The 266,661-nt window shown below is 58.5% G+C and overlaps 20 protein-coding genes across 49 annotated transcripts in view; 8 read left to right on the top strand and 12 right to left on the bottom strand.

Annotated features, from left to right (window-relative positions):
• Positions 1-1,616: 1,616 nt before the first annotated feature.
• Positions 1,617-10,298, bottom strand: LOC127386180 (motor neuron and pancreas homeobox protein 1-like). The gene is made up of 3 exons (XM_051622795.1): positions 9,863-10,298; positions 2,546-2,706; positions 1,617-1,934 (listed from the first exon to the last, which is right to left on the bottom strand). The coding sequence occupies exons 1-3, from the start codon at positions 10,296-10,298 to the stop codon at positions 1,617-1,619; spliced, it is 915 nt and encodes a 304-aa protein (XP_051478755.1).
• Positions 10,299-21,938: 11,640 nt separating this feature from the next.
• On the bottom strand, positions 21,939-34,268 carry IHH (Indian hedgehog signaling molecule). The gene is made up of 3 exons (XM_051622784.1): positions 33,472-34,268; positions 27,248-27,509; positions 21,939-24,170 (listed from the first exon to the last, which is right to left on the bottom strand). The coding sequence occupies exons 1-3, from the start codon at positions 33,772-33,774 to the stop codon at positions 23,509-23,511; spliced, it is 1,227 nt and encodes a 408-aa protein (XP_051478744.1). The 5' UTR covers positions 33,775-34,268; the 3' UTR covers positions 21,939-23,508.
• Positions 33,800-191,861, top strand: DNAJB2 (DnaJ heat shock protein family (Hsp40) member B2). Of its 5 annotated transcripts, none has more exons than XM_051622785.1 (10): positions 33,800-33,805; positions 186,528-186,568; positions 187,508-187,597; positions 188,503-188,612; positions 189,035-189,088; positions 189,204-189,323; positions 189,479-189,568; positions 189,697-189,802; positions 189,935-190,005; positions 190,269-191,861. In XM_051622785.1, the coding sequence occupies exons 3-10, from the start codon at positions 187,533-187,535 to the stop codon at positions 190,670-190,672; spliced, it is 1,020 nt and encodes a 339-aa protein (XP_051478745.1). In that variant the 5' UTR covers positions 33,800-33,805; positions 186,528-186,568; positions 187,508-187,532; the 3' UTR covers positions 190,673-191,861. The 5 variants fall into 5 exon arrangements, with proteins under 5 accessions (XP_051478745.1, XP_051478750.1, XP_051478749.1 ...); XM_051622787.1 differs by lacking the exon at positions 33,800-33,805 and having other exon boundaries at positions 186,475-186,568; positions 190,269-190,490; positions 191,459-191,861; XM_051622788.1 differs by lacking the exon at positions 33,800-33,805 and having other exon boundaries at positions 186,475-186,568; positions 189,207-189,323; positions 190,269-190,490; positions 191,459-191,861.
• Positions 39,105-83,087, bottom strand: NHEJ1 (non-homologous end joining factor 1). Of its 2 annotated transcripts, none has more exons than XM_051622793.1 (8): positions 83,019-83,087; positions 82,304-82,489; positions 81,178-81,387; positions 78,742-78,880; positions 77,177-77,235; positions 40,137-40,254; positions 39,786-39,889; positions 39,105-39,547 (listed from the first exon to the last, which is right to left on the bottom strand). In XM_051622793.1, exons 2-8 carry the CDS (start codon positions 82,487-82,489, stop codon positions 39,467-39,469), a joined length of 897 nt encoding a protein of 298 aa, XP_051478753.1. In that variant the 5' UTR covers positions 83,019-83,087; the 3' UTR covers positions 39,105-39,466. The 2 variants fall into 2 exon arrangements, with proteins under 2 accessions (XP_051478753.1, XP_051478754.1); XM_051622794.1 differs by lacking the exon at positions 83,019-83,087 and adding an exon at positions 82,797-82,874.
• SLC23A3 (solute carrier family 23 member 3) lies at positions 84,647-90,268 on the bottom strand. Its single transcript, XM_051622779.1, is given in 13 exon segments — positions 84,647-85,181; positions 85,352-85,447; positions 85,647-85,814; positions 85,890-85,995; positions 86,193-86,327; positions 86,329-86,447; positions 86,527-86,674; positions 87,024-87,147; positions 87,298-87,479; positions 87,789-87,862; positions 88,201-88,295; positions 88,796-88,956; positions 89,217-90,268. Coding segments are annotated over 13 exon segments (1,872 nt in total). The 5' UTR covers positions 89,325-90,268; the 3' UTR covers positions 84,647-84,825.
• Positions 90,341-97,080, bottom strand: CNPPD1 (cyclin Pas1/PHO80 domain containing 1). Its single transcript, XM_051622783.1, has 8 exons — positions 96,903-97,080; positions 96,515-96,617; positions 93,815-93,896; positions 93,121-93,241; positions 92,890-93,018; positions 92,647-92,708; positions 92,372-92,489; positions 90,341-91,850 (listed from the first exon to the last, which is right to left on the bottom strand). The coding sequence occupies exons 1-8, from the start codon at positions 96,969-96,971 to the stop codon at positions 91,224-91,226; spliced, it is 1,311 nt and encodes a 436-aa protein (XP_051478743.1). The 5' UTR covers positions 96,972-97,080; the 3' UTR covers positions 90,341-91,223.
• On the top strand, positions 97,146-112,293 carry RETREG2 (reticulophagy regulator family member 2). Of its 2 annotated transcripts, none has more exons than XM_051622780.1 (9): positions 97,146-97,435; positions 99,646-99,752; positions 105,409-105,439; positions 106,182-106,317; positions 107,668-107,752; positions 108,532-108,669; positions 108,984-109,078; positions 109,958-110,093; positions 110,831-112,293. In XM_051622780.1, the coding sequence occupies exons 1-9, from the start codon at positions 97,227-97,229 to the stop codon at positions 111,559-111,561; spliced, it is 1,668 nt and encodes a 555-aa protein (XP_051478740.1). In that variant the 5' UTR covers positions 97,146-97,226; the 3' UTR covers positions 111,562-112,293. The 2 variants fall into 2 exon arrangements, with proteins under 2 accessions (XP_051478740.1, XP_051478741.1); XM_051622781.1 differs by lacking the exon at positions 97,146-97,435 and adding an exon at positions 97,661-97,801.
• ZFAND2B (zinc finger AN1-type containing 2B) lies at positions 124,690-129,564 on the top strand. Of its 2 annotated transcripts, none has more exons than XM_051622798.1 (9): positions 124,690-124,832; positions 125,524-125,618; positions 126,034-126,165; positions 126,803-126,954; positions 127,443-127,550; positions 127,718-127,787; positions 128,329-128,405; positions 128,973-129,054; positions 129,303-129,564. In XM_051622798.1, the coding sequence occupies exons 1-9, from the start codon at positions 124,778-124,780 to the stop codon at positions 129,339-129,341; spliced, it is 810 nt and encodes a 269-aa protein (XP_051478758.1). In that variant the 5' UTR covers positions 124,690-124,777; the 3' UTR covers positions 129,342-129,564. The 2 variants fall into 2 exon arrangements, with proteins under 2 accessions (XP_051478758.1, XP_051478759.1); XM_051622799.1 differs by having other exon boundaries at positions 128,976-129,054.
• On the bottom strand, positions 130,969-137,727 carry ABCB6 (ATP binding cassette subfamily B member 6 (Langereis blood group)). The gene is made up of 20 exons (XM_051622762.1): positions 137,551-137,727; positions 136,402-136,933; positions 135,725-135,862; positions 135,249-135,438; positions 134,951-135,043; positions 134,529-134,721; positions 134,321-134,442; positions 134,126-134,235; positions 133,975-134,040; positions 133,714-133,839; positions 133,550-133,626; positions 133,394-133,457; positions 133,211-133,296; positions 133,058-133,115; positions 132,777-132,881; positions 132,193-132,367; positions 131,786-131,898; positions 131,585-131,679; positions 131,326-131,394; positions 130,969-131,225 (listed from the first exon to the last, which is right to left on the bottom strand). The coding sequence occupies exons 2-20, from the start codon at positions 136,915-136,917 to the stop codon at positions 131,099-131,101; spliced, it is 2,523 nt and encodes an 840-aa protein (XP_051478722.1). The 5' UTR covers positions 136,918-136,933; positions 137,551-137,727; the 3' UTR covers positions 130,969-131,098.
• ATG9A (autophagy related 9A) lies at positions 138,168-148,836 on the bottom strand. Its single transcript, XM_051622761.1, has 14 exons — positions 148,697-148,836; positions 148,371-148,414; positions 146,572-146,636; positions 146,117-146,278; positions 145,870-146,011; positions 144,228-144,976; positions 143,732-143,885; positions 143,325-143,504; positions 142,604-142,849; positions 142,077-142,297; positions 141,287-141,404; positions 140,869-141,091; positions 140,580-140,722; positions 138,168-140,495 (listed from the first exon to the last, which is right to left on the bottom strand). Exons 1-14 carry the CDS (start codon positions 148,797-148,799, stop codon positions 140,490-140,492), a joined length of 2,556 nt encoding a protein of 851 aa, XP_051478721.1. The 5' UTR covers positions 148,800-148,836; the 3' UTR covers positions 138,168-140,489.
• Positions 148,954-157,026, top strand: ANKZF1 (ankyrin repeat and zinc finger peptidyl tRNA hydrolase 1). Of its 6 annotated transcripts, none has more exons than XM_051622765.1 (16): positions 148,954-148,980; positions 149,242-149,397; positions 150,283-150,392; positions 151,298-151,400; positions 151,751-151,944; positions 152,216-152,331; positions 152,585-152,738; positions 152,980-153,202; positions 153,379-153,480; positions 153,665-153,838; positions 153,950-154,066; positions 154,509-154,782; positions 155,245-155,356; positions 155,481-155,648; positions 155,756-155,820; positions 156,398-157,026. In XM_051622765.1, exons 2-16 carry the CDS (start codon positions 149,271-149,273, stop codon positions 156,516-156,518), a joined length of 2,160 nt encoding a protein of 719 aa, XP_051478725.1. In that variant the 5' UTR covers positions 148,954-148,980; positions 149,242-149,270; the 3' UTR covers positions 156,519-157,026. The 6 variants fall into 6 exon arrangements, with proteins under 6 accessions (XP_051478725.1, XP_051478728.1, XP_051478726.1 ...); XM_051622768.1 differs by having other exon boundaries at positions 148,959-148,980; positions 149,242-149,387; positions 156,398-157,025; XM_051622766.1 differs by having other exon boundaries at positions 148,963-148,980; positions 149,266-149,397.
• Positions 157,227-163,219, bottom strand: GLB1L (galactosidase beta 1 like). Of its 8 annotated transcripts, none has more exons than XM_051622770.1 (17): positions 163,122-163,219; positions 162,450-162,949; positions 161,820-161,992; positions 161,447-161,597; positions 161,155-161,215; positions 160,791-160,885; positions 160,223-160,403; positions 160,083-160,141; positions 159,780-159,901; positions 159,524-159,564; positions 159,135-159,253; positions 158,920-158,994; positions 158,744-158,833; positions 158,492-158,605; positions 158,069-158,200; positions 157,539-157,754; positions 157,227-157,464 (listed from the first exon to the last, which is right to left on the bottom strand). In XM_051622770.1, the coding sequence occupies exons 2-17, from the start codon at positions 162,501-162,503 to the stop codon at positions 157,246-157,248; spliced, it is 1,902 nt and encodes a 633-aa protein (XP_051478730.1). In that variant the 5' UTR covers positions 162,504-162,949; positions 163,122-163,219; the 3' UTR covers positions 157,227-157,245. The 8 variants fall into 8 exon arrangements, with proteins under 8 accessions (XP_051478730.1, XP_051478735.1, XP_051478732.1 ...); XM_051622775.1 differs by having other exon boundaries at positions 162,450-162,630; positions 163,122-163,213; XM_051622772.1 differs by having other exon boundaries at positions 162,450-162,945; positions 163,122-163,212.
• STK16 (serine/threonine kinase 16) lies at positions 163,344-165,763 on the top strand. 2 transcript variants are annotated; one of them, XM_051622791.1, is made up of 7 exons: positions 163,344-163,465; positions 164,077-164,296; positions 164,377-164,510; positions 164,586-164,706; positions 164,792-164,887; positions 164,963-165,084; positions 165,160-165,763. In XM_051622791.1, exons 1-7 carry the CDS (start codon positions 163,380-163,382, stop codon positions 165,296-165,298), a joined length of 918 nt encoding a protein of 305 aa, XP_051478751.1. In that variant the 5' UTR covers positions 163,344-163,379; the 3' UTR covers positions 165,299-165,763. The 2 variants fall into 2 exon arrangements, with proteins under 2 accessions (XP_051478751.1, XP_051478752.1); XM_051622792.1 differs by having other exon boundaries at positions 165,168-165,763.
• LOC127386173 (tubulin alpha-5 chain) lies at positions 166,257-170,660 on the bottom strand. Its single transcript, XM_051622782.1, has 4 exons — positions 170,550-170,660; positions 168,692-168,914; positions 168,078-168,226; positions 166,257-167,869 (listed from the first exon to the last, which is right to left on the bottom strand). The coding sequence occupies exons 1-4, from the start codon at positions 170,550-170,552 to the stop codon at positions 166,898-166,900; spliced, it is 1,347 nt and encodes a 448-aa protein (XP_051478742.1). The 5' UTR covers positions 170,553-170,660; the 3' UTR covers positions 166,257-166,897.
• Positions 172,295-176,218, bottom strand: LOC127386182 (tubulin alpha-5 chain-like). The gene is made up of 4 exons (XM_051622800.1): positions 176,179-176,218; positions 173,835-174,057; positions 173,546-173,694; positions 172,295-173,362 (listed from the first exon to the last, which is right to left on the bottom strand). Exons 1-4 carry the CDS (start codon positions 176,179-176,181, stop codon positions 172,391-172,393), a joined length of 1,347 nt encoding a protein of 448 aa, XP_051478760.1. The 5' UTR covers positions 176,182-176,218; the 3' UTR covers positions 172,295-172,390.
• A 173-nt stretch (positions 191,862-192,034) lies between the features above and the next one.
• On the bottom strand, positions 192,035-203,273 carry PTPRN (protein tyrosine phosphatase receptor type N). Its single transcript, XM_051622760.1, has 23 exons — positions 203,156-203,273; positions 201,605-201,655; positions 201,299-201,412; positions 200,932-201,037; positions 200,599-200,797; positions 200,092-200,416; positions 199,770-199,886; positions 199,557-199,636; positions 199,189-199,475; positions 198,651-198,737; positions 198,418-198,497; positions 198,117-198,181; positions 195,825-196,037; positions 195,504-195,713; positions 195,277-195,424; positions 195,042-195,115; positions 194,676-194,753; positions 194,423-194,542; positions 194,149-194,315; positions 193,064-193,117; positions 192,881-192,945; positions 192,705-192,778; positions 192,035-192,626 (listed from the first exon to the last, which is right to left on the bottom strand). Exons 1-23 carry the CDS (start codon positions 203,256-203,258, stop codon positions 192,555-192,557), a joined length of 2,889 nt encoding a protein of 962 aa, XP_051478720.1. The 5' UTR covers positions 203,259-203,273; the 3' UTR covers positions 192,035-192,554.
• A 738-nt stretch (positions 203,274-204,011) lies between these two features.
• DNPEP (aspartyl aminopeptidase) lies at positions 204,012-209,558 on the bottom strand. Of its 3 annotated transcripts, none has more exons than XM_051624084.1 (15): positions 209,502-209,558; positions 208,907-208,994; positions 208,740-208,828; positions 208,545-208,658; positions 208,107-208,232; positions 207,837-207,967; positions 207,383-207,467; positions 206,816-206,923; positions 206,503-206,580; positions 206,066-206,149; positions 205,624-205,784; positions 205,468-205,507; positions 205,018-205,119; positions 204,484-204,651; positions 204,012-204,128 (listed from the first exon to the last, which is right to left on the bottom strand). In XM_051624084.1, the coding sequence occupies exons 1-15, from the start codon at positions 209,523-209,525 to the stop codon at positions 204,078-204,080; spliced, it is 1,449 nt and encodes a 482-aa protein (XP_051480044.1). In that variant the 5' UTR covers positions 209,526-209,558; the 3' UTR covers positions 204,012-204,077. The 3 variants fall into 3 exon arrangements, with proteins under 3 accessions (XP_051480044.1, XP_051480045.1, XP_051480046.1); XM_051624085.1 differs by lacking the exon at positions 209,502-209,558 and adding an exon at positions 209,390-209,426; XM_051624086.1 differs by lacking the exon at positions 209,502-209,558 and adding an exon at positions 209,107-209,137.
• Positions 209,559-215,643: 6,085 nt separating this feature from the next.
• DES (desmin) lies at positions 215,644-221,414 on the top strand. Its single transcript, XM_051623893.1, has 9 exons — positions 215,644-216,283; positions 218,039-218,099; positions 218,293-218,388; positions 218,497-218,658; positions 218,748-218,873; positions 219,591-219,811; positions 219,944-219,993; positions 220,270-220,352; positions 220,479-221,414. Exons 1-9 carry the CDS (start codon positions 215,730-215,732, stop codon positions 220,518-220,520), a joined length of 1,395 nt encoding a protein of 464 aa, XP_051479853.1. The 5' UTR covers positions 215,644-215,729; the 3' UTR covers positions 220,521-221,414.
• A 1,815-nt stretch (positions 221,415-223,229) lies between these two features.
• SPEG (striated muscle enriched protein kinase) lies at positions 223,230-262,092 on the top strand. 4 transcript variants are annotated; one of them, XM_051623041.1, is made up of 43 exons: positions 231,663-231,933; positions 235,020-235,059; positions 236,362-236,391; positions 236,775-236,864; positions 237,092-237,473; positions 238,558-240,080; positions 240,952-241,095; positions 241,738-241,920; positions 243,507-243,718; positions 244,001-244,089; positions 244,285-244,463; positions 246,597-246,857; positions 248,085-248,243; positions 248,367-248,556; positions 248,691-248,920; positions 249,080-249,199; positions 249,591-249,695; positions 249,818-250,024; positions 250,157-250,280; positions 250,683-250,855; positions 251,293-251,405; positions 251,621-251,789; positions 251,871-251,964; positions 252,316-252,516; positions 252,674-252,734; positions 252,933-253,010; positions 253,168-253,340; positions 253,446-253,472; positions 253,715-253,867; positions 254,073-254,115; positions 254,212-254,280; positions 254,476-256,651; positions 256,754-256,906; positions 256,982-257,098; positions 257,181-257,348; positions 257,635-257,757; positions 257,930-258,094; positions 258,286-258,958; positions 259,051-259,290; positions 259,363-259,586; positions 260,005-260,080; positions 260,337-260,486; positions 260,725-262,092. In XM_051623041.1, exons 1-43 carry the CDS (start codon positions 231,901-231,903, stop codon positions 260,930-260,932), a joined length of 10,128 nt encoding a protein of 3,375 aa, XP_051479001.1. In that variant the 5' UTR covers positions 231,663-231,900; the 3' UTR covers positions 260,933-262,092. The 4 variants fall into 4 exon arrangements, with proteins under 4 accessions (XP_051478998.1, XP_051478999.1, XP_051479000.1 ...); XM_051623038.1 differs by lacking the exons at positions 231,663-231,933; positions 235,020-235,059; positions 236,362-236,391 and adding exons at positions 223,230-223,363; positions 223,505-224,113; XM_051623039.1 differs by lacking the exons at positions 231,663-231,933; positions 235,020-235,059; positions 236,362-236,391 and adding an exon at positions 223,230-224,113 and having other exon boundaries at positions 237,092-237,287.
• A 1,187-nt stretch (positions 262,093-263,279) lies between these two features.
• GMPPA (GDP-mannose pyrophosphorylase A) overlaps positions 263,280-266,661 on the top strand; it is a 4,726-nt gene continuing 1,344 nt past the window's right edge. For 3 of the 5 annotated variants that reach the window (XM_051624054.1, XM_051624055.1, XM_051624058.1), the window contains exons 1-13: positions 263,280-263,360; positions 263,438-263,535; positions 263,629-263,732; positions 264,042-264,234; positions 264,406-264,465; positions 264,581-264,711; positions 264,846-264,860; positions 265,443-265,577; positions 265,756-265,853; positions 265,990-266,036; positions 266,133-266,225; positions 266,315-266,483; positions 266,575-266,661. The exon at positions 266,575-266,661 is cut by the window's right edge. In XM_051624054.1, coding sequence (XP_051480014.1) covers positions 263,318-263,360; positions 263,438-263,535; positions 263,629-263,732; positions 264,042-264,234; positions 264,406-264,465; positions 264,581-264,711; positions 264,846-264,860; positions 265,443-265,577; positions 265,756-265,853; positions 265,990-266,036; positions 266,133-266,225; positions 266,315-266,483; positions 266,575-266,661 — 1,273 coding nt within the window. In that variant the 5' untranslated portion in view covers positions 263,280-263,317. The remainder of the gene's footprint in view (positions 263,361-263,437; positions 263,536-263,628; positions 263,733-264,041; positions 264,235-264,405; positions 264,466-264,580; positions 264,712-264,845; positions 264,861-265,442; positions 265,578-265,755; positions 265,854-265,989; positions 266,037-266,132; positions 266,226-266,314; positions 266,484-266,574) is intronic. The other 2 variants (XM_051624056.1, XM_051624059.1) reach the window with 1 other exon arrangement.

Here is a 266,661-nt window from a genome sequence, read left to right on the forward strand (position 1 = left end):
AGGGCTGCACCCTGCCCAGGACCAGAGCTCCCCCATGGGCAGCTTCAGGGCTCTGGACACCTCCTGCATGAGCAGTGGGCCCTAGGCTGATTTGCCTGGGAAAAGAGGACGTGGGCAACAGCTTCCCCTGATGCCTCACAACAGGGGAAGCTGCTGAGTTGCCAGCAGCCACTGCAGGTCACTATCACCCCACACAGGACCATTGTCTGTCCATCCATCCATCCATCCATTCCCATTCTCCTTTCTTCCATCACCTGCTTCCCCTGTACATCCTTCTGTTCCAGGAGCATCATATCTATCCCTCTGCCCCAGGTGCTGCCCCATGGCAGCCCCCACCACTGCCAGGCATTATCCAGTTCTGGAAGGTGTGACAGCCCCACACCAACTCTTACCTGTCCCATCCCCACTGACCAGCTGCCAGACGTGTCCTGGGGCTCCCTGGGAGCTTTTGTCTCTTGGCAGCTCCCACCCACACAGCAGGACCTGGGGGCAGGCAGCCCTCCCTGCCACCTCCAGGAAGGAACAAGGAGAAGACAGGAGGAGGCAGCAGGATGTGAGGCAAGAAGGAGACACCACAGGCTGCTGGGCATTGCCAGGCTGGTCCCTCTGCCTGCACAGCCAACTCAGTATCCCCAGGAGAGGCATGGGAGGTCTACAGGGTCTGCCAGGACTCTCCAGCATCCTGAGGACAAAGACACCCTTCTCACTTAGGGAGGTCAGAGCTTAAAGTGCTTCTAGGGAGGTGGCAGAGGACGTAAGGTGTCCTTCTGCTACCAGAGCTTAATGTGAACTGAACCAGAGCTATCAGGATCCCAAAACTATAATGGAATGAGCAGAGAAAGTGGCTGATTGGGGGTTAAATATTGCCACGGGAAAAGCAAGGCTCACCACAGCAATGAGCCTTCAAAAACAGCCTTAGCATCACCCTAAACCCAGGAGGGCTCCATCCCCACCTCACTTCAGGGTAATGCCACACCAACGGAACCCTGCTGATTGCAACAGGGAAAACAGCACCACTGCATTAGCTGATTAATCTGCTCTGCATTACAGGGCAGCTTAATTTTGCTTATAAAAGCACAGACCCCCCCAGGGATGCAGGGTGGTGGCAGGGCAGGCAGGCAGGCATCCTGGGCATCCTTCTCCCCAGCCCTTCGTGCTGCCAAGGGAAAGGGCAGCTGGCGTCATGCAGGGCTGTGCTGCTTCAGGCATCATCATATCTGTAGGGAAGGGACAGGGCACAGTTTAAGGAAGGTCCAGGGTCTCTCCCTTCTGGCTGTGCTTACAGACTGCCAGCTGTGCAAGTTTCCTGCCCTCCCTCTGCTCCCCAGGGACCCCGGCAGGGCAGTGCAGTGGCAGGCGAGGGGCACAGCCTCCCATCCCCTAAGGAAGAGCACAGGCATCCAGATAACAGCTTTATAGGGGAGGGATGTGGGGACTCCCCCAGTACACACAGGGGAATAATTACAAGTTAAATAGGATCCAAACACACATAAGTTAAAGGTGGGCAGGTGCCCTGCAGCCCCCACCACTCCACCCGGGCACAGTCTGTGTCTGTCAGCAAAGAGACCCCCAACATGGCAGGCTGGCTCCTCTCCCAGGCTGATTCCATCCATCTTTCACAACACAGAGCCGATCTTCCTCTCCGTGGCACCCATCTCATCCTCCTCCTCTTCTTCTTCCTCCTCACCACCTGAGCAGGAGGAGTCTGGGCCATAGCCCAGCTCAGCAGTGCTGCAGTGCAGGAAGCCTGAGCTGGGGCTGCGCCCCATGAACTCAGGGCTCTCAGCAGCTTGTCCCTGGGGCTCACTGGGCAGAAGCTTCTCACAGGCTTTGCTGAGCCCTCGTTGCTTCTCAGCCTCTGCCTGAGCCCCCTGCTCCTTGGCTTTGCGGCTCCGCTTCCACTTCATGCGGCGGTTCTGGAACCAGATCTTCACCTGCCAAGGGAGACCCCCCAGGGGAGAGTGTGTTCCGCTGCCACATCCTGTCCCCACTTACCCCCTCGCCTTCCCTGCATGGAGGGTCCACCCAAAGCCTTTTTATTGGGGGCATTCCATGGTGCTGCAGGTCTACAAGGAAGCTGAAGATGTCTTGGGGTGAGGAGTACCCGGGGGGCTGCTCTCTTCCCCCTGCCCAGTCTTTGTGGTGGGGAGCCAAGGACAGAAGGGACCAGCAATCCTGTAGGATCCTCAAGGACATGAATGGGGACATGAAAATAAGAGTTTCAGCCCCACAAAAAGCCCCCTCCCACTGTGCAGGGCAGGATGGGAAGGCTCTGAAATCTATGTTGGGGGTGATGGGTTAAAAAGACAAGCAGTATTTCTGGGGGGCCCTTCACAAGAGGAGAGTCTGGAGCCCATCAGGCAGATTTCTGCAGAAGATACCCTGAGAAGGGGTGCTGATGAGGGCAGTGGGGTGTGGGACAGATGACAGCCAAACAAGGGGCATCAGCATTGCCCATGACCTTGACTTCCCACCCCAGAGCGCAGCCCCCCACCTCCCTGGCAGCCAGCTGGTGCCATCCTCCATTCGCCCCAGATGAAGGTACCTGTGTCTCTGTGAGCATCAGTGACGTGGCCACCTCAAAGCGCTTGGGTCTGGACAGGTATTTGTTGAGCTTGAACTGGTTCTCCAGCTCCAGGAGCTGCTGGCTGGTAAAGGCTGTGCGAGGCCGGCGGCACTTCCCCATCAAGCCGGACTGGGGGGCAGCTGTGGGGCAGAGAGCCGGGGGGCAGGTCAGGGGATAGTGGGGCTGGGGGTTGCAGGGGACATCCCCTCTGCAAGCCTGGGATGAGAAGGAAGGTGAACGTCTCTTATATCATCTCCCGCCCCAATAATGGCTTTATTGCCTGGCTGATAGGAACCAGCGAGATACGTTATCAGGCCTCGGTGTGCAACTGGGATCAGTCCTGTGACTGAAATTAAACCTCCTGTTTTTATTGCCAGGCCGCGCAGGTGGCTGCCCAACTGCCAGGGGCTGCGGCGCGGGGCTGCCCGGGAGCCCCGCTATCTCGCCCGCAGCCCTTGAAGGCAGCGCGGTGCTGAATCAGGAGGCAGCAGGAACAAAGGGACCTTTGAGAGTCCAGCGTGGGGTGGCTGCCGCGCTGTGTTTGATCCCTGCTTATCTCCTCTCCGCTGGCTTTATTGTCCCCCCAGGGTTCAGCTTTTACTGCTTCTCCCAGCAGCGCCGTGGCAATGAAACCCAGAGGTTTGCAGCTGGGAGTAAAGTGCCTGAGCGGTACTGAGGCGGGGGGGGGCATTAGCGGGAAAGGTCCTTGACACGTCCCCGCTGCTGTGTCTTAGCAGTTGAGACAGAGCATCACGGCTCCAGAGACATACCCTGCTTGGTGAGGAGTTACTCCAGCTCACCTGCTTCACAAGGCAAGGGCACTATCCGTGCTATCTCCCTCAGATTCCAGCTTTGATCCCGACCTGCCCATCTCCCAAGGTGTCCACCAAGTCCTTCACAAACACAGCAGTGACGCATGAGGCAGGAATTTATGAATGGGGCACTAACCGATCATGGTCCGGGTTTGATCCCAAGTACTTGGATGCTGGGTGGGAATGTGTTGAACAGGTTGGGTGGGGCTCTGTAAACTCCTGGTGGGAGCAGGAATGGACATGACCCTTCCTTCACCTGCAGCCCCTCAGTGTCAGGAAAGATAGCCTGTGGGACCCAGCTTTCAGCCTCTGGCCAGTTAAACTAGGGATGGAATAGAGGCACACACTGACAGTGGCTCTGACATGCACACCGTTCATTATTTTGCACAGAAAACATATTAGGGCTAAAACCAAATAAGAAGCTCAGGACAAATACAAATGTCAGATGAAAGATGGCCCAGCTCTGCAGAGCTCAGTGTGGTCTGGATCCTGGCTGGCTGTGGGTGCTCTGCCTGTGCAAATCCTCAGCAGAGACATGGGACTAAACAGACCCAAGAAGGTTCCCTTCTGCTAAGGAAAGGAGCTGCCACAATGACCAGCATCTTCAAGGATGGGACAGCCCAAGCTAAGTCCCCTTGCAGCTCCTTGGAGGGTGGGGGGAGAAGGTGAGAGATGCATCAGAAAGAAAAGGAGAGGAAATCCATTCAGTCAACGCCAGTGGGGAGCACAGAGCAACCCCAGGCAGTGTCTGGCAGCTCAAAGGCTCCAGCAGCCAGTAAACCCCCTTTGCTGCCAGAGACAGGAGGGTGCACAGGGGGGCCCAGTGCCTCAGTCCCTCCCTGACACAGGGGCTGCACTGTGCAGGCTGGCTGTTCTGGAATAGTCCCTCTGAGCAGGTCCTCTTTCTGGCCATGGTCTGTAGCAGATGCACTGGAGAAAGAGAAGGGAGGAGGTTGTGCCCGCACCCCAGCATCCAGTAATCCAGGACTTCTGTGCTTTCTGGAGCTGCAGGCTGTTTTGCCAGGGATAAAGAAATATCATATTCCCAGCCTGAATTCCTCACCCCAGGGGAGAGCCCAGGGCTCAGCTCTGCATCCTGGCTCTGGGGAGCACAAAAGTCCTTCAGACCACCCCGAAATGCTTCTCTGTGCCTCCTCCTGCAAGGCCAGATGTAGCTAGACTAAAAACAGATGTGGGAAGAGAGGAGGCACAGAAGTGAATCTCAACCCCAAAAGGAAGGGGAGTTCAGTATGTCCAGCTTCAGAGAGACTGGAAGAGAGCTTGCTTTAACAACACCCCCCAAAGCACCCCTCAGGTAAGATGCTGAGGACTGCTTATTCTAGCAGAGAAAGATCAGAAAGTTTGCCTAAAAGCCAAATAAATCCAAAGGGGATATAACCCAAATAACTGGGATAACCATCTGCTGGAGCATGGTCCTTCTGCCAGCCCCAGTTTCTCCATTTCAGTGTCTCCAATTCAGGCTCAGTGCAGTGGTATCTATTACAAACCTTGTACAGACCCTGACTTCACTGGAAATCCACCCTGTCTCCTGCCCCAGTGCTTACAAAAAATCTCACCCTCAAACACCTCTGTTGTGTTGCCATACAGTTCAAGCATCAGAACAAAGCCCAGCCAACGCAGGTAAGGCTGGCCACCAAACTGTGATCTCCTCTGACAATACACCCTTCAGCAGCTACTGTCACCCATCACTGCTGCTCCCCACCGTGACTTGTTCAGGATTTTGCCTGTGGATGGGATGGAACAAGACCAAACCTACTCAGTCCTAAGGTCTACCTGAACTGCAGCCACCCATAATGGCAGCTCAGGGTGGATATGAGCCACCAGTGTCTCTGGCCTCAGACCCTCTGTCAGCTTTCCTGAAGGGCCCTGGTTCCTCTGCTTGGGAAGAGTAGAGAGGGAACAGGGTCTGCAATTTGTCGCTGGGGAATAAGCAAAAGGACGAGGAGGACGCAGAGTCTGAGAGTATGAGGTAAGTTCCAGTTTCTCATGCAAAGAGGAAATGATTTTTTGTGGCTGCTAGTAGCTTCAGCCTGTCCTGTCAGTGTGGTTGTGTCCTGTCCTGTGGCAGGCTGTCACGTGGACATGGACAACATCTTCCCAAGGGATACACAGGGAGCATCCATCCTGGGCTTGACTCCCCCAGTGCTTGTCAGTTGAGCTATGAACCCATCCCCATAAAAACAACATCTCACAGGGACACTTAACTTTTCAGGGGAGGCTCTCCCCCCATCCAGCTCTGCCTCAGTATAACACCTTTGCTTGCCAAAGGATTTCCTGTCTGCCCAGCCATCTCCTCCAGTGCCACATCCATAATCAGAGTTTGTCTCAATAACCCTTCAGCCTAGCAGGGCTCAGATCCCTTGGTGAGTGCCCCATGTCTGGCTGCAATATCAGTAAATAAATTGCTTGGCTTGGAGGCAGGAATGGCCTCTGAGTCTGAGGGCAGGAGCTCTACAAGGCAGCTGCCTCCTGAATAAAGCTTATAAAGAATTGTTGGTTTATTTGATACAGTTCCGTCTACATGATAACAAGGGTAATCCTAGGTTGATATTAACTCACTTGGTTTTAATTTGGTTTGTTTAGCTACAGCTCACTTAACTTTGTGGGCTAGTAGATAAAGGAGAGGAAATTAGCACTCTTCTGTTTTGGAGGTGTTTCTCCAGATGTCAGGGCTGGGAGGGGGGGAGATGGTCTCACTGCCATAGGGGCCATCATCAGAAGCTTCTCCTGGCCTGCTGGCAGCCGGGAATCCTTTGCTCTTCCTGAGAGCCTGCAGCCATGTGTCACTGTTCTCTGCTCCTACAACTCCTCTGTGGCAGGTTTCTGCACTTGGCTCCCACCACCGTGCTGCATTTCCATGCTGCGTTTCCACGCTGCTAGCCAGGGCAAATACATCTCAGGTCCCAGGAATATCGATAGGCACAGCACCCCAGTGCCAACACTCCCCCTCTGCAGCTCAGAAGGTGCTCAAAACCCTATATCAGGGTCGGAGGGTGGGAACAGCAGAACCCAGGTGGGCAGCATCCCTGCCTGTTCCTGCACTCAGGCCTTCCTGCCCAGCCCTCTCACTCTGCATTGCAGCAGACAGGTGCTGGCTGCAGCTCCACAGAGGTGGACAGGGAGGAAGGCACAGCCTCTGCTTGCACCACAGCAGGAGCACTTCTCTGAGCAACTGCAGCACCCAAGTCCAGCCCAGGTTCCTAAGGGTGCCCACAGCCTCAGACTATCCCCCCAGCATCCTACCTCCCTCATACACAGGTGAGAGCATGGTGAGCCTGTGCAATGCACCCCTGTAAAACTTGTGGCTTTAGTTCATGGGCTCTCCTGCTCTTTCCATCACTCTGACTGTCCCCAGTAGACCAAACTAGACCATGCCTGCAAAACACCTCTACAAATGCAGCTAAAGAAGGAATTAATGATTTAGCCTGGAATATTTCATAAATAAATCAAAAGAGTCACATCCCTCTGGAATGCCTCAGAACATGTCCCAGGAGGGAACATGTCTTCAGATCCTAAATATCTGCCCATTGCTACCCAGAGAGCTAAACACGATCATCAGCATGGACATTTGTGCTCAGTCACTCTGGAAACCTCAGCCAGGCACGTCTGTCTGTCTAGGTTGGGTGCTGGGACAGGGCACCCAGGAACCACAGGCAACCCAGGAGCTTGAGTCTCCTGCCCAGCCCACCAGCCTTCTCAGAGAAATGGGGAAGGACTGGGCAGGCGATATGTACTAGGCAGGTGCCCCTTCCCAACCCTGCATACCCACACCACTGAGCCCAGACACAGCCACAACATACAGATGAAGCCAGTCCTGGTGACTACAGGGACAAGGCATGCTGCTAAGGGACCTGCTTTTGGAGCTTGCAGTGAGCCCACAACAGGAAAAGCTCAGGACATACTTGAGAACCCAAATATTCCCAACAGACTGAAACAAGGATATGAAGATTAACACGGTTTGATGACAGAATCCACACAGCAGTGACAATAAAATGAAACAAGAACCAGGGGAGTAGGATCCCAAGAGAGCAAGTGTGGAGAGAATAGACTCCAAGTCAAGCATAAATTTCCTAAGTCAGAAATGATGTCCATGGAGAGGTACAGCAGGTAGAACAGCTACAAACACATGTCTCAGAGTTCTGCTGCAAGGAGGATCAGGCTCTGCATCCATCTTGGTCTCTGTGTTTTTGAGAAGAAAGGACATTTGGAAGGATTTGGAGAAAAACTGTGGAAGCAGTCAGGATGGAAACAGAGCTTGGAGATGGAAGCAGCCAGGCTGCGTAGTGAGGGAAGGAGAAGACTGAAAGGAACCTATAGACCCTCCTCATGTACAGGACAGGCAAGCAAAGACAGTGGAGAGTGATTTGATGTGACAAATCGTGGGAGAAAACTGAAGCAAGTAAAGTTTCACAGCAGGGAAATTTCTGAAGTACTAAACCAGAGAACCTGAGGAGAGACAAATCCCACTACAAAGGGCTCCCCAGAACTGGGAGCAAATACCTGTAATTGAGGATATGGACACGGGCAGTGGTCACTTATTTAAAAATCTACAGTTTTGGCAGCTTTTGCTGCATCCTTGTTACTCCTTTGCCTCTAACCTGCTTTGGGCCCGATCCAGCAGATCTTCGGGTAGAGACTGCTTTTCTCTGCCCTAAGCTATCCCAGGAATCCAGCCTAGTGCTTCCCACAAGATTTGTTGACATACTGTTCCTGTGCATCCTAGCACAGCCCAAGAAGTCTCTCCAGAGGCTGTTCTCATGCCCATGATTTGGGATCTGTCTCCTTTCAGCACAGTTTTTCAGCACAGCAACCAGCTCTGGAACAGATCCTGCACTTGAGAGGGATGGGGCTGATGCACACATGCAAATTTGATGCACAAATACCTCTACATTATCCCAGCCAGAAGCTGTGCTCAGGGTCACAGGAACAGGTGCAGTGGTGTAATCCCACTCTGGTGCAACACAATCCTGCATGAAGCTATCTGGATGCTGAGATACACCAACAGATCCAGACCTTGCAAGGACAACATGGCCTCTGCAGAGGAGCAGGAAGGCATTTGACAACCCAACAGATTTTTTTTTCCCCTCATCTACTTTTAATAACAGCCTTGAAGAGTGCGCACAGCCTATAGCACCAGATGCTTATTCTACACCCTTAGGTGCTGTCACCGTTTCACAGCTGGACCTGGACTACAGTCCATGGAAAGGGAGACAGCCCAGGGAAGGGAACAGCCCTTCCCCAGGTGCAATTTGAGGAAGAAGCAATGAATGGGATGTTTCACATTAATTCTCCATTTCTGCACTACTATTAATTCAACCAGTTTAACAGTATAATGATTTATCCAGATTTATATATATATATATATAATTAAATTTTTTTGTAAATGTGGTCCCAGGATATTAAAACCCTTAACTCAGCTAATAAATCTAGATACTCTGCCAGGGGCTTATTAACAAGCCACTCTTGTCTTAGTCTTTGCAGAGACCAGACCTCTGCTCACCCCAAGCACAGGGCAGGGTCCGGATCACACTGCCAGGGGTGACGATGACAGTCCCCGGTGTGACAAGAGCCTGAAGTTGGTCTTTGTACCCCCGTGCCCTGCAGGACCCTCCCCACCAATGGCCCAACACTGCAGCGCGAGACCCGGTGCCTGCCCACAGCCCTGGCCGTGGCCACCGTGCAAGGGGCTGTGCACGGAGCCGGCACGGTCCTTGCACGCCGGGAAGGACCGGGGCTGGGCTGGAGCACGGTTCCTGCAGCCCCTGCCGGCAACGGGATCACCGATCGCTCCCACGACTCGGAGCTCCATTCCTTCCTCTGCCCGGGAACTGTATCGGACCGCGCATCCCTCCGTGCTCCAGCCCGACGGGGGGGTCCTGCTGGAGAAACCCGGGCGGGTTCGTTCTCAACCGCATCGGGGGGGTTTTATTCGTTTCCCGGTGTCGATTGCAGCTGCTGCTTCTTTATTTTCGTTTCCTTCCCACGGCGGCGGAGCCCAACGAGCCCGGTGGGGCCGTGCGGGGCTGGCAGCTGGGCCTGGCCGAGCTGGCCCGGCCCGGGAGCGGCTCTGCTCTGCCGGCACTGGGGCGGGACGTGTCCCTTGGGGTCGTCCCGCAGCACCGGCCCGAGGTAAAGCGAGATTTTGCCCTTCGAATCAGGTTTCAGGGATTCCGCAGCCCTTGGAGGTCTCCAGAGCACGGGTCTTCTACCCGACCACCCCCCCCCCCCCGGGAAATGGGACCCGCAAACCTGCCCTGGCTGGGGACCGGGTCTGGGCACAGAAAGAACCCACACTGAGGTCAGCCCCGGTGTCTCGTCACCCCCGCCGGACTTCTGATCCCAACCACAGGGGAGCCGCGAAGGGCCTGTGGAGAGCCTCAGCCTCCAGTCCCTGCGGGGACCCCCAGGAGTTGGAAGGGGCGAGAACCGCGTCCCGCCCGGCGGGAGGGTCGGTTCCACTCACCGTGGAAGTCGGAGAGCCTCGGCACCAGCATCCCGGCTCGGATCCAGTGCTCTAGCGGGAAGGAGCCGACCCCGCCCGCCTTCAGGTGCTCCGTGCCGGGCGGCGGCAGGTGGGGGATGCCGGTGTAGGCGAAAGCGGGGTGCTGGCCCCCCAGGGCCGGGAGAGGGTAGACGGCGGGCGGGTAGAGGGCGGGCAGGGCGCCGAGCCCGGGGCCTGGGAGGTTCAGCAAACCGGGCTTGGGGACGAAGCCGGCCGGGGCGAGGGGCGCGGCTGCCTGGGGTGCCCGCGGCGATGGGGTTTCGGAGCGCCCGGCGGGGCCGGGGCTCACGGCGGGGCTCCGGGGGCTCAGCCCCGGTGGGGAAGCGCTCCTCGACGGCTCTTCAGCCAGGAGCGCCTCGATGCGGAAGTTTTGGGACTTCTCCATGGGTTTGTGCATGGCCTGGCCCCGTACGGAGCAGCCGGGCCCCCGGCACCCCGCCGCTCCCCTCGCCAGGGCACGGCACAGCCCGGCAGCCCCGGGCCAGCGCCGGCGGGCATCCACCCGCGGGGCCGCTCTCCGCGGGGCTGCCCTCCGGGGCAGCCCTCCTCTCCGCTCCTCCTCCCGGGCACTCACTCTCCCGCCGGCACCGGGGGGGGTTTTAACCCCCGCTCCACCTGCCCCAGCTCCCGATTGGCTCCGCGCCGGACACCCGCCCCGCCGGTCCGGCCTGCCTCCCGCGGGCCCCCGCCGCGCTCCTCCGGCTTCCTCGTCCTTCGACTTCAGCAGCGGCGACACTCGAGGACCTCACCCCGACCACTCTGTCCCTTCCCCAGCCTTGCAACACAGCCCAGCCCTGGTCCACACCCAGGGGGTCCCCCCAGCCTGCAGGACCTGCTGCTCACCGCACTGAGCCCCTCATAGAATGGGTTGGAAGGGACCTTAAAGATCGTCTAGTTCCAATCCCCCTGCCATGGGCAGTGGCACCTTCCATTAGACCAGCTCCATCCAACCTGGCCTTGAACACTTCCATGGAGGAGGCATCCACAGCTTCTCTGGGCAACGTGTTCCAGCGTCTCACCACCCTCACAGTGAAGAGTTTCTTCCTAATGCCTAATCTAAATCTACCCTCTTTCAGCATAGAACCACCCCATCACTACATGCCCCTGTAAAAGGTCCAGCTCCCCCGGAGGCCCCCTTCAGGTGCTGAAATCATTGTGATCGCGAGTCTGTGGTTGCAGCAGCTGGAGATCTGGAGAGATCAGACAGAACTTCAGCACATGTAAGCAAAGCCCTCCAGGGCTCCAGTGTTACACTGTCCCTGAGGGGTCCCCAGGGACCTGGAGGGCAGAGTGCCTGTCTAGGAAGGCACCAGAGGCAGCCATTCACTGGCAGGCTCCTCCACACCCCAAGCACAGGAGACAGTGCCCAGCTGTGCTGTTTCCCATAGCACCAGTCTGCAGTAGGGAGATCAGTGGACCTGAGCTGGACACACACAGGGGCCACCACCCTTCATCACCTGTGTCTGTCCAAAATGCCAACAGAGCAGGTGCCTACAGGCAGATTGTTACTCATTTGCCTGGTCTTATCTTTCTCAGGCAAGACACAGCTTGCACAGTGGCACCAGGGAAGGGCAGAGAGGAAAGCCCTGGTTGGTCTGGGAGATGCAGATGAGCAGAAGCAGAGCTCACCAGACCCCCTGGCACTGCCCTTCAGGGAGAGGCAGTGAGCTTGGATCTGTGGTCTCTGGCATCAGGGGTCTACACCTGAGTCTGAGTCTCACCTTTTTGTGTCACGCTGACACAGCAAGACAAACCCCTGCTTGTTTGTGTCCAATGGGTCCTGCACTTTGGGAGGCAAGTGAGGCAGCTGCCTCTGTCACCTGAGGCCAGCACCCACAAGCTTCATTGGGTGGTCACAAATCCTCCTGTGGGAACAGACATAAACCAGCCCTTTTCCAGCTGCCTCCCTGGGGAGGAAGGAGGGCAGGAATCTGCCCCATGGACAGCCCAGAGCTGGATTTTCCCACAAGGAGATTTGGAGTGGATGTCACCCCAGTGACACACTCTACATGGACAGAGGGTACTTAAGATGGAACAGTCTCTCTCCACCCTCAGCACCCCTGTGCCTGCCTGCTATTCCACCATCACGGAGGCTGTAGGTCTCCTCTCTGCCCCAAATCCATCCCCCTCTGCTTTCCTGGGACAGTAGCCAATGTCCCTGTCCCCCCCATGCAAGTAGCCAGCCCTGTCAAGCAGCCAGTAGGCATGGGCAGGACAATATTTGGAGAAAAATGGAGCACCCTGGCTCCCAAGCACAGGGGGAAACTGCAACAAGTACCCAGGGAACAGGACTCAAAGCCAATGTAGGACAACTCTTGTGCTGCAGGTCAACAGCCTGCAGTGGTGACAGTGGCAAGGGAAGAGCCACTGCCTCCTTATCTGAGGCCCCAAGACTGGCTCCAAGGATTGCAATGGCTTCTTAGCTTTGCTCGGGGAACATGCCTTGATATGCAGGGCAGAGGTTGGCATTAGGGCACAACAGAGAAGTTACCACCACAGTGACCACCATGGGGTGGCAGACAGGCAGGCAGGCAGGCCAGGAGAGCCTGAGTAGCCCCTTTCAAGCCCTGAGACCATTTGTGGCTGTACCCACTGTAGCCCGGGGCAGTGGGAGCAGGGCCTGAGTGAGGTTCATTCAGGAATCTGGGTCACAGCACCACATCGCAGCCTTACTGTCCTCATGGAAGTCCCCTGCTCTACCCAAGGATGATCTCCAAAGACAAGCAGCTCCTCCAAGGATCAGCAGCCCAGGCTGGTGCCCAATTCACCAATTTCAGGGTGATGTAAATACAAGCATCCAAGCTGCAGCCTTTGAGTCATGCAAGCAAGAAGTCTTTGTAGACACCAGCCATAAAACCTGCATGGAAACATCCCCCCAAAAAACCTAGGGAGATCATGGAGGGAGTTCCCTCTGCCAGGAGAGTCAGATCCAGATAAAGGGATCCTGTCTAGGGCTGGAGCAGCCAGCACGCAGCCCATGCTGTGCAAGGCAGAGAGCCAGAGCCCGGGGCTGTGCACAGGAGGGCTGTGCACAGAAGAGCTGTGCACCACAGGGTGGTGGCCGGCAGGAGGGGCGGGATGCAGGCAGTGATAGATGCCAGGGTGCTGATGAGTTCACAGTCTTTGGGGTCATTAATCAGATCAGAGCTGGATTAAGGTGTCCAAGGTCTGATTAGCTTCATTTCCCACCTCAGGAAGGAGGGAACTCTCTTCCCCATCTATCAGGTCCTTTGATGACAGCTCACCTGGTTGCTAACTAGATCTGAGGACTGTAATAAGTGAACACAACTGTGGCCTGGCCCCTTACCTCTGCCTCTGCCCAGTATCCTTCCTCCACAGAAGGGTCTCCACAGAGGATCTAAGGCAACACCAAACATCAGCCACAGGTAGCCAACCTCAGCCAGAAAGACAGCTCGTTCCCATGACCTGGGGATAGAGAGCACTATGGACTGGAGCTGCCCCAGGAAACCAGCCCAGTTCAGGAGGAGGTGTAGTTTTAGGGGTGATGTTCCCAGCCAACACGGTATTGATCCTTGTCCCCTCAAAGCTCACCCTGTGCTCTTACTCCACAGCCTCCTCTTCTTGCCCAGAGCCCTACCAAGGTGACCAGCTCCGTAAAATAGGCCAGCAAACACCACCTTGCTGCTGTGGAAGATCTTGGGCACACCCAGGACAGATCTCCTGAGCCCTTTAGGTTAGGTGGACCAGAGAGGCGAGAAAGCCGAGGAACCTTGCTGCTGCCTAGGCAGCATGAACCTCCCACTGGTCTGCCCTTGGTGGACAGGAGTTGACAAAGTGGTTATATGTGGAGGCACCTTTAGAGCACAGTCAACATAAAGTACATCAGGCAGGGGACAAATGGAGATGTGGATGGGTGAGCTTGAGCCAGCAAGGGATGTAGAGATGGGAGAAGCACCCTGAACCAGGCAGCAACTTCCATCCATGTGAGGTCAAGCAGCAGGATTAAAACTAGAAGACACCCACATGGCCACCAAAGACACCAGCTCTGGTGCATGCAAGTTTTTGGTATCTGTATAGACCCACAACACTGTCTAGAGCAGTTCACATACTTCCCCAAGCTGCCACCAGCAGTGCCTGAGCTCACAGAAACAAGCCGGGGGTGTAATATTTGGGAGCACAGTTCAGTTTTACAGCCCTGTCACTTCCTCAGTGTCATCTTGGGAAGCAACATAACATCCCTCAGCAAACCCAACTGCCTCAAGATCAAAGCCAAGGATGCTGAAAAAAATGCATGCCCTGATAAAAAACTGCTGACTGGGACCAGACTTTCATTTTCCCAGAACTGAATCTTTATCCCAGACATCAGAACAAGTAAGGACCAATGCTGGGGCTGTGTCTCGATTTCCATCTAACCTGTCATTTTAGCTGTTCCTAGATGCACAGCTTAGCACCAGGTCCTTCTGGTGGGTTTGAGTCACCTCCTGCCTTCAGTTAGAAGTTACCTTTGAGGCAGGGACTGGTGCAGGAACCAGTGTGCTTAGCATGTCTCAGAGAGGTGGCAGGCACCCCGACTTCTGCCCAGGCTATAGCTTTTAAGCTTTGTGAGAGCTCCCTGTCCCCAGGATGGCTGCACCCTTCTTAGTAAGCATTAACTACACCCCAGGTCACAGCCCTCTGCTTTCCATTTTTAGAAATTACTTCTCTGGAAGAGATCTACACTTCAAAAAACTTGTTTAAAGCATCTCTGGGGAAGCAGTGGATCTTGCAGCTCTGGCCCTGGTGTCTCAGGTTATCTTGCAGCACTCTGAGGTCCCAAGCCAGTTTGTGGAGACATGTAGCCTAGAAGCACCACTGAGGCTGCAGACACAGACTGTAAGCCTGCTCACAGGTGGTTTCCCAGCCATTTCCCTATGAGAGTGGCTGTAAAAGCTTCCCAATCTCAATCCCCACCATGCACCCTCCAGCCCAGAGCAGGCTGAGTCCCTAGTTAGAGTGCTGGGTGTAAGAGCACCTGGTTTGCTCCATCTTGGGGTGTCCTAGGTTTTGTGGGAGTCCTGACTACTGCCTGCAGCAGGATGCTGCCCTTCCCATGCCCCTTGCAGCAGAGCCACTCGCTATCTCTGGGAGTCTGGGAAGTCACAGGAGGCTGGTGGGGAAGGTAAATAAACTGCCAGCCCCATGGTGATTTGTGGCTAAATGAACAGTTTAAGTCACCAGTGTGTGGCCCAGGGCCCGTTAACCAACCAGATAATGTGTCTTAATCAGCCTCACGGTGATGGGAGCTGAGCCCAGCCTGTGTCAGACCTGGCACAGCCAGCCCCTGTGTCCCAGGCTGCTTGGTGTCTGTCCCTTCTGCAGAAACACTGGCAGAGGCATCCACACCACTGTTGTGGGAGCAGAGCAGCCACCCACAAAGCCCCACAGAAATGTCTGCAGGACTCCTCATCTCTCTTTAGGGTTCTCACCTCACTCTGATAATGTCAGGAGAGAGCTGCCAGGCAAGTCATTGAAGCCACCTCCTTGCCTGCTTCCAGGCATGCTGTGCTCACTCACTGCCACGTCCTCTCTGTGCCTGCATGGATCTGCTTGCCCTTGCCCACCCCGGGAACTTCCAGGCCAGCCAGAGGCTCTTGTGGGCTTCTGCATGCTGGCACACCAGCTGCTTGGTCTGACTGACAGGAATCTGTCCTGGAAGGCAGAAATCCCCATGCCTTCATCCCCCTGCCCTTGTCCAGGTTTGGTGGGGTCCACAGCTTCCCCTGTCCATTTCACCCACCTTCACACCTCCCTCCACACCAAAGCTCTGGTATCTGCCCCAAGCGAAGGGGTTAACAGGCAAAGCAAACAGGCAAAGCAAACAGGGCTCAGTCCCTCCTAGACAGCCCTCCTGCAGGGATTTCTGAGCAGCTGTTTATTTAGCCAAGCAATTCCTCAAATAAGCAGCCCCATCTCCAATGGGACATGGCAAGGCTGAGCAGAAAAACATGTTAACAGTTCCCATCCTGGATCAGGAGGATGGCAGAGTAGCATGGGACAGCTTGCAGGAAAGGGAGGGTGTCTGCCCCCAGAAGAAACAGCCTGGACAGCTCTGAAGTGTCACACTTGATCCCAGCACATCCCTGGCTCAGCCAGGTTCTCCTCCCCCCCCAGCACCCCCACCACCCGGCACACCAGGGGATCCCCCAACCCTGCTTTTTTCCTGTTACCTCCAGGATCTTTTGGTTTTGCTTCACTGGGTCACGTTCCTAGGTCAGAAGTGCTTTCTTGGAGGGAAGGGAGACAGGGTTGGGCTCTGGGGGCCAGCACAGGGATGGGTGCAGGGTGACATCCCCCCAGCAGCAGAACCTCACCTCTTCTCTGTTAATGGCCTTTCCATGGAGTCAGCTCCTAACCTGCTCCCAGGGTGACTGAATAAATCAGCTGCTCCTCCCAGGACCTTGGGCTCTAATTAATGTCAGCTCATTAACGAGATAACAGCCATTTATTACTCTGTCTCCCTGGCTTCTGATTAACCCTTTCCCAAGGTGGGGGCAGGGGCTGGTGATGTTGTGGTGCAGGGATGGAGGAAGAGAATGACATCTCTGCGGTGGGACCCAGGGACACCTCAATAAGAGAGGGACAGGTAGAGGGACAAGCAAGCAGAACTGCAGAAGTGCTTGAGTGAGGGCCAGATGGGACAAGGTGGGGGATCAGCACACTTGTTTTTTCTTCCTAGTAGTATAGAAAGGGCTCAGTGGATTAAAGCCCTGAAGGAGCTGTCAAGACTCATGGGCTACCCCCAGGCTGTCACCCATGCTTCAGTGTCCCCAGTGTCCCTACCCCAGGCCATGGGGGAGAGCATGGGCAAGATCTAGAGCTCAGCACAAAACCTCTGCATAACCCTGGCCCTCAGGCCCTATTTTGAGGAGCTGCCACAGTCCCACAGCTGGTTGGAAGCCCCCAGGATGTCCTTCCCTCTAATGGCAGAAGCAGCCCGAGTTCCACCTCTCCAGGCACTGCCTATGTCACAGTGTGATGGGGCAGGATGATCCACCTTGGGGCAAGAAGGAGCCTTTGACTTGCCTGTGACCTGGCCCTGGGTACAGAGGACAGAAGTAAGGGGGCTGGGGTGGGCACAGTTCCTCCACGCACAGTCCAGTGCCAGGCTGGTGGGGCTAATGCTCTTGGCACATCAGTCATGCTGCTCAGTGGCTCCCTATTAGTGGGAGCAGCCGCTGGTTAATCAGGCTGAGGGCTTCAGCTCGTTAAGCTGACACCTCTGTTGTGAGAGTGAGACATGGGGGCACGCGAGGTGCCACTTATTTATTTTCTTCTTTCCCAGGGAATATATTAAACAAATTAAATTCCTGGAGTGTTGGGTCAGCGGAGTCGGCTCTGCGCCTGTCTCAGCTCCACCTAGCTCCCTGTGGGGAGGGGACTATGCTCCCCAGCCTGCAGCAGGTCCTGGCACCTCTGAAGGGCCCCAGCCTCCCCCCCATGTCTCCCCAGCCCCTTGCAATAGGACACAGCCTCCCTGATCCCCTATTTCCCTCCCTGGGCTGTGCTTCAGCTGTGGATGCTCGGTGGTGTTTAGTGTGGTGGTGTTAGTGTCATCTCTAGTGACAGGAGATCATTCAGGAAATGCAGACAATTATTTCATATTGAAAGTCCCCCAGGAGTCTGCCTGCTGTCCTGGAATGGACTTCCTTGGTCCTGCAGGGAGGGGAGCTATGGGGCAGTCTCAGGTGCTTTTGGGGCAGCTTGTAATTGTCCCTACTCCAGGGAGAGCCTGGGGCTGGTTTCAGCCACAGCAGAAAGAATTTTTCTTTGCACTGTGGTATTTGGGGCATCTGGGCTAGTGACAGGTTGGTCCTGCAAGGTCTCTCTGCAAGCAAGAGTGTTAGGAGGGAGTGTACATAATGTCTGTAAAAACTGAGTCTCAATCACAGGACTCCAGGACCCACGGATTAATAAAAAAACAGTACACTTCCCAAGAACAGCTTTCATGCCACAAACATTAACATCATTGGCACTGGCCTCAAATTGTACAGAGCCCTGAGAACAAGGGGCTTTGGTGAAGCATGACCCTGCACCAGACCCCTCACCTGCTTCAGCATCAAGCCCCCTTTCAAAACCAAGTGCTGTCCCTTCTCAAACCCCTGAGGGTTGAGATGCTGTTTCCTCATTGCTGGACTGTTCTGCTCCACCCCAGTACCAGTGCCTTTCTGTCCTGCTCCAGGTCTGGTTAGGTGACAGGCATGGATGAAAAATTTTCTGCAAATTAGTCAGTAGTTCCTGGAGTTATTTATTTATTGACCATTTGCAACTGTTCCCTTCATCAATGCTTTTTGCCTTCCCATTCTTCCAGCAAAGTCAGTGGCAGCCTGTCCTACTCTGCTGTTCCACCCCACCTCATCCCATTTCATCTTGTTGTCCCCATCCCTTCACAGCACCCAGTCCCTTCTACTCAACCTTAAGTCCTTCAAACACTTCTTCATTTCAGGAACGGACCTACCTCTTGCTGGTGGAAGGGTGACTCCCTGGAGGTTAGTGAAGAATTGGAAATAATTTAATTTACCTCCCTATTTGGGTGCTTTGATGAGCTGAAAGGCCCCTTGTCAGGCAGCGAATCCATCTTCCTCCAGCCTTACATCAAATTTCATTCACTAATTAGAAACTCCTGCCCTGGAGCATGCTGCCCCCACCCCGGCCACCCCTTCTCCCCACCAGCACCATTATGAAAATAAATCGTTCCATTAGCTGCATTGTTGTGGCTGTGGGGCCCAGTGCCGGGAGTTATTAGAGCAGGAGAGAGGGCGTTGGATTAAGCCGATGATTTATTAAGGAAAAGGACCCTGATTAGATTCTTACTCGTCCTCTGCACGTGGGCACACACCCACACCCCCCCATCCTAAGGTCTAGGGCACCCCAGGGCCACTGGAGGAAGGTCAGGGAGGGATGGCTGTGGGGTTTTCCTGAGGCTGTATCCTGCTGGATGCTTCCATGGCTCTGAGAGCCCCAGTCTTGTACTGGGACAGTACGAGGCAATGACTGTTGCCTGTTGCCAGACCCCCCACATGGTCCCTGGTTGTCTCTGCCTGCCCCTCCCTTGTACGGGGGGACCACCAGCATCACGCCCAGCTCTGCCTGCCCTGCAGCAGGGACCTGCAGCGGATGCTAGGTGGATCCTGCTGACTGGACAGGGGATACAGAAGGGAACAGTGGGCTTTAGTGCGTGGGCTCCCTGTGCTTTGGAAGGGGAAGCTAGAAGGTGCCCCTCCAGTGGAATGGCTCACAGGGCTCACCCTGGTAGGCAGCAGAAGGGTCTCAGCCGCCTCCGTGGGTCCAGGGTGCTCTCTGCACCTGGAAGAGATGAGGTGGGCATGGTTGCAGATGTGGGCACTTCCCTGGTGGGCCCATGCCCTGGGGCCCTCACAGTGTCCATGCTGTCACCATGGGCCATGTATATGTCCCCCAGCCTGTCCCCAGAGGGGACAGATATCAGGGACACAGGGACACCTGCATGCTCCAGATGGTGCCTGGGATATAAAGTATCTAGGCTGGAAATAGAGTAATTGGGGGATCGGGTGGTGATACTGAGAGCTGGGGGGTGTCCAAGCCTGACCGGTAGGGTGGTGGGCAGGTGTCTGTCCAGGGAATAAAGGTATGTGCAGGGCTTGGATGTGTGTGTGTCTGTCTGTCGGTGTACGCAGAGACACAGAGGGCTGAGGTGTGACGGCCCGAGGCTGCTGCCTGCCCGAGCACCTCCACCCCTGCCCGGGGGAGCTGCTAAGAGCAGGCAGAGGAGCTCTGAGGGCGGGAAGGTAGTCCCTACAATGAAGGAGGGCTCACAATGCTGTCCCCACAGTGGTGCCACGGTAAAGACAGGAGCAGGAGGAGGGGGCTTGGGAGCAGAAGAGAAAGTGATGGAGGGGTTTGTGGCGCCGGATGGGCTCCACAGCCAACACCACGCACCATTCTGGGTTTCCAGTGGGCCCTGGGACAGAGCCCTGGGACCCTCCACCTCGCCCCAACAGCACTGCGGAGAGCAGGGTCCGGCCCGCGGAGCTGCAGCGCTGCGAAAAGCCATTAAGCTAAATTAAACTAATGCAAGCAAGGGCGGGAGGCTGGCTCGGGCTCCCTCTGCCGCCTCCTGCCCGCGCCGCTCAGAGGTGCAGCTCCCCACAAACGGGAGATGCTTTCGGGGTGCTCCGCTTCCAATACCCCGGCCCCGACGTCCCCCAGCACTCCTTGCCGGGCCGCCAGCACCCAGCGTGGCAGCCGGGGCCGGGGGCGGCGGTGGCTGGTGCTGCCACGGCAGAAGGCCACATGGCGAGGGACAGACGGGAGAGGCGGGGACGGGGACAGTGTAGCCCCTTGTTAACAGCGCTGGACCCTGTAGCCTTTTCAAGGCTCTGAATAGGGGGTGGTACCTCTCCTCCTCTGAATTTGGGGCCGGGGGAGTGTTTGGGCTGGTTTAACACGCTCAGACAGGGCTGGGGAGATCGGGGGAGGGCACACGCTACCCCAGATGGGAGCATGTGGGGGGTTTGTCCTGCCGCCACATGTCCTTCCTCTCCCTCCCGCCCACCATTCACATGGTAATGAGGACAAATTGATGGAGAGACATCCATTGTGATACCCTCCAGTCCGGCCCTTCTGCCGGCCACCCACCAGCATCCTCATCCATCACCACCCAGCCGGGATCCTGGTGGGAATCCCTGCCAGGGACTGGCACCCTGGGAGATGGGGCTTTTTCAGGTGCCCACGAGGTCCGGCTTCCTGGGGCTTTGTAACGAGAGAGGAGGGGAGACATCCAGGGAAGAAAGGATCCCCCGTAAATCTTTTATCTCAGCTGGACATCATTTTGTCCTCACCATCCTCATCACGCAGCTTTATGGAGTTAGGGGGGATTTAACAGGGCTTAAGAAAGATCCCAGAATCTTATTTAGGTGTGTCCCTCTTTCCTCTTATTGCCCTGGGGCCAACCTAGAGCCAGGATGCCACTACTTTCCCTGCTTTCACCCCAAAGCATCCTCACAATACTCAGCAGAATCTTCCTAATGGGGCAAAGAGATGTTCCCCCATACTCACTGCTACCCTAAAATCCTGGGCCTGGAGATGGACTGCCCACAGCACCATGGGGCACCCCAAAGGGCACATTCTGTCCCTCGCATCCCCTGCCTCTGGCTCCCCCTGCAGTGCCTGTGATGGCAGCCTGATTGAAATTTCACTCCATAAAGTGCCTCTCGAAGGCCTGACCCTGTGGCCCCCCTAGGGACCAATTTGTCCTTCTCTGTAATAAGAACCTAATTAAATTAGCTCAGCCACCTCACAGAGCCCTTAAATTAGCCACGGTGATGAGGGCCCTCACTGACAGCCTGCTGCTGAATTGCTCTGCAGTAGCCACGCTGTGGGATCCAGGGAAAGCCCTGTGGGGACCCTGCTTCCAGTCCCCCCTGGTCTCCAGCACAGGGCAGCTTGGAGATGGGGCAGGGGATGCACAGAGGGGTGCATGGGACAGGAATGGGGAGGCTGGGGCAGAGGGGCTGGCTGGTTGTCTTCCATTCTGCTGTTATGGGTATGGGGTGCAGGGGGAACAGAGCTGTAATGGGGACAGAGCCAGCAGTGACTAGTGCTATTGACACTGGAAACACAGTGTACAGGGTCCATCTTCTCCCGTAGCACTGGGTTAGTGGATGTTGTGGTGATTAAAGTGGTAGGGAAGGGTGTCCCAGTACAGCCAGGTGCTGGAGCGATGGGCCCAGACCCAGATGAAGAGATATCCCCAGCAGTCCCAAGGTAGCTGTCCCTCCTACATCCTGCCCCACTTGCCCTAGTCTCCAGGTGACCCCTATGACAGCTTGGTTCCATGTAGGCTGGGTCACTCCCACAGCCTCTGGCTGCCCACCTCCCATGGGTATGGGGGAGTGGGGAAGGACAGCTCACCCTAACCAGTGGCAAGCACTGCGGTGACCAAACCTTGCTCCTAGAAAAGCACAAGACAGCCTCTAGCCCTGCCTGCCCTGTTTATGATGGGCAGTAAGCACCCCTGATCCCTGCCTGCTCTCCACATACCAGAGCTCAGAGCCCCTGCCTGGGAGATGATGGATTTATTGGGCTGTGTCCCCGATCAGGAAAGGTACATCCAGTGAAGAGACAAAAATACACCTGACATTGGCCACGCTCGCGCTCTCTCACTTCGCCCTGGACAACAATCACCATAAAAACTGTGCTTAAAAATAATATTTAAATAATTTCTGCTTTTTGTTAAAAAAAAAAATAAAATCACCCCCCCAACCAACCAGCTTTCTCCCCCCTCACCCTGCATGTGGCCATGCTGCCTCCCATCTATGGTACATACAACGAGCAGATAAATAAATAAAGATGTGTGATGCTGCAGGGGGGCATGCAGGTCACAGCCCGCCCCAGCCCCCTCACCTCTGCTAGCAAGGAACCAGGGGAGGCTGAGGCTCTAGCTAGGGTTTTGTGGGGGGGATCATGGCTGCAGCTCTCATGGGACTCCCGCCCCAGGTCCCAGGAGCAGGTGAGCAGCAATGAGTTACCCTGAGGGTTCGGGGTGCTGGGGGGTCAGGGAGGTCAGGACAGGCAGGATCTGGAGTTTGGGGAGATTTTTAGCTTTAGGGTGGGAAAGGCATGGCTTTGTGCTGAACCAGCTGAGGGTGGGATGCCAGGAAGGCAAGGCAGGGAGCACTTTCTCCCCATCCACTTTCCTTCCCCTGGCTCTGACAGGCTGGGGCTGCAGCCTTGGCTTTCCCTACCCCTGCTCACACGAGTGTGTGTCCATGACTGTCTGGCACTCACATCCTCCTGCCCACATGCTTGGTTCTGCAGCCCCCTCTTTCCACCCAGAACCCCCTGTGTGGTCACAACATCCCCATGGGCATATCTAGCTGAGTGGCTATGGTGGTGGCTTAGGGCAGAGCTTGAGGTCTCACTCGCAGTCTCTCACTCCAGCAGCCCTCATGTCACCAAATCACAGGACTCACGCCAGAGCCGTGCCAGCCCCTCCAGCCTGGCTGGTGCTTGGGCATTCCAGGCATACAGAGACTGGTTTGGGGTGCCCCCCTGCAGTGGCTGTCAGGGCTAAGGGAAAGCACAGGCCCAGTATCTGGGCCACCCACCACACAGCTGCCATGTCCTAGGGGCAGAAATAGCATTGCCCACCCTCCCATGCATGCTGCCCAGCAAATGATCCTGGGGCCCTGCTGCCAAAGCCTCACTGCAGGGTGCAGGCAGGCTGGGAGACCTGCAGGAGCAGCCTACAGCCAGGGGCTCTCTTCCCACTCCACCTCATCTATCAGACCTCTGTCATTAGCTAATTCTGCACACACACGCACACATCACACGCACACACACAAATAGCAGCATGTGGATCCAGCTGGGGGGACCCCCATGTCTGGGGGGAACCTTTGTGCCTCCCGCCTACCCCCAGGAACAGGGGGTGAGGAATGATCAGTGAGCATGGAGGAAGCACAGTGGGTAGCTCCAGTGCCCCCCAACCACGAGGTGGCTGTGTCCCAAGCAGGTAGGGCTGGAGGCAGCTTCCCATGGACATCCAGCTTTGGGAGGGGGTTCTGGCCCCCGTGAGTTGCCCTGCAGCCACCACCTCCACCAACAGCACTGTCTGTGGCTGGGGTGCACCCTCAGCTCTCTGCCTGGGGTACCCCCAGTGGGTGGAAGCTGTCAGGGGGCAGGAGCAGCCTCCCCAGGTGGTAGAGAAGCCCTGAGTACCAGTGCACACCATCCCCCTGCACCCCTGGCCACCCCACCAGGCTGTGGTAAAGCCGGAGCGGCCAGAAGGCTAGCTGTGCCAGATGTTGCTCCTGCACCAGGGCGAAGCATGAGGCCACCACGCCATCCACCACCAGCGTCCCGTGGCGTGTCAGTGGGGCATAGACTCCCACGTCCCTCCGGTCCCGCACCCCCACCACCTCGGCGGGCTGCAAGCCACCTCCCCCCACCACCACCAGCACAAAATGTCCAGGACGCACGCGGCTGGCAAAGGTGGGGCGAAAGTGGGCAGCGGGCGCTGAGGCGTTCTCGGCCACGAAGAGCAGGTGGGTGGGCGTTAGGGCCAGGCGCCGGGGTGGCTCCCGCGTCTCGATGATGTGAAAGGAGGTGAGAGCACGGGGCTCCTTGTCCAGGAATGTCAAGAAGTCGCTGTAGGTGGGCCTGCCTGCCCCGTCCATCGCCAGCACCCGCTGGCCTGGGCGCAGTGCCCAAAGGGGTGTCCGGGCACCGTCCTCCAGCGTCGCCAGCGCCCGCCCAGGGAAGCAGCCCCCTGTCTTCGCAGCGGCTGAGTGCTCTGCGTGGGGAGAGAGAGGACAGGAGGGTTACCCATCTGCATCACCCTTCCACAATGCACTGAGTCCCTCTCAGGCTGCCCTGCTTTGCCCAATGGGGGGTAACCCTGCCCTGGCATCTCCAATGTGCATGTGTTCCTTACACACCCCCAGCCACCATCCAGCCTCTCCAGGCATTTGGTCCCCAGCCACTGTGTCATTGGCAGTGGCACCTGGGGGCTCAAGACATGTATGGCAGCACCTGCTCCCTTCTGTGATGCCAGGGCACTGAGACTGCTCTACAGACCCAGGTACCAAAACACTCCTGGCAGGGGGAGTGGTGCACAGCCACAGCCCCAAATGCTCAAGGCAGTGCCAAGGAGAACCTGAAGCTTGAAAGAGCCCTGAGTCAATGACAGTTTGAGGAGCAGAGTGCCTGGTCGTACTCCATGCCCACAGCATCCCTGTCCCTTGCAGCGCTGGGCTTGGGCATGGTTGAGGAGGATGCTACAAGGAACGGCGCAGGGTGCAGCACCCTCCCCCAGCACCACAGCACCTCTCTGTGCTGCACTGGAGCCTCCCTCCCTGCTCTTGCCTGTTTGCCCCTGCACCACTAATGCCATCTGATGCCCTCTCTGAGCTGCAGGAAGATGTCACAGCCCATGGCCAATGTCAGCCAAAAGCCATCAGCCTCCTGGGTAGGACTTTGCTAGTGGTTGTCACAGGGTAAAGCACCCAAAGTCTCTGCGGTTAGTTCCCTGGGATGGTGGCATAGTGGTCCTACCCCTTCCTGATTAAAAGGTGCAGAAAGTTATCAAGTGTCACCAGGGACCCATCCTGGCACTTAGCAGGGGAATCCTGGCTTCCCAAGGAACAGTGCTCAGCTCCCATCGCAGCCCTGGTTCCCCAAGTCCCAACAACCCCCATCTTAATGTCTCTATGACTCCCTCCCACCATCTGGAAGGGACATGTCATGTAGGGCCCAGCTCCTGGCTCTGCATGGTCCCAACCTCGAGCTCCCAGCCTCCCTCAGGGCTCTCTCCCATCTCCCTCATCTAGTCCCTCAGTGTCCCCAGCCAGATGGCATTGCTTCCCATCCCTCCCAGCTTTGGGCAGAGCCAAATCCCAGCCCCCAGGCCCATGAAGAGAGGCATCCATCTCTGGGACAGAATCCTTTTATTGCTCAGATGAGGTGCAGTGCCCACCCCATGCCTGTCCTGGTGGCCAGGTCCCAAATCCTGCACCCCACATCCCTAGGCAGAGCTGTGGGGAGTGGCTGGCAGGACAGTGAGAGGGGCACTTGGCAGAAGTGGCAGGCACAGGCATGGAGAGGTGCATAGGTGCAGGAGGGGACCGGAGGAGACATAATACATACAACAGGCCACACGGGCATCTGTACAAAAATAAAAGCCATTTACTAAGAGGCCGCGGCAGCCCAGCTGCCCTCTGTACACAGCTTTCGGAGGGTCAGGATATGCACCCCAGCCTTTGCCATGCACCCTTGGGCTCCCCATGACCTCGGGGATAAATATGGGGGACCCAGAGCCCCGAGGAGCCGCTGCAGAGCAAGGGGGCTATGGCCAGCCTCCAGAAGGCCTCAGCACCTCAGTCTGCTGCCTGGGTCATGGCATCCCTCTTCGGTTAGTCCAGTATTGAAGAGCCTCCATCCTTCTTCAGGGGCACAGCCCCACTCCTCTGGACAGCCCCAAGGCTCTGGGGTCATGGTCCTTCCTTCGGAACTGGGCGCCACTCCTCCGGCCAGCCCCACAGAGTGGGCACCGGAGCTCTGGTCCTTCGCCCACGCTTTGGCCCTCTTCTTCGGGCGCGTGTCGCTCCCTCTCTGCTGCGCGGTCGCCCCACCTCCATCGCCGGCTGGTGTTGGGCCCGTCCTGGCATCGGCACGGGGGAGCGGGTCAGCGCGGGGGGGCAGGCTGGCGTCTGGGGGTGTCAGGCCGCTGGCCGCGGGCTAGGGCAGTAGGACAGGCAGAGTGCGGTGGGAGCCAAGCCCGAGGGCCAGAGACGCGGCGCAGCACCGGCGCACCTGCCCTGGCACCAGCGCCGCACGATGCACCGCACACGTGTGTGCGGGCGTGTCTGGGGGCACGTGTGCGTGTGGGCATGTGCGTGCAGCCACAGCCGACCTGCCCGTGCGTGAGCAGCGTTTTGCGTGCCAGCACGGCTCCCGGCACGGTGCCGGCTGTGTGTGCGCGCCGGCAGCCGCTGAGGCTGCCGCTGTGTCCACGCAAGCTCATGCACAGGCAGAGCCCTGCCCAGTCTATCGCGACATAGGCAGGCAGGCGTCAGCCCCCACCGGTGTCGTGCGTGGGCCGCTGCTGCCCTCTGCTGCCCGCAGCCAGTGCGGCCGCTGCCGCAGCTCGGGCAAGGGCGGCTTCTTCCCGGGCTGGGAAGCGGGGAAACTTGCACCCCACGCAGTTCCCTGCCGGCCACTGGCAGGGCCTGAGAGCAGTTCCCCTCCTCACTGCACCGCACGGGGGGAAGCAAACCAGCCGCGACGAGAGCACCCCTCACTCCGGTCCAGCTGCCTCTGCCCCCAGCACCCTCCGGCTCTGCAACCCTCCACAGACGCTGCATAGCAGAGGGCTGATCCCAGGACACCCTGGCCCGTCCCTGCCTGAGTGTCCCAGTCCCGAGCTCTGGACAGTCAGTGTTGAACAGATGCTGCTGCAGCAGCAGGAACTCAAGAACAGCTGCTGGTGGAGGAGGGCAGGGCTGAATGGGGCTGAGTGTGGGCAGCTGGGCACTGAGGGACTGCAAGGGCAGGGGCAGGAGAGACAGATGCAATGGGCAAACTGAGGGGCCAGGCCCCAGGCCAGTGGGAGAAGGGGTTGTGGGGTGGGTAGAGAGTGTGGGTCAGGATGCTGTTCCCTGGGAGCTAGACAGGGAATTTGCCCCATGGCACTGCTGGCCACAGGTGTGTGACTCACTCCCCACCCGACTGTTTGCCCCAGATAGGAAAATCAGGCTGTGAGAGTGAGCACTCCCCCCCTGGGAGCACCCCACCCAGCCAGCCACACTCCCTGGGCATGCCACAACACAGGTGCTGGCCCCTGGCCCTGCTCACTGTGCCCCCTGGTCTTACCTGACTTGACAGAGCAGTGGATGTGTGCCTTGGACTCATAGTAGACCCAGTCGAAGCCAGCCTCCACGGCCAGGCGAGCCAGCATGCCATACTTGTTGCGGTCCCGGTCCGACGTTGTGATATCCACAGCTCGGCCCTCGTAATGCAGTGACTCCTCCGAGTGGTGCCCATCCTCGTCCCAGCCCTCCGTCACCCGCAGCTTCACCCCTGGCCACTGATTCATGACAGAGATGGCCAGGGAGTTCAAGCGGTCCTTGCAGCGCTGCAGGGCAGAGGGACTGAGTCAGTAAAAGCTTTTTGGAGCAGGGAGGGATTAGCTGTCTCGTCAGCAGGTTGTATCCCACCGTGCTTCCATTAAGCTTCTCTGGGGACCCAGAATCTTTAGGGGCTGGTCCAGAACAGGAAGATCTGAGATCAGGTGCCTTGTCCACCCCATCACCTCCAGACTCCTTGCAGGGCCAAATACACCCTTGTTTGACACAGCATGTTCTAAGGTTATGCACCCCAACAGAGTACCCATCTTCCCCTCCATCACTCCCCAACTTTGTGGCTCACTGAAAAGCCTGTTGGGCACCAAAGCCTTGGTCAGGATGAAATACCCCCTCTGCTCCCAGGACACCTCCCCTGGGCTAGCACTGCCTCAGGGACTTCCAGCTGATGGGAGGAAGATGAGGGAGCTGAGACCCTGCTGCCTCCTAGCTGGAAGGATCTCCCCAGGGTCTCCAGCACTGCCAGTGGGCACAAGTGAAACAACCTGCACAGTCCTCAGCACAGCTCTGCTTGCTATTACTCCTCAAGTCCTGAGGCACAAGGACACACCACATGGCAGCCTCATAGCCTCATCCAGCCTCTGATCATGTAGACAATGCCAAACCCACCCAACAGTTCTGCTGTGCTGGAGCAGAAGGGATGCGACATGAAACCCCCTCCACCTCTCCCTGCCACAAGAGCTGAAAAGCCAGGGTTGAAGAACAGCAGCAGATTCCAAAAAACCCAGACTTGGTGGCCACAGAGGTCACACAAGCAAGCCAACTCCTTGCCTTGTCCCACCCCACCATGGTCCTCCCCAGCAATCAGAGGGATGCCAGCCCAGATACGTAAACAGCAGCCCTCCTGCCTCTCCCTGCTCTGCCCATATCCCCAGCCACAGCTGCAGCTCAGAGGGGGACCAAGCCTCTGCATGCTTGGCTTGCAGAAGTACAGCCTGCACTTCTGGTCCTTTCCCCTGCTTTGGAAGGGATGGAGAAGAGCTAGAAAGGGCATAGGAAAAGCAATACAGCAACTTCTACACAAAACCAAGTGAAAGGACTAGGACAATGCAGCCTGGAAAAGAGATGCTGGAGGGTCCTGCAGTGTGCTATAAAGTCATGGCAAGGGACAGAACATTCAAGGTCACACATGAAGCCAGTCCTGGGAAGCATGAAATGAAATGGCTGGGCAGCAGCCTAAAAATCAGACACCACAGGGGACATTTTTGTATGATGTCCAGTTCAGCGCTGGAACTCTCCACCATGAGATGTCGTGGGACATGAGGCACAGCCATGGCAAAAAGGAGCCAGGGCTATAAATCCCAACAGTGGCTACACCCCTGGGCTCAGAAATGCTTCAGCACTGCTTACACAGGGAGCTGCCCCCCAAAAATGTGGGCCCTCACCTGTCCCCCAGGACCTGCTCACATCCCAGGGAGGTAGGTGCTGCTGTTCTTGGGGAAACCCACTTGCTCTCGGCAGGGTCCCAGCCCCGGGAAGGGCAGTGCCAGGCAGGCCTTTGCCCTGCATGGGGTGGGGGAGCACCTCTGCCCTCGTCTCACAGCTCCCTGGGTGTGGGGAGATAAGCTAGGAAGGTGTTGGACAAACAGCTGCCAGGGGAGGAGGAGGAGGGAGGGGAGCGACTTTTGTTCCCGTCCAACACCACCGTGGTGCCACTTGGCACACGGCACCAGCAGTTCCCAAGGTCCCCGACCCCACAGGGACCCCACACAGAAGAGCAATAAGGGAGTTCAGGGCTGGAGGCAGTCCTTGATTCTTCCTCCCCGCATTCCTCAGCCATCACTCTAGGTGTCCCCTTGCCACTCCCACACCAGCACCTCACTCCGGGTACCCCTACTGTCCTCACTGCCAGCCCTTCTGTCCTCCGGGGACACTCTACCTGCACACAAACACCGAGGCCCTCCAACCTCTGTCCCCCAGGCGAGGACACTGTCTGCCACCACCTCTTGCCGAAGAACCACCCCTTTCCTAGTGGGACCCACATGGGCTGCCTTGTCCTTGTGCCTCTCCCAACGCAGCCCCAGCCCAAGGGTCCCGTTTCCCCCTCCTTGCCCGGGGCAGAGCCCAGCTGCCTGCCCGGCCGCCCGGCCGGGCACACACCACCCTGCCTGTGGGCTGTCGAGACGGGCGGCCCTGCCTGTGCCTTTGGTGACCAGCAGGTGTCAGAGCACGGGCAGGGACCGGCAGGGAGCAGGGACCGACGGGCAGGGAGCAGGCAACGACGGGGAGGGAGCGGGGAGAGATGGGCAGGTATCAGGTACCGGTGGACAGGGAGCAGGCAGAGAGGGTCGGGGAGGAAGCAGGTTCTAACAGGTGGGGAGGAGGTATGGGTGGGTAGGGCAGCAGCGGGCATGGATGGGCAGGAAACAGGCAACTATGAGAAAGGAGCAGGCAGGGATGAGCAATCATAAGCAGGGAGCAGGCAGTAATAGGCAAGGGCAAGCAGGTGGAAATGGGCAGGGAGCAGGCACAGGAGGCAGGGAGAAGCAGCAACAGCCAGGGGTGGGCAAGGAGTGGTCAGCAATGGGCAGGGAACAAGCATGGGCAGCAGGAAGCAGGCATAGATGGGCAGGGAGCAGGTTAGGATGGACACTGACTGCCCAGGGGCTCTACTGCCTGCTCAGATAGGTAGGGACAAAGAAACCTGTGGGCATGGGTTGTCTGCAGGCTCTGTGCTTGCAGGGAGCTACAGGGAGCCCACCTTCTCTCCAAGCACAGCCCAGAGGGGTTTGTTCCAGCATCCTCAGGGACAAGACAGCAACCATGTCTGCCTGCATGGCACAGTCCCCCTCCTGCCTAGAGGTGAACAGAGGGTGTGGCAAAGTGACAGCAAAGACATGGAAATGCCACCATGGACCACAGGCACTGCGGGGCCCAGGCTGGAGTGTGATGTCGAAGCTCAGCCGTGTGGCACTGAGCTCTCACCAGCCACATCACTGCTGTGCCCACCAGGAGGCTGAAACCCATGTGACAGACATAAAGCAGGGTTTGAGGGGAAGGCAGGTGATGGCAGTCTGTCCCTGTAGTGGCACAAGTGACTGAGCAACCCCAAGCCACATGCAGAATGAGGCCCCATGTCACCACATTGAGCTGGGTGGCTCTGTGCTGTCCCATGCACATCACAGCAGAGACCCTGGCAATGTTGGGCTGGGCTGAGCAGAGACGTGCTCCCCACTGACTAATATTGGCATCTTCCTCCTCATCCCCAGGCTGGAACAGGACCATGTCCTGTGGGGCAAGCCAACACCCTTTAGGGAAGGCAGCAGGTTTGGAAGGAAGGACATAGCTCCAAGATGGGGCACAGTCATCAGGGACCCCAGGGCCATCTCAGAAGTATGCAGGACACTCAGGTATGACCACAGTCTCAGCAGAGAGGTTGAGGATGGAGTGTGCTTGGCCACAGTATGCTCACGTCCAGAGCTAGAAGAGGGGTTTCAATAGCATCTCTCCCCCCAGGTCAAGTTTCTCCCAGAGGAATCATAGAATCATAGAATCATTAAGGTTGGAAGGGATCTTAAAGATCATCAAGTTCCAGCCCCCCTGCCATGAGCAGGGGACAAGCCAGAAGTCCAATCACAAGGTCTCTATGAGCAATTCCTTGCCACTGCAAGCATGGTCTCCATGCTAGTTGGGCCACCAGTGGCTGCAAGGAGGTAGGGAGAGGCTTGGGGTTGGGTCTCCATGGGGGCAGGGGGCCCAGGACATTCCTGGGCCAGGCTGCCGAGGAGAGGTGAGGCGGGCTCTGCTTCCAGCCTTATCTCAGCACCTCCGAGTGGGACCAGCGAGAGCAAACACACTGGAATTCTTGAGGAAGATGAAACGATAAAGGAAAGGCGGGCAGAGAGCAGCACTACCCACCCCTCCAAGCAGGCGGCATCTTCCGCCTGCCTGGGACACCCAGACCCTTGGACTTGGGGAAAGAAAACAGGTTTGAAGTGAGTCAACAGCAGTAAAAGCCAGTGCACTGGGGGAAGGGACAAGGAGTTGGGTCAATGGCCTTTCCCAGCCCATAGCAGCACAAGGCATGGTGCCAGAGCCAAAGATCCTATGTCTGGGGCCATCTCCCAGAGCCAGAGGCCACAGAACAAGCCCAGAGAGCTGAGGGGTGGCAGTGAGCTACCAAAAGTCATGCCACCTCCACAGCAATGGGGACAACTCCCTGTAGAGCTGCTCAAGGCACCATGGTATCCATCCGTGCATGGACATGTGGTGGCCAGGGACACTGCTGGGGTAAGAGCCCTCATTTGGGCACTTGAAGAAGACCAGGGAGGTTCCAGGTGCCCTGTCAACCACGCAGCAGGACTGTGGGGCTGGCAGGTGGGACATGGAGCACTCCCTCTCCCAGGGGTGCTGGGGGGCACTGGCTGGGTTAGGACAGGCAGTGGGAGCACTGTCAAGACCAAACACAGCCAGAATCCCTCTCTTGCCTCCAATTCAAGCAATACAATGTAAATTGCTTCCCCGATGCATGGACCAGCAGAGCTCACCTCTTCCTCAAGTATCCCTGGGGCTGTTCACTGGGGGATGCAGGCTCCAGCCCCCAGGGCCCCAGTGACCAGCAACCATGATTTGTATAATTCTCCAAGCTTGGTGCTGACACACAGGGTGTCTCAGTCCCTCTGCTGCAGTCCCCAGTCTGAGAACCCCCCTGGACTGTGGTCCCTGCCCTTAGAGACCTGCCCCCAGGATAACCATGGCTGCAGGTCTGTCAAGCCACTTCTCCTCCCATTTGTTACCAATACCTCATCTAGAGACCCCAGCCTGAGACCTGCTCAGTGCCTGCCACCATGGCCCACAGTCAGCCACTCACCAGCCTCAGACCAGGGGGTACAGCGGGCAGCCCTGGCTCCCCCCCACCTCTCCTGGGAGCTCGCTGAGGCTGTAACCCAGTGCTGAGGCTGGTGGCCAGGTTCCTTAGCAAGGCCGTGCGGCTCCTTATCTGCATTCCTGAAACCCTCAGGCATTCTCCTGCCAATATTAAAACACAAAGTAACCTTCGTCCAGCATCATCCCCCCTCCGCTGCCGTCTTCTGTCCCGTCCCCTCACCCCCACGCCCCGGTTTCCCACTGGCCCACGGCACTTTTAAGTTAGCTGCAGCAGGGTATTTGCAACAACAGGTTGTCCTAGTCCCCGAGAGCAGCAAGCAGAGGGCAGCCTCCCTCGGGCACCCTTCACCATCCCACCTGGATACCGCGAGAATGAGGCTGTAAGGCACGGCATTGGGTTTGGGCAGCAGAGTGTGGACAAGGGCGCTCCTGAAGCCCAGAGAGCTGCTCTGCCCGTTCCCCTCCCTGTCAGCACACCAAGCTCTGCTCTGCCTCTCGGCTCCAACAGGCAGGCTGCCTCTCTGCCTGATCTGCCAGCCAGCAGGCAGAGCAGAGGGGCAAGGGCAGGATGGGTGCAGTAGGACAAGGTGCTGCCCGATGCGGGGACAGCACGGCATAGCACTGCCGACTCGGGGGTGGTTTGGCAGGATGCTGCCGAGTCGGGGGCAGTGTGGTGTGACTCGGGGCACAGGGGACATGGGCTGGGAGACAGCAAGGTAGGATGCTGCCAGCTCTGGAGGCACAAGGGCACACCTCAGGGTGCAGCAGATATGGGTGCTGCGGGCTCCGAGGGGCAGCGGGGCAGCGTGCTGCCGAGTCTGGGCGCAGGCTGCTGCCGTACTAAGGCGCAGCGGGACAGGCTCCTGCCCGCACCCGATCCGACGCGTCTAGCCAGGCCAAAGGGGCAGAGCTTTGCAGCGACCGACAAAGGGAGATGCCCGAGCTGGGTGGCCGGTAGCCCGAGCTGGGCACCGGGGTGCCCAGAGCTGGACGGGGCAGCCGCAGCGCCGTGTCCCCCGCTGCTGCCCGCGCTGCCCCAGGAGAGTGGGGCTCAGAGCGCTGTCGGGCAGCCCCGGTGCCCGCAGGTGCCCGGCACGGGAGGAGAAGCGGGCGGCGGCGGGGCCGTACCTGGGTCATCAGCCGATCGGCGCCGGTGTTCTCCTCGTCCTTGAAGATGATGTCTGGGTTGTAGTTGGGCGTGAGCTCCTTGAAGCGCTCCGAGTTACGCGCGATCTTGCCCTCGTAGCGGCCGCTGGCACCAAGAGTCTTCTCGGGGACGTTGGGGCTGAACTGCTTGTAGGCGAGCGGGATGAGCTTGCGGGGCGGGCGGCGGCGGCTGCCCACCACCCTGCCCGGCCCGCAGCCTCGCACGGCCGGCGCCAGAAGCAGCGCGCACCCGCTCAGCAGCAGCAGCAGCCGCGCCGGCTTCATGGCGCGCCCGGCGGCCCCGGGGCGGCCCGGGGGACCGGCGGCTCCGGGGGCCCCGCTAGGCTCGGCCGCCGCTCCCGCCGCCCGCCCCGGGGCTCCCCATGCAGCGCGCAGCCGGCGGGCAGGTGTTGGTGCCGCTGCCGGTGCGGTGCCGGTGCCGGTGGCGGCGAAGCGCGGCGGCTGCCCGGTGCGGGTGCGCTCCGGCTGCCTGGTGCGGCGGGCCGGTGTCGGCCCGCTCTGAGCTGCCGTGGCCCGGCGGCGGCAATAAATAGCGAAGGGCCGTTTGTTTTGGCAGGCGAGCGGCCGCTTGCGGGGCGCGGGGCGCGGGGCTCGGGGCTGCCGGAGTCCCCGCGGTTTGCGCCCCGGCGGTCAGCGCGGCGAGGCTGGAGCCGGAGCCGGAGCCGCCGCTGCCTCCGCTCCCCGGGCAGGAGTGAGAGGGGAAATTGAAGAGATCCGGGACCGGGAACCGCCAGGACCGCACCCTGCCCGTGTCCCAGCCTCCCAGCGCCCTCCCTCCCTCTCCTCCTCCCCGCAGAACCTGCCCCGGGCCGCCCGCAGCCTCCTCCCCCCGGCCGAGCCCCGCAGCCCACCCCGCCAGGGGTGCCCGCCGCTACCTGCCCCCCGGGGCAGCCCCGCCGCCGCCCCGAGGCGCTCCCGCACGCCGCACCCCCTTCCCCCGGGGCGTCCCGCGTGGGTCCCCCGCCGTGGCGTGGGCGCAGGGTGGCACCCCCGGGGCTCCGGCCCCCGCCGCGCCGCCTGCTCGCCAGGGGCCCGGGCATGCGGGCGGGGATCAAACAGAGCAGGGAGGCAGCTGGTTGAAATTTAACCACAATATTCTCGCTCCCCATTGTTTCCAGGGAGGCCCGATATTTCCACAACAGGATTATGGCATCTGATTAACTCGCTGAGACAACAATGAGGGGCTGGGATGGGCTTCCCCTTCTAGCTGCCAAAAGGGGAAAGTAAATACAACACCCTGATTTCAGGAGAGAGGACTTGCAGGGCCCCCCTGGTTCTCCCCCAGCTGTGCGCTGGGGAGGGGTCTGGTACAGTTATGCTTGCACCCCCTCTGGCTCTCTAGGACCTTCCCAGGTGAGGCAGTGCCTTGGGATGCCCCCCCACACACACACAACTTGCTTAGGGATGTCCCCTCACCAACTCTTCAGTGGGCACAGGGCATGGGTCACTCTTAGGGATATGCAGAGAGGCCAGGCTGGAACAGCCCTGCTGACAGTCAGGCTCTGGCTGCAGAGCTGTGCTGGCCTCAGCAGGCACCAAGCAACCTGGGCAAGAGGGACCCAGGCTGGGGAGCCAGCAGTACCCATGGGCTTGGGATGCTGCTACCCAGTGGCCCCAGTGGACCATTTCCTTTGCAGGACCTGCAGGCAAAGTGCAGTTGGCCAGAGGCCGTTCTGTTTTTGTACTCAGTAGCCACTCAATAGCTTTTGGGTACCCAAAACCTACTCAGTAGTTTTTAGGTACCCAAAACCAGTGCCCAGAGCTTCTGTGAAGTCCTGACACTGTGCAGGATGGTGAGGCTGTCCCAGTGCTCCTGCACATGGTGGAGCAAGAGGGTCTGGCCAGCAGCCCCAGCCCCACCAGCCCACTTCCAATACCTTCTGCTGATCCTTCCAGTGGAGCACCCTTAAGGGCATCAGCAGCAGCGAGAGAAGAAAGGATGTGTCACAGCACCACTCCCTATCCTTAGCCCTGGCTTCCCTGAGCTGCAGAAGTGGCACAGTGCTCTATTCATCATGGGCACAAGGAAAATTGGAACCTGGGCTAGGTCCACAGGGTCCTCCAGGCTGGTTCATACTCCCACCGAAGGGATGAGCCCAGCTCTTCACCTTGCACATCACTGCCATGAGGGAGTGGGGAACGGGATGGTCTAGGGTGGCACTGGGTCCAAAGGGTGTAGGACATCCCCAGGCAGAAGTGTCCTATGGCTGCTAATGACCAAACCTAGACCTCCAAATAACCTCTGCAGCCTGCCAGCATGCAGCATGCACATCACACCTATCTGTTTCCCTCCCAGCAGCTCTGGGCTTACAGGAGCCTTGTCCAGCCCTCACTGGTGCAACATTCATGTCCCATGGAGGCCCAGGGCTGCAGGCAGGGAGCTGGGTTTGTCTGTGACAGCAGCTCCTACCCATTGCAGGGCCTCCAGCATCCTGCGCCTGCTCTGGCCACAGCAAGCCGTGACAGTGCCTGTCACTGGGTGCAGAGTCCATCGCCTCTATATGCAGCAGTGATATGCTGGGCTGGCCCGGCTCCTTCATGGGACATGGGACACAGGAGAATCACTTCTGCTCATGAAGTGAAGATGAAGAGCAGCCCCCCAGGAACTGCTCCAGCTCCAAGCAGCCTGTTCCGGCTCTCTGATCCTGCTCAGGCAGACTGTGAGTCCACCACTGCCCATGACATTGGCATTCCCAATGCCAGACTGTGTCCCTGCCACACAAAGCTCACTGGCATGGAGGAGCAGGTGGGACAGGAAACACGGGCATGATAGGGCAGCCAGGGCTGGGTGTGCAGGGAAGCTGAAGGCTTCAATGAGGTCTGTCCAACCATGGGGTGAGGGGCGATTTCTACTGGAGGCTTGGATTTCTGCAGGTGGGAAAGGGCATTTACTGCTACAGCAGGGAGGAATTACCTCGCAGTGAAGCTGGGGGAGATGCAGCATCCATCCCTGTATCAGACAGCATCTCCCACAGGGCTCAGCCACTCCAAGGCACCGTTGGGATGCCCAGCCACCACACACTGGTTTTGCTGCTCCTGCCTCTGGCCCCACCGTGCCAGACTCCCTCTTTGCTCTGCACCTCAGCTTTCCCCAGCCTTGCACCGCCTATCCCTGCCTCGAGCGGGAGGGCAGCGTCCCGCAGCCCCCTGGGTGGGCTCCCTAGGCTGCCCGGGGCAAGCGGGCACGGGACTGGCGCAAGGCCCCGCAGGGCTGCGGGGGCGAGCGGGCGAGCGGGTGGTGGAGCCGGGCGATGCAGTCTAGGTGGTGCTATTTCTCTATTTTTGCACTGGACGGGTTTGGGATTTTCCTCTCTCTATTTGCTGCCTTGATCGTCGTTTTCTCCTCTCCCTCTCTCTCTCTCTCTTTTTTTTTTTCTTTTTTTTTTTTTTTTTCTTCTTTTCCTTTTCTAAAAATACTTGACAGCGATTGAAAGGTCCCTTTAATCGAGGCCACAGAGCCCTTATTAAGGGCACGGGTCGGGGTGCTGGGCCGTGCCCGGCATAACGGCTTCATTAAATCCTGCGAAAACTAATATTTATGGAATCAAATTTATGGAGGCCAAGGCCGAACTTGTGGCCTTTAATGTGTGCCGAGAGCTCAAATCCAGCCGGCTCCAGGGAGGAGGGGGTGGGGACAGGGAAGGAGACCCTAGCGGGACAGGATGGGACAATGAGTGGTGACACTCCCTGGAGCCGGCGGCAACCTGGGCCAGGGAGGCACCAGTGGCCTGATGCTGGAGTCTTGGTGGCTGGGGTCCCTGTGGTGGCCTGGGAAGCATTGGCAGAGATCTTTTTCCCACTGATGTCTTCACTCTCCTGCTGTTATCCACCCCCCATCCATGCTCCTGCAGCCCCACCTTTGGGAGCAGGGTGAGTGGAGAAGGACCTGTGCCTGCAGCATGTCTTTATCCCCAGCCTGTGCCCACCGGGGTGCTCATCTGCCCCTTGGGCACAGACCCACAGAGCTCCCTGCAGGGACGAACTCTGCAGGGGGACTAGATTCTTCAGCAATGCCCCTGCAGCACCCGTGGAGCTGGGGCTAAGGGAGAAGCACAGTGACAGCCAGGGTACAGCTGGTAGCTGGGACAAGCAAGAGGTGCAGGTGCTGGTCTGCACTACCTTCTCCCCTATAGAGCCCACCAGCCACTGGCACAGCCAGGATGGGAATGTGTCACCCCCCATGTTATGTCCCCCCAGCCCTGATGGAGACAGATGAGCCAAATGCCCTCACTGGGGTGATAAGCCCTCCTCCTGCAGGTGCCAGCTTGCACAGGGCACAGCATGAACTCCAAGACCCAGCAGAGAGCTGGGGAACTTGGATTGGAATAGAGCAGCTTGTAGGCCAGAAGATGGAGCCCACATGGGTGGAGCAGAGGTTGCATCAGGGGACAACCTGGTAACAGAAGACACATGAAACATAAATTTTCTAAGCTGGTGCCCTGGTCCTATCCAGCCCACAGCAGAACCCTTCCTGGGGGCAAGTGCCCTGCAGGCAGACCCAAAGCTGCCAGAGTAAGAAGCTGGCAGATGGGGGAAGGCAGGATACGTAGCTACGGCTGTCAACACAAGCTCCCCATCCCATGGCTTCCCCTTCTCACCACCCACCCTGTCCTGCATGCTGCCCCCTTGGAGAGGAAGTATAAAAAGCAACCAGATGCTCTGACCCTGTAACTGGCCAGCCATGGACCAGCAAAGGCCCTTTCACTCCCCTTCTACAGATACAGGGACTGCTCCAGCTGTTTTTGTTACGCCCTTGCCTCCCAGAAGAGCAAGCAGTGTGACTGCAGCCAGCCCAACCCTGAGGAGCAGGCAGGATCATGGGTCTCTGCCCCAGGAGGGCAGCACCGTGGACTGCAGCTAGCCTGCAGCAGTACTGCCTGCCTCTCTGTCTGCTATTTTAGGAGCTAACTTGGGCAAAGGAGTGGGGTCCCAGCCCCAGAGGAAGCATGCGAAGGCATTGGTTAGAAGAGGAGAGCAGGGATTAAATAATGGATGGATGGACAGATGGATGGATGGACAGGGTGTGGAGGGGCAGAGGTGATGCTTTGTGTCCAGGGTGCATCTGTAACATGCTCCAGGGTTGCTCCCAGGCCTGGGAGCTTTCACTGTGGTAGTGGCTTGGTTGTCCTGTTCCTTGAAGGCCAGAGGATGGACTAATCCACTATCACTTGCCCGCTAACCCTGGGGAAGATGCCTGCATGTGGAGGGTGGCCCTTGGCACAGCTAGGCTGCCTTTACCAACCTGCTACTACAAGGGCTCCTCCTGGCTTCAGGCACCAGCACATGATGCTTCCCTGACATGGGACAAGGAGCACTTGGGCTCCAGGCTCTCTAGCACATTGTGCCCTCAGGATCTGGGGTTCCCCTCTTGCACACCCCAACCCACATGCTGCTGCTCAGGATGAGGCACAGCATAGGCTGGGAGGTGCCATACCACCCCATGGTAATGCTGTCATCTCCTCACTGTCCGGAGCCATTACCAAGCCCCTAGAACAGTGGGATGGGCCTGAGGGCAACCCAGCAGTGCTGCGGGCAGCACCCCTGCCTGGACACTTCAGGCCCATGAGGGACAGAGCAGGACTAGAGGAAGATCATCCAGACACAGCTCTTTATTGCAAACACACATGAGAGCAGCCAAACCCCATGGCCCTCTAGAGTCCCTGTTGTCCTGCACCCACCTGGCAGAATCCCTCCCACACCCTCCAGGTCCCACACTAGCTCCATCATGGGGCACCCTGGGCAAGCTCTACACCAGGGAAGAGGCAGAAAAGAGGTTCCTGAGCCACCATTCAAGATGCCCCATCACCCCAGCTGGAGTCACTTCTGGAGGAAACCATGTCCAGTCCAGGGTCTACCGGAGATGCAGATGGGGAGGCAGAGGATGAACAAGTGTTCTGAACTGCTTCTTTTGGATGCCAGAGGAGCAGAGACCCTTGGGGTGGGTGGTAGTGTCCTTTCAGCTGAAGAGCCCCTTTGCCTTCTTCGGCTTGACCTTGGCCACAGGCAGCCGGGGCTTCTGAGCTGGGGAGGAGACTGGCTGGAATTAAAGCGAAGGCAGTGTCAGTCCTCCCCAGGGTGCATGCAGGATGGGTGCATGTGTGCAAGCAGTGACAGCCCCCACCCCCACGGTGGTGTGCAAACCACACACGTGTGGGCTAGGAACTGAGCTGAGATGCCCGCCCCCCCCCAAGTCCATCCATGTTGGATGTGAGAAGGGAGGTGTAGATCCTGTCCTGCCATTGGCACGGAGAAGCTGTTCCTAGAGCTGCACTCACCATGGTTCCCTCAATGGAAGACGTTCTTCCATCTTCCTGGGATGGAGACAGCAGACAGGAGTGTCCTGTGGTTTCTGCAGTGGGTGCTGGGCCCTCAGTGTCCTCTGGTACCAGCAGAAAGAGATGCAATTTAGGATTGAGTGGAGGGAGCACAGGGCATTGCACAAACCCACACCAGGAATGGCACCTGGATGGGGGAGCTCTGCCCATGGTGGGGAAGCAAAGAGGGAGACTGTTTCATGAGGTGAGCTGCCCCAGGACCCCACTCCCCTTCCCCGAAGATGAGGGCTCAGCTGCAGGGAGATCAGGTGCTTCAGGCCCTCCTCATCCCATGGCCATGGAGCTCCTCACCTGAGTGCTGCCGTTTCCGAACCTGCTTGGCCTCCTGCTGTGTCACTGCCACGTAGAGTTGCCGCAGAGCAGAGGTGAACTTCTGTCCCTCTCCTGCCCCGAACACCTGGGGCAGGGTCTGCAGGAGAGAGCAGAGGCACCATCACCCTGCTGGTAAATTACCTGCCAGGAGCCAGTTCCTGCCAGGAAGCCCTGTCACGGTTCTGCAGTGGGTCAGAGAAGGGTATGTACATCCCTCTGCCCATCGGGCTCCATCTGCTTCTCCCCAGGGACTGTGTCACGGCTTGCAGGGACATCCAGCTCTGGCACTGCTCCCCAGGTTGTGGCTGCTCCCCAGCTGTGCACACACACAAACGCACATGCACACACGCATGTGCACACCCTTGAGCACCTGCTCTGGCCGGCGGGCTGCCTTCCCATTCAGAGGCAGACTGCTGCGGCTTGCGAGCCATTCATGAAATGCCGCAGATAAGATCGCACAGGAAGGGCTGCGGCTTCCCCGGTGGAGCAGCGGAGCAGCGCAGTGGCCGTGGCTGGCCGATAAGGACAGTGAGCTTCGGGCAGGGGCAGAACCTCGGCACGAGGTGGGGATGAGGAGCCTCTGCCTGCTACGACTGCCTCCAGCAATGACTGTGCGGGCAGCACAAGCTATCTCTGGTGGCCCCATGGCAAGTGACAGTGACGTGGCAGACACAAGGGATGCCCAGGTTTGCTCCCAGGCTGCCAGAGCCACTCCCTCCTCCCTACAAACATTATTTCTCCATCCTGACTTGAGGCAAGGAAGCCCCTCTTTTTCTGCCTGTGCCGGCTGGCAGGCTGTGGGATTCTACCCTGACCCTCTGGGCCAGGCTGGGGACTGCATGGGGGACCTTGGCTCTCATGCCAGGCAGACTGGCAGGCTGGGCAAGCACCATGCTCCACTGGGAACCTAACGGAGCACACAGCCAGAAAACAAACACTTGCAGGGACGGAGAAATGCATGTGTGCCCTGGAAGGGGGTGGCTGTGTGGGGGTGCACTGGGCACAGCACGGGTGCATGTGTGCAGGTAAATGTAAGTATGTGTTTGTGCACAGGGAACTGTGTGTGCAGCTGTGTGTAGATGAGTGTGGCTCTGGGTGCATGTGTGTCTGGTTTTGTGGCTCTGTGTGTGTGTGTGTGTGTGTCAAAGGTCTGCACACTAATCTTTGCTTCACTCCACACCCAGACAGCAGGAGAACAAAGTGTAACAGATAAAGCTGGATCCTCTCTGGGCCAGGGGAGCGGGGAGGGGATGGGGACACTCAGATCCACTCAAGGCTGGAGTCCAAAGCCCGCCTCTGGCTTCCCAGTGGCAGAAAGGGCAGCCTGAGGCCCCCTCGCTGCTTCCTGCTGGATGGGGTTGGAGAGCAGGGCTGATGCCAGGATGGGTTGGCTGGTGCCCAGAAAGGTGTCTTCCTTGCAGGTTTCATCCCTCCTGCTGGAGCCATGGACTTGAATGACCCCTTAGCTATAGGACACATATGCCACCAGGGTCTGCTTTTTGGCCAGCTTCTATGAAGGAACTACCATGTCCCTGCCCACTGCTACAGGACGGAGTGATGCTCTGGTCCCAGAGCCCTGCCAGCATCCACAGGAGTGTTTGCCACTGGGCAAACACACATCCCAATGCCTCCTTGCCTGGCCTCTGAGCCCTGAGCTATGCTGGACCATCACTAGGTTCCAGGGAGCAGGAGGGATGCTGAACACCTCAGACAGCCTGGGGATGGTCTTGCCCGAGATGTCTCAGCCCCACAGGGCCAGGGTTGCACCAGAGGTTGCAAAAGCAGCATCCAAGGCCAGGAAAGTGACTGCACTTCAAAGGCAGGAGAGGGGCTGGCAACGGGTGGCCGACACAGCCCAGATCAAAGGCACAAGCTGGAGTCATAATTCAGAGAAAAGCAAACAGAGGCTCCCAGGAAAGCCGGGAACTGTGGTGCAGTGAGCAAAGTGTACTAGATAGCACTGTGCGGGTCAATGCCCTGGGAGGGTGGGAGAGTCCCCTGCAGAGCTATCCAGCCCTGGGTGCCACTATTCCACTGCCCACCCCGTCTCCCTGCAACCGAGGGGTCCACAGGGAGCACCAAGGCAGTGGGGCAGGCTGTGCACCCAGGTGAAAGGTGTTGCTCACCTGCCTCCACTCCAACCCTGCTGGGACATGGGCTGCAGTGCAGGATGGCACCTGGGATGTGCCCTGAGCCCTGAGTGAGGATCCAGACAAGGCAGCTGCTCTCACAGTGTCAGCTACCCAGAGCCAGGACAAGCAGACCTGTGATGTCCCTGGAGACATGCCAATGCTGTGGAATGCCCACCACACTTGTCACCTGAGACCTGCACACATGCACCCCTTGGGGTGGCACCCTGGGAATGTGCTGGGATGAGGGTGCCCAGTACCAATAGGAAGGGATGGGCATCTGGGGTAATACAGGGGGCTGTAGGTGCAGGGCACTAACTGCCCATGTCTCCAGGAAAGGCCCAGCTCTGGAAAGCCTGGGATGGAATATGGGAGTCACTGGCCACCTCCTGCCACTGCCCTTCCCAGTGACTTGAGCCTGCAGGCTCGGAGCCATCAGCCGCTGGAGCTGGCCCACGCCGGGATGGGAGGGCCATGCTTCACAGCCCCGGAGAGAAATGGGTTTATAACCAGAGCTGGAAGCATTTCCCTGCAGAGCCGTGACTCAGCAGGGAGCAGAGCATGCTGTGCCGGCCACCAGCCACCTGATGGCCCCGGAGGCTGAGAGGGATAAGGAGGTGACCCCTGAAGGGGCTGGGTGGGGGACAAGCTCTGGGTACCAGTGACCTTCCCCTCCCACCTTGCCCCACTACCCCAGCACATCCACAAGCTGAACCTTGCCACAGACAACTTGTTGTCCCCAGTCTGACATCAGCCCTGGCCTCCAATGACTTGTTTTTCCCTGATTACCCATCTGTGGGATAAACATGAAGCCAGAGGTCCAGGGAGAAGAGGCATGAGCAGAGAGCTGGCACCCGGGGGAGTGCTGGCCAGGTTGCCCCACACAGCTGGCCAGGCACCAGACAGCAATGCCTGGGGAGCTGGCACAGCTCACCCTGTATGTTATGACTACCTGGCCACAAGGCCAAGTGGGATGTCCCAGTATCAGCAGGGACTCAAGGATGCGACAGTGGCATGGGAGGCTCTGCAGCACAGCCTGAACTGAGATTAGCCCAGCCAGAGGGGCTGCCCAGCTAGAGGAGGCAGGTTCCTGACCTCATGCTGGGAGCAAGCCGTGCTCACTGGCAGCCCTGCTGCTGTGGGGGCAGCTCACGGGGAGTAGGACTGCAGCCTTGCTCAGTGCCCTCCATCCTGGAGGGCTCTGCAATGGGGCTGTACCCCAGCATGGGGGGTGGCAGTGCCAGTGGTGGGCAGAGTACAGTATCCATTTTCCAGGCATCTTGCCTTCACCCATCCCTGCCCTTCTGAAGAGGCAGTAAGAGATGGCAATGTGGATGTCCTCTTGACAGCATGAGCAAGAGGGGCACGTCACCCAGCCTGGCACCTTGCTACTGATGCAGAAGCATCACCTTTGCCTGGCCAGGGCCTGGGGAGGGGTCTGCAGGCAGGCTGAATAGTGCAGGGCCCCTGCGCTGGTGCCAAGCACCAGAGTCTAAATCGGTCGTGCTCAAAGCTGCGGACTGACCCTTTCATTATCACACCAGACGTTCAAAGCGGTTACCAACATTCCTCACTACAAACCCTACATTCCCATTTTTTAATATATTTTTAACTGGAAAACAGAGCGAACGGGGTCTGTTTGGAAATTACAGCCTGGCTGCTGTGGCTTGTATGTCAGATCTGCCCACATTCCCGTGGCCAGCCTCAGCACATGCTCCACAGGGGCACACTTAATAATTCCTGCCGTGGCTGGGAGCCAAGGGGTGTGGGCTTGGGGGGAGAGAGCGTGGCTTCCCCGGGCTCCCCCCACCAGCCGGCTCTGTGGAAGCAGCGTGGTGGAGCGTTAGCCCGGGAACAGTGCACTGGCTCTCCGGCCATGGGCAGCTGCTGCTGTGCTGGCACGGGCAAAGCCTGGGGATGCTATGGCAGCCCATGGTGGGCTGGGGAAGGGCTCCACGGCCAGGGCGTTCCTATGCCTCATGGCCAGGTTGCCCTTGGCACTCTCTGCCCATGGTTATGCCAGCACTGGTCATGCTGGGGAGGGATCCACCCTGAGATCCAGGCAGATGAGCACCAATCTATGCTGCTGCTCACCCAGCCTCTGCCAACAGCGCTCGACCAAGGGATACCACCAGGACCTGCCCGTGGGAGGACAGAGGTGAAGGGGGTTGAACCACTCCCTCCTGGCTGGGGTCAAGGGCAGGCAAAGGGGAAGATCATCCCCCTGGGGTGGAGAAGGACACACCAGCCTGACCTCTTGCCCCAGCAACCTGGTGGGGCAGTGACTCTCTGTCTCAGGGTTGACCTGCCCCAAAGCACCCCGAGTTGCTCCCAGTACCCCAAGCTGCCCCACACTGACCACTGATGCCATTTCCCAGCTCCTCCAACCCTTGGACTGACTCACATACACACCAGCTTGAAGCAGACCTTGGGTCATTGTGTACCCAGCTGCAGATGGCTAAGGGACCTGCCCTGAGATCACACTGTCCCCATCACCCCCTGCCACACACGCCCCTGGGGATGTGCAGCAGCTAGGAGAGCTGCCGTTCCTGCCAGCCCGCCTGTGGAGCAGGCAGGGGCAGGATGGCAGGGCTTCCAAGGCAAGGAGCCAGGCTGAGCACACCTGGCAGGAAGCGGCAGTGCCGGCAGGGGAAGGCAGCCGGAGAGCTGCCGAGAGGTGAAGGGGTCACCCCGGGGAAGAGCAGGCAGTGAGGCTGGGATGGCCGAGCATCCCTGCCCAACCCAGCCCAGCCCAGCCTGGCACAGCACAGCACAGCCCAGCACTCCTCCCAGTGCTGCTCCAGCCCTGCTGTGGGCAATGTTTTCCTTTCCCCCTGACTTTCAGGGCCTTTCCAAGTGAGCAAATGTCAGGCGCATAAAGAGCAGCACTGTGAGTGGAAGATGGAGCGAGAATGCCTGCCCGCGTCCCTCTGTAAGTGCTGTCTCACACTTCATCAAGGCCGCCTTTGCAAGCCAGGGACCCGCTTAACAACCAGCAGTCTATGCTGGCCGGCGACCGCAGCAGCCCCGCCACTCAATACCCTTTTCTTTTCCCCTTGTGCTGTTTCTGTGGCTTGGGTTACAGCTTTTCTCGCAGACACTGAGTGGAGGGGTGCGGTGGCAGCGGGGGCTCTGCATTGTGCCATCACCAAGCTGGGGTGGATGCAGTTCCAACTCCCATGCAGGGATGCTAAGGGGGGTCCTGCCCCTGCCCTGCTTACCCACTGCAGCTTCTAGCTCCCAGGGATAAATCCCAAAGAAAGGAGGGCTGGCAATGGTGCAGAAGTAGGGCAGGAGGCTGCAGCATCTCCTCCCCAGCCATGCAAGGACCATCCCAGCCAGAGCAGCCTGAGGCTTGGCAGAGGGCTGGTTGGGGGTGAGGGGCTCCAGCCCTGGTGGTCACAGTCATGGCTGGAGAGAGGCCATCTCTCTCTACACTGCCCAGCAAACCCACAGGCACCTGAGCCCTCTTGCTGCCGGGCACTAACAAACTCCCTGAAAATGAGTGAGGTTCAACAGAGCAGTCCTTGCTATGAGCACCAGCCTTGCCTCCCCAGACCCTGGAAGAGGCTGGGACTGGTTGCTCAGGGGCTCAGTGGGCTGCTGGTGGCTCTCCCAGCTCCATCCAGCTCATGGGCATTTGTCCTCCCCTCCAGCAGGCCATGGGATAAGAGCAGGAGACCTCTCATGGCTGCCGGCACCGGGTGCCACTTTTGGCAAGAGCTAGACAAGGAGGATGCCCTGAATAGCAGCATGTCCCAGCATGCCAGAACTTGTCAGGACTTGCCACTGGCTTCCAGGAAGGCAGAGCCACAAGCTGATGGCAGCCGTGGACATAATCTCTGCCAGCTTGGCCCACCACTGACATGGGTTGCCTCCTCCAGGGGCTAGAGCAGGCATGAAAAGGCCTGGGCTAGCCCTGGCGCGGGAGGCCTGGTGGCCAAGATCCCCCTCTGAGCCTAGCAGCCAGACTGTTCCCAGGGGGACAGCTCAGTGACCCCTCTTCTCTGGATGGAAGGTGGGTGGTTCACACTGCCTTGTTATTGTAGGGTGGCTCAGCAAAGCTGGACACATCACCCAGGCTTATTATTGCAGGGCTCCTCCACAGAGTGCCAGCTCATGCAGGTTTATTATTGTCTGTCCAGGAAAGCTGGACACATTGCACTGGTTTGTTTTGGTAGGGTTACTGAGGAAAGCCAGCCAGTTCATCCCATGGGGCTTGTTATTGTTGCACAGGGCTCATGGGGGGCTGGCCAGGAAACTTCCTGCAAAGTGGGGTGACAGAAAGTGAGCCACACCTGGTGAATCACAAGGATGCTGCACAGCGATAAGGAGCAGCAAGGGGTGGGATCCGATATCCCGGCTCCACCCGGGGAGGACAGGCCACTCATTCATAGGCACAAACACTGGTGGTTCCCCTGGGACCTGTGGGGCCCTAGGGCTGGAGGAGTCAGCAGGAACATGGGTCAGGGCTGGGGCCTGGCAGAGCAGCTTGAAGACCCCTTCAGAAGCTAAATCTGGTGTCAGGGAGGAACCCATGGGGATGCTGCAACTAGTGTGTCCCTAAACCCAACACACAAGGGATTAGCTGAGCTCACAGGGCCCAGTGCGGAAGCTGGGGCTGAGCCAGGTGGGATTAGGGGCTTTTGGGAGAATCTGGGTGCGTTCAAGACCGGGTTGAGCAGAAAGCAGCAGCCGCTCCACCCTGGTGGATTTGCAGTTCCTCCCAAGCACAGGTGCAGCCAGAGGGGCAGCCCCTGGGGATACTGCCCCATTGTCACCCGAAACTGCAGCAGGAAGCATTGCTGTGTGGGACAGGGGGGCATCAGTGGTTGCCCCCAGGCTGGCTCAGGCATCTCCCCAGGCACTGGGCCCCAGCAGGGTTGGGTCCAAACATGCCTGAGCAGCCCTGGCACAGCCACTGAGTCACCATCACTTCCCCTTGCTCTGTGACAGCCTGCATTTCCCACACCTGGCAGCCCTCTGGTGTCCTTGCAGGCAGTGCTCAGCTGTGCTGGGTGCCCAGGTGTCCCTGCATGCAGTGCTGGTGCCCAGGTGTCCCACGGGCAGTGCCAGCTGTGCGGGGTGCCCAGGTGTCCCTGCAGGCAGTGCCCAGCTGCTCAGCGCAGATGTTGGTCTCTGGCCAGGCAACAGGATTGAGTTTCAGACGAGCTCTCCATGCGCAGCAGCAGCGGCAGGAGGCCAGGCTGCCCTGCGAGCACACAGCTCCTTCATTCATGGCAAAAAATAGCCCCCCGGGGTGTGGTCCAGCCTGGAAAAGCCCCCTCCAGCCCCGGCCAGCCCATGTTTATTCAGTGCAGGGGAGACGCACTGCCCTCCCCCTGCCCGCCGTCCCTGAGTGCCATGTCCCTGCCAGAGCAGCCGGTCTTGGACGCAGTTCCCCAGGTCCCCCCCAGCCAAAACACACAGGCTGGGGTGGGAGTGGGGGGGTGGCGGCAAACCCCTAAAAAGCACTGGGTTTGTCTCTGGGAGGAGCAGCCCCTGGTGATGTCATGAGAGTTTGCAAGTGGCCACATGAAAGGGACTCGCTGCCCAGGAAATCCACAGGTCCATGCTCCGCCAGACAAGCCAGCAATTCTTCAGTGGACTGGGAAGGAAACCTGGGGGAGCCCAAGCCAAGCCTGCCCTTGCCCCGGGGACAGAGCCTGCCTCCAGCCCCATGGTTCCCCAGGGTCCCCAACCCTGCTCCTCAGTCCTCCTGTATCCCTTCCTCAGCATCTACAGTTCACAGCAGCCTAATCCCTGCTCCAAATTGGCACCCCTGAATACCACTCCTTGCCCTGCAGTCCCCAGAGCAACAAGCCTCTTTCCCTAGATTCTCAGCATCCTAATCCCTGCTCTGCAGCCTCCAGAATCCAGATGCCTGCCCCACAGATCCCAGACACTCTCTCTCCCCTGGCCTGGGAGGCAGCACCCCTATTTCCATGGTGATCCATCAGGCTGGGAGCAGCAGGTGATTTAGGACCAGGCAACACTGCCACCAGACAATGGGGATGCAGCAGGGCAGAGCATTTTCATTCTTAAGGGATTATGTTGGTGACAGCTGGGAACACGCAAGCACAGCTCCTCCCCCCCTCAGCCCCCTTCCCAAGAGCCAGCCAGGATCTTGTTCCAGTGGGCACTGCAGTCATGGGCTCTGAAACCAAATCCACTGCCCAGGGTCCCCCCCTCCCCATTTCCCACAGGCACAGGACTCAGGGGCTGTAGCAATGGGGAGGCTCTGCCTTCCTCCTCCTCCCCATGCAGGACATAGACCTGGGCTCCCATCCAAGCCCAGAGCCCCAGCTCTGCACCCCACCCTGCCCTGCCCATCCCAATCCCACCACGGATCCCACATGGCATGGGAATTAGTAATGAAGAAGCCTCCCCTGCCCTATCGCCAGCTGTAGCCCTGAAGGAGCCAACTGGCAAATGAAGTTCAGGGTGGTTTTGACTTCATGCCCCCAGTGCCTTCCACGCACCATTTCAAGAGGCTGTAACCATCCAGCCAGTCCACCTGCAACTTGCCCATGGAGATGCTCTCCTACTCCACTTGCTCCATCTCCCTCTGCACAGGCACAGGGTGACAAGACCCCTCCACACCCCCAAAGGTGGCTGGGGGCTAGTGCATCCCCCAGGCTGGTGCCACAGCACATGGGGTCACTGGCTGGAAAATCCTCCATGGAGCAATGGGCATGGGTGTCTTCACAGCATGGTGCTGGGGCAGAGGTCTCTTTGGGATGCCAAAAGTTCCTGTGACTGAGACCTCACTTTTGTTTTGCAAAAGGACTGGCTCCAAGCAGACCACAGAATGGGCCATCTAGGATGTGGGGCAGCATCTCTGACAGAACCAGGCTCATGGAAAGGACAGGGCCAGCAGAGGGGAGACCAGAGCCCCCAGGGACAGCACAAGACTTGCAGGGCTGTTCCCTCTCCCCAACAAGACCAGGATGGGATGTTTGGTCCCACTGTCTGCCTCAGCAAAGAGAGGGGACCCAGTCTCTGGGACTGTCAATCAGGCACCTTTCATCAGAGCTAAAAATGCACTCTCAGAAGGAAAACAAAATAAAAACACAAACAAAACAGAGAGGTGAAAAATTCCTTGACATTTCTCTCCTGCGAGTCCCCAGGGCCAGCAGAGAGGCGAGAGCCCCCGGAGTTTGTCAAGCAAACACTTTCACACCCTCGGCCACGCTCGGCGCGCTGCCGCTGGAATGCCAAATATATATTTAAGTCCTGCTCATCAAAGGAGTCTGTTCGGAGTTGGTCTCGGGTAACGTGCATGTGGGTTTGGCCCAGAGCAAAAACCAGAGTCGCTGAGAACATTTCTTGGGGATGGGAGACAGCTCAGGCACACACACACACACACACGGGTGAGATAAATGACAACCTTCAAGGTCGTGTGGCTGTAAGGTCGCGGGCTGGGCACGAGATACCTGCCCGCGGCAGCACTCACCCTTATCAGCTCCTGTCGCACCATGGGGTGGGGATGTTTAGGCTGGAGGGAGGCCAGCAGCCATTCTGCATTCCAGTGCACTATACACTTTGTCAAAGCTAAATGAGCTCAGCCAACAAAGCTGGGGTCCAGGGAGACGAGCAGGAAGTGACACTGTGGGAGCGGACAGGCTTGGAGGGCTGGCTGTGGCTGTGTACCCTGTGAGGAGGTGATCAGTATCCTTAGCTCGGGCACAGCAATGTGCAATAGGGAGGTGCAGATACTGTGTACCTGCAAGCCCAAGGCTGGTGTTTGCCAGGGTGCCACGGCATCCCTGGCCACTGCATGGATCCTGCTCTGCCTGCCCCTGGCAGCCAGTCCCAGCCCTCCCGCAGAGCATTGCTGCTCATCTGCTACCAAACCACCCCAGCCCCATACTTGGAGGAGCCAAGGGCAAGGGGCTGCTGACTGCATCTGCCCCACAGCTCCTCCTCCCAGCCACAGCTTTGCTGTCCGGGCACAGCAAGGAGCATTTTGAGAGAGCGGCTGCAGGCAGCGAAAGGGAGAGTCTGAATGGGCAATTCCTGTTCCTCAGCTCTGTCCCTTAGGAGCAACCCCTTAGCTTGCTAAAGTCAGCTTAAGGACTTATGCCCATCTCACGCACCACTTTAGAGCTAGAGAGATGGGCATTTCTCCCATTTCTGCCTTTCTCCTCTTCTGCATGGGATTTGCTCCGAGCCATGACAGTGCTGTCATGTTTGCAAGGCCCTGGTGCTGGCTGCAGAACTGAGATGCCCCATCTCTGGAGGCTGGACTGTAAGCTGTCACACATAGGCTGGAGGGCAGGACAGGAGCTCCATCTCCAGAGATGATGGACTGAGCTTTCCCAGATCTGTCATTGCTCCAGTCAGGTGCAAAGAGGCTTTAGCCTAAATATTGTACCTAATCCCAGCTGACAGAGCTGCAGGTCGGGGGCTGGCCAGGGGCTGGAGCTGGCCGGGGCAGGAGAGATCATTGCCGTGAGCAAACAGAGGAGGCTGGCACTGTGAAATCGGGCATTACGTGCCTGTCCCCGGTGGCAGGACCGGCTGGTCAGGCTGCCAGGGAGCCGCTCTGGTTATGGCACAGGTCATCCCAGCACCAGTGGGGCCTGACCCTGCACAGCCATGTCCTCGAAGCTGGGTTCATCTCCAGGTGAGGGGAGGGACTGCTGGGCCATGGGTTGAGTTTCAGGCACCTGCTGCTAATAAAACACTCTGTCAGGGCACCTTTGCCCTCTGAGCCCTTGGAGAGAGGGATGGGGTCCCTGCAGTGTTGTCGGGGGGGGACACAGAGGGCTGGGGGAGTTGGGAGCCATGGCCCTGACCCTGCCAGGGTGAGCAGACCTCCCTTTGCTGTTGCAGCCTTATCCATCTCTGTCTTGCCAGGTTTGGCTGCTGCAGCCTGAGTCCCTATTCATTTTCCAGGGCAGGTATCCCAGCCTGTGTCAAGACCATGATGCCCTGAGCCCTACTGCTCCCCTGTGGGCAAAGAGGAGCAAAGACCTCCCCAGCTCTGGCAATTGCTGCTTTTTCCAGCCCCCTGCCCACTCATCACACTGCTCTTTCCATTCAGGCTTGCCTTGCTCTGATGGGTTCACCCACCCCTTGCCATCTCCAGACAGTAAAACCATGCCCTTTTGGCTAAATATATGTTTTTTTTTAAAGCCTCACCATTTTCATTCCTATTTTTCAAGACATTTTCTTCCATGCAGCACTATCTGTCATCAGTAGTACTGGAAAACAATGTACCCAGGGCACCTGCCTTCAGCTGTCCTGTGCTCATGTCAAACCTCATCTGTCTGCAGTTACTCTCTCCTCAACCACCCTCACCTTCTAGTCTAAAACTCGGTTTATCTTCAACCTTATCCAAAATAACATGCTCAAATATATTGTCTCCTGTATGATTCCAGGCTAGAAAATACTCCTCCATAACTTAAACCCCTACCATCCCCATGGCCCTGCTCTTTCCCAGCCTTAAAGACATCAGAGGGCTCAGCAAGCTAGACCTCGCTGGCTCCTGAACCTGCACCCCCTTGATGGAGCTCAGATTTTGATGGAGCTTCTGGCTGACTCGGTGGCCAATTCCCAGAGCTACTGGAGCACTCACTGTGCAAGACTTTCTCCCTTCCCAACCAGGTCTTCCTGCAGCCTTGGGGGACTGAGGAACACCTACAAACTCCCCCCCTGCGCTGCCATGAGCTGCTCTCATCTCAAAATGAGTCTGTCACTGGCAGACACAACAGTGATACTCAAGGAGCTGTTTCTTCTCTCCCCAGCAATCCAAGCTCTTCCAGCAGCCCCAAAACAGGAGGAGCAGCTCCCCCTGAATTCTCTGTCTTCAGGACCTGAGGCTGGCAGAGAACTTCGCCAAACACCTGGACATTCAAAAGGCAGCTCTCAAAGTAGACGTTAAAGCTGAGGCGAGGACTGGGCTGCTCCTCACCCTGCCCAGGCTGGCTCCTGGAACTGGTACCCACAGCCCGCAGCCTCCTGCCAGGCTGCACATCTGTGGCCTGTGCCTGCGCAGGAGGGCAGGAATCAATTACAGGGCTGGCAAAGGCAGGGCTGCTGCAGGGCTGCCGAGCAGCACCCGTGCCAGTGGCCGCAGAGCACGTGGCACAGCACCGGGGCAGCCCGCCGGCAGCCCCCCGCCCAGGCTGGGCACAGATTTGCCACTGGCTCGTGGGGAAGAGGCAGGGGAACCACTTGAAAGCCATGGCGTGAAAGCGCTGGTAAACCAGGGCCACTCCTCTGCTCCTCTGCCTCTGCATGCTATTTACAGAGCTCCGGGTGCCCACCCCAGGGGAGCTCAACCCCTGGGGTGCAGAGTTCTGCCAAGCCAGCTCTCTTCTATGCTGTGAAGTTCCCTGGACCCCCACCAAGGACCTTGAAAGGTTCCAGATGGCTCAGATTCTCTAGGATGGGCTGTCCCAGCTAGGTCTAGGATCCAGCCAGCCAGGGGGGCTTATGGCACAGCCACTTCAGCCTGTCCACCCTTAGACAGCCAGCACTCACAGCAGGAACATACAGAAAAGCACATATAGACCACAACAGTCTGGAGACAAGGAGAGACCCAGTCAAGCCATGGTCATCCCTTGGAGACCCGCCACCAGTAACCCCAGGTTGCTGTGGCCAGGCTGGGGGAAGATGTCCCCTCTCTCTCCAGCAGCAAAAGGAGGGTTGAGTGGAAAGGCGGCAGAGGTTCCCCTCAAGCTTTTAGACTGGTTTGATTGTTGCATAGGAGGATGTCAGGCCTTGACCCAGTGTCCCAACACCTCCTGGGCATTTTCAAGGACCTCTTGAGTCACTGCAGGCAGAGAAGAGATGAGCTTGCACCAGTGAAATGTTCAACCCACAGCCCACAAGGGCTGCTGGAAGGCTTCAGGGAAGGTGGGCAGCAGTGAAGAGCAGAAGTGCCATGCCCTCAGCATCTTCCAAAGTGCAGGCCCCACATCCTCTCCTCCTGCCAAGCAGCTCTGCCAGCTGCATCAAGACAAGGGTAAGTAAGCCATGGGGATTGGTGTCAGCACCCCCTGTGATGTGGCTGGGAGGCCACAACCTTCAGTCACCACATGGTAGGGGACAAGGCAGATCCCTCTAATGTTCTCTGCAGCATGGACACTTTCCATGTGCCTGTCCAGCACACAGAGTGGCTCATGGGGCAGGACAGCCACCACTATGGGGATAGCATCTGGGGACGAGCCAGGCAAACGTCTGAGCACCAGGTCACACCATGACAGCCAGGACAAGGACCCAGGTGCCCTGGAGGAGCAAACAAGGCCATGATCCCATGCCTCCTCACCCCACCCAGAGCAGAGTTGTTGGGGGCTCCTGGCATCTCCCAAGGGCTCCGGGGTGAGGATGCTGCCTGCACAGCCCAGAGTTGTGGTGACATGGGGCAGGGGGGTAGGACCACACCAATTGGAAGCAGGTGGTTGCTGGTGGAGTTCCCCTAGCCAGCAGCTGAGGAGGAGCTAAATTTATTCCACTGATACGTGGGCAGCAGGGGGGACCGAGGGGCTCATCCTTCCCATCTGCCCCACGTCACACTGACCTCCTCAGCACTGGTGTGGCTGATCCTGCCCCAACACCAGTGACGGGAACAGCATCCTTCTGGACCATTTCTTCTGCACACACGTGTCCTGATGACTAGCCCCGAGCAGACCCAAGTCCTTCCTCCCCAAACCACAGAGGGGAAAGTTTCCAAATTAAAAACCTAAAACTGGCAACAAGGTGCCCATGGCAGGAACCTTTTAAACTGGCCATTAAAGTTTATAAGTTAGACGGGCACCGGGAGTGAGCGGTGGAGCAGCAGGAAAACAGCCGCCCCTCCTTGGGCAGCCTAACCACGGCTGTCCCCAAAGCCACAGGGCTGACGTCACAGCATGACTTCAGCTCCATCACCCACTGCCTGGCCAACCCCAGTCCCATGTTTACCCCTGCCTGTCCCCACTGCTGTCCCTCTCAGCCCGCTTTTCCCTTTGAGGTCGGTCGGCAGCCCCGGGGCCTGGCGAGGAAGAGGAAAAGAGCAAAGAGAAGGAAACCAAACCTCAGCACCCACAAGGCAGGCTGCAAAACATGGAGCCTTGGAGGCCATGCTGTGGGGATGGTGGGCTCCATACCAGCCTTCCCACCTCTCCCCAGCCATGTCCCCCCCTTTCCTGCCCCCAAGATACCTGCCCCCACAGTGGGAGACTGAGAAAACTGTTAGTCAAGGCTGTGCCCACTGCTACTCTCCTGTTTTCCCGCAGACAACACACACTCTGTGCTCTCAGCAAGATGGGCTGGGGGAGGGTATTGAACCCAGCCTGGCGTCCTGTCCTGCACCATGACACTGGGATGCACCACAGGTACCCAAGAGGACCCAGTCTCTGTCCCAAGGGGTGAGATGCTGTGGGGTGGGTGAGATGCGCAGCCTGGCCCCAAGCCTAGCTGGGGTGAAGCAGAGCACAGGCTTTCAGCTAGAAGAGCTTTAGGAGTTGCAGAAACAGAAGCCTCAGGTCACTGGGTACAGTCCCAGGGAACAGCGTTACCTTCTCCCCGTCCAGTGAGGAGGCATTTTGGCTCTAGACCTCTCAAAGAGGAGCCAGCAGCCTCAGTGAGGTGTTGCAGGTGTGTGTGGGACACAGGATTGCTTTGCACAGAGGGGTGGGAGGGCAGACAGGGAGGATGAAACCTTCAGGCAGTGATGCTGGGGCTGTTTTCAGAGCATCTGTGTCCAGGAGTGGTGAGGAGCCAGTGCAGAGCCCTCTGAGCCCTGTGCAAAGCCAGCACTGCATGCTGGCACCAGCGTGAACGATGCACTCTGCTCAGAGGTGCACGTTGCCAGAACATGGGTGAGAGCCACAAAAGCCACATGGGTCCAGGAGGGGCAAGGTCAGGGGCAGTGTGGCCACAAAGCTGCCTGCAGCAAGCCCAGGGCACCGGTCAGAACAGGCTGGGAAAGCCACCGTCCCCATCGGTGGCTGTTCGGAGCCACACAGGGCACATTTTGCCCACTGTCACCTCCTGGAGAGGCCTGTGGGTTGCATTTATAGCCCCAACCACAGACCCTGGTCCTTGTCTTCTGGACCACGCAGTGCTGCCCATGCATCCGGAGCACCCCCCGGCGTGGGGAGCTGTGCTGGCCCCCTCTGTGCCCTGGTGAGCTGCTGCTCACACGCGAGCATTGATCACTGGGGAAGTGCACACGTGCACACACACACACACAAACAGGGCAGCTTCTGCAAACAACTGCTTGTTAAGTTAAAATTAAACTCTGCACAAATATTGACCTTTGGAGGGGACACAAACTCTGCCGATATATTTACCAGCTTTATAAATGGGCCTGACCACAGTGCCCTATACACTGAGCTGGAGGAGATGAGGGCAGTGGAGGTGCCAAAAGAAGGTGCATCCCCCCACACTCTGAGTGGGGCTTTTGCCAGACAATATCACTGTGGTCCCCAGCAGCCCTCCACCCTCCCCAAAGTCCCCACTCCAGCCTGAAGGAGGATGGATGGTGGGCATAAAGATGAGATGGATCCACTTTTCCCCCCAACCTATGACAGCCAAGAGCTCTCAGACAGCCCTGGAGTCCCCAGAGGAAGATCTTATCCCCTCTGGGCTTGGGAAACTGGTCCAGCAGAGCAGTCCTGATGCTACCCCTCAACTTCCACCCTCTCCAAACCTCTGCACTGACCAAAGCCTCACTGTCTGGCAGGGTCAGCCACTGCTGAGCCTTAGCTGCCAGTGCCAGGGCTCAGGCAGACTGCTCTGCCCCAGGATCTGTTTCCCCTCTGCAGAACAGCCAGTACATTCTGCAGAGCTGCAATCTCTCAAGGGGAACCCAGGGAACTCAGGGCTTGGTGGTCCATCTGGGAAGGTTCTAGGAGCTGCAGAAACACTGGCAGCCTTAAGTCAAGTGGGCAAAAAGCATCCAGTGACAGAAATTATGAGAGAAGGCTCAGCACTGCTCTGTGGTGGTAAGCTACCCCTCGCAAACCCACCAGAGCTCTTAGAAGGGACCAGAAGGCCCAGCTGAGCACACTGAGCGATGCAGTGCGACTGGGCAAGGTGTTTCCCCAAGGATGGCTAAACCAGTTTGGCTATTGTGGAAGAAGAGGCAAGCTCTTCTCACAGCCTACGCCTAGGGTAAAGCACAGGAGGCAAGCAGGAGTAAAGGGTGGCTTTTGCAGGCAGAGTGTACAAATGGGTTTCCACAGGAGGCAACACTATCTCCCAATGAAATTCAGTTCTTCAGAGCAGTTGGAAAAACTGCTGAGTGCAAGATGTTGCTATTGAATAGCCAGGCAATGAAGGAGTCATGAAACCAGTGTTGATAAATGCAGCACAAGGGACTTGAGGAACAACCCCAGCTAGGTGGACAGGGTGCAGGAGAGACATCCTTCTGTTAATGCAAGGGGAACACACCAGTCCAGGGCTCAAGAAGAGAGAACAGGACCCTTTGCATACCAAGGAGACCAGGGTGAAGGCCAGTGTGCCTGGGACTGTCACTGCCCCTTAACACTTGGCCAAAGAAGATGACAGGGCAATGGCACAGGGTATGACCAAGCATGCACCAGCAGGCAGTGGTGCTCAGCATGCGAAAAGGATGATGGAGGATAGATTCAGGAGATGGCCCCGAGAAGCTGCACATGGAAACCCAGTAGAGGGGTGCAAAGAGGGTGTGCAGGCAGCAGGCATAACTGCTGCACCAAGAGCAGTGCATGCACTGGCTGGAAGGTGGAAGGAAGGTTTGTGCCCATGCCGGCTGCCTGGTGCCTGGCCCCAGGGATGCAGGGAGGAAAGCACAACACATACAGCAGGGGATGCCCAAGTTCCAGCTCTCGGAAATACTGAATAGAGTCTTATTCAGGCTGATGTAAAACACTGTTAAAACACACAAAAATCCTTTGAGTAATGGGTGAGCGGGAAAGAGGCATCTATAATTAACAGTAACTGTTCGAGACGGTCGCTGCCCAGAGACGTGTACTGTGCAAAACCACTTGAAAAGGACTCGTCTGAAAAGCGAAGCCTGGGGTTTTTCAAGAAGCCCGTCATGTAACGATCCTGGCCCTTCCAAAATAATTCTGCCATATTAAAAAACCCAAAAACCTCAGCTTAATCGCCCTGCAGCACTGGGACTGGAGAGCTCTGAGAAGAGGGGAAGGGAAGCACAACCAGCTTCCAATTAGAGCCTCGTTAGAGAGGAAAGCTGGGGAGCTATTAGAGAGCGGGCCTGGAGTGAGCTGAGCCGAGCCAGCTGCCTGGAGACCCACTGCAGGAGGGGTATCCCCACCAGCCCTGCTCTTTCTACCCACTCAGTGGGTGCTTTGGCATCCCAAGGGTGGCATGGTCCAGCTGTGGGCACTTGGCCTGAGCAGATGCAGAAGAGGTTGCTGCAGTTGCATGCCTAAAAGCCCCCTAGGAAATCCTGGCCCTATACAGTGCAGGGTTTGTGGATGTTCATGGAATTGTGCAGGGAGCGCTGGGGATAGAAGAAAAGGGAATTGGGGCTAGAAGAATGCTGCAGCTAGAGAGGGTAAGTGGGTCTATGGGCTTCACTGCCTCCCCCCACAGTTGGAGGCAGAGAGTTGGGGCCAGAGACTGCCCCATCTTGTTTGTCCCCATTCACAGCTCTGCCAAGCCCTGGGTTGCAGCTGTGGGAGGAGAAGACAGTCACACTGTGAGTGAATCCATCCTCCTGCTCTGCACACACATCTTGCCAGCTTCCCTGGCATCTTGTATCCCTGTTGATTCCCATGCAGACCAGTGTCTCCCAGTGCTCGGTGTGCCTACAGCCCAAGCATGGCTCAGGCAGTGGCTACAGCCTGTCATTGAAGTACCAGAGCCTGGCCAGGGTGGCATGAGTGCCAGGGGATCATCTCTTGCAGCGGAACTTCAGTCACAGCATCCACCCCAGACCATGTACTTCATCAGCTTTGGCTTTAGTAGTGCCTGCCAGCCCTGCCTGCCCAGGCCAGGACACCGGGCACCCACTCACTGCCTGCAGCCCAACTCCAGGGCTGGCCAGGCAAGGAGGCATGCTGCCCAGAGCAGCCTCCCCTTCCCATTCCACAGCCTGGGACCCATCCAACACAAAGTTAATTTCTAACCATGGGTAACCACCAGTGCCCGAGCTGGGATGATTTATCCCCTATCTGCCTGGGTCGGATTTATGAGCCACACATCCCCTAGGCTGCAATAAAGGCCATGTCTGTGCTCCTCCATCCCCCCTTCCCGTAGCCCCTCTGTGCAGACTTGCTGCCCCCCCCCCCATTTACAAGCCTTCCCCCAGCATGGAAACCTGACAGCCCGCAGAAGAACAGTAAACAGCACAGAAAATAGCACATGCTGGAGGCCAAGGAGAGACACACCGACCGGGGAAGCCACAAATGGTTCCTGCTTTCGGGACCTGTTCAAAAAACAGAGTGGGACGCACCCTGGGCTCCCACCAGCCTTTTGAAGGGGAGAGGGGAGCTGCTATTAATAGCCAAGCCAGGGTGTTATATGCATGCAAGGCTGGCTTGGATGATGCCATGGCCACATCGAGGAAGGCCAAGCAGTGAGGAGCAGTCGCTGTGGCAGTGCTGGCTGGGAGCTGGCAGTTCCCCTGCAAATGAGAATTCACTAGCAGGGTGGAAAATTCCTTGGTGCATTGGTGCAGAGGGAGGCTGGGAGAACCAGGAATCCAAAACAGGGCCAGGTGCTGCTATGCTTGCCCCTGCCATACAGCACTGGACAGGGGGTGCTCATCCCTGCACACACTTGCCCCAGTCCATGCCACCCTGCAGATGGGGCTCAGAAGCCCAGCAGATGGGCACGCTGTCATGAGGATGCCCTAGATTTGCACTTCACGCTGCTCCAGGGTCTTACCATGGCAGTGACGTAGGCACTTGTCAGCTGGCTCCTTTTTAAACAAGGTCTGAGGCTTCTCCCCCTGTGCAGGGAAGCCAAGCACCCAGTGAGCAGTGCTAGGCAGTACTGCAGTGCCAGCAGCCTCTGCAGAATGCCAAGATGTGCAGAGAGCTGAGTGCACCTGGATCCGTTTTCTGTCCCTCCACCACCCAGAGGCTGCCTTCCCAGAGCTCAGATGCTCTGCACACACCGCAGCAGCCAAAATGAGCCTTGTGTGACAGTGCCACTGCCCTACCAGCCAGAATGGCATCACCTCTTGCACCACCACCACCGAGGGCTTCCAGTCCCCCCAGCCGGCCAGATGTGCAGCCCAACAGGTGGACAGATGGCCCAGATGCTGGCAACCTGGCCATACAGATTATGGTCCTGAGCTGCACCAAGCAGCCCAGCCCAAAGCAGCCCCCTGCCAGTGGAGGGGGCAAGGGGCAGCAGTGACAGCCCTGGGGTTCACAGGATGAGGCTGCAAGGACCACGATGGTCATGCAAGCAGCATCGTGGCTCTTGGGGCAGGCATCACCAGCCCCTCGCCATCCCCCAGCCCTCTGCAGCGCTGATAGCGGCAGCCCCAGCAAGGGAGAGAAGAGAGCCTTGTTCTGGGGCCAAGACTAAGGCGATTCAGTGCTCTGCTCCCTTGAGGTTTCTCGGGTGAAACCTGGCTCTGTAATGGCTGTGTCTGTAAAACATATGGAAATGCCCATAAAACCTGTATCAAATGCTATATGGATATATATGGATATATGGAGAGAACTATGAAATTAGGAGCACGCCGGGAATTGGGGCAGGACGGCTCCCTCCGAGCTGTAAAAACACACAAGTGAAAGGCAGGGGAGGCAGCAGTGCCGGGAGCTGCACAGACAGGCCGGCATGGCCAGAAGCCAGGGGAAGGGCACCCTGGCTCCACGCTGCATGGCTCTGTGGAGACCTGCACCCATGGAAAGCCTCTGGGATGCAGGAACTTCTCCATGGGACTGCATGGGACAGACCCCTGTGCAGGGCTAGGGAATCCTTGCCAGGGCTCTCCAGCAGCCTGAACCCTCGCTGTGGGCAGGGGCAGAGGGGCCTGGCTGCAGGGAGACCTCCTGAACCAGAGGCAGATTGAGGATGAGCTGCCAAAGTAATGAGCTGGAGGCTGGAGAGGGGAGATGCACAAAGGTACGTGCTGTGGATAACAGCAGCCCACTGCAGTATCCATGCCTGAGAGGCATCAGGAGCCTAAAGCGAGGGATGGGAGGACAGGGAAGAGGTGCAGGAGCAATGGGAAAATAACCACTGATCCCAGGTGGAAAAAAAGAACTGGCAACATCTCAGCACAGTGGAGGATCTGATAGCAGCTCCAGAGATGCGGCAATCTGTATGTCCCTTTGGGGGAGCCCTGTCCCCAAGGGCAAGTATGAAGACAGCGTGGCACCAACTAGAGCAAGTGACTTCTATTTTTCCTCCAAGGGCACACTCCAAATGCTAAGTACACATGCAGCCCTGAAGACACAGTGCTCCTGAGACAAGCCCACAGCACAGGAAGCTCTTGGGGGGTCTCTACCTGCCTGCTGGCCTTCATGCCCTGCTCTGCAGGAGTAGTGATGCAAGGATACGGGCAAAGGGACATGCTGAGCAGTAAGCAGAGCCTTGCTGCCATCAGCATCCCACCATATATACCTGCCAGCAGAGGCCCTGTGATCCCATACAGCAGACTCACCTTTTCCTACAATCCCATCACTCTGAGAGCTGAGGCAGGAGGAAAATCTCTAGTATCAACAGGTTTTGCAGCAAAATTGTAAATAGGCAAATAGAGGGCCCTTGCCAAGGAGTAAGCAATAAATGATGAGACGAGGTGAGCCGTGGCAGTTTGCTGTCACCACTGATGCTGTTGGCTTTCTGCACAGCACTGGACAGCACTCAGCTGGCTCCAGACCTTTTGCTTTTCCCCAGCAGGGACCGGGGAGCTAGGATCCAACAGCCAGACTTTGCTGCTCCCACCAAAACCTTTCATCTCCTTGTAGGCCTTCCTAGGGTAGAAAACAGGCCCAGAACCCACAAATCTGGGGTCTAACCCTGCTCATCTGCCCTGATCCCTTTGCCCTGTGAGTGGTGAGCATGGAGCAATATGCGCAGCAGGGAAATCCAGGGCAAGAGCCAGCTCCAGGCATATCCCTGCTCCTAACCCACAGGGAACTGACGCTGTGGCAATGGGGGAAAGCTCCTTGGTTGCTCCACCCGCCACCCCTGTGGCATGATATTCCCTACGTGGCTTCTTGCCGTGCCATTAATCAGGGCAAAAGCACAATGCTGGTACCAGCTCCACTGCCCAGGACCATCCCAGTCACAGAGGCTGCAGCCAGGGCCAGGCAGAAATGCAGTGCCAGGGCTGCAGAGACACCGTGATGGGATTGCAGCAATGCAGTGCCCGGGATACAGAGAGGCAGTGCCATCAGGCCGCTGCTGGCCTGGGACAGGGCGCCATCTGCTGCGTCCCTGTCACAAGCCAGGGCATGGCATGTCCCCAAACACACCGTGAGCTGCCTGCTGTGCTCACCCCTGTCCCCTTCTACCTGCAGGTGTGGCAGCCAGGAGAGGTCCCAGCTCGGCACAGTGCAAAGTTTGGTGTTTCTGGGGTGCAAGGGCAGCCCACAGCACTGGGGAGGAGGGGCGGGGGGTGACAGCACTGACCTGTCCCAGGGGCCTGCAGGGACTGCTCAGAAAGTCTCAGCCACCTGCCCGTGGCTCACGCAGCTGGGGCACCTATTTTCTGGCAGTGTGGCTCCAAGGTCTTAGTGCTGGGGCTGGGGGGAGTTAGGGTTGTCCTACATAAAATAAGTATGAGAAGCGGGGCAGTTAGGTGGCTGTGCAGGAGGACACTGGCACGAGAAACAGTCAGAGAAGGACAGAGAAGCAGTGAGGGATGGAAGGGGTAGGATGGCGTGTTACAAGGGACAGGAGAGGTCCTCCTGACACTCTGATCTGTGTCACCAGGCTCAGACACTGCCAACGGCCTCCAGAGGCACTGAGGAGCTTTTGTGGGACAGGTTTAGGGTGTGCCCCACCAAAGCAGGGTGCCAGGAAGAGACAAGGCTGCAGGGACTGGAGATCGTGCCAGGTTACAGGGGAGAGCAGGGACACAGGAGAGTCCCCATTCCTGGGCACTACCCATGGGTCTGCCCAGCTCTGCGCTCAACAGGGTGGCCAAAAAACAGGGCGGTACCCAGGGAGAGCCAGTCCCCAAATGCCCATGGCAGAAGCAACCCACAGATCAGCCGTGCCAGCACCCAGGGCCATCACTGCCAGCACCACATGCTCAGTCCCAGCTGGTGGCAGGTTGGCACCTCCAGCTCTGCATGATGCCACCTTCCTGGGCACCACACTGCCAAGCAGGTGAAAATCAACTGGCAGCAGCCACACAGTGGAGGGATGCAACATGAGTATGGATGAGACCCAGTGGCCTCATGTGTATTAACACCCATTGTGGCCTTCAGGAACACTAACATGGCTCAAAGATCTAATATTACTCTTGGCCATGTAAACACACTGATATCCTCATGTCAACCCTGACTGCCCACTGCCAGGACCGTGCCAGATGTGCCAAGCTGGCAAAGACAGTGTTATGGCCAGACTCAGTTCATGCCCCAGGGTGTGTGCTCCAGCACTCCAGGGGACTGGGACAGAGACTCAGGGAGGAGGAGCCAGGAGGGGGAAGAGCCAGCTGCTCTATGACTGTGGCACCTGCACCATGCCAGGCACATGTAGCCATGGCACCCTGGGAGCCAGCCCAGGGATGTTGCCTGGATGGAACAGCTGCTGGCACAACCTGTGGCTGGGGAAAATTGCACTGATCAGCTCCAGCCCCTCTGGACAAGGGGAGGCCCAGATGGGCAGGGACCACCTGTGCCAGTGATGCTTTGAAAAGCACTGTTGATGAAGATTACAGAGCCAGAGGGAGGATTCTGCAGGGAGATGCCTAAGCATCCTTCTAGCCATGACACCAGCAGGCTCAAGGGGAGGGGAGGGCATGCAGGGCCTTGGGGAGGCATGGGGATAGCAAGCAGGATGTGACTGCACTTGGGACACACATCTCCTCCCTGTCCTTGGGCAGGATAGGACCTGGAGAGCAGCAGCTCTTGGGGCTTCCCAAGGATCCCAGGCCAAAGAGCTTCCAGGCTGCGACCTGAGAAGTAATGATGCTGAGGGCCATGGGAATCCAGAGATGCTCTTGTAGATCGGTACTTCTTCCCTCTGCCCTGATATCCATCTGCATCTCCCCTCAGCAGCCATACCCTCCCAGGACAGGTCTGCTGCCAGCAGAGACATAACCGGGAAGGATTTTAGGGGTGTAAGCCTTTTGGCTTTGTAGAGCATCCCACTGCATCCCCCCTGCTCCAGGTGGGAGGGTGTCCTGGGGCCACCTGCGTCCCCTTGGCAAGGCAGGCAAGCCCCACTGCTGGCATCCCGGGCATGGAAGAAGGCTCCTGCATTCGGTAGGTGCAGTGTAAGGTCACACCCAGGCCTATGAACCCGGGCAGGCACAGGGGGAACCTTCTAGTCGCACAATTACTATATTATGTAGCACTAATAAAAAAAAAAGGGGGGGCTAGGGGGGAAGGGCTTGAAGTTTTCTTAGTGCCACATAGTAAAGTATTTATAGAAAGCCAGGCGTGAATGGGCTGCTCACAGGCCACACTCCTCCTCGGCGTCAGGATCTCCAGGAATTATTCTGTGCAGTCACATTGTTGCATTCACCCAGAGATTGAGTTTAATTACAGACACGTGGGCAAACAGGCTGTCAGTGTTCCAGCCTTGCTGGGGAAAGGGCAACTGAGCTCCCTTTAATGAACGTATTTTAAAAAGACCCAAGGTTGAAATAGAGAGGGGGGAGGAGGGGGGCTGGCAGAGGCAGTGCTGGGGACAGCGGGGATGGAGAGAAGGGTCCATGGGGGGCATGTGGGGTACCAGGAGAGACACAGAGACTCTCTGGGTGGGGGAGTGGGGCTGGGATGCTGGGGAGAAGATGGGGATGATGGGCCTGGGATACGGGGGATGCACAGGGCAAGAGGCACATGACCCAGATGTGGGCAGAGCTGCTCACGGGATGCAGGGACCTGAGCATCTGCTGTGAGCAGGATGGCAGATCCCTTCAAGAGACCTGGTGGAGCTTCCCAAAGAAAACTGGGGAGAGGTGGGGAAGGCTCCCAAAGTATTACAGAGCAGGGTATAAACAGAACAAATAAATATAGAGCTGCTTTATTACAAGGCTGGCCAGCTCTGGTGGCTAGCTGATTACAGGGCAGGCTGCCCCAGCGCTACGCAAGCCCAGACCTCAATAAAGGCCAGATTGGAGCTGCTTTTTGCTCATTGAGAACTTCAGCACGTTCCCGCCATCCCGCTCAGCGCCAGCACAGCACCGGCTGCCCCCGCACGCGGCGAAGGGGAAAATAAAAGCTTAAACAAATAGTGAGTAAGCGATGAGCAGGGGCAGGCTGGGATCAGCAGCCTTGCAGACCAGCACTAAAAATACAGTTCATTTTCCTAAGGAGCCAGCAGCTTCCAAAACTGGAGATTTAAACAGAAAGAAAAAAAAAAAAAAAAAAAAAAGGGAAAGAATAAAATGCCATAAGAATTATAGATCCAAGGCGGGGGTGGGGGAAAGACCCAAGAACAAGGAAAGAAAAACACAGTGATGAGTAAGACACACATATGACGTACATAAACACACCGAGACGGAAATGCATAAGCCTCCTGCACACAGAGGCACACGCAGGCACACGCAGAGGCACACGTGCGGGGCCAGCTCCTGGCGAGGATGGAGCCAGCCCGTGCTCTCTCCTCTCCACCAGGCCGAGGGCATTAGCCTCCTCCACACACACGCATCTTTCCAGGGCTTGGGCTGAAAGGACACTTTGTCTCCCAGTCCCCAGTATTCTCTATACCTGGGCTCCCAAGCTACCACTGGCAAGGCAGTGGCCACTGTCCCCAAGGGCTCCTGCGACCACCTTGGTGCAGATCCCTGGCACCCACGGCAAGCCACAGACCCTATGGTGGGATGGAGGGTCAGGGCACAGACCCAGCAGGGCTAGGAGCCTCCTGACCAGCAGCCGAGGCAGCCCCATGCCCAGGCATTCAGCCAGCACGCCAGCCCCTGGCCTGACCACAGGAGATGAGGGAGTGATGGAGACCGGCACGTCCATGGTGCTACAAGTCAGAAGGCTTTAAAGAAGTTGATTTAGTATTGTCCCACCTGCTCTGAAACAGGCACTTGAGCAATGGATGGAGGTTGCCTCAGGTCATCATAGTGCTGAACAGAGCCCTTATAGCGCAGGGCAGGAGAAAGGGCCTGCTTTGGGATGAGCCAGGTCCCCTGGGAACAGCTGGGTGGGACTGCTGTGGTCCCACATGTCCCCGACATGCAGCTCTGCCAAGGAGACACTCCCCCAAACACCTCCCCACAGTGATGGATGAACATTGCTCTGACCACTAGCTCCACCAAAGTCTCTACAGCACTTCAGCACCACTGTACCCTCCCCAGGGCATGAGTTTGGGAGAAGTGGCAGAGCTGGAAGGGAAAGGAAGCAGTCCTGGTGCTGTGCAGCCTTCCTCAGCAGTTTGCTAAGATCCCTTCCCTGAAAGCATCACCATGTGCCCCGAGGGACCCCAGCCCCACAGGCTGCCCACCCTGCTCCACAGCAGAGCCTGGCCACAGTGCTCCCAGGGAAGTGGCATGGGGACAAGCAAGATACAGCAGAGCCCCAGTTCTCCTTCCATACCACATGGGATGGCAGCACCCAGGCCACGCCAAGGCACCTGCCACCTCTCCACTTCTTCTCCCCTCAACACCCACCATCACCTGCTCGGGCAGGTCCCTTGCCGGCCACATGGTGCATGGTGAGCCAGAGGCCAGCCAGGGCCACCACAGCAGCCCCCACCACTGTCTATCCCCCAGCCCAGGAGCGGAAAACGGATCTCTGCAAAGGGCAGCTCATGCGGAAGCTGTTCGCATCCCGTAATGTGGGCTCGACGGGTGAGGAGCAGGGCAGCTCCCAGGTCGCCGGGTTATCGGATGATAACAAGCCAGCACAGCCTGAGCACGCGACTTCCAGCAATGCAAGGCTGCTTCCTTTGTTTTGGGAAAACAACAGGGGAACAAGACCTTTTCTGGCACGTTCCTGCCCAGCCTGAAGCTGTCCCCTACTTGCACCGATTTGAAGAGGAGCCACCCCCTCTGTCCTGCTACCAGCAGAAGGAGGGGCCTGGGCCCAGCCCTCACCCTTTTCGCCTTTCCCACCTCCATGAGGAGAAGGGCTGGAGTGGTGACCTACCAAGTGGGGCCGGATGACTGCTCCCTGCATCTGGTGGGGGTCCCAGCTGCCTCCCTAGCCTGGCTGTGTCACAGGTTCACAGCATCACCGGAGAACCCCTGGTCTTGCCTGCACAAGCCCATCACCCAGGAAGCCTGAAAGGGCAATGCTAAGGCTTAGGGGGTGTGGGGAACGGTTCATCTTCTCTCCCCCCACATAAGACACCCACACTTTGGGCTGTGGGGACCCTATCACAGTAGGGTTAACTCAACACCTCCCCCATCCCCAAATGTGGGGCTGAGCCCAATATCAGGACAGGAGAGTGGCACAGGGCAGCACAGGGCTCAGGCAGCCATTCCCACCTTTCCCTGCATCCCATGGACCTGCTCCATCCCCACAGCAGTACCCCCCGGCTCCCCAGAGAGCTGTGGTTTGATGGGGCCACGGGAGACGCCCCCACCCCTTCCCCAGAGGAGGAGAAGGAGGAAACATAATAAGAAAAATAAAATTTATAAGCGAGGCAGTAATTACAGTGTGGCTACAAAAGGCTGCCTCCTCAGGGCCATCATTATGTGGCTAAATTTAACGCCCCGTGCGGCTGCTCCAGGGGGGGGAGCCGCGTTCCCGGGGCTCTGAGCATCCACACAGACGCCGGCTCCTGCCACCTTCCCTCTGTGCCGGCCAGGGCAGCACAGCTGAACGGCAGCCAAGAAAGCCATAAAGCAGGTCAGAATTTTTTTAATAGTCTATTTACCAAGATGCTGTTTTTACTGCCGAGGTTTCTCTCATTTTATCTCTGGCCTTTTTTTCTTTTTTCCCCTTGCTCTCTCATTTTCCCCTGACTCCTGAACAGACTGGGCTGTATTTTCTGTTTTAGGTTACTCTTTCTCACTTGCTCTAAATACTATTTTCAGAACTCTAATTTTATATGGTATGTCCCTTTTTTAAAATTTCTCTCTCTCTTTTTTTTTTTTTTTTCTTTTTTTTTGGTAAATATTTGCTATGACTAAGCCAGGACACATCCCGTTTAAAAGGCTCCCATCCCACAAAACATCAGCCCTTTAATGACATGAATCTCATTAGCTGTCCCCATGAAAAGAGGTATAGAAAGGGAGCATCACTCAGCCCCTCTGAGTTCCTCTATCTGCACAGACATATATTTAGCCATGTGTACTGTACAGTCACAGGAGGGGACATTCTGGGCACACGCACACCACCTCATTCAGCCAGAGGGATCCAGAGCGGGGGCACCTGGGACCAGTGGGTTTTGGGATATCCATCTGTCTGGGATGGGGTTGGGAAAGGATTTGGCCCCAGTGGAACTGGAGCTGGTCCCCAAGAGCTAGCAGCTGGGCACAGAGAAGTCTCAGAGCCCTTCCAAGCTGGGATTTGTGATTCTCTGAAGGGCCTTTTCCACTGTTGTGTAGAGTCCACCAAGGCAAGGAGCAGAGCTGTGAGAGGAGGCCAGGCATTGCCCTCTCCAGGCCCTCAGCCCCACCAGCTGGGTGAAGCACTGGGTGGTAGATGTCGGCTGCACACTTGGAGCTTGAACTCAAAGGGCCTGCACAGGATCCTGGGAAAGACAGCCCAGAGAGGGTTCCTTACTATGGTGTGGATATGCCAGCATCCCCCTACAGATACCCAACACCGAAGCTGGCAGAGCATCTGCAGCCTAGGTGCAAGCACAGCATCCTTGAGCAGCAAGCAAAGCTTTCAAGGTCTCAGGCTCTTCCAGCCTTCTTCCCAACAGAGAACAAGGCTCTATCTTCTTCCATAAGAGCATCTTCTGTTGGCAAACCCGACCATTCATAGTCCCATGCTGGGCATGGTCATCTATACTTCAGAATGGTCTTCCCATCCCCAGCATGTCCACCCCTTCCCCATGGCCATCTCTTCCTTGGTGTGGTCTTTCCTTCCTCAGCATGGTCATCCCTTCTTTGACACTGACATCCTTTCCTCAGCACAGTCACCCCTCCTTCAGGATGGTCACTCTTTCCTTTTGATTCAACAGCTGTCTGGTACCAGAGGGTGAAACCCCAGCAGATGCCATAGGCTTCCCCATTGCTGAGATCTCACACACAGAGCCTGAAGCCAAATGCAGCAGGAGAGGTCCATGGAGAAGAATTTGATCCCTCTTTTCCAGATCCTGTTTGCTTTTTTCCTCTCATTTCTAGCCAGTCAGGTAACAGTGCTATCCTTCAGCCCTGCTGCACCCCTACCATGTTGGCATCAGGTAAGCTTGTTAGCACAACCTCCTTCTCCTCCTCCAGAGCTGTCCACAGCAAGCTGGGTGTGAAAGTTGTGCAAATGTACTGCTGAGCCCACAGCATGGAGCATGGCTGTGCTCACCGTATTCACATGGGTGCTCCTCCACATTTCAGGGAAGGCAGGAAGAGAAATCACCCCTGGAAGGGCTGCAGATGGGCAGTGCCATGCAGAGACCAGCACTGCTGCAGGCATTGCACTGACTGAGCAGCACAAGCTCTCCAACTCATAAATAAACCTGGGGAGATTTCACTTCCCTGCTGTTTTCTTTAAATTACTTTAAAGATTTGGTTTTAGCAGCCCAGGAGACCCAGCATTAAGCAATACCACCAGCTCAGGCAACAGATGCCCAGAGTCAAAAGGAATCACTCCCAGGCTAGCTGTATGCATGCTTGCTGGTTTGGGATCTTCTCCCCTACAATGGGACCACATTCCCAAGGCTTTCCACTACCCTACGAACAAAACACAACTGGAAGGGGAGGCTCACACCTCCCCAGGCAGATGACTACCAGAGCTGGGGCTTTCTGCAGCCGTGCTGGGAACCAGGGCCCATGTGCTGGGAAGGGCTCCACGCGTGCATGCCCTGCCGGAGCCAGGCTCCCCCCCCGGCCCCCAGCAGCCAATATTAATTCATTAACAGTCCCATTAACACCCAGCTGTGGTTTCCCCCCAAACTCGGGCAGGGACCCGCTCCCCTGTGACAGCTGCTGACAGGCCAAGTTTCCACCTTCAACCCTTCTGGAGTTCTGTATAAAAATAAGCGGTGCTTTTTTTTTTTTTTTTCAAAAGGAAAACTGTATTTCCCCTACCCGCACGCCCGCGCACACGTGCAGGGCTCGCAGCAGGAATTTGCTCCAATTTCCCCCACCCACAAACATATCGCCTTTGGCCGGAGACCAAACATGGGCATTTTCAGCCCAAAAAATCTCATTTTTCAGCACCCAGAAGACAAGAAGCTTGTGTGACCCTGAGCTGGGCTAAACAGGGCACCCACTCCTTGGCCAAGGGGTGCTGGGAGACTCAGCGGTCCTCCTGCCAGGGCCTCATCTAGCATCCCCAGCAAGGCAGCTGCCAGCACTTCCTGAGGAGCTGCCCCCCTGTCATGGCTGAGCATCCTGTTTGGGATCTAATACCCAATTTCTATCTTCCCTTTTTTATCATCTTTTCCAGCATCCCAAGGAGATGCCCAACCCAGCACCTATTTGGGACCTGCTACCCAGCATCTATTTTCTCCTTTTCCACACCCGCACCTTTAGACAGCTGTGAGCATCAGCTGATGTTCAGGAAGCAACCCCTGACCGTCCAGAAGCCCTGGACCACTCTGGGCCACAGGGGGGGCAATATTCTTGCCTTACTTGCTCTGCAGCCTGCACCAGCAGCAAAGGAGCTGGCTCTCTCGGTCTCTCATGGGGAAACTGGAGACCAAGGAGCAGAGACCTCCAGGAAATACAGCCCTCAGGGAATCAGAGCACTGCTCAGGGCTGCCTGGGCATGCTGCCTTGGGTATGTCACCAGCAGGGGGGGGAGCTTCATTTCCCTGGAGGGGACAAAGCAATCAGGACCAGTCTCCAAAGGCGCCTGGCTGCTAGCAGAGCACCCTACATCCCTTTGATCCAGAGGTGTTTGCCTCACCAAGAGCCCTCTAACTACCCCTTCCTTTAAATAGCAAAGCTTACAAATGCCCTATAGGGCTCCGTGTCCATACGTTGTCTATGTATTTGTGTACACACATGCACACAACACACAGAGATTTATTCGTGTTTTCAGAGCGGTTCAGGATACATTCCAGGACAAAATTCCAGCCAGGGCTGGAGCCAAGAACATCAGTGGCCCCGGCATTCGCTGCCCCTCTGACTGTGCACACACTAAATACGGAAAGGGAGAGGTATAAATAGAGAGAGAAACACATGAATGGCCCTGTTTCCTTATGCAGATACATAGGATGCGAAGGTCCAACCGGAGTGGGAGCAGGCAGCCTCAGGAATCCCATGGCTGTGTCTGCTGGGGTGCAGAACAACTCCTACCTGAGTGCTACTGCCTGCCCAGATGTGCCCAGCTGTTTGGTACCAGCTCTGCATGGGCTGGCACAGAGGCTACAGGGGCACTGGCCCAAGTGATAGGGAGGGAGCAGCTCTCAGAAACACTGAAAAAAGGCTGCCCATGAATGTGACAGGAGAAAGGGCACAGCTGGGGAAGGACTCAGGACATGAAGGGACATGGTGAATAAACCTGGCAGTCAGTTTTGGGCACAACAGAGGTGCAGGGAGCTGGAGGAAGGCAGCACCAGGGGTGCAGGAAGCATCTATCTGCCCTGCCCATGGCTGACAGAGCCAGCGCAGATGGCAACACTGTGGTTCAGGCCCCATCAGCTGGGGACGAAAAAGCTGCCACATGCCTTGCTGACACAGAGCAGTGCCTTTAGAGTCCCATCAAAGTCCACCTTGTTCTCCTCCCCAAAAAGCCCTTTGCTTGTAGGAGCCACTGCCACCTTCTGTGCTGAAGAGTTGGGACAGGCGGCTGTGGGGTGCAGCAGCAAGGGACACACCGTGTCCCACACCTTCCCCCCGCTAGCCGTCCCCGCATCCCACTTTTGCCCTCCTCTAACCCAAACCCAGCCCCAGTGAGCTCGGCCAGGCGAGGCTGGGACCCCAGACACCCGGGTGCTCCCCACCGCCCCCCGTGCACTCCCTGGGGCCTGGCAGCTGCCTGAAGCTGTGGGGCTGATAATGCCCAAGATGTGGGAGCGGGGCGGGGGGCGGCGGCAGTGGGATTGCCGCTCCGCTTTCCGGAGGGGGAAGGGCTCTCCCCCTTCAATGCTCCCGTTTGAGCTGAGGCCTGGCACCGGCTCAAACCACTGCTTGCTGACACGAGATCAATCATCCCCTGAGCTAAGCTGCTCCTCAGCAGCACCACACGGCCGGTGCCCGTGCATGGGCTGGGGCCCCTCCCGCAAGAGCAGGGTCTGGCCCCTTCTGCCAGACAGCTTGTGATGCCCTTTGCCTGCTTGCAGTGCCACCTGGCATGGCGTGGAGTGGCACGGTGTGGCACAACGTGGCACAGCATGGCATGTCACAGCTTGACATGGCATGGCATGGCACGGCACAGCTTTACATGGCATGGAACAACACGGCATGGAGAGGATGACAAAGACACTAACTGTAATGGACTGTTGCCTGCACGTGCCAGACCACATGCCACTGCAGAGCCAAGGGTCATGAAGTGCCCCAGGGAGGGTGGCTGAGATGGTGCTTGTCCATCTCTACATCCCCAAACAAGCCACCAGGTTATGCTGGGCTGAAGTGGGGCTTGGACCAAGCAGGCAGCTGCCATACCTGGCCCACATGCCACCCTCTCTCCACAGTGGCAGCGCCAGAGTTTTGCCCAGGCCCAGTCACAGTGGGACAGTCTGTAAGCCCCACCATCCTCAGCAGGGGTATCCCATAGGGCTCTCAGCACAGCAGCCACTGCTGCTGCAGCACAGTCCCATCCCTGACAGATGCAAGACTGGAGCAATCATGACCAGCCTGGCCCTGGCCTGGCTGCTGGGGGCTTGCTCCTTGCCCACAGTCTGGGCACTATTTTGGGCAGGCTGCTGCCCCGAGGCGCCTGTGCCAAGTCTGGTTTTAGCACCATGCAGCTTCACTGACTCACCGCTTGTGCAAGCAGCCTGTGGCTGCCGGTGGCAGCCCAGAAAGCATTCCCTGGCCAGCCCCCCCTCACCTGATTGAGCCTCAGCAAATAAATAAATAACACCGCAGTGCTGCTTGCCACGCGCCTCCGTGGCAAACAAGGCGGGCAGGCTGGTGCCAATGCAGCAGTTGGTCCCTATGCAATGATGAATGCCTGTGCTCCTCCCCAGATACTCCACTGTGGGCATGAAGATCTGGCCCCTGGCCCCTTCAGGGATGTGCAGGGCAGCATGGGCACCATTGAGCCCTGCCAGCAACAGTGCCAGAGCCACCTGCTCCTTCCCCAGCCTCACAACCAGGGCACACAACCCAGCCAAACACCTGTGGCACCTTCTCCCCCAGGCTGTGCACCCTGTGTGCAAGCAGCCCCATATTGCGCTCGTGCTGCCGGCCCCGCTCCGGCCTGGTTGCAGCTGCAAAGCCGCAGTTACCTTACGCTAATTAAAAACATCCCTCGTTGGAAGGAGCCAAAGGGCCACTTCCTCCCGGCGCAGGTTTCAGGGATGTCGTCCCCACCCTGCAAAACCCCACCACTGCCTTTGCCCTAGTCAGACTGTGGCACCTCCGCCCCCCGGGGCTTATTTTTAGCGCCTGTAAAAAAGGAGAGGCAGGGTGCTGGAGGCAGGTGCCAGGCCAGACCCCAGGGCGGTGATGGTCGGTGGCTCCAGCGAGCGCCCCGGCTGCCTCCCACCTGCCCCGCTGGCCCGTGTTCCTTCACAGGAGGGGGACAGACGCCTGGCCCCTGTCCCAGCCCCAGTGGGGAACAATAAGAGGGATGCTGACCCCCAGGTGCCCTGATGTCAGCCAGCACTGCTGCCGGCACTGCCGCCAGCCCCGGCTCTGGGCTCCCGCTCGCCCTTGGCCAGGGCCACTCTGGAAGCTGCCTGTTTGTTTATCTTCCTCTCTGGCGTTGCTTGTTTTGATGGCACATCCTCCTCCTCCTCTCCGGGCCCCGGGGTCAAGCCATGAACCCACCGCGTCCTGTTTGCCGAGGTCCTGCGCGGGGCTTGCGGAGGTGCGGAGCAGCCGCCCCCGCGCGCCAGCCACGGCAGATAAAAATACTCAGGGCGAAGCATCCTGAGGCACGGGGGCTATATTTGCACTGATGTATCCGTCAGTTTGTCCCCAGTGTACCTGTCCCTGTCCTCTCTGCGGCAGGGGGTACAGCACCACATGGACCCCCTGCCTCCCTCACAGAGTCAGACAACAGGCTCTGCTAAAAGCTAAGTCACAAAGTGCTGAACATAGAAAAGCCGGGAAAGCTCTCAAACACCCAAACACTGCCCTGTGGGGTCATCTCTGCAACTGAAAGGGACACCTGAGGACAAAATACCCCCAATCTGCTGTGTCCTATGCTGCTGGAAAGGGTGCCAGGGCAGCCCTGGGGCACTGAACCCTCTCCAGCCACCCGTGCTTTCCCCTCACGGCATGAACCCCTGGGCTTGCCAACAAAAGCTGCCGGCTTTGCCTCGGCTCACACACGGCTGCCGCTCTCCCTCCAGCTCTGCCCGAGCCCAGGCAGCTGCTCAGCAGTGAACTCTTGCCAAAAACTGCATGTGTGAAAGCATCGTTTCCTAAACGTATAAATATTCCCAGGGCTTTGCTGGAAAACTCCCCATGATTAGTCAAAATGCCCAGGACAGCCAAGTGCACACAAGCCCAGGGAAGGCATGTTTAAGCTGAGAGGCAGGAGCCCCCCTGTGCAGCTCTGTCCTGGGGAACTAGTCCTTTCCTCTCCATGGGGGTGCTGCAGAGGTCTGGGAAGTGAGCACAGCCATGGAGCGCTTTCCCACATCCCACCAGCCCTGCATTACACCATCACAGCCCCCTTCCAGCCAGGAGGTGTTTATTGCTACCAAACATTCACAACCTGATGCCCCATTTCCCAGAAGGAGAGGCCAGGAGGACCATCAGACCTCTCTTCCTGACCACCTGCCCACTGATATTCAGCCATGCACACCCCGAGACCAAACCCAGCAACTTAGTTTTCTTCCAGGCAGGCTCCAAGTCCACTTTTGGAGACATCAAGAGATAGGGGATCAACTGCTGCCCTTGGGAGCATGTCCCTGTCATTAATTGCCCACAGGAGCAAACTCAAGTGCATCCATCCTAGCTCCAAATCGCCTGGCTCCAGTTTCCAGTGCCTGGCTCATGCTCTGCTGCTCTCCACAAGATTAAAGAGAGCCCTTCACTAACCAGCATTTTCTCCTTGTAAAGACCTTCACAAACTGTAATCAAGGCACCTCTCAATTTTCTCCCTGATAAGCTCAATGGAGCTCTTCCCTTCCAAGTCTCTCAATGCCAGGCTCATTCCCCAGCCCTCAATTCATTCCTGCAGTTCAATGCTGATTGTCCAGCATCTTTTTGAAAAACCAGACACAGGAGTTGGTCACAGCATTCCTGGCTCCCTGCAGCATGTCCTGGGGACCCAAGCCCCTCTTGCTGCTCCTTTTTGAAGCTGGCAAATGAAGTAAAAAATTACCTGGGGAATCTGAAACACCTACCCAGAGATAACGAGGTCATCCAACCCACCCTTCTGCTGTGGGAAGAGAGGGGAGACTGGGGTGAGCAGCCAGATTTGGTGGTGGAGAGCTGCAAAGCCATGTTTGGTGTTCCTCACTAACACAAGACCTAGGAGACATCAGGAGGAACAGATAGGGTACCACATCCAAACCAAAGGCAGCAGCTGCTTGCATCTCATGGCTCATTGCCACAGGATGGTACATGGGCCAAAAGCATCACCAGTGGGTTCATAAAGCAATGGGATGAACACAGAGATGACAGATCTCCCCAGGCAGACTGAACACACAGCTGCATCCCTCCACCAGCCTCTCCCCTGTGGCCAATGCTCAGACCTGGCTGCCAGGGATGTAGAAGGGGCGCATCTCCCAAACCCTCTCATTCCCCATCCGGTGGTCTGGCCCCAAGACTGCTTCTGGGCTGTTCTTGGGACACATGGCACCAACTGCCCTCTCATCTTTTAAGTCTCTATCAGATTATTTCCCCACCAGCCACTTTTGCACAGCTCTGTGTGGGGCTGCATCACTCCCCTCCTGCCCACCTTGCCCCACTGAGCACCTTCTCCCACGCCCCACACCCTACCAGCTCTTGGAGGACTCTTGAGTTTCGAGCCTGACATTCATCTGTAGCAGATGTTGTTCAGTTGACCCTTGGACAAAGACACGCTTCATCATCCTCTGATCCTGGCACATCTGCTGCATCCTTCCAGTGACAGCACCGAAACATCTACTGGCTGCTTCTGCCATGTTTGCTCCAGTATCAATCATTTTACCACCTCCATCTACTAATAAGCTTATCCCATGGCTGGGGGCATAGGGTTTTCTCCTACTATACTACATAAAAGCCTTTCCTTCTCTCCTTCACCATGATTTTTCCCTGATGTCTTTAGCTTCTGTTATCCATTTTCTACACTTCATAATTTCTAATTTATACTGATTGCTATCTACTCCCGCTCTCCCATTTGTTATAAACTGCTCTTTTATTTCTAATTGCTGCCTTCACTTTGCCGCTGAACCAGAACAGGCTCTCAGCCAGCACTGCCCTCTTTCTTGATTGTAGAATTGTGGCTTTTCGTGGTTCTGAAATGCTTCTGAAAGAGCTTACCATTTTCATTCACATTTTTCTATCTAAATATTTCCTCTGAGCTTATTTCACTCATAATTTCCCCCTGCTTTGGGAAATTAGCCCTTTCAAAGCATGAAGGATATAAATTACTGTTCAGGAATGTCCTTTCTTTGCCCAGGGTAAATGTAATCTGGTCATGATCATCGGTCCCTAGGCAACCTCCAAGTTGCAGTCCAGCAGTGAATTCATCTCTATCCATCATAACCAGGGGGATACAAAAGTTGCCTGCACTGGATGCAGTCCCTCTCACACGAAGCAGGGACTGTCTCTAATTTTTAAAAACTCTGCAGATGGTTTATTTCTGACTCTGCAAGAGCATCAGCATATGTCTCACGAAGCTATGTCCTATCAAAGTCCTTGTGACACCACGGACACCCTGGATGACTCCCTGGTCCCCAGCAGACACCACTTTTCCACAATCCTGCGCCTTCACAGTGAGCACAGAAAGACTCAGAAGCATCCTGATTCTTTTCACATGGACAACCATCAACCATTTCTGATCTTGCCACATTGGTTTGAATTTTAGTTCTTCTGTCATTATTCCCAGTAATGAAAAAGGATCAGAAGAAAGACTCTCTCCTTCCAGCCCCAGTTTCTCCAAAGCACAGATGATTTGAGAGTCAGGTGGGCCAAAGGGAGAGCAGTGAGCAGAGCACAGATAACAGGCTGAAAGGCACTAGTCCCTACAATGTGCCACTGCAAAGCTACTCCTAAAAGCAGCAGAGGAACCAAACAGAGCAGATGGCTTCTTATTCACCTGTTCCCTGCCTGCCATCAGCATCAGTGTTTCAGGTCCACAGCAAGTGCTGGAGGCAGGTGAGAATGCACCAGCAAAGGCAAACTGCAGTCACCCATCTGCACCCCTGGCAACTCCTAGCAGCCAGGCAGTGGTGACAGGGTGACAAAACACAGTGTCGTGTCCCCATCCGGCCATGCCAGGCACACCCCCAGCTTTGCTGGCCCTGCAGACCAGGTGCAAGGACACAAAGAGACAGTGGGCACCACCGCTCCCCAAGCAAGTCTAGCCATCCCCACCAATGGCCCCATCCAGCCCAGCACACCTCGCACTGGGGCTGCTGGCACCAGCTCCCCACCACCCCTTGGCAGAAGGAGGGAAGACTTGCACTGCTCCTTACCTCGTGCATGAAGTGCTGCTGAAATGTCTCCTCCTGGAAGGGCTCTGTCCGCAGGCGGTCTGCAAGGGAGAGCAGGATCACCCAGGCAGGTCTGGCCAGATCTCCCAGCCCAGCTTCCCCTTAACCTGCCTGCCCATGGTGAAGGGGGATGCAGGGGAACACCTCCAGCACACTCATCCCAAAGCCAGTGGGAGAGCCTAGCAGGCCACTGGGCTAGAGACACATCACCTGTTTAGCAGAAGATACAAGGGCCACAGGCACGTGGGGGAATAAGGGTGAGCCTGTTGATGTGCACAGTGACCAGGCAGCAGATCCCAGAGCCCATCCACACCTGTCTCATCATTCTCCCTCACAGAGGGGCAGGGGACAGTGGAAGGACATGCTCAACACCATTCACAGCTTGAAAGAGCTGCCTAGGCCTGAGCAGCACGCAGCCACACCACAGGACAGGGACTGCTTGTTTCCAGATGCTTTTCTGGTGGGGCTACCCAGCCTATGTCTTCTTCTTACAGAACAGGGACAAATCCATTACAGCTCATTCTGCTCTGCATATCATTCAAAGCACTAACTTTTCCCCATGTTGCTAAGATATTGTCTGGAAAAGCACCTGGCAAGGTTTGCTCAGCAGCACTGCTGCATACCTTCCTCCCAGCTTCCTGCCTTGCCCAGACAAGGGAGAAGAGAAGCCAGAACCAGTCTCTGGACCCAAACCAGGTTATCTCTGCTGTTTGAAGCCCTGCAGAGCCGGCATGCAGGGGGAGAATGGAGAGCATGGCTGGCTGGTACAGCTCTAGTGCAGCTGCAGGGCAGATCCAGGCTTCTGTGCTGGGGCACCTGCGATGGAACAGGGTCTGGACCACATCACCTTCCTAGCCATGATATGCAAGTCAGGGCTAGCCTACATCACACCCTACATCCTGGGGGGGTAAGGATCCCATGGAAGGGGAGGTATCACCTCTGGCAGCAGGACAGAGCAATGCAGTAGTCAGAGACAACCCAAAAAGCAGCACTTGTTCAACCTCCATGGGTTGAGGGCAAACCCCCCAAGGTGGCTCCGCCAGGCAGGTCCTGATGCACATCCTACCTGAGGGGGCTTCCTCCTGCCTGTGCCCCCTGATGGCGAGGCAAGCCAGGCACGGGAAGGGGACCCGTGGGCACGGCTACGCTTCCTACAGCCAGTGGGGAGAGCCGGGAGCCCGTGGTTGCTCTCCAAGTGCTCGGTGAGCTCCCGTGCTTGGGAAGGGAGCCCAACACCGCTCCAGGGCTGGCCCCAGCTGGCATCCCCACCAGCTCCTGGGGCGTGGCCAGGTGCTCTCGGCAAAGTGGAGAGCCCCTTGGCGACTCCCCAGTTCCTTCAGCTACCAGTCAAGGGCGGTTCCTCCCCTAGCTCTCCCCAGGGGCTGCTCCCCAGCTTGCTGGCTACCGTCTGGCTGCTGGCGCTGCTGAACATGAAACACAAGCCTGGCTGGGTAACAGCCAGAGGGAGCAGAGCATGCCAGCCCCATGCTAAGGAGGAAACTTGCTCCCTGCTTGTGCCTCTCTCGGCCCCAGGCATCCCTCCTCACCTCTGCTGAGAGCAGCCCCGCTCTCCCTGTAGTCTTCAATCTCAGCATCCTTCTGGAGCAGCAGGGAGGTCAGCTCTTGCACCTGGCACTGCAGCGCCAGGCTCATCCGAATGAGGGGCCGCACAAGGTGACGGGACACCTAGGATGGAGGAGAGACACTCTAGGGAAGATCCAGGGATGTACACAGCTGTCCATAGGACAGTTAAAGCAAGGTAGCCAGCAAGGTCCTCGCAAAAGCTGCACTCCAGGTCACACAAGGTTCTCCAAGATACTTCATGTCTTGCCCAAATCCAGTGGGCAGTGGTCAAAAGACAGGAGCTGTGAGAGGGAGGCATGTCCCTTCATCCCAGCCACATCCTTTCGTAGCTGGAGGCTGCAGCAGGGGAGAGTTTGGGTGGGAGAGCACGACGGGGACAGGGTGGGTAATGGTCCTCCCACCATTTGGGATGCAGCATGAGGCAGAGAGCTCCCCGTGTGCCACCCACATCCTCCCCATCGCTCTGCACACCCCAAGGCATGTTCCTGCACAGGAAACAGGCAGCAATGGGCAAAAAATCAGAATATGAGGTGTCAAACTGTAGCTCGAGGAACAAGAGAGACTTTCCCAGGGAGGCAAGATCAAAAGCAGCAGAGTCCCAGTATGCAGGACTGGGACAGGCTGCAGCTCCCCATTGCAGCCACCTGTAGCTTATGACCACACAAGTCCCATGCAGAGACCTAGGCACGTTCCCTGCTCTGAGGCCAGGCTGGAACACGCTGGCCCACCAGGCACATGAAGCAGTTTCCTGCTACCCCTTGTCTTTGTGTCCAGGCTGGGCACACAGGTGAGAGGCCAACAAACTCAGGATTGCTTGAGAAACCCTCTTGCTCCTGCGGCGAGTCCACAGTGAGCTCCACACTCTGCTAACCCCCGGGCATGACCTGCAGAGGTGATGGCCCTCAACTACCCAAATGCTCAGAGGGCACCATCCCCTGCAGATGGGACAGGACAGAGCGAGCATTTGTTTGCCAGGTGGGCTCCATGCCTGCCTTGAGCCCTTGGCCAGCTGCTGAGTACAGCTTATCAAGGCAGAGCTGGTCCTCATTCCTGCATCCATACCAGCCACCCTCAGCCTCTCCACTGCTTCCCACCTCTTGGATGCCTTGCAAACATCCAGCATAATTCCAAACAAAGCGAGAGGAGCAGATACCAGCTGAGAGTTTGAGCTCTAGAATCACAGAATGGTTTGGGTTGGAAGGGATCTTAAAGGTCACCTAGTTGCAACACCTCTGCCTTGGGTGGTCTCCATCCACCAGACCAGGTTGCTCCAAGCCCCATCCATCCTGGCCTTGCTTCCAGCAAGGCAGCCACAATTTTTCTGGGCAACCTGTGCCAGTGTCTCACCACCCTCACAGTAAAGAATGTAAAGAATTTATTTGCCATATCTAATTTATCATTGCACCTTCTCAGCTCAGCCTCCGTGCTTCCTGCCCAGGAAGGGACAGCAAAGTCCCCGGGGCAAGCCAAGACAAGACCCTGAGTTTATTTGCTCGCCAGTTAAACCTTGAGAGTGAAAAGACCCCCGACAGCATGTGGGGCGCCCAGCTCTCCTCCTCGTGATGTTCAAGGATACAGGGGGAAAAGGCCGTGCCCCAGGGGACCTCTCGGAAGGGGGTACAGGGAATTCCGGGCGATGCCTCCCGGGCTGCCCGGCGGTATTGGATCCACAGGGCTGGCGGCGGAGCCGGGGCTGCCGTCGCGGCCGTTCGCGGGTGCCGGGCGCCCTCTGGTGCGCGCAGGGCCGCAGGGCCCCGGGGAGCGGCGGGGAGCGGCGGGGAGCGGCGGGGAGCGGCGGGGAGCGGCGGGGAGCGGCGGGGAGCGGCGGGGAGCGGCGGGGAGCGGCTCCGGGGGCGCCCCGGCCCCGCAGCGCCCACCGCTCCTGCCGGCGGTCCGGCCGAGATGCTGCCCCAGGGTGCTCGGCTTGCCAAAGGGGCTGCTTCCCGAAACCCAAAATGTCAGGCAGCCCTGTGGTAAGAGCAACCCCTTAAAAGCCGGGGAGACCCTGCTTTAATTCCCTCCATTGAGACAGGTGGCTGACAGGTCCTTCGGGGGTGCCTGCCGCCCTCTGCGCTGCTCCACGGCAGGCACCAGAGAACAGCACCGCTGCGCTATGCGGGGCGCTGGCAGGGCATCATCATCCCGAGCTGGACATCCCCTTGCTGCCCTAGTAGCAGTATGTGCTGGGCCATCCTTGCCTTGTTGCAAGGCACCAAGCAAGATGCCGAAGCCTCAATGGGAAGAATCAAGAGACAGTGAACCTCGGGAGGGGCAGCAGGCAGAGCCAGGCACCTTGCAGTCACCAGCATGGCCCAAGACCACCCAAATGCTCCAAGCATTAGGAGACAATCCTTAATTCTGGCTGTCTCCCTCCCCAGACTCTCCACGGCTTTTCTCACCATCTCCAGGGGAGCAGGGCAGCAGTGGAAGTCCCAGTAGAAGGGCAGTCCCGAGAGCTCGCTCTTCACGTGCAGGCTGAGGCTGCTGGCAGTGTGGTGGCAGGAGAAGGAGGTGGCAGCGTCCTGCTGCCCTGCCAGCAAGGGGCACATCAGGTTGTACAAGTGGTGCAGGAAAGAGGACACGTGGACCGTCAGCCGCTTGTTCAGCTCCTGGGGAAAGACAAAGTTAGGGGTGCAGCAACACCCCAGGGAGCTTGACGCTGGGAAAAAAGCAGCAGGATCCCCAGCACATAAGGAGCCAAACTACTTCCACATGTCCCAAAGCTGCAAAAAGCCATCTCAGGGCCTCAGCTACCAGCCCTGCAACAGGACATTCCCCACTGGTTCTCTGAGGCCAGCTGAGCTGGGAAGTGTCCCCGGCCCGACCAGGTCAGAAAGGTTTGGGTAGTGGGCAGGGTGCAATGGTCTCCACTAGCACATCTGCCACACATGCCACTAAGAGTGTCATAGGCTGCCTAAGAGCTGTCACAGCTCAGCTCACCTGCCAGAGCTGGGGGATAGCTGTCATCACATGCCCCTCTCCTGCCACCAGCTGCTCAGTTAGCCACTCTGTGACAGAGGGACATGGCATATGGGGGGCACATTGGGGCCTGGGCACATGGGCTGGGGTGAGGGGATGAGGCATGGCCCTATCTATTTTGAGGGCTGTGCTGACAAGACACCCCATGGGAGCCTGTACCTGGCTATGAACGTGAACAGAAGTCTCTCCATCACTGGTGGGAAGGCAGCCTTGTTTCAGGCTCCTCCTTAGTACACTGGTCCTGGGGAAACCAGCTGCCCATCCAGTCCACAAGTGAAATGAGTGTGCTGGCCTCAGCATGCAGCACCAATGAACATCTTGCTGGCCTGGGCATGCTATAATAGCCTGGCACACTCTCCCAGGAGGAGGGTGCTCAGCTAAATGGGGTGACAATGCTTGGGCATAGCTGCCCAGGGATTTCCCAGGCCAGTCATTTGCACCCAAGCCCTGTCAGATCCAACAACCACTGTGTAACCAAGCAGTTTATGCTGTGACATCAGTCGCTGTGAGGAGAAAAGGAGGTCCCTGGACTTTCCAGACACTCACCTTGGACCTTTGTCCCACGGCCTCAGCATTTGCACTCTCGTACCAGATGCTGCTGAGGTCAGAGATCAGCAGGATGTAGCCAGTATCCCTGAAGGATGCTTTGGCAAGAAAAGTGGACTCGCCAAAGCAAACAGAAGCCCAGGGCTGTGTCAGGAGGCTGCTCTCCAGCTCCTCGGAGCCCTCCATCTGTAAGACAAGAATCAGGTCTCTGCCTCAGCCCCCACCCAGGAAGACTCTGGTCCCTAGGGTGGCCACACATGGACCCTCGCTCCCTGCAGGCCCCTCCACGGTGCCAGATCCACCCTGAGGACGCTCAGTCAGCTCTGGTCACACACGTCCCTGTACACATTCATGCAGCTCTGCTGGGGCGGGCATTTTGGGGAGCTCCGTGCAGGGCAGTTCCTACCCCAGCTCACAAGAAGCACCCCAGTGTGACTGCTGCCCCCCCGGAGCCATCCCACGCTCGCTGCCATTAACACGGCAAGACCCCTACGTCCAAAGTAGCGTTCCGGCTGCCCTGCCTGCGGCGGGGCGGGCACAGGACCCCGCAGCCCCCCCCAGCTCGGACACACGTCCCTCTGCTCCGCCCGCCCCCCGCCCGCGCAGCCGCCGCGCGCCGCCCGCAGCCGCTGCTTCCCGCTCCTCCCTGCGACATTCCCTGCCAAAACACCCGGGCTCCCGGAGTGCCTGCAGGACCGGGGCTCTACGGAGTTACCCGAGGGGAGGTTGTGGGGGCGAGGGACTTTGCGGAGGCGAGTGATGTCGGGCCGGAGCGGAGGGCCAGACTACGGCTCCCAGCAGGCTGCTCTCTTCCGCGGCGTGCGGGACGCCGGGAGCTGCCGCCCCGGCGGGCACGGGAACGGCCGGCGCTTCCGCGGGGAGCGGCAGGCGGCTGCTCCTGCCCCCTCGTCCGCCGGCGTGTCCCTCTCCAGCCTCCCCCAGTCATCACGGGAGGGGACACAAGACGCCGTGCAAAGCGGTGTGGATTGAAACGTCTTCACACTGTTTTGCGCTTGTTCCTGCTGTGAAATTTCCTGGTCGTTCCTCCGGGGGGACGTTATAGGAGCCTTCCAGTACTTGAAGGGGTGGCAGGAAAGCTGGAGAGGGAGTTTTTACAAGGGGGTGTAGCGATAGGACAAGAGGGAATGGTTTCAAACTGAAAGAGGGTAGATTTAGATTAGTTACTAGAAAGAAACTCTCTCAGTGAGGGTGGTGAGACACTGGCACAGGTTGCTCAGAGAAGCTGTGAATGCCCCCTCCCTGGAATGTTCAAGGCCAGGTTGGATGGTGCTTTGGTCTAGTGGGAGGTGTCCCTGCCCATGCAGGGGGTTTGGAAGTAGATGGTCTTTAAGGTTCCTTCCAACCTAAACTGTTCTGTGATTCCACACAGCCAGCTGAGGGCAGCCCTCAGGCTGCAGGGGCAGCCCAGAGAGGCAGCAGTAGCAGGCGTTCCCATTGCTTGGCCCCAAGTTTATTCCTCAGCCCCTGCAGCCACAGGCTGCCTCTGCACAGGTATGGCACAAGCAGTGCACAGGCCAGGCACCTGCACTGCTGCTTGCTCCGGCTTGTACCCAGACTGCTGGTCCCCCTGTGCCCCCATGCCCAGGGGCCAGGCTCACAAGAAACCCAAGTCCATCCTTCCTTCGAGCTTGCACCCAGGGCCAGCTTGCATAACCCAAGGGCTGCAAAGCCCCAACCTTTCCTAGCCCAGGGCTGGACTTTCACAGGCCAGTTCAGACTGGCAGAGGCAGCACGGGGAATGCAGGGCCCTCCTTGTGGACTCTGATCTGCTGTAAATGCTGGAGCAAAGAGCAGGGCTGGTGAAGATTCTCCTGCTGTGACATAACCAGCCAGCAGTGGAAAACCAACCCAGGCACTGAGATTAATCATGGGGGTCAAAGGTGATGTCCCCTTCCCCAAGAAAAGCCACCACTGAATGGTTTAGCAGCAAGAGCAATGCCTGTGGGCGTTAGTTAAGAAGTGAGCACTCCTAGGACCATCTCACTGCAGGTGGAAATGGGGCTCATTGTTTTGGGGAACTGAGCTGCACCCCCAGCCTGGGGCATCCTGGTATGCCAGAGTCAGCATGTTAGTATAGACCTGGTGTCATGGGCACAACTGGGATAAAACAATGAGGAGGGGGAGAGCCAGTCCTTCCCGAGCACAGTGCTAGGGAGTAAATCCACAGCTACATCCACAGGGTGATCATGGGCATTAGGGGTCCTAGCTGCAGTGACACCAGCTGGCCATACCCTCCATGGTTGCAGTCCTCAGAGAACCAAGGGAGGGTGAGCTGCCATCTCCCAGGCAAATCTTGGCTGTAAAGGAAACTCCTGGAAAAGGTAAAGGTGGCTGAAGGTTTTTATAGCTTGCTCCTGAGGGGAGAAATGAGGTTTTGCTGGGAGTGAGGAAGCACAAGTCCTTCCAGTCCATATGAGCTTCAGAAACAAGGAGCAAAGTGGTTTGCAAGCTGCCTTAGAGGCACAGCCCCAGTCCCCTTGAGATGTCCCCACACTGCGGGGTTAGGCCACGGGGTGCCATGCAGGCATCTCTGTCTCACTTGGCCTTCTGGCCCACTGCTGCTCCCCTGAGCCAGGTTTGGGGAGCAGGTGTGTCCCTTCCCCTGGGGCAGCAGTCCCCTCCTCATTAGTACAGCTGCCCTCCTCTTCTTCATCCTCCTCTTCCTCCTCCTCCTCACTCTCTGGGCAGAGGAAGCAGCAGGGGAAAGCATTGCAGGAGGTTGGCAGCAGCCTCCTCAGGGCAGTGGGGAGCCCATACATCTGGCTGGCTTCACACCTCTCTCCACGGGGGTGGTGGCTGCCTGCCCCAGCTTTCCACAGTTCCAGGTCAGAGAGCAGCCCTCGTTCCTCCAGAGTTCCTGCAAGCAGGGCAGTGAGCAGTGAGATGGGAGCACCCCTTCCTCCAGCTGCACCCTCCTGGCCCATGCCAGCCGTGCTACCTCCAGCAGGGCTGCCTGAAAGCAGAGCCAGTGTTTCAGGGACAGCCTCATGGCCAGATCCAGCCCTCAGAGCAGGGGCATCCCCTCACCTGAGACTGTGTTCTCCAGGAAAAATGACAAGAAGCCAGTTAAGAAGACAGGCATCATGAGCAGGGAGAGGAGGAGGAGGTCCAGGGGCACCCAGCCTATGGGGATAGTGCCAAAATCACCCAGGATATCCCAGCCTAGCAGTGGGGAAGGGACAGGAGCTGCTGCAGTAGATCTAAGGGCCAGAGAGGGAGCTGCATGCTGCCAGGAAGAGCCCCAGCCTCCCAGGACATCGAGGACATGTGTCCACCGTATCACAGGTCTGCAGGAGCCTTGCCTCAGGAACATCCCCACTACCTGTGGCCAGGTGAGCCGGAGCCATGCTGAGCCACCGCGGCACCAGCAGCGCCATGAACATGGTGAAGCCAACGATGAAAATGTTCCTCCCTGAGTCGATGTCAGCATACTGGAAGTAGGAGATCCCTGTGCCCACGGCTACAGCATAGGTGATGCAGAGCACCCCCCCTGCAAGGGGCAGGAGTCAGGCAGTGCCAGGCAGGCTGCTCGCACAGCAGTGCTGGAGAAGGGCTGGGTACCCACCGTGAACCACCAGCGGGATGCAGGTAAGGAGCCCTGCCAGCCTTGGGGACATGCCCAGCACCACACATGCCAGTGCACTTATTTGCACTGGGAAACGGGAGCCAGCCTGGCAGAAAGGAGGACAGGACAGTGAGGATGGGGAGCATCACCCTCCGCGCTGTGTCTGTCATCCCCCCCAATTGCCACACAGACCTGTCTTTCCCGGTGTTGTCTCAGTGACAGCCTGGGTGCTACAGGTCCCCCACACCTGCTCCGTGGCCTACCCATAACTTGCCAACCTTCCTCCTCCCACCCTGGGAATACCTGTGTGAAGCCGGTGGCACAGGTGTTGGCGACGCTGGCAGCTGTGCCCCCCGGGGTGCCCAGCAGCCCTGCCAGCAGGCTGCCCAGCCCTTCCATGCAGAGCCCCCGGTTGCAGGCGTGGGGGGGCAGCCGGGGGGGCTCGCAGCAGCCTCCCACACAGCACGTAGCAGCTCACTGAGTTGATGCTGCAACCGATGGCCATGGCGATGCCCACCGCCAGCGCCCGGGGGGTGAGCAGTGGCCACCCCCACTTGCCTGCAGTGGAGGAGAGGGGATGGGTGACAGGAGCCCTTGCTGAGAGCAGGTGAATGCACCCAGCCCTGCCACCCCCCACCTGCGTAGGGGATGCGGAGCCAAGGGGCGTGGAAGGTGCTGTTGGCCCAGGACAGCTGTGTGGTGGCCAGGTCCAGTGATTCCCAGGGGATGTGGAGGTGGCGGAGGACGGCACAGATGATGCAGACAACAGTAAATGGGAACAGTACCTGCAAGGCAGCAAGGGGAACCTCAGTAGGGAATCTTCCTCCCCATACTATCTACTGTGCCCCAAACAACAGGCCCTTGTCCTGTCATGTCTCCCAAGGAGCCATGTCACATCTGCCTCTCCCCTCCAGGGAGCATCCCAGCCTCTGCTGCTTCAATACCCTTGAACACAGGTCCCCCACACTCCCCCAACAGCACCCGCTCCCTGGGAGCTGCACCAGGACTTTTCACCTTTACCTCTGCTCCCAATCACCCAACTCTGCTCCAGGACCCCTGGGTCCCACCTAACCCCACACCAAAGAGCCAGGCTCAGAGAGAAGCCTGGACACAGATGCAGACAAGTCACTGTACCGAGAATGTGCGCAGGGTGAGGACAGATGTCTCCACAGAGCCCCCCCAGGCCTGGGACCAGGCACAGAAGGGCAGGCGGCAGGACCCCAGGTGCTGAGAGAATGTGACAGCAAGAAGCATAAACCTAGGAGAAGCAGCATAGGTCATCATGCAGCATCACAGAGATGGGGGCCACAAAGGTGTGCTATGCACTGCAGGAATGCCTCATTCCTGTCCCCATGGTGAAGGGAAGCCCTGCGGACTGCACACCAGTGTGGTCCCCAGGCTCACGTACAGCAGTGCTACTCCCCAGTTAGTGGAGCAGAAGAAAGCAGCCTCCTTGTATGCAGACAGCCCAATGATGGAGAGGCTGGGGGCCAGGACCATGGGCCTGCAGTGCTGGACTGCCCACCCACACACACCGGACACTCCCAGCGCCAGCTGAACCAGCCCAGAGACCAGCACAGCTCCAGAGACCTGTGGGGTGAAAGGGTGGAACCCGTGGGGCACAATGCACAGACAGCAGCCCAAAACCCCCCCTTAGCCACAATCCCACCACCCCAGTAGCATAATTTGTTCCCTGTGCTCTGCTCACCCAAGCCTGAGTGAACATAAGCACCCACGTGCACCACGACCACCTTTGCACATCCCTTGTGTCCCTCATAGTCATAGGAATTCCCAGGAGGGCTGAGTAAGAGGCTGTAGGGTGGATGGGCAGAGGTAGCAACTGGGTTGCCAGTGGAGCAGGAAGACAGGGGACCCCCAGCCCAAGAGAGGAGCACCCACCTCTTGCAGCAAGGCGGCCTGGCTCCCTGTCACAGGGCAGCGCGGAGCAGGACATGCACTGGCCACAGCCGTTCCTGGAAGGGAATTTTGGAGGGATACAATTAATGTGGACACTGGGTTCCTGGAGCCAGGTCCAAGAGCATGCAGTGTGGAGGCCAACGGCTGGAGAAGGGCCAGTGTGCCAGAGACAGCATCCCCATAAGCTCTGCTGCTGGGGGGGGGTGACCAGACGTGTTGCTGGTGTGCTGAGGGGTGAGCAGGGTGCTGTGCACCATCGCCAGAGGGGCCAACAGGCAGGATCCTTTGCTACCGCTCATCCCTACCCAGTGCCCCAGGCCCCTTGTCACCACTGTTCTTCTGGAACTGGCATGGCTGGGGCCCTGCAGGATGCAGGATCCAGGGCTATGCTCACCATTCCTATCCATGCTGGCACCACGGGAGAGGTGGGAGCTCAGCACCATGGCAGGAACCAGGTACTCGAAGGATGGGATTTGAACCAGCGGCAGCCTGGGGAACGGGACAGCAGGGGCACATTAGAGAGGAAGGAGTGGGCAGGGTTGCTCCCAGAGCTCTGGCTGCCAGAGTGATGTATGGGAAGGGAAAGAGATGAGAAACCCAAAGTGGCAGGAGTGCACTCCACAACCCAAATGTGCCCTAGCACATCCCAAGCGGCAACACATGGGATGTGTGCAGGGATCAAGGGCTGTGCCAGAGCTCATGCCCAGCTTTTGCACAGGGCAAGGGCAGCACAGGCACCAACAGCCTGGAGGAGCCTGGAACAAGGCAGTGAGGAGCTAGGGGAAAGCACAGCATGTTTCTTAGAGGGACACATGACAGAGAAGGATGTAGTTATGACAAAGATGGGACAGCCATGCAGGGACAGTCCTCATGCCCCTTCCCACCTCCAGCAAAGTCCGTCTTTTCCTGGACTAGAAGGGGACCATGCCATGACATGGCACCACTCTCCTCCTAGCAACAGCTGCATCTCCTTTGTCCCCCTTTCTCACCGGCTTCCCAGGGTGGTCTGCAGCACTGTGGAGATGCCACAGGCAAAGAGGCTGCATGCCAGCAGCTCGATGGTGGCCTGGTCACGGGTTGTTTCCTCAGGCAGGGTGGGCAGCAGGAGGAGGTGGAAGATGCACATCGAGGAGGCCTGCACAACCAGGTGCTGTGTGGGGAAGAGAAGGGGTGGCAGCAACTCCCTGTGGCACCCAGAGCTGTAGCGCCCCCTGCCTGGCCCCCCTGGGTAGATTCATGGTCACTGACAGCCCCCAGACAGCACCTACCATCACCCACTCCCCTTACAGCATACACCAGCTAGAGCTCCAAGCATCCTTTGTCTGGCAGGATGTAGCGCCTGCCCTGCCACCCCTGAAGATCCCAGACCTCTTCCCATCTCTCTGGCTGCTTGCTGCAGCCACCCCTTACCTGAAGGGCTAAGCAACAGTTTAGCATCCAGGAGCACATCTTCTGTGGGAAACAGGATGCACGTGCAGGGCTCCCAGCACCAGGGGCTCTGCTGCAGCCCCCATTCATGCTGCTGTCTCCCCACACCGCTCCTGGTTTGCAGTGCTGAGGGGCTGGGCAGGCTCCCACCCCAAGGGCTCCTCACAGCCCACACACAGCTGAACTTCCACCTTCTGCAGGGTTAGCCATTAACCTGAGTTGGTAAGTAACCTGCCCTTGCAGCCAGGAATGTGAGTGTCACCCTGGGTTGTCACTGCAAGAGCCAGGTGACAGCCACCCATGGCCAGGACACCAGACACTGTTTCCGTGCCAACTGCCCACAGTCCAGGTCCCATCCCTGCCTCTTGTGGTACAGGGACTTGGCCACCACACAGACACCCCTTCCTTCATGTGCTCGAAGCATCCCCAAGGGCAGCATCCTCCAGCTCCAGTGTGCCCTGCCCTCATTCCTCCCCTGCCCTCCCAATCCAGCTGTTCCTCACCCTCAGGCCCCAAGAAGTCTGTTAAATGCAGCACAGCACCCAGCAGGTCCTGCCATACCCCTCTGGGGAAACTGTGCCCATACCAGAAGTGTCTCTGATGGGCTTCTACATCACATCCCCCAGGCTCTTAGGAAAGGGGCAGAGAGCCTTGCCACTGGACAAGAATGCCAGGAGCAAGAGCTGTCCACTTGGGCTAGGAAGGCTCCCAAGGGAGCACAGGCAGGGGATGCTTGTGTTTTTGTCACAGGGCAGAGGTGGCTGTGCCAGCAACCACAATGGTGACCCTGCCAATCTCTGGCTGCTCAGGGCTCATTTATTAACTGGACAGACTTTAGAGAGCAAAGAGCAGTGGATACCATGCATTCACCACATTCCCAAGGATGGGGAACCTCCTCTCTCCCACTGCCCTTGCCATCCCTAGGCACAAAACATCCCTCCTGTGAGCAGAGTCTAGTCCACCTTGAGCCCTGCAGGACAGGCCTCACGGTGCTCCTGGGCTCACTTGCCAACACTAAAACTTGTCTTACACCGTGGCTCCGAGCAAGCACTGCCTGCTGTAATGCTGGGGCTGCACGTTGGGGCGGCTCAGCAGGACCAGGCAGGTGCACAGCAAGAACTACTTTTATTGGAAGAGATTTGCATCTACAAAAGAGTGAAAAACAGGTGTAAAATCCACAGTAAAAAGAAGGGGGATGATGAGCTGGGCTGGTTAGCAAGAGAAGGTGCCTTCTCTCTGCTCCAAGGAGCAGTCAGGCACCGTTTCCCCACAGTCACAGCCACAGACAGCTGGGGTTTGGGATGGGGTCACAGAGCACCCCAGTTTCAAAGCACCCAACACAAGCAGGATAAGGAAGCTCAGCCTTAAACACACCTCACTACCTCCAAGCCCAGGGGGGCACAACTTTTCCCTGGGGCACATCTGTATTGGGGTCCCCTCTTGGTGTGACCCTTGTGCCTCCAGAGAAGTGGCCTGGCAGCCCCCATGGGGGATTGCTGCTCCAGCCAATGAGCTCAGGCTGCTCACCCCCTGCTCTTTCTACCACCTCTCCCCTCACCCAAGCACCCCACCTCCTCTCAGTGGACCCTGCTGCCCCACTGGGGTCCCTAACCCAGCCCCTCCACCCTGCACGCACAGCCCCAGCATCCTACATCCACACACCACCTCTGCCCAGCACCACCAAGGGCTACCCACTCACTGTAGGAAGAGGTAAAACACACCCCTTGCCCTAGCACCCCTTTCTATTCTCCAGCTAGTAATTCCCACCCCAGCACCCCAATAGCAAGCCCAACTCTGTTCCAACTTGTCCCAGCAGCCCCCAAAGTGAAAGACAACCCTGCCCCAGGTGGGGGAACACAAATGCTGGTTTGGGAATGGTGCAAGTGCCTCCATCCCCACACAACCCCAGGGATCAGGGGTTCCAGAGTGCAAGGAAGCGAGTTGTGCAACATTAGGAAAGAAGGGGAAAGGGGCTGCTGCCCCATGGTCCTAGCTGGGAAAGATGAAGCTCTTGATTCTGCTGAGATCCATGGCAGTGTGCAAGGAGCACTGCCTCAGCCCCAGGGGGTCCAGCCAGTCCTTGCGGTTGGGGCCTGCATCCCATGTGGGGCCTGCGCCAGCTGAGCAGGCATGGCAGTGGAGCACTGGAGGAACTGGGAGCATGGCGAGTCCGAAGGGGCCAGGCTTGCTGGGGGCTGTGATGGGGGCAGTACGGTTAGATCTCTCGCAGGATGTGGGTACTCTCCGGCAGGGGCCTTGCGGGGTGCTCCTGTGTTGGGCTAGATCAGGTGCCTTTGGGTAAGACAGAGCCGATATCACGCTGCCCCACAGGTAGAGCGCAGTCGCCGTGACACCCCCACGACGTGGCTCCTCAGTTGTCTTGTTCTCCCCCAGGCAACGGGTGTTGCTGGCTGGAGAGATGTCAGGGAGCCCAGGCTGGAGCTGGTCAGGGGCTGGCTGAGCATCCAGCTGGCAGCTGCCCTCCTCGGGGAACAGTGCAGGCTGGGGGGCTGCAGGACTGACGCTCCTCAGGCACACAGAGCGGTGCACCATGGTGACAGAGGTGAAGACGGCGGCGAAGCCAGTCAAGTACACCACGCCCAGGAGACAGGCCAGCTGCAGAGAAGTCAATGGTTAGCCCAGACCTCCCAGCTGCATCCCCCCACAGCCAGCTGTGACCCAGCACAGCCACACATCAGCCCAGCAGCTGTGATGACAAATGGCATGACCAGCACAGAGCTGGATGCTGGAGAACAGGCAGCCATGCTGCTGACAGCAGACGACACGCAGCCCGTCCAAAGCAGGTCCTAAATACCATAAACCAAAATGCCCCAGCTAAAACTTAACAGCCCCTCTTTAAATAACCAGCCAGCACCAGTTCTTTCCATGCCACCACCATGACCTTATACCATGATGTGCGGCTGCAGTCCAGCACAGGGCACAGACCAACCCAGCGTCAGGCTGCATTGCCTCAGGCAGCACCGCAGCAAATCAGCGTCTTCTGGCTTCTGACATCTTCCCTTTTCAACAGGGAATAAACCAAGCTGCTGCTCCCAGCAATAAAGTGGATCCTGCTCTGAATCCATGGTCTTCTGGGCCCCATATTCTTGCAAGCAGCTGCTGTCCCATGCCCTTACCTTCACCACTTGCTGGTAGAATTGACCCAGAACATGCTGCCACATCGACTGCTCCATGAGGACACACAGATCTGTGTAGGTGAACCAGCCACGCCACATACCCTGCTTTTCTGCCACACTGCAGGAAAACAAGGAGAATGGTGGATGTGGCATAGAACTTCTCCATTGATCACCCTGCTAGAGGTCTCTGGCAGGGATCAGCAGGGCCAGCTGTGAGTAGGGGGCAAGCAGGGCTGCAGGGTGGATGAAAGCCTCACCCCAGCCCACACACCTACCGTCCTTCCAGCCAGCTCAGCACTTCAAACAGCTCCCGGGGGTCTGTGTAGAGACTCCAGTCCTGCAGGGACAGCAGGGAAAGGTCAGTGCAGTCAGGGCAGGCCACCCACCACCCAAACACATCCTTCTCCATTCCTTCATGGGAGTAGGTAGCTTGGGGCAAAACAGAAATCCAGACTCCCCATAACACCCCCCTTCCCCTGCTCCATGAAACAGCTGGCTGCAGTGACAGCCCCACTTACAATGGCGCTCAGAAAGTTCATCTCCAGTGTGTTCATTGTCTGGACGTCCACCTTTCCTGCTGCTCCCCACTCATCATTGAACACTTCTTCCTCCTCACCCTCATCATACAGGTACTTACTAGCAACCATCTAAAAACAGCGCAAAGGAGAGATCTCAGTTCCCCCTTGCACTCTTCCAGGCCTCCCTCCAACGCAGTGACACCCCTCTTCCCCCCAGCCTACACCACTCACCATGGAGATCAGGAAGAGGTCTGAAGATGAGATTTGCTGAAGGTATTCAGGGTTCCGGTGCCGGAGTCTCTCAATGTAAACCAGTGCCAGCATCATGGAGCAGGGCGAGATGCAAGCTTCCCTGTGGGACAAGGCAAGAGCCAAACCAAAGATCACTTGCATGCTAAAAACGTCCCAGTCACCACAACACAACCTGGCTGCCCTCCCCATGTAGGTGGGGAAGTTTAGTAACTAGACAGATAGTTATGTCCCAACCTTGCCAGCTCTGCACTGGCTGTCCTGAGCTGCAGCAAGAGAAGGCACAGGGGATGCAGGATGGAGAGCAACAAGCCCTGGCTCCTGTTCCCTGCCACAGCCAGCTCCCAACTGGGCAGCCCTGCCTGCAGCCAGGCATGCTGCTAGGGCTTGGCTGCTGAGAGCAGAGCTGGGTTTGGACCTGGCTGCCCAGTGAGCTGCAGATCCAGCCAGAACAGACTCCCAGTAACCAGAGCATCCGTGCACCCCAGAGAGCAGGAATAACCTGAAAGCTGGCATGGCTGTGTCAGAAAGCCACTGTGCCTGCTGGCCTTGTCACCTGCCCCCTGCTCCTCTTTGATGCTAATCAGGCCTAAGCACAAAGCCAGTGCTGGCCACAGGCAGGACCAGAGCTCCTAGTTCTGACATGGGATGAGAAGGAACAGAATTTGCTTCTTACCGAGACACATGAGACACGTATTTTTTCTGGAGTCTGCGGATGGGGCTGGGAGCCACTTTCTGCAGCAACTCCACAGCAATATCTAGGACAGAAAAGCAGTAAAAGGGTTTAGACCCACGTGGCACAGTCCAGCTCCACCCTTCCCTTTTTCACCACAAGCCCACTGAGTCTTGGTGCTTGCTCGTTCCCTTGAGTTAAACTTAAAATATGAAGGTAGCACAGGCCTTATCAGAAGTCAGGGTTAAGGGAGAAACCAATAGGCAGGAGAGCCAGACCAAAGCAGGAAGAGGATGTGAGTGTCCAAGGCCCAGGGGCAGTGCCAGACCCGGATTTGCAGGTCTGTGTCACAGGGAGTTAGCAGCAGTCAGTGGCACAGAGAGGCCAACACCCTCCCCTCACCCTGCGAGCTCTTTCAGAGGCTTTCCAGGACATGCAGTCAACACCAGGTCTTCCCAGTCTTTTGCTCCCCTCCATCCAGTATCCTCCTCCACCAGAGGTGGTCAGCACTGACCCAGCTTCCTTCCCATCACAGCCTCTCATGATGGACAAGGTATTCACGTGAGCAGAAGGTTGAAGGCACTGACAGGGCATGGAATACAGTACAACTGCAGCTCCTCATCTCAGCCTGCTTCTCCCCACCTATGGACAAGCTCCAGCATTCAAGCACTGAAAAGGCTAGAAACTGACAGGTGCTGGCAGATGGCTTCAGCAGCTCCCATCTCACTTCCCAGTGCAACAGAAGCAGCTGGGAACATCCCAAACAGCACTACAGCCTGGGCTTGGCAAGAAGCATTTGACAGGCAACTCCAGCTCCATTTCTGCTGCTGGGCCCTTGGCTAAGAGTTGAGAGCAGAGCTCATCCCAGCAGCCTCATATTTCCAGTTCACAGAGAAAGCATCACCACACAACCTCTTCTCTCCACATCCCTCCTTTCCATGTCTCTCCAGCAACTAAGAGAACAGCTGCAGTCCCACAGGAATGGTTTGCCTGACAGCAGCCACGAAGCTCAGAAACACACTGCTGTAAGGGACCTCTCCAGGTGATTGAAGCCACACCACTGCTGCGATCCACAGCCGGGAAGACACCACTCCAGCCACTCCATCAGCTTCTTGCACTGCTGCTGCTCTCTCTGCCCTGCTTGGCCATCCTTGTGCTGAGCAGGGACACACACACCAGCCAACACAGAGACAGCAGCAGGGCTCTGGGGGTACATGAGATCCCCCAGGCCTTGTCCTGACACCAAACCTGATCCTTCAGTCCACAAATCCAACCCATGATGTGTCCTGCACTAGAGGACATGAGGAACAGCTGATTGCTGTCTCTGTGTCACAACCACAGTATGCTGAGGGCAGTTATGGTTCTCTCATTCCAGAAGAAACAAATTCACTTCTCAACCTTGTCACAGTTTGACTCAGGATCGGCAATTAAGCCAGAGACAACAACAAACCTCCTTCTCCCCAGCCAGCCCCACATGACCTCCTGTGACTGCCCCAGTGCCAAAGACCTTGTCCAGCTCCTCCTGCCAGTCTGGACCCTCCCCACAATTGCTTCTATCTCATCTGAAGAGCAGTGCCACATACTGGCTGTGTAGGAATGGCACAGCTGTACCAAGACAGATGCCACAGCCCTAGGTCCTGTTTTCTGACAGTGGCTGATAGCAGCTGGTGAAGGAAAGCTGCAAGAGCAGATAAGCCCACGGAGATAAGTCTCTGCACATCAGTCCCACACCCAGCTGCTGGAGCTGAGGCACCTCCTGGGTTCGAGGTAGTCTTTATAGTTAACATCCCCCAACAGTCTTCTTCCAGGAATGTGCTCTTTGAACCTCCAACAGCAGTAACATCCTGTGGAACAGCCCCATCTCGCACCCAGCTGTGTCACCAGACCCCAAGACAAGCCACGTGTCCCCTTTGCACTGCCCGTGTCAGAGCCCGTGACTCCCAGTAGTGCCCAGGCTCTGGCTACCCTGCCTAGGCCTGCTCCATCACCACACCCAGCATCCCCCTCCTTGCTGGGGTACCTCACATGCAGCCTCTTGGTGAGCTCAGACTGTTTTACCAACACTGTCACAAGAGTCTGGAAGGCAAGTATGCTTGCCCACCTACCCAATGCACTCTGCAAGCTGGAAGGCCTTCACAGTAGGGTCACAGTGGTTCTTCAGCAAACCACTGCTTGCCCTTGACTGCTCCTGTGTGCCATCACTTGCACCAGCTCCTCAGCCTCAACCCAGCTGTATCCTTCTGCTCCCCCAAACATTGTTAAACCAACAGGAAAAAAAAAAAAAAAAAAAAAAGGATGGGATTCAGGAAAACACAGAACAGGAACTTGTCCTTCTGCTGCTCTAACTAGAAGTTAAACAAACTGTCCGGTAGCTTGCACAGGACAAGAAATTGCCCAAGACCCCCTCTCATCAGGGCCAGGGACACATCCTTCACTGCCAAAGAATTCACAAGCAAGCTAAAGGACTCTGCACAGCAGTGAGGTACCAAAAATGCAGCAATAGGGCAGACAGGGCAATAAAACAGAGATCAGGAGCCATGAGGCTCTGGCATCCTGCCCACTGTGCTGCACGGAGCCAGGCAGGCTGGGCAGGGGTGGGATTTGGCACTAGGGAGAGAGCGGGTGACTTGTTGGTCTCGGCCGCTGGGCTACTTCCAACCCCTTTGACTCAGCATTCCCATCTGGGGACACTCAGCAACCCACCTGCCACGGGGCTGGAGAGATTATCCAGGCTGCAGTCTTTGTCCCAACCATAATAGAGCCTCTTCCGCACCCTGTCGCTCAGCTGCTGGTGCCTGGGCAGGAACTGCGGGCAGACAGAGGGGACGTGAGAGGGGACGTGAGAAAGGCCCTGAGCTCTGCCCAGGCCGGGCTCCCCACCTCGGTCCAGCCGAGGGGTTGGAGTGGCCCGGCAGGCCCCAAGAGCTCAGCCCGGGGCCCGGCTGTGCGGCCACACCGAGCTCTTGGGGAACAGGGTTTAAGAAGGGAACGTCCCAGGGGCCTGCCGAGGTGCGGGGCCGGGGACAGAGGCCGGGCCGGGGACAGGCCGGGCGCCTCCAGGGGTGCCCCGCGGGCCGGGAAGGGCACTCACCGTGAACTCCTGGAAGCCGCTGAGGGAGAAAGCGCCCTCCTCGTCCAGCAGAAGCCCGTCCAGCTCCATCCCGCCCGCCCGAGGGGTGCGGGGCCCGGTGCGGTGCCCGGGACAGAGGCCGCAGCAGCCGCCGGGCCCAGCTCTGCCGCCGCCTTCCCCTTCCGGCGGGGGGCGTGGCCAGCGCCGCGCCTGCGCACAGCGCCCGCCCCCCCTCCCGCCGCTGCCGGGCGCGCATGCGCAGCGGCCGCCGGAGCCGTCAGGCGGAGCCGCCGGGCCGGGCCGCTGCAGCGCTCGGGGCCGGGGCCGGGGGCTCGTCCCGCAGCCATGGCGAGCGGCCGGGCCGAGGAGGCGGCGGCGGCGGCCGAGGAGGAGGAGGAGGAGGAAGCGGCGGCGGCGGCGGCGCGGCTGGCGGCGGCGCTGCGGCAGCGGCTGCGGGGCTGGGAGGCGGCGCTGGCGGCGGCGCAGCGGCTGCTGGTGTGGGAGAGGCCGCTGCACAGCCTGGTCACCGCGGCCGCGCTCGGCGGGGCGCTCTGGTGAGCCGGGGCGGGGGGGGCCGGGCCGGGCCGCGCTGCCGCTCCCCGGCCCTCGGGGCCGCCTGCGGGGCCTGCGGGGCCGGGGCGGCCGGGGCCGGCGCTGCTGCCGCCGGGCTGCGGGACGTGCCCCGCCGGGAGGAGCCGCGCTGCCCGCCTGCCCCGAGCACCGGCAGGCCCCGCCCTGCGGGGAGAAGGTGCCAAGGCCTGGGGCGGGATGCTGCCCCGCCATAACAAGGCGCAGCTGGGCCCGGCTGGAGGCTCGCCCAGGAACGCGCGCTGGTTGATCCCTGCCTCCCCGCGCTGTCGGTTCTCCTCGCCCCCTCGCCGCGGCCAGCGAGCCCCGAGGCCTCCTCCTGCCGGGTGGTGGTTCGTTTAACCCTTTCTGCTCGTTGATCTGTTTTTTCCCGGAGGGTGCTGGTTTTTGGCTGCTCAGTTTGGGCACGGGCGTATCCCATCCCGTTCCCCGCCCCCCCCGCCTTGTTTTCCCTTCTCTGCCCCTCGGGCAGGGCAGTAGCACCCGGAGCTGGGAGTGTGAGTGGCAGAGCCCAGCTGTGGATGGGAATGAAAAACATCCTGTTTGTTTGTATAAACAGTGAGTCAGTTTTATTGGCACAAACCTCTCAGCTAGCAGTTTTCCCATCAGAAAAGGTCAAAACTGGCCAGGGAACTGGTTAAACGTTGGTTGCAGATGATATAGGATGGACTCTTTTTTAAGTCAGAGAAGGGGAAAGTATGTGACCAAACAGCCTTTGAAGTCACTCTGAAGAGGCTGCTTATGTTCTGCTCCCTCATCCACATGATTATCAGAGGCAAACATAGTAGCCAGGTACTTGAATGGTTTTGGAATCCTCTACCAGCTGGAAGGGTCTGAAAGCAGAGCTTTGAAGTTAATGGGGGAGTGAGGGGCATGCAGTGAGATGGCAGGAGTGGTAGATGATGATGGCTAAGGTCAAGAAGAACAAAGAGTGCCCAGAATATGGGCCAGCAGATAGATTTAAATATCGCAGAGGAGAAGGAATTCTTTACAGTCCCTTGGAGGATTCAGCTGGCATCCTTCAGCTGCAGTCCCTAAATGAGGTGGAATAGGAGGAAATTCTTCTCGAGCTGATGTACTAATATACTGAATTGTTGTCCCACGAGAAGGGAAAAAACATATAAGCCCATGGAAAGTATGTGGCTTTTGTTCTGTGCTGCCTTCAGTGAGACAGGTCTCACTTCCCAATCCTCTGCCCCTGACTGTGGCTTGATGGGGAGCACAGCCACCCCTGGTGCTCTCAGGCTCCGGCCACTGTTCAGTGCATCTGAGATTAGATGTTGGCCAATTGTTGCTGAAGAGGAGCAAGGTAAAATAGTGGAGCTGCTCTTTCTTTCTGGAAAGGAATTTTAATTAAAGGAGTGAGGGTGAATGCATTTCCCTGGCATTTGTTTCTGGGGTGACTTAAGAACAGCTCCACTGAGCTGGAGGGAAGTGCTTGCTTGGAGGAAAGGAGGAATGCAGACAGCCTCTGCTGGCACAAGTGCCACCCTGGGACCTTTGCTGTTCAGTCTATATGGAACGGGGAGAGAAACTCCATGATGTCTGGATTGCACGTCTGTCTGTGTGAATAGTATTGTGTGAGCTGGTGTTTGGCTCAAGCTAAGGTGTTGATGGGGGACCGGAAAGGTTTTATGATAGAGTCAAGTGAGCAACTAAACTGTTTTAAGAGCTTGATTGATTAAATGTGGAGAGGTTTGCGATAAAAGAATGGACATCTGGAAGCAAATGTAGGACATGTTTTGGTGCTACCCACAGTAACACTGAATCTGGTGATGACAAAAAGGACATAAGTTTTCAGCAAACAGGCTGATTCCCAACCAGTCTTCTGCTACAGCAATCTGTATTTACATTATCTGGAGCCTTCGCCTTGAGGATTTGGAGGGACTTGCACAAGGGAGCATTAGCCTTGTTTTACAACCAAAGGAGGAGTTTAGGAGAAGGGGAAGAGAGCCCTGGGACATGGCAGGTAGTCAGCTGTCTGGTGGTGGGCAAAGGTGCCATTTGAGAACCTGCAGTGATGTGGGTGGGTGTCTGTGGAGTGCAATGCCTGCTGCAGCAGCCAGTAGCAGTTGGATGTTTCTGCTTTGCAGTGCACTAGCCGTATGTGTTTGCTCATCAAGAGCAGTAACTTGCTGCCTTTTTCCTGCCTAACAGTTTCTAATTTGATTTCTAGGTTGTTTTCATCCACCTCCCTGAGACCCCTCTTTCTCCTCAGCATGTCCCTTCTTGGGATCCTCTTACTGGAGAGGTGGAAGCCCAGGTTCCTGTTTGACTTCTCAGGTATGTGACGAGTAGCACTGTAGCTAGTGACACAGTTCTAGTGTTACCAGCTGCTGGGCTGTGGCCACAGCCCATCGTTTCCTGGCTCCATCATAGGTTGTGCGTGGTGAGTTGACCCTGGCTGGACTACAGGTGCCCACCAGAGCAGCTCTATCACTCACCTCCTCAGCTGGACAGGGGAGAGAAAATATAATAAAATGCTCATGGAGTGAGATAAGGACAGAGAGGGGTCACTGACCAATTACCGTCACAGGCAAAACAGACTTGACTTGTGGATATTACTTTAATTTATTACCAGTCAAAATGAGTATAGGATGAAGAGAAATTAAATGTCAAAACACCTTCCTCCCACCCCTCCCTTCTTCCTGGGCTTAACTTCACTCCTGGTTTCTCTGCTTCCTCCCCCTGAGCGGTGCAGAGGGATAGGGAATGGGGGTTGCCAGTTCATGACATGTTGTCTCTGCTGCTCCTTCCTCCTCAGGCAGAGGACTCCTCACACTCTTCCCTGCTCCATTGTGGGGCCCTTCCCATGGAGAGTTCTCCACAAACTTCTCCAACATGAGTCCTTCCCAAGGGTTGCAGTTCTTCACAAACTGCTCCAGCATCGGCTCCCCATGGGTTCACAGCCTCCTTTGAGCATCTGCCTACTCTGGCATGGGCTCCTCCACAGGCTGCAGGTGGATATCTGCTCCACTGTGCACCTCCATGGGCTGCAGACAAACAACCTGCCTCACCATGGTCTTCACCACAAGCTGCTGGGAAATTTCTGCTCTGGTGCCTGGAGCACCTCCTCTCCTTCACTGATCTTGGTGCCTGCGTAGCTGTTTCTCTCACATATTCTCACTCCTTTCTGTCTGCCATTCCTGTTCAGCAGCTTTTTTTTCCTCCTGTCTTAAACAGGTTATCACAGAGGTGCTACCACTTTTGCTAGTAGGCTTGCTCTTGGCCAGTAGTGGTTCCCTCTCGGAGTCATTTGACATTGGCTCTGTTTGACATAGGAGAAGCTTGTAGTGGCTTCTCACAGAGGCTACACCTGTAGCCTCCTGCCACCAAGACCTTGCCATGCAAACCCAACACGTGGTGTAATGGTGTAAGCCCTATTCCTACTGTAGCTGCAGGCTTTGGTACTGATGCTTTCTCTTGCCTGTTTGTGTCAGAGTGTTACCATGCACATCCTGTGCATCTTCAGACTTTGGGCATGAGGAAGGTTGCTCCCGGTGCTGGGACTAATTGGTTTTGAGAATGACTAAGAATGCCCAGCTAACTTGTCAGCAAAGCTGGTGACAGGGATGATGCAGTGTTTCTGCTATGTCCTTTCCCTCCTGCAAATGTCATGGCAAAAAGATCATTCTAGATCTGAGCATATCTGGCAAGCTCAGCTGAGGGAAGGAAAGGGGAGGTTGAAGTGTATTGATTTTAGTTAAGTGCATTGTGGGCTTATGCCCTGAAAGAAGCCATGAGAGCCACTCATGGCAGGTAGCAGGGTGGATGGTGAGGTCTAATGGCAGGGACAGTTAGTGTATTGTATCTTTGCTGAGCAGCACCTGGTCTCCAGCTAATCAGTGAGTCTGATCACTTGGCTTATCTTTCCCATTTATTGAAGGGTCTTGCCAACATTAGACACAAAGGCAACAAGAGGAATAGCTTCATAACTGTGACAGGCATGGATTAGAGGCTGTCTGCTTTGAGTGCCTCCTTCATTGGAATTTATTAAATGACTGAACCCAGACCTGCCTACTGCATCTACTGCTGCTGTTCAAAGGCAGTTTGGGGCCCCCCATTCCTGCCCCCCTACTCTAGGGAGAACTTCTGAATGAAAGCCTCTCTATATGTGCGTTTGTAAGGTGCCCTTTATTTGACCTAAAAGGGTTGTGACTTAAAGGGTGCTTTCACAGAAGTCCTGATAAGATTAGATACATTTCAGCTGTAGTCTTGAAACTGTTTGCTTTGTGGGGTTCAGGTAACTAGGCAGCCAAACATGACTGGCCAATTTAATTTCCTGCTTATTCACATTGGTTTTTTAAAGGAATAGTTTAAAGCCAACCCAAAACATCTCACTTGAAACATGTCCAGAAATGCAAAAGCCTGGTGTCCAATACAGAATGGTGTCATTGAGGCGAGTGGGGGTAGAATTGCTCCAGCAGTTACCATGCCTGTAAAAGTTATGTTACTGCAGAAGAAATAGGAAATCCATATTGAGATCAAACTCTGTGATGCAAAGCAGTGAGGAATAAAAAAAGAAAAATAAAACTACACACTAGGGTTTAGGCTCATCCTGTGTCATAAGCTGTGCAAGGAGTTAGTGCACATCCTACTGAGCCACTCCTCACTGGTGTTCTTCCCCATATTTCACTCCTTGCTGCTTTTCTGCTGCTGACAGCAAAGAACAGGAACACTTTTCTGATATGCCTGGTTAGGTCACAGCCCTTATTTCAGCATGGTCTACAGGACCGTGTTTCCTCAGCCTCTGCAAGCAAGGAGCAGGGCTCTGCATTCCTGAGGGGCCTCCTGTTGAATTGGCACTGCTGAATACTTAGGGGTTCTTGTGTGGCTCTTGCTTCCCGCTGAAGCAGAGCTGCAGCTTTGTGGCTTCCCTCCTCAGTGCTTCCTGTAAGCCTTTCCTGGAGCTTTTGGAAGTAGGTCAGTACCACACCTTCAAGAGTCGGCACGTATATACACAAACCTCAGCTTCTGGCAGTTCTGTGTGTCTCGGGTGACTGCCTATAACATCACTGCTGAAGGAATGCTAAAACCTCAGCCTCTGCTCTGCAGTTACTCACGCACTGAGATCAGGGACGTGTTAACAGCAGCAAGATGCACAACCTTTTTAGGTCCTGTCAGAAGGGACAGCGTATTTTCAGCTTCCACTCAGGGTATTTTCTCCATACATAACTACCTCTATGTGGGGTTCCACTTAAATGTTGTTTAAGGACTGCAGAAGAACCTCCAGTTTCTCCTGAGATGGGAAACAAGTAGGGATGTTTTCTGTACTGGTATTTGGGAGCTATGTTTTGGTCAGTGTAGGAGAGTGTTAAGAGCTCTAGCAAAGGCTGCATTACAATTGAATGCTAGTACTCCTTAAAAAGGGCCCCTGCTTTCTAGCTGAAGTTTACACCCAGATGAAGAATACCTCTTGGGGAGGCGTTGAAAACCTGTGAGAGCCAAGGAATCCATCAGCAATAATTTGTCAGTACCATCGTGTAACCTAAACTCTTGTGCGGCTGACTGGTCTCCCAGAAGAGTCTGGTGTGTGTCAAGTGGTTTCTGTTAACCCACAATCCAGTGTGAAATTCCAATAGCAAGGTTTCAGTCAGTTATTGATGATCTGAGGACAGCTGTGGGTGTCGTGCTTGCTGGCTTTGTTCTACTGGTGCTAGACAATATTACAGAACCATTCTGGTTGGGAAAGACCCTTAAGATCAAGTCCAAGCATTAAATTAACTCGATATTGCAGCACAGGTTGGAGTTAAGTGAACGTGTCCTGTCAGAAATGCTCTAGGTTTTTTGTGGCTGGGCTGTTCCTCCAGCTGGTGCAAGACTCCAGTGCTTGGAGGTGGACATCAGGCAGGCTACTTTACTACAGGAAGCAAGATCATGTTGATCTTAAAGACAGCTTGTGTTTTGCCAGATAGTTGAAATCACGTGAACACTCTGCAGCCTGCTGAAGTGTTCTGCAGCTGCCCAAAGTGTCCCTAAAACCTTCAGAAGCAGGTGAGAAGAATTGTTTCACTCCCTCTGCTGGCATAAGTTGGATGGCTTGCAGCCAGTCAGAGAGGGGCAGGATTCCTGTGCCATCCTCCTGGCACGTCTGTCCAGCAGAGTAGGGACAGCATCCCAGCACCTGGTTTGGTAGCTGGTACAGCCAGTGTAGCCAGCCATCACGGACAGGCCAGTGCCAGATGTCATTTATTTGGTGATTTAGTGCAGGTAAAGATGAGGCTTTGAGACAGAGCTGGATTTCTGCATGCTGTGATGAAGCAGCTTTCGATTGCTGAGCACAGCAACAATATACAGCGACAGCGGTTGCGTGAGAGAAGCAACCGCCCCACGGGAGGTGGAGCTGTGTCCATAATACTCACTTGGCACCCCAAGTTCCTGCTGTGAGCAGTGCTTGCTGCCTGCCCCAGGCATCGTGCCAGCAGCTGTGGGCAGAGGAGCGGATGGGCAGCCCAGTCTGAGACCAGTTGACTCCCTCTTGTCAGACCCAATTACTGGGAAATCTGGGTCACGCTCTCAAAGAATCACCTCCTCCCCGGGCAGATGGCCTCCTGCTGCACTGCACTGTGCTGCTGCTGCGGTGCCTGCAGCAGGAGGAGGAGCCTAACATACTTGGCACAATGTCTCCTTGGGAGAATGGTGGCACTGCTGCTACAAGGGGTTGCTGTCTTCTGTGGCTTGAACCGGAGTCTGAAGTCTCCCTGGCTGTTGGCAGTGACGGGTGTTCGCCTCTTCCGTGCATTTCCCTGGAGGAGTTGTTGCTTTAGCTATTAAGCTGTCTTTATCTCAACCCATGCGTTTTATCATTTTCACCCTTCTGATTCTGTCCCCCACCCCACCAGGGGAGGCAGTGAGAGAGGGGCTGTGTGGGGCTTAATTGCAAGCTGGGGTTAAACCACAACCCTGTCCCTACCAGCTTTGGGACATAGGCTGACAGGTAGAAGAGGGCAGACCTCAAGGGGCCTTCATAGCATGATTAGGGCATGTTAAACACCGGAGTTTTATTAAGACTATGTTGCTGCAAGAGCTTTGATTGAGGCTTGTACATCCCCACACACGAGTCAGCTGGCCAGGACACCCAAATCAATGGGCAGCCAGGCTCATGAGTTCCAGTTGCTGTAGAAACATTTGGGTTTTTTTTCCTTTTATGACTCTAAAGGCAGAGCATAATAATCTTTGACCTCTGCCTTTAAAAGACTGCTCCTCCCTTCAGTACACGTCCCTGTTTGATCATCACTGGGTTGGGTACAGAGAGGAATGGGAGAAGCTTTCCCTTGCTCGTATCCAGACTGCCAGACATTGTGAGTGTGGTTATATCTGTGCCTAGTAAAAAGGACCGTCAAGGGACATAAAAAAGCCCTAAATTTAGATAATTATACACAAGACTGCAATTTGTTACTTAATTCTGTGGGAAAGGATAGAGGCAGCAGGGAGATCTCTGGCATTTGTACACAGCATCCTGCCAGGGACTGTGGGCTGGGCTGGTCAGTGGGAAATGCACCTCAGACCTGCTGATGCCATGTTGAGCTCTGAGGTGGGAGCTGAAGCTTTGCCCAGCTCAGGGACCATGCTGGCAACCCTCCCTGAATGACAAGGGCTGGGCAGCTGCCCTGGGAATGGCCCTGCCCGGGCATGTGGGACGTCATGGCAAGCTGTGCCATCCCCACAGCAGAGAGCAACGTTTGTCAACACAGGTTACAAGGTGTGCTGGGGCACCCTGAGACCAGTGCTCTGGCTGCTCTTGAGTTTCCAGGCATGCTTCACTGAAGCCTGCACAGCTCAGACTCCAGATTCCTGCTTGCATGAGAGCACGAAGAAGGATCCAAGGGTGCATCCCTAACTAAGGATGATACATCACCAGATCTGCTCTGTTCAAGTGGTAAAAATGTCAGGTTTTATTTTTCACTTGGCTGACTAATCTGCTGTGTTCTCTCTACAGCACAGCCATCGGAGGAGCCAGGAGGGGAGAGGTAAGCTCACTGGTGTGTTCCTTGGGGAGACTGGGCAAACCTTAATTCAGTGTGGTGATCTCACCTGCCCCTTTTGCTCTTGTCAATAGACTGCATGGCTCCTGCTGTCAAATACTGGTAGCAGTTTGTCCTGCACTGGAAGCTGCTTATCAGCTCAGGAGCCATGGTTTGACACCCTGGGGAAAGCTAATGTTATTTCAGTAGCAGTAAAGATTGAGTTCTTTTGATGTTAGGAACTCTTGAGCTTCTTTCCTGGATCTATCCTGGACTTTTTTGAGAACCCTCCAGAGAGAAGGAAATCCACAAAACTGACTTTTGCAGGCCATACATGCTGTCTGTGGTGGTGTAGCTTGCATCCCGTGCTTGGCCATAGTCATAGGTCTGAGCACCACACTCTGGCTACCTTGGACTTGGTGCTAGAGAAGGCCACGTAACTAGTTCCACTTCCAGTGCTTCTGTCTGTGTGGCTTTGAGTAAACTGCTTTGCATCTTGGGCTTGTGGCATGGGGATGCTGTGACGTGGTGTCTGCTGCTGCTGCTGCTTGGCTCAGGTGGCTCTTGGCTCTCTTCCTGATTACAGGAAAAAGTATCTCCAAATCAAGCGTCTTCCATAGTTCAGCTGAAGATGCAGTCAGTATTGTCAAGCCTTTGGTAGGGATCTCTGCTTCCCAGTGCAGCTGTTCCCCCTCCAACAAAACAGACCATGTTCAAAGATTGTCTTCTTGCTCTTGTCTGTCTCTAGTGAGGGGGTGACTTCAGGGGCACAACCTCACCTGCTCAGTGTCCCTGAGCTGTGCCACTGTCTGGCAGAGAGCTGGGTCACCTTCAGGCTGTACCTGCAGGAACTGCTACAGTACAAGAGGCAAAATCCTGCCAAGGTAAGCTGGAGATACCTACTCTTCTGTGCAGGGGCTTTTCTTTCCATTACTAGAGGCCTAGGAGATGGAAGAATCTAAAATCAGTATTTTTACAATTGCTGTCCCTGTTTAACATTTACTGTTCATTCCTTTCAGACTCTATGCTATGGGAAGCTTAAATAATGAGTAATTTGCTTCCAGTATTTGTAAACTGGAGCTGAACTTAACCCCTTCTGTGAATGGCTATCTATACTTAGTTTTATTTCTTAGTGTGCAAAGGAAGTTCGTAGGTTGGGAGTGGAGAGCAGAAAGTGGAGCCTACAGTCTCTGCCCCTTATACAGGACAGGCTCCATTTTTAAGTTGGTCCTACCTGTTCTACCAGCAAAGATTGTAGCTAGTGAAGTCCAAATGCAGCATTATTTCTGAGTGTGTGGAGACTTGTCATTAGCCATGTTCTGATGGCTGTCATGTGTGTTGTTTAGATAGGAGTCATAGACAGGAGTTGCCTTAGCATCAAAAAAATAGGGTAGACCAGCCACTGGGGTTTGTCAGGCTTGCTGTGATCTAGTGTGCCAAAAAAAGTGTGTTTCTATTGCTGTTGATTGCTCTTCTTCTGTTAAAATACTGTTTCGACTACAGGGAGTAGGAGACCAGGACCAAGATGGCTGTAAAGCTTGAAATAATTTGGAACAAAGCCCTTAGAGTGCCCTAGCTTTTGTAGACCATTTCCAGTGTGACTGAAACTCTTCACTGCTGGATTTAGTCAGGTCTGAACCTATGCCCTGGCTTGCAGGGTGTCTGTTCTCACTTCTGCCCCTCCCCAGGTGAATGCAGGACAAACCATCAGGGCTGCAGCAGTAGACTTAAGAGTTTTTCCAGCAGAGGAAGGTCCTGGTCTGGTGGGAGTGTGGGTTGTGCTAATGCTTCTGCTAGCTGGTTTATGGTCTAGCAGTGGCACAGCATCTGGTGACTGTGACAGCTTCCGGTTTGTCAGGACAGTATGGGCTTCTCCTAAAGTGCTGAGTTCCTGAGGGGAAGATGTACTCCAAAGTGGCAGTTTGCAATATCCCATCCTAGCCTCAAGGAGCATAATTTACTTCCTAAGGAACTGTCCAGTAAAGTTTTGGTACATTTTATTGGGGTCTTGGGTTACCTTGGTCTTCCTGCGCTTGAACCTCTAATGCTTACAGCTTAACCCAACCAAGCTGTCTGTGATTGATTGTCAGCATCTGAATGTCCTCAGTGCAGAGCTGGCGTACTGACTGTGTTAGGAGCATCCCTCGTTTTGCTCTAACTGGGTTTCCTGCACTGGTTGCATAGATGTATCTCTGCCTCTTGTCACTTCCTTTTGTTCCTCTCTCTTCCTTCAGTTCTGCATGAGTGTCTGTTCAGGCTGCCTGATTCTGGCTGTAGTTGGACACTATGTTCCAGGCATAATGATCTCCTACATCATTTGTGAGTATAAGCAGCTCCCTTGTCTGACTTAAGCTGAAAGATGACCTAACTGTGCTGTTGATACGCTGGTAGAAGCATATTTGTGCTGTTCTTGAGGGGATCTGTGCTAGATTATTCATCAATAAAGGCAATGTTCGCCAGGAAGTCTCTTGCTGGAAGTGCGTGCGTGCAGTGCAGCTGCAAAGGCAGGAGAGGGAGCCCTCGCTGAAACGCTGCTTTCCTCTTCCACCCACGGCTGGGGCTGTGCTGGTGAGGCTCCAGGGAAGCGGAGAGCTGCAGTCTTTCGGTTCCTAGTGGGCCCAAATCCATACCAAGAGTGTTGTTAAAGAAGCTGCATGTTTAGTAAATAAGACCTTTTTCACTGCATCGTGAGTCCCTGCTAACTCTGAAGACTGTTCAGGTGGTCTGCTGCTAACTGCATCTGCGTATGAGCTCTGTTCTCCTACCCCTATGAAAGTTTTGGTGATCTTTAGTTTAATAACCTCATTTCAGGGCCTCTATTGCATGTTGGGGCTGGGATGCAGTGGCTGAAGAAGAGGGCTTATGCTTCATCTTAACATAAATCCATATCCTAACAGAGATCTGTTAGGAAAACCTGGATAATCAAGCAGCTTTGGAATGAGTTAAGAATAGCCATGGATGAGGATTTTAGACTCAGATGGGAAAGCAAATGCCTTTCAGCTGCTATTCCCGTGATGTGGAGTTCCTCCCTCGTGCCGGGTGAAGGGCTGGGTTGTTCTTGATCTGTCTCTCACCCTCCCCACATCCTGTGTCTGCAGTGCTTAGCATTCTGCTCTGGCCTCTGGTGGTCTACCATGAGCTGATCCAGAGGATGTACACACGTTTGGAGCCTGTCCTGATGAAACTGGACTACAGTATGAAGGCAGAGACACTGCACCACAAGCATGAGAAGAAGAGTAAGGACCCACCTTTCTACTTTTTCTGGTGCCCTGCTCCCAGGGTGGAGCTCTAGCAAAGGGACAGTGAGAGAGCAGGTCTGGCACCAGTGTGGTGAGGGGCTGCAGCCGAGCAGGAGAAAACAAATGGAAGCTTGAGGGTTTATGGAGAGAGCAATTGGGCAGGTGATCCTGGGAACAGGAAATTATTACAGTTGTCTCTGGGAACCTTAGGCTCCTGGGAAACCGGTGCAGTTTCATGGGACAGTAGAAGTAGTGATGTATAAAGACATAAAATTCCTTCAGTCTCATATCAAGTCTTCTCTTTCTCATAGAGCGACAAGGGAAGAGTGAGCCTGCAGCAGGTGATGAGCCAACAGCAGAGACGGAGAGTGAGAGTGAGGCAGAGCTCTCGGGCTTCTCCCCAGTGGTAAGAGCAGAAAGAGCTGTGAAGGAACCATTCCTGGTCTGGAGCAGCTTGAGAGCCAAGGGGTGCTCTAGTACAGCTGCATTGAAAACAAACAGCAGAGCAACAAGTCACTTCTCTGCAGAATCCCAAGAGAAAAAGGGTATTAGTTTGATGAAGGCTCTTGTCTCCAGTCTGGGTATTTAGAATTCAGTGCCACGGGGCTGGTGATGCAGTAGCAGGATGGGGAAGCCACACTCCAGCTTCTTGCTGACCTGCAGAATTGCTCCCATGGTTACATTTCATGCTCAGAGAATGTGTGTGTCTCCTGAAGAAATCAGCTCTCCTGGCATAGCGGGCAGAGGCTCCTCACCACAGAAAAAGGGAGATGAGCAGTTCTAGTGTCTATTTGTGTGCCACAGAAATGGACCAAGCGTCTTCCTTTGGAGGAGCTCTGGGCATGTAGCTGGGCTGTGAGGTAGGAAGCTGCAGCTTCCAAAGGCTTGCAGGTGCTTGAACTGCTGCTGCTTGTAGAAGGCTTCATTGAGCCCTGTGTGAATGCAAAAAAGGGAAGGGGTGTTCTGCTCCTTCTCAGGAGCAGGAAGAAGGATCAAAGCCTTCTAAGGCTGATCCTATCTTGTACTGACTCTTTTGGGTTCTTCACTGAGCGCAGACAAAGCTTCAGGCAGTGAATTACTACAGGAAAGCCAGTGAGCTGAGACTGTCCTTCCCTGGCAGTGCAATGAGCACTTTGCCCATCCCTTTCCTGCTTTCATACTGTACTTGTGCAGTCGCTCCAGCAAAAGACTTGTGCCTGGAAGCTCTGGTTTGTGCAAAGGTGCCCATAGGCAGCACTGGGAGTCAGACACCCAGAAGTTTTCCCTCTGTCTTCATCCCATGCAGGTGGATGTGAAAAAGACTGCCCTGGCTCTGTCAATCACCGATTCTGAGCTCTCTGATGAGGAGGCTTCCATCCTGGAGAGTGGGGGCTTTTCTGTCTCACGGGCTACCACCCCACAGCTGACGGACGTTTCTGAAGGTACGTGATGGGACACTTTGCTGCTTCCTGACCCTGAGTGTTTTGTCCCAGAAAAATTGTCTCTCCAAACACAGGGAGGGAACCTAGCTCTTTGCAGGGGTAAGAGCATTAAAAGGAAGAAACAGTAATAGCAGCACAGCATGCCCTGGCATCATGACTGATCATGACTTGGTCCTTAGTGGACATCTGCCCCACAAGACAATGTTCTTTTGTCATTCCAGTAAGGCAGCAAGGCCATCCACAAAGTCCTTCAGAAGCAATTGTGTAGTATAGTCACATGCCTGTGGGTAATGCTGGGTGAAACAGGTTAAACACCCCATCCTGTCCAACTTAGAAGCTCAGAGAAAGACTGCTTAGTGGTGGGGAACCTGGAGGTAACCACTCGGATGTGGTCACTTTTGTGTCTGGGGAAAAACAGGCAGGTGGCATGCCGTAAGCACAATTTCCCTGACCCTCTGGGTTTTAGTGGAGGGCTCTAGAGGCAGAGAGTGTGAGCTGGAGAAGGAAGCCCTCTCTGAGCACAGAGCACACAGAACAGGATGAGAAAAGGGGTGTTCCATGTGAATCTTGCCACTGGGAGAAGGGAATAATTGCAGACATCTTCCTGCTGTGCTCCCAGAGCTGGAAGGGTGTCCAAAAGTGAGTCCTGGTGTATCAGCTGGTGGGAGGTGGGTGGGAGGTCTCAGTGCCCTGGGTCAGGGTGAATGGACCTGCACCTTAATGCCGATGCCTTTCAGACCTGGATCAGCAAAGCCTGCACAGTGAGCCGGAGGAGTCGTTTTCCAAGGACCTGGCAGAGTTTCCCTCCGTGGAAGAGTATCATTCCAGAGACCTGGGACCACAGAGCGATGAAGATGCATTTGGTGTGCCTCTGGGTCCTGAGCTTGCCCACGCTGCCCGTGAGCTGGACTCGGCAGAGAAGGAGGCTGCGGACTCTGATGTCTCCATCCTTCGCCTGGCGTCTCCTCTCCATTTTGTAAATACGCACTTCAATGGGAGCGGGCAGGGGGCGGGAGACAACGCAGAGCCCAAGACTGTCCCTGCCCCAGGCCTGGGCATCTGCATTGACACGCTGAGCGAGGAGATCGTCACCACTGCCATCACCACGGCAGTGCAGAACACCCTCTCTGCCCTGCTGCGGTCCTCGGAGGCCAGCGAGGGGCCCTCCCTCTCTGAGTTTCTCCCCACTGAGCCTGAAGAGAAACTGAGCTTCCAAGCACAGCTGTCAGAGAGCGAAGTGGTGGAGACAGAGACAGCAGCTTCACCGGAGGAGGAGGAGGAAGCAGATGACTTTGAGCTACTGGATCAGGGAGAGCTGGAGCAAATGGATGTAGAGCTGGGGCTGGGAGAGGAGCAGGAGGCACAAGAATCTCCTGCTGCTCTGGCTCTCCCCTCTCCCATGCTTGCCGAGCTGCCAAAGCAAGGAGATGAGGAGGAGGCAGTGATGACAGCAGCGTCTATGTCTTAGGTCTTCTCCATGCTCCCCCTTTTCCTCTGTTGTCACTGGAAAGAAGGAAGAACTCACATGGTGAATGTGCAGTGGGTTTTTAGATGTTTGTGTTGACTGGGATGGAAATGCCTCAGTGTTAATGTGCTGTGTCTGGAAAAAAAAATCCTTTCCATCCTTCTAGAGCCTGGCCTTGGCTGGCTGAGCAGGAGATAGCCCTGCCCTGCAGCTGGGGAGGAGCTGGCTCCTAGAAGCCTTATGCCACAATCCAAACACCAACCCCAGCAAACGCTTCCTAGTAATGGTGCAGTATTTTGGTCTGTCTTCTGTTTGTCTGTCGTTTTGCACGCAGAGTACTGAGCTAGCTGTAGCTGCTGCTAATACCCACACCCTTGGTAGGACATATGCAATCTTATTTTATTGGGTTTTTAAATGGCTAAAAGTGTAAATAATTTTAACTTTAATTGGCTTTGTCTGGGGGGAGGGATGGGGTGCACAGTCAAATGCAGCTCTCAGGGGCTAGGGGAGGGAAAGGGGTCTTTGGAGGGGAGGGTAGCAGTAAGGGGACTAAAGCAGATGGGCACTGTGCAGTAAAGAGACCCCCTATGCCACCTGTTACCATCTTTCATGTCACCGTGGGAACAGGGTGTTGGCCAATACCTGGTTTTTTTGCCTGTCTGATTTGAGTTCTGCTACTGGGTGGCTGTGGAGTTTTTTGCAGTTAATGAAATTTGCTCCTGGCCCTGTTCAGTACTCCAGTTTCTTTCTGCCGTGGCCTCTCCCAGGCATCTCTCACTGTCTGCAGAGCTGATCCTGCTGGCACCCCTTCTGTGCTCAGCCGGGCATCGTAGCTTGGCACCTGAAGACTTTAAAGTGGCTTGAAGAGAGCCAGGAGCTCTGTTACACAGCAGGGAATGGTGTTTTGTGTCTCTTGGGGACGGAGAAGGAGTGAGGGTTGGACACGGGAGGGCAGGGGAAAAGAAGGATGGAGGGAAATTCTGAGTTCAAGCTGTCTGACTTGGGTAGCCCCACTTCTTGAGGTCAGTCACTGAGGGAGGCTGCTCTGGTGCCAGTGTGACCCACAGCAGAGTGGCAAATCTCAGCATACAGGTTTTCCTCAGGCAAGGAATGCCAGGGCAGTGGAGAGACCTGCCTGGAGCCACCAGCTCCTGTGGAAAACTCTGCTGAGGCCTGGGACTTGCCAGAGCAACTGCAATGACCCCCACAGCTGAGAAAAAGCAGCCTGGGGAGCACGAGCAACCAAGAGCGCTGAGAACAGGGCGGGCAAACAGGGCATGTCACTTCAGCCAGGCCATGACATGGCAGTTTGTGTGGAAGGCACACAGGGCACTGAAGCTCTGCTGGTTCAACTAGGGAGCAATGGTATCCACCCTGCAAAAAGCCATGGCCTTGCTAAACTCTGCACCTGGCAGGACTGATGCAGCTTCCCAGACAGAGCTCTGGTGGGAATATGCTGCTGCCCAGGTATCCAGCTGCAGGTGTGTCCTGCTCCTACACCAGTGCAGGATGGCAGCAGCGAGCACCCCTCTGGGAGGTGCACCCAGGCAGAGGAACTCCTCTACTGAGTGACCAAGCTCTGGAAGGAGGTGAGTAGTTTGAGGAGTATCAGGGAGTGCAAGAGAGCAAGACTACTGAAATCACACCCTGCCTTCCCTTGTGGTAGGAAGGGGGTGATATGACAGGTGGAGGCTGCCTTGGGCATAGCAATTATGAAATGAATTTGAGTTTGCAGTTCTTGTAAGGAGGGGAGATCAGCAGAACTGGCACCTTGGACTTCTGCAGGGCAGACTTTGGCTGTTTAGGAGACTGGTTGACAGAGACCCCTGCGAGGCAGTCCTGAAGGGCAAAGGAGTCCAGGAAGCCCGGATGCTTGTTTAAAAGGAAATCTTAAAAGTTGAAGGAGCCAGATGTCCCCATGTGCCAAAAGACAAATCAGCAAGGAAGAAGGCTGGTTTGGCTGAACAGAGAGCTTTGATTGGAACTCGGGATAAAAAGGAGAGGTTTTGGCCTTTGAAAGAAGGGGCAGACACTCAGGGGAACTACAAATATGTCATTAGGCTGTGTAAGAAGACTAGAAGAGCCAAAGGCCAACTAGAACTTGTCCTGGCTTGTATCGGCAATAGTGTGGCCAGCACTGGTGAGGCTGCATCTCAAATCCTGTGTTCAGTTCTGGGCCCCTCATCACAAGAAGAACATTGGAGTGTGTCCAGAGAAGGGCAACAAAGGTGGTGAAAGGTCTGGAGCACAAGTCTTAAGAGGAGCAGCTGAGGGAACCAGGGTTGCTTATCCTGGAGAAAAGGAGGCTGAGGGGAGACCTCATCGCTCTCTGCAGCTACTGGAAAGGAGGTTATAGTGAGGTGGGTGTTGGTCTCTTCCCCCTAGTAACAAACAACAGGACAAGAGGAAATGGGCTCAAGTTGCACCAGGGGAGGTTTACATTGGATATTAGAAGAAACGTCTTCACTGAAAGGGTTATTAAATACTGGAATAGGCTGCCCAGGGTGGTGATTGAATTACCGTCCCTAGAGGTATAGATGTATAAAGATGTATAGATGTGGTGCTCAGGAATATGGCTTAGCGCTGGATGTGGTAGAGTTAGGTTAGTGGTTGGACTGGATCTTAAGGGTCTTTTCCAACCAGAACAATTCTGATTCTGTGACTTCCAGGGAGGGGGCATCCACAGGTCCTCTGGGCAACCTGTGCCAGTGTCTCAGCACTCATAGTGAAGAATTTCCTCCTAATACCTAAATTTATCCTCTTTCAGTTTGAAACCGTTTTACATGCCCTTGTGAAAAGTCCCTCTCCAGCTTTCCTTTAGCCCCCCTTCAGGTACTGGAAGGTGCTATTAAGGTCTCCCCAGAGCTTTTAAGAGGATTAAAAAACAAAGTGATGTTTCAAAGTCATCAAAGGCCACTGGCATAACCAGGTACTGGGAGTGGACTAGAGGATAATCCCAGTAAAGAAAAGCCAAGGGAATTATTTGTACTGCTGTTCCTCACAAGGGCCCTCATTTTCCCAGCAAGACATATGCTGTAAATTTCTTACCTGTGCCAAAGCGCAGTTACTCACCAGCTGCTGTTTGACCCTTCTTAGACTGCTTTGGTGCAGTGTATGGAAGAGTTCATTCCCATGGCTTGAAACTGTTTGATCCAGGCCAGAGACAGGACAAGGTAGTGCTGGAAGGAGGAACTAATTAATTCAGCTTATTTAACATGGGCCTTAGAGACAAGGAGCACCACTGAGTGTAAGTTATATAAAATACCCAGTGTTTACCATCTTTAAGACAGGCAAAGATAGGGATGTTTGTTAAGCAGCTCAATACTAATTAGCCATTTAATTTTAAATAAGCAGAACTTCCAGATGGGCAGGGCAAGTGGTGCAGCTGTGCTTTATTTCCCCAAAACCCACTGTAGGGGACGGAGACGCCACCGAAAAAGACGTTACTTGAAAGCAACGCCCGGGACTGCCCTCGCATGGCATGGCTGATTGTCGCAGTGCTGGAGAAACTGCGTGAGCTCCGAGAAGCCACCATCAGGCACCCGCCGCTTCCCGCCGGGCCCGTCGCGCGGGGTGCGGGGCGGGCGCTGCGGGCGGGAGGTGCGGGGCGAGGACGGGACCGGGCGAGACGCGGGGGTCTGGGCCGGGGTTGAGGCGGTGGGATCATCAGGAGGGGGCTGAGGGGCCCTGGGGAAGCCCCGGGTGCGGCTGCCTGCCGAGCTGGCCGGCCCCGCCCGGCGGCTGAGCGTGCGGGAGCGGCTGAGCGTGCGGGAGCGGCTGAGCGTGCGGGAGCGGCCCCGCAGCGACACCCCGGGGCACGGGGAGGGGTTCCCGGTGGAATCACAGAATCCTAGGGGTTGGAAGGGACCTCGAAAGATCATCTAGTGGAGCTGCACGCCTGTTTGTTATCATGAGAATATGGCATGATTGGGGCATCAGCGATTTCAATTCTAATTCTGTTTAAAAAGAAATAAAAATAAAATTTAAAAAATAAAAAGGCACACACACACGATAGTTGTACGTTAATTTGATGTAATTTCCCAGTGGGAGCAAATTGTTCCTATCCATGTGGCAGGTGGAAAATGCCCGTTGGAATAGGAGATGTGGTTCCTAGGAAGAGAAAGTTCATTGCTTTGCCTGCTTGTGTGTTTTTATCAAGTTACCACTCAAGGCACAGTTTTCGATCAGGGAAGACCCATGTGGCCAAGTCCTAGTGTTGCGCTTGAATTTAGGGGTATTTAGGTAATGTTTTGTCTGTAACCAGTACAAAGTTTAAATGGGACTATTGGAAGCAGAAACTTGACAGTTCTGGTACAATCAAGGATTCCTCCCTCTTAATCAGCCTCTTAGCTGAAAATCCAATGTGCTTTCCTGTGCTGGGATTCAGCACAGGGAAGTCTTCATGTCAAGGAGGTGGGTTGGTAGCTGGTGTGAGTGCCTACTGCAGTACTACAGCAACCATCACAGCTAAGCCCTGTCTCAGCCACTGCTCATTTATTTTAATTGAAGTTTTTTCATAGCCCTCTTCTACATTTGAGTTCACAGTGGGCTTGTGGCTCCACGTGAGTTCCCAGTCTCATGTTTTTCCTGCTTGTGCTCAAATTCCAGGCTTCAGAATGCTTAATGATAGTGCACTTTGCACCAAGGTGGATTAAACTCTCTTCACAGGTATTTATTAAATTTACTTTTAATCCATTTGATATTAACTTGCCTCTGCTTGACCCTGGGGTAAATAAACCTTTTTGCAGTGTTTTTAATGAGTAACAATACGTGATCTTATAGGGTTAATGTTCAATTTCATGGTTTCAAGTAATATAATTTGTGATGTAGTATGTCCTGAAGCTTTCAACAGGCTTTGTAATTATGCATGACTTTTTTCCTATCCTTCATTAAAAGAAGAGGGCACTGGAAATGATGTGTTGCTATTGAAATGCACTCTAGCTTCATAACTATGGATGTGTTGGTGGAGCTGACTCTGACTTCTCTGCTGCATGATACGAAATGAAAGTGACGCTTTTTGCTACAAACACAAATATTTGTGCAGTAAGCAGGTTTTTTCTTCTTCCAACCCCCTCTCCCCACAAAATAAATAAATAAATAGGATTGGAAAGAACAAAACTAGCAGGAATTGCAGGCTCCCACCTTCAAACTTCAGGCTGGGAAATTTCGGTGCTTTCTGCTGAGATTTCGATGTTCGTTGGGAGTTATAGAGAATTATTTTGATTTCATATCATATTTCTAATCTAGAGCAGCTTTTTAACTGAGCTAATAATTAGAATAATTTCTCCTCTCATCATAATTTATTTTTAGTCTGGAGTGTTCATTGTTGAGGTATTTAACACAGGAAATATTTTACTTGTTACTATACAATTTGAAGAAATAGACAATAGACAATTAGCCTTCCAAAACTGATACTTAAACACAGGTTCAGAACATTACTTTAAATATTAAAATATTTAATTCCTGTGCTTGTCTGAATTAATTTTTAAATACATGCTTTTGGAGTTACCTGGCTTACAGCCACCCTTTGTCATTCCCTGTTGTGAACATTCACATGATGGTGGAATGGCTTCACGTGAAGAACAAAGGTTGCAGGTGGAGGTTAAAGCAGCAGAATCACAATGGCCAACTTCCTATTGAAAAGCTCTCATTCTTGAGGCTGAATTTCAGAATTGTGTAACAAAAATCAGTATTTTGTGAACAAATAAGGCAGGGTATTTTTTGCCAAGTGTGGAAACAGTACAAAAAGTTTAAATGCAGCACAAGTGCAGGAAGAGACTTTGTCCAGAGCTTGACAGAGGTATCTTGACTTTGTTCTTCTGTAATGATGTATGTGCATCACCAGTATGAGTATGGGTTATAAATACAGCTAACTCCTAATTATCCATACTTATGTGGGCTGGAATGTCTTTGCTAATTGAAAAAAAAACAGGATAATAGGAGGACTGGCTTAAGGACAAGGAACAAGCTCAGAAAAGCATGTGTAATATACAATGGAAACAATTTTTTTGTAAGTAAATGAGATGCCTCTTACAGAAACATAGTTCCTGATTGGTGTGCAGACTTAGCTGAATAGTATCTTGTAAGAGTTGTTTGATAATAAACTCACTGGAAAGACACAGGGCTTACAAGGCACTCACTGGAAAGTCAAAATCTCTTGTTTGAGAGTATTTTATTTCTGAACACTTGTTGATGTGACAAAACTATGCATAAGTATAACCTTAACATAGATCATATATTCAAAAGTATTGAAATAAAGTTGTATTGTTTCAGGTACTGTAATTTCAGTTTCAGGTATTGTGAATTTCTGACCAATGGATATTGGAAATTATGTATATTTTTTGTTGTTCTTACTGAACAACTTTAGTTTAAAGAGATTTATGGATGGAGGACATTAAGACATATCAAATCATAAGCACAGAACAGCAAAACTGTTGCTTTATAATACCTTTGATGGTAGGTTTGGATAAACCCCGTGTCAGAGCGATAACAAGAAGTGACTTCCAGAGTGTATCACAATCCCTTGCAGCTCCATTTGCTCAAACGGGCTCAGAGAATAGCAGGAGCACATGAGAGCCTTGCCAGGTACTCACAGCATAGGCATGCATTATCGCTGTTAACCAGATCCCCTTGCAAATACTTCTGCTTCTAGGAAGTTCCATGGAAGGCACAGCTGTTGGAGGGAAATTGGTGTTGACAACTACAAAAGAAAGTACAACTGAAGTCTGTAGGCTCTTTTCTAGAAGACAACCTTTGACATCGTGCTGCTGTTACAGCATATGTTTCTGAGTAGACTGTTTTGGTGGGCTATATAGATGATGCTGATTTTGAAATTCTTCCCCTGGCTGGACTTCATGCTATGGCTCCAAGATTCATGGACTTGCCAGCTCAAGCCATAAGATGTACCCTGGCAGGTATGACATAAATGATAAGCTGTTTCAAACTGGATAGAGGTAAAATAAGTGGGGTTAGATAACAATCGCATCTGTATTATCTTGAAGTATGAGGAAGGGTGAAGATGACAAGTCACAGTGCTTTTAGCAGTTTATGAGTGTTGGAGGGCCTAAGTAAGTTCCTAAACAGAGCATGGACCTGAAAAAATTATCAGCTGGGTTCTGATTAGAGCAATGGATTACTGCTGCATAAAACATATCTTTCTGGAAGGCAAATTCTGCCAATCTGTTACTATAAAGTTCTGGTTATAACTCACATTTTAGAAATAAATGTGGTAGGTTAAAGAATAAACGTTTCAGGAGGAAGAAGCTGATAGTAGCAGATACATTGGCTGAGAGATGGTTAGTGTTCAAAACTATAGAATGTATTTATGAGACCCAAAGACTCAGACTTTCATACTAAGGAAGTATTAAAGTTGAATTTAGGCATCTCTGTGTAATAGACTAGTTGTACATGATCTTTGTGAGATTGTTATTAAATCCAAATACTCCAGAAGTTCAGAATCTAAATAACTGGGTTTGGAATCTTGTTACTGGCATGAAGAGTGGGGGTGAGTTACTTGGTGTATCTGCTGCTTAATCTATTGTTTTAAACAGTGTCATTGTACTTCTGCACATATTGTTGAGACTTGGGCTGTCCTCAGAACCTCTCCATACTGTGTGACTTTAGGTGTAAACCCACCACTTGGAGCCTGCGCCTCAAAAGCTATTACCTTTATGAAACAACTGGTAAATGGCAAAGTGTTCACAGTAACAGTAAGGGATAAAGAGAGTTCTAAATCTGTCTGGAGCTGGTAGATTCCTCAGTTACTCCAGTAATAAATATGTCAAGTAGGTAACTAAACAAATGCTAACTTTTAGATTGAACAGGAATTTTTCTGTATTCCAGCCTTTAACTGCGATCTTGATGTTTAACTATAGTTAATATCAATAATAAACATTTTTATTATTATATTGTCAGTTTTTACGGTTAAACACAAGCTGCCCTGTAGGTGGCATTATAGGCAAAAAGTGAAAGATAAAAATTGCTGGGTTTGTCTTAAATGAATGCTATTTGAATATTTGATGGTACAGAGTTATAAACTTGCTGTGACTGAAACTTTTTCTATGTTTATTTTCGAACATCTCATTTTTCTGAGGTGTTTTTTTTTTCCTTTAACTACTTTTTTTATGCTAATAGTTTATGAACAGCAAATTAAGCAAGAATTATCTTGGTTTAGATTTCTCTTCCTCAAGTGAAGACATCCAGTTGCCTCTAAAATTCAAAAAGCTTTTCTGTAACAGCTCTGTATGTGCTTGTAGGAAAGTGGTACACTTCATTTTCTTACTATTTCTCTTAGAAACCTCACTTGAGCAGTGGAAGTTGATTGAATTGGCTATAGATTAAACCCTCTCTGGGAAAGTCCAGTGGTCTCCATTATTACTTCAGAACTTGAAAGAAATACTATTAAATGATGTCACATTAACAGTGAGAAGGACTAATGGAAATGTTAATTCAGTAACAGTGGAGAACCTTTGGGAAAAGGGCAGTCTGGATGTGGCTGGCAAGCTGGTAGTGGAAGGTTTGGCCAAATCCTACAGTGCTGAAAACTTAAATGCAGAACATGAAGGTACCCGCTTTCACTTAATTACTTCAGATTACTTATTTTGAAGAACTGTTGGGCACATGGGGTGCCTAAGTGACTTTTCCTTTTAAAAGAATGTTCCACACATCACGTCCTAAATTAGGGAAACCATGTCCATGGGTATTTTGCTGATTCACTTGCTTTGTTTTTTGTAGACAATGGAGGTGAGACCAAATGCTGCTGCACAGAATTTAAAACACAGGTAAGATTCAGTCCGAGCAATACTTGCTTTTTTATGTTTCCAGAATTTGAAAGAAACCCTCTGTGGGAAGCATATGGGAGTAGGGAGTTAATAGCTAACCAGAGCATTGAAGATAAATTAATATCCTCACACTTTTCCTTAGTTTGTTTTATACATGATAGTAGAGCACCCTGAAACAGAGGGTGGATCATGTATAGATCACACAGACTTCATTTGTCTGTGTTTGGCCACACATACAGCTTTTTTTTTTTTTCCCTAGAGTATGAAGGTTCAGGAACATTACTTTTGCCTGTTGTGTAGAGGTAATTGTGGTCTTTTGCATAAACTATGACACAGGAAGTATCTGGGTTTTTTTTCAGTAGCACAGCTGCGTTTTGCTGTGGATACAACTTGGCAGACACCACCTAAGAACATTTTCACTGTGTATTTCAGGTAGCAGAGATTAATGTTAATATATGTCACCATTTCAATCCTGGAACGAGGGCTGAGAACCCAAGTTCAGTTGAATACTGAATTTGGAACAGTGTTTGCCAGTTACAAGGTGTGTTTTTTTTTTTCCTTTTGTAAAGTCTCTTACAGACATGGCATAGTCCTGCAGTTTTTGAAAGCTTTCTGGTTTTAAGCTTTCTCAATTTTTATCTTAACTTAGGCTGTTTATGAAAAATGAGAAACTTAGATTACTAGAAGTAACTTATTCCTGAAAAGATGCATCAGCCTTTCTCAAAGTTAGGGTCTTTGTCAGAGGAATGAGAAAGGTCTTGAATTTTAGAGACAGAAACTCCTTTCAAGGGTGGTTTGAACATCCCCTTCTCCCCTCAGCCAGAGGCAGCAAGGTCAAGAGCAGAAATATGCACAATGGTATTTTGGAGGTAGGAAAAGAGCATTTCTGTTCAAGGTCATTTAGACCTTTACTGCTGGAGAGTAAACATACTTACCAGGAGTGTAGTGGCAGAAAGGCAGTAAAACAATGCTGTTCCTGGATGTAGTTGATTTCTCTGTCCCACTGTAGGCCATTGAATCTCCTTTCCCCTTCCTTCTCTCTCTCTCTCTCTTTGATCTTCCAGTTCTAATTTGATCTCAGTCCTCATTTGAGTATTTCATCAATTTGGTTTGAGGAGGCTGCTTCTTCAGAAATAAAATAAATGAATAAAGGGGGCGGTGGGGAATGGGCAGGGGGAAGTCAGCTACAGTTCTGCTGCCTTTTTCTCCCTCCAGAAGATTTTACAGGAGAAAGGAATTGCGTAGCCATTGAACTACTGCAGGACTTAGCTGAGTTTGTAGTTTTAGGACCTATTTAAAAAAAAATGATCATATCTTTCTGATTCTTTCTGCTTATTCCACAGCTTAAAAAGCATGAACGGATCCTTCTCTTCCTTTTGAACAAGTTTGGAAATCCAGATGGAGTCACTGAAATGAGAAACTGTTGGACCACCAAGTCCCTGTGGTGAGTCTATTCTGCAAGCTTGTATTTGAAAGTATTATAACCATAAAGCTTACTTCCATTTTGGTACCATTAGTTTCACATTAAAAACTGTATCTTATCTTGACTTATCTTTCAACTCAATTTCCAGTCCAAGGTTAAACTGAAACTTGTTCTTCATAAGCTTGTCTTCAGTATCATGAGAGGACGAATCTTGTCTTGAAGTGCATGAAATGAAATGCACTTCAAGTTCTTTATTTTCTCTTAGGCTTGGTAAATAATACCCTTACACTTATCACAGGCATCTGTGGATAATGTTTTGAAGTAAATTGCATTAGAGCTGCTTTGTCTATAACACCTTGTCAGGATTTCAAATCACGTAAGTTTCTTTTTCACATGACAATAGAAAAATCCCTTTCTAGGACATTTCAAAAATACTGAATCAAATTATTAACAGATGCTCAGGATTTCCTCTAAAATGTAGTTGATACCTGATAGTCATCTCTGACAAATCCAGGGAATACCACATTATTGCGCATAGTGCACAGTAGACATTGGTACATGGAAACTGCAGGGCCAAGTTTGTCCCCTGGAAGAATTTATTTTAAGTTTGGGCTTTGAGCAAATTGAAAGGATCTTGAGATTACACTTGTTGTGAAAGTGAAATGTTTTTGTTTGACTTTATGTTTTATTACACTTAGATTGCCTCAGATTTCTTTTCCTTCCTCCTAGGTTTTGTTGCATCAGATGGCAGGTCTGGGAAGCAAAGCTTAAAGTCAGCAGAGAACACATCAGGTGTTCCCCTTCATCCGCCTGTGAAGGAAAGGCTTAAGTCAAGTCCCTTACACAACCAAAGGAAAGGTGATACGGTCTCTATGACTCACTAGTTTAAGAAAATTCATGGTCACCTTAATCAGAAAGATGCAGCCATTGTATTTTGAGTGGTATTAGTCTGTGCAACTTGATCAGTTGTTGGTTCATGTAAAAAACTTGTAACAGTAAGAATCAGGCTGTCCCTGAAAGCTGCAAAATGGGAAATTCCTTTCCTTTTCATAGAACTATAAAAGAGGGGGGCACTGCTGGAAATTCTTCACTGTGGTTCACCGTGGAGCTACAGGACTGTCATGGAAAGGCCACAGCATGGGAATGGAACACTGCCCAAAGAAACATCTCGGGATTGAGCACCTTCACCCTCCTTCTGGTGGGTGAATACTTCTTCTGGATACCCCTGAGTGAGCCCTCACCCCTTTGGGGTGAGCAGCATTATTATCTGGATACCTTTGAGTGGCAGGGTTTTCCCATGTGTGAGTGAGGATGTGATGGTGTCGATGCATTATAGGTTCTATGGAGGGGGTGGACTGGGGTTCTGAGGGGATTTGGGGTAGGAGAGGTATTGGGGGACACTGGAGTGACATTAGGGTGCTTGGGGGGCATTAGGAGTGTGGGACAGGAGGGATGTAGTGGGGCTTGGGGGTGTTTTGGGGTGGTATTGTTACTGTTTTATGGTCATTCCCAAGACTCAAAGGAACTATGTTTAGGAAGGAGACATTGTTATTTATTGCAGGTTTGTACAAAGCTGGGTGCTTGATGCCTTCCCTCAAATCAAGCACACCAAAAGAGATTGTTCATGACATGTTTATACACAAAACTATAGAGTTAGTAAGTTTCCAAGTCCATCCTCCTTGCAGTGATTTGTTACTTATTAACATATAGTTAGAATATGGTTACATCACTATTTCTACTATCATGCGTGCTCAGGGAAAGGGTCTTAACCTGGGCAGGAGCCTTTTTGACCTGGCAGTGTGGTTTTTAGTATTATAATGACATTATAATGAGCTAAGTTCACCTAAAGGACACAATATCACAACTTCTACAGCTTCAACTGCCCCAGACTGGTTTAGCCTAAGTTTTCTTGATTTTGGTTATTCTTTATCACCTCCTGCATTTCTTAGGTTAGACATGAAGTCTCCTCTGCCAAGTTGGTGATTTACAGAAGACACTTTCTAAGCCTCTTGATTAATTGCTTTCTTTAAGGATGTCCCTGCTCAGTGCTGGCTGTGGAACTAACTGTGTGCCTCTCTGACTGCAATTTGAACTTGTATAAATACAGAGTACATCTTACACAAAATAACCACATCATTCCAAACTTCTGAGTTATTTTCCAACAGTTTCAGGGGACTGTGGAGAGTTCTAGGGAGCTTTGGGGGACCCTTGAGTGTCATTAGAGTGCTTGGGGGGACATTAGGGGAGGTGGCTCAAAAAACCTTCCTAGCAGGCGTGGAGCTGTGGGTACTAGCAGTCTTCTGGCATCACACAGGTGAGTGTCTGTGTCTGGGAGTGTATGTCCCGTGGGTGGGTGTATCTGCTGGGGGTCTGTGTCCCATGGGTGAGTATTTGTGTCTGCTGGGGGTGTGTCCCATGAGTGGACATGTCCAGGACCAGCACAAATCTCCAGGGATGGAGATTGCCTAGCCTGCCTGCTCCTGTGCTAGGCCTGACCCCCTGTCCTCAAGGCCAGCCCATCTCCCTGTCCCAGGCTGGCCAGGAATCTTGCAGCTATCCACAGCCTCACAGCTGACAAGGACTACCTGCCTGGTGAGATGGTCGCCCTTGTCTTGAGGGACATAGGGGTGAAATAGAAGGCAGGAGGCTGTGAATGAAATTCTGCCCGGAGAAGGTGTGGGGGAGAAGGATCCAGGAAAGGGATGAGCCCTTCGGTTCCCCCCCCGCTTGGGCAAACCCACAGCAGCCCCCCAGCGCTCCATCACCTTCAACGGGCTTTTCCCAGCCCATCGATGCTGTGACCCGGGCGGCTCCGCCGCTGCCCTTCCCGGGCTGCCCTTCCCGGGCTGCCCCTCCGGAACCGGCCGTTGGGGCGGGCGCGCCGCGGGCTCCGGACCCGCCCCCGGGCCGGGCCGGGCCGGGCGGGCTCCCGCCGGGGCGGGCGGGGGGCGGCCCCGTGGCCGCGCGTGACGCGGTGCCGGAAGCGGCGCTGGGGCCGGCGCCGGTGGCGGCCGCCATGGAATTCCCGGACCTGGGCGCCCACTGCTCCTGGCCCGCCTGCCAGCGGCTGGGTGAGGGGCGGCGGGGGTGCCGGAGGGGCTCGGAGGGGGCTCGGAGGCCGCGGGCAGGGCTGGGGGGCGCGGAGCGGCACGCGCGGGCCGGGCGGGGGCGGTGCGGGGGGGCCGGGCGGCCGCTCGGGGTGAAGGGCGGGGGGTCCGGACGGGCTGTCCTCGGCGAAGGGGCGCGGGGGGACCGCGGGCTGCGGGCCTTCCGTCTGCCCGCGGGAGCCCCGCCCGGGCAGGGACTGCCGGCGCCGGTAGCCTGGGGCTGCCGCGGCTCTTACCGGCGGGGCTCCCGGCGGCGGGGCGGGGGGCAGCGGGGCGGGGGGCAGGCGGACACCCAGCCCTTGGTGCCGCAGGGGAGCGGGTAAGTCCCAGGGAGGCTCTGCGGGGCCGTCCTTCCCCGGGGCACACGGCAGCGGTTACCCCGGGCGGGTGAGCCCCGCGATGGCGGGGGCAGCACCGCCCGCCTCTGGCCGGAGGCCCCCGGCAGCTCCGTGCGGTCCCAGGGCCCTCCTCCTGAACCCGCGGAAGGGGAGTCCTCCGTATGTCCGAAGACATAGCTATGGACCTGCAGACCTTCCCTTTCCGTTCCGGGAGCCGGGGAGGAGAGGGGTGGCCCTGGCTTTGCCGCGGGCCAGGGCTGTGCCTGCCGGGGAGCCCCGCGGGCAGCGCTGACCTCTCCGTGTTCCCTGCCCACCAGATTTCCTGCCCCTGAAGTGCGATGCCTGTGAGCAGATCTTCTGCACTGACCACATAACATACGCCCAGCATGACTGCACCTCTGCCTACAAGAAGGTAAGTGCAGAGAGGGCTAACCCAGCCTTGTGCTTGGGGCTGCTGAGCACAATTTGTGACTTCGGTTGCTTGGGTAGTCCCCCTTTGCATGCATGCTGAGTCCAGAGGTGTCCCTGAAAGCCAGGATCTGTATCTCAGAGCTGCAAACTTCCAGCCCACCCTCTCTGCCACTGGGTGAAATGGTTTGGGCATCTCCCAGCCCGGCTGTCTTCCCTTCTCAGCTTGTGTGTCCATGCTTGTTGCAGCTGCTGGGTCAGAAAAAGCAAGTTCTTTGGAGGGTGGTGAGCAGGATCTCAAACCACAGGCAGTGCTGTTGAAGCTGCAGCAGGCAGATCCTGAAAGGGAGAGAGGTGGCCACACAGCACTTGGGGTTGGCCCGTCAACTGCCCCCAGCCCCCTTGTCTTGTCTCTACAGGATGTGCAGGTCCCCGTGTGTCCCCTCTGCAACACCCCAGTCCCCGTGAGGCGGGGGGAGATGCCCGATGTTGTGGTGGGTGAGCACATTGACCGTGACTGCAAGTCTGACCCTGCACAGCGCAAGCGCAAGGTAGGAACCTGGCACTGAGCTCCCCTGGTCCCTGCTGGAGCTGGGGAGCGGGAGGAAAACAACACACAACTCCGCCCTGCTCGGTGCCATCTCTCTTTGGCCAGGCTGAGGGCAGGAGGGTTTGGTGTGCTGGAGATGTGCGCATTTGTGGGGCTTTGTGGAGTGAGTCTGGGGCTGGAGTAGCGATGGGGTGCGGCTGGGCAGCCACATGGGATGTGAGGATGGGAAGTAAATTGCTGCCATTAGGAAAATGCAATTCGCAATTAGCTGCTTCTTCTTGCCAGGAGAGGAAATTGCTGCAGGGAGTGGCTGTGCAGGAATCCATCCTGGCAGCAGCTGGAGGGCTCTGGGCTGTCCATACTGCTGTGCAGGGCAGGCAAGAGTCCCTGGGTAGGGCAGTCTATCTCCTGATGTGTGTCTTGTAGTAATGGGAACCCTTGTCTATGAAGAGTGGAGACTATGAATTACTAATGAACTATCTACAGAAAACTATTGTTTGGGGGCAAACTGCAGAGCCCCACAGAAGTGGCACTGGGAGAGAAAGCTGGTCAGTACCCAGAGTCTGGTGTAGAGGGAAGGGACAGCCCTGGCCCTGCAGGGTGTTGTTCCTTTTCATCACAGTCATGTTGTCTTTCAGATCTTCACCAACAAGTGTTTGAAGCCTGGCTGCAAGCAGAAGGAGATGATGAAGGTGATCTGTGACCAGTGCCACAAGAACTACTGCCTCAAGCACAGGCACCCTCTGGACCACAACTGCACCGGGGCAGGGCGTCCCCTCTCCACAGCAGGGTGAGGGCCTGGGAACAGACAGGCTAACAGGGATAGGGCTATGCTTGCCAGATGGGTGTCAGGCAGGAAGCCCATCTTTTCCTGGCCCCTTGTCTGGGAGTGCTATATTGTCACACTGTCTGTCCTGTGCACCAGGGTGTTCTCCAGCAGCATTAAGGTTCGTAGGGCCAGCCCAGCTCTATACCCAGTCTCTTCTTCCTGCAGCGAAAGCCACCAGTACTGCCCATGGGCTGTTTTTCTTTTGCTTCTCTGTCCATCCCCTTATTTTGTAGCTGATGGTTTCTGTCTGTCTTGGCACAGTTTTTCAAGGAGAGAAATGGCACTTGAAACTCCTGGGTGTAGCTGAGCCATAGCCTGGATGCTGTTGGGAGGAAGAGGGGGATCTGGATGCTGGGGAGATGTCTTGCTTATCCAGCTTCATTTCCCTGGGTGTTTGGTGCCCAGGGGTGGCCCATGATGGCAAGGCAGTTGTGTCCTGTCTGTCCTAGGCAAGCTGCAATTGCCAGAGCCCAGGCATCCTCTTCTAAAACAGTCACCGCATCGAGCAGTGGAGCTGCCCGGCCAGCAGACAGCCCCTCTTCTCCTGCTTCTGCCAGGTATGGTGATGGCTCGACTCATAGTCCTGAGGTGGGCATGACCAGGCTCAGCTTGGCTCCCTGTGGGATGCAGGAGCAATAACTCCCTGTTACCTGTGGGCTGGCAGGGCTGTGTACTCGTACCAGGGCTCCCTGCCTTCACAATAACCCAGCTTCTCTGTTTGCAGAGGAGGCAGAGCAGCTGTGTCACAGACTCGGAGCACCTCCCCTCCAACTGTCATGCTGCAGAACGGACTGGTGAGTGGCCTGGCCTGGGTAGTTGGGATGGGTTTGGGTGGTTCCTGTGCCCTGGGGAACTATAGCAGTAACTTCTTTGTAACCCGTGCTCTGTAGCTGACTTCAGTGCTCCCCAGCTGGGCCTTCCCTGGCAAACAGGGATCCTAGATGCTCAGTGGGACGTCAGAGTTTGTTGTGGTGCCTGCCGATGGCAGCTTTTGGCTGTACTTGGTGCTCAGCTTTTCCAAAAGGGACAAAATGCACTGGCTGTCCCTGGGTGTTGTCTTACTGTTCTGCAAGCCAAGGGCTTTCTGAGCTATTTGAAAGCTACTTCCCACTGGTATTCCTACCGTGCTCCCTTCACTGGCAAGCAGGTCTGCCTTCCCTTGGGCAGCTGGAGAGAGCTGCAGGTCTGCTCTGAGCCCAAGGCCTTCACCTTGGCTGTGTTTGGCCTTCAAGTAGGGAGATGCACCTACCCTGGGCCAGGCAAGATTGCGCCTGCCGCCTGTCCCTCGGGGCTGCCTCCTGCCACCTCAGTCAAGCTGGTGATGTTTTGTTTCAGAGTGAGGAAGAGGCACTGCAGCGAGCTCTGGAGATGTCCCTGGCAGAGTCAGCACGCAGCTTGGCACAGCCACCCAGGTACGGCCCAGGGACACGTGGTTTCATGCCCCAAACCTGCATGTGAGAGGTGCCCAGGGCAGAGTCATGTGGCTCTGGGGTGACATTCCTCTCAGCTGACAGGGAAAATAAAAGAAGCATCTAGAGCCATCATGGAGCTCTGTTCAGCAGTCAAGCCCTCAGAGGTGTGGGGAGGGGACAGTGACTGACAGCACAGAGTAGGGAAGCTGTTGTCTGACCACTTGTCAGCTAATGAACATGGCTACAGCATGACAGAGGTGCAGTAGGGGTATTCACAGAGGACACCCAGGAGTCCTCATCCTTGGCCACAGTGCCAGATGCTGCTAAAAGCACCATCTTACCGACTGGAGTTAATATGGTTCTCCTTGGCCCAGTGTGCTGGCTGCCAGCCCCAGTTGGATCCTCTGGTCCCTCCCCAGCCTCTGGCATGTTCAGGGTGATCCTTGGTTGTTCCCTGCCCGTAGCTGTCCTGGAGGGTTGTAGTGACAGGAGGTTCTACCACCCCAAAGGGCTCTGGGCTGGTGAGCCCAGGGCAGCCAGAGGCACACCATGCACCACTGTCCCCAGCAGCTCACAGGAGGAGGAGGATCTGGCTCTGGCCCAGGCGTTGTCCGCAAGTGAAGCCGAGTACCAGCAGTCCCGGCGGCAGGTGAGTGAGGCTGACTGGAGGTTCTGTGCTGTGGTGGGGTTGACCCAGCCTGGCTATGTCATGGTGGGGGTCTTCCTTGGGTTCTGCTTTCTCTGGGTTCTGTTTAGGGTCACTTTTCTCATCAGAAGAGCAGCCCAGCCTGGGGCAGTGGCAGTGCTGTGCACACAGCCCTGAGGACTGCATGCCCCCTTGTTTGACAGAAGAAGAAGCCTGTCTTCCCATGCTCACTGTGCTTCTTCCTATTCCAGGCACACGGTTCAAAGCCATCAAACTGCTGCATGTCATAGGCAGGTGAGGCAGGTGGTGCCTGGTGGACATGGGATCCCACTTGTGACCTCCAGAGCAGCTCTGGCCTTCCACATGGATGCTGTGGGGGCCTGGACACCTCTACCACCACCAAGAGGCCCTCACCAGGGACAACTCATCTCCCTGGAGGCTGTAACCGAGCCACCAAACACACACTGACACCTCAGCCCTAGTACCTGTATAAAATCAGTGCAGCAAATTGCAGATGCTCCTGGAGAGACGATGTGGGACGAGGTTGAGCACATACTGACCAAAGCAAGCCCTTTGTCATGGCTGCCCTGCTGGGAATGTGGGATGAGGGCCGAGCTGGATTAGAGGGAAGTGCCATGTAGGGACATCTCTGCATGCTCAGATGTACAGCTGGGCTGCAGCTGCCTGCTGCAGCAGTGGGGGGCAGGATTTTGTGCGCTGGGAAGGGCTGTGCCAGCCCCTCAGCAAAGAGCAGCTGTGGCCAGGATGGTCACTCACACTGGCATGGCATGGCTGAATGTTTGGCATCCTGGCAGCATGAAGGCAGCCCCTTCCCTGCTCCCTCTGCCCTCAGTGCCTCCTCTGCCGTTTGCATGCACAAGAGCACTTTGGGCCTTACCCGACTCGGCTGGGGCCCAGGATGTCTCTGAGAATGAATGGAGTCGTTTTTCCTTTCTGCTTTTATTTAATGAGGGCCATTAAGTCAAAAGTAACCTCAGCGGTGAGTTGACTGTGCCAGTGTCACTCGTGCTGAAGGACTGCAGCTGCCTTCCACTGCTGGCTGTGCCTCTGCTGCCCTGAACCATCCCAGGGCCCTGTTTTAATGCTGCTGGGGCAGGAACACCTCCTTCCTTCCAGTCGTGCTGTGGGAGAGCCCCTTTTGGGGAGCAGCAGCACAGAACCCGTCTTGCAAACACAGCCCTGAGTCTGGAGCCAGCCCTTCCTTGCTGGTATTTAGGAGGCAGGAGCTGATCCTTAGGTGATGGGGACTTGTCCTGCTGACCTCTTGTGGGGAGGGTCTGCAGCCATGCAGAGTGGTGCTGCTTTCCCACCTGTACTCTCCAGCTTCTTTGCTGGAACTGCTCCTGCCTTTAGGGCTGTTCCTGGTGCTGCACAGGACAGCAGTATGCAGCCAAAGGGGGGTTATCTGCTGCTCCTCCTTCCCAGGGGTGTGAGGTGGCTTCCATCTGGGCTGAGGGAATGCTGAGACTTGTCAAAGTGCTGCTTGGGAGAAAATAAAAGCATAGCACAAAAGGTGCACCGGCACTCTGTGTGGTGGGAGGGAGGGTGGCAGTCCCTTGCTGCCCAGCCCAGAGCAGTGCATCCCTGTGGATTGGGGTGCAAGGGGGGGGCGTGGGTGCACACAGGGGTGAAGCAGGCACTGGCTGCCCTGTTCCTTCCTCTGCTGTTGGAGTGCAGCCATTGCTGTGCTCAGCCCTTCGTGCAGGGAGGGGGCAGGTGCTGGCAGCCTGCTCTGCCCCTTGCCTGCCTGAGCCCGAAGAGCTCAACCTGATGGCAGAGCTGCTGGTCAGCCCCGGGACAGAGGCAGTAACCCTGCCCACAGCACACAGGTACGGAGCTGGGAAGGACCTGGTTTAAGAAACTACACAACAGCAAAACAAACGAGTACAAACATAGTGGAGTGTCAAACCCAGCCCCTGCAGCTCCCAGGGCAGGTGGAGCCCTGGCCCACAGCTGGCAAAGGGCTCCCTGGCAGCACAGGGGTCTGGACCTCAGATCAGTATCACAGCAGAACCCCCAGCCAGGCTCACGGCCCCTTCTTGCTGCCCGGGGGCTTCTCGGTGTGGCGCTCCTTGCTCTCACCCTCGTCCCCAGCCTGCTGCTGCAGCCACATGCCAGCATACACACCACCCTTCTGCAGCAGCTCTTCGTGCCTGCAGGGAGAGCATGGGGGTACAAGGTCCTGAGCTGGCCCCAGCCCCAGGAAGAGGGTCCTGGGGGGAAGACAGCACCAAGCCTTCCCACTGTACTCACCTCCCTCGCTCTGCGATGCGCCCATCCTTGAGCACCAGGATTTGGTCTGCGCCCACCACGGTGGAGAGCCTGCAGGGAAAGGCAGGGCGTTATCCTGGCTCGGGGGAGAGGGCCTGGGCGGGGCTGTACAGTGCAAGGAGCCACAATCACGGGCTGTCACCTCTGGGGCAGGAGGACAGGTCTGCAAGTCCCTCTGGGGGATGCTGGCCAGCTTGCAGAGCTCAGCACCTCCTGGATCAGCCTTTTCCCCCATCCCTACCTGTGTGCAACAACGATGGTGGTGCGGTAGGCGCAGACCTTGGCCAGGGATGCCTGGATGTTCCTCTCAGTCTCTGTGTCAAGTGCAGATGTGGCCTGTGGGAGAGGCAGGGTGTGGGGAAGGGACAGGGGCAGTGCCAGCTGTGGGGGCAGGGGCTGCTGCAGAACAGGGCAAAGCTGGGCTGGAGGCCACTGCCTTTACCTCATCCAGCAGGATGATGTGGGGACCCTTCAGGATGGTGCGTGCGATGGCGACGCGCTGCTTCTCCCCTCCACTCAGCTTCAGCCCACGCTCTCCCACCTGGGTGTTGTATCCTGCAGGCACAAGGACAGGAACGTGCTGTGCTGGTGCCTTCCAAGACAAGGATAGAGACTGAGGCTCTGCTGATGTGGGGGGTCCTGCTGGAACTACGTAACAGCCTGGTGCAGCCTCAGCCCATCCCTGCCCGGGGACTGATTCAGCTGGAGAGATGGCAAAGCAAGGCACAGGGTGATGCAGGTGTACCCATGGTAGTTGTCACCCAAGAACACCCATGAAGACAGCTACAAGGTCATGGGGGATCCTAAGATGGCAAGGGAGAGGAAGGAGGGGACTATGGGGGATCTCACCCTCGGGAAAGGAAAGGATGCGATCATGGATGTCAGCAGCCTGGGCTGCTTCCTGCACCTCCTCATCAGTGGCCAGGATCCGTCCGTAGCGGATGTTGTTGGCGATGGTGTCATTGAAGAGCACAGTGTCCTGCGGCACCACTCCGATGTGAGCACGCAGTGAGGCCTGCTTCACCTGGGGAGGCAGGGGAGGAGGGCTCAGCCTGACACACGCCACCCACAAAGAACCCCCCAAAACCCAATCCTATCTCTGAGCTGTGAGTCCAGCTCCTTGCAGTGTCTGCTCCAGAGTCCCTCCTCGACCACAGGCTCACTGTGTCTCCACCCTGTGGTGGGTGGACCTTTCCAGCACCCTGGCCCTTCCTGGGGAGCCCCAGTCAGTCTCCATCATTTCAGCCCAGGGGTCCTGCAGTTGTCCCATTCACCTCACTCCTGGCACAAATACCAGCCTTCGAAGGGGTCATGGGGGGTGTGTGTATCACCCCTACCCCAGGGAGATGCCAGTGTCTGCACCGAGCAGTGCTGCAAGGCTCAGAGGAGCTGGTGTCTCCATGTTCCAGTCCCTGGAGGCCTCCCAAACTCACCTGGGAGATGTCCTGCCCATCGATGCGGATGCAGCCACCTCGCACATCGTAGAAGCGGAAGAGCAGGCGGATGATGGTGCTTTTCCCTGAGCCCGAAGGTCCCACCTGCAAGCAAAGGTAAAAGGATATAGAGACAGCAGATACTATCTGCTGCTGAAGGCCAGGGGCTAGGAAGGGCCAGCCCTGTTGAGGGTCTGTCCTTCCCACCCCTGTACTTCCCAGCCCCTCTTTCCCCACCCCAACCTCCAGCAATGAACCCACATCCAAGGTCCTGCTCTCACCAGGGCCAGGGTCTGTCCAGGCATTACAGAGAAGGAGACGTCCTGCAGGATTTCCTTCCTGGGAGAGGGAGAGAGGGTCAGGGCCACCTGCCCTGCTCCACATCCCTGTGCCAGGCCCCATAGCTTGAGCTGTCCCACCCTAACACCCCATACCCATTCACATAGCTGAAGTGCACGTTCTCAAACTCGATCCGCCCAGCCTCCAAGCGCAGGTCACCGGCATTCACCACATCCTTCACCTGCCAGAGGATGAGACATGGCCTCAGAGCCAGACTCTTCCCAGGGCAGGACCATGGGGCTGAGCCAGGGAGTGGGGCTTGTGAAGGTGGCACCCACCTCCTGCTCCTCGTGGAAGAGCTCAAACATGTTCTCCATGTCCACAAAGGAGTTCTGGATCATCCTGGAAGGAGGGAAGGGTTTGGGGGAGCACATCCTGGCTCAGGCACCCATGGGGAGGGGGACTCCGGACACCCCCACAGCTCCCAGTGTTACCTGTAGTAAGTCCCAAACCAGTTGAGTGGTGTGTAGAGCTGGATGATGTAGGTGCCAAAGAGGACAAAGTCTCCCACCTGGGAGGAACAGGAGAGGTGCCCATCACCACCAGCCCCAAGGCCCCAACTCGGGCAGGGGGCTGCCCAGGCTGGCACCAGCCTTACCTGCAGCTTGTTTTCAGTGACGAAGTAGGCACAGAGCAGGGACCCCGCAAGCAGCCCCAGACCAATTACCAGGTTCTGGGTCTGGTTGAGGAGGCCCAGAGAGGCACTGACCTTCCACTCTGAGACCTGGAAGAGGAAAGGTCCTCTAGGGTGCTGCCACCTCCAAGCCAGACCCACAGTAAGCTCCATCCTCCCTGCAGGTGCCCGTGAGGCTCAGCTCCTTCCCTCCAGACTCCCTCACTGGTGCTGAGTGTCCCATACCTGGTACTTGACGATGGCATCATTAAAGCGGTTCACCTCATAGCTCTCTGCATTGTAGTATTTCACCTGCCAGATGCAGAGCCAGGGTCAGTGCCTGGATTAGCCCCCCCAGTGCCAGGCAGTACTCAGCAACCCCCACCACCTACAGTACCGTCTCAAAATTGAGGAGCGAATCCACAGCCCGGGACTTGGCCTCATTGTCCCGTGTGTTCATGTCCCGCCGGTACTTGGTCCTCCACTCAGTGATGAAGATGGTCAGAGCTGCAGGCAGGAGGGGGCTGCGTCAGCAAGCGGCCACTGCCCTACAGCCCGGCACAGCACCCCTGCACCCCGACCCTGCACTCACTCAAGTAGAGGCTCATACACACAAAGATGATGAGGCCAAACCAGGCGCTGAAGACCGATGTGAAGTAAACAATGCCAATGATGATGTCTGCAATGGTGGGGACGATGCTGAAGACGATGTAGCTGGGGGGTGGGAAGGGGAATGGCACATCAGCCCGGTCCGGTGGGGCTGCCCAACATCCCCCCGCCCACCACGGGCACGCTCTGACCTGAGCAGGCTGTTGATGCTGCTGGTGCCCCGGTCCACGCTGCGCAGGACCTCTCCAGTGCGACGTCCCAGGTGCCAGCGCAGGGACAGCCCATGCAGGTGGGCAAAGAGCTGCACCTGCACCTGCCGGTTGGTGAACTGCTGCACCCAAACCCACAGGAAGGTGCGCAGGTTGCTCACGAAACCAGTGGAACCTGCAGGGCACCACAGGACAATCAGTGGGGAGCAGCACCGCTGGGGCATGCAGCTAGTTCAAAAAGGCCAGCTGGGAAAGAGGGATTTGTTATGGGCCCCCCTATCATCCTCAACACGGAACCAGCACTGGTTGCTGCTCCCGTAAGACCATTCCTGGCCAGCCAGCCCCAGCATGATGTGCCTCAAGCTGTCTGTCCCCTGTGCCCAGTCCTTCACGATGGTCCTTACCAGCACCTCCACCCTGCAGGAACTTCAGCCCCACGTAGATGCAGACGGTCCAGGCCAGGGTGTGCCAGGGAGCCCCTTCTGTCAGCTTGTTCACTGTGGAGAGGGTGGCAAAAGTCAAGGCAGAGGTACAGAGAGCACCGCCAGGTGCTCCATGGGCACCCAGTGGTGGTCCCTGACCCCCTAACTCCCTGGACCTTGCTCCTGCCAGGTCCCTGCAGCCCCTCAAGTCAGTCATGACACCCCCCAGTTCTCGATGAGGCAGTATGCAGCCTCCCACGTTGAGCTCCAGGTACCTCACCGATGTTTTTATAGTAGATGGGGACAAAGACATTGATGGCCCGCTCCAGCCCCATGAGCACCATGCAGAACAGCACAAGTCCCTGCAGCAAGTGGTTTCCCTTCGGCCACATGTACGGCATCAGCAGCCGCAGCTTCCTCCTGAAATCCTTCCAGGTGGAGGTGGTCCTGCCAGCATTAGGCAGGAGTGGCTGGGGAAGAGCCAAAGGAGGGGTCACTGCCCTGGCACCCCAGCCCAGCTGGCAGCAGCCCCAGGGAACACCCCACCAAGAAAACGAGCTCCATCCCCCCCGGAGTCCCCTCCTTCATCCTCCCAACAGGGCCAAATCCTGCTGACAGCCAGCAAAGAGCTTGGGCAGCCCTAAACCTCTCTCCTCCCCAGTCTCCTGAATGCTTATCCCAGGGCAGCTGTATTTCCATTTTATCTCCATCTCCTCCCTAACCATGTCCCCAAACTGCTCAGGCCCTGGGACTCACCTGGCTGTTCTCCACGTCCCGCTCCTCCTCGTTGACCAGCAGCATGTAGGGCTTGCGGGGCAGACCTGGGGCCTTCATGCCCAGGATGAAGAGCATGAATGTGCAGATGTAACGCAGCAGCCAGAAGCTGAACTGCACCTGATGGAGAGGAGGGGGTCAGGGCTGCAGCTGGCCCTCAGCACAGCCCAGCCAGGCATGGGATGGGTAGAAGCTGAGAGAGGCAAGGAGTGTGGCACAGGGACAGGTACAGTACATCCAGGGCCAGGGGACACCCCATTTGGGAACACTGGCTGAGTGCAGCATCTCAGGCAGCACCCAGACCCACTCCTTCCTCCCTGCCATGTCTAGCTCTGTGCCCACTGTCTTGGGGTCCTCTTACCTCACGGGCGAGCAGGGGGGAAAAGGGCTGTGGGGAACAGGTAGATACACTCTGCCTCTGCACCCAGGGCTGGGCCAGGCCAAAGGAGGAGCAGAGCTCCTCCTCCTCCAGAGTGGGGGCATGGAGAGATGTGTGATAGCTGGGCTTGGGGCCAAGACATGCGGCTGATGTGTGGGTGCAACCCAGGAGTGTTCATACCTTGGGCACGGCAGTCACACCCAGCACTGTGATACTGCAGCCCTCCCCTCACCCTGCAACAAGCCCCATCCCTCTCCCTGCCCACAGCCCCCCAGCCCACCTTCTGGTTTGTGTCCTCCAGTGCCCACCACCACAGTGGGCTCTTCCAGCACACGAAGGTCAGGTTCTCGGCAGCAAAGGCCAGCGCCCAGAAGAGGAGAAGGACAGTGCCATGGCCCCGTGTCCGGTCGTGCGCCAGCACCTGTGTATGCTCCAGCTGCAGGAGGGCGATGGCACAGCCCCAGCTGAGGGCCCAGAGGCAGGCATGCACCAACATGTACCCGTAGAGCTGTCCGGGCCCCCCGGCTTGCCACAGCAGCCCACCAAAGGGCTGCAGGGCCAGGAGTAGGGACAGCAGGACCTGGCTGCCATAGAGGCGGGAGCGGGGGATGTACTTGGGCTCCATAGTGCGGCCAAAGCGGACGTAGCAGGAGTACTGCAGGGCGCCCAGCAGCAGGCAGATGCTCAGCAGCACGGTTGGCACCAGTGTGAAGAAGAAGCAGGGCTGGAAGCCCTGCTGGACCCAGGCCTGGGCAATGGAGCTGTTGCCCTCACAGTAGCCCTTCAGCACCGCCATCCTGGCAAGTCACCGGCTGCGGAGAGAATGGATGGAGCAAGGTCTCATGATGGCCTGCTGGGTACAGCTGCAACCAGGGACCCACAGCGGGTTGGCAGGTCCAAGCAGAGGCCGGCACTCATGGAAACAGAGGCAAGCACCGCTGCATGTGGACATGTGGGACATGTGCATGCAAGCAGGGCCAGCTTTGCCTGGGGATGGACATGAGTGAGCACCATGCCAGAATCTGCTTGCAAGGCCTGCCAATGCCCTGGGTGGGAGGATACCGGACCCCCCCCCAAGCCACCTGAGCCTTAGGGATGCACTTCGACACGGGAGACAGTGAGACCACGGCGACAGGAAGGCGGGGGGGAGGCTGGGACAGGTTTTGAGCCAGGAGGGGGGAGCTATGGGGGGCAATGCCGCGGCATTGCGCGGGGATGGGTGGGCGGGGGGAAAGAATAACGCAAGGGAATGCACGGGGAAACGCAATGGCAAAGGCTGGGCACAGGCCGGCGGCAACGGCCGTGCCGGGGCAATGCCCGGACGGCGCCGGCGCCGCTCAGCCCCGGGACAGGCGGCGACGGCCCCGCTGCCTGCCCCGCCAGCCCCGCCGCCTGCCCGCCGCCCTGCCCGGGCCCCGCGCCCGCTCACCTGCCCCGGGCCCGCCGGCCCTGGCCCCTCCGAGCCCCCGCGCCGCCGCCAGCCGGGCCGGGCCCCGCCGCCGCCCCGCCCCGCTGCCCGCCCCCGCAGAGCCGGCGCCACCGGGCTCCGCTGCGCCCTCCTCGGCGCCGGGGCTGCACCTCCGGTGTGTCCTCACCGTCCTCCAGCACCCGGTGCCCGGCCCCGGGCTGCACAAATCTACCCCCTCCCACCCGGCACCCCGCTCCACCCCCGCCCCCCCGCAGAGCCGGGCCAGGGAAGGCGTGGGACGCAATCCCGAGCTGGGAGCCAACGGGGGGCCGCAAAGCCGAGGCGAATCGCCCCGCTCCCGCTTATCGCCGCCGCCAGCCCGGCCCTGCAGTGCCGAGATAGCCCCCGCCGGCCCAGCCTGGGCTCCGCCCGCCGCAGAGGTCAGGCAGGACGGGGAGGATAAATATAGGACCCGCCTCCCCCCCGGGCCCAGCTGCGAAAGCTCCCGGTCCGGCAGGAGGAGCCGGCAGCCGCCTCGCCGGCACCAGCTAGTCCGGTCCCTCGGTCTCCCGCGCCATGGCCAGGTCCGGGGGGCCGCACGGCGCTGCAGGGTGAAGGGAAACTCGGAGGCGGGCAGGGATGATACAGCCCATCTTTATTAGACGGCTATACAGCTGTACAGCGAGGGCACGGGGGATGGGGAGGTCAGACCGAGTTCCCCGGGACCCCCCGCATGCCCCGGGGAATGAGGAAGAGTGGCTCGCCATGCACATGGGACGCTGAGGACACAAGCACAACATGCGGCAGGGACGCCAGCCCTATCCCCCCTGCGAGCTCAGGGAAAGGCCCAGGCTCCCCCTGCCCCTGGGCACTGCCAGCCTTCAGCTGCTCAGCTTCTAAGCTCAGCAACTCTGCCAGGAAGCCCAGAGACAGCATCCCACAGCCCCATGGAGGCTCACTTCCACGCGGGGCAACAGCGCAGGTGCCAGGGGAAGCCACTGGAAAGCTTGGGTTCCCGGGAAATTTGCTTTCAGTTTCCCTTAATGATGCCATGATAGCCCCAAACAGGAGATGCTGCAGGGTCGTGGCAGCTGTTCCTCCATGAGATGACCCCAGCAGCATCCAGGTCTGCAGACCCCCTGCCCAGCTCAGTCCTGACCCCACCTCGAGCTCTACTCTAGCACACTCCGAGTGGTCTATTACAGACCTCAGAGCAGTTGCAGGGCTGGTCCACCCCATGCCATGGCAGCGGGGCATCTGCCGTCCTCAAAAGTCTGCCCTTGCGTGAGCACCCTGTCCCTGCTCCTGCCCTGGCCACCTCGGTGCGGGCACCTCAGCATCACCAGGAGCTACCAGCTCATCAGCTTGTGCAGAGCCTGAGCTCCAAGGACAGAGAGCAAATAACCCTGGCAGAGGAAGGGAGGTGGCCCTGGCCTCCAGGGACAGCAGAGGAGGAGGGCCTGGGGCAGAGGAGGAGGGCCTGGGGCAGAGGAGGCCCTGCAGTGCTTGTGGGGGGCATGGCAAAAGCAGACAGCCCCCACCAGAAGCAAGCAAAGGGAGGGAGGGGAAAGCAAAGCCCGGCAGGGGTCAGTGGGGATGCAGACCCTTACAAGCTGCCACTGGAAAAGAGAGGGGAACCAGAACAATGGTAGGAGGGTGTTGTCTTGAGGCCACAGTACCCAGCCAGGATCTCAATTCTTCACCACCACCCCAGGGCTGGGCTCGGGTTCACCTCTCCCTTCTGGATTCAGAGAACCCCCTTGACCTTGCCCTAGGCACAAGCCAGCTGCTTGGTATACGGTCTCTGCAGCAGCTAAAGCAATGTTGCAAGCAAAAGGATGGTTTCAAGAGAGCAAGAGGAGCCGAGACCCCTAGTGAGGCAAGATGCACCAAACCCTTTGCTCAGTGAAGAGGAAAGGCCCAATACCACAGACAACGCCACATCAGGAGGACAGACCTGATGCACCACAGCCTGGGCATGGGGACAAGGCCTTTATCATGCCTGGGGGAAAGAAACCAATACACAGAGCACAAGACTTTCAGGGTGAGCTCCAAGGGGGCTGTGAGCGCTCCTGGGAGACACCAGGCTGCCCCACCTTGGGGTCTCTTTGGCACTGCAGAAGGGCCCGCTAGCAGCCATGGGTGTCAGACAGTGGGGAGGATGCTGCTGCCCCAGCCCCAGCTGGGAGGGATGTCAGGGACCCAGAACTTCCACTCCACCAACCCTTCCTTGAACGCAGAGGATGGGCCTGCTGTTGTGAGAGTCAAGGAAGAGCTGCAGCATCCCCGAATCCTGGCCAGATCTGTTCCCACCAGCTCTAGGTCCCACACCAGTAGCAGCCAGGGCCCATCCCTCTGCAGTGTGCCAAGGCAGAGGGGTAGGAGGCTGCCCCACTGCTGTCCTGCTCCGGGCTGAAGGGCGCAACACTGGTCCTCTCCTGGGCATCTCCCCAGGGCTGCAGGCAGGACAGGTGTGGTGTTTACACGCTGAGCTAGACCCCCCTCCACAGCTCCTGCCTTCATTTTGGAAGGCAGGTCCCAGCTCCGTCAGACATCTGGAGCTGGTGCCAACTCGCATCCCTTCAAATAGCTGCTGCTGCCGCCACCTCCGAGCCAGTCCACAGTTCCCCACTGCTAGTCCTGTCATGTCAGTTTTTGCAGGCTCTGCAGCGATCCTCCGACATGGACGACACAGATGTGAACATAGACACATGTATGTACTCACACACGCATTCACTCCACAAGTCAGAGTGGCGTTGACTTGACACACGGCTGGACACAAAGTGCCACCGCAAAGCCGCCAGCCTGGCAGTTTTGTCTCTTCGGTAACTGATGGCAACAAAATGGAGCCCAGGACTATCCTGTCCACTCAGGACAAGAGAAGAATCAGGCTGACACCACATCCTGATGCCCAGGTGGCTCCTGGTCTGCAATCCCCACGAGATCCCCAGTCTACAAGGCTATACCTGCAAGACAGAGAGGGGATATGGCACCTATCAGGACTGTTCCAAGCATGTGTTTCCTCTGTCAGCTACAGCCTTCACCCTTACCTTGTGGATCTGTGGTGGAAGCTCATCCTCTGAGCTCTCCTCTGGCACAGGCTCTGGGTGTCTCGCTGACTGCCCGTCCTCAGCCCAGCCTCCTAGGGGGAGGCGGGAGAAGTGTGATGGAGCTCTGTGCACTGTGCCAGGGTCTGCAGGAGAGGCAAGGAGAAAGATTAGCTAGCTGGGGGGGGCTGTCAGTCTTTAGGGGCAGGGAGGCTGCTTGTGCCAATCCATAAAGGGCATCAGATATGGGGTTTTGATCCAGAGCTCAGACCTCTTGCCCTGGCTTCCATACCTGTGATGCCACCATATCGCCGCTGGAAGCCAGCCTGCAGCGTGGCTGTCTCCTCAGCAGGCTGCCGTGGCGAGGAGAAGGGGTAGCTGGCAGAGCGAGGGATGGGGGCAGAGGTGCCCCGCTGAGCGTCCAGCTCCTCGTGCGCGCTCTCCCCGCTCTCGTCGCTCTCTCGCCGGTGCCAAGTGTGCCGCTCGGGCTCCAGCTGGGTGTGCTGCTTGTGCAACTGCAGGCCAAAACAAGAGTGAGTCAGCTATGTGGGAGAGCCCAGACAGCCAGGCACACCCTCTCCCCAGCACTGCATACACACTGGTCTCAGCTCTCACTCACACTGGTATCCCAGTCACTCCAGACAGGGTACCCCCGTCCTGTCTGCCCTGGCTCCGCACCCGTCTGGCTGGCCCAGCTCTGGGCTACTCACCTCGTGCATGTAGAGCGCATGGAGACTCATCTCGGTGGAAGCGTACTCCGACAGGATCATGCTCTGCAGTTGACCCTCCCAGGCACTGCTCCCTGAGCTCACAGTCCTTGCATCAGCACTGCCATGGGACACACAAGTGGTGTTTGCTGCCCAGGTGCCTCCCACACCGCCCAGCCCCTCTCCACTCTAATGCCAGGCTTGCAGAGATACACTCCTGGGCTGGGCAGGAACAAGCTGCCTGTAGCATCTCCTCAGATGCACAAGGTGACTAGCCCTGCCATGGCACTGCCTCTTCCCCACCAGGGTTTCTCACCACAGTAGTACCCACAGGACAACACCAGAACCCAAACACTGTCCTTTAGGGTCAGCCTAAACACCCGGGCCTAATTCTGCTTATGAGCATGTCCCTTGCTGCCCCAGCACCTTCTTCCAGGCAACTAGTGACAGGACAAGAGGGCATGGCCTGAAGCTGCGCCAGGGAAGCTTTAGGTTGGATATTAGGAAGTACTTTCTCACAGAGAGGGTGATTAAACATTGGAATGGACTTCCAAGGGAAGCGGTGGAGGCCCTGGATGTGTTTAAGAAAAGGCTGGATGTGGCACTTAGTGCCATGGTCTAGCCAATGTGGTGGTGTTAGGTCATAGGCTGGACTTGATCTTAAAGGTCTTTTCCAGCCTCGATGACCCTGATAGAAATGTCACTGTGCACCTAGGACAACAGGTTGTCAACTGGAGAAGGGCTTGAAGAATTTGCAAGATGTCTGGCTGCCTGTCTACAGCCTGCAGCTCACCCAGAGGCTGTCATGGCACTGGCACCCCGAGGCTGGACTCCCTCTCCATCCCTTCCTGTTGTTTGGAAGCCACTGGGAGGCTGCTGGGCAGACTGGAGTGGGGAGAAGGAACGCAGAGCCGAGGCCACTTCGGAGAGATGGCGGGAGGCCTGTCCATCCCGGCCCATGTGGAAGCCCATTGCTGAGGAGCCCGCTATCACATTGGCAATCAGGCTGTGAGGCTGCAAAGTTAAAAGGGAGAGAATCACTGCCCTGTGCAGATTTGGAGGGCCGATCCCTGCCAGTGACAGAAAACTGAGGCACTCCAGCTCTCAGCCTTTCTCCCACCTCACAGTGCCCCAGGACAGCCTGCTGCCTTCTCTAGAAACCCAGCAACAGTCCAAATTAATGTTGATCTCCCACATTTGCAACCACAGATTTGCAAACTAGGCAAAAGCAAAATTGCCCAGAGGGTCTGTCCGTTTGCCAGCACCCAGCAAGCACCCCAAGAACACCCCACACCACCCTGCAACCCCCAGCCTGGGCACCTCTGACTCCGACTGCAGAGACTGGATGGAGCTGAAAAGAGCATTTTCAGGGAGCATAGCCTGCTGAGCCAGGGCCACACTGCTGTCCCGGTGCACCCGCTCCTTCAGGAAGCCGATGAAGGCCGTGCTCTCGCGGGGGGGCTGCCACTTGGGGTTGGTGATGGCAAAGTGCATGAGGGACAGTTCCGTCTTGCCATCCTCAGCCTGCTGGTAAATGGAGGCCTCCGTCTTTCCTGCAGACATCCACTGTGGAGCACACACGGGTAATGAGGGACAGGATCTGCTTTACAGCATTTTCTCTTTTTACAAAACAGAAAATAATTCCCATCTCCCCAAGACTGCCTCTCCCCTGGGCACAAGCAACTCAGCCCAGCTTCTTTAAGTCAGTTCTCAGTGGTCACGCTTTCTAAACATCCAGATATCCCCATTCCTCCCTCCTGAGGACACAGGACTCTTGGTTGTGAAGACAGGCAAGGAGATCAAATAAAGAAATGACAAAGCCTGGTTCACAAAATATCAAGGTAATAATCACAGCTGGACCACTATCACCTTCTGGGGCTGGTGACCTGTGTTGGCAGTCCCAGACATGCAGCAGAGAGGCAGGTGGCTGGGCTGGGCTGTGAGCTGCCAAGAGTGGTGAGTTATGGCCTCTCATGAGTGTAAGGGACCAAACATGCTGGTGGAGAGCCCAGGCTGCTCTCCTGCCACCCATGGGACCTACCGCTGGGTGGCCATGCTGGCGCACGTCCATCTGGGCAAAGGAGCAGGTGTCACCCACACCCACCACCTCCACGGTGAAGTTGCGGAAGAAGTCAACTATGTCCAAGGACTTGGGCCGCAGGCAGATGATGAGGATCAGGGGGGTAATGATGGGACTCAGGAGCTCCTCCAGGATGAAGACCTGAGCACAGAGATGATGGGCTCAGCACAAGCCTGAGGATGTAAAAAAACCCACAATCCCAAAGCCAGCCCCTCAGCTCTAGGCCTCCATCTTCTGTGGCAGGGTGTCTGTGAGAAAGCTGCCTTGTTCCTCTGCCAGCCCAGGAGCTGTCTGTCTCTCTGGCAGCTTCTCCCCCCTGCAGAGATGGGGGCAAGTCCCTATCCCAGCTCCATGCAAGCCAAGCTCACCGCTTTGTACTGGAAGAGCTGGGCAAACTCATCCCTGGTCTCATAGCGGTGGGCGTTGCCCTGCCAGTGGTCAGGCATGTAGTGGATGTGTGCCAGGATGACTCGTAGCAGCTGCTCTGGGCAAAACACCAGGTGCTGGTCAGGGATGAAAGACCTGTGGGACAGGACAAGGAAATATCATAGCATCATACCTAATTTTCTGGGTGATCTCATCCTGGGAGGGCAGGGTGACCAGCCCATACCACAGCTTCGCCTGCAGCCTTCACATCCGAGCCAAACCCTCCGGCCAGCCCAGCCCCTCATATCATACAACTGCTGCACCCAAGATCATCACTATGTCCTTATCCTGCCTGCCTGACTCTCCCCAGCTGTGCCCATCACTCAAGCAAATCCGTGTCCACTTGCAACCAAAGAGGACATTTGCACAGATGGCTGCCAGCACCACTGCTCCCCAGAGAGCTGCCAGGAGCACAGGGACAGCAAAGATCCATCTCACCTGCACACTGTGATGCCCACCCCAAGCAGGGTGACTGTGGTCAGGACATGCTCTACTGCCAGCACGTCCTCATCGTAGATGGTGAGAGCGATGAGCACAGCCAGGATGGAGCCAGCAAAGAAGGCCACGTTCTTGGCCACGATGGTGAGGAGTGGGGAGATAAAGCAGTTCATGTACTTGGACGCTGGCTTATAGCCCTTGCTGAGCCGTGAGTGCAGCTCGTGGTCCAGCTCATTGAAGTGACGGAGGTAACAGCGGCCATAGAGAGACCAGCAGCGGGCACCCAGGCTGCCCGGCTCCCGCTTCAGGATCTCTGTGTAGCTGAAGAAGGCATAGAGGATCTGCCAGATGAGGATCAGGGGGCAGAGGAGGAAGTTAGCAATGCCAATCCAGAGGATGCGAGTGCTGAGCTTCTCAGCCAGCTCCAGGCGGTTCCCAGCCCGCTTGTACTCAGCCTTCAGGCTCCACTCGTTCTCAAAGAGGGAGCCTGGTCCCCAGAAGAAGATGAGCTCAAAGTTGTACTTGAGCCCACGTGTGTAGAAGACAGTGTCTCCCAGCAGGGGCAGGCGAAAGCGGATGGGCAGCAGTGACTTGTTCACCATGGCCACCATGTAGTTCTTGAAGCGGAGGATGCGGTGGTAGATGTCCAGCTCTGTCAGCTCCTTCTTGTGGATGCAGATCTGGTGTTCCTTCTGGATCTGCACAATGCGGGCCTGCACCTCCTGCCAGGTGTAGTAGGGCAGGGTGGACTGGAAGGGGGCAAGCAGCAAGGTTAGGGGCAGGATGTGTCCAAAGACAGAGCCTGGGCTGAGCCCACCCAAACAGCAGGCCCAGTGCAAACCCTGTGGTGCTGAGGAAGGACATGCAGCACCAGGACATGAGGCACCTCCCTGCACCTGCGAAAACACCCCAAACCTTGCCCTGGTGCCCTTTACCCCAAGATAAGCACAGATGACTGGTTCCCTGCCACTCACACCACTAACTTGGATGCACCAACACAGCTCCAGGCTCCCATGGGCCCTCCCAGAGCTGCCATTTGGAGTCAACAGTGGAAGGAAGTTAAGCAGTGTCCCAGAGGGAGCCTGTGGAAAAGCTAGGGACAAGCCAACCTCTGGGCTCCCCCCACTTTTCTCAAGACAGTCTCTCCTCAAAGGATACACACACAGCCTTTGATGTTGTCCATCAGAGCAAGGACCCTGGACTAGGAAAAATGTGCAAGCCTCAAACCCTATCTTTGACACATCAACCTCCAGTGTGGTCTTCACCAACTAGGCAGCTCCATGCCTCAGTGTCCCCTCTAGTAAACAAGGAAGATAACATTGTCCACAACCCAGAGAGGTGCACGGATATCCTTGCTTCTGCCTCCTCTGTTGAAAGGCAGCACAGAAGACTAAACATATTGGGTGGCAGATGGCAGAGGCGTGTGCCAGTAGGCAGAGAGGCAGGCTGGGCAGAGAGAGGTAAACAGAAAATATGTTGGCTGCTGGGGAAGGGGCTGAGATCTTTGCAGCCAGGGAGCAGAGAGAAGCGCATTTGGTACAAGTGTCTCAGAGAAGCTGGCTCTGGAGGGGAGTGAGGGTGAGCTGCTTCTCACCACCCAGCAAATACCTCCCGTGTCCCTTTTCTAGGCCTGCACACTTACCATGGGGATTTTGAGGGCATTGATGTAGAAAGAGTGAATCTCCCAGTAGCAGCAAATGTTGTAGATAAATTTGACAAGTCGGTGGATCCAGAAAACCCCAGCTATAATCAAGATGCAGATGAGGAAGCTGTTTGCCTGGATTCTGCAAGCAAGAAGAGGCAAGCAATAGGAGACAGGCTCAGGCAGGTGCCCTGAGTACCTGAGAAAGCAAGAACAGTGGCTAACATGCCCTCCCTGCTGCCCCTACCTTGCACTGCAGACGTTGGGAGGCAGGAAGGCATCTGGCAGAGTCACCTTAATGGGCTCAGTGGGATGCTGGCTGTGATTTACTGCTTTGTTGGCAAAGAGGATGTCGTAATCAACACAACTGATAAGAAAGGTGGTGAATGCCACCACGAAGATGAACTGCCTGTGAAAAAAAGGGAGCAGATGTGAGGGCATCACCTTTCTGCCCCCCCAGACATGAGGCAGACAGGGTCACAGGTCATGGAGGTGCATTCCCACAGTCATGGCAACAGGAAATCTCAAGGGCACCAGTTCCTCAAAGCAGAACGCAGGTTTGGGGCATGGAAAACCCTAACAAACAGGAGATGGGACAACTGTAAAGGGAAACCTCCCACCCAGCTGCAGGAGCTTGACAAATTCCTGCAGCTTTTCCACAACAGCTGCCACAGCCCCAGCAGAGAAGGAACCTGTGCTTACATGAGCTCAAAGATCTCTCCGATGAGCATGCAGGTGAAGCCATTCTTCTGATGCAGGTTATAGACGTGAAAGCTACAGTCAAGGAGAACAGTCTGGGGACTCCTTCCCTCTGAGGAAGGATGGGGGGTATCTGTCCCATTGGCATCTGCAGCTCCCCAGCCAAGTCTCCCTCCATCACCAACGGAAACCACCTCCCACCGCTACTCATGAGCAAGCTGGTTCTCTGCTGCAAGGAAACACACTCTACCCAGGTAAAGCAGAGCTGGATTAAGAGGACTTGGATCCATCCAAGCTCCCATCTTCCCTCACCCAACACCCAGAGCAGGAGCTGTCCCAGGACTGAGCAGAAACTCAGCCTGCCCTCGGGCCACACAGGGGTGGGCATGACAGGACAATGAAGACACAGGTAAAAATACATTTAATCGCCCCAGCACCTGTGACCGGTTCCCCCTGCTCCTGCAATGTGGTTAGCATAACTAATGCCGTATTATATGACAAACAGCCATCCTCTGGGACCAAGTGGGTCACCTGCTAGTTCCCTTTGCCTCATCATCAGGCCCTAATGGTGCTGTGAATCAAGCAGGTTGGTTCACAAACCATTACAGATTTCTTCCTCCCCTCCCTTCTGGCCTCAAGATTCCCTGGCACCAGGCTGATTACTCACTTCCTTGCAGGCCCTGAAGGTCCCTGGCACCTGGCCAATGTGGTGACAGTGATGATCCTGTCACAGAACAGGGAATCATAACAACACCCAGAGCATGTCCATATGATCAAGGAGTTACAAGTCTTTTGTGGGAACTGGGACTGGAGCTGCTGCTGGACAGTGAGACCCAGGGCCCTGCGGTGGCCAGGACAACCCAACCATTGTCTCCTTCCTCTGTGGACTGATCAAATGACTCATATTCTTTAACATTATTTTTGAGTCTCGATTATGATCGTTACACTGATACACCAAACCATATATTAAGATCTGATCTGACCTGCAGAAAGTCCTGGTGATTAGATACCATAAGCTAAGCGGTGCTTGAAAATTCTGTCCTGTGCTACATACACAATCATACTACACTGATTCTGCTTACAGATCCTGGTTATAAATTCTATGCCATGCCAATCATAAAATCCTGTCAAGGAAATAAAGCTATAACTGTAACTACAACTGAGCCCCATCATCACTCTGCCAAAGATCTCTAGAAGAACCTGCCTGTCCTCTCAGCATTGGGTGGCAGCACCCACAGGTGTGGGGCCTCTGCCATCCCCCAGCTGCTCTGGAGCCACGCAGTGTCCTGAAGGAAGGGGCAGATGCTGCCTCAGCTCCCAGTGACACTGAACCCAACCCAAAGAAGCAGCACTGAGGCTGGTGAAGGGTTTAGAGCACAAGTATCGCAACGAGCAACTGAGGGAACTGTGGATGTTTATCCTGGAGAAAAGGAGGCTGAGGGGAGACCTTATTGCTCTCTACAACTGCCTGAAAGAAGGTTGTAGGGAGTGGATTGTTGGTCTCTTCTCTCAAGTAACAAGCAACAGGACAATAGGAAATGGGCTGAAGTTGTGCCAGGGGAGGATATTGGGATATTAGGAAAAAATTCTTTACCAAAAGGGTTGTCAGGCCCTGGAACAGGCTGCCCAGGGAAGTGGTGGAGTCCCCATCCCTGTAGATATTTAAAAGACACGTAGATGTGGCGCTGAGGGATATGCTTTAGTGGTGGATCTGGCAATGCCAGGTCTTTTCCAACCAAAACGACTCTAATAGGCTATGTTTCTGGGGACATCCTGCCCCAACCCGCCCTACAAAAGGATATGCGAGAGAAGAAGAGGTCCAGGTTCTCGATGTGATGCCAGGGAGCTGCAGGAAGACAACCGCGGGTTGACAGGTCCCCCCGCACCCCCCGCCCTCCTGCCCGCGGAGCACAGCCCGCCCCTCCTCCCCCTGTCCCGACCCCCCCACCGGCCCCACAGCCCCCGCTCCCGGCTCCCCTCGCTGCCCGGCTGCTTGCCCCGTCCCCAGCCTCCGGGACGGCCCCGCAGGCCGCCGGTCCCAGAGGTGTCCGCCGCCGCACGCTCCCCCGCCCCGCCCCGCCGCCCCCAGCCCCAGGCCGCCGGCCAGGCCCCAGCCCCCGCTGCTCACACTTGGCGCCCTCCGGGACGTGGACGAGCAGGTCGCCGCCGCCGGGAGGGGACTCGGTGGAGGAGCTCTCCAGGCGCTGGTACTGCGTCTCGAAGTGGGCCATGGCGGGGCCCCTCGCCCCCGCCGCCCCCGGCCCGGCCCGGCCCCTGGAGTGGCGGCCGCGGCGCCCAACGGCAGCGGGGGCGGGGCGGGGAGGCGGCCAATGGGCGGGGGGCGGGATGGGCCTCGCGGCGGCCCGTAGGCCCGCGGGACGTGACGTGCGCCCGGCCGAGCGGGGATCCCGGGTAGGGCGGCCCCGGGGGGAGCGGCTGGGTGAAGGGATGGTGGCGGGGACGGCCCCGGGGGCTTAGCGGCGGGGGATGGCGGGTCTCGGGGGAGCGGCCGTGGGGGGGGGGTCCCGGGCTGGGGGAGGGCCCGGGGTGACCCGTGGGGCGGGGGGACCCGAGAGGACGCGGGGCAGGCGGGGAGACCCCGGGAGGGGCGGGGGCCCGTCCCCGGACCCGCGGATGGTTCCCGGCACCCGCGGTGCGTCCCGCCCGCTGCAGCGCGGCCCCCTCCGCCGGCAGCAGCAGGGATGCCGGCCCCGGAGAGCAGGTCGGTTTTCGAGGCCGCCCAGGACCCCGTCCTCCTGCGTGGGCTAACCCTGGTCACCAGCCTCGCTGCGGATGCCTGGGCCCCCGAGCCGGCCCCGGTGAGCCACGGTGCGTGGGGCGCGGGGCGGGGGGCGCGGGGCGGGGCGGGGGGAGTGGGCCAAGCTCACGTCCCCCGGCCCCGCGCCACGGGGAGGGAGCTCGGTCCTCCGTGCCACTCGGGTGGCTGCCCCAGAGCTTGGCCAGGGGAGCTGTCTGGCGGGTGGGTGCGTGGGCTTTCCTGGGTGTCACCCCAAGGTCCCCCCGAAGCTCGTTCTGCAGCCACAGGGCTCCGAGTCTTTAAATCAGGAATAGTGTGGCCAGCGGGACTAGGGAAGGCATTGTCCTCCTGCACTTGGTGCTGGTGAGACCCCACCCTGAATCCTGCGTTCGGTTCTGGGCCCCTCACCACAAGAAGGACATTGACTGAGTCCAGAGAAGGGCAGCGAAGCTGGTGAAGGGTCCAGAGCACAAGTCTTATGAGGAGCAGCTGAGGGAACCAGGGTTGTGTAGCCTGGAGAAAAGGAGGCTGAGGGGAGATCTTCTTGCTCTCTACACCCACCTGAAAGGTTGTAGCCAGGTGGGGGATGGTGTCTTCTCCCAAGTAACAAGTGACAGAACAAGAGAAAATGGTCTCAAGTTGTGCCAGGAGAGGTTTAGGTTGGATATTAGGAAAAATGTCTTCACTGAAAGAGTTGTCAGGCTTCCTAAGGCAGTGGTGGACTCACCATTCCTGGAGCTATCTAAAAGCTGTGTAGATATGGTGCTGAGGGACATGGTTTAGTGGTGGACTTGGCCACGTACTAGGCTAATGGTTGGCTTTGATGTTAAAGGTGTTTTCCAACCAAAACAGTTGTAGGATTTCCTATGAATGAGTGAGAAGACACCCAGGATGCCCTGCTCCTTGTGGTGCAGCCTGGGGAGCTGCCTGTGCACAGCCCTTAATTCTTCTTCCAGAGAAACCCACAGCCACCAGCAGTGAGGAGAAGCCCCTGGGGGTCCCCGAGGTGCCGGAGCGGATGTGCTGCTCGACCTGCGGGCAGGTGTTCGGCAGCCGGGAGGAGCAGGTGAGCGGGGCTGGGCAGCCGGCAGGAGGTGGGAGCGGGGCTGGCACGGCTGGTGGGGACCTGCCGTGAAGCCTGAGCCCCAGCACGGTGCAGCCCAGTGCTGGCTGCTTCCTGCAGCTCTGCTGATCATGTTATGTTGGGATCTGTCTCTGAGACACTGTGTATTATTGCTTAAGATGTCTTTTACTGGACGTAAACAGTACACGAAGCACAGGCCTGGGCCTGTTCAAGGTAGCTGTTACATGGCTAACTCCCTAAACACACAATACCATAGAATGGTTTGGCTTGGAAGGGACCTTAAAGATCATCTAGTTCCCACCCCCCCTGCATGGGCAGGGACATCTCCCTCTAGACCAGGATGCTCAAAGCGCCATCGAGCCTGGCCTTGAACATTTCCAGGGAGGGGACATCCACAACTTCCCTGGGCAACCTGTTACAGTGTCTTACCACCCTCGCAGGAAAGGGTTTCTTCCTAATATCTAATCTAAATGTATCCTCTTTCATCTTAAAATCATTCCTCCTTGTCCTATCACTACATGCCCTTGTAAAAAGCCCCTCCCCAGTTTTCCTGTAGCCCCTTCAGGTACTGGAAGCCTATAAGGTCTCCCCAGTGCCTTCTCTCTTACAGGCTGAACACCCCAACTCTCTCAGCCTGTCTTTATTATAGAGGGTCTCCAGGCCTCTGATCATCTTTGTGGCCTCCTCTGGACTTGCTACAGCAGCTCCATGTCCTTCTTATGTTGGGTGTCTCAGAACTGGACACAGTGCTGTGATCTTCCAGTCAGGATCACTGCAGTGTCCCAACATCAGTTTAGCCCTCAGAGTCTGTCACCTCGGGCCCTTTGGAGAGGGTGGTTTCTGTGGACCAGCAAGGCCCTGCTGGCTCATGCCTCCTTGCTCCACAGACTGAGCACTACCGTCTCGACTGGCACCGCTTCAACCTGAAGCAGCGACTCCTGGGGCGCCCACCACTGCCAGTAGAAGTGTTTGAGGAAAAAACCTGCACAGGTGAGGAATGGGAGCTCCTCAGCAGCCCTGCTGAGGCTGTCAGCAGCCCTGCTGGGGCTGTTCTGAGCAGGGATGAAGCCCCTGGCTATCTCTGCCAGTTCAGGGTCTCTTTTTTTCTGCTCCTGTGGGATCTTCTGGGAGAGGAGATGTTCTACCTGAACCCCTGCCTAGGCATACCTGGGGGGCCTGAGCCCCAAACCCCTATCTCCACAGCCTCCTTGTGATATGCAGGGTATTGGACAGGACATTTCTGAAGTCATGGGCCAGCCCTTGGGGTCACCTGCAAAATTTGGGGAGGCTGTTGGCTTATCTTTGCCTTGCTCTGCTGCTTCATTTTCTTTCCCTTGCAGGTGATGTTTCCAGCATCTCGGGGTCTGATTCAGAGAGCTCGGATGCAGGCAGTGAGTCAGAGTTGCTACCCTCTGCCAGCGACAGCCCTGGGAACCCCCAGACCCCCCGGATCCCTCGCTCCCACAAGGTGCTGTTCCGCAATGCGACAGGGCAGCTCATCTGTGCCTACCGCTGCGTGCTGAGCACCAGGAAGGCAAGTCACAGCCCAGCTTGTTGGGGGAGGGACCCCAGAGAAGGTGGGTGGAGCTGGGGTATAGACATCTGTCTGACATCTCCCATGATGGGAAGGGTGGTCTCTGTGCCATTTCAGAGCCCCAGGCTTGCTAGTGGCCTGGCTTTTGGCTCTGGGGTGCTCCCAGGAAGGTGTTTCTGGTGGCAGCAGAGAGGTCTTGTCCCTGTTCTGAGTGACAGCAAGAGATAACGAGGTGATCTCATGGGTGCTAGCAAGGGTGTCTATTTATCAGGGTGGCAGTGAGGAGCCAGAAGAGCTGGCAGTGTCACTGCAGAGCCTCGGTGTGAGCACGTGCTGGGTTGTGCTGATGATGGGCGGTGGGCATTTCGCAGGAGCTGTGTTCCGGGGGTGAGTACAGGGGGACAGAGCTGGGGTTGGTCCTCTGGGCACAGTCAAGTGGAGCTAGGCATTTGATAGCTGTCCCCTCCCTACTGCCCCGTCGCAGTGCCTACCACACCCTGGGCACCCACAGCTCCTATGGTCTTTGCTCAAGGCCCAGTTGCACTGCAAGAGAAGTACTAAGCTTTAGGGTCCCAGGGGCATCAGCTCACCTCCTCACCATGCATGGAGCCCTGTTGCTCATGCCTGCTCCTCTCTGCAGTCCCCAGGTGCAGGAGCACAAGACCTTCCACCGCTACACGGTGCGAGCCCGGCGGGGCACAGCCCAGGGCCTCCGGGATGCCCAGACCCCAGGGTCAGCACCCAGGTCAGCCGGAGCCTCCCTGCGGCGTTACAACGAGGCTGCGCTGCTCAGGGTGAGGATGAACCACAGCACTGGGCTCTCGGCTGGGAGATGTGGAGGTGGTGGCTCCATGAGGTGGTAGCTCCGTGAGGTCGTACCACACTGCTGCTGGAGGCCATGGGTGGAGTGTGAGCTCTGGGAGGGATTCAGGGCCCAACTGAGGCTGCTCTCTCTTGGATCTCTCCCTGCTCCAGAAGTTACCTGTGTCCACACAGTGTGCTCAGGACTCCATAGTGCCTCCCCTTCCTCCCCAGGATATTCAGGACCTGCTGGCAGCCTGGGCACAGCACCTGAATGAAGCTCAGCGCATCTTCCTCCGGGCCCCTCGTCACAACCGTGTGCTGCTCTTTGGTGGCAGGAACCCACCCCTCACCCAGGGCGACCCTCGCATCTGTCACATCCCCCTCAGCACCCGCAGGGCCACCCTGAGAGAGGTGCTGCGAGTCCACACCGTGCTGGCCAGCCTGCAGGTGTATGGTGAGTCAGACCAGCCCCTGTGCCTGTGGGTCAGAGCAGGTGGGGTGATGTGGTCCCTTATGCATTCAAGGGTGCTGCCTTATGCGGTGGAGGTGGTAGCTCCTCAGCCCTCAATCCCTGGAGTTGTGGGGTGCTCCCTGTCCTCAGGCAATGACAGGGGCACCCTTGCTGCCCAGGGAAGGACACAGCACTGGAGGACATCACTGGGTCCCCCCGGAAGGGCTGGCAGAAGAGGCGGCGGAAAGCAGAGATGGATCCTCCACAAGAAGACACAACTGGTGAGTTGAATCATGGAGGGGAACATGACCCTGAGCAAGCAGCAGGGTCTGATGTTATGGCACAGGACCAGATTGGCAGCCCTGTGACAGAATCTGGAGAGTGTGGCTTTGTGTTGGGCAGGAAGAGGGCAGGGTGTGCTTGGCTGAGAGCCCGGAGTGATTTATACTCTGTGTGGGGCCTCAGCCCCTGTCTTATCACCCTCTTCAGCTCCAGAGGAGGAGGAGGAGGAGGAGAGTCCTGCAGGGGAACTAGAGACTGTGGAAGTGACACTGAATACTTTGGACCTCCGGGAGTTTGAAGTGATGCCCAAGCGGAACCGCAAAAGGAGGAAGAAGAAGGACAAGAAAGTGGAGAAAGGTGAGGGGGAGGAACTGGCAGGGGGCAGTGTAGGAAGGCATTGGGGAAGGATGGCCATGGCTGGGGTGCAGGCAGTCCCTGGCTCTTCCTCACCATGTACTCCCTTTGCAGGTCCCTGTGCCAAAGAGACAGGATGCCATGGTACCCAAGGCAGGCAGCCTGGCCTGGAGCTGGTGACAGAGCAGCTGGGAGAGGCTGGGACTGAGCCCCTCCCCTGGGGCACTGGAGGTAAGTGGCTTTGGGAGCTGGGCCAGGTGGATATCTGCCCTACTTGCTGGTGACTTTGCAGTGGATTGAAGCCCACTTTGTCATGCAGGTGCCCTGAGCAGCTGGGTGTGGGATGGCTGTAGTGCAGCCACAGGCCTTTGAATGACTTGTGTGTTTGGAGCAGCAGGTCTGAAGCAGGGGCCGGGAGCACCTGGCCAAGCCAGCTGTTTTGGGGGGGCAGTTGGAGTGGGTGTAATCTCAGGAGAGGGCTCTGCTGCTACTAACAGCGCCTAGCAATGCCATGGCATGTTGTCACAGAATTGGAAGGTGCTGGAGATCCTGCAGTGCCCAGATCCAGCTAGTAGAACGATGCTTTAACTGTGCTGTGTGTGTTACCTAGTCAGACTATATTGCTGCTCTGCCAGGGGAGCCATCAGACTCCCCTCCTGTTCTTCCCTCACAGGAGACCCTCAGACCCAGCTTCGTGATGCCCTGTTCACCACCTGCAAAACGGGGGACGTGGGGATGCTGCGGCACCTCCTGGGTGTGCCAGAGAGCAGGGACCTGCCGGGGGACAGCGAGAATGGGGAGGACACACAGCCCCCGAACGTGCCCCACTCCCTGCTCAACGAGCCTGTGGATGAGCGTGGCTACACCCTGCTCCATGTGGCAGCACGGGCAGGGAAGTCTGAGGCTGTAAGCCTGCTGCTGGAGGCAGGAGCAGACCCTGCCCTCAGGTACAGCTACAGGGCACCCAGCGGTTGACAAGCACAGCCCCACTCTGGGAGCCCTGCAACTGCTTTCTCAGCCACTGTGGACTGGTGCCAGTCTTGTCCTGGGACAGCTGGGGTTGGTCTCTACGAGCTGGAATTTTGGGGTTTTTACTATGGGGGAGGCCTAGGAGATGAACCACCATTCTCTTTGCCTGCCTGGGCTGGCTCAGCACAGCCCCAAAGCACTCCCATGTTGATTGGCAGGCAGTTCAGAGGGTAGAGATGTGACACTTTTGCAGGGTATTTGAGATACAAGAAGGAGAGAATTTGGGGGATTCTGGTGTAGGGACCAGGAATTTTCCCTTCTTTGGCTGTGGTACCCTGGCCTGTGATACCTGCTGCACATCTCTGGGGAGTTGCTGAGCTCACAGCCCAGTGACACAGGCAGGAATGTGGCAGGGTGAGCTGGTCCCCCTTGTCTCACAGAGACAGGCAGGAGAGGACCCCCTACTGTGTCTCTGCTGACAAACTGACCCGCAACGCCTTCCGCAAGTTCATGGTGGGCCATCCAGACAAGTACGACTACAGCCGTGCCCAGGTGGGTGCCTGCCCCTCTGCCCTCGCCTTCTGGGGGCAGGGGGACCCCAGGGTGAAGTGGCCCTTGCCCACTCATGCCGTGGCCCCTGGCTCGGTGGGAAATGCTGACTGTCCTCTGCCCCCAGGTGCCAGGGCCGCTGACCCAGGAGATGGAGGCCAAGAAGCTGGAGAAGAAGCGGGCACAGAAAGCCCAGCGGAAGCAGCGGGAGCAGGCGCAGCGGGAGGAGCAGCAGCGCTGGGAGCAGGAGCAGAGAGAGAAGCAGCAGTTCGCAGCACTGTCTGACAGTGAGAAGGTGAGGCTGTGGATGGGGAAGGGGATCCAGCCCGGCTGGAGCAGTGCTGATGGGGTGGGCTCTGGGCACAGGGGCTGGGAGGTCTTAGTTGTCTCTCTGCTTTCCAGAGGGCCCTGGCTGCCGAGCGGAGGCTGGCTGCGCAGGACGCAGGCACAGCTCTTGCCAACATCAGGTAACAGCCCTGGCAGCATGGCTTTCTCTGCAGACAAGCTCTCCCATGTGAGCACAGCTGTTCCCTGTCCTTCTTGCTCCAGTTCTCATTTCCAATTGAAAGCTATTCTTGTCCACTTGATTCCCAGCAGTGTCTGTCTAAAAGCTTGATTCCTCTCTTCCCCTGTGCCCCTGAAATACTTGGGAAAGGACGACTTGGTCTACTTGCAGCCAGATCTATGGCAAGCCTATCCCCAGCCACTCCAGTGCCCCTGACCCTGTATCCCACAGTCTTTCTCTCTGCCATCCCACAGGTTTGTGGGCAGCCAGCTCTGCCCTTGCTGATCTGGGCAGGAACTTTACAACCCCCTGGGGGGACAAATACCCCTGTGTTCAGCCTGCCTCAAAGTTCCTCACCCCAGGCAGCATCACCTCCTGGGAACATGGTTTTTGGGTGAGCCCTGTAGGACCAGAGGAGCCCCAGCTCCCTCACCCTGCTGCTGTCTCATGTCACAGCACAGGCAGTGAATCCTCTCTGCTCTTCTACTCCTCTTGCAAGTGTCCCCTTTGCTCAGGGCCACCTCTGCTCTTTCTTGCAGCCGCTGCTGGCACTGTGGAGAGTCCCTGCTGGGCCGGGTCCCTTTCCATTACCTGGATTTCTCCTTCTGCTCCACGGCCTGCCTGCAAACCCACCGCCGGGCCCGGGCTAGCCACACGTAAGGCTAGGGACTGCTGCCTCCTGCCAAGGACCAATGTGGTGGAGACACAGCTGTGCAGCAAGGGAGAGCCTGTGAAGCAGTGTTTGTCGGAGGGACTGAGCTGGCCATATTCATCTTGGGGGCAACTCTGGCAAGGCTTGGGGCAAGAATTTCACTCTGGGTGCTGACTCTGGGGACATTACAATGAGGAGGTCCCTATGTACTAGTGTGAGGGGCCAGGCCTGCTCTGTAGCCCAGCTCTTAACAAGAGGATCTTGCTCCTGGCTTCTCTCACAGCTACCTCGTAGGCGGCTACCCGTGGCAGTGGGGCAGATCCCAGGGGATCTGGACACTGCAGCCCTGAACTCCTGCAGCAGTGCCTGTGGACACCCTCTGGGCTGTGCTTTACCATCTCCTCTCCTGAATGCTGTCAGCAGCAGTATGTTAGCAACTACCTCTTGCCTGTATGTCAATAAAGAGGTGCCTTGACCCCCTAGGCATGGGGGGTGTCAGCATAAGCACTGGAACTATTTGGGATTAACATACAAAACAAACATAATTCTGAGCCCCTTCCTCCTTAGCACAGATCCTATCTGGCCCCAGAGGAGGGGAGGAGCTCTGTATGTTCATGCCAGAATATGTGCCCCTCTCCTAGGGCCCTCCCTGTACTGGCCCCTGTGCTTCCACCAGCCCCCTGCCCTCTCCACAGCCCCAGTTAAAAGCAAGGCTGTTGCCCAGCAGCCCTGTGTTTATTCTGTGCCCACAGTGGTGTGGCTGAGGGTCCTGTTGAAAAGGGGTCGGTCAAGGAAAAGCAGGGAGGGGGTGAGGGGTGCCCCCTCCAGCTCCAGCACCGTGATGTTGTTGGGGCAGTCAACACACAGCACCGAGCCAGGCACAAAGAGGGTCTGCTGGGGCCCACGGCTGGGCCAGTACCTGCCCAGGTTGAAGCCATTTATCCACAACTGGCCCTGGAAGATGGGTTCAGGATTGAGCTGTGCCCCTTACCACCCTCACCTCCCTCCCCAACTACTCACCACTGTACCTTACTCCAGCCTGGGAACTTCACAAAGGTGTCCCAGCTGATGCCAGGAGTCTTAAAGGTCCCAGTGTAGAAGGCTGGCCCTACTGTTCCCCTGCTGCTTGATTTTGGCTGGGCAAAGTGGGGCCAGCCCTGCTTGATGGCAGTGTCTATGGCCAGGGGGTAGATCAGCCAGTTGCTGAGAGGGCTGGAGTCCAAGGAGAGGTTACCCAGCAAGCCCTGAGATGGAGCAGGAGGGAAAATGAGGCAGCAGGATGCTTGCCTTCCCTGGGGCATGTCCCCCTTGCAGCAGTGAAGGTGGGATGCGATCCTCTCTGAAGGGCTGCACTGCTCTGGCAGCATAACTGGGGGAGAGGGGTGTGGATCTCACAGCCTTACCCCAGTCATGGCAGGTTTGCCAGGGGGTGGTATGAGATTAACCAAGGAGCAGGTCTGGGGACGGCTGTGCCATCTTGGGTGGCAGGAGAGGGGGCCTTTGGCCAAATGGGTAGCCAGGCCATTCCCTCTAGAGTCTCAGGGCCCTCTCCCCTCACCTTGAAGTCACTGCTGTTGGCCCCGAAGCTGATCCTGCCCATGTTCTCCAGAAGCACATCCAGGGTGTCCCCTGCCCTGCCTGTCACACGCAGCGTTGTCTGCCCATCCCGCTCCAGTGTCCCCTGGTACTCCTGCAGACACAGGGTCAACACTGTGGCCCCATGCCGAGATCCCACCTCCCCAATGCTGCCTGCAGCCTGGCAGTGCAGCATCCTGCTGCCCCCCAGACCTGGCCCAGGGTTGCCCTCCACCCCTCAAAAGGGGGAAAATTCAGGCCAGAGGGCTACCCCACAAGGGCTCAGTGTGGCTCTCAGCATCCTGGCTGTCCCCAGGCCCCTGGCATGGCATGACACTGCTGCTGAGGGTCCCACAGCCCTCCCAAGCACTGGGCCAGGGACCGGTGTGTCCTCCTGCAGCCTCACCTGCTGCAGCATCACATATCCACGGTCACAGATGCTGTGGGGAGAAGACCTCAGCGTGGCTGGGTCCGGGACATCCCAGGGCAGCTGTGTGCGGTACACCACAAAGCCATGGGCCTGCAGGACACAGTGGAGTGTCACAGAAAGGGAACTGGGGCTGGAGACAAGCTCTGCTCCTCCACCCCAGAGCCAGGGCAAAGCAGCCAAGCCTAGAGGCATCTTTCCCACTGTCCCCTACTGCACCCAACCCTTCACCTGCTTTATGGCTTCAAAGGTGAGAGGAAACTTGTTCCAGATGGGCCCGGAGGGGCACAGCACATCCAAGACATCCAGGAGGTTGGCATACTGCAAAGAGAGGGACAGGCTTGGGACAGTGCTGGGGACGGGCAGCACCAGGCAGGGGCAGCACAGCCCTTGGGGCAGGCACTCACCTTCTGCAGGGCCACCTGGCCGTAGGCATACTTGGGGGAGGCGGGTGGCATTGGACCGACTGGCAGGGGCTGGAACTGAACAGCAAACTGTCAGCTGCCTCCCAGGGCAAGCAAGGAGATGTCCCCTGCTCTGCCAGGTCCCTCTGTGACTCCCTCTTCCCTGGCACAGGCAGCAGTGCCCAGTACCATCCCCCTCCTCTTGCCAGGCTCAGCACCTCGCTGATGACCGTGCGAATGGCAAACAGCTTCTCAGTGGGGTCTCCAGCCTCCGAGAGGGGGGCATCATAGTCATAGCTGGTGGTCACTGGTTTGTACTGGTCCTTGAAGTCAGCACCTGGCCAGAGAAGCAACGGGAGCTGGAGGAAGGGGCTCTGGCAGAGCCCATAGTATGGAACCCACTCCCAGGCTGGCTTTAATGTGGGGGGTCATGAACCATAATGGGGACAAAAGGAATCCTCAAGAGGGGACAAGCTTGCGTTCAGGGACCTTTGGGTGTGTGTCAGCCTGCCCCATGGACAGAACAGAAGCCTGAAGCAGGATCCTGCCAAGCAAAGCCCCCAAACTGCAGTGTGTCCCACCCTCCCCAGGGCAGGGCCCTACTCACCACTCCAGTAGGCAAAGTTTGTCCCACCATGGAACATGTACCTGTGAGACACGCCAGAGAGCCCAGTCAGCACCTCCTGAGACCCAGCAGGTTCTCAATCTGCTGCCCCTCTCTGCTGTGCCCATGGTCCCAGCCCAGCCTGTGCCCCTTGCTCATCCCCTGTGGGACGAAAGTGAGCAGCAATGGCCACTCTGATGCTGGCAGAGGGGAGGGGATCGACCCCCCAGGCTGTGCCTCCTGCCAGCTGACTACTTGCATGTTGACACTGGCTCCCAGCTGCAGCATGTCCTCTAGTCCCCGTGCCACCTGCGCCGAGCTGGTGCTGGCATGTACCTCCCCCCAGTAGTCCAGCCAGCCTGTGTAGTACTCTGAGTTCACCTGGAGGATAAAGGGATTGTCACCTGCCCAAAGCTGGGACTCCTGGCACCCCTCTGCCAGGAACATCCCCCCTGCTTACATACAGCCTGCCCATGGCACCCCTCTTTGCTTTTCCCACCCCCTCCGTCTCTCCAAAGCCATCACAGTTCGTTCCCCCCCATGGTGCCCACACCAAGCTCACCAGGGGACCCTTTGGCTCAACTCGGCGCTGGGCACCAAATGCCTCTGTCACATTGAAGCCTGTGGAGATGGTGGGAGAGAGGTTGGAGCAGGACAGAGCTGGGATCCCCTATCTCCTCTCCTCCTCCCCCATAGGGGTACCTGGCCCAAAGTCAACGGTGGCATAGAGCCCCTGCAGCGTGCCACAGCGCAGCTCCTCGGCCCGCGTGCCATCGGTGGTGAAGAGCAGCACCTCGTTCCCCAGCAGCGCCCGGAAGGAGCTCAGAAGGTGCCTCAGGTACTCATAATCACAGGCATAGTAGCTCCCATATTCGTTCTCCACCTGTGAGCAGGGCAGAGGCCAGCACCCAGCACGCACCCAGCAGGGCTGCAGCCAGGTGCCACCTCACCCTGTGATGAGCATCCAGCTCTCCCCTTCCCTCCATGACATCTTTAGATGTTGTGATAGCCCACAGGTGTGTCCCAAGACTGACCTTCCTTCCCCACTATGACCCCAAGCTCTGCCTATATTCCTCAAACCACAAACAGGGAGGTGGCAGGTACCCAGAGCTCCAGTCCTTGGATTTAAACACAGGTCCAATGGTTGGGAAGGATTTATTGAAGAGCTGTGCCAGATGAGGGCATGGTGTGGGAGGTACAGGTGGCTTTTTGGGGCACAACCAAAGACGACCCAGAGCAGGGCAGGGGACCAGGTCCCACTACACTCTACCTGCACACTGATGATGTTCCCCCCATGCTGGTACAGGCGTGGCTTGATCTTGGGTAGAAGGACATGGAGCCAGGAGTCCACGGCTGCCAGGTAGGCTGGGGAGAGAGGGGAGATCAGCCTGGCCACAGTATCCACCCCAGTCCACCCACAGCCAGTCCTGCCAGGAGGAGGATGGTGCAGATGGGGCAGAGCTGAGCACAACGGGGAAGCAGAGGTGGAGAACCAACTATGGTACTCCTAAAAGATGAAAAGTTTGGGAGAGACTGTGCAGCGGAGTTGGCAGGTGTGAGGAGAGAGACCAGTCTGCTGGGATTGGCATGAGGCTGCAATGACACAGTGGCCAGAACCCTGTGTCAAGGCTCACCGGGGTCAGAGGAGCGCAGGATGATGTCTGGTTTCCACAGCAGCCAGGCAGGCAGGCCTCCCTGGAGGAACACCCACAGCCAAGAGGGAGGCAGAGAAACCACTCAGCAGAGCCCAGGCACACAGCCAAGGCCAGTCCAGGGCAATGCTCGTGGCTCAGCATGTGCCCTGCAGAGTGGCAGCCTGGGCACAGCTAGCACGGCACCAGGCTCAGCATGCCAGCCAGAAGGGCCAACCTTGCTGTACCCTTCCTGGGCCACCCATGACTCCCCTGTCCCATGTCTGGGTCTCACCATCTCCCACTCTGCACAGATGTAGGGCCCTGGCCGCAGGATCACCAGAAGCCCCAGCTCGGCTGTCAGGTCCAGAAAAGCTTCCACGTCCCGGTCCTCAGCAAAGTCATAAACCCCCGGCAGTGGCTCATGGTAGTTCCAGGGGATGTAGCTGTGGTGAGAGCAGAGATCAGCATGCCAGGGATAAGGACACCCTGGCATGATGGATGACAATGGGGACTGGACTGGGACTAGCCCAGGCTCATGCTCATGGTCCCCAGTCCCTGTGATCAGACAACACCCCTGCATCTGTCCCTATTCCTTGGACCCCAGAGGTCCTGAGGGGCTCCGGCGCAGTGGGCTGTGCTCCCAGGGCTGTCCCTGTGTCACTTACACCTGCACGGCGCTGAGCCCACTCATGTACATCTTGAGGAGCCGGTCCCTCCAGGCAGGGCGCGGGACACGGGCATAGTGGATGCTGCCCGAGATATAGCGGAAAGGGACACCATCCTTGCGGAAGCAGTTCTCCTCGTAATCCAGCTGGAAGGAGCGTGCCGGGGGGGAGGCCTGCAGGAGAGGGGCAAAGCTGGGGGGCTGCAGACCCGCCACAAGCCCATCCACCTCCTACCACCAGGATAGATCCTGGGGGGGCACCCTCCCTGTCCTTGACGAAGGGACCAGGCAGGAACCACGTTGTCTCGGGAAAGCGGGAGCAACAAGCAGGGCAGCCATTTGCATCGCCTGATGCCCCCCACCTCCCCTGCTAATCAAACACCCTGCGGCTGAGCTGGTGCCATTTTGGGGGACCGGTGCTGCTGCGGACGAGTGCTGGGAAGGCAGGCAGGGAGCTGGGAGCGCAAGCGGGACGGTAGGACAGGACGTGGGCTGCAGCAGAAGGGAGCCATAGCAGAAAGAGCAGGGACACGGGGAAGGAAAGCAAGGCAGATCCTGGAGCGTTCCCACCGGCTCCTTCGTCGCTCAGCCTCGCGCGCTTCTCCTAAACTTTCCACCCACGTTTACGAACCTGCGTGTGGAGGAGCCCCGCTGCCAGCAGCAGGGCGAGCGCCGGCAGCCCCATCCTCGCTCGGTAGGCTCGGGGTGCAGGACTAAGCGGGACGTGGACACCACTATCACATGATTCTGCTCGGCCAGCGCAGGCAACTTCCTTCAGGTCCTAAGTGCGGGCAGCTGGAGCAGCGGCACATCTAGGGAGGGAGAGTCGGATAAGGAGGTTGGCAGCTCCCGCCCTCCGTGCCTGGGTGAGACCCCCATTTCCCCGCTCAAAGCCCACCCAGCACGGGCTGCAGGCAGCAAACACCCCCCGAGCCAGCTCCAGCCGGCGGACACATCACCGGTGCCCGCCGGGGTGGTGGATGTCACACGTGGAGAGGCGAGGAACCTCGTAAAAGTGTCACCACCAGACAAACACCGTTCGAAGGAGCTCAGCCCACTTGTTTCACCAGAGAGGTGGTGGTGGGACACCCCGGTTCCAGCTGCGGGAGGGGGAGATGCTGCTGCCGCTGTCTGGAAGAAAGGAAAATGTCCCTGGACCGAGGGTCAGAGCCTGGTGACAGAGCTGGCGACGGGGGCACGGCCAGGAGGTGATGCCCCCGGGAGGAGCCCCGCGGCGGCTGGCCTCGCCATCTCTGTCCCCTGCACCGCCGACCTGCCCGCCCGGCTGAGGGGCTCGGCTCACCGGGGCCAGCTCCGGGGACCGGCAGGGTGCGGAACCCCGCTGCCGCCGCTCGCCGCGGGGCCCGGAAAGACGCCACCGCGCCGCCCCACCCTGCCCACGGGGCGGGGCGGGTCCGAGGTTCGGCGCCGCCCCGCTCCGCACCGGAAGCGAGCCCCGCGCTGGGGCGGCACCGGGAGGGCTGCAGAGCCCGCCCCGATGGTGACGCGGCGGGTGACACAAGCGGTGACGCGCGGCGGCGGGCGATGACGCAGCCGGGCAATGGGGCAGGCGCTGTGCCTCTGCTCCCGCGGCACCGTCAGCCTGGGCGGGCTGCGCTACCTCCTGCTCCACCGCCTGGCAGAGGGGTCCGCGCGGCCGGGGGGCGCGGGCGGGGGCGGCCGCGGGCATGGGCGGGTGTTGGGGCGTGGGGATGTGCTCGGGCATGGGGGGTGCTTGTGCCTGCGGGCGATGCTCGGGCTTGGAGGGGTGACTGTGCGTGGGGAGATTGTTTGTCGGGCACAGGCGAAGGCTCGGGAGTGGAGGTGATGCTCGGGCATGGGGGTGATGCTCAGGTGTAGGGGATGTACTAGCACGGGTAGGATGCTTGGGCATGGGGGTGATGCTCAGACGTGGAGGGTTATGCTTGAGCACAGTGGGGAGATGTTTGAGTATGTGCATGGAGGAGGATTCTCATGCTGGCTGGATGCGGTCAGTTATACCCAGGAGTGGGTTCCTAGACCCACAGGAGTAAGGGTGATTGGGCCAGCAGGGTTGTTCATGCAAAGGGAGGGATGCTTTGGGTGCCTGGCAGGTGCTCTCAAGGTGGGGGGAATGTGCATGCCTGGGGGGGCTCCCACGGAGGGGGTTGCAGGCACCTGCTGCTCTCTACCCCCCTACCCTTAATGCTGGCAGTGGAGGCTGGACACAGGGCTTGTATGTGGGAAACCCAGCCCATGCCACACTTGGGTCCTCACAGGGGCTTCAGCTATGTGGACCTGGTGGAGGGGCTGAGGGACGGGCGCTTCTATGCCCTGAAGCGCATCCTGTGCCATGACAAGGAAGACCGCCAGGCTGCCCTGCATGAGGTGGAGATGCACGGCCTCTTTGACCACCCCAACATCCTGCGTCTGGTGGCCCACTGCATGGTGGAGAAGGGTGCCAAGCATGAGGCCTGGCTCCTCCTGCCCTACGTGAAGGTGAAGGGGGGCTTCCCTGGTTGCCTCCAACCCCTTGCCATTGGGAGCACCAGAGGTGACTGGCTGCTTGTGTTTGTCAGGGGGGGACCCTCTGGAGCGAGGTGCAAGCACTGCGAGAGAAAGGGACCTTCATGCCAGAGCAGCGGATCCTCCTCATCCTCCATGGAATCTGCTCTGGGCTGCAAGCCATCCACAGCAAGGGCTACGCACATAGGTGGAGAGTCAGCAGACCTGGCTGAAGGGGTGGGCAGGGGGCCCAGCAGATGTTCAGTGATGTGCATCCCCACAGGGACCTCAAGCCCACCAATGTGCTGCTGGATGAGGATGATCGGCCCTTGCTGATGGACCTTGGCTCTATGAACAAAGCTCGCATTGAAGTTAACAGCTCTCGGAAGGCCATGGCTGTGCAGGTGGGTAGGTGGGTGCTCTGGGACATCACCTTACCATCCCATCTCTGATAAGCCTTTACCTCCACCCTCACCCTCCTCTCTACAGGATTGGGCTGCTCAGCGCTGCACCATCTCCTACCGTGCCCCTGAGCTCTTTACAGTGCCGAGCCAGTGTGTCATAGATGAGCGCACAGATATCTGGGTAAGGAACTGGCCCCCCCCAGCCCCTGCCCCTGCCCCGCCATGGCAGGGCTGCCCTGACCCTTCTGCACTCCAGTCCTTAGGCTGCGTGCTGTACTGCATGATGTTTGGGGAGGGCCCCTATGATGCCGTCTTCCAGAAGGGCGACAGCGTGGCTCTGGCAGTGCAGAACCCCATCACTGTGCCCCCCACGACCAGGTGAGAGGCTGGGGAGAGCCATCCTGCTCCCAGGTGGCCCCCTACGCTGTGTACCCCTTGCCATCTTTCCTCCAGGTATTCAGCTGCCTTGCAGCATCTGCTCTCCTCCATGATGACGCTGAACCCCCAGGCACGACCCAGCATAGATGACATCCTCCACCAGCTGGAGGGGCTACAGCCAGCACCAGCGGGCCAGGACACCACGCAGATCTGAGCCCATCCCACCCTGTGGCAGCAAAGTACCCCGAGGCTGAGCCAGGGGAAACGCAGCTGCCCTCGTCCCTGCTGCCCCACGAAACCATTGCAGAGGGGATTCCTGCATGGGAGAGAGCTGCTGCTCTGTGCTGGAGGTGTGTTGGATTTGAAGTGGTCTGTACCCTGGATGCTGCTGCCTGGGACTCAGTCTGGGCCCCAGGGCTGTGGATGTGTGACTTGCTGCTAAATGGGGCCCTCGCCAGCCGCTGCCTCCTCCGGGGGTTGCAGAGAAGGATGGTGTGGAACCCCCCCCGGGTGAGGGCAGCCATGGCCCCACAGCTCTGCGCCCCAGGAGGGCTGTTCTGAGCTGCAGTCTGGGTCCTGGTGCGGTGCTGGAGCAAAGTGGGGGGACCCAGCCCCCGCTCCACTGCTGTTCTTGGCACCGATGTTGCCTTCTGTTTGGAGTAAAAGATGTTCTTGCGGAGGTGTGGACGTGTCCCTGCCTGTGGGAAGGGGGTCCCGCCGGGGCACAGGGAGAACTGTCTGGGTTGTGTGAGGGAAGGACAGCAGAGCACAGCCCTGGCAGGGCAATGTGGCTGGAGCATTAGCAGTAAGCAGGGAAAGTTAATCCCTGGCCCCAGCACGCTCCTGACGGGAGTGAATACAACTCTGCAGCTGGAGCCAGGCGCCGCTGTTGGGAGCCTCTGGGGCTGGGTGCTGTGGGAAGAGGCTCAGCACAGCCCTGGCAGGCAGTGGCAGGGGTACAGGCAGAGGTTCTCAGCCACCCAAGGAGAATGAGGTGGGTGCCCAGGTTGGGGAGCTGCCAGAGCCTGGGGGGAAGATGCAGCAGCGCTGCTCCTGTGGGGATGAGCAGTCTGGGGACAGCCCAACCACCCTTGGCTGGAGAGGCTCCCTGGAACACACAGCAGTTGGATGGGCCACGAAGGCAAGGTAAGAAAAGAGATGCAGACAAGAAATTTCATGGGGAGCATTCCCCTCCTTTAATCCTCTCACCACAACACAGCAGTAAAGCAGCCGCAGGGGTTCATGCTGCACTGGATGCCCTTGTGGGGTGGCACCCACTGCACCACAGAGCCAGGCGTGCCGCTTGTCCCATGCTGTGACCACAGGGACAAGGGTGCCAGGCTCCTCCCAATGCTTCAACCTCCTTCCAACTCCTTCCAGACAAGCCCACTCACCCTTGGGCTGGGAGAAGTCCCAGCAGCTGGAGATGTTTTCCTGCTTGGGCTAAATCTGCTCCCCTGGTCTCCAGTATACAATACAGGGCCATATACCACGGGGTCATCCACCACCTGAGGAATCAATACCCACCCCCAGCTCAAGCAGAGAGAAGGGTGGGTTATGTGCCACGGCCCCAGGGAGTAGACATGGGGGTTCTTACCTACATGGGGAGCAAGCTGGAGCTACAGCAGAGCGATGAGAGGAAGCATAGCAGCACCAGCAGCAGAGCTGAAACACTCACCACACACCTGACTTGGCAAGAAACCAACACAGCTGGGGGTTACTGGGAGACATGGAGGCTCTGAAATTATTTATTGCAAAGGGTTCCTGCACGTAACGCGGGAAAGGAGCACAGTCCTTTTTGGCAAGGGCTTCTCTACTCCTCGCCCTCCTCTTCATCCTCGTAGGAGTCCAGGCCCACCTCCTCGTAATCCTTCTCCAGAGCGGCCATGTCTTCCCGTGCCTCGGAGAACTCCCCTTCCTCCATGCCCTCGCCCACGTACCAGTGCACAAAGGCTCTCTTGGCGTACATCAGGTCAAACTTGTGGTCCAGGCGGGCCCAGGCCTCAGCAATGGCCGTGGTGTTGCTCAGCATGCAGACAGCACGCTGCACCTTGGCCAGGTCCCCTCCCGGTACCACCGTGGGTGGCTGGTAGTTGATGCCCACCTTGAAACCTGTGGGGCACCAGTCCACAAACTGGATGCTGCGCTTGGTCTTGATGGTGGCGATGGCAGCGTTGACATCCTTGGGCACCACATCCCCGCGGTACAGCAGGCAGCAGGCCATGTACTTGCCATGGCGGGGGTCACACTTCACCATCTGGTTGGCAGGCTCAAAACAGGAGTTGGTGATCTCAGCCACTGACAGCTGCTCATGATAGGCCTTCTCTGCAGAGATGACAGGAGCATAGGTGGCCAGGGGGAAGTGGATGCGAGGGTAGGGCACCAGGTTGGTCTGGAACTCAGTCAGGTCAACGTTCAGGGCCCCATCAAACCGCAGCGATGCTGTGATGGAGGAGACAATCTGGCTGATGAGTCTGTTCAAGTTAGTGTAGGTTGGGCGCTCAATGTCCAGGTTCCTGCGGCAGATGTCGTAGATGGCCTCATTGTCCACCATAAATGCACAGTCTGAGTGCTCCAGGGTGGTATGGGTGGTGAGAATGGAGTTGTAGGGCTCCACCACAGCAGTAGAGACCTGTGGCGCGGGGTAGATGGAGAATTCCAGCTTGGACTTCTTGCCATAGTCAACAGAGAGTCGCTCCATCAACAGGGAGGTGAATCCAGAGCCAGTGCCACCTCCAAAACTGTGAAACACGAGAAAGCCCTGGAGTCCTGTGCACTGGTCAGCCTGTGGAGAGAGACCCACCAGGTTGTTTTGAGATGGATTTCCTTGTGAACACCTGACTTTTCAGAAGTCTTCCAAGCCTTGGTGCATCCCTGCCACGTGCAGCCACAGAGCCAAGCTGAGGGCAGAGCAGGTCTTGGAGTGTGCTCAGCCCCAGCAGGATTCTGTAGCCCAGCTCAGAGGGACACATTCACCCTCTGTGGTTACTTACCAGTTTCCGGATCCTGTCCAGCACTTGGTCGATGATCTCTTTGCCGATGGTGTAGTGCCCACGGGCATAGTTGTTGGCAGCATCCTCCTTGCCAGTGATCAGCTGCTCAGGGTGGAAGAGCTGGCGGTAAACTCCTCCTCGAACCTCATCTAGGAGAGAGCAGGGGACAGTTGAGCCTGGACCAGGCTGTAGGTTTGAGCCAGCCACCAAGCAGTGGTTTGAGCACACATGCCTTTCCCTCCTCCCAGCTCCACCTGCTAGGGCCAGAGCCAAGGACCCACATGTCAGAGTGGCCACCACAAGCATCAGGTTTCTCTGGCAGACAGAGGTGGCTGCCACCTCCTTGCTCAGCTTCCCCCACCCATGGGGAGCTGTGTCTTAACAGCTGCTGTGACAGCAGGAGCTGCTGTGCCGGTTGGGCTGGTTTCTTCCAGTGCACATGTGATAGCAGAGACTACCAGCATGGATGCCTCTAGGACACTTCAGGAACAAAAGCTGGTGCTCGGGTTTGTGGTTTCTCCTGGGGAAAAGCAAACCCTCAGACTGAACCCAGTGCAGGATACTGCCTAGCCCCCCAGGGGTGCATCCCAGGCCATGCACACCCCAGTACTCACCGATCACAGTGGGCTCCAGGTCCACAAAGATGGCCCGTGGGACATGCTTCCCAGCCCCAGTCTCGCAGAAGAAGGTGGTGAAGGAGTCGTCCCCTCCACCAATGGTTTTGTCACTGGGCATCTGCCCATCAGGCTGGATGCCATGCTCCAGGCAGTACAGCTCCCAGCAGGTGTTGCCCATCTGGACGCCGGCCTGGCCGACGTGGACGGAGATGCACTCGCGCTGGGGAGGGGGAGGCAGGGTCAGACCCTAGCACAGCTCTGTCCACCCCACCCAGGGAGGGCTCCGCCTGCTGTCAGTGCTCTACAGCCACCTGCACAGGACCCACCCTGGCCAACAGCCTCAGGAAGCCCAATTTCTTTTGGGTGACCTCCCACATGCCCCTGAGGCTCCCTAGGTGGCTGACGTTGCCCTTGGCCATGCACTCGCACCACATAGGATTGGGAGCTGGCCCTGGTGTCCTTCCTGCTCAGGCCACCCTGGGAGTCACCAGCCATGTGGACTCTGCTCCCCAGCTCCCCTGCTCCAGCTGCCCTGCCAGGCTCCCTGGCAGCCTCAGCACCTTCCCCACACCATGGCAGCCCAGTGAGCTAACATGGGTATGTTTGTGTCCCATGAGCTGCAGCCAGCATGGGGAAGCCCCTGCCTGCTGCTCCAGAGCCTGGCAAGCAATCAGCCCCATGGGCTGAGGGCCTTTGGGGTGCGGGTGCAATGAGGGGCAGCCAGGGGAAGTCTGGTGGTGAAGGCCAGCAATGCCCTAGGCAGCACAGAGGCTCCTTGGGCTACACAGTCCCAATCCCATGCTGCAAAACCCTTGTGGGCAGAAGTGTCAGACAGGGGGCTTTGAGCTGGAGATGTGCCTCCTGCACTCCCACCCTGCAAGTGCAGGCCTGCTCTGCTGCCCTTGGCATTCCTCCTCTGCTAGTCTTGCCATCCTTGGTCCTCTATCCCTAGCATCCCTCCTCTTCTAGCCCTGTCATCCTTGGTCACCTCGTCCCTGGCATCTCTCCTCTACTTCCCTGAGCATGCAGGCTCCCCCGGCGCAGGACACCACAGCTCAGCATGAGGATCCTAGGGTCCTCGTTCCTGCATTCCCTGTCCATGCAGCGCTCTAAGCTGCGATGGGGACCATGCTCCTGTCCAGCCCCGGGGGTGGTAGAAGGGGGCACAAGGACTCCTGACTCCTCCGGGAAGAGAGGAGCAGACTCAGCTCGCCGGGAGGAAAGGCGGCCCGGGGAAGGGTCTCTGGCAGAGCTCCGTAAGCGCTGCGGCGGGCAGGACTGCGCTGCGTCTCTTGGCACGGCCCCGTCCCCCTTCCCGAGCCGCTAAATATAGCCCCGGCCCCCGGCGAAGGCAGCGGCGACTGCCCGGTTGGATCTGCCCGCTCTGCCGCTCCTAGACGCCCACGGTACGGGAGGGCCGGGACCCTCCAGCCCGCTCCCCGCCGCCAGCCCCGACGGGACGCCCGCTGCCCCGGGGGGAGCCCCGCCGAGCGCCTGGCTCCAGTCCCCGGTGCCCGGCTGGCGCCTCCGTGCCCGGCAGCTGTCCCCGTCCGTCCGCGACACCGATGACTACTGCAGAGATCACCCCACCTCCATGTCCATCGCGCCCCCAGTTGCGGCGCCGGGGTGACCCAAGCGCACCCGAACCGCTGGCGGAGGGGGAGACCGGGCAAGAATGGCGGGGGGGGCACAGCTGCCCTCGGGCAGGGGCCGGTGGGGCTGCCCAAGGTCACAGCGGCGAAAGAGGGGTCGCGCCGCGGCGGCTCCACCGTGCCCGGAGCTGCGGGGGGACGCTGCCGAGCCCCCCATCTCGGCGCGGCCGTGCCCGTGGCCCCGCAACCCGGCCCGCACTCACCATGCTGCGGCGGGGGGGGTCCGGGCTCTCCCGGCGGCTCGGTGCGGCGGGGCTCGGTGCGGCGGGGCTCGACACGGAGCTGCAGCTGCTGCAATCCCCTCTGCAGCGCCCTCTTATAGGTGGGAGGGGCCTGATAGCGCCCTACCCCTTCATTTGGGTACATTTGCATGCAAGACGGGAGTACCCACTTCGGCAGCAGCGGGAGTCTGCCTGGGTTTCTTCTCCGCTGCGAAGGAACCCCGAAGGGCAGGGGCCAGGGCTGCTTTCCCTCTTCTGTCAGGAAGGAAGCAGGGGACATCCTGCCAGCAGAAGGCTCCAGACCTCAGGGGGTATAGGCGGTGCTCAGCCACAGGGACAGCGGGGACGGGGCAACAGCCACTACCCCCACACATACTGCGCGCTCCCTAAGGTCTAGGGACACCTTGAGACGACATAGGCCTTTAGATTAGGAGAAAGGAGGAGAAATGCGCTAGACACACAGGTCAGGCTTTGAGGTCCAGGATGCCTCTGACACTCCCTTTGCCATCAGCACTTCAGGAACCCCTGGCCAAGGGCTGCCCTTCCCTCCCGGTGGGGACGGGCAGGCAGTGCCGCACCTCCACGAGGCTGCAGAGCAGCATGACAATTCTGAGCTGGCCCGGCTGCAAAAAAAAACCCTCAAAAAAACAAACAAACAAAAAAAAAAACCCCAGGGTCATCACAGCCCGTTTGCTGTTAATGATTCCTGGCCACACCCAGAGAAGCCCCTCCATTTTGAACCCTGGCTAGCACAACCTTCCCTGCCAGGGACAGGGCTGTCCTGCTGCTGAGGACGAATGGACCACCAGCCCAGCTGGGGAAAAAGCAGAGCCCAGCACACCAGCCTTGCACGCTGTGTGCAGCATGAAGAGGGCTCCAACCTTGCTGCCAGGGCATGGACTCACACAGCCTTTGTTACCTGTGGGGACAGAGGCTCTGCTGCTCAGGAGCATGCCAGGAGACACCTTCATGTCCCTCTGCAGCAGAGTCCAGATCAGAGATGCAGGTTAATCTTTAATAAAAAAAGAACAGGACATAACTCCAACTTCTGAGTGTTTCTGGCAGCTGTCGACTCTCTGAAGACACAGAAAGAAGGTGTCTCTGCAGAGTAGCTGCACTGCTCTGGTGTGAGGGGCAGCAACTCCTGACCTGGTTTAGCAGCAGGCACTGCTCAGCCTGAGCCCAAGGCTCAGGTCATGGGCACAGGGAGCAGCGCCAGGAGCCCTGCGCAGTGGGACAAGCGTCTGGCCGTGCTCCAGGGATCGGTGCAGCCCGGTGCTGGCTCACACTTTCCCCTCGAGCTGACACGGGTGCATGCTGGGAGGAGGGCAGTGAAGGACATCCCTTGTGGCTCAATATAGCTGGAGCATTAGTGGTAAGCAGGGAAAATTAATCTCTGGACCCAGCATACTGGATAATGCGTAACAGAAATCTCCCATTGCAGCTGGAGCCAGGAGCTGATGTTTGGACTCTGGATCACCAGACAGGACAGGAAGAGAGTTCCACAAACAACCTGCGGAGAACATGGTCTGGGGCAGGCAGGGCAGGGCCAAATGCCCGAGTGGGATGGCAGAGCACCAGCACAGACAGGCAGGGTGTGGGTAGAGGCGCTCCGAGATGGTGGACCCCATGTCCACATGTGCTAGGAGGAAGCACAGCAGCACCAGCAGCAGAGCTGAAACACTCACCACACACCTGACTTGGCAAGAAACCAACACAGCTGGGGGTTACTGGGAGACATGGAGGTTCTGAAATTATTTATTGCAAAGGGTTCCTGCACGTAACGCGGGAAAGGAGCACAGTCCTTTTTGGCAAGGGCTTCTCTACTCCTCGCCCTCCTCTTCATCCTCGTAGGAGTCCAGGCCCACCTCCTCGTAATCCTTCTCCAGAGCGGCCATGTCTTCCCGTGCCTCAGAGAACTCCCCTTCCTCCATGCCCTCGCCCACGTACCAGTGCACAAAGGCTCTCTTGGCGTACATCAGGTCAAACTTGTGGTCCAGGCGGGCCCAGGCCTCAGCAATGGCCGTGGTGTTGCTCAGCATGCAGACAGCACGCTGCACCTTGGCCAGGTCCCCTCCCGGTACCACCGTGGGTGGCTGGTAGTTGATGCCCACCTTGAAGCCTGTGGGGCACCAGTCCACAAACTGGATGCTGCGCTTGGTCTTGATGGTGGCGATGGCGGCGTTGACATCCTTGGGCACCACATCCCCGCGGTACAGCAGGCAGCAGGCCATGTACTTGCCATGGCGGGGGTCACACTTCACCATCTGGTTGGCAGGCTCAAAACAGGAGTTGGTGATCTCAGCCACTGACAGCTGCTCATGATAAGCTCTCTCAGCTGAAACCACGGGAGCATAGGTGGCCAGGGGGAAGTGGATGCGAGGGTAGGGCACCAGGTTGGTCTGGAACTCAGTCAGGTCAACGTTCAGGGCCCCATCAAACCGCAGTGATGCTGTGATGGAGGAGACAACCTGACTGATGAGTCTATTCAAGTTGGTGTAGGTTGGGCGCTCAATGTCCAGGTTCCTGCGGCAGATGTCGTAGATGGCCTCATTGTCCACCATAAATGCACAGTCTGAGTGCTCCAGGGTGCTATGTGTGGTGAGTATGGAGTTATACGGCTCCACCACAGCAGTAGAGACCTGTGGCGCGGGGTAGATGGAGAATTCCAGCTTGGACTTCTTGCCATAGTCAACAGAGAGTCGCTCCATCAACAGGGAGGTGAATCCAGAGCCAGTGCCACCTCCAAAACTGCGAAACACAAGGAAGCCCTGGAGTCCTGTGCACTGGTCAGCCTGTGGAGAGAGCCAAGTGAGATTCCTCCAAGCACTGACTTTGCCACAGGGAAGTTTCAGATTGTTGCTTGGGTGGCCACAGAGCCCTCCCAGGACACCGCAGGGCTTACACCTTGCTCCCACCCACAGCAGGATTCTGTAGCCCAGCTCAGAGGGACACATTCACCCTCTGTGGTCACTTACCAGTTTCCGAATCCTGTCCAGCACTTGGTCGATGATCTCTTTGCCGATGGTGTAGTGCCCACGGGCATAGTTGTTGGCAGCATCCTCCTTGCCAGTGATCATCTGTTCAGGGTGGAAGAGCTGGCGGTAAACTCCTCCTCGAACCTCATCTAGGAAAGGTTATCATAATGTCAGAGATCTTCTAACTGGCCCCAGGGCAAGGTGGCAGGAGCCACCCTGGGGACTGTCCTGTGGTGGTTTGTTCCCAGAGATAGTGACCAGTGTCACTGCCCAATTGAGGTGTACTCACCAATCACAGTGGGCTCCAGGTCCACAAAGATGGCCCGCGGGACATGCTTCCCAGCCCCAGTCTCGCAGAAGAAGGTGGTGAAGGAGTCGTCCCCTCCACCAATGGTTTTGTCACTGGGCATCTGCCCATCAGGCTGGATGCCGTGCTCCAGGCAGTACAGCTCCCAGCAGGTGTTGCCCATCTGGACGCCGGCCTGGCCGACGTGGACAGAGATGCACTCGCGCTGGGGAGGGGGAGGCAAGGTCAGACCCCAGCTGGGACTGCAAATGCAATCACTGCAGGTGGGGAGGTGTCCAGCTCAAGCAGGACAGCTTTTCTTGCCTTGTGCAAATCCACACTGCCTGGCAGCCTGGGTGCCTGTGTTCATCCCGGTCTGCTGCCCTCTGCCAAACCTGGTGCTAGGCCTCCCATCACTGCACTGCCCACCTCAGGGGCTCAGGGAGATGGAGACACATCTGCTGGAACCAGGGACATCAGGCTAGCACATTCCATGGACTATTCCACCCACAGCCCTGGGAGGCACCAGAGAAGCACCCACTGTTACCTGAACACCCACTTGGCTTAAGGGCTGGAGCCTTGCAGCAGCCACCCTGGTCTCTGTTGCTAAACCCACAACAGGGTTGTGGGCTGAGATGACAGATCAAGCAGGCTCTGGAAGCTGAGGAGGGTGATGGCACTGAGGATGGGTGCCCAGCAAGGGCAGGTATTGGCAGCAGTGAGCAGTTGCTGTGCTCTGAGCCTTGGGTTTCCTAAATTAGCTCTGGAGAAGGAGGAAGCATTTAGCAGCACTCCCTACTGAGCTGAAGGGCTGAGGTGGGAGAGTTCCTCAGCTCACAGTGTCAAGGGCAGCCTCAAGTCCCTCAGAGAATGCAAGGCTAAGGTGGGCTCTGCAGCCTCTCTCTCTCAAGGTAAGGCATCCCAGATGCTGCAGCCCTTTTACCGAGGACCAAAATATTCACTGCCTCAGCCCTGCTGTTGCCAAGGGCTTGGTTGTGTCATCTGGCACAACAGAGGCCAAGGAGCATCCAAACCAAACCGGATTTCCAGAGCCATGGGTGTCCCACTGTGAGTCAGCTGGCAGGAAGCTGGTGGAGCCATTTTGTGCTCAGGAGCATGGCAGCAGCAACTGCTGTCTGAGGAAGTTGCACAGGTCACAGCAAGTCTTGGCTCTGTGAAGCTAAGGCACTTTCAGTGCTGCATTTCAGAGGCAGCAGTGACAATGAGGGATGACAAAAAAAAAAAGCCCTTGATGCCCATGGTGAGAGCCAGAAGACCACCACCCCACCTTTCCCAAAGTTAAGGTGCAAGGAGCAGCAAAGTGACACCCTTCTTATCTCTCCCAGCAGGTCCATAAAGGTTTTGTAACACAAGGAGCCAACACAAGGGGTAAGTTCAGAGGAAGCTCCATGATCCTCAGCAGAAGAGCACAGCAAACACTGACACAGCTGCAAGCACCTCCGGATGGCCACAAGAAAGAAGATACGAAAAAGGACTCCTCCCTTGCAAATCTATCAGGGCAGGGGCAGAGGGCTATGCTGATCACTGTACTTCATCCTGCCAACACGCAGCAGCCAGAACTGGCTTTGTGGGACCCTGCACTGGGCAAGAGTCCCATAGTGCTGGGAACGAAGCACCACTGGTCACCAGCCAGCAGCCTCTGCCTTCTTCATGACAAGGTCTGGCTCAAGAAAGGCAGAGAGCAGAGTCCCGCGGGGCAGCAGGCAGGGAGCCCTGGCACCCTGAGGCTGGGATGCTCTCCCAGGCAGCTGGAGAGGTCAAGAGTCTCACAGCAGAACCACTGCGGCAGGACGGGCTGCAGGCTTACTCACAGTGGTGCCCACCCGTGAGCTGGCCCCTGGCATCCGAGGTGCGGGGCAGTGGGTGAAGCCATGGCTCGCTCCTGGGGCTCAGCTCTGGGGCTGCAGCATAAAGGGCTGGCAGCCTGGGCACACTCCCCCCCGCCGGAGATGCTACCACGGGAGCTGGGCAGGAACTGTGGCTATTAAAAGGGAGGAGAGGTGAGAGGATCAGCCCGAAAGCCAGTCTGGGCACACGGTGGGGTTGGGCTGGTGGGCTCTTTGCCTCCGACACATGAGACGGTTGCAAGAGGTGCTCAGAGGAGGAGGCTGCGGAGACCGGGGCGGCAGCAGCTCAGAGAAGGCTGACGCCAGGCAGGGGCAGGGCAAGCACAGTCGGTACCCCTTCTGCCCGCCCCCCTGGGCAGCCCCCCCGGGGAACCTATGGGGGTCACAGACTGCTCAAGAGAGAGTCCCGCTGGAGTCCCCTCCGCTCCTGGAAGCACCCGCGGTACCGGAGGGAGGGCACAGCTCGGGTCGGCACTCACCATGATGCCGACGCCGCACGACCTGCCTCTGCCCGGGCTGCAGCAGCTCCGCACCGCCGGGACGGCCGCTCCAAACCCCCTTATAGCGGGGGCGGCTCCGGGACGGGCCGCCCCGCCCGAGACTGCTCCGTGCGCTTGCATAAATTTGTGTGCATTGCGCATATTTGCATACATTTGCTTAGAGGCGGCTGGGCTGTCCGGCAGCCGGCTGGGTGTATTGATGGGGCCACTGAGGAGCAGCGTCCTCCAAGGCCCCAGTTCCCTCGGGTCCTCCATTCCCTGCCTCCCACGGGAGACCTGGGGGTCCCCTCGAGGGAAGGGCAGGGGAGCATAAGGGTTGGTCTTGCTATGCTTGCCTTGGTAAAGGGGATTCTGCTGAAGGGCAGAGATGGCACTTTCTTGCTGGGTGTCCTGCTGGTGTCAGGCACCATCCAGGTATTAACCAGTAGAGACCTGGGGACCTGAGGAAGGAAATTCTGCAAAGAACCTGGCTCAGGTCTTCCCCACTGGTGGCTGGAGGTGCTGATGTGATCCCTGGGTGTGCACAGAGCTGGGTCTCTGCCAGCCATCGATAGCCTCCAAGGAACAAGAGGAAACACTTCAGAGACAAGCACAAGCTCTACTGACGTCTTTGAAAATCAGTGAGGAAAAAGCAGGAAAACTCTGTCCTGTCCTTTGCCACAAGCCCCTCAAGGACGGGGGTCCTGGGGCTGTGCCTGAAAGCCCTGCCTGCTGATGGGCTCCTCCTTTGTCAGCCTGACTCTGCTTTGCCTCCTTGGCTTTGATCTGATTTCACAAAGCTTTATGAAAGGACCAGTGAGGGGATGGGGAGAGTTGGAGCACCTCCAAGGAGGTTTATTAAAGATTCTTTGTGGTGACTTCACTGATAACTGGCTTTGCTACAATAAATAATGTGTTCATCCTTTCCTCCCCCTTCCAAAATACTTGCAGCATCCACTGCTATGCAGAACCAGTCCTACCTCTGTCTGAGCCCAGGGACTTAATGAGTTTTCACTGAAAGGTGCTGTCATCTCTCAGCTGGGTCTGAAAGTTGAAAGCTGGACCTGATTTATCCACCCACAATGGCCTTTCTTTGTGCCTGAGTCACCTGAAAAGTGTCACCTTCACTGATGAACACGTGAAAAGTGACTGAAATCAGCAGTACTGCTGTGAAGCCTGTGCTGGTGTCTAAGCAACACAATTTTGAGATCTGCAGAAAGGGCTGAGCCAAACTATCAGAGTGGGTTTAATCAAGCTCATGGGAAAGGATGTTGTTGTTTTTTTCCGCAGAGATGCCTCAGGTTGTGAATGTTTCTGAACCTGGACAGGATGCTGTGGCAACTAGATAATTCTGGAAATACCTAAACTCCTCCCTGTGGTATAAATGTCCTTTGAGTGACCTCAGAAATCACTAGATAACATGGACCATGCTGATGCAGACAGTCCATGAGAGTGAGAGAATAATTGGTAGCACTGAGGCAACAAAATTTGAGACCCAGAAGTGAACTGGTGTGAAAAGGAGCAATGGGATCATCTTTCCCTGTGAAAATCTTTGCCAAGGTGCTCACAGAAATGCATGCCGGATGCCAAGGCATCACTTCTGACTGGGTGACTCCTAGCATCCTTCTTAATTCCACGTGCCAATTAACTCTGGGGTGTTTATAGCATGAAAGGTTTGCAGCAGTGGTTGGAAGCATAAGCATCAGAGCTAGGCAGGGAGCAGCATTTCTAGGCATGCAAGGCTTATATTGTTCACCCAACCCTGGAAGATTTTTATGACAATCTGGTGTCACCTCAGGGTGTAAAACACTCTGATACTTCTCCAAGAGATGCCTGGATCAGTTTATACATCATTTTAGTAGAGCTGAGGATAAAATGTCCCTGATTAGTCATTGCTGCAAATGCCTGCTCACTGAGAAGATAACCACTCAGATGCTGTTACGTTGAACGAGCAGGGCAGCAATGACTGACAAAAGAACCATCAGTCATTCGGAGCTATGCATCTCCATGTATATGTGATCTGAAAAGCCCAAACAGATGTCTAACCTTATTTGAAATGCTTAAGAACAGCTGGCTAAATCGAGGGAGCACCAATCATCTGCATCTTGTCAGAGTCTAGCTGCTCAGCAGCCTGCCAGATGCAGGGAGCAGCAGCCTGCAAGCACATGGTGGAGGATGAATTCACCCTGGCTGGAAGATTCATCCCAAGGTGGGCCCCTCTCACAGAAATGTTATCCACAGGTCTAAGAAGACCCTTCAAAGGTTTTCAGATCACATCAGAAATCACAAGTTTGTACGAATCACTCAGGAAATGTTCCCATCATTGCTTAGAATTAAGTTGAACCCTGCACCAGCACTCGGAGACATTAAAAAAAACAACCAAGGGAAATTTTAGGCTAGTGAGTCATAATTCAACACCGAGGAGGAGATGACCCATTTGGAGTTCAGCCTGGTACACCCCATCCACACCCTAATCCACCCCTCTCTTCACTGTGGAAAGCCCAAACTATTGTTTCCACTTTTCAGACTTAAGCTCCACCTAGGCTGTTCCAGGTAGAGCAAACAGAGTCACAGGGCATTCTGGGGACATGGCTGTCTTGGGAAGGTAGGAGAGACCACAACTATGCTGTGGGTTTGGGGAGGAAGCTCAGTGCCCTACACTTTAAGCCTAGCTGGGGAGGCACAAAGCAAGCACCAGATGATGATGAGTGCTTCAGGAACAGGGCTTCAGTCCACATCTTTAACGTCAGCCAGGAGCTTCACAAAGAGGTTGCATCTGTGTCTGTCCTGCTTGCCTTTCAGTCCATCCTTGTGCAGTTGTTCTGCCCATAATCCTCTCAGCAGTGTGGTTCGGCAAGGAGGTGGAGGAGTCAGGATATGCCCCCAGCCTTTTTGTGCCCTGTGCAGTTTGCTCTCCAGCAGTGGCTGCACAGGAGCAACGAGGCAGGAGGGAGCTCCTTCTGCACAACAGCCTCCTGAGTCCCATATAGCCAAGCACTGCTTGACTTAGGACTCAATTGGCAAATGCAGCTCCTGGGCTGGAAAGCCCAGAGATCCAGCTGTGCTCTGCTGCAGGGTGAGTAGTGACTACAACCTCAAAGCAGAAAGGCAGCTCTGCACTGACACGGAGTGAAATTGATCAGTCTGTTGAAAGCATGAGGCTTGACTGCATCTTGCAGATGCTGTGAGTTCAGCGAACTCCCTTGTGATGCTAATTGCTCCGGGAGTGTCCCAGCAAGCCATTATGCAGGGTCCCTAAAGCGCAGCTGGCTCCTGAGGGCAGCCCAGCATCATATGGCCAACTGCTGCTTCCTTTCTAGCATGATGGCATTTGGGACATTGCCACCCTGAAATATTCTAGCACAGCATGGAACTGGGAAGAAAATGCTCCCTTTGCCATTCCTTAAGATATGCATATGTTACTAAGGTCAGAAAAGGCTCTCTGAGCACCTCATCATTCATCTGCAGTAGATGGAGATGATTCAGAGATGAGAAACAAGAGTGACTGGAAGGCTAGATCCATGGACTGCAATGAAAGGGTGAAAAAATGGGGACTTTCCAGAAGACCAAGCAGAGACTCAATGAAGGCCTTAAAATACATTTAAGGCAGATGCAAATAGGAAAGGGATTAACATTTTTGCATGCTGAGGGCAAGAAGATGCAAGTTTGAGACTAGCTAGTACTAAGGGTAGTGAAGCATGATTGTTTCAGGGTCAAGGGATCTTCATCAGTGGACCTCTTCAATAACACAAGTGTGGCATTAACTCCTGAAAACCTGCTGGGATGCAGAGCACGGTGGGGATCTGACAGAAGTTCTCTTTGCTAGAGCTGAACAACAGCAGGGTAATTGCTGGTTCAGATAAAATGAAGTCAGTTGTGCAACGCCTGCGGCATTGCCCTAGGCATGTGCATGTTACAGGAACAATAAAGCTAATTCTAGATCTCACTACAGTCCTAAGCCCTGAATCACCAGGCAGTGGCAAGAGTAGGGAGGCACTCCCAGGGATGCAGGCAGGCCCAGGGATGCAGGCAGGCCTGCTCACATGCCGAGCCTCAACCTGCAAGGCTAAAAAGGAACTGGCGGACGAGTTAGGACTAGATCTTTTTCAGGTGCAGCAGCTCCAGGTGAGCAGCCTCCCTGGCTGTCAGTGTCACCCGCCTTTCTTCATGTCCTGGGAAAGGCAGCTACACACCCACAGGAGCAAAATAACACCGCAGCTGTCTAACTGCAGTGACTTCATGTGTCAGGGCTCTGAGCATGCCTGGCATGAATCAGCTGCCTCCAGGCAGGTGATGGAGGGGCTGACGCTGTTGAGGTGTCCTCATGCTCTCAGGGGATAGCAATGTGCAGCACTGATGGGCTGCATAGAAGGGTCAGCATTGCTTTGTCTCTTCTCCAGCAGCTCTTGGAGCTGGTGGTGGTGCAAGGAGTGTAGGAACAGCTGGAAGCAGAAGTGCAAGGAATTCTGCATGGCTGGGTGATGATAGGAGCTACTGGAGGGGTATGGATTACCCTGTCAAGCTGGAGGGGCTCTGCATACCCCAGACAGGACTGTAGGCATGTTAATGAGTCGGTCTCCATCCCCAGCCCTTTAGGTCTTCCGGTCTTGCCAGTTCTCAAGAGCTGCAACCAAGCTGTGGTCAGCTCTGTTGCAATGCCACAGCACGTCTGTGCATGAGCTGGCAGAGATGGGGCAAGAAGCAGCAATTGCTTCCCCCTCTCCCAGGGGCACAGACCTCATCTGTGGGGCTGTGGCTGATACCCCAGCTCTAGGCAGCAGAGGGGACATGGCAGAGTCACGCTGGGCAGCTCTGCAGATGCACCTGCTCCTTTGAGGTGGATAAACCATAGCCAGGCAGGTGAAACCTTCCAGTGAAATCAAATGATTCCTGGCACAGGAGCATCTTGCCAGCAGCTCTTCTCTGTCTTTGGGGAGCAGTTGAGCCTCCAGTGGCTGGACAGATGTGTGTGCAAGGGGGGTTTTGCAAGCAGAAGTGGGTTGTACATAATGCAAACAGCTTGCTGGCCTGAGGGCAAGCCCAGAGCTGGGCCTGCAGAAAGTAGCCCATAATCTCAGGGATTGTCATACAGTCATTAGAAGTGGTGCTGGCAGCTGGCCAAGTGCTGGTGGATATCAGAGGGAAATGGTTAATGAGAGAAAAGATGCACTTAATTACCCACCCAGGAAAAGGCTCCCACCCAGAGCTGCCTGTGTGTGGAGAAAGTGTGGCATGTGAAACCAGGGCTGGGCTCTCCACTCCTCCCAGAGCCTGGGCACTGTGCTGAGACCTTGCGTTTGATGGCCACGCTGAGAACACATCCCTGAGAGTTCCATGGCAGAGTTGACTCAGATGATGAGGTGCATGGAAACTACAACTGTTCCACGGGACTCAGGACTCTGGTTTGCTGTGCCTAATGTGGCCTTCCAGGATGGCAGGAGCCCTCCCCAGGCACCCCGTGCATGTGGGGCTTTCCTTGGGATAGTGTGGCTCTCACACTACCATTTAATAGCCCCCCACAGCCAGGGGGGCTTTACCATCTCCCAGGCAGAGGGATGTGGAGCCTGGCAAGAGCTGGGTACCGAGGGCTCCTGTGTGTGTGTTGGGAGACCTTCAGCATTGTTACCAGGCATTGATTAGCCATGGATAACCCACCTCACCAAACAAGCCGGGTTTCATTCCTTGAGATGACAGCTCTTCTCTGGGAAAGGCAGAGGTGTGAAAGGCAGAGGTGTAACCTGCTTGTGGTGTGGAGGGTGCCCCGGGGAGCGAGCAGCAGTGTCAATGCTGTGCCTGATGAGGCAACCTGGGGCAACCAAGTGCTGGTTGGAGATGGTGAATCATCAGCAAAGGGCTGCCAGGCTTCCACAGGGATCCCAGCCAGGCACTGAGAGCTTCAGCACTTTAATCAATGGTCTTGAAATGAATCCTGAATACCTGATAATGTTTGGATGTGACAAGTGGATATGCAGAGTAAGAAGTGACAAGACTGCCCTTTCCTCCAAATTCCCAAATTACTTACTTCACGTTTCACTGTATTAAAGCAAATTTTGCAGCAATGGGGCCTTCTAATCAGGCAATTCTAAAGCATCCCTACTGGCTAATTGTCCCTGTTAACCCACCAATCTTACTATTATCCCTAATTTTTCTTAGTAAACATTTCTTAACACAGTGGGCTTTACAGCTGTTCCTGGGGGTCTCCATTACAAAGGCTGCCAGCAGTATAGCTTCTGGCTAACAAGTACACATTTACTATTGATGCATTTTGTGTGTCTTTAGCAATGCAAGAAAATAAACAGACTTCCTTGGCATGTCAAGGTAAATAATAGAATCATAGAATCACTAAGGTTGGAAGTGACAACAAGTTTGCACAGCAATACCTGCCTTCCCTGACATGAGGCTGATCAGTATTACAGAGATTGTAAAGTCTTTAATTCTTTTTGACAGTATTAAAAAAATAATTAATCAGTTCTTTTTTTTTTCTTTTTTTTCAAAAAAAAATTTTTTTTTTTCTGGTATTATCTGTAATCTAAACTTTTCTGGGTCAACCAGTTTATTTTCTTAATGATTGAGGTGACTTCTGTCCTTCAGTCCTCTGGAATTACCCCAGCTTTCCTAGCTCTTAAAAATTACTATTAGGGGCTCAATAAGACCCTCAGGTCCATTAACATCCTCAGTGTGGGCTTGATGAATTAAAAATGCTAATTTTAGCAGGTGATGCTTTACACACTGGTTTGTTGCAGGTGGCATCCAAATTACAGCCCTTTCCATTGCATTCACAGCTTTGCACCAGTATTTAGGCACTGACAGTTGTGGGAAACAGCAGAAGGCTGCTTACTAGCACCTTTCTGTGCTTTTTATTGCTTCCTTCTCATGAAAATACATTTGCCCCATGTCCTTTTTTATTTCACCCTGATTGGCTGTTTTTTTGCTTTTGAGTCATGCCCAGCATGAAGGCAATGGGCCAAGGCTGGGCATGTACCTGGAGGATATGGTGAGGACCAGACAGCCAGTGCCACCAGTCCTTCCAGGCACTACAGAAAATCCTGGCCAAGCCAGATGGACACAAGGGTCTTGGTGCTTGGGAGTGTGTGGGCATGAACGTGTTGGTGTGCATTTCGCCCCACAACAAAATCCCTTCCTGTCCTGTCTCAGCTGCAGCTTCTTCTCCCCTCCAAAGCTGAAGGTCTCCCCAGCATTCAGAGAGGGGGTGTGCAGTATCTGTCTTTTCATCACTCTGGATCTCCCATCCCTTGGAGTCAGATCTACACCAGGCAGCTCCCAACCTCACCTGCAGGTGTGTGGGGTGTGCCCTGCTCCTGTGCACCACAAGTTTATCCAGGCTTTGCAGCCCACCCTGCTCCCAACTCCATGCCAGGAATGGGGGTGAAACCCCTTACTGCCATGATACTCTGCTTCTTCTGCCTGGGCCTGTGTGTGAGCTCATCGCAGATAACCCATCTAGGCATGGGCTTCTGCCTCTTCCTTCTGCCCCTGTTGATTTAAAATCTGCAAGCACCTTGGTTCTGCCTGGGTTTTGGCAGAAGCAGCAGCCCTGGGTCACTACAGGGGAAAACTCTGGCGGGGCGGTGCCTGGGATGCAAAGTCTGTGCACAGTACATGGCTGGATCACGCCCAAAGTCATTGCCCTGCTTGAAGAAATCACCCTGACTTTGCTGTTCCTCACTTCCCTGTGCTGCTACACCAGCTTCTGCTGAAAGAGCTGACTTTCCCCCTAGATACTCCCCAGCTCCTAAAAGGCTCCTTCCAGCTGGAATGAGAACAAAATGGAGAATCTGCTGTTTGAGGAGGCTGAGAAAGGATTTGTGTCCTCCCAAGGAAACGAAAAACTGAAATGCTGTGAAGAACTGAGAAAAATACCTCTCTTAAGATGTGGGTTGCATAACAATATAGCACGATTTTATAATACAATTGAGTTGGCTTCCTAAGAGATGGGGTAACCAGGATTAAAAAAATATAAAAATGGTCCTTTGGGGTCTTGCTTAGCTCACACAAAAGCTCTTCTCTCAGAAAGCCTGAAGAAAAAATCATGAGCCTTTTTGTGACCTTGCAAAGCTAAAAACAGGGGTTGCAACGCAGCAGTCCCCACAATTTGTAAAGAAATAAGGGCCTTCTTGAGGCACCCTGAAGGTGCCTGTGTTGGTTTTGAAGCTGGTGTGAGCCCAGCTGGCACGTAGGTGCACCAAGACTTTGGGCGGACCTAGAAGGAAAGAGCTGGGAAAAGAGGGCAGGGTGTTGTGGCTGAAGGTGTGCACCGTGTGAGGCACCAGCAGGGGATGGGCTGCCTCTCTGCTGCTGCTGCTTTGCTGGTTTTACCACAGGAGTGATTGTGGCAGCTCTGGGGCAAGATGTCCTACCAGTGCTCTGGTGGGCTACTGCCCAATTTCACATGGCCTCCCCTAAGAACACTAGGGAAGTGTAAGTCCGTTTCACTGCATATCCTGATCTCATGGGTGTGGGACACAGGTATCAAGAGGGCAGCAGCAATGTGCTTCCCTGGCGCGAGTCGCTGATGGCATATGGTTTCCTCTCCTTTCCCCAGCACAGAGGCCTGCCCATGTGGTGGGCACAGAGCAGGCTGAGACTTGACAGCTCAGGAATCTACTTGTCTCCATGTCAGCCGCAAAAGCCAGGGAAAGGAGTGCGAGGTGCTGAGACACGGCGAGGTCCTGGAGGCATCTCCTTCCCAGTCAGCAGTTTTGGGCCCTGTGAAGCAGTCTTGTGGCTCCATCTAGTGCCCATGCCAGCCCGGCCCCGGCCAGCCCTGTACCCATTGCTCAGCAGATGGGCCGAAGCAGAGCTCCTGGCAGCCAGCGAGAGCACCCAAGCCGGAGGCAGCCTCCGGAGGAACCAGCAGCCTGCTTCTGGGTGCAGAAGAGCAGCTCTGGGTTGGAAAAAAATCCAAACCCAACAACAAGGAATACTCCAAGCAGTCGCTCAAGAAAATCAAGTGCTGTCTGATGACAGGGGATGGGTCTCCCATCCACTGGAGAGGAGATGGTTCTTGGCACAGGAGATGCCCTTGGCACTTTATCAAGCCCACTGCTCATCACTTGGGATGGATGTCTTGAAGCTGGTTCCACAGGAGTCCTGGGAATGGCCTGTCTGAATGCCCGGGTCTCCCCAGCCTGGCCAGTAAAGTGGCACTAGTAAAGTTTGCCAGGCTTCCCAGCTAGGGATGTAGAGGAGGTCAGGAAGATACCCAGCTGCAGTGCAGGGGTGGTGGGATGTCCACAAAGCTCTGGCCCTGCAGAGAGACCAGGCTCCCTCCTTCTCCAGTCCAGACAGCAAGAACAACAGCATGATCTTTGTGGCCAGGACAGGTTGATTGGTGCAGGTGAGTAGCCTCGAGTCAACCCACAATCCCAAGGTCGGGTAGGGAGCCACGCAGAGGAAAAGTCCACATCCAAGCTCCCGGTGTGCGCCTGTTTCCTGAGCCCCGGTGTTCCGGGCACTTGGGCACCCTGATGCTCCAGGGGGCTCGCTGCTCCCGGCTCCTCCCTGCTGGAGCAGGGCCGAGGAGGGCACAGGGCTGGTGATGCTCTGCCGGAGCCTGCGCTCCTGCATGTCCCGCCCCGGCGGGACGACCCGGGCAAAGCGCTGAGTCACCCCAGCTGTCCCTCCCGCTGTCCCTCCCGCTGTCCCTCCCGCTGTCCCTCCCGGCAGGGACCAGCCGGGCAGCTGACCGGGCAGGGGGCCAGGGGAGCCCGGGGCGGTGCCCGTGCCCCCGGGCGCTCGCAGCACTGGCCACACCGCTGCGGCCAGCGGACGAGGTCAGTGTCCCCCGCCCTTGCCGGGGCTACCCGGGCACACACACAGCCCCGGGAGCAGGGGGGAGCAGGGGGGAGCGCTGGATCCCAGCGCCCAGCCAGAGGCAGGCAAACCTCTCCCCCCGGGCGCTCCCGGTTATTCCCGCGGCGCCCTGGAGGGTGCCAGGCATCCCGGCTCTGCTTCCCGCTTCCAGCGGGGCCGGTCGGGAGGACAGCGGGACGCAGGAGCCCCCGGCCAGGTGGCCTTCCCCGGGCCGCAGGGATGGAGCCGGGGAGAGGAACGGGGGTTGCGACGGGGACTGGGATGGAGAGCGGGGCGAGGAAGGCGGCGGGGATGGGAGGGGGACGAGGAGGGGACCCCGGCGGGGACGACCCGGCGCCCCCTCCCCACGTTTGTCACCTCAGCCCCTGGAGAGCCCGCGCGTGACGTCAGAGAGCCGCCGCGCCCTGATTGGCTGCGGCCGCCGCTCGTCAGGCGGCAGAGCCCGCCCCCAGGCCCTGCGGCGGCCCGGGCGGGGGGACGCGCGTCACCGGCCGCGACACCGGCCGCGGGCGGCCCGGGCGGGCGGAGCTGCGGCGCTCGGGCGGGCGGCACTCAGGTGGGCGCCGGGTCGGGGGGGAGGCGGGCGGGCGGGCGGAGAAGGGAGTGGGGCGCTCAGGGGCACCGCGGGCCATGGCGCACCGGAGATCGGTGTGCCCGGGAGGAGCGGGGACGGTCCCGTGCGGTGCTTTCCCTGCCGCCGCCCCCTCCTCCCGCTGTGGCCTAAGCCCGCTGGCCGCAGCCCAGGCGGTAGCGGCGAGGGGAGGGGGGGGACGACAGAAAGTTCCAGCAGCCGTGCCGGGCCGGGCAGCGCCGGCAGCTCCGTGTTTACAGCCGGGCCGGGGGGGCGGTCCCTGGCGGCGCCGCCCCGACGTGCTCCCGGTGCCGGCGCCGGGCAGCGCTACCCGCACCCCGCAGCCCTGCCCCGCAGCCCTGCCCCGCAGCCCCTCCCCGTCAGCTGGTGGGACCGAGCGGGGGTTCGGCATCCCGGGGCATGGGGGCTGGAGCAGCGGTGTCTCGCTCCCGGCCCCGTTCTGGAGCGCGGCAGCCGGTTGAAGTGCCCCGGGGTGTCCGGGTATGGGGAGGGTCCCCGCTGAGCCCTTAATCCGCTTCAGGCGCTAAGCACCTTAGCTTGCTGCTCCTGCTGCCTTCCTCCTGTCCCAGGACAGAGCCTCTCGGAGGGGGCGGGAGGGAAGCCGGGGCTGGGAGCCGCGGTCCCTGTCCCCTCGCTTGGGCAAGTCGGGGGGCTGCAGGTGGGACAGCAGGGCAGTAGCAGCCAAGAGACCCCAGCTGGGGCTGTGCAGGCCAAGGTGAGGACAGGTCAATAGGGAGCCATGGAAAGGGCTGCGGCTGGGCTGCTCTTGGGGATACCTCTGGGGTGCTCAGCGTGCTTGGGGAGGGCAAGGCAGCCCACCCGTGCTCTCATATACTTGGTGCTGCCAAGTGCTGCTTGGTGCTGTGCCTGTGGACCCCTGACATTACCTTTCACCCCCCACAGTGGCCCCGTGGGGCAACCACACATCATGGTGGACTACTACGAAGCGCTGGGGGTGAGCCGCAATGCCAGCGCGGACGACATCAAGAAGGCGTAAGTGCGTGGCAGGTGTGACCCTGCCTGGAGGACAGAGCAGCCTGAGCCCCCGCTCCTGCCCTGCTTCCAGTGATCCAGAGGCTGGGGCTCCCTGCAGGGCCAGTGGGGACAGAGCCCAGCTCCAGAGGTGGGCTTCTCTGCTGCACAAAGGCATCTACTGGTGGGGTTTAGTCCCTTTGTTCCCAGTCTCAGCTCGGGGCTGGGGATGGGGGCAAGAGGTGGATCCCGCTAGTGTTTGGATGTGTCCCCTGCCTCTGACAGAGGGTGCAGGGATGGCAGAAGGTATTTGGAGCTCTGCTAGCATCAGGGCTAGGGGGCTGGAGCTAACAGGTTTAGGAGCAGCGTGTCCCCTGGCAGGGACATGGCCCCCTTGACAGGTCCTGTGCGGTGGCCCAGGCATTGCAGGGGAGCCCTGCGGGTAGACAGAGCAGCCCACAGATCCTGCCTGACACCCTGATGAGGTCTTGCTGCTCTCACTGGGGCAAGGCATCACCCAGGGAACAGAGGTCCCTGCGGGACTGGCTTCCTAAGAGCAGGTGAGAAGAGCTGGACAGCCTGGGTTAACCCCCACTAGCTGCAAGTGGAGGGAACAGGCTGCTTGTGCTCACCTGGCCCCAGGAGCTCCCCAGCAACCCCTGATGCATCCGTGCCCACAGCAGAGCCCAGGAAGGCTCTGGAGCAAACCTGTGAGCATTGTCCAGAGCTGCTGCTGAGGGCAGCTGGGGCCACGCTGCACATATTTGCTTGGGAGGCAGAACTAGTCCAGGAAGCTCCCATTTGCTGCCTGAGGCTGTGGGGCACTGGGTGAAGCAGGCTCAGGGTGCCCCTGCGCACAGAGTCGGAGGCGTGTGCTCAGCAGGGGTTCCCTGGCACAGGAGCCCCATCACTGCCTGTTTTTGCAGGTACAGGAAGGCTGCACTGAAGTGGCATCCAGATAAAAACCCGGACAACAAGGAGTATGCTGAGCAGAGGTTCAAAGAGATCGCCGAGGCGTACGAAGTGCTGTCAGACAGTAAGAGCCCACAGTGCTGTCTCACGTGGTACCCCCACCCTTGGGGCTGCTCGCCCTGGGATGTCCTGCTGCTGGGCTCACCCAGGTGGCAATCCTGGATGTCCCTGGGAGGCAGCAAGTCTCTCCAGCTTTACTGCTTGACTTGCAGGGGCTTGGTTACTTCCTCACACATCTCCCAGAATGGCTCTTGGGAGAGGTGCTGGGGTGTTGGCTTCTGGGATGAGGTCTCCTCTGTGGGGCTGGGTCTTATGCATCCTTAACCCGGTGCCCTGACTTGGGTTTGGGAGCAGTGCTGGTACCATGGGGGCTCATGCCATGCCCCCTCCCCTTGCTCCCTACTTTCTGCACCTCCCTTGGTCAGGGGAAGCATTAGTGTTCCTGCCCATGCCTGGCAGCTGGCTTTCTCTTTCTTCTCCTTCCAGAGCAGAAGCGCGATATCTACGACCGTTATGGCAAGGATGGACTCATGGGAGCAGGTGAGTGGGTGAGCAGGGCCATGGGGCATTAGTGCAGCTGTGCCCCCCAGGGCTCCCTATCTTCCAGGGGGCTCCCACCCAGGGCTCCACTTAACTCTGAGCCTCTTCCCTCCAGCAGGACCAGGGGGCTCCAGGGCCGATGCCAGGGCTCCCGAATTCACCTTCACCTTCCGCAGCGCTCACGACGTCTTCCGGGAGTTCTTTGGTGGCCGAGACCCCTTCGCTGACTTCTTTGGTGTGTGAAGAGCAGGAGGGGGGCTGGGGTTTAGCTCTGGGGCACCTCTCTGGTCCCAGGGCAGCTGCTGGGCTCAGGGTACCCCCATGGTGGTACCCTGCTCCTGGCTTTCCAAGCTGGGGGGGCAGTGCTGACAGGGGGGCCCTGCCTTCCAGATGAGATGTCGCCCTTCTCTGAGCTGCGAGGACCTGGACAACGGCACCATGGGGGAGGCCACTTCTTTTCCTCCTTTCCAGGATCCTCAGGTAGGAGACACTGCCAGCACCTACCTGGCAGGGGAGTCCCAGGACACCATGTCCCCCTGTGCACGGTCTGTCCCCTGCCTTCCTTATGCCCTCCACCCTGGCACCAACCTTGACGCTCCCTTTTCCAGATTTCTTTGCCTCGTCCTTCAGCTCTGGTGCTGACGCAGGGCTGGGCTTCCGCTCTGTCTCCACCTCCACCACCTTTGTTAACGGCAAGCGCATCACTACCAAGAGGTGAGGGCACTGCTGGTCCACCTTATTCTTGCAGACCCCCTCATCAGTGGGCCTTGGACCCTGCAGTTTGCTGCTGCTGTACTCTGACTGCCTGGCCATTGACTGTCCATATGTCTGTCTGTCTGCCTGCAGGATAATTGAGAATGGGCAGGAGCGGGTGGAAGTGGAGGAGGATGGGGAGCTGAAGTCAATCCACATTGATGGTGAGAAGCAGCACCGCAGACTGACTTGTTGGAGTCTGGTAGTGCCACCTCCCCATGCCCTTTCTGTCTGGGGACCCCTCTCCTCCTTTGGGGTGGTTGAGGGGTGCTGCATCCAGACTTGGGTTTGGGCTGCACCTGGTTGGTTCTGGTAGGGGTCTCAGCCACGGAGGATTGGTGAGGTGGACAGGAGTTGCTTGGGCCCCATACCAGCTCTGATGAGCTGGAGTGGACACGATTCCTGTCCTCTGCCCCTGTCTCCATAGGTGTTCCCGACGACATGGCACTGGGGCTGGAGCTGAGCCGGCGGGAGCAGCAAGCCTTCCCCAGCCCGCGGCCCCCCTCGCCCCCACCGCCAGCCCCGCACCGGCCCCCGAGCTCCTCGCCTGTCCGCCTCTACACAGACAGCGAGGATGAGGACGAGGACTTGCAGCTGGCCATGGCCTACAGTCTCTCCGAGATGGAGGCCGCGGGGCACCACCAAGCAGGTGGGCATGGCCCCAGCACCCCGCTGGCACCGGGGGGCAGCCCTGGCACCCCTTCTTCCACCCACAGAGCCCGCAGGCCCCGGGGGGGACCAGAGCGGGAGGTGCCAGGAGCCAGCAGCACTGCTGCAGCAGGGCACGAACTTGCCCCCAAAGCGAAACAGTGGCACTGCCCCCTTCTCTGAATGTGGGGCTGGGATTGTGCCCCCCTGCTGTGGGGCAGGGAGGGGAAAGCAGGGGTGGGGGCTTGCTGCCTGGGGCTTGGCTCCTGCCTCCTCTGCAAGAGAGAGGGTCTCCTGTCCTGCCTCCTTGTTGCTGTTCAGGTGGGTGGGTGGCATCCCGGGGTGGGGGGACTGCCACAGCTGGGGACGGAAAAGGGACCCTTGGTGGGGACCTAAGAAGAGGGGTGGCTCCCTGCCCTGGCTCCCGGAAGCGTGGGGTGCCCGCAGGCAGGTGTGGCCTGGCTCTGCCTGCTCCTCACTTCCTGCCTGCCCTGCAGATGGGCAGGGGATCCAGCCAGTGCCTCCCTGGCTGCTGCCTGCCCCTGCTTGGGCTGGGAAGTACTGGGTTGGGCTCTCCCTCCTTGCAAGGAGGGATGGTCTTGTGGGCTCTGCTTGGTGCCTTGTGTCTGTATCTCCTCTCTGGATGCTGTCGCTCCTGCCTGTACCCCCTCTTCCTCTGTCTCCCCCTTTGCAAACTCTGCCTGGTCACCCCCTTCCCTGTGCCTTCAAAACCCTGCAGGACACTGTCACCCATCGGCCTTGGCCTGGGGAAGCTGTCCCTCCCTGATTCCCACAGCAGCATTGACCCTCAGTGATGCTCACAGGTGTTCTCACCCCCACTGTTGCCTGTGGTCCTGCCTTGGCTCTCCTCCTTCTGGGACCTTCTTCCCTTCCTTGCCACTCCCCAGCCCTGGCCTGAGGAGGGATTCATGGGTGCTGTTGTGTCCCCCCCTCTGCTTGTTTCCCCAGGTGTGTTCTGAGGCTGCTGCGCCCGGGAACCGCGCACGCCCACGGAGGCTGTCCCAGCCAGGATTCTGCTTTGTCCCTGCACGGCCACCCCCTGCCACCCCCTTTCCCCTGCACCCTCTGGCTCCGTGGGACGCGGCGGGGTGGGGTGGGCACGACAGGGCTTATGGCTGAGCAATATCCAGGGCACCGTGAGGTGGTGGGGAGGGTGATGATGGGGTGCCAGAGGGGAGGGGCTGGTGGGGGGGTTGCTGTAGATTAGGCTGCTGGGGGGTTGCTGGCGGCAGGCAGTGAGGGGCAGCACAGTTGGGCTCAGCCAGTGGGGCTGGGCTCTGCTGCTCTCCTGGCTGTAGCCCACTCCTCCCTGACCCCTTTCTGCTGACAGCCAATAAACCTGTTTGCAGTAGCTGGTGCCTGGGGGGGTGTCTTCAGGCTGGGGGCTGCAGAGCAGCCCCCCCAAGGTGGTCTCAGCTGTGCTCATCTAGCAGTTGTGGGGTGCAAGCTGTGCTCCTGCAGGGATGGGGGATGACTCCCTGTGCCCCCCCACCCTCACACACACAGTCAGAGGCTAGGCCTGGCTGCAGCTGCACAAATGCGACACGAGAACTTTATTCACATCAAGATACAAAATTATATTTCTCTAGAAATTTCTCTTCTGCTTGAGTGACAAGCCAGGGAGCACACAAAGGGAACCTGGGGCAGGGCCACACAGTCCGGAGACGCCTGCCCACTCCTGCAGCCCACATGGGCACAGGTAAGGGAGCTTACACTAGACTGCCAGGTTGGGGTGCAGGAGGATAGCTGGGGGGAGCCCCACAGCCATCTCCTAGCAGCCTCCTCTGCAGGGGGTAGGGTACATGAGCTCAGTCCCCTCTGAGGTGGCAGTAGGTGTGATGGTTTTCTGTGCCCTGGATGCAGAGGGGCTGAGCCCTGTGTCCCTGGGGAGAGGGGCATGGGGGACTGGGTTGGAAGGGAAGGAAACGGAGCCAGCAGCACAGACAGCATTTTACAGGGAGAGCAGCCCCACAGTGAGGGCGAGGAGAGCATGTGAAGCTGGGAGAGGCACAGGGCAAGACAAAGAAGGGAGAGCTCCTCGCCGTCACTGTGGCAGTGCCTTCAGGATGGCGTTCACTTCCTCAGCTACGGCTGTCAGTGCAAACTCAAACTGGTCCTGAGGGAGAGGAGAGGGGCATGAGGCTCCCTGCCAGCCCAGCTCAAGGAGCGAGGGGAACCCCAGTTTTTGGAGTACCTTGGTTTGCACCATGCCAGGCCGCTGGTCTCGGATGTGCTCCAGCGTAGCAGCTATGTCTATCTCCTTCACCCCTGTGGCAGAGGGAGAATGGTGGTGGGAGGAGGGTCCACAGGCTGAGCACATGGCCCCACATGCCCCTGGACAGGGCAGAAGAGGTGCTGCCCTGCACCTACCTTTGGCCATTCGGTTCAGGACCATATCGACAAGGATGTATGTCCCAGTCCTGCCTGCACCGTCACTGCAAGACATGGACACTTGGACGAGGGGGAAAAGCTCCAGGAACTGGTCCCAGCCAGCAGGTCTCTTGACTTCCTGCCCCCCACCCAGATTGTGCCCCCCTCCATCCCTGTCAATACCTGCAGTGCACAATAATAGGGCAGGAGCGACCCCGGTAACACTTGTTCACCTTCCTGCAAGGACAAGAAGGAGAAGGTCAGTGCCCTGCCATACTGGGGACAAGTCTGCCTAGGTGCCCCTCACTGTGCCGAACTGGGGTGGGGGAAGGCAGGGGTTATTCCATGATGTGGCCCTGGGGATCCAGTGCATGGCTCCTGGGACCATGGGTGGAAAGGGGCTGTGGCAGGGAAAGGAGCCCTGCTCCTCAGGTGCCCAGCCCAGGGAGGGGAGCAGTGGCAGCACCCCTAAGGGAGCAGCGCTGGTCCGGTGGGGCACGAAGCTGGGGGCCAGGTGCCAGCAGGGCTCCCAGCATGCTCCATGCAGCAGGCACGGCTGCCAACGATCACTTTTGTGACTATGCAACTGGAGCCAGATTACTAGCTGCAAATCACAAAAATGACGCCGGCAGCTGCGAGAGAGAGACAGAGACAGACAGAGAGACAGAGAGAGCATGAGCAGGGCAAAGAGGAGGGCGATGTGCTCGGAGACCCCCCACTGCCCTAAGCAGGTTCCATGGCCCCACACAGCCCAGGGACAGTGACAGACCAGCCCCTGGCAGGAGCCCACCACCACCCAGGGATGTTGAGACCCCAGCAGGCACTGCCTGCAAACCTCATGGGAGCAGTCCTCTCCCCAGGCTGACTGGGGACCCATTGCTGGCTGTAGGGCACGGGGAGCAATGGATTATAGCTGTTCAAGGCTGGCTCCAGGGGTTTCTTCTTGCACTCATGGCTGGGGAGGGTGCCAGACCATGCTGTCCCCCACGCCAGCTCTTTCCCACCCTCCCCATGACGGCTGGAGAGCCCTGGCAACCTCAGCTGGAGGTTGCTTGCCCACCAAGCTCTGCTGAGCCTCATCACAAGCTGGCCAGAACCCGGTTCTTCTGCCTCTCCCCATGCACGGCAGCCCCCTGTCCGCCCAGCCGGTCCGTGCCACAGCCCTGACCCTCATCACACCAGCAGCCGTGTCCTTGCCCATCAGTTCCCTGCAGTCGGGACCACTACCGGCTCCCCGGGGGCTGGCCCGGCGCCGGGTGGGCTCTCACCTGCGGAAGTCGAGGAGGGGCCGGGTGGTGGCAGGGATGCCCTCGGCCGGCCAGCTGAGGAAGTGGAACTGCGTCAGAGTGCGGGTCTCCTGCGACTGCACATTCTTCAGGTAGAAGCTGCGCACCAGGAAATCCTCGCACCAAATGTGCTCCGACACCAGGTTCACCTGCCCGAGAAAGGCATCCAGTGGGTGTCAGTGTCGGGCAGGGGGGCTGCGTGCAGGGCAGGGGGTCTAGAGCATCCTCCTTGCCCGAGGCTACCGGCCACACTTGCCTCGTAAATGTGGTAGAGAGAGGAGCCTTCATCCGGCCAGTAGCGGTCACACTGCTTGACACTGTCTTCAGCCAGCGGGCTCAGCATGACGATGACAGTGCAGCCATGCTCCCACACCATCTGTGGGCAAGGCACCAAGGGTGTCACTGCTGGGTGACAGCCCAGGCAGGAGGGCAGGCGAACCACTGTGACCCATCTGGTGGGCAGTACCCAGAAGGACCATGATGGGCTGGCACAGCCGGGTGATGCTCACCTGCCAGAAGTCAGCGATAGTGTGGGACAGAGGCCCCTGGGTGGCAATGTATGCTGGCATCCGTGGGTCGTGCTCGATCTGGAGTGGGACAGGGGGTGTCAGACTTCACGCTCTTTGGCCAGTGGTCAGTGACACCGGGAGGAGCAGGGGGGATACTCCAGGGGTGATGGGAGGGCTGGGAAGAGAGCTTCAGGTGCAGCAGCCAGGAAGGAAATGGATTTTAACTACGTCTGAGCAATGGGGCAGCCACATTGCTCAGATCTGTAGCCCATGGGGAGGTCAGCTCAGTCCAGCTCTAACCCAGGGTGGGAGCCTTGCCTGGGCTGAGCACATAACGGAGCAGGGTGGCAGGGCAGGATCACTCACAATCGGACTGGCATTGATGAAGTCGCTGCGGGAAGGGTTGCTCTCAGCTTTCAGCTTGATCCGCACATGGTCATCTGGGGAAAGAGAGGCCAGGGGATGAGGCGAGAGCCTGGGGAAGCTGGGGGCAAACCTGTACCGCAGCCTGTCATGGCCCCAAGAACCCCCATGCCCCGCACCCCCCTCCTGCCATGTCCTTGGGAGCCAGTCCCTGGGACAGGGCAGCTGAGAAGCTCACAGGGCACATAGTCAGCGTTGCGGTTCTTCTTCAGGTTGGCTTCACTTTGGGCAATGGAGCAGATGCTGGGCTCAGCCTGGTAGGCACAGAGAGCCTGCCATTCCTTCGCCAGCCGGTCCCGGTTGCGGAGGTGGTCCTCCATATAGGCCTGGGGCAGAGAGACAGGGGTCAGCTTGGCAGCTAGGGGCAGGTACACAGGGGGCTGCCCCCCTGCCAGGCCAGCTCACCAGGATCATGTGTCCAGTTGAGATGTCCATGTTGGACTGGACGGGCTCCTCGCACCAGGAGGGTGTGCTGCTGTGGGAGCTGGGGCTGGGCTGTGGGGCATCGCTGAACTGCGATGAGACGCTGCTGACCCGCGAGGTCTCCGCTGGCGCCGCCGGAGCCTCAGCACGGCCAAAGAGGGACTTGGCAGCCATGTGCTGGCGGCACAGCTCCTGGAGGAGCCCAGCAAAAGCCCCGTCCCTCAGCCACAGCGGTGCTACAGGGCAGCCCTGTGCAACCCAAGCCATGCTGGCACAGAGGTCCTGCATCCTGCAGGGTCCTACCTGGTACTCGAAGGTGGTGTCGGCAGCACCCTCGGGCCCCAGGGCGGCCAGGCGCTCCTTCTCCCGCTGCTTGGCATGGCGCCGGAGGCAGAAGGCAGCAGCGGCCGCGATGGCAACGCCTGCCACACAGGCCAGCACGATGAAGGTCAGCAGCACCGAGTGGAAACCGTCCCCAAAGCGAGACGGGCGTGAGTAGGCAGCAGCCTCGTTTCGCTGGGGGCAGAGCCAAGCAACGTTAGCAGGGGGCTGACAGGGCAGAGACCTCATCCTGCACTACCCATGGAGCTCGGGTTCACTGAGCTCCTGCCCAGCTGGAGGTCAACGAGGGCCAGATTCAGACCAAGGGGTTAATGGCCACACTAGCACTGGGTCCAGGGCAGCAATTGCTGCTCCCAGGGGGCTTTCCCAAATGGGCCTGGCTCTCCCCTCCTGCCATTGCTCCATGGTAGGAGACGGGATGAGGGGGTGGCCACCCAGCTCACCGGCATTGTCGGAGGGCTGGTGCCATTCCAGCTGCAGTGGCTGAGGGACAGGTCCTCCCCATCCCTCTCCTCAGCTGGGATACAGGGAAGCCCCTGCCACCTTGCAGGTAGTTCCTCCAGAGCTCCTTCCCTGTGGCTTGGGCCACACAGCACAATCCATGCCAGTCCTTTGCTGCGATGGGATGCTCCTGAGCCCTTGCTGGATAAGATACTCCCCCACTTCCAAGGCCAAGACCTCCCAGAGCCTTCTCCCAGAGTTACTGATGATCAGAATGCTGCCCCCTGCCCCTGACAGCCAGGTGCACAGAGGTGCTGGGGCATCACCACCACCAAATATCCTGTGCCCAATGAGGTGCCAGAGACAGAATTACCTCACTGCCATGGCCTCCCATTGGCTATGAGCCTGATGAGGTTACCGAGGGAACACTGCATCATCATCACCTACGTCATCATCATCATCATCATCATCATCATCGCCTGGGGATGCCTGCACCCCAGGGGTCCCCGCTGCTGCCTGCCCCCCAGCGGCGCTGACCTGGCTGTTGCCAGGGCCCAGCCAGCCCCACAACCAGGGACAGCCATCAGGGCCAGCACCTCTACCGAGCATCCAAGCAGGAACAGCCCTGCAGCCCCCAGACGTGTCAGAAGTCTGGACACATCATCAGGGCTGTGGAGAGAGAAGGAGCCTCTCTCCCAAAGCCTGCCTGTGCCCTGCTGTCCCCCTGCCTCTCTAAATTCTTCCTTCCCCAAATCTTGCACCACTCCCACCAAACGGATAGACCAAGAAAGGGGACAAAGAAAAAGCACAAGCTGCTCTGGACTGGGGAGGCCCATGTAGAAGAGGGCTTGCAAAGCTGCCTCAGCCTCCTCTGAGCTGCAGCTCTGCAATCTCTGCCATCTCTGCCATCTCCCCCAGCTCCTGCCACTTGCCACATCAAAGGGCATTGCCATAGCGACACTCCACATGTTGCTGATGGAGACAGCTTGTGTCAGTGGCCTCTCCTCCTCCAAGGTTCCCCCCTTCCTTCCCCCCCTGCCCACAGCTATGGTCACAGGGCAGGAGGGTGAGAAACAGGGACCTTGGGTTGGGGATGTGCTGCACCATTTCCCCTCCCCAGGCTGCAAACCCCAGAGCCAGGCTGGATCCCCCATCTCCAGCCTCTGCTTCACCAAGAGACTGTTCCCAGGGTTTCCCAGAGGAGCACGGGGAGAGGGTACCCTTCTCAAGACAGATGGCTCTGTTCCATCCCTGCCTTCAACTGCTCTGCCATTCTCTGGGGGCATGATGGCATTTTGCCTGTCTAGGAGTGGTCCCTGGGGTCCTCTGGAGGCAGCCCAGTGCTGAGGTGCCCAGGCCACAGCTGAGACGTGATACACAGGTGGGAGGGAGGTGAGGGTGAGGATGAACCTTGCAGGGTGCAGTCTGCAGCCCCCTGGTTTGGGATGGAGGAAAGAAAGCCTCCAGGACACCCTCCCAGACTGCCTTCAAACCCTGCAGAGATTTTGTTTTCAGAAGATCTGAGTGCCCTGGGAGCGGTGGGCAGCATTTTGCTGCCAGGTGGAAGGGGGTCATTGAAGCTGTCCTGCTTCAGCTCATCCCAGATAAGCTGTCTCCAGCACAGCAGCCCAAACACTGCCCAGAGCCCTCTGCTCCTCAGCTGCCCCACTGACCCGCAGGGACAGCTCCCTCACCAAGCCCCTGCACCACAGGGCTGAGGCACAGTGAGCATCCTGGCTCGTATCCGGTGGCAGCACCCCCACTGCCCTGTCCCCCAACACCCCACCCCAAGGGACAGACGCTCACTCCTACCTCTCCCACTCCTGTTTGCACGACCTTGAGGCCCAGCTCTGCCTCCAGCTCTGCCTTCGCTTGCTCTGTAGATGCAGAAGACGTGGTCAGAGGGGTGCTTCCCCTCCACCCAGGAGACCCCCTCCAGAGACAGAGCCAAGGGATACCTCTGACAAATGCCCACCCCACACCAGCTCACCAGTTCAGTTAAGGATACTGGGATGTGTGGTGGGAGACCCCTCTTCCCCATCCCTGGGAAGGGGCACCCTGCAGCTGGGGGGGAAGGGAGGAGCAGGATCAGGTGGACCTCTGCCCAACTCACCAGCCTGGCTGGCCACATCCGACAGTGAGAAGTTCTGGGGGTTTTGCCGGATGCGGAAGGTGAGTGCAGGGCCCACAACACTGCCAGGGAGGAGGAGATACAGTGTGAGATTGGGAAGTGCAGCCTCCCCTTCCCCACCACAGTCCTAGTCCCTCCTCCCTCCCCCCCACCTCACAGCAGCCGTGCACAGTCAGGGCTGTGACAGCAGCAGCCCGCAGTCCCACTCCCCTCACCTGATGTTGATGAAGCTGGCCGTCGAGAGGTGGAGGTGCTTGGCAAGGAGCTCCAGTAGCCGCACACCAGCAGCCAGCCCCAGGGGCCTGTGGGGACAGTGGAAGGGTGAGGAGCAGGTGGTGGGGCAGGGGGACAGCTCACACTCCTTGTGGCCTGGAAAGGGGGACAGGCAGGCACAGGGAATCCCACTCGTGCAGCAAAGGCTGTGCTGGCTGCAGTGGTGTAAGGGTGGGCAGGAGGCAATAGCATGGGGATGTATGGTGGCAGAGGTGAGCTGACCCCCCCCGCCGCACACAGAGGCAGCTGTGCACACACACTCTGCTGAGCCCATCCCAGCCTCTTGTCCTGCAGCAGCAAACCTTCAGGGTGGATCAAGGTCTGCAGGTGAAGTGGGAATGGGGAAGCTAACCCCACCAGACACCCTCCCCTACCGGAGACCCAAACAGGCTCAGCTGATCATGTGGAGCTGTGACAGCCAGAAAGGGGGTGGGTTCAGACTGTCCACACACACCCCCTCACCCATCCCCTGGCTCTCACTTCTGGTCTGTGATGATGTAGCCATACTCATCCGGCTGCCGTGTGCCCTGCTGTGCCCCACCATCCTTGGCCTCTTTGTAGCTCTTCTTCTCCATCTTGATCGGATTTTCAGGCCTGAGTCCATTCCCACCATGTCCTTGCCGTGGCTCAGCATGGGGGGCTGGCAAGGACGTTGCCCTGCCTCTCAGCCCGTCCCCTGGGGAGCTGCTGGCTGGGATTTTCGGGGGCAGCACTGTGGAGGAAGGGTATACTGGCTCCTCTCTGTGCTGCATGTCCCCTTCTGTCACCTGGAAGGAGGAAAAGGGAAGGGTTAGAACCTCCAAGGATAGCCCTGGCTGGCTGCCCCGCTGCATACACACACCCCCTACCTGCGATGTGGCACCTCCTCCAGCACCACCCTGCGGCAAACCCACCCGTTTCGCTGTGGGCACTTCAGGGCCAGCAACACCTGGGCAGGAGAGTGAGAGAGGTCCCGTGGCACCCACCCTGGGAGGAAACACCCCCCTCCCAAAAAAAATAAAAGGCATGCTGGCACCCACTACTGCCAGTCCCTGCCTGCCCCATCCCTGTGCCCCACTCACCAGAGCTCTGGAGCAGCTGGAGGAGGGTGGAGAGGCTGCTCAGCTGCTGGGGGCTCAGCTCTGGCAGCCCCAGGCCATAGCTGGCCAGGAGGGAGGCCAGTCTCTTCAGGGCAGCATCTGCAAGAGGACACAGCACCGGGTCAAATACTCTGCATTGGCACAAGGACACATGTGGGGGACAGTAGCCAGGGCAGGTGGGGTCAGAGAGATATGCTGCCCGTGGGCATGAAGTTAAAGAGGAGGGAGAGTCTGAGCCATGAGGAACGTGGCTGTGGGGACAGGATGGGGCTCATGGCTGGTGCCTGGCTGGACGACATGGTACCTGTCTGTGCAGGAGGTGGCTGGGCAGCCAGGGGTGCTGGCTGCTCCCTCTCCTCCATGTTCCTGTAGTCACTGGGGAGCCGCAAGCTGTGCTGGAGCCTGGTGCTGGCAGAGTCTGGGTGGCTTGCTTTCTCTCTGGGCAGGGAAAGCATGCCCAAGTCCTGGAAGAGATGCCCCCCATCCGTTCCTGGCTGCCCAACATAGGAGGCCACAGGGCTGGTCCCAAAGAGGGCCTGGGCAGGTACCCGGCCCAGCAGTGAGGAGGCCTCGGGGCTCTGCCTCACTGAGCTGCCGGGGAGCGGGTGAGCACTGTCCTGGTAGCCGAACTGCAATCAAAACACAGAATTGCCATGGTCAAACCACACAGAGCTCCTGCCTCATGACAGAGCACCCCAGAGTCAGGGTGGGCACCCCAGCACTAGCAGCAGGATGGTGCTAGGACTGTAGCAGCCCCCTGCCCATCTCTATCTTTCCACCTGAGAGAAGGGGGCTTGGCCCCATGGCTTACCTTGTGGTAGGAGTAGGGGTTGAGCACAGCCTCCTCATAGCCGAGCTGGGGTGGGGGGGGCAGCAGGAGGTGCTCCAGGTACCGCTGCACCAGGGGGGAGGACAGCAGTGGTGGGGGCTGCCCCAGATGCTCAGCTGCTGGCAGGCCAGGGTCTGCGGGGAGTGGGGCTTGCCGTGGGGAGCTGCGGAGGGGCAGGAACCTTGGAGGCAAACAGCACTTAGGTGACTCACCTGGATCTGCGGGAGGTCACCCCCCAAAATCTCATTTGGGAGGGCAAAGCCCTCGTGGCCCTGCCAGGCTGTGCTCACAGGCTGGCAGCTGGCACTGCCCTACCTGTCCCTGGCTGCTGGGTCCAGTGAGGATGGTGGGCGGAGGCGGGGGATGCGCTCCATCTCCTGCGAGATCACATACTGGGTGATGCCATCTTGCCATGAGAGCCCTGCCATGGGAGGAGGCTGTGAGACATGGAGGAGGCCTGGGGACTGCAGGGCAGTCACACAGCAAGCAACCCTGGTGTTTTGGCCCTGTGTCCCTTGGCCTGGGTTTAGCACCACTCCTCCCAGAATCAGCTGGAGTCCCTCTCAGCCCCCCTGGTGCCTGGGCCAGCAGGATCCCAGACAGCCCTAGCACCTCTAGGCATGATTCCTGACACCCCCTTCCTGCCAGGTTGCAGCGACTACTGCCATGCTCCCCCCTTCACCTTGTGCCATGAGATGCCGCAAGACATCCTGCAGGCGCTGGAGCACAGGAGAGGTGACCTGGAAGTAGGGTCTGTCCTGCACGGAGCCCACCTGGCATTGCCCAAATAGCCCATCTGCAAGACAGGGGGGGCAACAGGGCCAGATGTGTGAACATCCCAGGGGTGAGGGTCTCCAGGCACAGCCCCATCTTTCTTCTGCCATGCCCCTCTGCATAGTGCCCCAAGTTCTGCTGCAAGGCAGCCCTGCACCCCCCACATACCATTGGGAAGCAATAAGGGATGTCTGCACCACCACTAGACACTTACCCTGCACACACACCTCCTTGGGGGAGCACAGCCTCCGGTCAAACAGGCAGCCTGGGACAGACAGACAGGCCAGTCAGCACAGTGTCCAAGGGGTGTTCCAACAGGGTTTGCTCATCACCAGCTGCTTGGTGATCCTCACTCTTCAGGAAGGTGCCATGGGTGTGCAAGGTGGTGATAGTGGCGAGGGACACGGCCTAATAGCTCAGGGCAGGGCCATGGTCTCCTCTCCCCTCAAAACTGTGTGGGGGCTGCATACAGAACCTGTCCCTGGCTCTAGGGAGTGGCCTGCAGTTTTTTTGGGTTCCAGCAGTTAGGAAGGGAAGAATAAGGGGCAAGACTGCATCTGTTACCCTCCCACATGTGACACTACGAGGCAGGGACACAGCCCTGAACCCTGTGACACCAGGGACACGCTCTCCCTGCGGGGGGGACCTCAAAGCAGGCATGCAGTGGAGGGGGAGGCCTGCCCATCACCTTCGGGGGGCAGCACTTGGACAGGGGGCGTCTTCCCCCTTCCTCTCCCCCTCCGTCTCGGTCCAAGCCCGTCAGCAGCGAGACGGCAGCAGGCGATGACTCAGCCCCGGATGGCGAGGAAGGAACGAGAAAACAACCGGGGGGAGGGGAGGGAGGGGCCCGCCGAACCCGCCGCGGGGGAAGGGGGCAAGTGGGAAGGGGAGTACTGGGAACCCGGGCACCCCCGGGGGGACGGAGCTGGTGGGGGCACCGGACCCGCTGCCCAGGGGTGGCCGGGGAGGGCGGCGGGGCCGGGCGGGCGCTGTCCGCGGTGCTGAAGCGTCGCAGCCGCCTCTGCCGGGACGCCCCGCTCCGCCGGGAGGGGAGGGGCGGCGGCCCCGGCCCCGGTAGGCTCCCCCGGGGAGGACAGGGCCAGGCCGTAGCCGCGACGTCACCGTCCCCGCCTGCTCTCTGGGACGGCGGGGTCCCTGCGCCGCAGCCGAACCCGTCCCGGCGCTCCCAGGCCCGCCGGAGGACGAGAGACGCAGCAGCCCCCGGGCGCCCGGTAGTGAGTCAGCGGCCGCCGCGGCCGTGCCCTGCGGGGGGGCTGCAGCTCTGCTACTCGGGGCCACGAGAGCCCCGGGCAGGGGCCCCACGGGCCGAGCCGGAGGACAGCAGGTGCACCGGCCCGCCCTGGACTCCCGGGCCGGGCTGCACTTACTGGCGGAAGGCGGCTAAAGGGCGCCGGCGTCCCGGAGGGAACCGCCGCTGCCCCAGGCTTCCCATCCCTGCAGCAGCCCCAGGCGCCGGCACCTCGGGCAGTGTTCCTGAGCGAGCACCGCCCTGCCCGGGGCCAGCACGGCCACCAGCCCGGCAGCCACGGGAGAGGGGCCCCCACCCGGTGCCAGCCACGCACCCGCCGTGCAGGTACCAGGCTGCCCTCTCCCGCTCTCCGCCGGGGGCCAGGCCTGACACTGCGCGCCGTGACAGCACCCGCGGCAGAGGCGACAGCACCGGCCTCGGAGCCCCCTGCCCGGCCGCTCCCCGGGAAGCACTTGCCCGGCCCCGGCATCACCCTGCCCGGGGCCCCGGTCTCACCGTGCGCGGCGGTGGCGGTAGCGGAGACGCCGCCGTCCCGCAGCAGCCCGCGGCCGGCCAGGAGGAGGAGGCAGAGAAGCGCCCGGAGGAGCCGCCGCCCCATGCTCCGCTCACGGCCGCACCATGGCGCACCCGCCGGCCGCGCCCCCGCCGCCGCCGCCAACCCGCGCCCCGCCGCGCCGCGCGCCCCGCCCACCCGCCAATAGCGCCCCGCCTCCCCGCACCGCAGCCAATCAGCGACCCCCGCACACGTCGGGCTCCCGCCCCTGTTACGGAGCGGGGCCAATTACGTGGCGCCTCAGGGGGAGAGGGCCGAGCACCGGGCCAATCGCAGCCTTCCTGGAGGCGAGCCACGCCCCCCGGGGCGTGTCACTGCGCCGCCGGCACCTCCACCAATCGCCGCCTGCCCCTTCCATGCCCTGCTGTCCCATTGGCTCCCGGAAGGACCACGCCCCACAGGAGGGTCCAATGAGAGGCGAGCACCGAGCCACACCCTCGCACCCCCGTGCGGGAAGGGCAGCAGGAGAGCGAGCGGGTGGGGGGTCCCGGCGGGGCGGGCAGGGTCCCGGCTGCAGCTCTGGGAATGGCAGGGCCTGGCAGCGCCCCGAGCTGTGGCAGGCTCAGCACTCCCACGCTCCCCCGGGGCAGCCCCAGCAAGGCGGGAGGCAGGGGACATCCTCCCTCTCCCCAGCCCCACTCTGCCTGGGGCAACTGAGTTGCATCCTGGCCCGGAGCTGGGACTCCTGGCACCCCCCACCCAACACAGCGCTGAGGGCAGGTGGGTTGGTCCTGCTCCAGGCCTCAAGGGAGAGCACAGGTAGGACCCAGACCTCTCCCGCGTTCACAGACCACTTGCTGGTGAGACAAGAGATGCTTTAATGGAACCAGTGCTGAGCCCGCCACTGCTCCCTCCCTGCCACGCTCAGTCGACCACCAGGCTGCTGCTGACTGCCGGCAGGAGCTCGAAGAAGCCCTGGAAGGAGACAGGCCATCAGGGTAACATGGGGTGGGGGGACAGGCAGCAGCTCTCTGTTGGGTTACGTGCCCCACGTCATAGCAGGCAGCTGCTTGTAGAGATCAGGGCCACGTTGCCATGGTAACCCATCACTGACTCAAGGCAGCACTGGTTGCCATAGGAACCACTTGGGGATGGCAGCCGCCAGGGAAGGCTGGGATGCGAGGGGGAACCTCCGGAGCAGCTGTTCCAGAGGGGTGGGGAGCCAGGTGGGATGGCCGGATTCAGTCCCAGGGTGGAGGCTGGAGGGGCTGGGGAGATGCAGAGCAGCAGGAAGGGGGCAATGGCACAGGATAGGGCAGATGGGGCTCACCTTGAAGAGGGTGATGCTCTGGAGCACCCCCGAGACGCAGCACATCTCCCGGATGGAGTGCATGGCCAGCTGCGGGCAGCCGATGTCCAGCACGCGCAGCCCCAGGCGGGAGGCCAGGATGGGGCCAATGGTGGTCCCGCAGGGCGTGTCGTTGCGCACCATGAACTCCTGCGTGGGGAGATGGCCTCAGCAACTCCCCACACCATGCCCTGTGACCTCCCATGTGCCTCCTGGGCCTGAAGGGAGGCAACCTGGGGCAGGGAAGCAGCACTGCCCCTGAGCCAGGGTGTGAAATCCCCCAGAGATGGGACACACTGAGGCCAGGCATGGCCAGGCCCCTCCTGTTCCCAAGCCTGTTCCCAGAGGCAGGCATGGAGCTGGAGCCCCGGAGCAGCAGGTAGTGAAGGCCCCAGTAGGGACAGGATATGGTAACTGAGGGAGTGGGGATCTGGCACAGCCCCCTCTCCTGCAGCCAGGGGAAGGGCTGCAGCCCACGCTGGTAGTGTTCACAGAGGGCTGGCCCACCCCGCTCACCTGCAGAGGGACACCCACGCGGGCGGCGATGTCCCGGATGACTGCCTCAGTGACAGCTGTGGAGGCGTAGCGCTGGTTGCTGTTCACTTTGATGACAGGGCCCTGCACAAGGGAAGGCAACGAGGGCCCAGGATTGCCCCCGGGGATAGTCAGAGGCTCTGGAAACACCCGTGCCCAGACAAAGCCATCCCACCCCAACCCACCTGTCCATTCTTCCCTCCCTGGGTGATCTGGGGGGATGGGGACAGCCCTGTGATGGGGAAGGGAAGGGCTCTAAGACCAAGGCTGTGGTCCCAAGTGATTCGTGTGGGCAAGGCTACATTGTGCTGCAGGACAAACATCTCCCATTTAAGTGCTGTTGAGTTGCTCCAGGGAGTGGCTGGGTGTTCACAGTGCTGCAGGACAGACAGACAGTACCTGCCCCGGCCCAAAGCAGGGGGCTGCCCTCACCTTGTGGAAGGCGGGCCGATGATTCTCCTCATGCTTGTCCCTGCAAAAAAGAAGCAGGAGTTTCAAGCTACAGCCCTCCCATCCTGCTTCGATAAGGACTGACCTGTCTGTACTCCCTGGGGAATGACAGGAAGTGACAGTGCTCAGGCTACTTACACGTAGTTAGGGTGCACAGCGTGGGCCATGTCGGCGCTGATCATGTAGGACTTGGCCACAGCCTCCTCAAAGGCTGTCAGGTTTTGCGGCGATGCCGAGATACGGCGCAGCACCAGCTCTGTCAGCAAGGACTCAGCACCCTGTGCGCTCTCTGACCCTACCTGCCAAGGACCACCATCAGCACAACCCACACAGCACAATGCCCTGGCACTCCAGGGGGTGACTGAGCAACACAGGGCTCCCCAAAGCCAAAAGAGCAGCTTCCAACTACACCACTGCTTCCCACCTTCTGCATGGGCTGTGCTGCACAGGTCATTAAGCAAAACCTACCTTGCACTGCTGGGGCTTGGGATCTATCTCTTGCTAGGCAGAGCTGGGGGAGAGTGAAGAACATGGAGCCCCTCCCTGTGCCAGCTACCCCACAGCTGTGCCCCTCACTCACCTCCTCATTGTCGTAGAGCGCAACGAGACGCACGTTGGGCTCCTGGGAGAGGGAGGAGGGTGCTGCACATGAGTCAATCAAGGCCTGGACAGTTGGAGGAGAAAGGACACCAGCTTGAGTGCCACCTCATCCCTGAAAGCTCAGCACTGAGCCAGCAGGAACTTCCCCAGGAGAACCCAAAGCACCGGGGAAGGAAGCCATGTGCACACACATGGCCCAGCGACAGCAGGAGTCACCCCGGGAACTGCTGAGAATCTCACACACCCAACAAAGGGGGCAGCCCACATCCTACCCCAGATCCTCCAATAAATCAGATCTATCCCATGGGAACATGCCTCCCTGCAGAGCCTCGGGTCAGCCCACAGCCCTGCTATGCTGAGATGGGGTGTGCAGGGGCCATGCTGCAGCCTCCACACTCCTTTCCCCTTCCTGCTCACCTGCAGGGCGCAGTAGCAGCTGTGCAGGTTGTCCAGCCGTGGAGAGAAGATGAATTCATCGAAGGCACCACCCAATGCCTGCAGGCAGATTCAGGAGGAGCAGGGCACAGGCTTTGGGTCACCAAAATGGGGACCTGCCTTTGGGTCCCCATTCCAGTCCCCTCATCTCTGCCCATCAGGAGATGCCTCCTCTCACGCCGCTCAGCTCTGAGCCCTGGCACACCCCACGCAGAGGAAGCGTGCCGGGTAAAACACGTGCAGTGCCAGCCTGCAGGCTGTGTGCAGGCAGAGGGAGCCTCCTTCCGTTACTCACCGCTGGCTGTGTATCTGCCAGGCATAGTTCCAGCTCCACAATCTGCTCTGGTTTCACCCCCAGCTGGGGGCAGAGCAGGGAAAGCAGGACAGGGCTGTGCCGCTCTGCCTGGGAAGAAAGCAGAAATGTGGGCAGGGCAGGCAGTGGATGGCAGGGGAAAGCCCCTGTTCCCACTGGCGACCTGCTCCTGCCTCCTACTAGCAGGTCCCATGTTCAAGCCTCCACCTCACACAGGACAGCAGGGTCGTTTTCAGGGGGCAGCAAGGTGCTTTCTGCCCCCTGTGCAATCCCCTCTCCCAGCTCTGCCTCCCCAGGGAGCCTGTGACAGCTTTATAGGGGCTGCACCCCCTTCTACATGATGGCTGCAGACCAGGGTGGGAACAGAGAGATAGATGGCTGAGCAGATGTGTAGTCTACACAGCTTTCGGGCAGAGTGGAAGGTTACCAGCCGTACATGAGGAGAAAGGGAAGGGGAACACACTAGCAAGTACCTAAGGACTAGAAATTAAAGGTGACAAGTGTGAGGTCCTGGCAACTGCCCCTGCTAATCGTTTGCACCTGGCTCACCTGGGCTGCAGCACTGCAAGGTGTGGTCTCCATGGGCACCTTCTTTTCCAGCTCCTCCTGCACAGCAGTGGCCAGAATAGGAACCCTGTGGGGAGACAGTGCTGTCAGCTCCCAGGGCTGTGCTCATCTCTCCTGCTTGAGTCAGACACAAGCAGCCCTTTCTGGTGTGCCTGCTTTGCTCCTCCAGGGGGTAATGCAATGCTGAATGAAGCAAGAACACACGTTTTGAGCACAGATCCATTATGCCACCTCAGGACACACCAGTGTTCATTCTCAAGTCCCAGGGCTGGAAGCATGTCCTGGGAGGACTCTATGGGGCTAAGAAGAGCCATTGCAGAACTCCCCACTACAACGAGCAGCTGCCAAAGGGAGAGAGCTGAGGCTGGGCACTGCTCCAGCTGGGTGCCAGCCCTACCGAGGGATGGCCAGGGGTCAGGGCTGAGCCAGGCCTTACAGGTGGTGCTCGGTGTTGGGCCCAAAGTTCTCATTGATGCTGCGCTGCAGATGGATGGCCAGGTGGGGAATGCGGAGGATGGGCCGCTCCACACGTACCAGGCGCTGCTCCAGGCGCCCCGTGACTGGGTCCTGAAACACAAGAAGGACTGCTGGGGCCACACCTGCAGGGCTTAGAGGTGGCAGTAGGGCCCAGGTTGGGTAAAGAGTCACAGACCCAGACTCGGGCACACACAGCTAGCCCACCACGTCTGTCCCAAATCAGGCTCACCTTTATGATCACTCTCCCAGCCACGGTGAGGTCACGGTCAAACCAGGTGTTCCAGATGCCCCCTCCATAGGTTTCCACTCCAACCTGCACCATGCCCACCTGCCCCCGCTTAGAGCGCCGCTTCACCTGAGCAAGAACAGAGGTGTCACCACAAAGCCCCACGGACTGGGTAACTGGTGGGGACTGGGCAGAGCACACCCAGAGTCTCATCGCTGATCCTGCCAGCACAGGTGCTGCAAGGGACAGGGGGCACAGAGGCAACAACAGCAGGTGGAACAATGGGCTGCGCGGGGTGGCAGATTTCAGAGGTGTAAGGGCTCAGCAGCAGTGCTGTGGGGCACAGGAGGAGTCAGGGCGGTTTTTGCCTGTGGAATGAAACTGGAGGGCGCCAGAGAAGGCCCCAGCCCCGAGGGAGGGCACCTGGCCGGCTGGCCTTACCCTGAGGCAGGGGCTGTCGGTGTGGGCGCCCAGCAGGCTGAACCCATTCCCAGGCTGGAACTGGCCGCCGACGGCGAAGGCGATGAGGGTGGAGTAGTTCCTGGTGACGAAGTACTGCGGGCAGAGGGACAGGGGTGAGGGCAGCGGGCAGGGGTGAGGGCCCGGTCGCCCCCCCCGACCCCCTGCCGGACCCACCTTCTGCGCCGGCCGCACTTCCCAGTGCTCCGTCTCCTTCAGTTCCTGGAAGCCGGCCTGCAGGAGCCGGCTGCGGCACTCGGCCACCACTGCGGGGGAGAAGAGCCGTCAGAGGGGCCGCACCGACGGGAGGGGAGGGAGGGGAAAGCGGGCGGGCGACCCCTCACCGTGGTAGGGCGAGGGGCTCCGGTTCACGAACTTCACCAGCTCCTGCGCCGCCGCCTGCGCGGCCTGCTTCGAGCCTTGCGCCGCCGCCTGCGGGCATCGCCATCAGCGGAGACCCCCGGCACCACCCCCGCCCCGGGCCGGCCCCCCCCGGGACCCCCGGCCAGGGCCCGCCCCGCGCCCCGCGCCCCGCGCCCGGTACCTGCATGGCCGCCGCTGCCGCCCCGCCCCGCCCCGCCCCGCGCGCCCCCTGCTGGCGCGGAGGAACCGCTCCCGAGCGGCCCGGCCGTGCCTCCGCGCCCCGCACCGCGCCCCGCACCGCGCCCCGCACCGCGCCCCGCACCGCGCCCCGCCCCGCACCGCGCCCCGCCCCGCGCCCCGCACCGCGCCCCGCACCGCGCCGCGACCCTCACCGCGCCCCGCGCCCCGCGCACCCCATGCAGCCCCGACCCTGCACGCCACAATGTGCAATCCACACCCCGCACCCCACACTCTGCACCCTGCATCCCAAACCACGCTCCCCACGCCGCGCAATCCAAACCATGCACCCCGCACCCTGTACCCTGCACCCCACACCCTGCACCCCACACTCTGCACCTTGCACTTTGCAACCCGAACCATACACCTCAAGCCATGCAATCCACACCCTGCACCTTGCACCCTGGTCCAGGGCCAGGCAAACCTGGAGCCTGCCAAACAGAGCTGGGTGCGTGGAAGCTGGGCACAGCCATGAGGAGCTGGGGTGGGAGCCAAGGGGCAGGGACAGGGTCCCCAGGGATGGTCACCCACTGCTGCCTTGGGGTACCCCAACTCTAGGCACCAGGTAACTAGGGGCCACCCTGAAACAGGGCTTGGCCCACCCGCAGCTGTCCCTGTACAGCCTTGGGGTGCTCTGGGGAACACGCGGTTTCCCAAGGCTGGGTGTCTTTGGGGTGAGTCACTGACGTCAGCCAAGTGGCAGCCCCCCACTTCGTCACTCCCCTGGAAGCCTTGGCACTATCCAGCCCTCACAGAAAACAAGGCACAAGCCCTTGCTGCCATCTCAGGGACTGATGTTCTTGAGTGACAGGAATGCATAGGGGTGCTGGGAGGTGACACAGTGGCAGGTGAACCCCAGCTGTCCTGCCAGCCCCAGGAGGGGCATGGCCTGAGCACATCCAGGGGATGGGACCCCTGGACCTGCCACAGATCAGGGTGGCTTCTGCCCTTGGCTGTGTCACCTACATGGGCTGGGTGTGGCAGTGGTGTTTTGGGTTTCCATCAGTGCTTGTGCATCATTTCCCAGCAGGATCCTGTGTCTTCCTGGCAATGGAAGGACGTGGCAGTCTGTGAGCATTGCATGGGGCCCAGGTGCCTGGTGCCAGCCGGATTCCCAGCTCCTGAGTCACCAGCGTGGGCACCCTGTTAGCTCGAGACACTGTTCGTGTCCTGGGGACTGGAAACTGGTGGTCCTGCTGCCCCTGACCCTGGGACCTGTCATGCCAGGAGCTCATGACAGCTCTGGATTTACGCTCTTAGCCCCCAGCACCTGCCTCTCCCCCTCCCCAAAGTGAACGAGCCCCACCACCACCTGGCACCCTGTGAGCAGACAGCTGGAGGGTCTCCATGTCAACCAGAGCCACCATAGCAAAACACATGGCCAGTGCCCTGCTGAGACGGGACCGGGCTGGGAGCAGGCACCCAGCACCCTGGCTTGGAGCTGAGCCACACGCACCCACTGTTCTGCATCCTCCTGCAGGACACATGGGTGCCAGGCAGCCATCCCCCCCCTCCTCTTTCCACCATCACCCTGCTCAGGGCTGGGTGCTGCTGGGTGGTCCCCAGGCCATGCCTGGGGGACATACGACATTTGCAGCATGGGTGCCTGGAGCCCATGACTGCCTGGAGTGGGTGGGTACCCAGCAAATGAGTATCCAGGGCAGATGGGTCTGGGTGGTGGGTGCAGGAGGAGGGGGGTCCCCAGATTTGGGGTGGCCAGGGCAGGGGGTGAGTGGCAGGGCCGGGTGTGGCCCTTGCCCAACCCCACAGGCTCGAGCAAAGGGCAGCGCCCTGGCATGCAGCAGCTATTCCCAGAGCAGTGGGGCTTCCAGAAAAAGCTCCCACTGGCTATTTCTGAGTGAGCTCTGACTCAACCCTGGCTGGATGCCAGGGGACTGCACAGCACCTGCCGTGGCTGCCCCCCACCCCATCACAGTGTTCCTGGGAAGGCAGTGCTCCTATCTCTGGCCCTCTCTGCCCCGTAGATTCCCTATTGCCCCAGGGAGCCGCTGACAGCCCCCCAGAACTGATGCCAGCTCCTCCTCGGGGCCTTGCACTCCACTGGTGGATTCATGCATGTGCCCAAGGGTGCCTGGCAGGGAGGAGACTGGTGGGGACAGGGCACCGTGTCCCTTCCCACATCCCCTGGGTGGGGAGCTGTGTGGGTTTTGCTCAGAGAAGCACTTTCTGGGGTGGTGGAGGGCTCTGGGGGTAGGCAGCCAGGGCTGAGCTCCGCTGGAAGGGGTTAACAGAGATATAGCCCAGGGCAGAGCCTGTAAACACAGCCGCAGCTCCAAGGAAGTGCCGCCCCCTCGCTGCCTGCCAGGCTGCCCGGACCCCCTCCCTGCCACCCCTGCCGGGCTGAGCTCGGGGCTGGCACCCGCGGAGGGAGCGGTGAGGCTGATCCCCCCCACCCCGGCCCACGTGTCTGAGCATGAGAAATCAGCGCCGGGCATTGCTGGGGGCTGAGCGCACGGGCAGCGCCTGACGTGGCCGCGGGGAACGGCTACCTCATTGCGCTGGCACGGGTGATGCTATCGAGGCCTGTGGGAGGGCAGACACCCCAGCATCCTTACGGACCACGAGGGAGGCTAGTCATCCCTACAGCCATGTGGGCCGTGAGGGCAGCCAGGCACCCGCAGCATCCCCATGGCCATAGGGGCAGACGAATCTCCCCAAGGACCACAAGGGAAGGTGGACATCCCCAGCCTGGCCCTGGACTTCAGGGGCAGGTGAACACCAGCATCGCCGTGGCTGGTAGGACTAGATGGAGAAGACTGACAGAGGCAGGCATATGCTTCGAGCATCTGCATGGACATGGAAGTAGCTGGTCTCCTCCAGCACCTACATGGTCCTGGGGGCAACAGATCATCCACAGCATCCTTGTGGAACATGAAGGCAACAGCTCCCCCAAGGATCTACACAGACCCAGGAGGGCAAGCAAACATGCCCCAGCATCCACACAGGCTAGCTCGACACCCCCAACATCCACAGAAGTTGTGGGGACCACTGGGTGCTCCCAGCACCCCTGTGCCACTCAGAGGCAGGCCATCACCCACAACACCCCCATCACCTGGTGACACAGGATGGGGACTGGGGGCAGGCAGATGGGCTGTGTGCCCACACTGCAGGCCTCAAGCCCTGGAGTGAGCAAAGGTGTGGGGCAGCTGGGGGGAGTGACGGGTGGGGGTCTGCAGCCTGCAGGGCACCCACCAGCTTCTAGGACCCCAGCAGGCCTGGCTGTGACATGGCTCCAGGCAGGGAAGGAGAACCATCTCCTATTTAGACAACAGCACGTGCCCTGGGTCCGTAAGCACTGGGGAATGGGTCGCACAGTCCTTCCCTCTTAGGGTAAAGGCGCCTCGGAGACTCATGGCTGTAAAAGGAGCGGGATGGAGGGAGACATCCAGGGGCCAGGAGGGAGGGGGATGGATGCCCTCACCGCTTCATTCCCATCCCTCCACTCACCCCTGAGCCAGGGCCAGGCGTGAGGCAGGGGCAGGGGCCCCTGCAGCAGGGTACCAGGCTGAGGAGGGGCTGGCACCCTGTCCTCAAATCTCACCCAACTCCAAGCCCCAAGATGCCTGCAGCCTGGGGACGTTGTGCCTGGCTCCCTGGGCTGCTTAAATCCTGGGGAAGCAGCAGGGAGGGAGGTCCAGGGAGGAGGGGCAGCTGCGGGATGCAGCTGGCTTCACTCAAGGGGATGTCATGACCAGAGGGAATTGTTTGACATTCCAGTTCCCGATGCCTTCCCGGCAGCAGCCTCGTCCCAGGGCCAGGCAGGAGCTGGGGCTGGGCCAGTGTGGGGGCTCAGAGGCTGCTTCCCAGGCTCTGCTGGTCTGGGTCAACCCAGCCTGGGATGGAGCTGTGGGCTGGCCAGAACTGGAGGCACCCCTGCACCTCTGCTCTCTGCAACCTCCTTGCTTTTTGCAGCCCCTGGGGGTTCAGCTGACACTGACTGCTTGGAACCACATCCCTGGGATGGGATTGGCAGTATGTCAGGGTTCTGCTCCTCACCCCCTGCTTCCCAAGCTTCTGGGTCCTACATGCAGACGGGGCTTTCCAAAGAGTCTGCGGGAAGTCCAAGGCGTCAGTCCACTCTCTGCCAGACAAGGGGCCCCTGCCTGCACAGCCATCCAGGAAAGCTGTCACGAAGCTGAGGAAAGGCCACTCCAAACAGTCTGTCCTAGAGGGGGTCAGGAGACTGCTCCTGGTTAACCCCTCTGAGCTGCTTCCTGTCATAGCAGCAGAGCCAGGAGTGCAATTCCCTTCCCTGGGCCATGCCAACCCTGCACCTCCCTGCTCTGTGGGATGAGGACCAGGGCTTGCCAGGCCCTACCTGAAGCACCAGGGCAGGGTGCTGAGCACTGCTGCACATGCCACCTCTGGGGGCCCCATCCTTCCCACATCCTGGCTGGTGGGGCAGTGGGGTGGGGTTACAGGAAGGGATGGCCAGACCCCTAAGGTCTTCTGCAGTGGTGTGGGGACCCACCTGCCATTCTGCATCCCAGTCAAAGGCCAGCACACCACCCTGCCAGCACCCATGTGGCAGGCAGGGCACACGAGCAGGGCTTAGGGATGCTCAAGGCATGCTCGGAGCAGGGCCAGGAGGAGGAAGGATCCTGTCTGTTTTTCCATCTCCCTTCCCACACCCCACAAGCCCCCCTTCCTTCCATCCTCCCCCCTGCACTGGGTTGAAACAACCCCATCTGGAAATACCTTCCCTTTTAAAGGCAGGCTCCACCAGGCAGCCTGCACCCTCTGGGAAGCTGCTGCATTACGTGGCTGGGAGGGACTCCAGGGATGGGGGCTTGGGGGGGATAATTGAATCTCTGCCCACCTTCATGGCCACAGACCTTTGCTGACCCCCCAGGTGGCAGAGGGATGGCAGGGAGCAAACAGGAGTGCCCTCAAGAGCCAGGGCAGTTGAGGATGCTGCTGTGACCTACCCCAAGCCTTGGCAGTGCCAGTGCTGCCATGGGCAAGCCCTGGCACCACTCAGCATCTGAGTTGCAGCCAGGGTGGGGGACCGGGAGGTGTGAGGCCAGTCAGAGTTGAGTGCTGCTGCTGAGTCACCCAATACCTGGTGGCACAGCAGTCCCATCCACCAAGGCCTCCAGGGACAGAGACACTGGGGCTGTGCTAGCTGATTTGAGCCAGAACAGCCCAACTTGGGGCTGGGGGTCACCAGGTGTACCAGGGGGCCTGGTGAGAAGGAGGTGCTGCCCAAGGAGGTTTCCCAGTGCAGTTCCCCTCTGTCAGAATATCCTCTTTAGCTGGCATGGGTTTATGCTTGGTCACAGGAGTCCCTGCCCTGGCCTACAACCTGTCTATGAGATGGGAAGTTGTGGTAGGGGTTTTGGGGTGAGCTGGGGTAGTCTCCATTCTGGGAAGGTTTGGAGAGCTGGGCTGGGCTTTCCGCTCCCCAAATACTGCCAGGCCAAGGGGGAGGCTGAGAAGACAACGGAGAGTCTGCAGCACCCCGGGATGACCTGGGGACCTCGTCCTGCTCTAGGGGTGACAGGGAGCAGGGAGGGGCTGGGGCTGCTCCAGGCAGGGTCCTGATCCAGCTGTGCACTCTGTATGCCTGGCATGAGAAGGGTTAACTGGGTGCCTCCCCCATCTATAAATATCATGTATGTCCCACGCGTATGAGCTTGGGAGGCTATTTTGGTTGGGTGCCTGCTGCTTCAGGAATGTGCCGGAGTGAGGACCTGGGGGGTGACGTCACCAGGACCACTCTGGTTCCAGCACCTGCTCGGGGTCACTCAGCACCACCCCAAGAGCACCCAGCCCCGGGCCAGTGCTGAGCCCTCCTTATCAGAAAGGGGGTTGGGGTGATGGGTCAGCACAAGCACACTCAGAGCAAGGGTGCCCCCACATCACCCTCTACCTAGGCTTCTCCCTTGCGCCAAGTCTGGGGGAGGAAAGCTGGAGTCTGACCCCACATGCAGAGCTGAGACTGGTGCTTTTGCTGTGGGGCAGATCTAGACACCATCAGGGGGATTTTATGGTTCTCAAAGCCAATTAGGTGACTGTGGCCACCAGGCATGGAGTCAGGCTTAAGGAGGGGAAAGTGAGGGCTAAGTCCCCATCTTTCCCCACAGCACCAGCCCAGGCTGTCTCTCTGTCTGTCCAGGCCCTCGGGGGTGGCACTGTACCCCAATGGGCAACAGCGTAGTGCAGGGGGCCTTACCAGCAGCCTGCCCCTTTTCCCTCCCTTGCACCTCCAGGGCTAGGACAGCGCAGTGGGGGGCCAAGTGGGGAGGCTGACAAACCAGTGGGGTCTGAGGGTCCCTGAGGTTTCACGGGCATTGTTGTCACCCATCCGGGGGTCTGCAGCCCAGTGTTGCAAGCAGGTGAGGGGTGGTGGGCGGGGGCTGGCAGCCGTCCCACCCCCCCGCAGCAGCATCCCCCAGCTGCCCGGCAGCAGGAGGGGCGGGTGATGTCAGCAGGATACAAATAGCGGCAGCGCGGGTCCCCTTCCGAAGCCTCTCTGAGCTGCCGGCCGCTCGCCAGCCCCTCTGCCTGCTCCCTGCTCCGGCCTCGCCGTCCCACGCCGCCACCATGAGCCAGTCCTACTCCTCCAGCCAGCGGGTCTCTTCCTACCGCCGCACCTTCGGTGGTGCCTCTCCGGTCTTCTCCCGCGCCTCCTTTGGGGGCAAGGGCAGCAGCGGCAGCTCTGTCACCTCCCGTGTCTACCAGGTGTCCCGTACCTCGGCCGTTCCCAGTCTGTCCAGCTTCCGCACCACCCGTGTGACGCCCCTGCGCTCCTACCAAAGTGCTTACCAAGGTGCTGGAGAGCTGCTGGACTTCAGCCTGGCTGATGCCATGAACCAGGAGTTCCTCCAGACCCGCACCAACGAGAAGGTGGAGCTGCAAGAGCTCAATGACCGCTTCGCTAACTATATCGAGAAGGTGCGCTTCCTGGAGCAGCAGAATGCCCTCATGGTGGCCGAGGTCAACCGGCTGCGGGGCAAGGAGCCCACCCGCGTGGCTGAGATGTACGAGGAGGAGCTGCGGGAGCTCCGGCGCCAGGTGGACTTGCTCACCAGCCAGCGGGCCCGTGTTGAGGTTGAGCGTGACAACCTGCTCGATGACCTGCAGAAGCTCAAGCAGAGGTGAGGAAGGGCTCTGTTGTGTTCCTGTGGGTGTCCATCCCTGCATCTCCATCTCTCAGGATGGGTGACAGCAGAGCTCTCCCCAGCAGCCCCTCGGGTGCTCGCTGCCATCCTTGTGCCCCAAGGCATGGACCCTATTGTGGGTCTGGTCCTTTGTCCCCCTCACCCTGTCCCCTGGGCACCCAGGAGAGCACCCAGGCCATGCCTCTTGCTGGCTGCCTCTGCCTGCACGGTGTTTTGCCTGGTTCTAGGTCCTAGCACAGTAGCTACAAGTTTTGGGAGGGAGAAGGACACCCACAGCCTGCTACACCAGTGCTGGGTGCTCCCCAACCCATGGCATGGGGCAGGCAGGGGGGAGCTGGCCCAGAGGGGTGGGGCCGGGTGAGTGAGGAGTCCACAGCCTGGGAATCTCCTCAGGGCACTCTGGATAGCCACAGCCAGCCTTCACCAGGCACCTGGGGAGCACCCAGCAGGCAGGACAGGAGGGGTGTCTCATGTGCCCTTCCTTGCAGTGGGGCCAAGGCAGGGCTGTGATGCCACAGGATCCCCAGTACTGAGGGATCAGTGTCCCCCCCTGGCATCCTCCTCCCTGCTCACACCAGGAAGGGCTGGTGAGCTCATGGGTTTGCTGAGCCCTTGAGGACAGACAGACAGACTGAGTCAGTGAGGCAGGCGGAAGCGAGGGGGAGGAGGCTGACCCGGGGGGTGGGGGGGGGGGGCCGGGGTGGGGGGTGCTTCAACAGCTCTGGAGATGAAGGAGGGAAGGGAGGAAACAGCCACACTTCCGCAGGCAAGGGGTGCTCCAGGGTTGCTGTGGGTGTCTGTAGTGCTCCTCGGAAGCAGCAGGGACCCCCAAGGATGCTTTGGGCCTGGCTGGTGCTGGTGCTAGGGCTGGGACCAGTGAGGAATAGCCACAAGGATGGCCAGGCTGAGTGACCCCCCCAGTGTGGGGGTACCTCGCAGCAGTGGTGTATGCTTGGGGGAGCCCCTTGCCTGATACTGGTCTGTGCCTTCCCTTCTGTCCCCTGTCCCCCGGGGACACTGAGTCCTCAATCTCCTGGGGGTGACACAGCCAGCTGCCTCCCCACACCTCTACAGCTCCAGTGGGATGCTGGTGAGGCTCCTGTGGGACAGAGCTTCTGATGCTGAGAGTCTGGGGGTGGCAGCATGGACAACCCCTGAATGTCAAGGGAGGAGCAGGCATAGAACAGGTGGTGGATTTCCTGCCACCCCCTGCGCCAGCACCACCCAGGCAACCTACAGGTCCTGCCCGCTGCCCTTCCCACGACCAGCAGCCTGCGGCGCTGCTCCCTCCCCGCACTCAGCCCGGCCCCCCGGGCTCACACCCCGGCAGTGCCCCCTCCCTACCCCCGTCCCACAGCATTGCTGAGACCCGCCTGTCCTCCTGCTCTACCTGGGACGGATCACCTAGTGGCCATCCCTTGGGCTCCCCGTGCCGGACCCTGCACCCTGTCCCCCAGGTCGCCGGCCACTCTCCCCTATAAGGGCTGGGGCAGCGCGGATGGCACCGAGCTGACCTCATGCCTTTGTACTCTCTCCGGCGTTGACTATAATAGGAAATGGGAGGAAGAGCTCCTGGCTCCCCGCCAGCCCTCCCGCTGCCCGCTGGGAGTGCAGGACAATCCCATGTCTTTCTACCAGGCCACGGAGGGCTCGGGGGGAGCTCTGGGGGACATCACCACTGGGGGACAGGGCTCCCTCTGCATACTCCTGACCTCCTCTCTTTGTCCCCAGGCTGCAAGAAGAGATCCAGCTGAAGGAGGAGGCTGAGAACAACCTGGCTGCTTTCAGAGCTGTGAGTACTCACCCTCCCCATGTGGTGCGGGACCCCCACCTCCCCTCCCACCTCCATCTCATCCCAGCAGCCTGGCCCCAGGACTGGGACATGGCCCTAGGCACAGCTTTGCAACCTCCAGTCCTGGTGTGTAGTCCCAGTCCTCCCCCTGCCTCACCACCCCTGTTAACCCTTGCTCCTCATGTCCCCCCAGGATGTGGACGCAGCCACACTGGCACGCATTGACCTGGAAAGACGCATTGAGTCCCTGCAGGAGGAGATTGCCTTCCTCAAGAAGGTTCACGAAGAGGTAGGCCAGGGGAAGTCCCCTTTTTCACAGCACCTGTGGGGCTAGGCGACAGAGTGTTAGGTGCCCGGGGGACAGAGCATGCCCTGAGGTGTCACTTTGTCCCCCCAGGAAATCCGGGAGCTACAGGCTCAGCTGCAGGAGCAGCACATCCAGGTGGAGATGGATATCTCCAAGCCCGACCTGACGGCAGCACTGCGGGACATCCGTGCCCAGTACGAGAGCATCGCTGCCAAGAACATCGCCGAGGCTGAGGAGTGGTACAAGTCCAAGGTGCGAGAGGCCGCAAGCTCGGGTCTGCTCCCTCATGGCAGGTCCTGTGTGTCCTGGTGCCATGCCCACTGATCCCTGTTTCTCCCCAGGTGTCTGACCTGACACAGGCAGCCAACAAGAACAATGATGCACTGCGGCAGGCGAAACAGGAGATGCTGGAGTACCGGCACCAGATCCAGTCCTACACCTGCGAGATCGATGCCCTCAAGGGCACGGTGAGCCATGGGCAGCATTGGGAAGACCCCCAGCTTCCCTCCAGGGACTGCTCTGGGGCTGCTTGGGAATCTCTGGGGCATCTCTGGAGTGGGGGACTCTTCTCAGCTCTCTGAGTTGCTGTCATGTGGGGACTTATCTGTCAGATTTGGGCTGTGCTTTCCCCAGCAGCAGTCTAGACCTCTGTGAGGTGTTTTGGCAGAGCCTCGGGGTCAAGACACAGCTTGCAAAAGGTGTCCGGGCTGGCAGGCTCCAGACAGGCGGGTGCAGGGATCAGGGTGTCTTGTTGCAGGCTGGGAAGGTGGCTGCAAACAAACAGGGCACAACAGTCTGGCGCTGGCACGGTCACAGTCACAGGAGCCAGCCAGCAGCCACCAGTGTGGCAGTGCCCCCCCTGGGCAGCTGTCCTGTGCTCCTGCGTGTCTCTGCATTTATCCCTCTGGGGTAGGGTGGCTTTGCTGGGGGGCTTGGGCAGTGGGGCAGAAGGTGCTGGGTCACCCAGCTTGCCTGCCTGCCAGACCGTTCTAGCCAGCGCTGGGCAGAGGGTGATTGCCACCCATCGCTGTCCCACGTCAGCTGGACCCAGTCCAGAGCTGCCCATGGCTCTCTCCAGGTCCCTTGCTCTCCCCTAGGACCCCCTGGCATCCCCAGCTCGCACCTCAGGTGACCCCTGACCACTCTGGCTACCCCCATGTTGCTGAGCTCCCCTGTCCCCCCAGAACGACTCGCTGATGCGCCAGATGCGGGAGATGGAGGAACGCTTTGCGGGGGAGGCTGGTGGGTACCAGGACACCATTGCCCGGCTGGAGGAGGAGATTCGGCACCTGAAGGATGAGATGGCCCGGCATCTGCGTGAGTACCAGGACCTGCTCAATGTCAAGATGGCTCTGGATGTGGAGATTGCCACATACCGCAAGCTGCTGGAAGGAGAGGAGAACCGGTGAGTGGTGGGGGGCAGGACAAGGTGGGGGAGCCAGCAGGGTCAGCTGGTTTTTTTGGCTCCCATCCTGTGAGCAGCTACCTGAGGGCTGGGGCTGGCTGGCACTGAGCTCTCCCCTCTGTGTCCCCACAGGATCAGCATCCCCATGCACCAGACCTTCGCCTCTGCACTCAATTTCCGAGGTAAGCATCAACCCATGAGAAGGGGGACCTAGGATGTGTTCCTGGGAGTGCCCAGTGTGGGGGTGAATCTTCCTCCTGAGGGGACTGCAGCCAGGTTGTGAACCCATGGGTGCCACACTGAGCCCCTGGTGTGGGCACTTGGTTGGGTGTTGTCATGAGCTGAGAGGGGATTAAACCAGGACTCCTGAAGGCCCCAGGTGGGCCCAGCCCCCCCTGCCCCATATCCCCATGCCACATGTCCCCATGGTCCCAACCCTTGTGTCCTCCCACCTGCAGAGACCAGCCCAGAGCAGCGTGGCTCTGAGGTGCACACCAAGAAGACAGTGATGATCAAAACCATTGAAACCCGTGACGGAGAGGTGAGTGCAGGGTGGCAGTGGGGGGTGGTGAGGAGGTTGGAGGGGAGCTGAGAACAGTGTCTGTCCCCAGCTTGGGGCTCCAGTGCTGGGATGGCATGGCATCTCATGGTGCTTCTCTTCTGGCAGGTGGTGAGCGAGGCGACCCAGCAGCAGCATGAAGTGCTGTAGAGGAGGCTGCTCCAGCAGCCCACTGGCACCTTCTGTCCCTGCCTCCGTTCTGCCGCCAAGCCCCCCTCTTGCCCCCCACCTCGCCTGCCGGTGCTCCCCCGGCACTGCCTGAGGGGTCCCCGCTGCGCAGCCGCCTCCAGGCCCTCTGCGCCCCCCGGACTCTCTCCTTCGGCTTCAAAAGGCTAGCTCTGCTTTTGCAGCTTTGCAGCAGCAATGCCAGTGTCAGGATCAGGCCCGGGCCGGGGGGGGGCAGCAGGAGGGAGGGAGGGGGCAGGCAGGAGGGGCTGGGGGGAGCAGGTGGTAGCCTTAGCTAGCTCCCTGGAGAGTGGGACAGTCCCAGCAGCAGGTTCTGGATCCCCCTGTAGCCCCCTCCCTGTGCCAGAAATGGGATTGGGGTTTGTCTCATGGGAGCAGGAACTTGTCCCCCCATGCTGGCCTTCCTGGAGCTGGCACTTCTCCGGGTGCATGGTGGCAATGCCAGGGATGGGGAGAAGTGGGGTCCGGGCCGAGCCCCCCATTGTCTGCCCAGCTCGGAGCCAGGGTGCTCCCAACCTGCATCCCTCTCCCAACCCGGGGGGACTGTGGCTTTGTGCTCCCCCCAGCCTGAGAGGCAGCCTCATGGGGCAGAGGAGGGCAGCGCCCACCTCCCTCATTGCGGGGACCCCCAGCAGCAGGAGGCTGTGCGGGGCCAGGCTTGTGAGCCGAGAGGGTACCTGTAGGTGGACATAGGAGAGAGGAGGAGTGACTGAGTGGGAGAGAGGGGGGAGAGAAGGAGAGGAGCCGGAGAGAGGCCTGGGGGCCAGGGCAGGCACCCCCACCCCTCGCCCCACTGCACCCCCACCCCACCACGTCTATGTGACTCTTCAGGCGGCTGAAATAAACAGCGGAGCATCACCTCTTCCTCCTGGAGCATCTCTGGGGCAGGGGTGGGATGGGGTGGTGGGGAGGTGCCTCCCAGAGGGGGCATCACACAGACCCCCAGGGATGGGCTGAGGTGGGCTGGGAGGCCAGCATCTCCTCGAGACGTCTTTTTCCTAAGCTGCTAGTCCCTCAAAGAAACTGTGTCACTCACACTGAAGGTGCCCCAGAGCATTTTGCTGCCTGTGGTGATGGGTTTCCCAGTTGCACTGAGTGGGAGAGCCCTGCTGGGACTGGGGGCAGAGGCAGCTGAGCCCTGAGCAGGTTTGGAGGGACCCTGGGTGACTAACCCTTGTCCCCCCCCCCATACACTCAGGGCCTTATACTGTGTCCCAGTGGCTCTCAGCCCCACAGCTGCCCACTTTCTTCCCTCACCAAGGCCAGGCCTGTCCTGGACCCACAGCTGCTGGGGACCTATCCAAGGCTCTGCCACCCACCATTGCCACGGATCTGCTAGCAGAGCTCTCCTCACTCCAAATTTACCTCTGTGGGAAGCTCCCATGGGGAAGAGAGATTCAGAGTTGCAGTCCCCCAGGAGGCATCAGAGAGTCCACACCCCCCTGCCAGGCAGCAGAGCCCTGGGAGGGTAGAAGGCTTGGCAGAGGGTGGCATTTTGGGACAAGGCAGGTGCTGCTGCCAGCAGTGGGGACGGGGTTGCGTGGGGTCCCTGAAGGGGAGGCCAGCGTGGTGAACGTCACCTTTGTCTGCAGGACCGGCCAGGGGCGAAGGGGTGCCGAATCTGAAGGGCTGTCTCCAGCAGGTGGCCCTGTGACATCGAGGACGGTCCCCAGGGCTGCGCTGGGGAGGGACGACACCTCCCTGGCCCAGGCAGCCTGGACCGGGTCTCTGCCCCAGCAGCTTAGGGTGGTAGGCAGGGGACAGAGCAGCCCTTGGTCCGCTGGGCAGCCCTCCTCCAGCCCCTAGAGACCCCAGAGTTTGCTCAGCAGTCGGGCTGCAGGTCCAGCAGGACATCCCCCTCCAGTGTGCCCCAGTCACCCAATACAGGGGAATACTGGGATTTTCTCTTTGCTGGTGATGCTCCACTCATGTCAGCACCCTTGGGCTAGTGACAACGAGCTGTGGCAAAGTCGGCGGGGCTGGTCTGCAGCCTGGCAGCACCATGCTGTGACACTTGTGTCCTGCTCACCCACATCTACAGCCCCTGGCGAGGGCAGCTGGGGCCAGGTGCAGAGCTGTGTGCCATCACGGCAGGAACCAGGGAAGCCCTGCCTGGGGGTGGCACAGGCAGTCCCTGGTTGCTTGTTGTCTGGAGGGCAGCATGTGGGAGCTCTCAGAGGGCTCCCAAAGAGAAGGGTGCTCCTGCTGATCTGGGCTGTCCAGGACTCCTGCTGATCAGGGCAGCAAGGCAAGAGCTCAGTAAGAGAAAAGCGGTTTTGCTGTGTTTGCAGCCTCCTGTCAGGTGGATTTGGGGTGAGAAGGGTTGCAGGGATCCCTGCTTCTGCTGCCTGCTGGGCACTGGGCAAAGGGGCCCTGTGGGGCTCGCTCCTGCCCGGGGTCTCGCGTTGCAGGAAGCATGACGGTGTCCTTTCCCTCCACATGCCACCAGGGTCTATCTGTCTGGATCCGGTGACACCACTGGAGAAGGGGAAGGGGAGGAGGAAGGCTGGGTCCCCCCGAGCCTCACTGCTAATATGGAAAGGTGCTGGCCCCTTTCTATCTTTGCAAGTGGAGCTGGGCTGCAGGGCCGGGACGCCAGGCGCAGAGAGGGGGAGCCTGGCCAAGGAATGTGACATATCAGAGGCAGCTGCCACTTCGGCAGAGGGGGCAGAGGGAGCGCAGCTCGCCGGGGGCTGCGCGGGACGGGACGGGACAGTCGAGGGGGGGGACGCCACGGCCCCAGCGCCAGGACGGCTCAGCCAGCGGCCGCCCCCGTGGGACTCACACCCAGGCCGGCGGAGGAGCAGGTGCCGAGGCGCTGGGCGGGCTCGGGGTCGCAGCGGAGCATGGGGTGCGGTTGCCGCGCTGCCTCCGGTGCTCAGTGAGAGGTGGCTTGGCGAGCAGCAACCCGAGCCCCCACCTAAAAATAGCCCCTTGCTTGCCCACAGCGCTGCGACCTTCGGGGCTACTGCCCGTGGGGGGGGGAGGCACCGATTCGAACAGCACCTGCACCGGGGGGCCACCTCTGCCCCAGCACCCGTGGCAGGCACCCAGCACCCTTGGGCTGCAGACGCGGGGAGAAGCGGGGCACGGAGCTGCCGGCTAGGGGCGGCGGGGCTCACGGGTGTGGGCAGGGAACCCGCAGACCATGCATCGAGCGCAGGGACGTGGTGGCACGAGCAGGGCCAGTGGGCAGCCCCGGGTGGCCCCACCGAGCCCTGGCATCCCCCCGAAGCGCGCCAAGGTCACAGCAGAGCCGGGGGCACCTGCGGAGGGCCCAGCTCGGCTGGCAGCGCCGTTTTTTGTGCGGAAGCTGAAGAATGCGGCGATCGGCACTGGCTGCGACATCCGGCTGCGGGTGGTGGTGGTGGGCAACCCCCAGCCCAGCCTCCGCTGGTACCGAAACGAGGAGGTTCTGGCCCCACAAGAGGAGGAATATGGCACCCTCTGGATCCGGGACAGCAGGAAGGAGGATGCTGGTGTGTACACTTGCATTGCCGAGAATGAGCGGGGAGAGGCCATGACCAGCGCCGTGCTGGCCATCATTGACATGGAAGGTAAGGGTGGCATGGCTGCTGGCATGGCTGTGCTGGCACATCCCTGGGCACATGTTTGCCGAGGGTGGCTGTGGTGCTTTGCAGGTTGCAGCTGCAGTGCATGCCCAGGGCCAGCCAGGGCTGGGCTTTGCTGCAGGATGGGGTGCCTGGTGCCACCAGCACCAGGGTGGCTTTCAGGCCTGGAGCGAGCATGTGGCTGCAGTACGGGCTGCCAGGCCAGGCAGGGTGCCAGGGCTGGGCATGGAGGTGTTTTGAGTATGTGATACCAAGCCTGCTTGGGGCAGGAGGAGAGAGAGAGATAGAGACGCGTCTTGGGTGCATGGCACTGGTGGTGCCACCCTCTGCAACCACCAACATGGACCCCGGTAGAACCCGGTGCCCCTCCACAAGCCACCTCCGTGCAGCAGCTGCCCACGAGCAGAGCTGCCTGTGGCACCACCATCACCAGGCTCCGGGGCTGCACTGAGAAACCCGGGACTCTCTGGGCGTGGGGCCGGAGGGAGGAGCCTAATGCTGCAGGGGGCGGTGCTGACGAGGGGTGGAACCTGGGCTTTGCAGTGGGCGGGGTCTGGTGGTTAATTAGAGCCTTATGGCAGCCCCTCTGCTCATCAGCCGGTGCACAAGGGAGCTGCTTATGGGTGGGCCTCATCCTGCACAAGGGCCCCAGGAACGTTTGGGGCTCAGTCGCCTCTGTCCCAGGATGGGGTAACCCCTCTCTGGAGTGTTACAGACCTGGATGTTAGGGAGCATGTGGTGCTGGCTGGTGGCACTGCTTGGAGATGTGAGCTGTGATGCCTGCCTGGGGACAATGAGGGCAGGGAGCAAAGGAGGTGGTGCTGAGTCCCGTGGCTGGGACTGCGCCAGTCCCAGCTCCAGGGAAGGAGCTGCTCCAGGGGCTTGGCAGCATGGGAGGTGTGCTGGAAATGCTGCGTCTTGAGCAGGGACTGGATGGCAGTGGGGGCACAGAAGCAGCCTTTGCAGTGCTGCAGGGGAGCAATGAAGAAGAGGAGTTCCTCTGTGTGAGCTAGAGGGCTGGAGGAGTGGTGTTTGGAGGATGGAGGAAGGGTTACATGATGCTCATGGGCCTAGTGGAGGGACAGGAGAAGCAGAGATGTGTGCAGGAGGGGTCCTGCCCCGCAGTTGGTCTGTGCTGTGTTGCTGCTCATCATGCCTTTGGGGACCGTGGCACTGTGCAGTTGGGTGCTTGGTGCTGCATGTGCAGAGAGAGTGGGAGACGTGCACTGCCCCACAGGGCAGGAGCAGCCTGTCCTAGGGGACTGAGGTGGGGGGTCACCCTGTTCTCACACTCTGGTGTGCAGCTGCACCTCTCCATGGCACTGCTGTCCCGGGCACCCCTGCCTGTGCTCAGCAGCGAGGCACTGCCTGATTTCCCCAGGTGCCTGTTCCCATTGTGCTGATGCACTTGTCCCTGCTCCTCATTCCCAGCTGCCTTTCTGGAGCAGCTGAGGAAGGGATGGAGCAGCCAGGATTGCCTAATACACCGGGTGAATGTCACCCTGCCGTGGGCACTCCACCAGGCAGGCTCTTGGCGATGGGTGCACCTCCATTGAGCAAACAGCCACCCAAAGAGCCAGCCCTGGGGCAGAGATCCTCTGAAGCCACGCAGGCTCTGGGGCACTGGGCTGGGCAAGGAGCAGGGCAGCTCCTAGTGTGGCTTTGCTCCTGTTCCAGAGCAGAACAGCCCCTGTGGTCTGCTGTGGCAGTGTCTGGGGAGCACCATGTGCTGGTGTGGAGGTGATGAGATGTGGGGAGTGGTCCGGTCCCATCACCTGGCCCTGTGTGTTGTTCCCCTGAGGCCTTTTTCTCCATGCCAGCGGCCAAATGGTGGGACTGGTCATCATGTGAAATGGAAGAGTCATGCCACTGCTCCGCCTGCCCTGACACCCTGCCAGGATGTGTAGTGTTTCACTGGCCTCAACTGCTCAGGGGCTCCCCACACAGAGACCCAGCTCTCTGGGGACCATGGAAGTTGCACTGGTGGTTGTGACATCCCTGTGCCAGGCAGGGACATCCAGTCCTTGTTCCCTGGGGGCACTTGTAAGCTGGGTCATTGGCTAGTTATGGGGCAAGGGGGATGTCTGTAAAGTCCCCAGGCAGGATGAGGTCTTCCTTGGGGCTCAGGGTCCTAGCCCCACATGTCTGGAGGCATTGGGGTGCCCTCTCTCCGTTTGCTGCCACCAGGTCGTGGTCTCTGGTGGGCACAGAGCCTAGTCCTCCACCTTCTCTCTCTCCAGCGTGCAGGTCAGGCTGCAGCTCTCCATGGGGACAGCGTCAGCTCTCCCCAAGGTGGCTCAGGTCACTGCTGGTGGGGTGGGGGGGCTCTGCACTGCTCAGCTCTGCACTTGTCCCCAGCAGCTCCTCCTGTACCAGCTCAGCATTCCCCCTTGCTCACACGAGCCTGATTTAGCTCCTCTAATCCCTTGCCCTGAATCTGTCGCTCCACCCCATTAATGATTTTCTCCTGCTCTTCTCCCAGGTTCCCTGAGTGCGTCAGTGCTCAGCGTGGGGAGCGGGGAGCCCACATGTGGGGCTGGCTAAGCATCTGGGCGCAGGGGCTCCCTGGGAGGACACCATCCCCACTGTGTCCCACCATCCCCACTGTGTCCCACCATCCCCACTGTGTCCCACTGCTCTGCCCCTCTCGTGCTACCAGTTCTCCCTTGTGACCCTACTCCATGGGCACAGGTGGAGTGCGTCAGCCCTTCTCACACCAGCACCAGGCTGGTCCAGGGGCTTCCCAGGTCTATCCAGGGACCTTCCAGACCCTTCCACTCAGCCCTGGTCCCCACCATGGCTCCATTGCCCCCAGGTTTGCTAAAGCCTGTATCACCTCTCAGCTACATCTCCTGAATTTTTTCCCCATAAAGCAGATTGAATAACCTCTTAAGAACCTGAGCTGATCTCCTTTTAGAGCCCAGCCCTTCCTTGCCATGCCAGCACTGCCTGATCCTCCCTGACAGGGCTGCCTCTTGTTTCAAGGTTGGATGTGTCTGTCTTGGGCTCCCAACACAGGGTTTTGCTCCACTCGCCTCCACCTGCACTCAGCAATCAAACTGCCTTGGAACTTTTCCTTTTCCCAGGGAACAGTCTGCACCCGCCTGGATTTGGGAGCAGGGAAGAGGGCAGAAGCTGCCTGTGCATGGTGTCCTTGCACAGCCCCCTCCTGTCCAGCCCAGAGTTATGGTGGAGCAGAGTGACATGCTTTTGTGGTGGTGCTCCATGGCAATGGAACCCCAGCAGGGACGGCCACGCTGACAGTGTCACTGGTGGCTCAGCACCTCTGACCATTTATCTCAGTGCCTAATTTTAGTCCCTCACTTTGCAGGGCCATGCTCAGGTTTAATGCCAACTGCCCCTTCCCTCTAAAGCCCCTGCCAGACCTGTTCAGGCACTGAACAGGACTTAAGGCCTCCCTTTGCTGTCTCTTCCTTTCTGTGGGATTCTCTGGGGCTGCCTCAGTTTCCTTTTGCTGTCCCACCAGGCTCAGGACACAACAGCATCTCTGAGGAGCCCAGAATACAGCAAAGCTCCAGCCCCTGCTGCCATGCTGCACCATGGGGTGGGCACCGTGTCCAGCTGTGCCAGAACAGGGGCTGCCTCTGCAGAGCTTCTTGGCTGCTGCTGGTCTCAGGTGACACAGGGACAGGCCCCAGGGCTGGGCAGTACAGGGAGGATGGGGCTGGACCTGGCCCTCAGGATGCCACCACATACTTTGTGTTGATGAGGCCGCACCTTGAATACTCTGTTGAGTTTTGGGCCCCTCACTACAAGAAGGGCATTGAGGTGCTGGAGTGTGTCCAGAGAAGGGCAACAAAGCTGGTGACGGGTCTAGAGCGTAAGTCTTATGAGGAGCAGCTGAGTGATCTGGGGTTGTTTAGTTTGGAGAAAAGGAGGCTGAAAGGAGACCTTATCCTCTCTACACCCACCTGAAAGGAGGTTGTACCGAAGTGGGTGTTGATCTCCTCTCACAATTAACATGGAATAGGACAAGAGTGGATGGCCTCAAGTTGCAGCAAGGGAAGTTTAGGCAGGATATATGGAAAAATTTCTTTACCAAAAGGGTTGTTAGGCCCTGGAACAGGCTGCCCAGGGAAGTGGTGGAGTCCCCATCCCTGGAGGTATTTAAAAGCCATGTAGACATGGTACTTAGGGACATGATTTAGTGGTGGACGATACAATGTACTAAGTTAATGGTTGAACTTCATGATCTTAAGGCCTTTTCCAAGCAAAATTATTCGATCATTCTGTGCCCACAGCCAGCGAGGCCAGTGGGTGGACTGGCTGTGCAGCCACCAGCTCCCAAGCACAGCCATGCATCCTGGGGCTGTGCCTGTTCCCTGGTCCTGGGGTGGCATGGAGGCCAGCCCATGGGCAGCTACCAAAAGCCTGGGCTCCCAGCTCTGCCTCTGGCTACCTGGGCAGGGGACTGGTGCAGTGACCACACATGCTGGGTCCCTGTTCTGGGGCACTGGGGACCAGGAGGGCTGCTCCCTGGCGGGCGAAGCAGCGGGTGCAGCTGTCCAGTCAGTCACCTCCACCCCTGCCCTCTCGCCTGCTGCTGGGGGTTTATTTTTGCTGAGGAATGTGCCATCCCCTCAGATTCTGGCAGGCTGCAGGGCTTGTGTTACAGGCGAGAGGCTGAGACCTGGGCCTGTGGGTGGGTAAATATAGCCTCACCACTCGGAGCTGCGTGATGGGGCAATGGCCTCTTCATCCTCCCAGGGCTGCCCAGTGCTCCTTGTGCCTCTCCTACCTCCCAACACCAGGCTGCTGTCTTGTGCTTTGTTCTGGTGGCACTGGGAAAGGACTAGCTGCTTCTACCCTGCTACCTGAACATTTGCTTGCTTCCACCTTGCCCTCATGGATGGAGCCCCTCAGCTCCAGGCAGGGGGGATGCTGGGAGTGGGGCTGGCAGGGCAGGGATGAAATGCCTCCTGCCACCAAGCTCTGTGCCCAGGAACCTGGAGCCAAGGTCACTCTGCTATTCTGTATCCCCACATCTTCCACCTGCAGCAGGCACTGTGTGCTTGGACATCCCTTCTAGTGGCAGCAAGAGAAGGTGATGCTAAGGAGGGTCTCCCTCACCCCTGGGAGAGGGGTCACAGTAGAGCACTGCTCTTCTTTGCAGTGAGAAAGCTGCTGTGCTGCTGCCCTGCCCTGTGATGAAGCCATCCTGCTGCATTTATTTACCTCTGGGGACAGGGCTGGGGATGGTTCCCACCTCCCCAGGATCCCAGTACATCCCCACCTCCCACAGATGATCTCCAGCAGCTCCCAGAGGCAGAAAAACATGAAAGATTCATGCCCAGATGTCCTGCCTGATATGTCTGCATGAACCCACTGCCATCAATTATTCAAGGGGCTGATGGCCAGGGCTGGGGGGCTGGTGCCTGGCTGGTGCTGCTGTGCTGGGGCAGGATGGGTGCAAAGTTACCAGGGAGCCCCCCCAAGGTGTGGGGAGCCATGCTTCTCTGAGCAGAGTAATTAATCCTGCATTTTGGGCAAGTGTTTGTTTTGCTTGGGGCTGATGTGTGTCCAGCAGGTGAAGCTGGAGCTGGGTGGCAACGGGGGCCACCTGCTCTGGCTCTGCCCCTTGTCCATGCCATGGCCATGCCCACCTGTGTTCCCTGCCCCATGTCCCTGTCCTGCAGAGGAGCAGGGCAGTGCCAGGATTGCCTCTGAGCTAAGGCAGGACAGATGGGCTTCCCTGGGTGCTGGCTGCCATCATCTTCCACTGGACACCTTATGCAGGGCCTTTGCCTTTGCCATTGCAGAGGGGTTTGCAGGTCCTGCTGCCTTTGGAAGTGACTTTCAGGCCCTGCACCTCTTGGAGATGTCCCAGCTGCTCCCAGGGGTGCAGCATGTCTGAGGCAGCCCAGAGCCACTTCTGGGCTTTTGCTGAGGGATGACCAAGTGGCAGAGCACAGTCAGAGGGAAGGGCTGTGTTCCTAGCTGGCCAGCACCTGCAATCAATGGGGCAGCAGATGATACTCGAATGACCGTGTTTAGGCTCGGGCACATGTGGTCCCGCCCTGGGTCAGAGGTACCCACCTCTGCCCCTACCCAGGGCTGGGGGAACCAACAGAGTCCTCTGGCAGGAGATTCCTTTAGTGCCAGCTCTGGCATTTGTGGAACTTGCCTGATATGTGGGGTCTCCACGGAAACTCTGCACCAGCACTTGAATTGTGGGACTGTCAGAAATGTTGTATAAACAGCTCCTTTTGTGCTGGGTAATTTGCAAGTTATTATGGAGCCATGAAAAGCCTCATGTTGGGAGACATGGGCTGGGAGGGGAAGTGGAGAAAAGCTGCTGGAACTGCCAAGTGATGTGGGAAGCGTGATGCCTGTGTGCAACCCTATGTGGAGTGGTCAGCTCCCCATGGAACAGGTGAGCAGCTTGAGGACAAGCACTGGCTGGGGATGTCTGCAGCAGCATCCTCGTAGATGTCCTGCAGTGAGGGACAGCCAGTGGGGCTGGAACCTTGGCAGCCTCTGCAGGAGCCTGGAAAAGGGGCTGAGGGGTGCTGCAGGGCTCAATAGCTTGCTGAGATGGTGATGGGCACCCAGAGCTGTGGAGGACATGGCAGCTCAGTCCTGGGCACCCAGACTTGCCCTGAGCTGTGCCATGGGTCTTCATCCCAGCATGAGGAGAGGTCAAGTGTGTGTCACACAACATGGACAGGGACAACAGCCTATATTCCAAGGTCATGCTTGTGTCCCCACCAGTGACAAAACTGTGATGCTAGCCCAGGGTACCAGCCCAGTTGTGGGTCCTGAGGCACCGAGGGGGCAGGGTGCAAGGTCTGCTCTGGGGCACTGGGGGCCTGGGGCTGGAGGCTCTGTGGTTTGCAAGTGGGGCTCGTGCTGTGGTGTGGGCAGAGCCAGGTCAGGGGGGTTGCTCTGATGTACTGTGCCCATATGAGCTCTCCTTCTTCTGCAGACAGGTCAGGAGTGCTGAGACCCATTCCCATGTCTTGGTAAAGAGACAATTCTGCATTGTTGATGGCTGCAGAATGTGGAGGACTGAACAGAGGCTGGCAGAGTGTTGGTGAACCTGGCTGGGCAGCACCATGGCACGCCATGGCTGTGCTGCTGTGTGCAGGGTTGTGGCAGTGGAGTTGCCTCATTTGGGGGCATTTTGGGGGCACTGTGTGAAGGGCAGCTGTGTGCAGCACTGGCGTGGTGTGTTGTGCCCTTCTTGTCCCCGTTGAGGTGCACAATGGAGCCGCGGTGGTGGGCTGTGCCCCACGGAGCTGAGCGTGGGAGAGAGCAGCAGCCTGTGCACCAGGCAGTGGGACAGGATGGACCGATGGCAGGGCACAGCAGGACAGACACATTGCTGGGCAGGAGGCTCGGACCCCTGGGTGTCACGTACCCAAAGACACTGGGGGGGAAGACGTATGCCCGACCCAGCCGCGCCCCCCGCCCCGCGACTGCCCTCGCCCCCTGCCACCTGTGCCCTGCCTGTCCCCCGCCTCTGTCACTGTGTGCCAGGGCTGGCGGGGAGGCGGAGGCGGAGGCAGGCAGGGGAAGGATGGAGGGAGGAGCACTCCAGTGATGCTTCAAGCTCACAGCTCCAGCCCTCCTGAGCCCAACCTGGCGAGCCCCTTCCTCTCCCTCCGCTGTCCCCGGCTGCCGGTGGTGAAGGATGCTCGGAGCATCGCTTGCCCCCGGGGCGTGCTGACAGCGGGGACCCCGCCGGGACCGGGCTGGCGTCCTGCCGGGCCTGAGCCGGTGTGACCGGGCCAGCGGGGCTCTGCAGAAGCATGAAGAAGATCTGGGTGAAGAAGCGTTTCCAGGTAAGGGCTCTGGGCTGCCGCGCCGGAGGGTGCCGGGAGGAGGGGGCAGTGTCGGGAAGTGGGGGCACAGCGGGATGGGGACGAGGATGGGGATGGGAGTGTCCCTCCGGCCCTGCCACTGCTACCTGGAGCTCCCTAGGGCTTCGCCCATCGCCGGCTCCAGCCCCGCTTGCAGAGCCGCCAGCTGCCTGCCTGTCCTAGCCAACACGGGCAGGAGGGGCAGAGGGCAGATGCTCGCCGCCGTTTGTGCCAGCAGCGGGGGACGGAACCCCCACCGAGGGCTTCCCCCCCCGCCACCCTCTCCCCTCTCTGCCCTCCGGAGAGGCAAATGGAGGCTGGTTCATGGCTGCCCCCAGCCCCGCTGCTGGTGGTCACGGAGCTGGAGAGGAGGCTTTGCATGCGTCATCCCCTCCGCGTCAGGAGCATGCCTGGCACCGGCGAGGCTCCTCCGCGGGGCCGCCGCACGCTCCGCCGCCGAGCAAGGAACAAGGACGTCACTTGGCCTCAGCGGGAGGTGGAGGATGGAGGGGGGGGGCATCCTTCCAGGAAGCCCTCTGGGGTGCACAAACCCACCCTGCTGCTCCAACCAGCGCGGGCGCGTAGCCTCCCCGTTGTCACCCTGCCTGGTGACCCGGCGGGGGCTGGGGAGGGGCTGTCACCTGCAGCCCCTTCCCAGGGGTCTGGCATGTGCCGGGGGACACAGGTCCCCAGGGATGCTGGGACCTGATGGTAGGGGTCCCTCTAGGGCAGGGGGGGGTGGCACTGCCTAGCTGCCCCATCTGCAGTAAGCCCATGTGGTGGGGCAGGATCCTGCTCCACTGGCCAAGCTTGGCAGGTATCAGGACACCCCTGCACCAGACAAGACACCCTGTCTTGTCTCCCTGTCTGCCTGTTTTGCACCCAAGGCACCAGTGCCGTGTGGTGCTGGGCTCTACCTGCCAGCTGGTGGCAGGCTGCACAGGCTGTGCTCCATGGCCCCAGGAGCCCCTGTGATTCCCGTTGTCCCTATGGCTATGTCTAGGGATGTCCCACACCAGGGCCAGGACAGGGTTGCAGCTCAGGCTGGGGGGTCTATGGCAAAGGAGGCAGCACCTGGTCTCACCTGGTTGCTCTGTGGGGTGGGGTTGAAGTCTGGTGCTGATCCCAGCCAGTCCTTCTCCCCATCCCGGGCTGAGTACGCACAGGGCAGACTCCTGGGGCTCCCCCACCCATTTTCTCAGGGTTCAAATGAAGTCCCAGGCAGGGAGCACACACCTCCTCTCCAGCTAGCCCCTTTGACCAGAATCTGGCTCTTCAGCAAGCCCCAAGCTACTCCTGCCCCCTTTCCACCTCCTTGCTTGGGGTGCCAGCTGCCAAGCTGCAGGGGGGTGCTGTGCCCAATGGGCATCCTGGGTGCCCCAGTCCCACAGGGACCTATTGCAGGGCAGAGGGGAGGAACCCCAGCCACCCCATAGCTCTGGGTGATGGAGCCCAGCCCAGGCCCACCGGGTGCAGTCACCATGTTTGATGGGGAGCTGATGGCGCCAGTCCCTGGGGAAGCCACAAGAGCACCCGATAATGGCACTCAATTGTATTTTCATTTTTTAATGGGGGAATTATCTGCCGATGGTGCAGTTAATCACTCATCTATCTTTCCCTGGCCTGGAAGACGGGCTGCCAGCCAGAACCAGCACAATCAGCCAGGGAGGGGACGTAAAAGCCTGGCTCGGCCTGAATACAAATGTTCTCGTGCAGCCGCTGCCCTCTGGCCAGCCCTGCATGCCGGCAAGGGGCTGGTAGGAGTCCTCATGCGCTGCCTACGAGCAGGGGCTTTGGGGCATGCAAAATAAGCCTGCTGCCCTTCCAAGGGCAACTAACAGCTGGCCATGCTTGGCTGGCTATCCCCAGGGGCTGGCTGTCCCTAGGGGACATCTGTCTGTGATCTGCCTGGGAGCTGTGAGGAGGCAGGAGGGACTGGCAGAGCAAAGGGCTTCAAGAAAGCTGGGTGTCCAGCTCTGGGCTCCATGCTGGGGAGACAGGGCACAGGGCAACAGTGTCCTGGGGAGATCCCCTCACACGGACTGACTGGGGAGGATACTCAGTCCTGGCAGCCCAACTCTGCCTTTCTGCACTCCACATCCCCAGTTCTGCCTGCCTTGGACGTTACCCCATCTCTCTGCTTCCCTGAAAGATGCTGTTTGTGCATGCCAGGCCTGGCAGCTGGGTCACCCTTGGCCAGTCTCTCCCTTGGCAAGAGGTTGCTCAGCCCTGGGCTGCAGTCCCACCCTGCTCTGGTCCTGCCTGGCTGCCTAGACAGTGAGGGCGAGCATGGCTCCCATTCCTCCAGCCCTGTGCAGAGAGGCCAGCCCCATGCTGCTTGTGCCAGGCAGCCTTTCTCACAGCTGGCACAGCCTCCACCAGGCATGGGGGATGTTGTCCCCATGCTGGGCCAGTGCTCACAGTGGTGTCTGGGCCAGTGCCTGGAAGACACTTTGCTGGCCCGGTCCCCATGCTGGCATGGGCAGTGGCTTCAAAGGGGCTGCAGAGAATTTGGGGACCTGCCTGGGCAAAGACCTTGCTGTAGGCAGTGGTGCTGGGGCAGCTGCACAGCCCAGGACTGTCACTCCCTGGCACTGGCTGTGGCACTGGGCTGGGGTGCGGGGTCTCACCCCCCAGGAACAGGCAAGGGTGCAGGGCTGGGTTGCAGGGTGTCCATCTCCCAGAAATAGGCAGTGGCACAGGGCTGGGTTGCAGGTGGTGTGTATGTGTGCGTGCACACGTGGGTGCGTGTGATTGTGTGTGTGCACTGCTGGGAATGTGCTACACGTGTCCACCTACACCCATCCATGGCTGCAAGCATGGGGGTGGGGACACCTGGGGGTGTGTGCCTCTGGGTACCCTGTGGGCGTGCAGCTGTGGGGGTGTGTGTGTGAGTGTGTGTGTGAGTGGCACCTCTTGTGCTGTGCCAGTGTGAGTGGTGGTGGGTGTGAGTGGTGTGTCATGTGCCATGGTGGCGTGCGGGTGTGCTGTGCCACCCGTGTCTGTGTGCATGAGCAGGGGTGTGGCACCGTCCCATGGGTAATGCTGTCTTCTCTTTTCCTTTGCAGAAGACCGGCCACTCGCGGCGCTTCGGGCGCTTCACGCATGGTGCGTTGAGTTACCAGGACCTGGCTTCCCCCCCAGCTGCCCTGAGCGTGCCAGGATGGGGTCCAGCCCCACCACCGTGCTGGAGGGGGGCAGTAAACAGAGGCTGTGCAGGGATGGGCTGCACCCTGCCAGCCCTGAAACAGGGTCCCAGTAATCTGGGGGCTCCCAATGTCCCCCGGGAGGCCAGGCTACTCCTGGGCCCACAGCTCTAGTTCCTCAGGAGTTGTCAGGCTGTTGAGGCTGTGCTGGGGAGCCTGGTGCAGCAACAGTGTGCCGGGCTGAGGAGGGGTGGCTTGGACCAGGGGAAGCAGCGTGGCCTCCCACTGTGCTGTGACAGTGCAGTGGAGGGGAGAAGTGATGGGGCAGTGGCCATGTCCCTTGTCACAGGGCTCTGTTGCAGCAGCTTGTGAGGGCTCTGGCAGTGGTGAGGGGGAAAGGCTGGCCCTCGTCGACACCATGGCATCCACTTTTCTGGGAGTGGTGCTGCTCTGGCCTGGCTGCATCCTGCCTGTGGGGAGGCTCTGATGCTTTACCACAAGCATCCCTGCTCTATCAACCAGGGCTGTGCTGTGGAGCATGGCTGTATTGTTCATCACTTGTCACCAGTGGGGCAGGGGATGTGTGTGTGTGTACGTGTGCCAGAGGGAGGATGCTTGCACATGACACATTGTCTGTGTGCCTGGAAGCACCCAGCTGGGGCACAGCCTGGAGTTCTGGCCCCAGCCTGAAGTGCCCTGCAGAGCACAGGGATTTACAGGTGCTGTGGCAGTGAGGCCAGCCCATGAGGCAGCTCCAGCAGCTCTGGGGACAGGTGGTGGCTGTTCTGCTGGGCAGGATATGGCCACGGCATGGGAAGGCAATGGTGCTGAGCACTGCACAGTAGGGACAGTCTGTGTGTGAGAAGGGTCTACGTGCAGTGCTGGAGTGGCGTGCAGCAAACATGGGTGCAGAGTGGAGACGTGGTGGGGGAGTCTGGGGAGGCAGACCTGTTTCAATGCCCAATGGGCACTTGGCCCTTGCCATGAGTCCAGACAGGGCATGGGGTGCTCCTCGTGGGATCCTGAGATGGGCAAATGCCCAATCCTGGACCCATTCCCAGACCCAAAGCCTGGCACAGGGTTGCAGGCTCTCCAAGCCGGAGTGGCCCACACAGATACTGTCTTGGCAAATCCCTGCCCCGTGGCAGTGCAGGGAGATGCTGGGGACAAGGTCCCTCCCCACTGCCCCCCGCGTCTCTGCAGGCCGGGCCAATAACCAGGTGTTGATGTCTCTCTCTCTCTTGCTGCCCCTATGGAAGCGAAGTTTTCCGCTCCTGCAGGAAACAAAGCTACGGTAGGAAGACCTCTGCCCAATGCCGGTTCCATCCCAGAGTGGGCCCCGTGCCCCAGCCTGCTGCCTTGCCCTATTGCTGCCACCATCCCCCTGCCCTGCCTCCCCATTCCCTTTCCCATCACTGGCACCATCTCCCTTCCTCCCTATACCTAATGCTGCTCCTGTTTCCTTTGCTTGCCCTCGCCCTGACTGACTTTTCCACCCCTGGTCCTGCCTTTCTTTGCTGGCAGCTTGTCCCTGCAGGTCACAGTCATGACCCCCACTCTGCAGCTGCCTGGGTACTGCTCTCCTGCCCCAGTGCTGGTGGGTCTGCAAGGGGCAGCACCAGCCTGGCCTGTTATCCTTCTGTCCCCTCACTCCTTGCTCTCCTCCCTCTTCCCCAGACTCGGAGACAGGCGAGGATGAGCCCAGTGATCCCCAGGTGACGCAGCGCAGCGAGCTCCAGGATGAGACGGCCTTCAGCACCCCCACAGGTGAGCAGGGGGCATCCAGCTGGCCCCTCTGCAAGGGCTCTGCTGGCCCAGCTTTGGGGGTCTCCATGGAGGGGGGGAGATGTAGTCTACCCATTCAAAGAGGGGAGGGCTTGGGGCAGCCTGCTTAGGACACCTTGGGACACCCTGTGGCCACTCAGCCCTCTCCAAGCAGGGTGCTGGGCTCAACCCCGTGGGCACCCACTGTTGGCTCACCCCTCTCCTTCCAGGTGGGTCTGACACCCTTGTGGATGCCTCCATGAACACAACGCCGACCTCGGTGCTGGCCTTGTCACAGGCGGAGGAGCGCTCCAGCTGGTCGGGCAGCCAGCAGACCGTGGTGGAGAAGGAGATGGATGCCAGCCTCTCCGCACGGGGACCCTACCTCCGTCCCACGGCGTGGCAGCAGCCCCAGGGAACCCCAAGGCAAGCAAACACGCCGGCCCCGCTCGGCGCCGAGGTCCGGCACCTGGGCGTGGAGCCACTGGTGCGGGCATCAAGGGCTAATCTGGTGGGCACGAGCTGGGGGTCGGAGGATAGCCTTTCAGTGGCCAGTGACCCGTACGGCAGCGCCTTCAGCCTGTACCGAGGACGGGCGCTCTCGCTCCACGTGTAAGTAGCCGGGGGAAGCACGCGGAGGGGACATCGCGCTGGGGCCATCTCCTTCCAACCCCTGCAGCCATCTCCTCCCCTCTGCCTGGGCTTTCTTTGCCTTCACCCTGCCCCAATGAGGAACGGGGGCTCTGAGCAGTAGGCAGCCTGTTCCCAGTGAGAAGGTGGGTTGGTACAGGCCCTTGGGGGAGAGGCTATATGTGGAGTGAGGTCCCTTTCTGCTGTGGCCAGGTTGGGGTTAATCCCTGTGCCACTGTAAGATCTGCAGCATTCCTGCAAGTTGTGCCCTGGGTGTCCTCCTGTCCTGCCCAGCCACAGGGGCTCTGCACAGCCCAGGGTGTGGGGACCTGGGGCTGTGCGGCAACCTGGGACACCTGCTGGCAAGGCTCTGCCACCTGAAGTTCCCACCACACAGGGGTGGCAGCAGAGGCCAGGGACATGCTGCCTCCTCAGGACCTGCTGACATGCTCAGAGCCCTCATCCCTCCCCATCACCTCTGGTCCCCGTTCCTGCAGGCCTGGCTCCTTCAACCTCCATCCTCCCCCTTTTTGTTTTTGAGGCTGCTTGCTCCACCAGAACTCATCTCCACCTTATGATTTCTGCACCACAAATGCTCCTCTGGGGGAAGAGGGGTGGGGGGAGGCACCTGCAGCAGCATGTGTGCAAGGGGGATTGTAGCCTTAGGGACTCCCTTCACTTTGCAGAAGATCTGGCCTGTGTCACACTGCCCTGGCACACCAGGGCACCTTGGCAAACTGGAGCACCCCTTGGGCCACAGTCCTGGGTGGGGCCTTGCTGGATATCCCAGCATCACCCCAGTGTCCCACATGGATACACTTGGGCAAGTGGACACCCTATGTCACAGCAGCCCAGGACTCATTCAACCCAGCTGGCTCCTGGTCATCTCTGGGTGTCCAGACTCACTCACCAGGGCCCCTCAAGGCTCCTCAGGCCTGGGGCTGCCCTGATCACCCACACCCTTTGCAGTGCCCCGTTGGGCACCATGGTGTGCGTTGGGAGCAGGGATGCAGCCAGGTGGTGAGAGTGGGCTCTAAGCCATGCTCCTCTGTCTCTTTCCCTGCAGCAGCATCCCTCAGGGGGCCTACCGGAGAGATGACCCAAACAGTCACCCCGTTTCTCCAAAGCCTGGTACTGAGCCTCCGAGGTCCCCTGCAGCCCTGCCACTGACCACCAAGCCACCCATCCTCCGCTCGCCATCTCCTCGCACTGGCCTTTCACCCACGGGCACCACATCCCAGCCTGCCCCTCGTGGCCCTGGCGTCCCCTCCTTCGCACCCGTGACCCCCCGCAAGAAGTCCTCGGTGCCGGCTGAGTACCACGACACTGTCCCTGAGGAGTACGAGGAGAAGATCAAGAAGCCCAAGTCCTCGGGGCACTCACAGGGCAGCACGCAAGACTCCCGTCCTCAGACACCCATGAGTGACACCTCTGGCCGCATCTCCATCCGGGCATCTCCCAAGCTGGTGCGTGCTGGCTCCAGGATCTTCGAGAGGCTGCAGTACTTCGAGGAGCGGCGGAGGAGCCTGGAGCAGGCAGACAGCTCCTTTCCCGCACATCCCGGCCTGCCCTTGCGCAAGACACGCTCCTTTGACCAGCCCGGCTCTGGCTCACGCCGTGCGGGCACACCGAGCAGCTCACGGGAGGATGTCCGGGAAGGCGGCCACTGGGAGCCGGGCAGCACGGCAGCGAGCCGGCGTCTGGCCTTCCGGCAGAAAGCTGCCTCCTTCGATGAGCGCGGCAAGTTCGCCAGCCGTGTCTACGCCATCGAGCACAAGTTTGCAGAGGAGCTGACACGCATCAAGCGGACGGTATCCAAGCAGCAGCTGCGGCGCTCTCAGGAGCTGTGCAAAGCAGGGCTGCCCCCGGCACCCTCGCCCCCAGCGGCCAGCGAGCCCCCTGCGCCCCGCATCCCCCGCACCCCTTCCTCACAGGGTACCAGTGGGCGCAAGGGTCTTCCACCAAAGACTGTCCCGCCAGTGGAGAGCACGCACGTGATTCAGCACCTGGCACTTTCCAGTGTGGCACTTGTGGGATCCGATGGGGAGCCAGAGCCAGGGGGACAGCGTGGGAGGAAAGCCCCAGTTCGGGGCAGCACAGCAGCTGGCCAGCCCACCCAGGTGGAGGATGTTGGTGCCAGGAAGGGTCCACAGCAAGAAGGCACTGGGGAAGTGAAGAAGAGGGAGCAGTGGCTGTTAGCACAAGCCACCTCGCAGGGACGGGTGGCCCTTTCACAGGCAGGTCCTGCCGGAGGCAGCCCATGCCCAGACGGGAGCCCCGCTGGAGGAGCCCGTGCCCCCGGGGCGGTGAGTGAAGCCCTGGCTACCCGGCTGGCTGTGCCCCAGGGGTTGTACCGGTGGCCAGAGGCACCAGCTGAAGTACGGTTCCTGCCCTGGGCGAAGCCAGGGATGGACCAGGAGGCTCGCCTGGAGAGGAGCTGGGCAGGGCAGCACGGCACAGGCAGGGAGGTGGAGAGAAGGCAGACGAAAGTGTCGGAGAAGAAAGAGAGTGGCCGGATGGCTCAAGAAGGCAGGAGCACACGGAGCAAGGGGAAGGGGCGCCGAGCCAGGCCCACCTCTCCAGAGCTAGGTAGGGCTTTCTGCCCTCCTTCAGGCACAGAGCTGGCTCAGTCAGCCCCTGAGTGGGATAAGGGACCCCCAGCCTGCCCCTGGGAGGTGTGGGGAGCCCAAGTTGTGCCAGAGAGCACAGGGGTGGGGAGGGGGGACATGGCTCATGTGGTGCGGGAAGGACACAGGGTGCTGACCTCTGGCACCTAGCCCAAGGCTGGTCCAGCCCCCAGGGCACGGGACACAGGGCACCCGTTGCAACTTGTCCTGGCTGGATCATGCTCAGTGCTCCAAGCAGAGCGTACAGCCCAACATCCCCAGGGGATGCTGTGGTGGTTTGGCTGAGGGAGAGGTGCCCTGTCCATCCCAGCATGCAGGGTTGAGACCAGACTTCAACCAGGCTGGGAGCCCCTTCCAGGCTCTGCTCTGGCCGGACCCGTGCCAGGCCCACGTGCCTGAGGCTCCTGGCAGAGTCCCAGGACCTTTCCCTGTGTTCTGGGGCCATGGGAAGGGAGGGAGTTGAGAGACTGATGCCGATGTGGCAGGGCAGAGCAGCCAGCACCCTGTGGGGAGCTGGGAGGAGTTCGCAGTGAGGGCTGTGGTGGGCTATAGAGTCCTCTTCCTTTCCACACCCTGCTGTTGCCTCATCCCTTATACTGTATGGGCACCCTGCCTCATCCTGCTGCAGGTACTGTGCCGTCGTGGCTCCTGATGTGACCCTTTCCTCCACTGCACAGCCTAGAGACACTCTAATGCCCTAGCAAGGGTGTAGGTGGTGGCAGGCATGGGCAGAGGGTTGCAAGGCCCCTGCCCTGCCTGCATGCAGCCTGGCATGGCACAGGACCTGCTTGTTCCATTCCACTGAGTCATGGGGCCCATCTCTTCCTGTCCAGAGTCCTCTGATGACTCCTACGTCTCAGCGGGTGAAGACCCCCTGGAAGCCCCCGTCTTTGAGATTCCCATCCAGGACATGGCAGTGGCCGTGGGGGCGGAGGTGCTGCTCAAGTGCATTGTCACAGCCAATCCCCAGCCAGAAGGTGAGCATCTGTGGAGCTGGGGGGGTCAGGCAGAGGGGCTCTCTGCATGTCCACATCCCACCCACTGAACCATCCCTTGAGGGCACCTGAGCTGTGCAGAGTGGTACATGTAGCTCTGAGCTGAGTGTCTCACGGAGACACTGCCCTGCCTCTCCCCAGGCGGGAGTGAAGTGCCTGGGCACTGCCGGCTAGGCCAGGGTGCAGGCAGGTTGTGGGGCAGGGGGTTTGCTGTTCCCCTGTGCTGGGCCACTGGCCACTGTGGGCAGGGAGGGGTGATGCTCTGATCTGCTGTTGGCACAGCTCAGGTGGTTTCCCGGGGGCAGGGCCCCGGTGCCCGGCTGAGGACTGATGGGCTCCGGGCTTGCTGTAGTCAGATGGCGGGCAGGGGCAGCTGGCGGCAGCCAGAGCCAGGACCTGCCGACAGAGCCGGGCGGGAAGGAAGAGGCTTTGATTCCAGCCTCCACTGGAGGGCAGGAGGATGCCAGGAATTGGAGAGGGGCCGTGGGAACCCAGGGCCGCTCCCCGTAGCAAAGGGGTCCCTAGGCCAGGCAGGGGAGCCTCTGTCCTCATCGGGATCTTGCAAAGACTCCCGGGCAAGCTCGGGTTCCCCTGCCCAAGGGTGACCCTCTCCTCTGCCGGCAGTGTCCTGGAGGAAGGACGGGGTCCCGCTGCGGAGCAGCACGACGCGGCCCATCAAAGCGGAGGGCGAGCGTCACACCCTGCTTGTCCGGAGCGCTCGGGTAGCCGACGCCGGCCTCTACACTGTCACGGCGGCCAACGAGGTGGGGGCGACCTGCTGCAGTGCCATCCTCAGCGTAAGGCCCGGTGAGTGCCGGCGGCGGGAGCCACGGGAGCGGAGAGGGCGGCGGGGGGGCCGGCGCCGCGGCAGGCGGGCTGCCAGCTCGGCCGCTGCTGCCACTGGGAAGAAACCGGCTTCCTTACCCTACAAGGCTCTGTCTGAACCAAAGCAGCTGACGTGCTGCCGGCAAGAGCAGAGGGATCCTGACGTGGCGGGGGAGCGGGGTCAGGCTGTGAGCATCACCCGCCGCCCAGCAAGCAGCGCAGTGTCCGGCCTCCCGCCCACCTGCCCTGCTCGCCGCTCTCTGCCCGCGGGGTTACCCCTGCCTGCCCTCCAACCTGCAAACCATGGGGGAACCCCTGCCCTCCAACCTGCTAGGCATGGGGATACCACTGCCCACACAACCTATTAGCTGTGGGGACACTCAGCCTGCCCACCAAGCTGCCAGCCGGGGGGTACCACGCCTGCCCCTCCACCCGGCTGGCCGTGGGGATACCCAGCCCGCCACAGCCCCATCCCGGGAGCGTCCGTGGGTAGCGTGCAGAGGAGGCTCAGAGCTGCTCTGGGAGCTGGAAGCACCAAAAAAAGAATACTCGCTCGGTGGTGCAGCGGGGCTGTACACCGGGCAGGGCAAGCCGGGGACACAGCGCCGGGGGCAGGGGAAGGTCCCCGTAGCCCCCCGCCCCGTGGTGGGCCCTCCCCCGCGCTGCTGGCCCAGCCCCTGGGGCCGGCCGGCCCTGCGGCGGGGAGGGCTCAGCAGGCCGGCGGCGCCGCTGGGGCTGGAGACGAGCCCGGCACCGCCGCACCGGCCCCGGGAACGGCGGCTCGGCGGTGCGGCCCTGCCCTGCCCGGCGCGGCTCGGCTCGGGGCGGGGGCTGCCGGGGCCGCGCTCCCGGGTGAGTGCGGGGGGATGCGGGAGGGCGGGCGGGCCGGTGGGTGGGAGCCGGGGGTCGGGTCCCTCTGCGGGGGCATAGCCCTCGCCCTGCAGCAGGCAGTCCGTCCGCTTCGCCCTGGTAAGGGGAGCGGGGGCGTGAGAGCGCTCCGGCAGCCGGGCTAGAGCGGGGCCAGCACCCCCTGCGCGGCGGTCGGGCCGTGCCAGCACCCGGCGTCCCTCGCTGCTCCCCACCTCGCACCCCCTCGCCCCGGCTCCCATATGCATCCCGCACCCCGCCTGTCCCCCATCCCGGCCCCGGGTGGGCTCCCCGCGCACGGGCCCGGCCCCCCGGGGAGCCGACAGGCGGCCGGCAGGGCTGCCAGCGGAGCGCAGCTGCCAATGTCACCTTCAGCCCTCGCCGGCTCGGGGCAGGGACAGCCATCCCGGGAATCTGGGCGGCTTAAGGATGGGAGCGCGGGCTGCTGCGTAAGAGCCACTTGAGCCCTGCTGTCGCCTTGCGGGATATCGCGTCCCCTTATCGTCCCGTTGAGTGCTCCTCACCCCCTCCCCCTGCGCGGCCCCGCACCCCTTCGCTGCCGGCTGCTGCTGAGCTGGAACGTGGCATGGGATGGATGTTCCCAGGCACTCTGGGGGTGCAGGGTGGTGGGGAGGGGTGCTCTGACTCACCTGCCCCGCTCTGGCTGCTACCAGCTTCTTATTCAGCCTCTCATGTGCTAGCCCCGGCTGTGGAGCGGCATGGGAACTTGGCACCCCCCCTCGGCCAGGCCAGCCCTATCACCTCTGATGAGGAGTACCTGAGTCCCCTGGAAGAGTTCCCTGAATCTGGCACCCCTCAGCACCGACCGGCCATGAAGCTGCAGCCTAGAGCCGAGCATGGGGCTGCCCACAGCTCCCCAGAGAGTACCTTCAAGGCTGCACCCACCTTTGAGGTGAGATGAACCCCCTCCCTGCGACCTGGCACCTTACAGTGTTCTGTAACCACAGCCCTGGGGTTCCCAGAGCCAGGAGGTGCTAGGAGGTGCCAGCACAGGCCTTCCTACCCCCTGATCTGGGGTGCTCCCAGCACATGGACAGACTCCACCCCGCCAGCTTCCTTGGTACTCCAGGGCTTTTGATGTGATGGGGGACACATAGCCTTGGGTGCAGTGGTGAGGATGCATGGCCCTGGTTGTTGGTAGGTTCTTGCTGCTCTCTGACCCCTGCTTTCCCAGGTGTCCCTGTCAGACCAGTCAGTGCTGGAGGGGCAGGATGTCAGCATGAGCGTCCGCGTCCGTGGGGAGCCCAAGCCCATCATTTACTGGTGAGTCCTGGTGTTTGCTGGGTCACAGCTGGTCAGAAAAGGAGGGGAAAGGCAAGGTGACCTTCCCATCTGGGGGTGGGAAGCTCAGAGCTCTGGTCCTGAGCAGGGTTGGGGTTTGAGGAGAGCGGTCATTTAGGGACAGCCAGGCTGGGGATTTAGGGCCAAGTGTGATCATGCCATGTGTGTCCTGAGCAGGCTGAGGAACCGGCAGCCAGTGAAGTATGGCCGCCGGCACCACGCAGAGGCGGAAGGGGCGCGGGGGCTTTTCACGCTGCACATCCTGGCGGCGGAGCGCACTGACACCGGCTTCTACACCTGCAAGGCCGTCAACGAGTATGGCACCAAGCAGTGTGAGGCCAAGCTGGAGGTCAGAGGTAAAATCCCCGGGCTTGTCCCCCTGGGCCCAAGGGGCCAGCTGGCTCCAGTGCCCTGCATGAGCTGTGTGGGGGGAAGGGGCCACTGCAGACCCCCCCTCGGTGGTGCTGCGGAAGAAGGGGACGAGCCAGCCTGCCCTTTCATTCTGCAGCTCAGGTGGGTGCAAGCTGGGAGCAGGAAAGTGGAGGTACATGTCTGGGGCTGCCCAGAGAGGCTGACCCTGCAGCAGAGGGTAGGCTGCCCTGCTGCCCTGTCCGTGCCCCTGCTGTTGATGTGCAACTCCATGGCCCTGGGTCCCACCACCCAGCTGTGCAGAGCCCCCGCTGGCCTGACCAAGATCCCGCTGCTCCCTGCAGCCCAGCTTAACCTGATGTCCCCCCACATCCCCATCCCTGGGGCTGGGTGTTGCCCCTGGTGGCACAGGGAGGCTTTTTGCCTTTGGTGGCCCTGCGGGGCACGTGTTCCCCCACCGTGCTAACAGCTCCCTCCCTGCCCCAAGCAGCCTGCTGGATGCGTGCCAGGCACAGGGCAGCGTGGAGAGGTCCCTCTTGTCCATTTCCAGCAGTAGCCCGTATGCATTGGTCGGAGTTCCAGCCCTTTTCTCTTGCTAGCTCTCCCCAGTCCTGCTGTGGTCCTCCCAGGACCCCAACATATGTGTGCAAGTGGAAGCGGGGGCAGGGAGCGTGGGACTGATCTGGTAGCCAGGCTCTGCCTGGCATCCCCCAAGGCTAGGGAAGGAGCCTACAGGGACAAGTGTTGCTGCCTCCCTCCTCTTACCCTTTGCTGTGTGTGCCCTGCTCCCCCCAGCCCTCCCTGCTGATGGCTGCCTGAGCACCCCAGGCTGCTCCCATCCTGCCCTGGCCTTGGCTGCACTGCTTGTACCCTGCCAGGACCCCGCTCCCAGCCTCTGGCAAAGCGCAGCGGCACGAAGGTGGGAGCAGGAGCCAGCCCAGTGCCCCACAGTTGACAGGAGCTGGGCTGCGGGGGCAACAACTGAAGCCCCGTCCCCTCTTGGGGGGCTCAGCAGGTGGCTCTGTGCCCTGGTGCACGCTCGCACCCCTCGTCCCGGCGCTGGCGTGTGCCTGCGTGCGTGCCCGCCCCATCGCTGCTGCACTAACCCTTCCGCTTGCTGACTGCGGTTTTTGTCTGTATGCAGGGGGAGTACGATAAGGGGGTGCATCTCTCAGAGCCGTGGCCGCGGGGCTCTTAGTTGGACACCTCTTAGGCAGTGGACCTCACCTTGTGTTATTACCTTCTGCTCCATCCGCCGCCTCGTCCTGGACGCACCGCGGGGACGCGCGGGCCCTCGACTGTGGGCAGGGGCTCACTGGATGGTTGGGGGAGGCGTAACTGAGGCGGGGGGGGAGTGGGGGGAGCGGCAGGGGAGCACCAGGCACCCCCTCAGCCAGGCCAGGGTGACCGTACAATGCTGTCTTGTCTCTTGCTCCATCCGTTTGTCCCTGTCCACGTGTCCTGCTGCTCCTCTCCTTGTTGCCCAGGGAGGGGGAGCAGGGAGCTGAGCCCACAGTGGCCATTGTGCCAACCAGGGCTGTAGGGAAGGGGCTGCGGTGCAGTGGCAGTTCTGCAATGGTCACCTCAGAGCGCAGGGGACAGGAGACCAAGGGGACCCTTGCAGGGGAGCACCCTGACCCAGCTGCAGAGGGGAGGGACAGCACCAGCCCCTTTGGCTTCACAGCAGCCACCTGAGTGCTGGCCAGGCCACCATGAGATGTCCCTTGCAGCCCCAGGGCTTGGGGTCCGCCCGGAGCATCCCCTAGCTCTGGGTCTCTTCTCCCTGGGGAGGGGGCTTGGTGGGGGGTGGGCTGCAAGGCTGTGACCCTTTTTTTTGTAGCTCTAATAAAATCTGTTTGGTAAAGTGCTGTGTGGTGTGTTCCTGGCATGGACACCTCCCCTCACCCCCGGTCCCTTCCCTGCCTCAGCTCTGCTTTCCACATCTCGCCCCCCATTCCCACCCTTGCCTGTTGCACTCCCTGCCCACTGCACCGGGCCCCCTCCCTGCATGTTCCCCCTGCCCAGCATGTTCTTTCCTTTCATCCTGCCACTTCTCATGGTTGCTTTTCAGTTGCTGAGACGCGTCTCTCTTTCTTTCTCTCTCCCCCCTTCCTGGGCAGCTCGCCCTGAGTGCCAGTCCCTGGCCATCGTGGTTCCCCTGCAGGACGTGGTGGTCGGGGCAGGGGAGCTGGCCCTCTTTGAGTGCATGGTGGCTGGCCCACCAGACATGGACGTGGACTGGCTTTCCCGGGGCCGGCTGCTCCAACCCGCCCTGCTCAAATGCAAGATGCATTTTGATGGGCGCAAGTGCAAGCTGCTGCTCACTTCCGTGCATGAGGACGACAGCGGGATCTACACCTGCAAGCTCAGCACTGCTAAAGGTAAGTGATGGTCATGCAGCTCCCTGGGGTGAGTCTCAGTTGGGGCTGCTGGACATGGATGTCCCCAGCCTGTCCCTTGGTTTGGGGCTTTGGTCCCCTGGGATGTGGTTGTGAGTGCTGGAGGTGGGGGCTAAGGGAGTGGTTGCTGCCTCAGGAGCTGGGAAAGCTGGCATGCATCAGTCCTTGGACTCCAGCACCCTGAGCATTGCAGCCCTGTCAGTCCACACAGCTCCTCTACTAGCATGCATTTAGCTCCCAGAAACGTGGGGAGATGCATTTGCCCTGGAGCCCAAGTGTCCTTGTCCCCTGTGCCTCCGGGCATCCAGCTCTGGCACTGATGTGTCCCTGCTGGCCTGGGAGGTGGCAGCAGGGGTGGGGGTCAGGTCTGACCACCCGCTTCCACTAAGATATCACTGGTGGCAGCTGGGAAAGGTCAGTAGGACCCATCCTCTGTCCCATCGCTCCAATTCCCTGTGCCTGTGCATGCTGCACACAGCCTCTGTCCCATGCAGGGACAGGGGCAAAGGTCCCTTTCTCATTCCCCAGCCTGCCTGAATAGCCCCTCAGCAGTCGACTGGGCTGTGGTGGGTGCGGGGGGCAGTGGCACTCCCAGCACCCTGCAGCTGGTGCCTGTGCATCCCTCGATGGGGGAGGCTGTATGCTTCTGGGAATTTAAGAGCAGCAGCAGTTTTGGGTGCAGGGACGTGAGGCTGTGCCAGAGCATGGTGTCAATCCCTGCCTAGGTGGCTGACCACATCATCACTGTGAACCAGTCCTTGTTGCAAAACCCCCCATCTAGAGCATCCAGCTGTCCTCATGTTGCCCCTGGATGCTGTGTGTGCTGGCACTACCTGCTTCAGTATCACTGCCCTGTCCCAGGGGCTAGGCCAGTTTTGACACCCTGGCCCATGAGATTACAGGGAACCCCCCCATCCCACCTTGTTGCTGGCTTCTGTACTGCTGGCAGGGGAGGAAACAGGCACCCCGCTGCCAGCAGAGCCCAAGCCCTGGGCCACAGGGACCTTGCTAACACCTGTACCCCTCCTGCCACATGCAAGGAATGAGTCTGGCACCCAGCACACCCGGGCTCAGCCCTTGCGGTGTGTGGGGTAGCTCAGCTGCAACCACATTGGCTGCTGGGAGTGCAGACAGAGGTATTGCAGGCTGCCTCCTGCCAGGTACACACGTGTGCCATGCAGGCCTCACCCCTGCCCACTCTCCTTGCAGATGAGCTGACCTGCAGTGCTCGGCTGACAGTGCAGCCCTCTGTGCAGCCGCTCTTCACCCGCAAGCTGGAGGACGTGGATGTGGTGGAAGGGCGGACAGCACGTTTTGACTGCATGATCAGTGGGACTCCCCCTCCGGTGGTTATCTGGACCCATTTTGGTAATCCCCAAGCCTGGAGAGCTTTCCCAGGGCCCTGCAGGGAGGCCTCTCCCATCCCTTTGTGGGCTGCACCCAAGGGCTCATGCCTGGCTGGTGCTGATGCTGGTGCGTGTTTCCATACAGGCAAGCCAGTGCAGGAGGGGGAGAATGTGCGGATCCAGCAGGACGGGGGGCTGCACTCACTGGTTGTTGTGCATGTGGGCAGTGAGGATGAGGGGCAGTACACGGTGACCGCCAGGAATGCCCATGGCCATGTGGAGTGCTCTGCTGAGCTCTATGTGGAGGAGCCACGGCCATCTGCTGCCTCCCAGATGTAAGAGTCAGGGGTCTCCAGGATCTGCATCCCCTCTGGGATTTGGGGGAAAATGCGCTTGTGCAAAGCCTGAGTGCTGGGGCTGGGCTGGGGGGCACCATTTTCCCACCACAAGCACATGTGGGTTCTTGCAGCTCCAAGCTGGAGAAGATGCCATCCATTCCAGAGGAGCCAGAGCAGGCAGAAACAGAGACAGAGTGTTTCACCATGCCCGATTTCCTGAAGCCGCTGCACAACCTCGACGTGGTGGAGTCCAAGGAGGCTGTGCTGGAGTGCCAGGTGGCTGGGATGCCCTACCCCTCCATCACTTGGTTCCACAATGGCTCCCGCATTGACAGCACGGATGACCGCAAGATGATGCAGTGTAGGGCTCCCCGCTGCCCTCCCCTCCCCCTTGGGGAAGGGGAGACACCCTGGGAGGAGGCAACACCCTCCAGACCTTCATGCCCCATGAGGCAGGGAGGGGAGTTCTGCACCACTTGGCTAGTGGAATCTTACCTGTGTCCCCCTGTCCCCCCATCAGATAAGGATGTCCATCGCCTGGTGTTCACGGCTGTCACCCACGCACATGCTGGTGTCTATAAAAGTGTCATCGCCAACAAAGTGGGGAAGGCCACATGCTACGCACACCTCTATGTCACTGGTAAGCAGCAGTGAGCACCACCAGGGGATGTGCAGCCACTCGCTGCAGCCCTACCAGGCTGGGGATCAGTGGCCCTGTAGCAAGGTCCTAGGATGACAGGATCCCAGGGCAGTTCAGGTTGGAGGGGACCTCAGGAGGTCTCTAATCCAACCTGAATGTGGGGTCAGCTGTGCAGTCCTCATCTTGTGTGGTCAGGATCCATCTCTGGACCCCCAGGTCTCACACAAGACTTACTGGCAGCATCAGCCCCACAGAGGCTGCCAGGCTGAGCCTCCACTGGGGAACCAGTGAAGGTCACTGGCCCCATCTGTCCCCTCCAGCCCACATCTCCAAGGGTGTAAGGAGCTGTGGCTGTGGCCATGATCACACCTCTGCCTGCTTCCCCATGCAGATGTGGTACCAACACCTCCAGATGGGCCTCCCACCGTGGCCTCAGTGACAGGCAGAGCCATCACACTGACCTGGAATAAGCCCAAGTGGCTGGACACTGCCATAGGTGAGGGGGCTGGGGATGGGTGGGGGCTGAGCAGCGGGTGGGCAGGGAGTGGGTGATGCTGTGTTGGCATGCACAGGCTAGCCTGATGCTGGGGACTCTGCAATGACCCTCTACCCTTGCAGACCCTAACTCGGTGACCTACGTGGTGCAAATGCAAGTGCTGGGCACAACACAGTGGTTGGTGCTGGTGGCTGGCGTGGGGAAAACCACCTACACAGTGTATGGGCTGACCAAGGGTGCCCAGTACCTCTTCCGTGTCATCACTGCCACCCCGAAGACCAACAGCAAGCCCTCCCCGCCTGTGGGGCCTGTGCAGCTTCTGGACCGGGGTGAGAGGGGCAGTGGGGAGGGAATGGGTAGCTGGGGTGGAGGGGTCTCTGTCCCTGCTGGGGTGGTAATCTGGGCAGGGCTGGGTGATGTGGGGTCTGGAAGTGGTGGTGATGATGTGGGGCCTCTTCCAGGTCCGTACCTGGAAGAGGCTCCGGTCATCCTGGACAAGCCAGATGTGGTGTACATGGTGGAGGGTCAGCCAGCCTCCATCACCATCACTATCAACCATGTGGAGGCCACTGTCACCTGGAAGAGGTAGGACATGGCGCTGTTTCCACTGCCTGCCCCATGCCCAGCATTACCCCACAGGGTGCAAAAAGCAGCTTCTGTACCAGCTCCTTATGCAGCCTGTGGTGGGTGGGGGGTCCTTCCCTGGGGCCAGGCTCGACATACAGGCAAGGGTGATGCCCAGCACGGTGAAGAGCTGTATGGAGGCGGGGGCTTTTTTTGGGGAAGCACTGGCTGTGGGGTGTGAAGTGTTGAGAGCTGCTCAGGAGGCAGAGCTCGCAATAGGATGTGAGCTGTTTGCAGGGGCTGCAGGGCAGAAGCCAGGGCTGTCTGTGGGTCAGGAGGTGACCATGGGGCTGGGGGGTGGGAGCTCTTGATGGGACTGGGGCTGCCTGTGGGGCTGTGATGTGGCAGCTGGTGTGCCTGCAGGGGCGGGCAGGTGCTGGGGGACAAGGAGGGCGCCTGTGAGGTGACGATGCCGGACGATGACCAGCACTGCCTGCGACTGCTGCGCGTGGGCCGGGGGGCGGTGGGGTCGCTGGCCTGCGAGGTGAGCAACCGCCACGGCACTGCCTGCTGCACCCTCCGCCTCCGCCTCGCAGGTAGGTGCCCTCTTGCCCGGGGGCTGTGCCCCTCTGCTGGGGGGTGGCACTGCCCTGCGTGCCATAGCGGGGGGTCATTGCCCTACAGGGTGGCATTGCTTCTCAGTGCTCCATACTCGTGTGCCATGGGGGTGCTGCTCTGTAAGGTGGTAATGCCCCATGGAGCTGAAAACCCATGAACCATGTGCTGACACTGCTGACTGGTGTCCTATACCCATAGCTGACTTTTCAGAAGAAGTGTCCATATGTAGTAGGTAGATGCCACCCCACCAGTGCCCCATGCCCACGTGCCATGAATGGCACCACCCTACAGTGCCTCACACCAAGGGTGAACTGCCCCACAGAGCTGCAGGCACATGCGATAAGTGTCCTACCCTGTAGTGTCCTGCTCCTGTGTGGCACTGTCCCATGGCGCCCCATGCCCCATCTCTTGGCAGAGGCACCACGCTTTGAGTCCATCATGGAGGACATTGATGTCCAGGAAGGGGAGACGCCACGCTTTGCTGTGGTAGTTGAGGGAAAACCGCTGCCGGACATCATGTGGTACAAGGTGGGCTGGGACCCCTTCACCCCCTCCCTGACCTACAGCCCTCCCCCCTCAATCCACTCCCTCCACTGCCTTACCTGGGTCACTGCACTGGGGGTTTGGGGTTGTTTTCACTCGCAATGATGCAGGATGCACCCCATGCCCCAACCACAGGGAAAGGGTGGTGGGAGCTGGTCGGGGATGGGACAGGACTCCCCTGATGCCCCTGCTACCCCCAGGATGGGGTCCTCTTGGAGGAGAGTAGCCACCTGAGCTTCGTGTATGAGGACAACGAGTGCTCACTAGTGGTGCTGGGTGCCGCTGAGCCTGACAGTGGTGTCTACACCTGCACAGCCAAGAACCTGGCCGGGGAGGTCTCCTGCAAAGCGGAGCTGGTGGTTCGATCAGGTATGACTGGCCGTCCCCTGGCCCTGAGGAGCAGAGGCTGGGTGCCCTCTTGCCCCCTGCCAGCACCTTTCCTTCCCCCAGCCCAGCCCACTGCCGATGCTGCCATGGAGGAGGATGCGCTGCATAAGGCACGACGCCTGACTGATTACTATGATGTGCATGAGGAGATTGGGAGGTACGGGGCTGCTGGCATGGTGAGTGGCAGGGCACCCTGGGCGCCACAGGAACAAGGGTGCTGGAGCCAGGCTGCATGCTGGGGCTCTGTCCATCAGTAGTGAGCTCCATGGTATGCCAGATCCTGATGTGCTGGGGCTGCTCTCAGCCATCATTGGATGCCCTGGTGCCAGCACAAGGTGGGGAGCTGGGGTGGCCGGGGCAAAAACAGGCCTGAGGTGGATGGTCCTGGAGCCTTGCTGGGGCTGTGGGCAGCTCCCTGTGGAGAGGGCACCTGCCCCAGCTGCTCATGGAAGGGGTGGTCTTCTGCTCCCCCGCTTTCTTATTCCCTCTTGCCCTTGCTACACTGCAGAGGGGCTTTCTCCTACCTGCGGAGGGTGACAGAGAAGAGCAGCCGGATGGACTTTGCTGCAAAGTTCATCCCCGGGAGAACCAAGGCCAAGCAGTCGGCACGCCGGGAGCTGCACATCCTCTCGCAGCTGGACCACGAGCGCATCGTCTTCTTCCATGATGCCTTCGAGAAGAAGAATGCCGTTATCATTGTCATGGAGCTATATCCTCTGGGTTCTGCTTCAGGAACTCACAGCGCTGGGGATGAGGGAGGTTTTGGGGGGGATGGGTGGGCAGAGCAGGTGAGAAGGAGCTGGGTGCCCAGGAGGGTGCAGGGCATGGTGAGACATGGAGTTTCTGTGTTCCTTGACTGGGCCCAGCTGTGCTGAGGAAGAGCTGCTGGATAGGATGGCAAGGAAGCCTTCAGTGTGTGAGTCTGAGGTGGGTGAACCCTAGGGGAGGGAAAGTGATGGGGGAGGGAAGGAGCCTGGGGATACTGGGGTCTGTCCCAGCCCAGGAATGTGCAACATTCGTTTTATCAGGCTACAAGGCAGCTACAGCCCACACCCTTTGCTGCATAGGGCCACAGTGGGGCTGACCCACACTCAGGGAGATCACCCTCTCTCTGCTCTCTTGCAGGTCCGGTCCTACATAAGGCAGGTCCTGGAGGGGATCTGCTACCTGCACCAGCACAGAGTCCTGCACTTGGACATCAAAGTGAGTGTGGGGCTCTCTGGGCCCCTCCCACCCCACACCTGCATGGATGGGCTCCTACCACACTGCAGGGGGCTCAGTCCTGCTGTCAGGGGACATCCCTTCCCTGGGCGAGTCCCCACCTTCTGCCAGCGTCCCTCTGCCTCACACTGTCCTGTAGCCAGAAAATCTCCTGATGGCGGATTCGAGCAGTGAACAGGTCCGGATCTGTGACTTCGGAAATGCTCAGGAGCTGACTCCCGAGGAGCCACAGTACTGCAAGTATGGCACCCCCGAGTTCGTGGGCCCCGAGATCGTCAACCAGAGCCCTGTCTCCAGTGTCACAGACATCTGGTAAGGGTAGCCCTAGGGTGGACACTGGGCTCCCTGCTATGTCAGGAGGGACTGGGCACCATGGAGGTCTCATGCTGTGCAGTAACCATGGTCTCCTCTCTGCAGGCCCGTGGGGGTCGTCGCCTACCTCTGGTAAGTGAGTCTGATGGGCTCCCACTGGAGGGACCCCCTTCCTGGCCCCTTTGCCAGCTGCAGTGCTGGGGCTGCAGCTATGCACATTAGTTCTTGCAGATAGCCTCCTCCTTGGCTGCTCCCACCTCTGCCCTACCTGTGGCACTGGAGCTGGGGTTCGGGGTCCTGTCCTTGGTCCCCTGTACTTGCCCTGCTGTTCCCCATGTTCCCCTGGCCCAATGACAGTGTCCCCTCCTCTGCAGCCTGACTGGGATCTCACCCTTTGTGGGAGAGAACGACAAGACAACGTTGATGAACATCCGCAACTACAACGTGGCCTTTGAGGAGAGGATGTTCCAGGGGCTCACACGGGAAGCCAAAGGATTTGTCATCAAAGTGCTGGTCAACGACAGGCTGTGAGTGCTGTGGGGTTCCCAGTCCCCATCCTGCCGGTGTGAGCCTTGTGCTCGAGGAAGGGTGGGGACCCCTGTTCTTTGGGGTGCCCAAGGGCAGGTCAGCTGCACAGCCCTGCGAGGGTGCAGCAAGGGCAGCCAGAATCCCCTGCTCCTCTCTGGGCTGGCCAAAGCCCCCCAGTTCTCACCCAGTGACCTTGATTCACAGGAGACCTAATGCAGAGCAGACCCTGGAGCATCCCTGGTTCAAGGTGAGTCTGGACGAGAGACTCAGTGTCCAGCGGCAGTGGGGTTCCCCTGGGCCTGCTGTAGGCTCCATGGGACACCACTGTCCTCTTGCCCTGCAGACGCTGGCCAAGGGGAAGGTCATCAGCACTGATCACCTGAAGCTCTTCCTCTCCCGTCGGAAGTGGCAGGTGAGGGCAGGAGTTGGGGCTGGAGAAGGGGCAGGCGGAGCTGTGTTCTGGGCAGGATGGGGTGCTGTGTGCTGGGCAGGGCAGGGTTCTGGGCAGGGTGGGTGATGTGCTGGGTAGGATGGGGTGATGTGCACTGGGCAGGATGATGCTATGTCGCCTGCCTGGGCCTGATCCAGCCCTTTCCACTGGCTGCAGCGCTCGCAGATCAGCTACAAGTGCAACATGGTGCTGCGTCCAATCCCAGAGCTGCTGGAGGACACGTCCAATCACCTCTCCATTGCTGTGCCCCGGCACCTCAAGGAGTCACCAGCACTGTCATCCTCCTCAGACTCAGATGACCTGGATGAGCTGCCTTTTATCCCCATGCCCCACCAGATGGAGTTCTCTGGCTCCCGCATGTCACTCAATGAGATCCCTACGGATGATGAGGCCATTGGGCCACCTGAGGGGCCATGCCTGGAGGGTGTCACACCAGAGGACATCTCTGCCATGGAGTGGCAGAGCCAGCGTGTGGGGAAGCCTGGGGTGGCCCTGGGGAAGCGGCCAAGGGGCACTGGTCCACGACGGCCATGCACAGAGGTGGAGGCACCTGGCTCCTCTGACGAAGAAGCCCCTGAAGCCCAGAAGCGGCCAGAGTACCCCCGCAAAGCCATGAGGAAGGGCTCAAGCCTGGAGTCCCCAGGAAGCACCCGTAGGGGAGAACTGAAGAGGGGTGGCTCTGCCGACAGTGCCCTGCTGATCCAGCAACCCCCAGGGAAAGAGGAGAGGACCGAGGTGGGCCGGGACTCCCGCCAGGCCCTTGCCAAGGCAGCGTCCATGGAGCTGCCACGGCGGAAGGGGGTTTTGGGGGAGGATGATCATGCCCAGCGCCTGGAGCTGATGCGCCAGCGGCTGCTGCGGGGCAGCTCTGGAGACGGCAAGGTCAGTGGCCTGCGGGGTCCCCTCCTGGAGACCCTGGGGGTTGGTCCTGAGAAGAAGGTCCCACGGCCAACCCGGTTGGAGCCACCCGCAGTGCCGCGGCTGGTGCGGGCGGCCTCCAGTGAGGCCACCTCGCCACGCCTCCTCCACACTGAACGCCGCCTGCAGAAGAGCAGCTCCTTCAGCCATGGGGACGCCGAGCCTGTTGTCCGGCACCGCCGCTCTGGTGCACCCCTGGAGATCCCGGTGGCCTGCCTGGAGGCCCAGCAGCTGAAGGAGTCTCCTTCGCTCTCAGCCCTTTCTGACACCCGGCCCCCAATCTCACCGGACACACCTGGCTCACCAACACCCCCTGTGGTAGAGATCACCACCCCCCAGGTCCCCACTGTCAAGGCTGCCTTGGACAGGAGGCATGTTCCAGAGGAGCGTGGCCAGCCCAGAACCACTATGGCTGCCACCACCACAGGGAAGAAGCCCATGGTCAGGGTGCAGGAGGAGAAGACACCCACCAAGGCTGCTGGAGCCAGTGGGGAGGGGGCTGCCAGGATGGGAGCACCCATCCCACTGCAGCCCCTGGCCGCTGGCACCCAAGCTTTCAAAATGTCTTCCTACGCCAAGGTCATGCAAGCCATGGGAGCTGTGCGAGATGAGGAGCCAGCCACTGAGGAAGCCCCCCAGCCCCCACCCGCCACCCCTGCTGAGCCACCTGTGCCAGCAGCACCAGCACTGAGGAAGGAGGCAAAGCCCACCAGCTCCTCTAGTTCCCTGCTCATCCAGGACATCGACTCAGAGGAGGTCTTTGAGGCCAAGTTTAAGCGGGGCCGGGAATCATCACTCAGCCGGGGGCTGAAGCTCCTCACCCGCTCCCGCTCCGAGGACCGACACCTGGCCAGCCCCCTGGCCCCTGATGAGGGCATCTACCGTCCCACACCAGCCGGCGTGCCCCTGGAGCTGCGCAGGGACCAGCCCACTGGGCTGGCAGCCAAGTCCAAGTCAGTGCAGGACCTGCACGAGGTGGAGAAGGATGGGGGCTTCCTCCGGAGGATGTCTGTGCTTCTCAAGCGGACCCCACCTGCCGAGCGGAAGAAGAGCAAGGGGGAGGATGGAGGTGGTGAGACCCCATCCAGCAGGCGCCGTTTTTCCTGGAGCCTGGCCCGGGGCAGCTCCAAGGAGCGGAGGGACTCAGAGAGCCTCAAGTCAGAGTCGGGGGGTGGCGGGGAGAGCGAGTCACCAGCGGTGGCTGTGCGGAGGAAGATCAGCGCCACAATGGATCGGGTCTCTGCACGGCTGCGCAGCCTGTCGGATGAGCGGCCGGAGGGCGAGGGGTCCGGGGAGCTCCGCCGCACCAGCTCCGAGGGGGAGAGCCTGCAGCCGGGGCTGCCCCCGGCACCCGCACCCTCCTCTGAGTCCCTGCGTTCGGAGGGCAGCACCCACTCCTCTGCCTCCACCAAAGGTGAGCGCTGAGGGGGGTTCCTGCCGGCACCCCGTGACCCAGCTGCCCTGGGCACAGCTGCTCCGGCTCGGCCCTGCCCTCAGATGCCCCGCGTGTCTGCAGGCGGGGGCGAGGGCCAGAAGCGGTCCCGCTGGGAGCGCTGGGGACTCTCACGGAGCAAGAAGGAGAAGGTGGCCTCGCAGCCCAGCATCCCTTCCAGCCTGCTGCGGGAGGAGGGACCCACCGCCGGCCGGCCCCACACACCCAGTGAGTCGGGTAGGTGCAGACCTGGGACGGGATGGCGGGTGCCCATCGCTGTCCCAGGCTGAGCACCCCCACTCTTCTTTTCAGATTTCCCCCCCATTTTCCACATCAAGCTGAAGGACCAGGTGCTGCTGGAAGGCGAGGCGTTGACCCTCTGCTGCCTGCCTGCTGGCAGCCCAACCCCCAGAATCCTCTGGATGAAAGGTGCAGGAGCTGCCTGTGCTGCCCCCGTGGGTGGGCACCAGGGGGACAATGTCGCATCCCTGTTCTCTGCTCCCTCCTGCAGACAAGAAGTCCCTGCAGCCAGACAATGCACTGAACGTAGTCTCCTGCAAGGATGGCCGGCAGATGCTCACCATTGCCAAGGTCTCCAGGAAGGATGCTGGGCTGTATGAGTGTGCAGCTGCCAACGCCCTGGGCACAGCCATCAGCTCCTGCACGCTGGCTGTGGCACGTAAGGAGGCGAGGGGGAGGACGCCCTTTGGGGAGAGAGCTGCTGCTCTGGGGGGAAGAGAGCATGTGCCAGGCATGGGCTCTGGGGCTGGGGACTGATCAGAGCAGGTCACTTGAGCTCTACTCTACCCACCTGGAAGAGATGAGGACCTTTAAAGTGGGACAAGCTGGTTTTGCATGGGCACCTCCAGCATCTCCAAGACCTTGTGTTGTGCTGCCGTTGTCCCACAGCAGCTCTGCCCTGCCCCTGGCCGGGCATCCAGCCTGTCCTTTCTGTGCCCTTGCAGGGCTCCCTGGGCGGCCAGGCACCCCGGAGATCCCCCAGAAGTACAAGAACACGGTGCTGGTGCTGTGGAAGCCTGCGGAGAGCAAAGCCCCCTGCACCTACACGCTGGAGCGCAGGCTGGAAGGTATGTGGGACTGCCTCTGGTCCCCAGGGAGCCACAGCCAGAAAGATGGGCTCACCTGGGGACACCAAGCAAGGACAAAAGTGTCCGATGTCCTTGCTACTGCCTGGGGCTTGGCAGGGTTCTGGGCCCAGTCCCTGGTCTGCCCCTGCCTCATCTTGCCCCACACTGGCAGGGGAGCATGAGTGGAAGATCATCAGCACTGGCATTGCTGACTGCTACTTTAACGTGACGGATTTGCCCCCTGGGAGTGCTGCCAAGTTTCGAGTGGCTTGTGTCAACAAGGCTGGACAGGGGCCCTACAGCACCCCTTCTGGGAAGGTGCACCTCGAGGTAGCAGGTGAGTGAGCCCTGTCCTGCGGGGTGTGGCGCAACCATGGGGCTGGGTGTGGGGCTGTGGCCTCTATGATGCTCCGAGGTCCTTGAGTCCTGAAGGATCTCACCCTCAGGGATTTGGGGAAACAGAGTGCTGCTTATACCCTGCTTCTGGCCTCCCTCCACATGGCTTACACTTCCCTTTGCTCCCCACAGATGCCCAAGCATCCCCAGCCAAGGACATTGTCATCCCTGTCCCTGAGAAGATGGCTTCCAGCCGCTCAACCCAGACATCCGTGGGGCAGCTGGAGCCACCAGCCGTGGGGGTCCCCCCCACCACGCCACCCCGCAAGAACAAGGGAGTGGTGAAGAAGGCAGATGGGGTGGCACAGGCGGATGTCCCCCCAGAGGTTCTCCAGCCCCCCATGCTCCCCATGGAGGGGCCGCAGCCAGACCCGGAGCTCCCACCCAACCTCACTGTCTGTGTGCCCCCAGAGCTGACATTCACCCCCCCTCGGACTGCTGCCACACCCCACACAGACGCCCCCACTCGGGGCTCCCCTGCATCCCCCACGGACACGTCCCCACCACCCCGGGCTCCATCTCCTTCCAAGTTCTCCCCCATTTCCACAGTGTCGACCACCCCAAGTTCAGCCCCCACACTGTCCCACACCCCCAATGCCACACCCATGCGGAAGATGCCCCCCTACATGGTCACTTCCTTCGTCTCCATGCCCCCCACATCACCTCCTGTGCAGGAGCCCACCAGCACCACCCCATCCTCCAAGGAGGCCACAGCTGAGAGTGGGGTCCCAGGGGCTAAGGATGGCACGGCTCTGCGGCAGGGTGTCCCCCAAAAGCCCTACACTTTTCTGGATGAGAAGGCGAGGTGAGTAGCAGTGGGACAGAGTGCTCTGCCAGGGGTATTCCCCCTGCCCAGCACCCCACACGGGGGATGCTGAACACCATTCTGTGCTGCAGGGGTCGCTTTGGGGTGATCCGGCTGTGCAAGGAGAACTCCACGGGGAAGCACTTCATGGCCAAGATCGTGCCCTATGAGGAAGAGAGGAAGCAGAGCGTGCTGCAGGAGTATGAGATCCTCAAGGCCCTGCACCACGAGCGCATCATGGCCCTGCATGAGGCGTACATCACCCCTCGATACCTGGTGCTCATCTGTGAGAACTGTGCTGGCAAGGAGATCCTCTACAGCATCGTGGACAGGTACGGATGGGTGCTGGGCTGCTGGGGACAGCTGCCAGCACAGGGCCACTCACTGATGCCACTTGTCCCCAGGTTTCGCTACTCGGAGGACGACGTGGTGAGCTATGTGCTGCAGCTCCTGCAGGGCCTTGAGTACCTGCACGGCCACCGCATTGTGCACCTCGACATCAAGCCAGATAACATCATTGTCTCGGGCATGAATGCCCTCAAGATCATCGATTTTGGCAGCGCCCAGACCTACAACCCTCTTGTGCTGCGGCAGCTGGGGCGGCGTGTTGGGACCCTGGAGTATATGTGTGAGTGGGGCACTGGGGTTGTGGTGGCATGGGTACGGGGATGGGGACAGCAACAGATCTGGGGTACGCCTGTGCCTGAGGTGTGCATGTGTACCCATGCGCTGTAGGGTTTGGGGATAGGGAGGAATTGAGGTGTTCTTGGGAAAGCTGGGGGTCTTTGGGGTGCTAGGGGTGTTTGTTGAAGGTTTCTGTAGGGTTTCTGGGTTCAGTGGGAGAGTCTGGGTGCTCTGGGGCAGTTGGGTTATCCTTGGAGGTGCTGGGCTCTGTTGGGGTATTGGGGTGCCAGGGAGGGGTGCAGGAGAATGTAATGGTGGGGTGCTGTGGGTGCTGAAGATGCTCTGGGTGATGTGGGTGCAGGGGATGCTGGGGTGCTGGGCATTATGTAGTGCATATGACATCCCTGCTCCCCTGCCTGCAGCGCCAGAGGTGGTGAAGGGGGACCCAGTGGGCTCTGCAGCAGACGTCTGGGGTGTTGGCGTCCTTACCTACATCATGTAAGAGATGGGGCTGGTGGGGGTCGATCACCCTGAGCTGTATCCAGCCCCACCCAGGGCTCAATGCCGTGGTGGACACCAGGCTGGTGGTAGGCTGGGGGTTGCTGCAGCACTGCAGACCCTTCCCAGCTGGACATGGGGATTGAGACCCTGGGTGACTGTGGCTGTTCCAAAACAGGGATGGGTGGATGGGGGGTCCTGGGTACCCTCCCACCGGTGTCCCTCAGCCTCCTGTGCCACCCCTCCATTCTCACAGGCTTAGTGGACGGTCCCCGTTCTTCGAACTGGACCCCATTGAGACAGAGAATCGCATCCTGGCAGGGCGCTTTGATGCCTTCAAGTTGTACCCCAACGTCTCACAGGGTGCTGCCCTCTTCATCCGCAAGGTCCTCGCTGTCCACCCCTGGTGAGTGCCTGGCCCAGCTAGGGAAGGCATATGACCCTGGACTGTGCCTGTGACCAGACCAGGTGGGCAGCATGAGGGATCCTCAAGACATCATCAGTGGGACCCTGGGATCCATCCCTGCTTTTGGAGAAGGCTGGGACCTCCTCAGTCTTGCAGGGCAGGGGTGGTGGCCAGGTTTAGGAGATGCAGTGGTGGTGGGCACCCTGCAGCCCCTGACACGGAGCCACCCCTGCCCCAGGAGCCGCCCCACGGTGAAGGACTGTTTTGCCAACGCCTGGCTCCAGGATGCCTACCTGATGAAACTGCGCCGCCAGACCCTGACCTTCACCACCAACCGCCTCAAGGAGTTCCTGGTGGAGCACCAGCGGCGCCGTGGGGAGGCTGTCACCAAGCACAAGGTCTTACTCCGCTCCTACCAGGGTGGTCAGCCACCGGGGCCACAGTAGCTGGTGCCTCGGCCGCGGCCGCAAGGGGCTGAGGAGCCAGAGGAACATTCCAGGGGCTGCCGGACGGGGCAGCCGAGGAGGAGCTGGGATATGCTGGGACGAGCCCATGGACCTCGTGTGCTGCCATGAGGAATGCTGGCAGCTGGCATTATTTTGGCAGTGCCGATGGAGAGGGAAGGTGCTGCCCCAGCCAGTCTGGTGGTGGGGTCTGGCAGTGGGCAGGTGATAGGAAGCCTTACTGGGAGGAATGAAGAATGTGGCAGAGGGTTGGGAGAAGGATGGAATGGGAGTGGGGGAGGCGGGGGCAAGGGAAGACCCAGGTGGGAACAGGAGAGCCACTGGCCAGCCCTGGCCACGCAGGTCCTGTCAGCTGTGTGCCTTATGCTGCAGCCAGCAGCTGCCCTGGTCACAGCATGGGGGTCCCTGCACTCGCCCCAGTTTTGACACCAGTGCCCAAGGACTGAGGCTGCTCCAGTGGTTCCAGCAAAGAGGGACCCACTTGCAGCCTCCTGACACGCCAGCCAGCACAGCCCCAGTCCCCATGGCTGGGTGCAGGGGCCAGCAGTCCACCACCTTCCACTCCTCCCAGCCCCAGTCCTGGCAAGCAGGTTTGTGGCCCCAGGACTGATGCCGGTGCCTTCCCTGGGGCTGTCGGCTGTGCCCCGCACTGGCGGGGGGGAGCTGTCTGGCACCCTGTCTTTGCAGGGGGGCATGCAGGTGCCACGCACCCCTCCTGCGCCTGCTCAGGCCCACGCTGCTCATGCTCTGCCCACCTGGCTCTGGCCCTCACCCTGCTGCCAGCCTGTCCGCAGACCACCCCGGACCCCCCTAACCTAATTCTTACCCCCCACCTCACCCCCTGGTGCCACGGCACAGCCCCGGAGGTGCCTTACCAAGCCCCCAGCCCCCTCCTTGCCCCCTTCCTGGCTGGTGGCAGGATGCTCCAGGGTGTCTGGGGTGGGGGGACGGAGGCAACAGTTGGGCATCTGTCTTCCAGATGCTGCTGTAGAGATAGGGCTTTATTTATTGACTCTGGGGAGAAGGCTTCTGCCTGTCCCCATCCCCTCCACCCTGCCAGGCTCCAGAGTTGCCAACGTCCCTGTGGTTTGGAGCAAGCAACATACCAGAGCAGCAATAAAGAGACTGAGCAGCTGGTCCCATCTCTGTGCCTTGCTTGGAGGAGAAGAGGGTGTGGGCAGAGCAGGTCTTGGCTGCCACCCAGGGCCAGGTGCCTTGGGAGGGTCCTGTCCCCAGATCATAGAATAATTTTGGTTGGAAAAGACCTTTAAGATCATCAAGAGCAACTGTTAACCAAGCACTGCCAAGTCCATCACTAAATCATGTCCCTAAGCACCATATCTACATATCTTTTAGATACCCCCAGGGATGGGGACTCCACTTTTTCCCTGGGCAGCCCATTCCAGGGCCTGACAACCCTTCTGGTATTTTTTTTTCCTAACATCCAACCTAAACCTCCCCTGACACAACTGGAGACCATTTCCTCTTGTTCTATCTCTTGTTAACTGGGAGAAGAGACCACCCCCCCACACACCTGGCTACAATCTCTTTTCAAGTAGCTGCAGAGAGCAAGAAGGCCTCCCCTCAGCCTCCTTTTCTCCAGGCTACACAGCCACAGTTCCCTCAGGAACTGCCCCTCACAGGACTTGTGCTCCAGAGCCTTCACCAGCTTCGCTGCCCTTCTCTGGACACGCTCCAATGTCCTTCTTGTGGTGAGGGGCCCAGAACTGAACGCAGGATTCCAGGTGCAGCCTCACCAGTGCCGAGGGCAGCGGGACAGTCGCCGCCCCGGTCCTGCTGGCCACACTGCTGCTGAGACAAGCCAGGGCGCTGCTGGCCTGCTCGGCCACCCGGGCACACCGCGGGCTCCTATTCACCCACCGCCGACCAGCACCCGCAGGTCCCTTTCCTCTGGGCAGCTTCCCAGCTGCTCTTCCCCAAGCCTGGAGCGCTGCCTGGGGCTGCCGCGACGCAAACACAGGACCCAACACTTGGCCTTGTTGAATCACGGACAACCTGCCCCAGCCCACCGGTCCAAACCCCGGGACCCGCCGCCAGGAAGAATTCCGGGTGGGGCGGGGCTGGGAAGGGTGCGGGAAAAGGGGGGAGGGGCCGGGAGAGCGGGGCGGGGCGGGGCGGGGCGGGCAGGGCGCGCTCCCGCGGGCAGCGCGTGCCCCGGCGGCGGCTCCTCCCTGCGCGCCCCCGCGGCGCCCCCTGGCGGCCGGCGCGTGCCCCCGGTGCGTGCGTCACCCCGGTGACGCCGGAGGGGCGGGGCCTCGCGCTGCGCTGGCGCGCGGCGGCCGCGTGTGCGGAAGCGGCGGAGGGCGCGGGGGCGCGCGGGGGCCGCGGGGGCGCGCCGGGGCCGCCATGCCGCTGAAAGCCGTCATCCTCATCGGGGGCCCGCAGAAGGGTAAGTGCGCCGGGCCCGCGCGGGGGGCTCCCGCCGCCGCCGCCGCCGGGCCCCGCCGACCCCCCTCTGCGCCGCAGGGACCCGGTTCCGGCCGCTGTCCTTCGAGGTGCCCAAGCCGCTCTTCCCCGTGGCCGGCGTGCCCATGGTGCAGCACCACATCGAGGCCTGCGCCAAGGTACGGGGGGAGCACGGGGGCTGCGGGGGAGCCGGGAGGAGCCCGGCCGGGCGGGCAGCCTTCCCCGCTTCACCCCTTCCCTCCCTTCGCCAGGTGCCCGGCGTGAAGGAGATCCTGCTGATGGGCTTCTATCAGCCCCACGAAGCTCTCAGCCGCTTCCTGGTGTCGGCGCAGCAGGAGTTCAAGATCCCCATCAGGTGGGCAGGAGCCTTCCCGCCCCTGCGGTGGCACACCCTGCCTGGGCCCCCGCCCTGGGGGGACAGCCCCAGCTCCCGTGTTAGTTCTGCCAGATGTCACTTGCTTCGGACCCGCTCCTGGCTGTTCCCTGGTCCAGAGATGCCTCTCAGCACAGCTCCAGGCTGCCGCTTTCTCATTCCCCTCTGCCGATGCCCCATGGCAGGATTATGTCCCTCCAGCCCCTGCCAGTCCTTCCCTGCCCTGCTGCTGGGAAATGCCACCAAACCCCCACTTCCCTAAACCCTTGCTTTGCCCTGCTTGGGTTGCAGGTATCTTCAGGAGTACGCAGCGCTGGGCACAGGTGGTGGCATCTACCACTTCCGAGACCAGATCCTGTCGGGTGGTGCTGACGCCTTCTTTGTCCTCAATGCGGACGTGTGCTCGGAGTTCCCCTTGCAGGAGATGCTGGAGTCCTGGCAGCGGCGTGGGGACATGCACAGCTTTGTCATTCTGGGTACCACAGTGAGTGGCAGTGCTGGAGAAGCAGAGCAGCAGTGCTGCTCTGCCATAGGCTTGTCTGGGAGCTGCTGGCTCCTGCAGTGGATGTGTCCCTGCATGAGAGCTCTGGGTCTTGGCTGTTCTGCATCACTATGCCCACTTCTCCACTGTTGCTGAGACGTCCTTGCTCTGCAGGCCAACAGGACACAGGCGCTGAATTACGGCTGTATCGTGGCAAACGCAGACACGCAGGAGGTACTGGAGGATCTCCAGGAGATGGGCACAGCGTGGGCAGCCAGTGCTGTGCTGCCTGCGTGGGCACATCTTCCTGGCTGAGCCCTGGGACTCATGTCTCTTCCCTTGCTTCCAGGTCCAGCACTATGTGGAGAAGCCCAGCACGTTTGTCAGTGAGATCATTAACTGCGGCATCTACCTGTTCACACCTGCCATCTTCCAGCACATTGGTGAGGTCTTCCAGAGGAACCAGCAGGAGCTAATGCTGTGAGTGCTCTTATCTGCCCCTCATCCTTCCCCACCCCACTGCTTCCTGGGGCTGCAGCAGCACGCTCATCCTCCATTCTTTCTCTATCTTCTTTCCTTTGCCATCACTCACTTGTTTCCTGGTCCTGCACAAGCTATTCTTACCTTGGGTAAGTCTTCCTCTGTGTCTGCACTGGCTGCTTTCTAGGCTGAATTGTCCCTAGGGATAATGCATGCTTTCCTCCCTGCTCCAGGCTGCTCTGCAAGGCTGTTCTTTTCCTCTACTCCCCTCCTGGCCAGCTTGAGACTCCCTTTCTCCCTTCCAGTCCTACCACCCCATCCTCATCCAGCTCTGAACAAGGAGCTGAGCAAGCCTTTCACCTGGGAATGCTCTGCTCTTTGTGCCAGCCAGCCTGTCACCTGGCATCTCTGCCACCGCCCAGGCAAAAATTCAGTTCTGCAAGACTCTGGAGCAGGGGCAGGATCTGTCACTTGTGCACCCACCTGGACTGGGTGGGGCTCTTGCACCATCACCTTCAGGCTGAGAGCTTGTTGCAGTTGGCAGAGTCTTGTCCCTCTGCTGCTCTGGGGCTCAGCCTGACAGCTGGGGCTGTCCCCACCTTTGGGGAGAAATGCATGGCTAGGAATGAGTCTAGGATCACCAGAGCCCCCAGATTTGAAGAGGGTAGCTGCTAGGGTCGCTGGCTGAGGTTGTAACTGGGGTGGGTGTCTAACAGGCCTCTCACTTGCAGAGAGGAGAGCTCCAATGGCTGGCAGCGTGCCGAAGTGATCCGGCTGGAGCAGGACGTTTTCACAGCACTGGCTGGAAGCGGCAAACTCTATGTCTACAAAACTGATGGTTTCTGGAGCCAGATCAAGTCAGCTGGGTAAGGACTGGGACTAGTGTTGGCACAGTGGTTGCCTGAAGCAATATGTACCTGGGATGGGAGAGAAGAGTGCCCAGGCAGCACCTTGGGGGTGGTTGGGGAGGTTCTGAGTTTGGAGCCTCCTCTGCCCTGGTAACACCAGAGAGGCAATAACAATCTTTTGCTTTTTCTCCCCCAGCTCTGCTATCTATGCCAGCCGGCTTTACCTGAACCAGTACAGCAGGAGCCACCCAGAGAGGCTGGCCCAGAACAAACCTGGAGGCCCTATCATCCGAGGTATACCTCTGCCACCCCCTGCCACCTGGGTGGCTGCCTGGGGAAGCAGTGGAACCTGTGGGTAGGACCTCCCCTGGTCTGACAGGAGGGTGCTCCTGTGAGCTGCCTCTCCTGACACACCTGCCGTGTGTTTCAGGGAATGTGTACATCCACCCCACAGCCTCCATTGACAGCACTGCAGTGGTGAGTGCAGGCAAGGGGGACCCTGCAGCAGGGGGATGCTTGAGGGGCTAAGGGTGCTGTTGTCCTTCACCTCATCACCTCCCTGTGTCCTCACAGCTGGGCCCCAATGTCTCCATTGGGGAGGGGGTGACGGTGGGAGCTGGTGTGCGTGTGCGGGAGTCCATTGTCCTGCATGGTGCCTCGCTCCACGTAAGTAGGGTTTGCCCAAGGGTGGGGGTGTCAATCCCCACCCCTTGGAGGGAGGCAGCAGCACCCTTCATCACTCTCCTTCACCCCAGGACCACACCTGTGTCCTCAATACCATCGTGGGCTGGGACAGCACCATTGGGCGCTGGGCCCGAGTTGAAGGAACACCCAGTGACCCCAACCCAAATGATCCCTATGCTAAGATTGACAGCGAGACCCTCTTCCGGGATGGGCGTCTCACGCCATCCATCACAATCCTGGGTATGTCCCACTGGCATCCCACTGCCCCAGCCCCTTGCAGTGGGGCAGGTTCTGTCCCCTCCTGCTAACCCCTCTCATGCTCTCCCCCCAGGATGCAGTGTCACCATCCCTGCTGAGGTTGTTATTCTCAACTCCATCGTCCTTCCTCACAAGGAGCTGAGCCGCAGCTACAAGAACC

The sequence above is a fragment of the Apus apus genome, chromosome 6 (genome assembly GCF_020740795.1).
Source record: "Apus apus isolate bApuApu2 chromosome 6, bApuApu2.pri.cur, whole genome shotgun sequence".
In the NCBI taxonomy this organism is placed as follows: Eukaryota; Metazoa; Chordata; class Aves; order Apodiformes; family Apodidae; genus Apus; species Apus apus.

Excerpts from the sequence above, each read along its gene's own strand:
- LOC127386180 (XM_051622795.1), bottom strand. The coding sequence starts at position 10,298 with ATGCACAAACCCATGGAGAAGTCCCAAAACTTCCGCATCGAGGCGCTC. Across the intron at positions 2,707-9,862 it reads GAGGCTCTCCGACTTCCACG|CTGCCCCCCAGTCCGGCTTG; the intron begins GTGAGTGGAACC and ends TCTGCCCCACAG. Across the intron at positions 1,935-2,545 it reads TGATGCTCACAGAGACACAG|GTGAAGATCTGGTTCCAGAA; the intron begins GTACCTTCATCT and ends CTCCCTTGGCAG.
- IHH (XM_051622784.1), bottom strand. The coding sequence starts at position 33,774 with ATGAAGCCGGCGCGGCTGCTGCTGCTGCTGAGCGGGTGCGCGCTGCTT. Across the intron at positions 27,510-33,471 it reads CCGATCGGCTGATGACCCAG|CGCTGCAAGGACCGCTTGAA; the intron begins GTACGGCCCCGC and ends TCTGCCCTGCAG. Across the intron at positions 24,171-27,247 it reads CCACTGCTCTGTCAAGTCAG|AGCACTCAGCCGCTGCGAAG; the intron begins GTAAGACCAGGG and ends CTCCCCACGCAG.
- NHEJ1 (XM_051622793.1), bottom strand. The coding sequence starts at position 82,489 with ATGGAGGGCTCCGAGGAGCTGGAGAGCAGCCTCCTGACACAGCCCTGG. Across the intron at positions 78,881-81,177 it reads GCCCTGCTCCCCTGGAGATG|GTGTCCCGTCACCTTGTGCG; the intron begins GTGAGAAAAGCC and ends CCTCCATCCTAG. Across the intron at positions 77,236-78,741 it reads CGGGGCTGCTCTCAGCAGAG|ACCGCCTGCGGACAGAGCCC; the intron begins GTGAGGAGGGAT and ends TCTCCCTTGCAG.
- CNPPD1 (XM_051622783.1), bottom strand. The coding sequence starts at position 96,971 with ATGGAGCTGGACGGGCTTCTGCTGGACGAGGAGGGCGCTTTCTCCCTC. Across the intron at positions 96,618-96,902 it reads GCGGCTTCCAGGAGTTCACG|TTCCTGCCCAGGCACCAGCA; the intron begins GTGAGTGCCCTT and ends GTCTGCCCGCAG. Across the intron at positions 93,242-93,814 it reads TACGTGTCTCATGTGTCTCG|GGAAGCTTGCATCTCGCCCT; the intron begins GTAAGAAGCAAA and ends CTTGTCCCACAG.
- RETREG2 (XM_051622780.1), top strand. The coding sequence starts at position 97,227 with ATGGCGAGCGGCCGGGCCGAGGAGGCGGCGGCGGCGGCCGAGGAGGAG. Across the intron at positions 105,440-106,181 it reads GAGGAGCCAGGAGGGGAGAG|TGAGGGGGTGACTTCAGGGG; the intron begins GTAAGCTCACTG and ends GTCTGTCTCTAG. Across the intron at positions 106,318-107,667 it reads AGAGGCAAAATCCTGCCAAG|TTCTGCATGAGTGTCTGTTC; the intron begins GTAAGCTGGAGA and ends CTCTTCCTTCAG.
- ZFAND2B (XM_051622798.1), top strand. The coding sequence starts at position 124,778 with ATGGAATTCCCGGACCTGGGCGCCCACTGCTCCTGGCCCGCCTGCCAG. Across the intron at positions 126,955-127,442 it reads CGTCCCCTCTCCACAGCAGG|GCAAGCTGCAATTGCCAGAG; the intron begins GTGAGGGCCTGG and ends TGTCTGTCCTAG. Across the intron at positions 129,055-129,302 it reads ACCAGCAGTCCCGGCGGCAG|GCACACGGTTCAAAGCCATC; the intron begins GTGAGTGAGGCT and ends TTCCTATTCCAG.
- ABCB6 (XM_051622762.1), bottom strand. The coding sequence starts at position 136,917 with ATGGCGGTGCTGAAGGGCTACTGTGAGGGCAACAGCTCCATTGCCCAG. Across the intron at positions 133,627-133,713 it reads TCACTGAAAACAAGCTGCAG|GTGGGAGACTTTGTCCTCTT; the intron begins GTAAGGCTGGTG and ends TGTTCCTCCCAG. Across the intron at positions 131,395-131,584 it reads ACCATCGTTGTTGCACACAG|GCTCTCCACCGTGGTGGGCG; the intron begins GTAGGGATGGGG and ends CTTTCCCTGCAG.
- ATG9A (XM_051622761.1), bottom strand. The coding sequence starts at position 148,799 with ATGGCCCACTTCGAGACGCAGTACCAGCGCCTGGAGAGCTCCTCCACC. Across the intron at positions 148,415-148,696 it reads CGTCCCGGAGGGCGCCAAGT|CTCCCTGGCATCACATCGAG; the intron begins GTGAGCAGCGGG and ends GTCTTCCTGCAG. Across the intron at positions 146,279-146,571 it reads GGAGAGATCTTTGAGCTCAT|GCAGTTCATCTTCGTGGTGG; the intron begins GTAAGCACAGGT and ends TTTTTTTCACAG.
- ANKZF1 (XM_051622765.1), top strand. The coding sequence starts at position 149,271 with ATGCCGGCCCCGGAGAGCAGGTCGGTTTTCGAGGCCGCCCAGGACCCC. Across the intron at positions 152,739-152,979 it reads ACGAGGCTGCGCTGCTCAGG|GATATTCAGGACCTGCTGGC; the intron begins GTGAGGATGAAC and ends CTTCCTCCCCAG. Across the intron at positions 154,783-155,244 it reads GGAGCAGACCCTGCCCTCAG|AGACAGGCAGGAGAGGACCC; the intron begins GTACAGCTACAG and ends CTTGTCTCACAG.
- GLB1L (XM_051622770.1), bottom strand. The coding sequence starts at position 162,503 with ATGGGGCTGCCGGCGCTCGCCCTGCTGCTGGCAGCGGGGCTCCTCCAC. Across the intron at positions 160,886-161,154 it reads CCTGCGCTCCTCTGACCCCG|CCTACCTGGCAGCCGTGGAC; the intron begins GTGAGCCTTGAC and ends CTCTCTCCCCAG. Across the intron at positions 158,834-158,919 it reads GCCAGGTGGCCCTGCAGAAG|TATGCCAACCTCCTGGATGT; the intron begins GTGAGTGCCTGC and ends CTCTCTTTGCAG.
- STK16 (XM_051622791.1), top strand. The coding sequence starts at position 163,380 with ATGGGGCAGGCGCTGTGCCTCTGCTCCCGCGGCACCGTCAGCCTGGGC. Across the intron at positions 164,297-164,376 it reads TCCTCCTGCCCTACGTGAAG|GGGGGGACCCTCTGGAGCGA; the intron begins GTGAAGGGGGGC and ends TGTGTTTGTCAG. Across the intron at positions 164,511-164,585 it reads AGCAAGGGCTACGCACATAG|GGACCTCAAGCCCACCAATG; the intron begins GTGGAGAGTCAG and ends GCATCCCCACAG.
- LOC127386173 (XM_051622782.1), bottom strand. Across the intron at positions 168,227-168,691 it reads CCTGGAGCCCACTGTGATCG|ATGAGGTTCGAGGAGGAGTT; the intron begins GTGAGTACTGGG and ends GCTCTCTCCTAG. Across the intron at positions 167,870-168,077 it reads TGGACAGGATCCGGAAACTG|GCTGACCAGTGCACAGGACT; the intron begins GTAAGTAACCAC and ends CTCTCTCCACAG.
- LOC127386182 (XM_051622800.1), bottom strand. Across the intron at positions 173,695-173,834 it reads CCTGGAGCCCACTGTGATTG|ATGAGGTTCGAGGAGGAGTT; the intron begins GTGAGTACACCT and ends AACCTTTCCTAG. Across the intron at positions 173,363-173,545 it reads TGGACAGGATTCGGAAACTG|GCTGACCAGTGCACAGGACT; the intron begins GTAAGTGACCAC and ends CTCTCTCCACAG.
- DNAJB2 (XM_051622785.1), top strand. The coding sequence starts at position 187,533 with ATGGTGGACTACTACGAAGCGCTGGGGGTGAGCCGCAATGCCAGCGCG. Across the intron at positions 189,324-189,478 it reads CCCCTTCGCTGACTTCTTTG|ATGAGATGTCGCCCTTCTCT; the intron begins GTGTGTGAAGAG and ends CCTGCCTTCCAG. Across the intron at positions 189,569-189,696 it reads CTCCTTTCCAGGATCCTCAG|ATTTCTTTGCCTCGTCCTTC; the intron begins GTAGGAGACACT and ends TCCCTTTTCCAG.
- PTPRN (XM_051622760.1), bottom strand. The coding sequence starts at position 203,258 with ATGGGGCGGCGGCTCCTCCGGGCGCTTCTCTGCCTCCTCCTCCTGGCC. Across the intron at positions 195,116-195,276 it reads CAACGCTGACTATGTGCCCT|ATGACCATGTGCGGATCAAG; the intron begins GTGAGCTTCTCA and ends CTCTTTCCCCAG. Across the intron at positions 192,627-192,704 it reads CTGGCATGGTGCAAACCAAG|GACCAGTTTGAGTTTGCACT; the intron begins GTACTCCAAAAA and ends CCTCTCCCTCAG.
- DNPEP (XM_051624084.1), bottom strand. The coding sequence starts at position 209,525 with ATGGTTCGGGTTGCAAAGTGCAAG. Across the intron at positions 208,233-208,544 it reads CCGACAGCCCCTGCCTCAGG|GTGAAGCGGCGCTCTAAGCG; the intron begins GTAAGGCCAGCC and ends GTTCTTGCTCAG. Across the intron at positions 207,968-208,106 it reads CTGGGAGAGTGATCATAAAG|GACCCAGTCACGGGGCGCCT; the intron begins GTGAGCCTGATT and ends CTTGTGTTTCAG.
- DES (XM_051623893.1), top strand. The coding sequence starts at position 215,730 with ATGAGCCAGTCCTACTCCTCCAGCCAGCGGGTCTCTTCCTACCGCCGC. Across the intron at positions 218,659-218,747 it reads AGGAGTGGTACAAGTCCAAG|GTGTCTGACCTGACACAGGC; the intron begins GTGCGAGAGGCC and ends GTTTCTCCCCAG. Across the intron at positions 219,812-219,943 it reads CTGGAAGGAGAGGAGAACCG|GATCAGCATCCCCATGCACC; the intron begins GTGAGTGGTGGG and ends GTGTCCCCACAG.
- SPEG (XM_051623038.1), top strand. The coding sequence starts at position 223,705 with ATGCATCGAGCGCAGGGACGTGGTGGCACGAGCAGGGCCAGTGGGCAG. Across the intron at positions 243,719-244,000 it reads AGGCTGCACCCACCTTTGAG|GTGTCCCTGTCAGACCAGTC; the intron begins GTGAGATGAACC and ends CTGCTTTCCCAG. Across the intron at positions 244,464-246,596 it reads GGCCAAGCTGGAGGTCAGAG|CTCGCCCTGAGTGCCAGTCC; the intron begins GTAAAATCCCCG and ends CTTCCTGGGCAG.